Source organism: Myxocyprinus asiaticus, chromosome 3 (genome assembly GCF_019703515.2).
Source record: "Myxocyprinus asiaticus isolate MX2 ecotype Aquarium Trade chromosome 3, UBuf_Myxa_2, whole genome shotgun sequence".
Classification (NCBI taxonomy): Eukaryota; Metazoa; Chordata; class Actinopteri; order Cypriniformes; family Catostomidae; genus Myxocyprinus; species Myxocyprinus asiaticus.
The window spans coordinates 4,539,686-4,822,739 of record NC_059346.1 but is presented as its reverse complement, the minus strand read 5'-3'; the positions used below and the strand labels follow the sequence as shown (position 1 = coordinate 4,822,739).

The window sequence follows — 283,054 nt, the reverse complement described above, 5'->3', positions numbered from 1 at the left end:
GTGTGTGTGTGTGTGTGTGTGTGTGTGTGTGTGTGTGTGTGTGTGTGTGTTATCTACAGTTTATAACACGGTAATCTATCTATCTATCTATCTATCTATCTATCTATCTATCTACAGTGGCAAGAAAAGGTATGTGAAATTAGCTGGTTTTCTGCATTAATTGGTCATAAAATGTGATCTCATCTTCATCAAAGTCACAAGTATAGACAACACAATGTGCTTAAGCTAACAACACAAACAATTATAATCTTTCGTGTCTTTATTGAACACATCCCATTAAACATTCACAGTGCTGTGGAAAAAAGTAAGTGAACCCTTGGATTTAATGACTGGTCGATACTCCTTTGGCAGCAATAACCTCAGCCAAGCGTTTCCGGTCTCTGCGGACCTGCACAATGTTTGGAAGGAATTTTGGACCATTCTTTCTTACAGAACTGCTTCAGCTCAGCCATATTCTTAGGATGTCTGCGGTGAACGGCTCTCTTTAAGTCATTCCACAGGATCTCTATTGGGTCTGGGCTCTTACTAGGTCACTCCAAAAGGTGGATTTTCTTTTTTTGAAGCCATTCTGTAGTGGATTTACATCGATGTTTAGGGTCATTGTTCTGCTGCATCACCCATCTTCTACTGAGCTTGAGCTGGTGCACAGCCACCCTGATATTATCCTGTAGGATATCTTGATAAACTTCGGAATTCATTTTTCCCTTGATGATGGCAAGCGGTCCAGGCCTTGAAGCATCAAAGCATCCCCAAATCATGATGCTCCCTCCACCATACTTCACTGTTGGTATGCGGTGCCCTTTTTTATGCCATACGTAGTGCTGTGTGTTCTTCCCAAACAATTCAACCTTATTTTCATCAGTCCACAAAACATTCTCCCAGTAGCATTGTGGCATATCAAGGTGGTCTTTGGCAAACTTCAGGCACGCAGCAATGTATTTGCTGGAAAGCAGCGGCTTCCTTTGTGGTGTCCTGCCATGGACACCATGCCTGTTTCATGTTTTCCGTATAGAAGACTCATGAACAGAGATGCTAACCAGTTCCAATGATTTCTTCAAGTCTTTAGCTGTCACTGGGGTTCTTTTATACCTCATTGATCATTCTGCAGTGTGCCCTTTGAGTAATCTTGGCTGGACGGCCACTTCTAGGGAGAGTAGCCACAGTACTAAATCATCTCAATGCATAGGCAATTTGTCTAACTGGGGACAGATGAATATCTAAGCTCTTCGAGATAACTTTGTTACCCTTTCCAGCGTTATGCAAAAGCAACAATTCTTGACCAGAGGTCTTCTGAGGTCACTTTTTTATGCGAGGCATCTTCCACGTCAGCAGATGCTTCTTGTGAATAGCAAACTCAAAATGTTCGAGTGCTTTTTATAAGTCAAAGTAGCTCTAACCCACACCTCCAATCTCGATTCATTAATTGAATGCCAGGTTTGCCAACTCCTGACTCTGACAGCTTTTGTTAATATCATTAGCCTAGGGGTTCACATACTTTTTCAAACCTACACTGTGAATGTTTGAATGATGTATTCAATATGTACAAGAACAATGCAATAATTTGTGTGTTATTAGTTAAAATAGATTGTGTTTGTTCATTATAGCAACACCCTAGCAACCACATATCTTTTAACCTTATAATCTTTCAACCTTCAAAAAGGCCTAAATACCCTTGAGACTTTAAGACAAGATAACATCCAAAGTTTGCCTTGACAGTCTTTCCTTCTTGTAGTTATCAGTGAAACTGACTTGGTCTGTGAAAGAGCAGTTTTATATCTTAAGCACTGCTGTATGTAGAGGGTTGAATGAGGGCACCCTTTTGCTTCTTTTGTTTTTCAAGATGTTTTCTTTTATCTGCTTGCTGACCTCTGGTGGAAATCCTTTGCAATTGTAGTTGAGTTTTCTTTTACTACTGCCAAGTAAGGCATTTACCCTTGGTTTAATACTTAATGTCAACTTAAACATGTTGCATGCAGTTTTTTTATTTTATGGCAGTGTAGTGTGATGATTTTAAAATGGAGCTCTTTGGAAATAGGTGTGGTTTCGTTCTGTGCTTGTGTTACCTGCATGCCACACCCAGCAATCACATCTGATAGCCTCTATTATGTGTCAAATGGTTTGATCCATTTCTTTATGAATTTCTGACAAAGGTCAAATGGGTGGAGTATTTTTTTATTCATAGCATGGTATGCCTTTTCTGTTTATACTGTTTGGATTTCATAGCCCCATTGATGTGCGCTTCTGCATTGTGGCTTATATAAAATAACAAGACATTATTTGGAGAACAGAACTGGTCAACAGCTTTTTGGAAGACATTGGATTAAATAAACAGTATCTCCTGTATTTTGCTTGAAAGGTGTTGTTCATGTCGCATGGCCATCAAGTGTTATGCCTCCATTTTACGACAACTAAATTGTTTTTACAAATGTGTGTGGTTGCCAAGGTATTCAGAGTGGTTGCAAGGGTGTTCTACGTGGCTTCTAGATGGGTTCTTATTGGCCCAAATCAAAAGAGCTCATCTTTTTAAATTAAAACATTCTTTTTGCCATATGCATAATAATCTGTTTCCTAATTTAACAGGTATACCCCCAAGTTTATATTATGATTGAGAAAAGAAACCTAATGCATTATTACTGTTGGTCAAAAGAGGGCGCAAGAGGAGAAGGCGAACTGAAAAATAACACAAACTCCATTCAAGTCTGTACACACTGATTCAAAACTTTACCACAACATTTCTCTGAACTTATCCATATAGCAGAATCACCAGTGACAAAGTCAGAGGACTTTGGGCAGATATGTGTTAAAGAGTTTTTATTCTAGGTTTTAAGTCCATGTCTGCTTTGAGGCAGATCTATATGCAATATACTCCTAAAAATTGAAAGAATCGCTTATCTTTTAGCAGATATACACATTGGGGACATCTTTGTCTTCCAGGAAAACAGACCAAAAAAAAATTGATGACTCATCCTGCACTCAGGGGTACGGCCAAATATTTTCCAATGAAAAGTTCTTTAGAATGAGAACGTCCCTCCCCCATTACCACCTGACAGCGACTAGCTTTTCAGAAGCTTTGCCACATCAGAAGCTTTATTGTGTTTTATTTATTATTTTAATGGCAGAATGGTTATTTATTTATTTTTTACCATAGTTTTAGTTTTCCTGCATTATTACTATTGTTTTACTACAAAATCGTGGTTTAAATATGGTTCTTGTAGTTAAACCATGGTAAATTTTGTGTTTACAAATTATCTGTCGATCTGTCTGTCTGTCTGTCTGTCCTTCTGTCCGTGTTTACAGTGATTTTACTGCTATGGATGATTTTCATAAAGGATGGAAAAAGATATTGAGGGAATGCAAACTTTTGCAAAGGTAATGCAAAACTGTTTCAGAAAATAATTTCCTTCTCTTTCACATAGTATGGGTCTTTACCCCTTAAATGCATGGGTGTTTCGCCAAAAAATGATTACATACTTGGGTCTTCTTTTTTCCCCGCTATATCGTGAAAAAAGTTTACGCTTAAAACTTGAAAGTCCCCGTATACTTAAGTCAGGCATATAAGGTATCATTTGAAAGCTTAGATTCTGAACTTTTCAGAGATCACTTCTGCATTTAGTTTAATAAAATAACAAAATAAGGCCTCAAAATATTTGCGTCGCTAATTAGCGCCCCCTAGAGGTAATGGGGTAGACATATTTCTATGAAAATATAAATATTATACGGTCCTAAATGCTGGCTTAAATGCAAAGTATTATTACAATTTTGTGCGTGTGTTGATTTGGAGTTAAATATAACCTAAACATTTTCTTGACAGGTTTTGTAAGAATCCCCTGGCCAATACTTTCTCGTATCCCAGCTTAATATGCAGAGACAAATAAGAGTAAGCCATCTGTAGGATGAATTACCCATAAAAGTGTAAACATTGTGTCTCTATAGCCCCGCTAACCAATATCAGACCAGAGGAGTGTTCGGGAAACCTGTTTGAAAACAGTTATTTTTGCCAATTCCCTTTGGTGATGCACTTCAGCTTTAAGAGAGTTTAATTTCTAAAAGTCCACAGGGCCAAAAAGTGTCCCATGGTTTAAGAAACACCCAATATTATTTTTCTGTTTATCTGATTCAAAGAGAATGAATGAGACAAACAGAGAGAGAGAGAGAGAGAGAGAGAGAGCAAGTGAAAATAAATAAAACGTCAAAGGAATAGCGAGGAAGCCACACGGACAGTGGCGGATTAGAGGGAGAAAGGGACAGAGAGCGAGAGAGAAGGGACGGTGCCAAGCAGCTTTTGTAGGCTTTGTGAGGCTCAAATTGTCTCCTTCTCTGGGAAAGTGGAAACTCAACACCCCCCACAGGAGGTCTGGTTACCTGGTGAGAGTGGAAGAAAGACAGGAAAACAGAGCGATAGAGCGAGGGAGGGGCACAAAGGTGCCGAGAGAGAAATGAGAGAATAGGGAAGAGGATGAGAGGAAGAATTGTTAACATAAAGACTATCACAGTGCTATGAATGAGTGATTTAGTCACATTCTGAATAAAAGGAAGAGGGAGTTTGCCTTGAAATATTTGCTAATATAATGCATATCCAGTATGACTATAAATTGATTATAATTTGATTACTGTCCAATATCAGTACACAGAGATCCTAAACTTTAGTCTTAGTTGTTTGTGATTGTTGGAAAGGCCTTAGAATTTTAAAGACTCAATGAAATCAAAATTGGAGTTTTGTGGCTTTTAGTCCTTATTTGGTAGTTTTGAGGTCATCTATATCAGCCAAGAGAGTACTACTATGATGTATAGACACTAAATACTTTACAATTTAAATTGTATATTTTACGTACAGTAATAAGAATATTACTTTTCTTATTGCAACAATTGGGAGTGTGGCAGACAAGCCTCTTGTTCGGTAGGGAAAGGAGGAAGCAGGAACCGGTTTAACACTCACAAAGACTTTAATCATAAAACTGAAACATAACGACACATTGACACACACACTAGAGGTCTTCACAGGTCCACCCTAACCCGAGACCCAACCCAGGACCCATACGGGTTCGGATCCACGTTTTATATGGTCAGCCGGGTCCGGGTCGGGTCCCATTCTATTGCTGCGGGTCCCGGGTCTGTTTAACATTATGTGTAATACCCAGGATGATCCGAGAAGACCATTCTTGTTCCATGATCAGACAGCGCCGATGATGATGGTGCTGTGTGTGTGTGTGTGTGTGTGTGTGTGTGTGTGTGTGTGTGTGTGTTGTAACTAAGTTGCAACATTGTAAAATTAGGATGAGAAAGTGCGGGTGGGAAATAAGGTGAAAAACAAGTGATGTCAGAGGCAGAGCGGAGTTAAGGCACACGATAGCAAATTAGCAATGCTAACATTAGCAGCTGTGGCATTGAACGAGCAATCATTATTATAGTTCAAAAGGGCAAACAGTCAACATTATCTTATGCGAGATACAAAAAAACTGCAAAGCTAATTCTAAACAAGTCGCGTTTGCCAGCCATCTCCGTGACAGCAAGTGGACTTTTGAAGCTGAAATAATGAGTGGATTAGCTATGCTGTTTCAATCAGCAAGAGAGGAATCACAGAAAACCTGGATATATTTGACCAACTTTCTTGGCAAGGAGGATGGATTATATGCGTTACAGCCAGGCACAGAGGAGAAGGCTACTAATGTTACATTTGGTAAGACATAAAGTTTTGTTTTCACAACTTGTAAATTAACTTGTTAATAGCAATCAGCTGTGAAATCGGTGCTGATCGGGTCTGTGTCTCCTGGTCGGGTCCTGGTCCCAGCTTTCAAATAATAGACTGGTCCGGTTCGGGTCCGGGTCCGGGTCTGGCATTTCTTGGTTCTGGATGGGTACGGGTCCAAGCTTTCAAATAATAGATGGGTCCGGTTCGGGTAGTACGTTTCCGGGTCTCTGGGTTCGGCAACGAATTTTTGGACCCGTGAAGACCTCTAACACACACACAGAGCGGCCGCGTGCATCTCTCTCTCTCTCTCTCTGGCATTTCCGGCTCCTCCTTTATCTCTCTCCCGCTGATTGGGCAACTCAGAGCTGGGCATGCATCCTCACGGCCCAGCCACTCCCTCCTCCTCATCACAGGGAGAATTGGGGGTAAAATATGCACAACTGTTATGAAAATAATGACACAATGTAAAAAATCATAATGTTCTTTGTGAAAAAGATCATGTTTATTTATTTATTTAAATTCTTTTATTTTGGAGTAAAATAGATCAAGGACATTTTCTTGAAAGGTTTGTGCGAATCACCCTATTTTAATATCGAACAATTACACACTTCAGCTTTAAAACATACTTTTTGAACTTAAGTTTATTTAACTTGTCTACAAATTAACTATGTTCAACAGTGGTTGTATCACAGAAATATTTACAGAGCAAACTGTGAAACAAAATAGAAAGAAAATAAAGATTTTTTTTCTCTTTTAAGCCATTCTGTCTAACATTCAATATAAAAAACACTCATGCATGTGTATGTGTGTATATAGTGTGTGTGTGTGTGTGTGTGTGTGTGTGTGTGTGTGTGTTTAGCTAGTCAGCAAAGAACAAGTGTAACTGAGTGGATGTGACAGGCGGGGGGGACGGGGGATCTATGCGAGTGTTGGTTTACAGTGTGCTATGATGACAGCAGTGGCACCGCGAGAGATGAGCCGAGATTCATCCTTTGACCTCTCATGCTGGCATTCACAGAGAAAATACTGAGTCATTAGAGCTGTTTGCTGGTGTTAAAGGGACAGTTCACAAAAAATAAAAAATAAAAAAAAAATTCTGTCAGCATTTACTCACCCTCATGTCATTCCAAACCAGTATGATTTTCTTTCTTTTGTTCTGTGGAACACAAAAAGAGATGTTAAGCAGAATGTTTACTCTCACCAAGAGGCCAACTACAAAGCTTGTTTGAGTGTGATCAAATTCCACGGGAGCTCAATTAATAGAGCGTTGCATTCGTAAAGGAGGGTACGGGTCCTGAAGAGCACGCGAGTCGAAGCGTGAGCTGAAAGTGTTTTGTTTGCTTTATTCTTCCCTCAATTTTTTCATTTTGTGCCAAACTTGCAAAAAGCATTTGCACAGTTTGTGACTGTCATGCAGAGAGAGAGAGAGAGAGAGAGAGAGAGATTTTAACAAGCTTTTCTTTTCTTTTGATTTTGCAGTTTTGGCTGCCGAAAAAAGCTCTTTCATTCAGCCAAGACTTAATTCATTACAAAACTTTTCCCCATTTTTCAAAAACCACAATATTAACTCAGCCTCTCAAAACTGTTCAACCATAACTCACACTTTACAAAGTAGTTATTTAAAGGAATAGTTCATCCTAAAATGAAAATTTTTATAACATAAACGAATGGAACCTTATTGTAAAGTTTTTACCGTTATCCATTGTAAGTGCCTCACTGTGACCTCGATTTTTGCTTCGTTTTTTTTTTTTTTTTCAAATAAATGATGGACAAGTCGAAATCATTTTTTGTGGTAATCAACATTATGCCACAAATGTTGAGCTTAACTTGTATTGAACCCAGAATATTCCTTTAAGTCAGTATTCATTGATAGTCTTCCCATCCACCACAGAGCAAGTGTAAATAGGCAGAAATGCAAATGAGATTTGAGAGCTAAAATAGAGGGCAAGATTTTCAGTGAATAACAGCTTAAATTATGTGGGCACACGTCACTACTATTATGATAGTTTTGTGGTGTTTTTATTCATCATTTTGGGAATTTGATTTGTAAGTTAACATTCTTCAAAACATCTTCTTTTGTGTTCCAAAGCAGAAAGTCATATGTGTTTGGAACATCGTGACGGTGAATAAACGATGACAGAATTTTTGGGTGAACTATCACTTTAAGGGTACACCAAAGTGACTCACCTGATCGGACGGATGTTAAACAAATAAAAAAGTAAAAATAAATGTACCCTTGGTGGAACGGGATTCTCATGTCCTCCGTCTTGACCCCCACCAACACCCGTCCAACACCCATTCACTAACCAGGCAGGGTGACACTCCGAACGAACCCCCCTTCAGCACAGAGAGAAAGGGAACGCTGTGACCCTATAAATAGAGGCGAGGAATGGTGGTGATATGTTGAAGGAATGAGGGGGGCATGGAAAAAAGATTAAGAGAGACATTCGGCTGGTGTTCAGTCCGTTCCTGATGGCCGCGGATCTCTGACTCAGGTAATCCGCAGAGGAGGGGTGCAAGTGAATGTCGTGGGGAAGTTTGGTGTGATCTTGATGAAAGTGAAATTAGCCTTGATGCTCTTGTTTGCACTCTGCCAGTCTCTCCCTTGGTTTACATCTCTTCCTGTTCATGTGCTGCACCTTCCCCTAAGTTAATGGTGTGATGACGGCATAAGTAGTGGAGTTCAGGTGCTTATTCCCTGTTTGTAAGCAGCCTTACTTCCTTATTGGCTCACAAGATGCCCTTTCACTCCATGGCAACTTAATGCTTTTGACTTAAAGGGGTCATGACATGAGGAATCAACTTTTCCTTGATCTTTTGACATATAAGAGGTCATTGTACAATAAAAACATACTATAAGTTTCAGACCTAAAAACTTCCTCCTTAATAGAAAAAGAGCATTTATTTAAACCAAGCTGCAAAAAAGGCTCGTTTGGAATTTGTGGAACTTGTGACGTCACAAGGACCAAATACATCTGAATATGACTGCCTCTTCAGCAAGACAGCAATGCCTATTTTTCATCATTGCACCCTTGGCCCCACCCACTGGTTCTCAGGCAGTCACACAGGTGAAGAGGAGAGAGATGGGCCTGTCATGGGAGATTCATCCAAAGGGGACTTACACAGGACACCTTCATGTGCTAGATTTAAATGTTTTTCTACATAAACATGCATGGCTTTGACCGTTTTCATACATCTCGTGCCGCTTTTAAAAAACGCGTTGTCAAGTTATAACTCTAAAAAGGATCCCCCATTGTGTTTCATTCAGCTGCGCTGTCTTGCTGTTGTGATGTTTTGAAGGAGCCCTGGACTATTTTTGCACCCATCTATGCTATTTTTAATTGCTGGTCTTTTGTAAACATGCACTACAGGACGTATATTAACGTTTTGATACGTTTCCGGCTATGTGTGCCACATTTAAGAGCGGTACAAGCGCAACTTTTAAAAAAGCGTCTCATTCTGATGCTGCCACTGACTGGGATAAACACATGCAGTCCTGTGTGTAAACAAAGCAGGAAAATATGAGATGTGAAGACCAGAGTCTCTGCTTTGGCCTGTTGAAGCCGGTTGAAGCACCCAACATCACCAGGTTTGTGTATTCAGAACATTTCATGTATTGTGTGTTTTTGGCTCATATCAGCATGTATTGCTTGTGAAACATTCACAATATGATTCCAGCTTTGCAAAGGAACTATTATTGAAAGATAAGGCAGTTAAAATTGGACTACTGGATGAAAAACCATAAGTAACCAATTTCATTCATGAGCATTTCATATGTCATGACTCTTTGATAGTTTATGGTGCTGCTTGAGTGAACAGTTTGATTCAGATGAAATGTGTTGTGTGTACATTATGTTTTAACCCTGAAATGTAGTTTTAATGTTGTGTGGAGTTTGTTTTCTTCGGATTGCGTTTCATGTCCCATGTTTTTTTTTTTTTTTTTTTTTTTGTTTTTGGGTTTTTTTATGAAAGTCACATTAAAACTGACCCAGAAACGTTTTACTAGGCCCTTTATTTTTTGTACTTTTTAAATGCTGTTTATGTATAGACTCAGACTTTTAATATTAAACTATGAAAATCCATTATAAAATACAAATTATTACATGTTTAAAACTATTATAATCTAAACAGAAAGTGAAATAAACATAAACCATTTCAATATTTATTGTGTGAAAATTACTTCTGTAAAATTTTCAAAAATTACGCCTGTACCAGAGTTGTGGCGTCATTTCCAACACACCAAACAATTTCACCCCATAATAACGTTTTTTCAAAAGTTAGTGTACTTGTTAACCAAGTCAACAAAAGTGTCAGTGAAGAGCATGCTTGAGATGAAATATGAGACAAGAAACGTTTGAAGAAAACAAAGAAAACTCAAGTTAAATATTGCTTATTCAGCAGAATATTTTTATTGCCCGTCATTTCCAATCAAGCTGTAATTTTGCCAAATTATGCACATCACATACACATCAAATGTTAGCTATGAAATTAGCCATAGTAAGACAAAGGAGCTTTTATTGCAGAAACTTTAAAAATGTAATTTCCATCACAGAAATCTATTAAACTTAATGCAGAATTTGAGATGTGCTGGAAATGACACTGTGGTGGGAACAAGATAAAGAACTTAAAGTACTTATAGTACAGAAATAAACAGTATGGAAAACTAGATTTTTATGCTTTCTGATGAAAATGTGAGTGGTGCATTCTTGTGCAAAACTTGCCATCATGATGCTACAGTGTTATGAATTGCTGTCATGGCACTTTGTAGTTGCTCGGAGTGTGTTCTACAAAATTTTGCAAGTTGCTATGTGGTTGCTAGGATATCCTGGTTGGTTCCTAGGTCATAATGGCCCACCTACAAGATATTCTGGTCTCTAGATATTGCTTGAGACCCTTCTTCAATGTAAATCTAGAGTGCCAGGCAAAAATTACAAGTAATTTAATCTTCACTCAAAAAATATTTTAGCCTATTTTTAAGATGTACGTATTTCAATATAATAACACAATTCCATCAAATTGAATTGTGTAATGTTTAACAAAATAAAATGGTTTAAATTAAAAAACGCACATCACTTCTCTCTCTTTAGCTTTTGCACTTTTCTCAAAGTAAGGAGGAAAAAAGACAAAAAGACAAAAGTTAGACCTACTTTCCTACTTAACAGAATCAGTGTCTTGGGGAGCAGGTCTCTGTGCTGACCAAGGTCAGAGGTCAACCTTTAACAATAGCATCTGAGATTCAGGGTCAGAAGAGCCACAAGAGTGATAAATGACCAAGAAACTCACTCTAACTTTTGGGAATGTGCAAGCATACGGAAATAAAAAATAGGAAGAAATGGAACAAAACAATTCGAGATCAAGTTTCATAGGACTGCTTTATGACATATTAAACTTTTACAATCTTTATGGTGCAGGGCTAAATCAATCAACATTATTATGCAAATATTATATACAGTAGTTTGGACATTTAAAAGTGTCTGAATGTCATTGCATTAGATCACAAAATATCAAAGCGAGTGCAAACAAATGCTGCTCGAGCTTTTCACAGAACTAACTTCACATTTCAGAGCCATTTTTGCAATGACTTTTAACGATCTCAAGGTGATTGTTAGTGGATGTATGAAGTCAGTTCCCCTCAAGTTCACACAGGTGTCCTAGCAGAGTAACCACAGGTTGAGTTCAACACATTAACTAACATTTACAACCAGAAATAAACCAAATAAATTCCACTTGCTTTATATACAGTATATTGTTTTATATCCAGTGACATTCAGACAAATTGAAGTGTGCCGCAAGTGTCCAGATATATTTTGGTGTCACTGTTTATATCAAAATAACACAATCCTGTTAATCTTTTCTAATCACTTTTGCGTCATTCCAGTACCTGTCTTGTTGACTTTTAACCTGTCAGGTCCTAAACAATTTCAATGGATGTTTGAGCTGTTACCCATCTACTGTATGAGAGTAAAAGTTGCATATGAAAACAGATGTCATGATGTTTCACTAATTTGTGCCCACTTCAGCTATTTTCCTGTACAGTTCTCATCACCAGGCTACTAAACCCAGATACATCATAAATGCATCTTGCCCCATGCTCTCTCGCATTCTGTATTGGACCTCTTCTCAAACCCCCTTTCAAACTAATTCCTTCCCCTCCCCCTCTCTCCCTTTCTCTTTATTCAAAGCCATTGATCATGCATGCAGAAATTTAGCACGCCCATAGCTTCAGTCGGGTGTGCCGGGGCGCTGGCCTACATACTGCTTTGGCTTCTCCATACACACACACATACAGATCCTGAGATCACAATCAAATATACAAGCGTGCAACATGCATACACAAACTGCACTGACTCTTAAGCCATGATACAGAGATATACACATTTTCACAAATTGTGGTTTATATTCCTACCAGTTCATCCCACAAACCTTTTAGTAACTTTTAGGTTTATTATATATTTGAATCTGAAGGTTTTACCAAACTCTAACACATTAACTCTTCTCAAAACTTTCAGTGGAAAAGTTCATTACATTTTTGAATTTGGAAATTCCACCTAACCCTATTTACTCTTTTTAAAACCTTGAGCCGAAAAGTTAGTAATATTTTAACCCTTATGTTGTGTTATGGTCATTTATTTATTTAATCCAATTGGAATAAAATTCCTTGACTTTGTTCACATATGGTATCTGAAAACACACACACACACACACACACACACACACAAAATTTGACCATTTTCTTTAATTTTTATTTTATTTATTTTTATTTTTACTGTTACACTTGTTGTGTTCCCGGTCAAAAATGACCAGCCACTGGAAATGAATGGATTAGACTCAAAAATATAGAAATACTAAGTGTTCAGGAGCATCGCAATCTTTAGATGAGCACATATGTGGAGGTGTGTTTGCAAACACAAAGTCCCCTGTGTGTTAAGCACCCTTTTGTGCATCGTCTTTCCATGTACACTCTTTGAGGAATATTTCAAGATCATATTATGTTGTGTTTGAGCTCGTTTGAATCGGGATAGTCTGCTGTTAGTTATGATATGTCATTGACTATGTTATATGTATGTTTCAGGAAGTAATAAGGAAAAACGTGACAAAAAGACACTCCTGTTTATTATATTTGTGTCTGTGGGAATTTCATACACTAAAACTCAGTGCAGTTTGGCCTCTGATTGAAACAAATTTGCTCTGGGCCTGCTCAAAATTCTGTGTAAAGACGCAATGTCACATAAAAGCCGGCCTTAATTAACTCTCTGACCCACCTCAGCCCCTAGTAAGGCAGTTCTTATGCTGCTTTGGTTCTGTGTAAATGAAATGCAGCATCAGAGCAGCCTAAAATGTTCATTCATTTCATATTTCTATATTCATAATATTATATTTAAAACATTAATCTCATAACTTTATGTAATTGTAATTGCTTTGTAAATACACCTAAATGACACTTCAGATGCAGTTTCTGTGCCACCTTTACAGTGTAAAGATGGTTTAACTAGCTGCTTTGGATAAAAGCATCTACCACATGCATAAATGTACAAATGTTGTCGGGTAATTTAAAAATGTGCTCATTGTGCTAAATATTGTAAATATGATGGAATCAACATTAAATGAATCAACTACAAATAATTCAACATTAATCAACCAAAGTAACTCTTAAGGGTTAAATCTGATAGAAACAGATCCTTATTGTAACAATTACATAGTTTTACCAGTTACCAGTTTTACAGTGATATGCAATTTATGTATTTTTGAAAAAGGGCTTTATTATCCCAAATCATAGGCTAACTTTCATGCTTTGGCATGTAAATGCCATATTCTTATTAATCTTGGAGGCAAATAACTAAATAACAAAACAGACATAACAATAATAATACACGAGGTGCTGTTGTTTATGAGGAACATTACACACCTCCCTAAAGACTACAAATGGTTGTGGTCAGTCTGTCAGTCCCTCCCACGCATGCAAACCACCAATCACCTGGCCTTGACTTCCTGCCGATTCTGGCCTGCTGGAATTGAGACAGCCAATCACCAAACTCACCGTGATTCTTTAATAGTGGCTGCTGGTTGGCTATAGATGGGTCTAGCTTGCTTTGGTTGATGGCACACACACACAATAGATCCAGTGCTTTGCACTTACTTAAATCAGTGCATGAACACGTGACACATGTGCTTTCTATTTGCTGGTGTGTATAATGAGCTCACATCCTGAAATCTGTATTGGGTATGCAGCGAACGTTGATGCACATCAACAAATAGTCATTTGCATTGCACTTAGAATTAGCATATTCACATAACCACTGACACTACCCTAAGAGACTCTTTATTAGACACTTACACATGGGTTTCCGTATATCATCTATGTTTCATTTTCTATCATCTGTTTCATTTTTATAATCTAATCTAATTTCTATCTATCTATCTATCTATCTATCTATCTATCTTCTCTCTCTCTCTATCTATCTAAAACATGCTAGATATGCCTAGCTACATGCGAAAACATGATAGCAGTAGAGCGCAACAGTCTGGTTCCAGAAGTAAAAATCCCATTCATTTTTTCCATAGATTGATTGATTTTCAATGCTAAATTACTAACCTTTATAGACATACCTACCTCCGAGGTTGTTTATTGATGGTATATTCTTCTGCTGAAGCCATCCGTCTGCGTTATTTCAACTTCACTGTTTAAAAAGAGTGTTTGATGGCGGAATTCATGGTAAACAACTACATTACCCATGGTCCAGCAGAAAAAGCTTCACCAATCAGAGAACCGCGAACAACCAAGCTTCGGAACTATCGCCCACTCCCATGACGCAGTGTAAATGACGTAATCAAATCTGTGTCTCTTCCCCATTAAACCACTTATGTATTTGTACATATTGGAATATTTGAGAAGTGTATAGCTGCAGGCAGAGTTCCAAAAAGGGGCGAGAGCTCCAAACCGCCAGCAAAGATATCCACAATATTACTGAGTTCCATGACGCTTTGCGGGCGATGTGGGCAGAACTTCCGGTTAAGTGTAAACAGTCATTATGTTATGTACTAACACAGCATTAAAAATGACAGAAACTTGAGAACAAATGATCACAGAATTATAGTGAGGCGATATTGTCCTTCCTCACCTATCTGTTAATGATTTTAGGTTTGAGGGTGATGGCCAAATATCGCAAATAGAAGCATTTTAGTTATTTTATTGAGTATCCATCGATGGAAGAACCTGAGCAGAATAACCTGAAAAGCTATGTAGCATATTAGCACCTTCACAGCTGTAAAGTTGGACATGTTTTGAGAACTGTAGATAATTATGTTTATTTTAAAGCATATACTGAGTCTAGTCAGAACCTGAAGAGTTTGTTGTACTGAGATTATGTACTTACTGCAGATACAGGAGAGGTCCAGACAGCAGGACTCAGGCGATGAGACTGTCATGCTGCCGTTTCTCGGATAAAATACAATTATTTTGCGGGAGATGAATGTGTAGTAAGCTCAATCTAGCTTTATAATTGTTAGTTTACATACATTATCTCCGTATCTAAATGCTATAACCTACATTAAATGTTTTAGTGTTGTCTGAACAACTGATCCTGTTGATAGATTGAATGTATTGTTCTTGTGTAGGAATTAACGATGTATTAGCAGCCACACGTTAAACTGTACCATACAAAAAGAACTACATGCAATACAAATAAACATATTTATTTGGACATACATTATAAACATTGTACACAAAAGTTCAAACTATAAAACAGTTTGTATTATTAAAAGCACAAGCTGTACAAATAAATTTAGTTGGTACTGAATTAATGTCCACACTGTTTTCCAAATCACCTTTTCCCCTTAAGGGAAGACATGCACATTTTGCAAAGACACTCAAAAGAAAGTGAATTGCAGGCAGGAAAAATGCAGGACAGAGGAAAATCAGAATACAGTCAATTTCAAATGTGATAAAACATCTCACTACTGTACATGTCTCATCTAATAATTATGGTCTTCCACTGTAGAATTTATCCATTTAGCATCACAGCATGAAAACAGTTGAAAACATCGTCTCTACTCATAGACAGTTCAGCAAAAACACTGTTCCATTTTATACTCCGTAATAATGCAATTTCAAAACACGTGAAGCATTCACAAAGGCCAAAGCTGAATAGAAATAAACAAACTCTCAAAATGTCTAATGAACTTTCAGCACATGTACACACACCTGTTAGCACAATAATGCTATCATTTATGTAATTCATTGCGCTCCGTTTCTGGACTTCTATCGAAGCCGGATCGTAACGGTGGATAATATAAGTAATCCCCACTGTTAACTTCTTGCCAATAAAGTGAAAAGAGCACACAAACAAATTATTTCAAGCCTTCCTTCTGTAGGCAGCCGTTGGAAGAAGCAGCATCTGGGACTGGAGCGCTTTGCTTTGCGAGTGGTTTCTGATCATAACATTGCTGTTTTAGATACTTTAGTTTCATTTGATCATTAGGATAACCATTAACTGGGAATTTTTTAAGACATCTTACAACATTTAAAAAGTAAGAATCTAACTGTATGACACGCAAGCAAGCAGAGACCGGCTACACACAAAACACCAACCAATCGCTCTTCCGCTAGCCAACCGGAAATTCCACCCACCTAGTGAAATACAGTGGACTCGCCGTGTGTGGAAGTGATGCCCCCTTTTGGAGTTGTCACAACCCCCTTTTGGTACAACCCCGCCCTCTTTTGGAGATCCTGCCTCCATTTGGAGATTCAGTATGTGACGGTTAATAACTGGGCCCCGCAGAGTAGCGTTACACATATGTGTTTCTGCAACAGCCAGTTACGTTACAAGCTGCCAGATTCAAATCACCGAATCTCAAAACACCGGCAGCGCTGGTCAAGCGTCTGTTATTTATATTCGCTCAAACAGTTACTCATACGGTCTTTTAAACCATAGAATACGTTTATTTTATATACATACATCCAACTTGTCACCAAAGTACCATGATAAAAAGTTTATAGCTCTTATACGCACAGTCAATACATCAAACGCGATCTTCCTACGATACTTGCTGCCACGTTTGTTTACATTAGTAGCGGTTGTCATTCGTCAAACAAACAGCTACTCAAAGAATCTTTTCAAGCCCATAACATGTATGTAACAAACAGCCAAACTGTCACCAAAGTACCACGATAACAGTTCACATCTTGTACATGCACAGCCATCATATCTAAATGCAGTCTTCCCATGCATGCAGCCAAGTCTACTTTTTAGGTGCAGATGCTGTTCATTCACACAAACAGCAACTCAAACCATCTTTTCAGGCATATAATACGTTTGTTTTCTGAGACAGCCAAACTATCACAAAAGCACCACGATAACAGTTTAAAACTTATATACTCACAGATGCTGATCGAGCGTGATTATCCATACACGCAGCCAAGTCTGTTTACATTAGCGCTTGTCAAACACACACACACACACACACACACACATACACACAATGTCTGAGATGTCAAACAGGTCATAGGCAAACCGGACTGCTGATATTATTTGTTCATTTGTTTTTTACAACGAAATAAATAAAACAAAAACAGTACAGCATATATAACCCATTTGTTCACATGCTTACTATATTATACAGTATTTTTTTATGACAAGAAATCAAAAATTAAAAAATAATAATAAAAAAAAAAAAATACTCATCTACACTCTGCCCCCCTCTACCGGCTGTGCAGTGTCACGTGCAAAAATAACTCACTCCAGGGGGCACTGCATAGGAATTTAGACCCTACTCATGAAAAAATTATGAAAAGCCTATGAGAAAAATGAATGGGAAAAATACTTCCGGAACTTAGATGGCTGAATAAGTGGGTGGGGACTGTTTGACTTTATGTCTAGCTACATGCTAGTACATATTAGCAATACAGAGCTACATGCTAAAACATGCTACTACTACCTAGCTACATGTTAGCAACACCTAGCTACATGCTAAAACATGCTAACAATGCCTAGCAACATGCTAGCAACACCTAGGTATGTACATGTTAAAACATGCTAGCAACATGTTAGCGACCCATAGCAACACCTAGCAACATGTGAACAACCCTTAGCTACATGCTAAAACATGTTAGTGTAATGGTAGCCAGCTGGTAGGTATGCACAATAAACCTCACTCTCCTGGCCTCGAGAGGCACACTAGTGACTGATGCTAGGGGGGGCTATAGCCTTTAGCCTCCTTGCTAGCTCGCCCGCCTCCCATGCCGGTTCGAATCTTGCTCGGAGTTTGTCCAGTAGGACCGGTTACAGTGGTGCTGTGACCCGGATGGGAGTGAGGTTTAGGGGGGTGAGTTTAATGGTAGCCAGCTGGTAGGTGTGCAGTGTGTAAACCTCACTCCCCTGGCCTCAAGAGGTGCACTTGCAACTGATGCTAGGGGCTGTAGCCTTTAGCCTCCTCGTTAGTGTGCCTGCCTCCCGTGCCGGAGACGCCGATTCGAATCCTGTTTGGAGTGGGTCGAGCAGGACCGGATACAGTGGTGCCGTGACCCGGATGGGAGTGAGGTTTAGGGGGGTGAGTGTAACGGGAGCCAGCTGGTACGTGATAGCTTTGCGGTATGTGTAAACCTCTTTCCCCTGGCCTCAAGAGTCACACTAGCGACTGACGCTAGACGCTGTAGCCTTTAGCCTCTTTGTTAGTGCGCCTGCCTCCCATGCTGGGGTGCCGGTTTGAATCCCCCTTGGAGCGGGTGGAGCAAGACCGGTTACATTAGCAATGCCTAGCTACATGTAACTACATGCTAGTAATGTCTAGCTATCTTTGACTTCTATCGATCAATCAATCTATCTATCATCTACTTATTTTTAATAATAATAAAGTATGTATCTATCCTTTTAATTTAAAATCAATCAATACTTCTTTTTATAATGATCTATTCTTTATATTTTGTTAAGTATTTATCTACCTGTCATTTTTATTATAATTAAAAGGACTATATTATATTTTATTATAAATTATCCTTTTTATTTTTATAAGAACTTATCTATCTATCTATCTGTCTATCTCTTCAGACATACCATGTTTCGGTTCTGTTCAAGGAGCTCTAAAATAGGTTCTGCTACTGTACAAAGCACGGAGGGCGGGAACGAGGATTGAGGCGTGACAGACAACGAGAGTCCGGGAAAGGGGGGCGGGGTCTGAAAGAGTGCGCAAACCACGCTCGGCCCCTCCTCCTCCAGACAGGCCCTCCCTCCCCCACCCCCTCTGGCCAGCCACTCTTGATTTGGATACTCCTTGCTTTCCTTCGGCTTGCAGTCCGGGAAACAGAGGGACACGGGAATGGACACGGAAGGGAGTCAGAGCAGCCTGTCGTCCGTACAGGACTCCCCGCACGACCCCTGGTAAAGCGCTCTGCTTGAGTTTTCATCGCGAATTGGAGAGATATGTATAAACCTGAGAGTTTTGGAGATTGAAAAGAGACCTCCGGAGACAAAAGAGAGACAAGCGTGCGTCCCATTATGAAAGAATGAAAATAGAAACAATGTAACAGCCAGGCAGGACCCTCAGGCTCAGTGTGTTACAATTGTTTCCATGGTCGCGCTTTCCAGGACGCGCTCTGTTACATTGTTTCCGTTTGTTACATTCGGAACTGTTACATTGTTTCCATCATGTTATACTGTTACATTCTATTTTCCCCGTTCAATGGGGGGCTGAACTTCATTAATTTAACTTGTTACTTTTTAATGAAAAGCAAAAATTAAACTGTGCCTGCATTGGAAATAACGGCACCCCATCCATCACACCATCAACATGGCCGAATTTCACTTTTCCACTTTGATTCATTGTGATTTTTTCTTTTCTTCTTTGATTGCTGAATTTCCACGTGCATCAACATTCTATAACGTTTGTGGAGACTTTTAGACATCTAGTTTGCTCCGGTCTGACTCGCTTTCTGTTTTTCCTCCTTTCAGCAAAATGTTCATCGGCGGGCTGAGCTGGCAGACGACACAAGGTGAGAGACATGCGTGGTTTTCTTGTCCGGTGTGCTACTTCCCACTAAAAAGTCCCATCCGTAGGTTGCAATGCATAATGGCAGATTTTCATTGCACATTATTGCAGACGAGCCCATATAATTCTCTCTCTCTCTCAATCTCTCTCTCTATGTTACTTTGATTACAAATGTGGTTGTTCGACTAGAAACAGAACGCAAATAGTTTACGCAACGTGGAATCAAAGCGTGCATTCAACATGGATGAGCCTTATGCATTGGTCATTTATCAGAATATTTCTAAACCAATACATAATATGCCTTATCTGGGCTCCTGTAATGTCACTTAAAGTACATCCTCGAAATCTACATATATCTCTCATATATAATGAGATCGTGGTGATTTGAGGTGAAAGCAAGGGCGCGCTGTAAGCACTGTAGTGTATTTAAATAAACACGAACATACCTTGTGGAAAATCTCTCTTTCAGTGCGTGCACAGCACATGGGTATACTAGATGCCCATGTTGTTATTCAAATGCCTAGTTTAACTTATAATAAGAATGTTTACAAAGGGCAAGCATTAAGCACTACTGTTTTGATGCAAAGTGATCACAGATGGGCATGCTTGTGTACCATTTTTGAGGCAAAACTGGCATTATATACTAAATGCATTGCATTTTCTTTCTCCAGAGGGGCTGAAAGAATACTTCTGTAAATTTGGCGAGGTGAAGGAGTGTATGGTGATGCGGGATCCGGTTACGAAGCGATCGAGGTGAGAGGGGGAGGCGCGCGCACACATCCCCGCGCTCGCGCCACACTGCTGACATGTTTATTTGTGTTTGTAAATTCATTATTATGCATAATGTGCCATTTTCTTTGCACAGGGGGTTCGGATTTGTCACCTACGTAGACCAGGCCGGCGTGGATAAAGTTTTGGCCCAAAACAGACACGAGCTGGATTCGAAAACAGTGAGTTTTTTAATACTTTTATGGTATTTATGCAATGTTTCATATCGGTGTCAGTATATTGCGTACTTTTTATGTAAAACACAAAACCCAAAAGCAGTATGCATTGTGACCTACAGTTCTAGCATGCTCTGTTGCAAGTGTGTAGGTCTGTGTATCGTCCCACCTGCTCAATTACTTGCCTTTTCGTTGTTTTCGAAGCAGTTGCAATGCGAGGCAACTCAAATTACATGCACTTTTAAGGGATCAATGCTTCGTGGTAGTTTTCATTTTTAAGAGAATTCTGATTCGCGCGGACTCGCATGCATTCAGCGCGAGGACAGTTCCTCTATGTCTGTCTCCGTGTGTCTCCCGCCCACCGCGCAGGAACGCGCGCCACATGAAAGCGTTCTTTCGTGCTTTTCATCCCCATGGCAACCAGGGGAGCGAAACGGGGCAGGCTCAAACTTTTAAAAATCTTCCAGGATGGGATCAAGACTCCAAATGTTGTGGTAAAACTACCTTAAGAACTGTAAATGTTTGAGAGAATTTTGGAACAGTTTTATAGTTTGTGCAAAAATACCATAGCATTAATAGAAAAATAAACCAATGAAAACTACAGTAATACAATACAGAGCATTTTTGAGTGTCTATTTTTTAGTCGACATAATTGGCTTTCAACTGTTTTTGCCATTGTCGTACAAACGTGAACAAAACGTCCTTAAAATCAAACACTGATATGTATCAATATGGCCATTAACTGCATAAGCTGAATTGGAAATGGACAATTTTCTAAATGCATTAGCAGAAGCAGAAGTTACCAGTCTAACACATGAAACAAACACTGAGCCAAATATTGTATTAGTATCTGCAAAAGTACCAAGTGACATGTGATGTCTGATTGGATGCACAGCCTTAGACATAAAAAATCTTTTAACCTTTTAAAGGGGCATTCAGTAATTTTTTCCTCATTAAAAAAGTTTTACTCCTAAGGAAATTAATAGTAATTTTGAAACATATATATAAAATCATGAGCACTCACATTAAAATGAAGACTCCAGTCATATCAGTAACCTTATAAAAGCTGTTTTATTCTACATGGAGAGGGTCTGCACATGGGGGCTGCCATGTTAGCATCACATGACCAGCTGAATACTACTCACTTAATCTCAGTAGCCATCCTGTTATTTGACACTTTCATTCATGGATTAAATTAATCACGGCTGACTGTGAATAGTGAATTTCTACAATTGCATCGGTAACTGAAAACTATTGCGTTTGAATGATGCTGCCTCCACGCCACTAGGTGTCAGTGTAAGTCCAAGACAGAGTGCTCCTTTAAAAGCTGATTGGCCTGTTGATTATGCTGTTCTTAATTTGCAGCATTATATGATTAGTTGCATTTTATCATTTGCATTTAAAACATTGAAATTTTCTAAGATAGGATTGACGCTCCAGATGTTGAGAAAACTAGTTGAGAAAATGTGTCAATTTGTCATGTGAACATTTAGCTTTATGCTAAGCTAAAATGCTATTTCTAGCCATTTTACATGCACCTGTTATCAGGTACGATCACATTTTTTCATCAAGAAAATTCATGTTAGATCATAATTTTTTTTCTCTAGTAAGACCTTTGATATTAGGGCAAAAATCTTATTCTTGATAAGAATTTTTGTATTGTTTTTCTGTAAAAATATCTAAAAATCCTTAGAACAAGATCAGTTTGCTTGTTTTAGAAGCAACACTGCATAAGATACTGTATTAGGTTTATCAGAGAATGTATTTTCAACATTTGTATTTTGTCTTATTTTACTGGCAGATTTATTATAGTCATAACACGTGAAAATATATACTAATGCTGAAGAAGTAATCCAAAGTATTTAGATTACGTTACTGACTTTGGGTAATCTAACAGAGTACGTTACACATTAAGTTTTACAGCATGTATTCTGTAATATGTAGTGGAATACATTTCAAAAGTAACTCTCCCAACCCTGTTAGCATTGTTATATTTTTGCGACCCTATCAGAACCGATCTGCATCCCATCCCACTGATGCAAACTATAGTAATACCATGATATTCTTTTAGAAACTTTACCATACCATTTAAATATTTCCTCTGATACCATCACTGAACCATGGTACTATCAGAGTACTTTTTTCAGTGTGTATTATATATTAACCACAAATGACTTGATGAATTTACGAGGGTCTAATGTTAATCGAGGGTCTAATGTTAATCTACATGAAGCAGACTTGTAATGTAAAGAAACCAAGTACATTTTGCACTCCCGAACTTTTTGCCCACATTGCACAGAGTGGCGTGCTCTCTAGTAGCTCTATTTGAATAAGTGCCCAGGATGTGTTTGAATATGTGGGTCCAGGACGTCATTCGTGGCTCTTTTGTCAGGACTGTGTATTTGCTGACAAAACCAGCCAGAATTTTACTACAAAGATGGCACAGACATCCCCTTCCAAACTGTGTGTGTGTGTGTGTGTGTGTGTTGGTTGGGGTTGGGGGGGGCTTTTTGTATATTTGTTTGTATTAATATTTGGGCTGTGTTGTGTCTTGTTCCTCATCTTTTCACATAAGAGAATGAAAACTGATCAATGAGGTGCACTGAATCGTGTTTGGACACATATTCTGAGATAGCTTGGAACGTTTTGTAAGAAGGGTTTTTGCAGTTTTTCACTGCTGCGCTGTGAGACTCAGCTTGGCAACACTTTAGACACCAGTGCCACCGGGTTTTGGCCACGTGGGACTACCATCACCATAACAACTTTGTTGGTTATCTGAAAGTGAGCAAGTTACACACTCCTTACCATGGCCATTAAAGGACTATTCCGTGTTCAATACCAGTTCAGCTCAATCGACAGCAGTTGTGGCATAATGTTGATTACCACAAAAAATTATTCGACTTTTCCCTCCTTTTCTGTAAAAAAGCAAAAATCAAGGTTACAGTGAGACACTTACAATGGAAGTGAATGGGGCCGTTTTTAAGAGGTTTTAAAGGCAGAAATGTAAAGCTTATAATTTTATAAAAGCACTTACATCAGTTCTTCTAATTTACTTGTGAATTATTTGAGCTGAAAAGTTGTTTAAATCGTAGTTATTATGGCCGTTTTAGGGTGTACGGCATGGAAACGAAGTTATAACGTTGGATATAACTTTACACAGAAAAGGCCAAAAAGTGAGTTTTATCACACTAAAATCATGCTATATTGTTTATCTCTTGTGGCTTTACTTTTGAAACAGTGAGTATTTTAATGTTTACGGATTGGCCCCATTCACTTACATTTGTAAGTGCCTCACTGTAACCCAGATTTTTGCTTTTTTTTAAAGAAAAGAATGGGGGGACTGGGTAACTCAGCAAGAAAAGACGCTGACTACCACCCCTGGAGTCGCGAGTTCGAATCCAGGGCGTGCTGAGTGACTCCAGCCAGATCTCCTAAGCAACCAAATTGGCCCGGTTGCTAGGGAGGGTAGAGTCACATGGGGTAACCTCCTCATGGTCACTATAATGTGGTTCTCGCTCTCGGTGGGGCATGTGGTGAATTGTGTGTGGATGCCGCGGAGAATAGTGTGAAGCCTCCACACGCGCTATGTCTCCGCGATAATGCGCTCAACAAGCCACGTGATAAGATGCACGGATTGACGGTCTCAGACACGGAGGCAACTGAGATGAATAAAATTATGTGAATGTGACATTTTTTGCAAAATGATAGAACGTAGTTCATTAAACGTATCACAGCAGTTTCAAAGTGAAATGTCCACTGTGTGGCACTAAAAGCAAGTTAAATGCTCTGATTTGATCACACTTGAACAAGCTTGTAAATGTAGTTGGTTATATAATGCAAACATTCAACTTTACCAACTTACAAGACAAGTCAAGCACTAATGTAAAAGTGTTGAGATGTCATAAGACAGCATTGAGTGAGGAACAGGGTGAAAAGTAAGTGTTTATGAACTGATAACCTGCTGTTTGTCACGTGATTTGTGTGCAAGTGAATAAAAGTCATTGTTGCTGTAGCGCCTCTAGTGTTCATTTCACTAGGAAACTGCTGCTATAGTGTATACAAGCCTCGTAAAAATCAGTTTGCTAAAATTTAAGTATAGTAACGTGCCCACAATATATACATACAGTATATACAGTAAAGTCCGTACTGATGTTCTTTATACTTAGTATTATATCACAACGTAGTATTATATACACTTTAAATTTAAATGTGTGAATTTTATAGTTGTTAATCTGCTAGACAACTAAAGAAACTTTCAAGTCTATGCAAACATGATGTAAAGAGCAATCTGATTCTGATTGCTAAGACATTAATCGTAAACCATTTTTAGCACAACTCCATAACAGTCATAACATATAGTTTGTTTTCCATGAGAATTGTGTGCATGTGTGCTGTGGTGCAAAGGCTAACCATTGTGTTAATGATGTAGTGATGGGTTCGAATGGCCTTTTCGAATGCTATTTGAGCCTCTGTTGTGTTAATGTTTTCGTGGGGGTTGCTGTGGGTTATTAGGTCACTCTATTGGGGTCTGAAAGACTGCATGGGGAGCATTCGCAACAGGAGGAAGCTATTTTGATAGATAAGACCATTTTGTAAACAGCTCCTTGTCAACTTTTGGCTGGGTTTTGTGATTCCGGAAAAACTGTAGAAGAATCGAAAGCAGTCTGTAAAGCAGATGGCAGTAGACGCTGTTTTATATGATATTTGATGTGGTTGTAAAGTTGTGCATGCGACAGCAAAGCTTCTCCATGCTTTCTGTCATTATATAACAGGTTCTGTCCTTCTGAAACCTCTTTCTGTGTTTTTCCGTATTACTTGCCTTCAACATCCATGCCGAGAATTTCAGATATCATGAGAGAGAAAGAGAGTCGGGGAGATTCCGTGTTGAAAATAGAAGAATGTGCCATGCCGAGAGTGTTTTTTCATGCTATCAGCCCTCAGAAGAAAAGAGTGTAAGAGGATATGTTGAAAGAGGGGTGTTTGAGTGCTGTAAATGAGAGGTCATATTGTCCAATCTCATAAAAGTAAAGCTAAACTATAAACAGACAGTCATCTGTTGTACCGGCAGACAGTTTCTCCTGTGTTAGTCAAGCACCAAAACCTAACGAAACACTTGACTAGTGTTCAAAATGAGTCTTATTTGTGTGTGTTTTGAAGCAAAATGTGTGTTTGTAGGCAAATGGAGGTATGTTTCTTAGAGCTGTATCTTAAGACTCTGTTGGAGACTTTTGGATGTGTTGTACATTGGAGTGGAAGACACTACTAGTCAAAAGATTTCCCCCACATTTTATAATAATTAAGTCAAAACTATGAAATAACACAAATGGAAGTATGAGAATTATAAAGTGACCAAGACATGTTAAACAAATAAAAACCATTTTATTTCAGCTTTGCACACTCTCCCAAGCAACTTCATGAGGTGCTTCCAGTTATATGTATGCTCTGACACTTGTTAATCCATTAAATCCATTGAAACATTTTTGTATTAAAATATTAATTCTGTAAAGACACAGTTTATATTTGCTTACAAAACTAATTTCAAGCATTTAAGCATAAGCCTTTAGAACAAAAGGTTTTTAAAATCATGAGAAACATCAATTCAGTCAAGTTTGTCCAGACTTTTGAGTGGTAGTGTATATAAAAAAGACCTTTATTTGTATAGTGAAAGAGACTGTTATGAAAATGTTTTCTGCAAAAAAACTGGCAGAAACCCTGCATAATAAACACCAGTTTTGCTCATTCAGATTTGCAATGAATGCATAAGCTATTTGTATGTTCAGTCATTCCTGAAATTGCTTTTTACATTTTATTGCACATTCAGCTCTGAAATGTGTGTTTAGTGATGTACTTACAAGTTATATCGATCATACTTTTGAAACACTTGTAGCTTGATGGTTCATGTAGTGCTGCACAATTATGACAAACATAATAATATTCATAATAATAATTGCTGATATTGATTGATTTTAATTGTGATTAATACAATTGACATTAAAATACTTATTTTGTGTAGATGAACTGCATGCCATATTTTTATGTAGGCTACAAATCCAAAACAGTCCGAGAACTGTTTCTGAATTACTTTATAGTAGGCTTGGGATTGATGCCGTTTTCCCGATGATTATCAATATTTATCGGGATTCTTAGATAGAAATAGTGCTACACATTGCAGAATAGTCTTTGTCTTTTCAAACACATTTCTCAACACAACTTTGGTAAAGTGTGAGTGGCTGGGTTAATTAAAGTGGCTTGCGCAGCGGACGCATCTGCCGGACGACATGGCACCTTCTAAAATTCAAAACAATTATTTTCTATGAAGGTACGCACACACTCTAGCCATCACTGGATGATACATTGTATATGCAGTATATGCATCTTTCATATAGCCTACACAATGTATTTTCAGTTACAAGTATGTCTTTTTGTTGTTTGACTGCTTGGATAAAAGGGATATTGCATAATAAATGTTTGAACAGCTATACCAGTTTCATACACTAACCTGCAAACTCATCAACGTCACTTTGTGCATTCTTGAATAAGTACAAAAACCTTCGTAACTTTGGACTGCCATCAGCTTGTAATGTGTGTGTGATATCTTTGCCAGTGCTGTGACCGGCTTCAGTAAATGTTATGTCGCCCCCTTGTGGTCTCCCAAAGCTATTACTTCAAACTACATTAATGGCAGTGAATTGAAAGCACACAAAATAGGCTTCTAATTTAAATATCGGCTGATGTTAATATATCGATGCCTTAAATAATGTATCGATAATATAAGGTGCCAATCAATAATCGATATCGATTTTTATCGAGTTTTATTATTAAATGAAGACAGTGCCTAAACAGCCAACTTCACTTTGGCCTTCTTAGAAGCATGAACAAACAAAACTTGTTTGTTCAAATTTCAACTGAATCTTAAAATTTGTAATCAATTATACACAGAAAGCTAGCAACAGACAGTATGTGATTGGTTACAATGCTCAACCACTGGAACAACTGTTAAAATCACACATAAAAAATTTTGAAACAACATATCTAATTAAAACATAGACCAGTCCCAACAGGATTTTGCGATTGCAAGAATGATTACAAATTCAACTAATCTCCGCATTATTTGTGGTAGCTTGCATTTTGTTTATAATTCCCGCCAATTTTTGCAAAAAACCGTAAATATGAGGGAATCCCATTGCTTTTCTTCATGTTTGACAGTGGCAAAACAAATGTTTGAAAAGCCTGAAGCAGTCGCAACATATCCAAATGCACAGCTGCCATTGTATCATCTCCGCAGGAACAGTGTAATCGTCTCCTCCGTTGTGCGTTCACTATCAAAATCCTTCTTAACTTTCACTGGACCGCAGACAGCACACACACATCACAGCTAGAGTTTAATCTTCACCCTGCGTGCTGAGAATGAGACACAAAACCTGCATTTATACACAGAAACCCTAACATTCACTTAAAATCCCTATTAGTTGTGTAATACAATGTGATTAGAATTTCAAGTGCTTAATAGGCTACGAATCTGAAAATGGCAATTTCTGCTGAACACTTATATGCTGAAAGTAAATGTTCATAAATGTTTTTACTGATATAAAAAGGTGACTTATATACTGTAGATATATGCAATATATATATATATGACAATATTTCATATATGTAACTTATGGAATTTCAATTTGTAAATAAATGCTCAAATATATGAACTCTAATTGTATTTGTTCGTTTATGGCCATATACCAAATTTAAATATGAATAATTATTGAATCCTCATTTGTGTTTTTAGTTTACAGATTTATTGTACATCTATTTTAACCTTAGATAAGATTTCTTGCATTGTCTGAGGCAACACATTTTAATACAAAAATAATTAAGAGTCTTCCAGTACCCACAGGTTTCACCTAAATATACAGTATTTTTGTGTGCATTTATTTATTTATTTATATTTCTGCTTGCTAACTGCATATTCAGTTATTATACACTAAAATATTTAGTGCATTTTAGTTGCATTTACAATGTAACTAACACAATTACAGAGGTACATAATGATGAAATGTTTTTAATGCAAAACAACCCCACAAAATGCTGCAAATTGCATCACAAAATCTGAGAAAAGCTACAGCAAATTCAGTCATTTTGGACCACAAAAATCAGGAAAAAGTGCCGCGAAATCCCGGTGGGACTGATAGACTGCTATAGTTGACTTATATAATTATAATCTCGATTATTTATTCGGTTAATTGTGCAGCCCTAAGTTCATGTATTTACTTCTTCTCTTGAGATGCACTGTTTATATTCAGTATGCCCTTAAATTTAAATTTGTTTTTTGGATTAGGGGTCTGGGTAGCTCAGTGGTAAAGACGCTGGCTACCACCCCTGGGGTTCGCTAGTTCGAATCCCAGGGCGTGCTATGTGACTCCAGCCAGGTCTCCTAAGCAACCAAATTGGCCTGGTTGCTAGGGAGGGTAGAGTCACATGGGGTAATCTCCTCATGATCGCTATAATGTGGTTCGTTCTCGGTGGGGCACGTGGTGAGTTGAGCGCGGATGCCACGGTGGGTGGTGTGAAGCCTCCACACGCGCTATGTCTTTGTGGCAACGCGCTCAACAAGCCACGTGATAAGATGTGCGGGTTGACGATCTCAGATGTGGAGGCAACTGGGATTTGTCCTCCACCACTCGAATCACTATGCGACCACAAGGACTTAAAAGCACATTGGGAATTGGGCATTCCAAATTGGGAGGAAAAATCTAGTTTTTTTGGACAAAAGTTATTCGTTGAAGATTGGACAGTTTTGTAGGATGTATCATGGAGAATCAACTAGTTATACTGTGATCCCTTTGAGATTACCAGCATCTTTCGATAACCATCTCCACTGGGCCAATAATAAACTATTTTTTTTCTTCAGTTATTTATATATGTATTGTGTAAATTTAGTGTTCATTACATTTAAGCAAAGTTTTATGTACATCTCATTTGTTGTCATAAAATTGTATTATGTACATATCAGCATTATATCAGCAATCAGCCACCTTGCTTTCTAGATACCAGTATTGGCATCAGCCATTATAAAATCCATATCGGTCGACCACTAGAATCAACTCAAGGACACTTGACAGTGATTCAGTTGAGGGTCTCATCTGAGTGCTTGAGTGCATCATTGATGCATGAAAGTGAAGCAAACTGTTTTTGTGTGTGTGGTGATACACTACTGTACTGCTCGATTTCGCAGTAGATTCTGAAGATTAGCTCTCAAATGCTGATAGCATGGAGAGGTGCGACGCTGCACAATTCCTTGGCTGTAATTAGTATGGATTGCCAAAGCAACTAATCGGATTGAGGGAAACAAACTGGATTGCATTTTCGAAGCAGCTACATAGCTGAAGCCTCTCCTGAGATTTTGCATCGTGCTAACACACACACAAACACGCTCACCTTTTTTCCATCTTGGTCAGGGTGTGGGGTTGCTGAGCCTCATTAACGAGCATCGTTAGCTATTTGCTTTGCCATTGTTCTCCCATGCACAGTGACCTTGATGGCTTAGTCTCATAGACAACAGCCCTGCCGATATTCTGATTCTGCCATTTAAATGTATTTGGTTTGAACGCAGCCTGTGTATGTATTACTTCAGGCACTTTTAGCGCTGTGGATTTCTAGAAAGGAAAGTCTCGTTAAAACATTTTTCACACTCTAAATAATTAAAAAAAAATTTTTTTTTTATTTGTCACAAAATGTGTCTTTTTTGGTCTTTTTTTTTTATGCACTGAAATTTCCTAACACAGCATCATTTCCAGCACATCTGAAATTCTGTGTTGTGTTTAAAAAGAATTCTGCGGTGGAAATGACACTGATGGAAATTGCATTTTTAACTTTTTTTTTATTTATTTATTTTTATTTAAATAAAATGGCTGACATAGCCTTTTTCTAAGGCTAATTTTATAGCTAACATCTTATGTATCCAAAATACACACAGTTAAATAATATTTTCCTTGGATTTTCTTTGTTTTCTTCAAACATCACTTGTCTCGTATTTAATCTGAAGCATGCTCTTCACTGACAGTTTTGTCCACTTGTTTAACAAGTTCACTAACTTTTGAAAAAACTTTACTTGGGGCAAAATTGTTTGGCATGGTGGACATTTTTGAAAAATGGATAGAAATAATTTTCACACACTTAATATTGAAATGGTTTATGTTTATTTCACTCTTTGTTTAGGTTGTCACAGTTTAACACATGGAATAATTTTTATTTTTATAATGGATTTTCATAGTTTAATATTGAAAGTTTGGGTCTGGGACATGGATAAACCAGTAAAATCTATACAAAAAAGGCATTTGGAAAGTACCAAAAGTTAACAATGAAGGCCTGGTAAAACGTTTTCATGTCAGTTTTAATGCGAACAAAAAAGTGACCGAAGTTTTACTACACGTAAGCATTCGCCATTTAACAGCTGATGGAAGTGACGGTTCAAGCACACGTGATGTGTTGCCGCTAGCTTTAGCGCGTTAGCCAACCTCAGTTCAACACTTGTATCTTAAACACTTCTTTTTGCTGCATTTTCGGTGTAAACATACAACTCACACTACTTTACAAAATGCCGTAGAAAAATGTAGAAGTGTGCGGTTTGGGACGCACCTTAATATTGTCCGATACAATACGGTCACCAATATACTGTACAGTATTGTGCATCTCGACTATACATAGTGTTCAAAATGGAATCTTAATGAGTGCGTTTACATGCATTTTAAAAGTTCGATTTCAGACGGAATAAACCAATAATTGGTCTTTTTAAAATGCCATGTAAACGCTTTAGTCCGACTGAAATCGGACCAGTCAGGTTTTTGCTAAATCTAACTTACAGACCTAGATAATGCGATTGTAGCTTGGCTTCGTCCGGCATGTATACACGTCAATCAGTCCACACTTGTCCTCGGCATTATGAGCATGCTCCAAAACACAGAGGGGCCTCGCAATGTGTTTTTAACCCGAAAGTCCAATGCAACACAATATAGAGAAGAAGAAGAGCAACAACAACACAAAAATGTCCATGCTGAGGTTTAATGATTACATTTGTATTTTTTTTTGCGCACTTTGCACACTGTACGTTACAAAATATGATATATGTCGTCATGAAACAGAGACCCTCCAAATCCGAACACAAGTGGTCACAGGAGACACATTTAAGTGACCAGGTGTAAGCAGCCATGTGTCTCACCTGACCACATGTGATCGGATCACCCGAAACGCATCTTAATACCAGATGGAATCAGGGTCAATTTGGATTTGGTCAGTTTACTGGTCTGGATGGTTACTAGGATTTCCTAGGGTGTTTTTAGTGGGTGCTAGGAGGTTGCTTATTGGCCCACGCCCAAGCCTCTATGATATTCTGGTTTCTAGATGACTCGGGTCCCTCGTTCAGTTTAAGTCTATAGAAGTTTTTGCACCCTAACAACATAAGGGTGACAGAGTTTTCATTTTTGGGTGTATTGTTTTTTTAAGATTTAACACAAAGTATATTTGTGTAGTTTGGTTTGATTTGTTGATCATTGTGTGGCGTGAAAGGCGAGCTGTGTGTGTGTCTCGTGAGGGGGTGGACCTCTCTCCGTCCCATCTGTTTGGGGTACATCTTTGTGCTCATAATTAATGAAAGCAGAGGGGGCTTCTTGCTAACACACACACACACACACACACACACACACACACACACACACACACACACACACATTCAACACCATGAGCTTTTCACTACCACATTTTGTTTTAGATGAATTGCTGTCTCTCTCTCTCTCTCTCTCTCTTTCTGTATCTCTTGTTGTTTTCATTCACTTTTTTTTTTCACTCTTTCGTGCTCATTAATTTGCCCTCGCCCCCTTCCTGCCTCTCTCTATCTCTCCCCTCTGTTCCTTCTCTCGTTGTTCTCTCCATTTGTCCTCCCTCTCCGCTCTGAGGGCAGATTGGATGGTGGGATCGGCTGTGCCTGCCCTCAGGCCTGAAATATTTGGAAACAGATCAGTTCCAGTAACCTGTGAAAGGAGTAGCCTTCAACAACACACACTTGTGTGCTAATATCAGTTTGTCCTTTCTCTGTGATAACAAAAACTGTAGCGATGTTTTCTTGTGCACCACCAAATGTTGTTTTGGAAGCCTTGGTTATCTTCTGATGTTATCATGTGTTTGAAGGACATATAATGCACAAGAAGCAAAACAGCAGTATATTCATATATTTGACAGTACTATATGACTTACATTAGTTACTAAATAGTTAATAGGCATAGCAATGCCCTGCAACCACCCACAACACCCTAGTGGTGAGTTTTACACGAGCAAAAACAACTCACATTTTCATGCCAACATGCTAACATACTGTAGGCTAGGGTATACTCAAAAAAGCATTTTATCATGTACTGCTCCATCTTGCGCACAGTCGAGCACTTTGCCTACTCTTTTTACTGTGGCACAACAACTGCTTTGTGATACTCTTTAGTACAGTCCTTTAGTACTGTCCGTGAGTCTAGGACAACTGGGCAGCATGTGGACAGTACGCGCACACGTACTGTGCTGATGACCCAATTTGAGCCACGTTCACAGTGCACGAGATGTAGCAACACTTGGAAAACCAAAGTACACTTTAGGGTATACTTTCTGCGTGCCGTTACATCTCGTGCACATTTAAGCAATTTTATGACAAAATTTGCGTTACATGCACTGTGCATAAGACATAGCGGTACGCAGAAAACCAAAGTATACTTTATTATTTTAGTTTTTTTCTCCTTTTTCACCCAATTTGGAATGCCCAATTCCCAATGCGCTTTTAAGTCCTCATGGTGGTGTAGTGATTTGCCTCAATCTGGGTGGCGGAGGACAAATCTCAGTTGCCTCTGCGTCTGAGACCGTCAACACACGCATCTCATCACATGGCTTGTTGAGCGCGTTGCCACGGAGACATAGCGCGTGTGGAGGCATCCACGCTCAACTCACCACATGCCCCACCGAGAACGAACCACATTATAGTGACCATGAGGAGGTTACCCCATGTGACTCTACCCTCCCTAGCAACCGGGCCAATTTGGTTGCTTAGGAGACCTGGCTGGAGTCACTCAGCACACCCTGGGATTCGAACTAGCGAACTAGCAAACTCCAGGGGTGGTAGCCAGCGTCTTTTACCACTGAGCTACCCAGGCTCCCAACCAAACTATACTTTGGCTTAAAGGCAATAAGGATGCTGACAGTAACCAAGCTGACTTATGTAATACAACAAATGTTGTAAATAAAATGTAACAAGACAAGTAAGTTGACAGTGACGTTAATCTAACACTCCCATTAAAAGCTGAGGTTTTCTCATTAAAAATGCAACAAAATCAAGTAAAAAGCCACAATCTTTGAAGACATCTTAAAATAACGAGGTCTGGTGTTAAAAAAAAAAAGCTGAATACACGACAAATGGATCAGAACGCTGGTGTCTTGAGGCTAATTTGTAAAAGATCAATTCCTTTTAACTTGACACAGCACTCCTGTGCACGGCACAGTGGTCAAAGATGTCTGTCTAGCGCACTTTAGCCACTGACGTTATGATGCCGCATCGGAAAGTGTTGCTGAAGTGATATTGCGATATTGCTGATTCACATATCTTTCATTCTGACCTCCTCTTTTTTTTTGGATCTGTTTACTATTTGACGTGTACAGGTTTGGCTGAGGTTTGGCATCAGAAGGTGACTATAAGTGTAGTATAGTGACTTTGAACTGAAATCATAGTACTAAAACTGTAGACACTGGCAAGATCAATATCGTAGACTTTGGCTGGACCGCACTAATAGAACGCTGCAGTAGAACGCTGCTGTTCGCCACTTGTAAAAGTGTATTTAGTTGGTGTAGAAGGTAATTTAGATGACTGGCAGTGCATAACAGCATGGCATGGGGTGGCTAGAAATGGTATCTAGAATTAGGAGGACTTCTAGATTTGTTTAGTGGGATTAATTAGTTGTGCTCATATGGGTATTCAGTTTACGATGTAGTTGCTGATATTTGTTGCTGATTGTTAGAAATGTTGTATATGGATGAAGTCACATAAGGCTGAATTCTAACAGGATACCTTGCATATTGTTAAGAAAAAATAGCTGAGAAACCTTTCTTTACTTTTCTAAAGAATAAGTTGAACAACATTGTAATTTTTTGGTTAAAATAATTTATATCTAATCATAACCACAGTTGCAATTTTTTTTAAAGAAAATATTAACTTAAAGTAGTTATAGATACACAATAGATACTGTATATATTTAAACAGAAAACTGATAAAATATGCATTTTTTTCTCTTCAGTTTATTCAGTCTGTGATGTCTCACATGACTTGAAATGGTCAAATGAGTCCACACAGGCCTGAAACTTGAATTCCATCGGGAATTCCACATAATTCCTCCTGAAATATCTGAGAGGATTTGTCTGTTATTATAACTTTCACTTTTTTCCAATTTGTACTTGAAAGACTTGTCTTTTTTGTGAATTCAGATTGACTTATAGCAGTGCTTTTTGAAATACCATGTAAATTACGGCACTATCTACATTTATTATGGCATTAATCAATGAAGAGGTTTGAAATGCTTATACGAATAATAACCCATATATTCATGGTGCAGATTGTTGAAAGAAAACATTACATTTGTAATCTATTTAGCCACAGAAAAATACTTTACATGTATTATTTGGTTTAAATTCCTATTTAATGTCTGAATAACTCCTTATTGGTTCCATATAGTGATAGCATAAATATTATAAGTGTTTCTGGCTGATTTGTTTGTTGTTAAACGGCTGTTCATATGGATAATAAGTCGACTGGTCATCCTCTCAGCAAATATGACCAGTTTTTGCTTACTAATGTGCCTTATTCCCTTTCTCAGGATTCAAAGAAGTGTTATTCACATGATAAACAAATCTCTCTTTCTTTCGGTCTCTCAGATTGACCCAAAGGTGGCCTTCCCTCGTCGAGCTCAGCCGAAGGTGAGTGCCATGTCTCAGATCAGGTGAACATCACAGGTGCTGTGATGTCATGTGTCACCCCTCATCACCAACATGCCGATTATTCCTGCTTATGTCACAAGACATTTAATCAGAGTAATCATAATCATTATAAGTCACTCTTATAATGCATACTCTTCAGGGTTCCCATGATCATGAAAAGCCTTGATTTAGCAGGGAATATTAAAATTGTGATTTTCATGCCTGGAAAATTCATGGCAATGAGTAAAATCATGGAAATTGTTATAGCGAATTATTTTTTTGTTGTTGTTGTTATGCTCTGCTTTAAATATTTCATCAGCTAGCTACTGCACTTTATGAGTGCTTTATGAGTGAAAGCCAGCGTTATGTTACTGAAAACATATTTACGCTAATATTCAAGCAACATTCAATATTGATATCTGTCAAATAAAGTGATTATTATAATTTTTTTTAAATGAATAAATAAATCATTATCCAGTAATCATTAATGACTGAAAACATAATGGAAGAGTCATAGTATTTAATATGTCAAAAGTGTGGGACCCTGAACTTTAAGGTTTGCACTGTTTTGAAAGTATTTATTCAAATAATACCCTAGTTTTACCAAGTCTTGTAGATTCACTACTTAAAGGGATAGTTCACCCAAAAATTAAAATTCTCACATCATTTAATCACCATCATGCCATTCCAGATGTGACTTTCATTCCTCTATTGAACACAAATGAAGATTTTTAGAAGAGTATTTCAACTCTGTAGGTCTGTACAATGCAAGTCAACAGGGTCCAAAACTTTGAAGCTCCAAAAGCACATAAAGGCAGCATAAAAGTAATCCATACAATTCCAGTGGTTTAATCCATGTCTTCAGAAACGATATGATAGGTGTGGGTGAGAAATAGATCAATATTTAAGTTATTTTTTACTATAAATCTCCATTTTATACAGCCCTCCTAAGCACTCTTCTCTCATTAGTGTTCTTCTTTTGTTTTTGGCAATTCACTTTCTTCGTGCACATCGCCACCTACTGGGCAGGGAGGAGAATTTAAAGTAAAAAAGAACTTAAATATTGATCTGTTTCTCACCTACACCTATCATATTGCTTCTGAAGACATGGATTAAACCACTGGAGTCATATGAACTACTTTTATGCTGCCTTTATGTGCTGTTGAAATGCATTTTATGGACCTACAGAGCTGAGACATTCTTCTAAAAACCTTTGTTTGTGTTCAGAAGAAGAAAGAAAGTCGTACACATCTGGGATGGCATGAGAATGTGTAAATGATGAGAGAATTTACATTTTTGGGTGTACTTTTCCTTTAAGCATTGATTAATTATCTCATTATCTTGTCCATTGCCTCTTATTTTATCAGTTGGTGACAAGAACAAAGAAGATCTTTGTTGGAGGACTCTCTGTCAACACCACCATTGATGATGTGAAACAGTATTTCGACCAATTTGGAAAGGTACGTTAAACAGGCCAAGGGGCCACTTCTATAGCATGCTGTTTCTCTACCTGAGGTCCAATGATAATGTCAAACATTTCTTATATCAAAAACATTGTAATTTTCCACTCTCTTTGACCCTTAGAAAATAAACAGGCTACTATACCTTTAAGACTTCTATGTACAGTCAATGAAATCAATGATCTCTGTTATGATTGGCTTACCTCCACGCACCAGAGTACTTCACATTTTGAATGTCAAGGCTGGCCAAGTTTCTGAATATGTTAATGAGCTCATGGTTGTGACCTCATAATGATTTCCTAATGAGCCATTTTTGCAGTTTAGTATCAATAAATGGCCTTGGTGGTCTGGGGAGGAAGTTTTGTGTTGTGAATGTTAGAGTATGTCTGAAGTCACTTTTAAAAATGTATGAATTTCATTAGATAACAAAACATCAAACCAAGTGTCATTTACAAACAAATAATGTTAGACCTTTTTTAACAATTAACCACCATTTTTGCCATGACTTTTAATCAACTGGTGTCAAAGTGATTTTAAGGGGATGTATGAAGTCAGTTCCCCTCAAGTTTAAAGTTGCTTGAAAAGAGTGCGTGTGCGATCTATTCTTTTAAATTTTATTTTGTTATATAATATAAAGATATTCAAAAATTTTTAAGTGTGCCTTAAGTGACCAAATTGGGGCCACTGTTTAATACTACCCAATGATGTGCCTCCGATATGGGTTTTCTTAAACAAAAAGGTGAAGAAAATACTCTCTGTGTTTCAGTACTCAAGAACACATGAGATCTCTTTTATGCTCTGTGTGTCTCCACTGGTTTGATTTGTTAGTGTCATATTCTGTGTCTGTGGTGAAGAATTGGTGTCTCGGTTGGAGATGGAGTTCTTGTGTAACTGCTTTTTCTTTTGTGTGCGAGTGGCACACTGAGTTGAACACTGGACAACGGAGTGAAAAGAAAGAGTTCAGCATTTGAGCAGAGATAGGGGACGAGTGAGGGAGGAGGTGTGCCCTCTGTGGGCCAAGGGCACGAGAAGAGTGAGAGAGACAAGGGAAGAATACACAACAAAGGGAAGTTTGAGCTTGAGCAGTTTGAAAGTGGCGTCCTTTAAAATTTTTGTAAACTAATCAAACTTTTAGAAGAAGTAAAAGGACACAACACAACTGGTCAGGACCATTTAATATAATATATTTATGGGTGATTTATAGGGTTGGGAACTGAGAACTGCTTCTTATTTAAAATGATTTGTTTAAATGTACAGCACAAACATACAGCACAACAAGTGACTTTTATAAGCCGGTTCTTTTGTGCAGTCCGATTCTTAAACAAATGACTCTTTTGAGCTGGTTTTTTTTTCATCTACATTTCAAAACACACAGCGCAACCAATGTAATCTGATTCCTGAACGAATGACCCTAACGAGCTTGTTCTTTTGAATCTACATCACGACCAGTGTAGTCTGATTCCCAAACAAATGACTCTTACGATGAGCTGGTTCTTTTGAATCTACAGCATGACAAGTGGAGACCGATTCCCAAACAAATGACTTTTATGAGCTGGCTCTTTTGCATCTATAGTACCATACACACAGTGCGACCAGTGCAGTCCGATTCCCAAACAAATTACTCTTATGAGCTTTTTTTTTTTTTTTTTTTTTAAATCTGCATTTCAAAACATACAGCGTGACCAATGTAATCTGATTCCTGAATGAATGACCCTAACGAGCCGGTTCTTTTGAATCTACAGTGTGAAACACACCACTACCAGTGGAGACTGATTCCCGGACAAATGATTCTTATGATGAGCCGGTTCTTTTAAATCTACATCACGACCAATGTAGTCGGTTTACCAAACGAATGAATCTACTGAGCCAGTTCTTTTGAATCTACAGTGTGAAACACACCACTACCAGTGGAGTCTGATCCACGGACAAATGACTCTTATGATGAGCCGGTTCTTTTAAATCTACATCGTGACCAGTGTAATTGGATTACCAAACGAATGACTCTACTGAGCTGGTTCTTTTGAATCTACATCGTGAGCAGGGTAGTCCGATTCCAGAAATGAATGATTCTTATGAGCCGGTTCTTTTGAATCTATAGTGTGGAACACAGCGCTACCAGTGCAGTCTGATTCACAAACAAATGACTCTTATGAGCCTGGTCTGTTGAATCTACAGCATGACCAGTGTAGTCCAATTCCTCAACAACTGACTGTAATGAGCCGGTTATTTTCAATCTACACCACGAAACACAGCGTGACCAGTGTAGTCCGATTCACGAATGAAAGTCTCAAAAGAGCTGATTCTTTTGAGTCTACAGTGCGACCAGTGTAGTCCGATTACTGAATGAAGGTCTCTTATGAGCCAGTTCATTTTAATCTACAGTGCGAAACATACAGCGCAACCAGTGTAGTCCGATTCCCAAGTGAAAGACTCTTATGAGCCAGTTCTTTTGAATTTACATTGCAACCAGTGTAGTCCAATTACCGAATGATTGACTCTTCTTAGCCGGTTAATTTGAATCTACAGCATGTCACCACTGTAATTTGATTTGTAAATGAACGACTCTTATGCATCAGTTCTTCTTAATCCACAATGCAAAACCTACAGTGCTAGCTCCCGAATGACTCTTATTAGCCAGTTCTTATTAGTGAGTCAAAAACTTAATGAACCGCAAGTCATTCACTTCATCGTGTTTGAAAATGAACCACTGTGTAATGTGTGCAAGGCTTGTGAGACTTAAATCAGAGTAATTATTGGATGGCTGTTGACATGACAATGTGTGGTTAAAGATATATTTAAAGTTTTGTAGTCGAAAGTGTCCCTAATTTCAGAATATGGAGTGATATTCACTGCAATAGATCATGTGAAGGTAGGAACGAGCGAGAGAGGGATGTGAAGGTGGTGATGGTGAAGGGGGAGGGTTTCAGAATCTTAACTAATCTGATGCAACAGCTGCTGCACCCCCAAACACCCCCTCCCCAGCCAAACCCTCTCAAGCTTGTTTCCACGGTGACCTGCTGGGCCTATTGTGTCCGCACACATCTCAATGTGACATCGGCTGCATGGGGTTTTTTATATGTAAAAATGCATGTGCATATTCAGTGGTGTCATGATCGCACACACGCACTCATTTTAACACACACAAATGTGTAGTAGCAAGTGGCAACACCTTGTGCACCTGTTGGCCAACTGGAAAAGACTTTGTCAGACACATGAAAGTTTAAAGCAACATGAAATCAAAATTGAGGTTGTTTATTTCATAATACATGTACGTAGCTATGAGGTGAAATTCTGGTTTCTAGATCAGTGTGTCTTTTTTTAAATTTTTTTTTTATTTGGAATGGCTAATTCCCTGTGTGCTTTTAAGTCCTCGTGGTTGCGTAGTGATACGCCACAGTCCGGGTGGCGGAGGACGAATCCCAGTTGCCTACGTGTCTGAGATCGTCAACCCGTGCATCTTATCATGTGGCTTGTTGAGCGCGTTGCCATGGAGACATAATGCGTATGGAGGCTTCACGCATGGCAATCATTTACGTGCTCAACTCACCATGCGCCCCACCAAGAACAAACCACATTATAGCGATCACGAGGTTACCCCATGTGACTCTACCCTCCCTGGTTGCTTAGGAGACCTGGCTGGAGTAACTCAGCACGCCCTGGGATTTGAACTAGCAAACTAGCGAACTCCAGGGGTGGTAGCCAGCGTATTTTACCACTGAGCTACCCAGGCCCCTGATCAGTGTAAGTCTTAGAAAAATAATGGCACACCTCTCCACAACATTTTAAATATCATTTATGTGCATTTTAATGAGCTATGCACCAAAGTTCAGGCTAATACTAAGGGGTGGGGGTTTGCTTAGTTGATAAACTCTATAAAGGCAAAAACTAATCAAAAACAGAAACTAAATGGTTTAATCTCAAAAAAGGTTTTGCTTTGCTATCCCTACTCACTCCTTTTAATCAAAGGCCAAATCATTATCAAAACTATACTACACACGCATTAATATATGTGTTTGTTCGGTGGTGTGTATCAGAGCCTTTTTGGTCTGAACACAATCTGACTGTCCAGTCCCGTCTGGGAAACCTCCCTGCCTGCTTTGTCCTGGTCTGTTCGCCACCATCCTAAATGGCTGGAATATGATCAGCCTCACAAAAGCAAAGTACAGTGGAGTGCAAGAGCCCCGCCCCACAACAAAGGACATAATGAAACATTGAGAGAGAGAGAGGCAGTGGAACGGACAGACTGGAAAAGTTAGTCTCCAGTCACCCATGAGAGTCATGTCGATTAGCTAGCTTCACTGGACCTTTTGTCCACTGGCCTGATTGAAAAAATGAAGAGTATGAGAGTTTTTTAAGATAAAAAACAAGGGGAAAAAAACAGTACAGAATTATAATATCATCCATCATACATCATATCAGTTTTCAGCCATAAAAACAATTGCTATCAACCACTATTGTAGATTTCGCTATATTGCTGCATCCCAAATGTTGTTTACTATCAACTAATGGCTGAGTTGAGCATTTTTCACTTTGGACATTATGCTAATGCAGCCAACGCAGCTGTCTTCTCTTGACTTTGTGGTGTCATTGGATTTGGAAGATGAGGAGGAGTGTGTGTGTGGGATTCACTCAATGAAGGCAGGATACGAGCAGGTTTCAATAGGAGGGGGGCAAGGTTAAATGTGAGAGTGTAAGTGTGCGTTTGACAGCGGCCCATCCACACTAAGAGTGTTTGACCTTTCCCATGGTCATTTAACCAGGTGGCACCCAAAAGCACCTCACGGTCACATAAATACAGCGTGCCACATGACCCTCGAGGGCTTAGACTGGTGCCGTTCTGCCGATAGTTACTCTCTCACACACACAAATGACATTATAGTCATGAGGAGAAAGCCATCAGCAGTTTCGTCAGAAAATGAGGACTCAGATTTAGAAAAGAGAAAGTTATGAGTCGCTTCACAATGCTTGTGTTTACAGATTGTGTGGAGTTCCATCAAATGGTTTAGTTGCATTATAAATCAAGCGAGATAATATCCATGTGTGAATTCAGGACTGTTTTTTCAACCTCTGGACACTGTAACTCTGTATTAGACAAACCAGATATCTACCTGTTTTCTGAACATAGCTTTGGGGTTGTTTGGGAATGCATTTTGAAAACAGCCATTATTTTAGCAAATTTTTCTTAGTGTCTATTATGGCGCAATAGTTATACACTTCACCTTTAAAGCCAAAAGAAAATTTCGCATTAGATGCAAACGCTATGCGTCTGTGAACAGGACACGTGATGCAAATTTCGTCTTCGGCAGTGTGCTCAAGCACTGGACACATGCGGCCCGATTTTTCTAACCGTGTGTACTCTGAACAAGCAGTATGCACCTGGAATTATTTGCACAAATTAGTGGGCCCACAAGGTGGCAACACTCACAGTTAAGCCGTTGCTGTCACAAAGATGCGCTTGAAGAAGATATAATTGTTGCTAAACTTCAGGAAATGAATATGAAAAAATTACAGTGGACGCGCACGTCAAGAACACGTGTGTGAGGAGATCAAGAAAAATCTGCGTTTGTATAACCCCAGTCTGAAGTAATATAAAGACATCTTTATAGGTCTTGAAGATAAACAGTCCAGTCTCACATAGCAGTCGTAGCGTGCATGCACCAAACGCCTATGTATGCGTGCACAGTCAATTGAAGTATACTTTGAAAGGCTAGCATTCGACTGTAAGCAGATGCTAAGCGTTCACGTCAGAACCAAAGTACCGTATACTTTGGGCTTAACCCTTGTGCGACCTTCGGGACGGTTTTGTTTTTGTCTTTTTCATTTTTGTTTTTTCAATCATTTTGGCTGTGTTAATGCCAATGGTATACATTTGGCCAAAGGTGTGTATTTTTGGGGGAATGTTGATATTTCAACCTCAGTTCCTATAATACATCTATAATACACTGTGTACACAAAATAGTTACACTCAGGACCTTAAGGACAAAAATGTCCCCATTGAAACCCATTAAAACTGCAATATTTGATCCCAGTGCCATTAAAGCATAAAATCAGGAATTCTATGATATTATACTTTCATTCCAGAGCCCTGGCTTCAAGATTTACATTTTTTTATATTTTCCACAAGATGTTTAGCCTATGGAGCAAATACATGCTTTTTTCCTATTTTCTGTTTGATGTATTATAGTGCACTGCAGGCCAATTTAATAAATGATACAGCTAAAATTATGTGGGTGTGTTGGTATGGATGTCAGAGTGTGTTTTGTATGTGTGTATTGAGAAATGTGTGTGTGTGTTAAAATCAACAGTGGCATTATGTAAACAAACTGGGATTTAAAGGGTTAAAATCCTGAAAATGAATGAATATTTGGTAGTTATGATCAGGACTGATGTTGGTTAAAAAATCTAAGTCAGTGAAAGTGGAAAATAATATTAATATATAATATTTGTATGGCAGAATTTTGACGTGGACATTTTTGTCCTCTAAGGACCTCTGAGTGACTTTGTTTTATTGACACACAAGGGTTAAACGTGATTTATAGCACAGCTTTTACACAGTTCTAGTAAGTATAGCTTAATTTAAGGCAACTTTTAAAACAGTGTTTACAAAGTACTCCACAGAAAACATAAATGTGCTTTCACATGAGTGGAATAAAATGAACAGGAGAAATAAAATAAGAGAATCAAATTGAATGAAAAGAATAAGAAAATAAATAGAATACACATATATAAAATATATATATATATATATATATATATATTAAATAGAAAAGAGAATTTAAGTTCTGAGCAGAACATATTATACTATGCTTTCTTGTGTTAAAGATATCACAGCAATAAACAAATTTGTTGCTTTAGGTGGGTAGAAGACGGTCATTTGTAGAAAACTAGGGCCGATCGAATAAAAGAGTACAAAAACAAAACTCTTTTTATACTGTAAAAAGGTTGTTTTCATTAACATTAGGTAATACAATTAGTTCACACGAACTAACAATAAACAATATATAATCAATAGGGTTTTGATATTTTTTTTTATAAATTTACATTAATCAAAATGAATAAATACTGTAAAGAAATTATTGCTCATTGTTAGCGAATAGTTACGGGAAGAAAAAAAAACATGAGAGTGACAAAAAGTTTTTAGTTCTAGTAATAACAGCTATTATTCAACTCTCTGTCTCTCTCTCTCTCTCTCTCTCTCTCTCTCTCTCTCTGTTCTATTCATAAAAAGTGAGAGAAGGGAGAAGGGGGTAAATTCTTCTAATTGAAATTCTTGATGCAGTCTCCATGGGAATAGTAAACTTTAGAGAAGGTTTGAAGAGAACGGGGGAACAGGACAGAGAGTTTTCGAAAAGACCCCCCACCCCCCCCCAAAACACACACACGGAAAGAGGGAGTGAACGGAATGAGAGCTTGCAGGAATCAGGCTATTTGTGTATGTTAGGGCCGATGAACATTGATGTTTGTTTAATGAAATTAGCGAGGGTTATGTTTACATGTTGTTTTTACTAAACGATCTCACTCCACTGTCATTGTATGTCCTGTTGTACTTGATTCTTAAAAATATGAGAAGAATAAATGCTCATATAGGAGAACCTTATAAGTTCCACAGAGAACTTTTATTATTAATAATATTCTTTAGAAAACTCTCTATGTATTGTAGCTTAAAAAGAGTCATTGTGCTGCTTTAATCTGGTGGGTCGTGACCCAAGAATGGGTCTGTTCTGATAGGGTCCCTATAGCAGGGAAAATCAGTGCTCATATGCAAATGAATGCAGTTCAAATAAACATATAATCATGCATAGTTCGGAAGGATAGCAAAATAAATAGGGCTATCAGCTATGACATCAAAGGTCCAATCAAACTCTCAAATTCATTGTCACTTAATAGAAACTAGCCAGAATAGACAGATCCCAATATGGACCGGTTGCATGGGATCATATCTTTTTTCTTGCACTGAAATGCAATTTTGTGCAGTGAACTGCTGTAGTATTGTGTTGGGTTGTCACTTGATGTTTAATGTGAAATCTGGGTCCTGAAACAAAACCAGTTGAGAACCACTGCGTTAAAGAACCCAGAAACCAATATTGTGATCTGAAGAACCTAAAATGTAACATCAATAACTTTTTAATCTCCAAAAGAACCATAAAGCAACTCCAAAGGGGTTAATGCTCTGCAGAAGAACCTTTATTTTTCAGTGTTTTCCCTCCTGTTTGCAGCTATCGGTCTCTCCTCTTTTATCTCACCCCTTTCTTTCCCTCCCATCCATATTCTCTTTCTTCTCTTTCTCTGTCCATGTCTCACCCTCTCCGTTCCCCCTCCCTGCTCGGCCTCTCCATCTGCTACCCCTCTCTGTTTCTCTGGAGCTTCACAATAGAGCCTCATGCTGTGTAATGGCTTCAAGTGTCTCATCCCTCTCTTTTGTGTGTGTGTGTGTGTGCGTGTGTGTTTTGTCCGCAGGTTGATGACGCCATGCTAATGTTTGACAAAACCACCAACAGGCACAGAGGTAAGGCGGCGTTCGGGCACGCACACGCAAATGCACACACACTCCTCTCATTCAAAGCCTCATTGAGTCATTTAATTATACAACAACAGTCAAGTGTCTACATGCTCTAACAGTCATTGAGGAACTGCTGTCAGAAGATCTTTTCTTCTCCAACCAGAGGCACATTTTATTGCTTAAAAGTTGCTTTTTAATAACTCAGGAGGCTCAAAAAGTGTCAACTTTGCCTCAGAGGAGATTAGTGGTCGACCGATATATCGCCAAGGCCGATAATCTGCTGATACGTTTTTCTGTTTTGCCAATCACCTGCTTGCATGGGAAGGAGCCGTCTGAACATGTAAACGACCAATCACCATTCATTTTGTTGTTTGCTATTGTGTTACTACAATAAAAGTCTGACGTACAGCAATGTCTTATTTAATTGTCTTGCGTATCAGAGCCGCGAAAGATGCACCAGAGCTCATGATGTTTAAAGTGCTCCTGTGTTTCATTCTCTCTCTCTCTCTCTCTCTCCTCAACAGTTCCCTGTAACTTTTGACTGTCTTGACTAGTGATATATTATAATGTATTATTATGATACATAATGCAAATATTAATAAAACAATGATTATTTTCATATACCATCTGCAAATATGCAGATATCTCCTTCAAACAGATTTAATTCACGAACCTCATAAAACTTGTGCAAATCCGGCGTTTTCTTCCAGTGGAGCATGTATTCTATCAGCCCTGAACAAAACTCTGTTCCTCTGACTTACGAAGGTAGCACGACGGTCAGTCAGTGACAAAGTAAAAGCGTTTCATGTGTGCTATAAGTAAATGTCATATTCGCTGTGCACTGTATGTACAGTTAGTTTGATTCAATCTTTGTGAGAAAACAGACGTAATGCGGACGTGCCATCCGTGGTTGCTAATGTCAACAAAAATGTCTTCACATGCAAACAAATTGCTGAAGAAACTGCTATCTACTATTTAAAACTAACAAATTAGATTTTATTCTTATTTTTACAAAGTTAAAGTTTTGAGTAAATATAACAAAAGTTTTTTAGTAAATACAGTGCTAAATGAAAGTTAATAATATATATATGTTATTTACTATATTAAATTGTGTGATATATCTGCATTATATTGGCCTATCGGCCACCCTGCTCTCTGGATATCAACATCGGCCATTTAAAAACCCATATCGGTCCACAACTAATTTCTCTTGTCATTTCATCTCTTCCCTTCTATATTCTTCTCGGCTCTTCTCCTCTTCTCTTCTCGTCTTGTCTCTCCTCAGCTCTTCTATTACTAGAGGACAATTTTACTGCTCAAAGGTTGCTCTTTCATCAGGAGACTCTTATCAACTTTGTCTCAGAAAAGTCTAGAGGACACTTTTATTACTCAAATGGTGTTCTTTCATAACTCTTATCGACTTATCAACTCAGTAATGTCTTGGAGAATCTATAGAGATATTAGAGACCTCATTTGTGATTTTTCTTCCTTGCCTCATCTCTGCTCTTTTCATCTAAACTCTTCTCTTCTTGGATAAACAATTGAGAAAATAAATAGGTCTAATTTGTCAGGGCATGCTGAGTGACTCCAGCTAGGTCTCCTGAGCAACCAAATTGGCCCGGTTGCTAGGGAGGGTAGAGTCACATGGGGTAACCTCCTCGTGGTCACGATTAAGTGATTCTCGCTCTCAATGGGGCGCGTGGTAAGTTGTGCATGGATCGTGGAGAGTAGCATGAGCCTCCACATGCTGTGAGTCTCCGCGGTGTCATGCACAACGAGTCACGTGATAAGATGCACAGATTGACGGTCTCAGAAGCGGAGGCAGCTGAGACTTGTCCTCCGCCACCCAGATTGAGGTGAGTAACCGCACCACCACGAGGACCTACTAAGTAGTGGGAATTGGGCATTCCAAATTGGGAGAAAAAATAAATAAATAAAAAAGAGGTCTAATTTGTGATACTTCTTTTCTATGGCTTATATTCTCATTCTCTTCTCTTTTCTTTCCCGTCTTGTCTCGTTTTGTCTCTTCTCATGTCATCTCATGTAATCTCTTGTGTTTTCTCTGCACTTCTCATCTTGTCTCTTCTCTTCTTTTACTAGAGGAAGATTTTATTGCTCAGAGGTTACTCAATCAACACAAATAGTCTCTAATTGCACTCCATTGAATCTCTTTGCAGCCTAGGAGAAACAATTGAGCTATTAAAGAGATCTTATTTGTGATATTTCTTACGGTTTCCTACGACTTCTCTTCTGATCACGTCCTGTCTAGTCTAAAGGAAAATTTTATTGCACAGATGTTTTTATTTCATAGCTGAGGACTCTTAATGGAGTTCTCGGTTATGTTTCACATAAGTATCAGCATTGTCTCAGATGTTTCTCCTAAATTATTTACAAGTAAAAGCACAACAAAAATCTCTATTTGCTCTCCATTGAATGTCATTGCCGTCTAAAAGAAACAATTGAGATAAAGAGAATTCATATTTCTTCTCTCCTTTTCTCTCTGTTAAAAGGCACTGGTAAAGAATATGCAGGGTACGTACAGGAGGTTTAGTTTAGGTGAGCAGGTTTGTAGTTCAGAGGTTAAATCGTCTTCCACCTGAGCAAGGAAAGCAGGTGGGCGGAGTTTGTGGTTTTGTCTGAGCGAGAGTGACAGAAGAGTGGGCGGAACTTTAAAGAAAGTTCCTTCAGTATGACAGGTAAGCTCAGCAGGTGAGGGCGAAATCTCTTGGGAGAAAGAGCTGAGAACATGAACAGGTGTAAACAACAAAAGTGAATAGAGAGAATGAGAGAGCAGACAAAGTAAAGCAGAAAAGTGGTGCCAGAATTCAATTGGACAAGACAAACATGTTCTATACTGCATGCTCGCCTTTGGCTTGCTCACTGGGGATCTAGAGACAAATAAAAAAATTTTAAGACATAATCTACAATCACGTTTCTCATCAAACCACACAATCACGAATTTAAGACATTACAGCTTAATTTTCTGTTACAGCATCATTTTCTGTAAAGCTGCTTTGAAACAATGTGTGTTGTGGAAAGCGCTATACAAATAAAAATGACATGACAAAAAAAATCATCATATCTTTATCAGTAATCAAGATCTAAACATCCCTAAAATAAGATCAATTTACATTAACCCTTTAAGCTAGAATGGGCCTGCTGCTGAGAAAAAATATAATTGTCAAAATATTAATCACTACAGTCTTGAACAACACAAAATAGGTATCGTTTGAAAGCTTAGAAGCTCTACTTTCCAATGCATGCAGGCATTATGACCAAAACTGAACAACTGCTTTGAAATTTGCAGACAAATCAGAAGTGTTCAGTTTTGATCATGTATATATATATATATATATATATATATATATATATATATATATATATATATATATATCGAAACTGATCGAATAGCCATGTTTCATGTGTTGTTGGAAAACTCTCAAAGAGTAGAATACAACCTTCCTATTTGTTTTACTCACAGACAAAAATATAGAGAGTAATAGCTAAGTTGCTTATATGCCACATTTTGTAACTTCACGAACAATAAACTGAACATAAAATATCATATACCATTATTTAGAGGAGGTTATTATCTTTCAAACGAGCCTAAACACAAGGTAATCAGATGCAGAGATCATTAGATAATCCACATGAAGCACAATGTTACATATGGCCACCAGGAGATGGCGCCAAGTACATGACACAGATTAATGATGACTCAAATGGCACAGAATGAAACACATTCTGTGAAATCTCATTCCTAAAATCATGTCTGCATGCTATGCAAACCTTCAGTCATTGTTGTGTTTGCATGTGTAATTAGCTTTTAAGTACAATTATTATGTTTTATTTGTTTGGAGAGGCTTTTGGACACAGAGAAGGTTTTGGACACTATGATAGATTATTTTTGTAATGCTATAACTATTGATTGCTTTGTCATATCAACACAACATTTTTCTCAGATACAGTTAACATGATTGGAAACAAATCAAAAGCAGTTTTTCAGAGCCACCATATTTACACTCAGAGATATATAATGTCAAATAAAAAAATAAGAAAAAAGTATATTTTTCTCTCAATTTATTTGTGGTTTTTCAGCAGTTTCTTAGGCTGAGAGTCTCAAAATGTGTCATAATCTATATCATTAAAAAATTACAATGATACCAAACACTTGACCCTCCTTGTTTTTTTGTTTTGAGTTATAAGCCTTTAATTTTGGGTATCCCGTTGAAACAGGAAATCTTTAAAAACACCTTCAGAGCTTAAAGGGTTCAAAGCAAAACTGCAAGATGTTAAAACTTGTTTTCAGAGATTATAGCATGAATTAAGTTTATTATTGTTACCCCATTGGCAAGTTTTCTTGTAAAATGTTTAATGTGGTTCATGCTTAAAAAAAGATACATAAAAAAAAAAAAAAAACAGTTTGACAATGGGGTAAGAAAAATCAGCTTAATTTAAGAAAACAAGTCTTAAATCTTATTCAATTTTGCTTCTCAAGTAAATGTATTTTGTTTTAAGAATATTTACCGGTTGATATTTGTACTGGAAAACAAGACATGAGGAGGAAAATGATGTTTGAAAGTATCATCCTGTTTATGATTGATTAAAGTGTGTCTAGTTTGATTTGGACGTTGTGCATTTGTCTGCTCTGCAGGTTTTGGCTTTGTGACCTTTGAGAATGAAGATGTGGTTGAAAAGGTCTGCGAGATCCACTTTCATGAGATCAACAACAAGATGGTGAGTGTGTCCCCGATTTGAAAGAGTGCTTGTGTGTGTGTATCAGTGTCTGAAATTAACTTTATTATTAAGCAGCATTATTGCCCCCTGAAACAGATTTTTAAGGTCATTTTTGTCAAAAACTTCAAATGAATATATTTTGAAATTATGGTTATAACACCTATAATCAAATCATTATAAAATGCAAAACTAGCTGTAAATAATGCACAATATATAATAAAATAATAAATACTCGAAAACATCTTACATTATTGGAAAACATCAAATGTTATACAGTATAACATAAAAACAGGCATATTTCAAACATCTAGGGCATTTTTAACACATTTTAAATATTTAGGATCACATTCAGTGGCATTTTTTGGGTGATGATTGTCTGTGGCTTCCTTTGTAGGTTGAATGCAAAAAGGCACAGCCGAAAGAAGTGATGTCACCGACAGGTACGGCACGGGGTCGCTCCAGGGTGATGCCCTATGGCATGGATGCATTCATGCTGGGAATCGGCATGCTGGGTGAGTTGAAAACTGGAGTTAAAAGATGATTCATCTCTGAGAACTCTAAAACAGGAGTTAATACTGGATCAGTGGAGAGATTCAGTTGTCTGATGAGAGTTTGGCACCACCTGCGGTTTACAAAAGGGAGCTGCACCGTAAGAGTGTGTGTGTGTGCATGTTTTTGTGCAAACAGTAGATCTCCAGACTACTGCAGACTTTTCGTTCTGAATGAAAACAGGAAAGAAAACTTTTAACATCGTTTTATCATTTGATTAAAAGGGATAGTTCACCCAAAAATTTTAATTCGGTCATAAATTAGTCACCCTTATGTTGTTCCATACCTGAATGACTTTCTTTTTTCTGTGGAACACAGAGGGAGATGTTTGGCAGAATGTTAGCCTCAGTCACCATTCATTTTCATTAAATGGCAAAATGATGTAATGAAAGTGGATGGTGACTGAGGCCACGTCCACACTTAAACATTTACATTTGAAATTACCTTAATTTTGCTATGTTTACACCTCTCATCCACACTATGTTTACACCTCCGAAAATCCTCCACCACTTTCAATAACAGCATACTTTGGAAAACGGTGATGTTAGGCTTTGTTCATATTGCAAGGAAGAAACTTTTTGTTCTCAAATCTGATTTTTTCAGACTGATTGTACAAACTGGAAGTAATATGTGGCCAGATAAAAATTTTCTATTCAGACAGCAGTTGCTTTTGCTAGCACGTCCACATTATTTGTCATAGTAACGATGCATTATATTTGTCATGTGGGCAGTCTCCAAGTAATGAACACATTCGTCACAGACAATGGCTTAAACACGGGAGAGGTGGCATATGCAATGTTGATTGCTGCTAGGGTTTACAACTGTCCCCTTTTAGCCAGGATGTCCCACATTTTGGCTGAAATGACGACGGAACGTCCCATAGGCCTATTGTCCTGTATTTTAGCAGGCAGCAAAATGTTCCGTGACATCTAGCTTGCTAGAATGGTTGGAGGGCAAGATGCTTGAAGCGAACCCCCATTCTGTATTAATGCACATGATATTTAATACCTTATCGCATTTTGGTGGCTTGCAACCGATGTTGGTTACTGCACCTTAGCGCATCTCTTTGGGTTGGTAAAGCCAATGTCTGTATTATTGAAAAAGAGGTTTTCACTGCTTTTGCTGCCCTGTGACATATATATGACATATGGGTGCATTCCATTCAAAAGTCATTATCCCTATGCCCTGTTCCCCTCAAAGACCCTCTACTGCGACAGTTTCGGTGGGCTGAAAGGTGTAATAAAACATTTTTATTGGAAATTGTGTTTGTTACAATCCTACAGTGTGGCCATCATTATTGTTTTCCCTTCAAAGTGCCCTGTGAAGACAATATTCATGCAGTTTGGAACACGGTATATGTCTTCTCGTCGCAAAACCGGACGTAAAAACCCGTCGCACACAACAAATGACGAAAAAACCAAATGAAATCCGATCTGATCGTTCAGACTGAGACACATTAACAAAAATCTGATTTTAATCAGATTTCAAACCACCTATGAATGTGGTTTGGATCAGGCTTGTAAAAATGGAATTTTATGGGTTTTTGTCCTGTTCAGAGCAGAAAAACCTAAATGGATTTGTGTCAGATATGCCAAAAAAAGGGGTTTTCCTGTTTGTGTGAACATAGTCTTAGGAAAGTGAATACAGAGTTTTCAAATGAAAACGAATGAGAGTGGCTGTGGCCTGAGACAAACATTCTGCCTCCTTTTAGGATTTTGGTTTCCAGTATTATAAGTTTTGCTGGTAAGCAACATGGCTTTGCTGGTCCGCCAGCTAAACCAGAACAAACATGCTTGGACCAGCATGGAAATTAATACGGGTCTAAGTTCGTCTTTTCAGCACGATTTAAAGTCAGAACACACCAAAACATGTTACACTCTTTTTCCGTACCAACATATTTTTCACCAAATTAACAACATGTCTAACAACAAAACCAGGCCCATTTTATTGTGAATGGATTTGTTGAAGGTTTCCTGTTCAGTATGTATTGGCCTATAAATGTCAGTTCTTTTAAAGAAGAATTGTAAAGATGACGTTGTCTTTCTTCATTTTTAAGGTTACCCGGGTTTCCAAGCTACTACCTATGCCAGTCGTGGCTACACTGGAATTACACCGGGATATACCTACCAGTTTCCCGGTAAGCCAAACTTCCTGTGTCAATACTAGTTAATACTAGCTCTCATTCATTCAGTGGATTAATATGGGTTAAAACAATTCAGCGAGCCAGTTACCTGGGCCATGACAAAATGGGATGCACAAATGATTAAAACAATAACCCTTAGAAACTGATAATTGCTCATTTGATTGAAAAGCTTGTTAAATTACATTTTACATTTATGCATTTGGCTGACGCTTTTATCCAAAGCGTCTTACAGTGCACTTATTACAGGGACAATCCCCCTGGAGCAACCTGGAGTTAAGTGCCTTGCTCAAGGACACAATGGTGGTGGCTGTGGGGATTAAACCAACAACCTTCTGCTTACCAGTTCAGTGCTTTAGTCCACTACACCACCACCACTCCCAACAGCTGTAAATTACATTGTAGATTTCAGAGGATGGCACGCTGCAAAAACCACCTTCTTAGTCAATAATTTCTGTCTTGTTTTTCAGTAAAAATATCGAAACTTTCTTAAAGGTGCACTCAGTAAGTTTTTCCTCGTTAAAAAAGTTTTACTCCTAAAGAAATATGTATAAAATCATGAGCACTTACACGAGATGAGGACTTATAAGATATAATCTTATAAAAGTTGTTTTATTCTACATGGAGAGGGTCCGCACATGGGGGCTGCCATGTTAAAATCACATGACCAGTCAAATACTACTTGCTTAATCTCAGTAACTGCATTGTTTTTGGACACTTTCACTCATTGATTAATCAAGACTGACTGTAAATAGTGAATTTCTACAATGGCATCAGTAACTGAAAACTATTGCGGTTAAATGATGCTGCATCCAAGCCGCTAGGTGTCAGTGTAGGTCCAAGACGATATATTTAAAAAATTACTAAAGTGCACCTTTAAAACAGTATATAAAAATCCTTGATACATTTGCTCGAGAAGCAAAATTATATATGATAGTAAGACTTGTTTTCAGAGAATATATCATCATTTACACCTGTTCTGATGTGGAACACAGAAGGAAATATTTTAATGAAAAGTCCTGATAGTGACCTACTTAATGCATACCTTGGGTCTTTATTGACCCTGGACCTCATCCATTATTTGGAGTTATGTCTACAACTCTTAGTATTCATCAACATTTCCCTTCTGAATAGTGTTACACACAAAAAAAGGCAAAATTGCAAAAATATATTTCTTAAAAACTGCTTGACTACCAAAAGGGTCTAGGGTCATTAAAGACCCAAGATATGTAATAGTGATGCTTTTTGTTTTTGCGCTTGCACAAATCATATTTTTATAATTATTTCATATCAATACAAGTTTATCACATGATATACATTTCTTTGTTTATTACAAGAGAAATGAGTACTATATTCATACAAATGACTACTATATCATGTTGATTTTCTGTGTGAAAATAGTGAATTATCAGTATTCCATATGTGTGTACGCATACATAATATACATGCTATTTCTTACTCAAGGTGGTGCTGTTGTTTCAGTGATTGACTTGATTTACATTTGACATTGCTAATTGATGAAGAAGAAATGTGGAAGTAAACTATAGCAAGTATAACACATGAACAGTATGATATGACTAATGTCATTTGAGTGTACTATTGAAATTATGTTTTTATGTTCTGTAATTAAAGGTGAATATATCTATATATCTATCTATATATATATATATATATATATATAATAACAGGGTAAAAGGGAAAGGAGGAGGCGAGAACCGGACGAACCATCAAAATAATGTTTAATGATAAATTATACCATAAAGACTAAACATAAACACAAACGCATACAGGGCAGCTGCCTGTAGTTCTCTCTCTTCTGAACTGCCGCCTCCAGCCGCCTTTATCCCTCTCGTGGGCTTGATTAGACTGATTAGGCAGAATGTTAGCTTCAGTCACCATTCATTTTCATTAAATGGCAAAACCATGTAATGAAAGTGGATGGTGACTGAGGCCACATCCACACTTAAACATTTACGTTTGAAATGACCTTAATTTTGCTATGTTTACACCTCTCATCCACCCTCCTCCTTGCCACACTCCTCCCTCCTTTGGTTCAGCCCCCGGCAGGTCCTCCCCACCTTCTCGGACTTGGGAGGGAGACAAGGAGAGGGAAAAACAAAAAAAAAGAGAGGGAAAGGCCAACACAGAGTGACAGAGGGAGAGAGAGAGGAGAAAAAAAAAAACTTACTCTGCCGGTTCTCTGATATGCCGTAGCCTGGTCCTCGGTCACTCCTCCAGCCTCTAGTGGATGACAGCCGCTCCTCCCCGGTTGGATCGGAGGCAGTCCTCCGCCCCTTGCCGTGGCCCGACTGCTGCAGGCGGTCAGTAGGGAGCCCCTCCTTCCCTCGCGGTCAGCAGTCGTTCCTCCGCTTTCAGGCGGCAGGGCTCCTCCGTCCCCCGACGGATGGCCGCGGCTACTCCTTTGGGGTGGATGGTAGTGGCGAGGACTCTACTATGGCTTATCCCTCCTTCTTCCCAGGTTTCGGCAACAATGTAACGGGGTAAAAGGGAAAGGAGGTGGCGAGAACCGGACGGACCATCAAAATAATGTTTAATGATAAATTAAACCGGTGGCCTGGGTAGCTCAGTGGTAAAGACGCTGGCTACCACCTCTGGAGTTCGCTAGTTCGATTCCCAGGGCATGCTGAGTGACTCCAGCCAGGTCTCCTATGCAACCAAATTGGCCCAGTTGCTAGGGAGGGAAGAGTCACATGGGGTAACCTCCTCGTGGTCGCTATAATGTGGTTTGTTCTCGGTGGGGTGCGTGGTGAGTTGAGTGTGGTTGCTGTGGTGGATGGCGTGAAGCCTCCACACGCGCTATGTCTCCGTGGCAACATGCTCAACAAGCCACGTGATAAGATGCGCGGGTTGACGATCTCAGACGCGGAGGCAACTGAGATTCGTCCTCTGCCACCCGGACAGAGGCGAATCACTACGCGACCATGAGGACTTAAAAGCACATTGGGAATTGGGCATTCCAAATTGGGAGAAAAAGGGGAAAAATCCACCAAAAAAAAAGATAAATTAAACCATAAAGACAAAACATAAACACAAACGCATACAGGGCAGCTGCCTGTAGCTCTCCCTCTCCCGAACTGCCGCCTCCGGCCTTTATCCCTCTCGTGGGCTTGTCTTGAATATTTTTTGAAGATTTGAAACTATCTGAGCATTTTGTAGATACATTTGTGATAGATATATGTGCCGGGTCGCTAAAGACCCAAGGTACAGTATGTAATAATGTGAACACCCATGCATTTAAGGATTAATGCTTAAAAAAAGGATCCAAAAGTATCATAAAAGTATTCTGTATTCCTTGACATCTGTTGCGCATTCATTGCGTAATTTTCCTTTTTTTTTCTAGTCCCATATGCAAATAGCATTTTTCTCATATTAAGAATAAATCTAACAAACTTTTGTAAGGTGTATGTTTACTAGAATAATAATGGGTTAAGAAAAGTAAACTTCATTCAAGATATAGTCTCTGAAAAAAAGTCTTTATTGAAGCTGAAGTGTATTGAATGGAATTGCAAAAATATACATTGTTTTCAAACTGCTTTCCTTATATGCCCCCTGTCTGCTGGTGATTGAAGAAACATATAGTCCCGCCCCATCTCACACCACTGGTTGAGTTATGTTGTTGTGTTGCGCTGATGGGCCACTCGAACAAACAGAGGATTTTTGAAGCACCACAGAGACACAGTGTTTACAGTATTCAAAGTTATTAACCTACAAATGGCCTTCTTATAGTTGTCTCTGCATATTAAGCTGGGATGCAAGAAAGTATTTAAACATCAAAAAGTTACACACTTCAGCTTTAAGATAATTGTTAGTAGACGGTTTTTTATTTTTCAGTGGAACAGCATGTAGCCTTTTTTGGGAATATAATACAACCAGTTATTTCAGAAAGAATTATTTAATTCTGTCCTTGATACTAACCTTCATTTGGCTCCATATTTAACACTATAAGACCAGCACTCTAATGACATCCCCTCGTTTCTCTTCTCTTCCCTGTGCGTTTTGTTCCTTGTGTCCTTCTGCACCTCAATCTATCACTTCTTTCCTCGTGTGTTGCAGCTACACCTGGCTGTAAGTTGCTTCCCTGTGTGTGTTTCTGTGCACATTAATGTGTGTTTCCCTCTTTTAAAAGACTCCTTTCATGGTGTACTTGTGTTTGTGTTTGCGTAGATAGGACAACATGTGTAAAACACTCTATGTGTGTGTGTGTGTGTGTGTGTGTGTTTATTTACTTGGTGTGTTTTCACAAACCTCTCTTGTGCCGTTTCTGTTCTAGAATTCCATTTAGAGCGGGCCCCCCTTCTGACCTCCTCACACCACCCTGAGATCACAGGTTTGTCACTCCTCTGGCTTTACAAGCAGCTCTCTGTGTGTGCATGCATAAACACACATACCTGTACACAAACACATGAACACATGTACACAAACACACTGAGTCAATGTTTTTTCCCCTTAGCTCAGTAGAAACTCTTAACAATCAAAGTAAGGCCGTGTCCACACTGAACGGTTTTCGTTTTAAACCTACACTTTCAGTTTCCTAACTTCATCGTTTTCCAGTGTATGCGGTAATGGAGAGTGTTTTCTAAATGCTCTGTTTTCGGTGCAGGAAAACGTTGTTAAAGCGGAATCAGTGCATTTTCATTTAATTTTTTCCAATGTATTCGGCAATGGAGGATGTTTTTGAAATGCTTTGTTTGCGGTGGAGGAAAATCAGTCCAGTCATAAAAACTATCGAATGCTGAATGTCACGGAATTTGAAATATTTGGGATAAAATTAATGTATGAATGCAAAAATAATAAAACTAAAACCGTGATATGTCCTAGTGTGATGATTAAACCATGAAAGGCTGTGATTTAAATAAATACAGTTTGCATGTGCTGCGCACTGGCTGCTCATACACTGATAACACTGCATTAGCATTACGTGCACTCTGTGTGTAGCAGATTACAGAGAGCAGAGCACTCGTTAACCTTGAAGCGCGCAGCACATGCAGACTGTATATTTATATAATTAAATCACAGCCTTTCGCGGTTTAAAGAGCACATTTGACCATATAGCGAACTGCTTATCCGGAAGTGAGAAGCTACTGTCAAAAACAAACAGAAACTGGATGGGCTTCACTCCAAAATATAAGCTTCTGCCAAAATAAAATCTCAATTTAACAAGACACATGAAATTGAAGAAATTGCAACAGAAATACAGTATATCACTACTATATAGTAAAATGTAATATTCAATGTAGTAGTATTAATTATTAATAATAATATTAATAATATATCAATAATAATGATATTATATTTAAGCAATATCTCACAAGCAAGTGTGCTTTTGTACTGAATAAAAGCTTTTATCAGTGATTTCATTAATACTGTGATGCTCTGCTGTGCCGCACTGTATTTGACAAAACAAATAACTCAGATGTTGTATTGTGGATTGTGCCGTGAGGATCTGTATAGAAGCACTTCATTTGATAAAAATAACACAATTGTATGTTGAAAAGTAATTGTTCTGTTTTCATTTGATTACATTTCAAAAAATGTAATTGAATAGACAGTTTTTGATGATAAAATTTAAAACGAAAATTAAAAAATAAAACGGAATTTCAAAGGGGACCCAGGTAGCTCAGTGGTAATGATGCTGGCTACCACCCCTGGAGCTCACTGGTTCAAATCCCAGGGTGTGCTGAGTGACTCCAGCTGGGTCTCCCAAGCAACCAAATTGGCTCAGATGCTAGGGAGGGTAGAGTCACACAGGGTAACCTCCTCGTGATTGCTGTAAGGTGGTTTGCTCTCAGTGGGGCGCGTGGTGAGTTGGCCGTGGTTGCCTCCACAGCAGCACGCCCAGCGAGCCACGTGATAAGATGTGCAAGTAGACATCTCAGACGCAGAGGCAGCTGGGATCTGTCCTCTGCCACCTGGACTGAGGCAAATCACTGCGCCAACACAAGGACTTAGTGTGTACATTGGGAATTGGACATTCCAAAATTGGGAGAAAAAGGGATATTTCAGTGTGTATGAGAGGCATAAATGTAGTGAAATCAATGCATTTTGAAACGAAAACATACTACTTTGCATTTGAAAACAAAATTTTCCATTTCCTAATGTCACCTTTTTGAAAGTATGTGGTAATAGAGAGTGCTTTCGTAACACCCCGTTTTTGGCGGAGGAAAGTCACGTTTCAGTGTGGATGAGAGGCGGAAACGTAACGATATCAATGCGTTTTCAAACAAAAACATGGATTTGGCCACAAGTTGTGTTGTGTTTGTTTTTAATTCAGAAGAACTTGAAGTAATTAAAATAATTAGATATTGTATACTCAATCAGTTTTAGGTGCTGTTGTAAGTGATTTTTATGAATACCACACATATAATGTCCCTATTACCTGACAGATATCACTCAAATAGGTGTCCTGAGAAATCACACCTGACTCTGTGACAGCCCTAAACTTTGAAAACAGTATAACATAAAATAAATTAGGGGAGCGGCCCACAGAAAAATGAGCCAGTCAGAGAATGCTTTCTGTGTCTCTGCCTAATGTATTCGGGTTCACTGACATGTGATTTACACTTTTAAAGACAGCATGAAACAGCATTCACAATGCATTTAACATCTGTAATGTTAAACTAAACATTCAGTGGAAAATAATAGAAGGCGGGACTTGACTTTATCCACCAGTATTTAATTGGATCTTGAAAAATAACAATAAAAGCAAAATAAGTCCATTAAATCAAATTTGGCTCTATTTTTATTCTCTTAATAAATATTGCTGCTGACTTTTAGAGGACAAAAAATTATTTAAAAAAAAATTTGATTTTGAAGAATTTGTTAAATCTGTCAAAAAAGGATATAAGAAGTATATACTGTATATTAAATTGGTTAAAGAACAAAAACTAATTGGAAACACTTTACAAAATGGATATGCTTGTTAACATTAGTTAATGGATTACAGTAGGTGTCAAGAACTTACAATTAAGCATTTTAATAATCTTGGTTAATGGTAGATTATGAAAAATATATATATTTTTTTCTTATTGTTCTAAGTTTTCTAAGTTTATAGTGTATTTTTATGTAAAAAACAACAACATCAACAACAGGATATAATGGATTTTATATGTGTTTTTCTCCTTTCAGCCATTCCACTGACAGCCTATGGACCAATGGCAGCGGCCGCAGCTGCAGCGGTTGTCAGAGGTACAGAACCACTGATCATGAGCACAGACATTATTATATGTTTAAAGTTTTATTTTTACTTAAAGATAGAAACGCGTATAAAAAGTAAGCAGGATTATGTTCTCTAAAATTGAAGTTTTTGAATAAATGACTGTGAAAATGACCTCTTAAGTCCCCCGCTGTCTATTATGTTTTTTATCTTCCAAAAGCATGTACATTTAAATATCAGTGCATTTAACTGTGTCAATTCCTAATTTATACTCTTAGATGTGCCATATAAATCAATCTGGCTTGAGTTTAAGTTAGTTTAGCATCGTTAAGGTATTTATTAAACGCTTCCCTCTTAATGTTGTAAAATCACCTTTGAATGACTTTTTGCCGTAGGCTCTAACCCCTCACGTGCAGCTGGCTTCCTGGGCACCAGCAGTCCTGGGCCAATGGCAGAACTGTATGCAGCAGCCAATCAGGATTCAGGAGTCAGCAGCTATATCAGTGCGGCAAGCCCCGCCCCCAGCACAGGGTTCGGACATGGACTCGGTGTAGGTAGAATCGGACATAAACACACATGTTTATAAGTTTAACTAAATACTGTTGATTACCAGAGACAAAAATTTCAACTCGTCCCTCAGCTTAAACAAATAGAAATCACATTTACATTTATACACTTACATTGGAAATCTATGTGGCAAGGAACTGCACTGTGATAAACATTCAAATACGAACTGTTTTGAAAGTTTAACCTCAACATTTTAACATTATATGTGTTAAAATGTGACTAATATGGTAAAATCACTTACTTATCTTGTCTATGCAAAGTTAGATTCAATATTTCAACTCCTGTCATGACTATGCAAAGCCGGCAAAGACGTTAACATCTGCACAATACACACAAGGATATCAGAAAGAGACGTGACATATCTTATCCACAAATTACTGTTACAATGAGCATTATCAGAAGTTCATCCGCCTAGAAAAGTAGCCCCACCGCTAAAATGACTATTTATACTATTTATATTAACCCTTAAATGCATACCTCGGGTCTTTAGAGACCCGGGACCTCATTCCACCCCCTGTACCTCATCCATTTTTTGGAGTTGTACCCACACCTCTTTAGGATTCCTCAGTCTATCTCTTATAAATGGTGTAAGACACACAGAAAATGCCAAAATTGCAGCAAAAAGAATTAATAAAAAAATAATAAAAATAAAATACATAAGTACCAAAAGTGTATAGGGTCACTAGTTTTGTTTTGTTTTTTTGCACGTCCGTAAATTATATTTTTTATAATTATTTCATATCTATTTAAGTTTACTATCACAAGATATCTACTTCTTTGTGCATTACGAGAGAAATTAGTACTATATTCATACAAATAAATACTATATCATGTTGACTTTCTTTGCAACTATGAACTATCGACAATGGTGAATTATCAGTATTTTATATGCGTATTCACACACATAATATACATGTTAATGCGCCGAATATGTAAGAGTGTTTGGAAAAATTACCATGCATTTAAGGGTTAAATTGACAGCTCAAATATCGTAGATTTTTGTATGAAAGGATTAATATAAGCATTTCCGTCCAGAATGCCTTGCCCCATAGACTTCTATTGTAAGAAGTCCACATTACCTTTACAGTAAATGTGATTTTTGTTACAAATTATTAGTTTCTTTTGTAAGCAATATCATGCCACAAGTACCATACCGAACCCGGAACATTCTGTCTCTTCTCCCAGGGTCCTTTGATTGCCACTGCCTATACCAATGGCTACCACTGAGGGGCATCCAATCATCATCCAGCATGGGAGGAGTAACAAACAAGCTTGTGAAACACGACCACTGCTGACGACACAACGCGCAAATGGGACGAACCCATGAACAGCTGCGTTCCCTCCCGACTCCATTCTGGAGTTAACGCCTTTTTCTCCACCTCATTTCCTCTATTCTCTACTAACATAACCCTTTTTGTTTTCCTCATCGCTTGTTTTATTTCTGACGTATAATGTTTTTTAGCGACTGGTTCATGATATGCTGCCATCTGTCTATTGTAACAAAAATGAAGAAGAAAAAACATTGTCAGAACAGTAATTTTGGATTGTACGCGGGGAAACGCGCAAAGAATTCCGTTTCCCTGGGGTTTTATTTGACACGTTTTTTCACATTTGTCGCAATGTTTTTGCTGACTGTATTTTATGTTTTTATCGTACTCATGCTGTAACAATGGAGTGATGGAGAGAAAGAGAGAGAGGGGAACAGAGAAACTAAACTGAAACGATCGAGATTTGTTTTCGTAAACTTTATTACGCGTAAAGGTTCTTAACAAATCTAAACAACCATGAACAAATGTGTGAGAATCAAATTTACTAAACAAAGACAGGACAAATAATGTATATTTTGGTAGTTTTTAAATACACAGCATTTGTAATATTATTATGAACTGTTGAAAGTTAAATCATTTGATTATTATTATTTTTTATTTTATTTGTTGTAAAATTGGTGTTGACGTAAAAAAAACATTGAATTTCAACACGAGCAGTGGAAATTTTCTAAAAAACCATTCTTGTTTACAAAGCGTGTTTACATGCGCGATTTTACGTGCATGTGGTCATGTAAACACCTTAAACGATGTTCCTTTATCAGGGTAATGTCATAAACGGTTTAAGCATAAACCGATCAACACTGGCAGATTTTGGCCATTACCCTGGTATTGCATTGCATATACACATTTTTACCAACATTCTTACTGGTTTGCGCAAGCCCGTTTATGTTTCGACATCAAAAGCACAGAATATCCGATGATTTCAACTCTCATGTAAACACTGTGTTCTTGCGTTGTCTGATTTTTTTTAATAAGCTGATTTTTGGTAGTTATCAGCGTATTGGTGTGCATGTAAACGCGCTCAATGTTGTATATAAGAATGTTTTTTTGTTGTTTTTTTTTACAATTTACATTGAAATTTGTTCTGGTCATGTTGAGACTTAATGTTTGGCTTCTTTTTTGTAGATACTGTATATATTGCATGGATTTTGGGAGGGGTCATTGAACGATGGACTTGCGTGGGGGGAGGAGGGGTGATTGTTTATTTTATGTCTTTTTTAACTGCAAAAAATGTTCTTCACATTGAATCTTCGCTTTCTAAAACTATTTTGATACTTTAACTTGTGAATCGAGTCTCCTGAGTTGCTGCCTAAAGGCTATAGGATACCTTGTTTGTCTTTATGCCATTCCATCTCATGCACAGTCAAGCACTCAGCCTTTCAAATTATACTCTTTTAACCACGAGCATGCGAGTTCGATGACGCACAAACACCGGGAATCCCCGCATGTTTAGAAAAACTGTGCTGCATGTGGACAGTCCACACGTACTGTGCTAATGACAAAATCTGTGTCACGCGCCGTGTGCGCGAGGCGTATTGGCACGCAGAAAATACTTTGGCAATAGTATACTTTGGCCTTTACGAAATATACCGGGTTCAATACAAGTTAAGCTCAACTGACAGTATTTGTGGCATAATGTTGATTACCACTCAAATTAATTTAGACTTGTCTGTTCTGGTCTTTAAAAAAAGCACAAATCTGGGTTACAGTGAGACACTTACAATGAAAGTGAATGGGGGCCAATCCGTCAATGTTAAAATACTCACTGTTTCAAAAGTATAGCCACAAGACGTAAACAACATGCGTGCTAACATGATTTTAATGTGATGAAATCGCTTACTAACCTTTTCTGTGAGAAGTTACATCCAATTTCACAACTTCGTTTACAACACAACACCCTAAAACCCTAAAACGGCAGAAAAACGACAATTAAACAACATTACAGCTCTAATAATACATAAGTTTTAACAGAAGAATTAATGTAAGGGCTTTTAATAAATAATAAGCTTCACACTTCTGCCTTGAAACCCTTCAAAAATTGGCCCCATTTACCTCCATTGTAAGTGCCTCACTGTAACCTCCATTTTTTATGGTAATCAATATTATGCCATAAATGCTGTCGACAGAGCTTACCTTGTATTGAACCAGGAATATTCCTTTAAGTAGAGTGTTCCATTTCCATTTCAGATGCTTTCTTAGAAGGCAGCTGCCTATGTAGGCAGTAGACAGCTGACAAGGTTTTGGAACAGAGCCCTGTTTGTTACTTTGTGCCTAAACAATTGGCCAGAACTAGATCTGACACAAAATGCAATATGTAGAATGTATCTTGTAAATATTGTAACCAGCTCATTCGCTTATAATGAGTTCCACAATGCAGACACAATCTTTCGATTTTCCTCCATTTATACTTCATTTTCTCTAACGTACACACTTTAAGGCTTTTTAAACTTTCGAAATGAAATTTCTTTGGGCTCTGAATTACCCAGACCTTTTGGTTGTAAAAAGTACTTCAGTTTTCGAGGTTGTATATGAATCCTCATGCTTCCCTGCTGAAAAAAACAAAACAAAACAAAAAACGCCAACTTAAGCTGGTTTGCTGGTCTTAACTGGTTTACGATGGCTTCCTAGTCTGGCCAAGGTTGTTTTCAGCTGGTTTAGCTTGTCGGCCAGCAGGTCTTCCAAGCCAAGCTGACAAGTGGCCCAAACCCATTTAAAACCAACAATCCAGACCAGCCTGGGAGACCAGCTAAGACCAGTAAACCAGCTTAGGCTGAAATTTAAAAGAGTCGGAAACTATGTTTTTGATGTTTGCTGTTGCTTATGAGGCATTGAACCACGTTTGTGAAAAATAAGGTGCCGTTTTCCAGAAAGAACAAAGGATTTGTCAAATTTTTGGGATTAGGAAGCAGGCCTCATTGTGGGTCTGAAATCTGTTTAGTAGCCTCATTTGGAAGGGCGAGGCTTTTTGGCCTCTCTTCATGCTGTTTTTGGAAATATATATTATATATATATATACATTTCTGCGCAATGTACCTTTTTTTGTAAAATTCTCTCTATCCCTCTCTCTCTTTCTTGTTGTTTTTTTTTTATTGCTGTTGATGGTACAATGCTGTTTTTAAAGAAATGAAGGACAAATTTACCAAGCAAAGGAGTCTGAGTGCTGTTACATCTCAATCTTTATCCTGTTTGTTATTTTGGTTGAATGTGGATATACAGTATGCGTGTGTGTGTGTGTGTGCGTGTGTGTATGCGCTACGGTGAGAGTGTAAGTTGTTGTGTACACACGTCAATATGTGTGTACTTTTGCGAGACTGCTTCCTGTGCATAGACTGATGTATGGATGTGCACATAGGTAGTTTACATGCATTCAACTGCCACCTTTGAAACTGTCCTGTCTCTGTCAGAAATGGAGAGGTACAAATGACTTCACAGCTCTAATGGAGGCCTTCAGAGAAAATGAATTTAGGCTAATTTGAGTTCATTTGACGCAAAATACTTTTACTTAAAAATTGCAATTGTTATTTCGGTCTGTTTTTGTTGTTTATTTACATTTTAAGGTAAAGTCTTCCATTTGACATGTGGTAGCCTCTTTTTGGAGCTGTGGTCACAACTGTAGGTTACCATGGTAACCCTCTGACTGACAGGGACGACTCACAAAACTACTGCACGGCACACACTGTAACTATTTAACCAACAAAAAGCAATAAGTCATGTTTTAAACTCAAGTAATAATGTACGCTGTCAACGGTGGTACGAATATGATTGCGATTATGTGGCATTAAGAATTATTTTTCAGAAGAAAAGCTATATTTTTCAAGACCCGTTTTAACCCCTTGAAAGTTTCTCAGATTTTTACAGTACATGTTACGATAACTGTTTGGATGATTTGTAAAAGGGACGGGGCTTTGGGGATCAGTGATGGAACTGGAAAGCGTCAGTGGGCGGCGCTCTGCCCTATTGCTGTGGAGCAGTGTGTCAACACTGTGAACTGATGCCCAAATATGCTTGTCCACTGTCCCTTACTGTATTTTGTTTTTATTTTTCACTTCTGGAAATTTTCAAATAAAAAAATCCTAATAAATTATTTTAAAACATTCCATTTGATGGGCTCTGTTATCATGTTTTACAGTGTGGATAGAAATTGTCATGTTTCAGTCAAATGCAGTATTGATTGCTGTTATAAATTACTCACTCTGTAATGTACATTTTAGTGGTAACCATCACACTCTAAAAAGACAACAAAATATAAGCATCGTGCCTAATTTTACAGTGGAACAATGTATGGCTTTTAACCCTCTCATGGTCTTCATGAATAAGACCTATCTTTGGTCCTCCCGGTCATTTTTGACCGGAAAGAGCAAAGCTGTAACTTTTTTTATTTTTTTATGATGATGATAAAGATTATTTATTCTTCCTTGAAGTAATAATAGTAAAATTATGCACTTGTTTTGGAATTTTATGCTATTTTGATCTTATATACGTGTACATTTCTCAATTTTACCATTGATTTGCATATGCAAATAAGAAAATTAATAAAACTTTAGCACAGTAAAAACCTACACTTCTATAAATTGAAACATGAAGAAAATATGAGAATGTGACATATTGGAGGCAGATTGCTGCCATCTGGTGAACAAAATATAAGTAACATGACTTGAAATTCATGTTGTGAGAATAATAGCCAGTAGATGGCTGCAGTGTTCTATGCAGTCATCTACTGTGTAGTCTGATTGCTTGTTGTAACCTAATTTTAAAGTTATGGATTTGGATATATACTTAGACATTTCAAACTATTATTTGTCAAAGATTAGCATTTTAAAATTGATTTGAAGTGTCAGTTTTTGCAGTTAACAGATATGGACTGCAAAATTGTGAAAATTCAATTAGAGTATGAAACTGAAGAATGACAGTAAATGTTTTGCAATTTCAAACTTTTTATAGTAAAAATTTATTTTGCAAACATTTTCAAGTCAGTGAGGTGAACAGCAATAATGAACAACAATAAATGCATAAAAAAGAACAAACAGTAAACAAATAAAAAAAATGATGCATTCCCAATCTGTCACTCACTCGACGTTGTGTAAATGTAGTGACCCTAGGGGTCACTCTTGGGAGCCCCAAATAACTCTGCTTTTTGAAAAAAGGCCAATGAAATTGGCCACGATCATGGTCTTATATGCTTCGGCGCTGCCCACGTGGAGACAGCGTTCATGGACAGGTCATGTTCTCACCGCGAGAGCATGATCATGGCAATGTTGTGGTCGCGGTTTTTCCTTCGTTAGAGGGAAAGACCACCCCAGCGGCTCCCCGCCTTGGTCCTTTTACCTTCGGGTTTGAGGCCACGTTGGTTAGCGCTGGGGGCAATTTGGGGACCCCAATGGGAGCCACTCTGCCTCGTAATTCCCCACGGACCTCCCATTCCCCAGAACACTTGTTTTCCCCGCTGGGATGAGACCGCCGGCACGTCTCAGGGCGAGTTCACGAAGTGGATGAACTCTCGATTGCAGCAACGGAGAACGGGCTGTTAAGTCTGACGCTGAAGACTCGACTGGGATCCCACCTTCGGGTGTGGTCGCCCAGTCGCAGCCTGATGTGCAGCTGGCAGCCATGCTTGCCCGGGCGGCTGCGTGTGTCGGGCTGGAGTGGAGCCCTCGCAGCCTGACGATTGGTTCCTGGGCCCAGAGCGCCGCTCACGGCCGCGCCCCGCCCTGGTCTCTTTCTTCCCGGAGGTGCATGAGGAGCTCACAAGGTCGTGGAGGGCACCTTTCACTGCCTGGACACGGTCTCTGAGCTCCTCCGCTCTCACTACCCTCAAAGGTGGGGCTGCCAGAGGTACTCGACGATTAGGCGGTTGCGGATAAGGCGGTTGCGGTGCACCTGTGCCCACAAAATGCCGCTACCTGGCGGGGCCGCCTGAGACCCCTGTCCAGCGCCTGTAGGGTTATGTCGTCTCTGGCGATTAAGGCCTGCGGTGCCGCTGGACAGGCCGCCTCCGCCCTGCACGCCATGGCTCCCAGCAAGTGCACCAAGCCAAGGCGCTAAGAGAACTGCACGAGGGTATATCTGACCTGGGATTGATGCAGGCGCTGCGCTCGGCGACCGACCTCACTCTCCGGGGCGACGAAGGTCATGGCGCAGTCTCTCGGGCAGGCGATGTCCACCCTGGTGGTCCAGGAACGCCACCTATAGCTCAACCTGATCGAGATGAGAGAGGCTGACAAGGCATGGTTCCTTGACGCCCCCATTTCCTAGGTCAGCCTGTTCGGCGACACCGTCGAGGACCTCGCCCAGCAGTTCTTGGCGGTGAAGAAGCAGATGGAGGCTATACAGCACATCCTTCCCCAGCGCGGCTCAAGACCCCGCACCCTGTCTGCTTGTTGCCAAGGGCGTCCTCCTGCAGCAACAGCTCCACCGCAGCCCGCCCCCACGGCCCAGCCCTGGCGTGGAGCCCACTGCAGGAAGCAGACACCACCCGTCTCACGGCCAGCCGCCAAAAACCCAAGGAAGGCTTCAAAGAGCCCCTGAGACAGGCGACCCAGGGACGAGGAGACCTGCTTCTGTGGAGCTGGTGGACAAACCACTCCATTACCCGGTGGAGGGCCGGGAGGAGAATCTTTTGTTTCATTTTTCGCCACATGCCCAAGAGGCTGCGGTACCCAAAACTTCAACAAAAGAGTGATTTTCTTGTTCCCTGGATCACATGTCAGGTGCGCACGGCCGTCGTCACGTCCACCATCCCATTTTGGCAGGTTTGGCGCTTTAGCGGAAACATGCCCACACCGGGTTGGTTCAGACGGACTGCAGGGAGGATATTCCTCCTTCCCCCTCCTCGACCAATCTTATGGTGGGTGTCAGGAGCCAGGTATGTGCTTGGATGTCTCTGGACTCAGCACAGCCACGGGGTTCAAGCCCCCTCGACGTGGCGCCTCAGGCTCTTCCCCGCTGCGAGGCCCCACCTGCCGGTACGTCTGATGTGATTGTCCCCTTGGTCCCCCTCGCCCGGTGTTTGGACACATGGCTCGTGCTTTCCAACCCATTGTGATGGCTGACCCGGACCGTCTGACTCGGCTATGCGATTCAGTTCACCAGGCACCCACTCAGGTTCAGCGCCGTCAGCTTCACCTCGGAGAAGGGCGAGAATGCCGCCACCTTGCGTGCGGAGATCGCTACCCTTCTACGGAAGGGTGCGATAGAGCCTGTCCCTCCAGCTGAGATGAAGAAGGGGTTTTACAGCCCCTTCTTCATCGTACCGAAGAAAGGCGGTGGGTTTTCTGCATTGGCACATCAACTACCTCGAGTTGTTGGCAGTACTGCTCACCCTGCGGAGGTTCCGGCCATTGATCCAGGGCAAGCATGTGTTGGTCTTGACGGACAACATGGCAATGGTAGCGTACATCAACCATCAAGGCGGTCTACGCTCCCGTTGCATGTCACAACTTGCCCGCCATCTCCTCCTCTGGAGTCAGCTGCGCCTCAAGTTGCTGTGAGCCACTCACATCCCGGACGACCTCAACAACGCGGCGGATGCGCTGTCACGACAGGCTATGCTCAGGAGAGAGTGGAGAATCCACCCCCAGGTGGTCCAGCTGATTTGGAGTCGATTCGGTCGAGCACAGGTAGACCTGTTTGCTTCCCGGGAATCCTCCCACTGCCCGCTTTGGTACACCCTGACCGAGGCACCCCTCAGTATAGACACGCTGGCACACAGCTGGCCCCCGGGATTATGCAAATATGCGTTTCCTCCAGTGAGCCTACTTGCACAGACTCTGTGCAAGGTCAGGGCGGATGAGGAGCAGGTCGTTCTAGGAGCACCCTACTGGCCCACCCAGATGTGGTTCTCAGACCTCACGCTCCTCACGACAGCCCCCCCCCCCCAGTGAATTCCCCTGAGGAAGGATCTTCTTTCTCAGGGACGGGGCACCATCTGGCACCCACGACCAGACCTCTATAATCTCCACGTCTGGCCCTTGGACGGGACGCGGAAGACCTAAGTGGCCTACCACCCATGGGGTAGACACGATTACTCAGGCTAGGGCTCCCTCTTCATGGTGCCTGTATGCCTTGAAGTGGCATCTGTTCGCTAAGTGGTGTTCTTCCTGACGTGAAGGCCCCCAGAGATGCGCAGTTGGATTGGTGCTTTCCTTCCTGCAGGAGAGGCTGGAGGGGCGGCTGTCCCCCTCCACCTTGAAGGTGTATGTGGCCGCCATTTCGGCACATCACGATGCAGTGGATGGTAAGTATTTGGGGAAGCACGACTTGATCATCAGGTTCCTGAGAGGCGCTAGGAGGTTGAATCTCTCCAGACCGCCCCTCATCCCCTCGTTGGACCTCTCTGTAGTCCTTTGGGGTCGATAGGGAACTCCCTTTGAGCCCCTGGAGTCAGTTGAGCTTAAGGCACTCTCTTTGAAGACTGCCCTCCTGACTGTGCTCACTTCCATCAAGAGGGTAGGGGACCTGCAGGCGTTCTCTGTCGGCGAATCGTGCCTGGAGTTCGGTCCGGGTTACTCTCACGTGATCCTGAGACCCCGACCGGGCTATGTTCTCATGATTCCCACGACCCCTTTTAGGGATCAGGTGGTGAACCTGCAAGCGCTGCCCCAGGAGAAGGCAGACCCAGCCTTGGCATTGCTGTGTCTGGTGCGTGCTTTACGCATCTATTTGGATCGCACGCAGAGCTTTAGAAGCTCCAAGCAGCTCTTTGTCTGCTTTAGTGGACAGCAGAAAGGAAGCACTGTCTCCAAACAGAGGATCGCCCACTGGGTCGTTGACACCATCGTGATGGTATATCACGCTCAGGACGTGCCACCCCCCGTGGGGTTATGAGCCCACTCCTCCCCCCTCTGGTAGGACCTACCATGCGACTTCTCCACATGACATACTTCCGACAAGACTCGGTAAGACCATGTGACTTATTTCCACTCAAAATACCCCACCCCCTTCTCTGGGCAGGGCGTGGTCTCTGCGGTGTCTTCCCCTTGGGAGTTACACCCCCCCAACGTAGACATTTATGGCCCCCAGTCGGTTAACAAATTCCACTCTTTTTGGGGAGAAAAGAGGAAAAGAGGCCATGGCTGGGCTAGCCTGTCCCTATTTTTTTGGGCATTTGACTTGTTTCCGAAGGACCGTTCGATGCTCATAAGGGCGTTGGGGGAGGTTACGTGACAGCCTGGTGCGCTGGCTACGAGGCACACACTGTCTGCCCATCTCGCACCACCAGTCCCCGTAACACAGTTCAGCTAGTTGTGGCATTTTGTATAGGGACCCCTAGTGTCACTACATTGACACAACGTCAAGTGAGTGACAGATAGGGAACATCCTGGTTACTTATCAGGGAACAAGACGTTGTGTCCCTCTTGCCACAACACTGAACTATCCGCTGAAATGGCCAGGACCTTGTCTCGGCTCCTCAGCACAAAACCTGAATGAGTGGTTGCATACCAGCTCCTTTTATACCCGTATGTCTGGGGGAGTGGCATGCAAATTCCACTCGCCAATTCTCACTGGCCTTTTTTCAAAAAGCAGGTGTTTGGGGCTCCCAAGAGTGACCCCAAGTGTCACTACGTCGACACAATGTCTCGTTCCCTCCATCAGGGAACAGAGGTTACGAAAGTAACCAGGACATTCCATATCTGTCACTCACTTGACGTTGTGTCAATGTTCTTTACTGTTCTTACTGATGCATTTCATGCATCCATGGCAGTGTGTAGTTACGATAGCATGTACCTTGCAGATGGGTTTTTTTGCACACCATGCTGGTTTTAATGTCTCTTGGGAGGCAATCCGCACACCTTTATTTTTCTTGTGTTTGTGTGTGTGTGTGTGTGTGTGCACGTGTGCTTGTTATTGTGTGTGTTATTGTCTCACCCCCCTCATTTCTGAGTACGTGTGTTTAGCATTGTGGCTGATTTATTGGTTTTATTTGACAAATTGAAAAAAAAATGCTCTGTGTTATAGTCTCATCAGTTCATTTGTGTGTGTGTGTGTGAGTGGGTGTGTATGTTTTGCACTCTGGATGTTTTATAGTCTCACCCTTCTGTGGGCGTTTTGTCTGCATTGTGACTGATTGATTGTATTTGACAGATAAAAAAAATTGCTCTGTGTTATGGTCTTTCCCTTTCTTTTTCAATGGTCAGACAATTTTGTTCGCAAAGACAAAGGGTGTCACTTTTTGATTATGACCACGTAGACTTATCGAATCATGCCCACATTTTTTTTATTTTTTTTTATGTTCAGATGGCAAGTGGAGGAAAAGTCACCAAGTCACCAAGTCAGATAAAGGAAACCATTTTTATTAAATCAGCAAAATTGATTCCGGTCAAAAATGACCAAAGACCATAGTATTGATATCTGAATACTTTGGATAGTATCTGAAGTATTAAGCCACTTGCACACCAAGAACCAGCAATAACGCAGACCCAAGCATTTGATTGGGTTGGCCTGGCCCCCTTGTGGAGCCGGGCCTGTTCCCTAAACTGTCGGCATGGCCTTTTGTGGCTTGACGGTCGCACACAGTATAGATAGCGTCATTGATTACAATGTGAGTGATATGCTTTTGACGCGATGTGGCGCAGGTGTAGACAGGAGGCGAGTTTTTAATGGCAAACTAGTATGGTAGTATGCCATTCCGAACATGGCCACTGTGTTACTGTGACTGTAACAGACCTCAGTACTCAAGGGGGTGATAGTTACCTTTAAAGGTATGTGCCATAAAACCAAATGTGTTTTTATCCAGGTTAGTTGTTGACTTCAACTTACATGCTCAGTAATATTCTCTTCAAACTGTTGCTTGGCAATGATAGTTGTTGACTTAAATGTTGACTAATGTCCACTATAACGTCCCGGCAACGTTGAGAATGCAGTGTGTTGATTTAAGGTTGAAACTTACTCTGCGAAAGTACATGAATGCTGGCACTTCTTGCTACACATGCTCAATTTGTGCATTGTGTTCCAAATTGTGTCAGACCGCAATCCATAACACTACGCAAGTAGCTACATGATGCATTCTCAGTGTTGCCACAAAGGGCGCTGTAGCTAGATAAGTATGAACTGTCCACATTTATGGTGAGTTTTTTCTTTCAAGCCAACTACTGTCATGGTGGAGCAACAGTTTAAAGAGAATTTTGCTGAGCAAGTAAGTTAATATGTTTACAGAAATTTACCTGAATAACAACACGCCCATTTTAATGTCACAGACTTTTGAAGGTAACTCTATCGCTCCTTTGAGTACTAAGGTTTGGTACCACCACAGGAATGCAAGAATGCACATGAAACATGTTCAACCAGGCCGCATGTTGGCAGAATGCAACGCAAACTTGCGTTGAGTTATGAATTGCGGTCTGAGCTTGCTTATCTAAAGTATGTTTTGTGCTGAATACATTTTTGTTTGAAAACGGTTCCAAAGTATGTGGTAGAGAAGGTTATTAGAAGTATTTGATGGAGAAAATGCCATTCCAGTGCAGATGAGAAGCATAAACATACATACTAAACTTTTTTTTATTTTTTAAGCGCATAGATATTTTCTGTGTTTACGCCTCTCATCCACACTGCAAAGGCATTTTCCTACAACAAAAAAAGAGACTTTTGACAACACTCTCCTTAACTGCATACTTTGGAAAATGATGATGTTAGATAACTGAAACCAGAGGTTTCAAACTTCAATCGGTTACTGTGGATATGGCCTTAGAAGCAATAGCCTGCTACATTTCATAAACAGAAATAGAATCACAACATATTCTATTTCTTTTTTTAGGATTAGGCAATTAAAGCTTTTAATGTCAACAGACCTACAATTCTAAAACTTACATACATCAAATTTTTATGGTGTTTGTGGTATTTTTTTTTTCTTGAAATCGTAAATGTTCGTTGATATTTTATGTTTTTATATGTTCTCTAACAAGTTAGCTTTTTCTCAGCATTTGAAGACAGTTTCTCAGTTACTTTGAGAACATTTTTACTCAGTTAAAAATTTGACAAATGTTCAACAATTTAGTAACTTGCAGATGCAGATATTCAAAAATTTTGTGGTCAGTTCAAGCAAACTGACATAAGATAAAGCACCAAAACACCAAGGCACCAAGACTTGGCAACAGATGTTAACTTGCCCCCTCCCTGCTCTGTTATGACCATCTCTGCCCCATAACACACACCTGATACCCTGTGACCCCAATACCACACACTTGTCCATGCAAACCCACACGTACACGCACACACCCACATAAAAACACCGGACTGCGCAGGTTTATCTTGACTTTTAGGAATTTTATTTTAATGATGATATTCAGTAGATTACTTCTGAATTGCAGTCCGGTACTGATAACAAACTATATTACTAAAATAGCAGTAACTAATGTAATCTCTTGGATTATATTTATGTTATCTAATCTGATTACTTTTAGATCACTTCTGATTCCTAACTCTGGTATGTTTTACTCTCTATTTGTCTGTTACTAAGTGGAAAAAGGCACAAGAAACACAAAAACACATTTTAACTGATATTTATGTTTTGTCTAAAATTATTTTTTTGTCCTGACTTCAAGAATCGATAATTAGTGAAGGTCACTGGATATGATGTAGACAATGTATTTCACAGTTATACATCAGCATTGTTTAATAACTTGCATAATTATTCATCATGAGAAGGCAATGGTCTAATCGTTTCAGTGGTGCTTTTGGAACAAATTCAGAAGCATGGATCACAAATGTATTTTACATGGTTTAAAAATATGAAGGGAGTTGCATGTTTTCCCCAGTGATGTTGAAAGAGTTGTAGGCCCTCCAAAAATGTTTACCAGGTATTACTGAAATCTGTCCATGGAAAAGTGTCACCCATACTTTCTCTCCCCAATCCCCTTCCCACGGGGTCCTTTGCTGCCCAAATGCTTAAGGAGAGCGACCCCCAAACACCATCCCTTCTGAAAAACTATTCATTTCAGCTTCAGTCTTGGCCCTCACACCCCGCACAACTCTTGTTAACCCTGTGGCATTTATTTTCTATTTTGCATCTATTTGAAACTCTACTAAGCTCATTTCTTTATCCATTTTTATCACTTTTTCTTCTTCTCCAAAAGAGATTCTTTTGGGGGAAATTCTGCCTGGTATTAGGAGTGTTTGCCTGCCAGCATGGCACTGGGCGGTTCGCAGTCTGATGTGAAGGTCTCACTGAACGGCAGTGTGGATTTATATCAAAGCTGGTTCGGTCCAACAACCCCACATCCTCCTCTACAAAATTACCTGTTTCTTACCATCCTCACCTGCTTCTGCCCAGCTTACCCCATCAACATTCTGGCCCTGGTGTTCTCTGCTATGGTGAGTCGAATACGAAAGTAACCTATGTGTGTACTTAGATGGTCTGCACTAAAATAGGAAATAGCTTGTGGTTTTATCTGCTGTCACATTAAAGCTGCACTACGTAACTTTGTGCTCACTAGCGACCTCTGTGGTTGAAACTGTAAAATTGCAAGCAATTTGCGGAAGAACACTTTATGTCAGTCGTGTTCTGGCGCTGCTCTTCTGGCGGATGAATCTCCCAATTTGAGCTTACCTGGACATCACCTGTGTGTGATCATGACTGGAGCCGGAGTCATAACGTGCTGTGTTTGTGTTGATATTATGTTATATGATTAAACATTTGAAATATTACTTGCTTTGATGAAGGAAAACATTACTCTTATTTACATATTTGAATGAATTTTTCACTTAAATCACTTTTCTGACATGACACTCAAAGCACTTTTAAATAGAGAACAGGGGACTCTCCTCAGCCACCACCAGTAGATCTTAATATGATTATTCAAGTGACTATTAATGTTTGAATTGTACAGAAAACATATCCAAGCATTACAGCTGGTTAACAACTTCACCAAACGGATAACAGATAAACATCCATCTAGACTGCAGCGATGCTGTCCTGATCTGTGTGAGTGTTACTGAACTGAGTTGAACAGCGTAGTTAGTTTCTCCAGCTAGAACACGAGACAGCCGGTACTTCTTTCCTGTGTGTGCAGACATGATGTAATGATGCAAGGATGTACGTCATAAGCCAGCGATTGTGTGGCAAATTGAACCCGACAGGTCAAAATACAAATAATTTATATAGGCTTACCGTATTGAATCAGGGTAAGGTAAGGACATTGTTTTGAACACTGATTGTTTATGTACTCAATCAATAATGGCAATTTGTTCATTTTTAACCGAAAAATCTTATATAGTGCAGCTTTAATCTCGGTTTGATTTATGTTGATTGTTGAGTTTGTGCCATTTTATTTTGTAGCTTCACCATCTCGTACATTATCTCTACGCACTCCTTGTTCAGCCACACCGTATTACGACATCACATTATGAGATCAGAGTATTTTCATATTATGACATCACAGTATGCTTCATGTCATCATAGTAGGCTTAAAATATGCTAGTATGTTTAAATAATCATATCACATTATGCTCAAATTATGATGTCACGGTAGGTTAAAACTATGAAAACACTGGAATAATGACATCAAAAAATGCTTAAATTATGATGTCACAATTCACATTACAGTATATCACAGAATGTTCAAATTATGACATCAAAGTAGGTTCAAAATATGACATCATAGGATGTTTAAATTATGATGTTACAGAATGTTTGAAGTATTACATCACAGTAGTTTCAAATTATGACATCACTGTATGTTCTAATTATGATAAAACACTAGGTCCAAATGATGACATCACCGTATGTTCAAATGATCACATCACAGAAATTTAACATTATATTATGTTCACAGTTCTCACATGATGGCAAAATGTATTTTTGTTCTTTGATCTAGTTTGAATATTTTGATAAATATTTAAACATTGCAAGGCTGAAACAGTGTCTGTATATGTCTCTTTATATGTATCTGTTTGAGCAAAGACCAGAGTAATGAAGATCATTTTTGGTGTGAGGAAGACTGCAGGTGTTTGTCTGGCTGGATCTTTGTTAGCATAATCACACACACACACACACATCACAAACAGAAAGAGTGTGAAGCTTGCAAGTTTTTTATTTCTATACACTAACCAGCCACATCATTAAACCACTGACAGGTGAAGTGAATAACATTTATTATCTCATTACAATGGCAGCTGTCAAGGGATGGGATATATTAGGCAGCAAGTGAACAGTCAGTTCTTGAATTTCATGTGTTGGAAGCAGGAAAAATGGGCAAGCGTAAGGATCTGAGTGACTTTGACAAGAGCCAAATTGTGATGGCTAGATGACTGGGTCAGAGCACCTCCAAAAAAGCAATTCTTGTGGGGTGTTCCTGGTATGCAGTGGTTAGTACCTACCAAAAGTGGTCCAAGGAAGGACAACCGGTGAACCGGCGAAAGGGTCATGGACACCCAAGGCTCATTGATGCGCATGGGGAGCGAAGGCTAGCCCGTCTGATCCGATCCCACAGAAGAGCTACTGTAGCACAAATAGCTGAAAAACTTAATGCTGGCTGTGATAGAAAAGTGTCAGAACACACGGTCATTCGCAGCTTGCTGCATATGGGGCTGCGTAGCCGCAGATCGGTCAGAGTGCCCATGCTGACCCCTGTCCACCGCCTACAATGGGCACGTGAACATCAGAACTGGACCATGGAGCAATGGAAGAATGTGGCCTTGACTGATGAATCACATTTTCTTTTAGATTATGTGGACAGCCGGGAGCGTGTGCGTCGTTTGCCTGGGGAAGAGATGGCAGCAGGATGCACCATGGGAGGAAGGCAGGCCGGCGGAGGCAGTGTGATGCTCTGGGCAATGTTCTGCTGGGAAACCTTGGGACCTGCCATTCATGTGGATGTTACTTTGACATGTACCACCTACCTAAAGTCAAGCCAAGTCATTTTTATTTGTATAGCACTTTTCACAACACACATCGTTTCAACGCAGCTTTACAGGAAATCATGCATTAACAAAAAATGTAACTGTAATATCTATAAAGTCCTAGAGTGGTCATTGTGTAGTTTAAATATGATTGTAAATTGTTTATAGAAATTAAATAATTAAATAATAATTGTATTTAGAACTCCTGTGAGCAAGCTGAAGGTGACTGTGGCGAGGAACACAAAACTCTTTAAGATGTTGGTTAATGGAGAAAATAACCTTGGGAGAAACCAGGCTCATTGTGGGGGCCAGTTCCTCTCTGGCTAACATCATGAATATAATGCCAATATTATTATGATGTGCAGTGCAAGTCATGGTTTTAAATTTGTAAATTAAGTAAGCATTAAGGTCCATTGTTTAAAAAACTCATTGTTTCTAATATATATATATATATTTTTTTTTTACTTTAAGATTAATTACTAATGTCTTTGAAGTCCATCCTGGATTAACTGCAGAAGTTCACATTGATGCATTGAACTTTGTTATTTGGCCGATGAAGTCTTTTGTTGGCAATTAATTGATAGTCTATGTATTCCATTTCAAAAGTGTAGTCCATCAATAGACGGTGATGCAGGCAGAGAGGTGCATCGCAGTTCAACCTGCAGGTCATTTCAGAGAGGTTCAATGGGGTCCATCCTTAGTCCAAGGATCAGGCAGTGACATATGAAGTATTCTGATGTCTTAAAGTTGGAGTTGGCATCAGGTCATCCTCTGAAGTCAAAAGACTGAAGTGATGTCTGGCTAGCACCTGCTGTAGTTTGTCGTCATCTATCAGTGACAAGTAGCTGTGGAGTCCGACACCAAGCAGGAACGGAGCTGGATCTGGCCGGCTCTGGTAACCTCGGGATATGAATCCCGACATGGAAACAAATAGAATAACATTAGCATAGATGCCATTCAATTTTATGCAGAGTTATAGATCATGATAGATGTTTCTGGTTCTGGCAGGCCTAACTAAAGCAGCCTAATTGTGAGTTGAAGGATAAATTAGGCATATGCCTGGCTAAATAGATGAGTCTTTAGTCTAGACTTAAACTGAGTGAGTGTGTCTGCATCAGTGTTAGGGAGACTATTCCATAGTTTAGGAGCCAAGTATGAAAAGGATCTACCACCTTTTGTGGATTTTGATATTCTAGGAACTATTAACAAGCCAGAATTTTGTGATCGTAATGAACGTGATGGAATATAGCATGTCAGAATGTCACTTAATTACTGTGGAGCTAGACCATTCAAATCTTTGTATGTAGTTAACAGAATTTTAAAATTAATACGAAATTTAACAGGTAGCCAATGTAATGACGATAAAATGGGACTAATATGATCATATTTCTTGGTTGTAGTCAGCACTCTGGCAGCTGCATTTTGAACCAATTGAAGTTTATTTATTGAACTTGTTGGACATCCTGCCAGTAATGAAATATAATAATCTAGTCTTGAGGTCATGAATGCATGAATTAGTTTTTCGGCATCAGCAACAGAGAATATGTGTCGTAATTTAGCAATATTTCTCAGGTGGAAGAATGCTGTTTTGCAAACACTGGAAATGTGATTTTCAAAGGACAGATTGGTATCAAATATAACACCCAAGTTATTCGCTGTAGAAGACAACATAACAGTACATCCATCGAGAGTCAAATTGTATTTTAGCTGCTTATTTTTAGAGGTTTTTGGTCCAATCATTAGTACCTCTGTTTTTGTCGAAATTGAGTAGAAGGACATTTCTGGCCATCCAGTCTTTGATTTCATTGATACACTCTGCTAATTTGGAGAATTGTGAATTTGATAACTGCCATTTTAAAGTTTCTTGGGACATGTCCTAAGGATAGTGAGGAGTTCATAATATTAAGAAGAGGTTCTGAGATTACAGAGAATACCTCTTTTAAGAGCTTAGTTGGTATTGGATCTAACATGCATGTTGTGGCTTTTGATTTTTTGATTAGTTTTGTTAACTCTTCATGACCTATGACAGCGAAGGATGGAAGTTGCTCATGAGAAAAATTATGAGACACTGTTTTCTGAGGTGCTGTGACAGTTGATTGCATTGTTCCACATTTATTTCTGATTATTTCAATTTTATCAGTAAAGAAATTCATGAAGTCATTATTATTGTGCTGTGACAGAATATCTGGTTCAGTTTATGCTTTATTCCTAAACAAATCTGACCTGGCAGCTTTTAGTGCCTGTCTGTAGCTACAAACACTATCATTCCATGCACCGTGAAATACCTCTAATTTTGTATCCTTCCACTTGCACTCCATTTTCCGAGCTGCTCTCTTGAGATCATGAGTGTGATCATTGTACCATGGTGCGAAGCTTTTTTCTTTAATTTTCTTTAATCAAAGGTGGGCGACACTATCAAGAGTGCTAGAGAAGACTGTATTTATACTTTCTTTTATTACATCAAGTTCTTCTTGACTTTTTGGCTTAGTATGAGAGACAATTCTGGAGGATTATTAGTGAAGCTATCTTTAGTAGTCAAAAGAACAGTTCTACTTGAACGATAGTGTGGTGTAGATTGAGTGACATTAGCTGATCGCAACAAACAAGAGATAAAGTAATGATGAGATGTCTCTCTGTAGTAGAATATCTATAGTATCAACATCAACTCCATGTGACAGAATTAAATCTAGCATATGATTACTAGCAATTAGTGCTTTGGTAGAACGAGATCTAATAGTTAGTATCCCTACCTTTATATATTGTTTGTCTTCAGTTTTTTCTTTTTTTTTTTTCAAGTTTGACCTTAATCAAATGTTTTCTAAATGATTTAGTTAGAATTTTGTGTTTGATAGTTCGGGGAACAGACTCTATATGATATCTAGGTGATATAGTCTCTATGTGTTGTAGTTTATGTGACCTGTGTGACGTCTCAAGGCAGCTAGCAGACGTTTAGATTAACCAGTTTGTCTGCTTCCTGACCTGGGCCCCAGTTAGTCAAATACTATCATTATTAAGACTATAAGCCACATTACTAGAGAGGTCAGGTCTACCCCAAAAACTCTTCCAATTGTCTATAAATCCTATGCTATTCTCCAGACACCACTCAGACATCCAGCCATTCAGTGACACTAATTTACAATAAACCTCATCACCACGACGAGCAGGGAGGGGGCCAGAGCATATTCCAGTATCTGACATCGTTTTTGCAAGTTCACATGCCTCTTTAACATTATCTCTAGTGATCTATGACTGGTGAAACCGGACATCGTTAGTCTCGACATGAATAACAATTTTAGAAAATCTACGTTTAGCATTATCCAGCACTTGTAAATTTGATCTGATGTCAGACACTCTGGCACCCGAAATGTATTTAACAATAGTGGCTGGAGTCTCTATTTCCACGTTCCTTACAATGGAATCACCAATTATTAGGGCTCTTTCAACATGATTCTCAGTGGGTGCATCACTGAGTGGAGAGAATCGATTGTAAACCCTAACAGGAATGGGAGAAAGATGTCACTTTGCTGAGCGAGTATGCTGCCGAGACGTCACCCAAACTCCCTGTTGCTGGGGCTCTTCAGCCAGAACCAACGTGTGTGTGTTGCTCGTTGCTCTACCCGCATCCGAAACAGTATCTACCGGCTTCTCTTTCTCACTGACCTCCACTTGAGTTCGGATGCATGTCTCTATCTCATTAATCTTCTCCGTCAGCTTGAATAATTCCTTACATTTTTCACATGTGAAACATGTGGCATGTAATGCACTAAGGAATAACATGAGCAGATGCCATGACTTACTGCAATTGTTTGTTGTTGTTGTGGTTGTTCTTGAACGGCGAGGGTTTGAGATAGATGTGGTTCCGCAATTGTTTGTTGTTGTTGTTGTTGTGGTTGTTCTTGAGCGGCGAGGGTTTGAGATCGATGTGGTTCCTAATCAGCAGATGTTTGAGATTTATGCAATAATCTGTGTAAAACACAGTGGAGAAAACGAATGCACGCAGTCAAGGCGCGAGATGTAGACAAGCGGAAAAAAGCGGAAAAAGAACAAACAAAAAAAACTAGAGAAATGGGCACGCACGGTAAAATGCACACAGATGAAACGGTAGAAAAGCGGAAAAACCCGAAGCATGCGGTAAAATAACAAAGGATAAATGATGAATGTATAAGAATAAGAATAAGCAATGCTAAGCAGGTGCTAAACTCTCGTGCAGCGTGCCGTCAGCAACAGCTACCTAAAGATTGTTGCAGACCATATATATCCCTTCATGGCAACGGTTCCCTATCTGTCACTCACTCGACGTTGTGTCAATGTAGTGACACTAGGGGTCACTCTTGGGAGCCCGAGACACCTCTGGCCTTTGATAAAAGGCCATTGAAAATTGGCGAGTGGTATTTGCATGCCACTCCCCCAGACATACGGGTATAAAAGGAGCTGGTATGCAACCACTCATTCAGATTTTCTCTTTGGAGCCGAACGGTCATGCTCACTGAGCTGAATTCCTACGACTGTTCATTCACCTCTGCTGGATCTAACGGCGCATTTCAGCGGCTTCTCCCCCCTCTGCACTGGTGCACTGCAGAGAATGCCCCTGGGTGCTTTGGCAGAAATATTCTCTAAAAGAGTATATTTCTCAAAAAGAGCGGCACATACGGAACGTCTTTTTAAAGACGTGTCTTTCTAAAGATGCTTTTCCGATTGTGTGTTATTCCTGGTTGCGCTCGTTATCTCTCGCCTTCTGACGGTCACGATCACTGTCTTTCACGTCTGGGCACTGCTCACGCGGAGACAGCATTCGTGGATGGTCATGTTTTCATTGCGAGGACATGTTCATGGCAACGTTGCGGTCGCCCCACCCCAGAGGCTCCCTGCTTCGGTCCTTTTACCCACGGGTATGAGGCCAGCGCGGCTAGCACTGGGGGCGATTTGGGGACCCCAATGGGACCGCCTCCACCGGGTATCCCCCCGTGGACCTCCCATTCCCCAGCATGCTCATCTGTCCTGTTCGGGCTTCCGGATGAGTCCGCCGGCTCGTCTCACGGCGAGTTCGACCTCTTATTCGGAGCCCGCGAAAGTGATGAGCTCTCGAGCGCAGCATCGGAGAGCGGGCTCGTCCAGTCGGAAGCCTCAGCTGGGCTCCTCCCTTCGGGGACGATTGCCCAGTCACAGGCTGACGTGGAGATGACGACATGCTTTCCCGGGCAGCCGTGAGCGTCGGCTAGAGTGGAACCCTCTGCTTTCCCTGAACCCTTGTGACTCGGTGATTGGTTCCTGGGCTCGCGGCGCCGTTCAAAGCCACGCCCCACCTCCGTTCCTTTCATCCCGGAAGTGCATGAAGAGCTGACATGGTCGCGGGAGGCACTTTTTACTGCCCGGTCCCAATCTTTTCAGCTTCCCCGCACTCACTACCCTCGATGGTGGGGCGGCCAAGGGCTATTCGGCAATCCCCCAGTGGATAAAGGTGCTCGCAGTGCACCTATGCCCGCAGAGCGCCGCCACCTGGCATGGGTGCCCAAAGCCCCCGTCCAAGGCCTGTAGGTTTACATCGTCTCTGACGGCCAAGGCCTATGGTGCCACTGGACAAGCCGCCTCTGCCCAGCATGCCATGGCTCTCCTGCAAGTCCGCCAAGGCGCTAAAGGAACTGCATGAGGGTAGTTACGCCCCAGGATTGATGCAGGAACTGCGCTCGGCAACCGACCTTGCTCTCCGAGCGACGGAGGTCACGGCGCGGACTCTCGGGCGGACGATGGCCACACTAGTGGTCCAGGAGCGCCACCTTTGGCTCAACCTGGTCGAGATAGGCGAGGCCGACAAGACACGGTTCCTTGCTGCCCCCATTTCCCAGGTGGGCCTATTCGGCGACACCGTCGAGGACTTTGCCCAGCAATTCTCGATGGTGGAGCAGTAGACAGATGCTAGCCGGCATATCCTGCCCCTGTGCGGCTCAAGATCCCGCACCCCGTCTACTCATCGCCAAGGGCGTCCCCCTGCGGTGACTGCACCGGCTCCGCTGCAGCCCGCCCCTTCAGCCCGGCCCCGGCGTGGAGCCCACCGCAGGAAGCAGACGCCACCCGTCTCATGGCCGCCCGGAACCCGTGAAATCTCCATGTCTGGCCCCTGGATGGGACGCGGAAGACCTAAGCGGTCTACCACCTGTGATCACTCAGGCTAGGGCCCCCTCTACGAGGCGCCTGTATGCCTTTAAGTGGCGTCTGTTCGCTAAGTGGTGTTCTTCCCGTCGGGAAGACCCCCAGAGATGTGCAGTCGGATCAGTGCTTTCCTTCCTGCAGGAGAGGTTGGAAGGGAGGTTGTCCCCTTTCACCTTGCAGGTGTACATTGCCGCCATAGCAGCACACCATGACGCAGTCGACGGTAAGTCCTTAGGGAAGCAGACCTGATCATCAGGTTCCTAAGAGGTGCCAGGGGGCTGAATCCCTCCAGACCGCGCCTCGTTCCCTCATGGGACCTCTCTGTAGTTCTTCAGGGTCTACAGAGAGCCCCCTTTTGAGCCTTTGCAGTCAGCCGAGCTTAAGGCACTCTCCTTGAAGACTGCCCTCCTGATTGCGCTCACTTCCATCAAGAGGGTAGGTGACTTGCAAGCATTCTCTGTCAGCGAAACGTGCCTGGAGTTCGGTCTGGGATACTCTCATGTTATCCTGAGACCCCGACCGGGCTATGTGCCCAAGGTTCCCACCACCCCTTTTAGGGACCAGGTGGTGAACCTGCAAGCGCTGCCCCAGGAGGAGGCAGACCCAGCCCTGTCGTTGCTGTGTCCGGTGCGCGCTTTACACATCTATATGGATCGCACGCAGAGCTTTAGAATCTCTGAGCAGCTCTTTGTCTGCTTTGGTGCACAGCGGAAAGGAAGAGCTGTCTCCAAGCAGAGGATCGCCCACTGGCTCATTGACGCCATAACTATGGCATATGTCGCCCAGGACATGCCGCCCCTGGTAGGGCTACAAGCCCACTCTACCAGGGGTGTAGCGGCTCCCTGGGCCCTGGCACCTTCAACACCCAAGACCTGTGCAAGGTTCTACAACCTCCGGGTGGAACCGGTTTTGTCCCAGGTAGTGGCACGCAACACAAGCGGATAAGCCTGGGATAGCTGGCCGGGTGTATCGCTTGCACATAGCACCTTCCACCTCCCTTGGATTTGAAGACGAGCAATATCCCCCCCTCTCTTTGGGCAAGGTGTGGTCTCCGCGGTGTCTTCCCCTTGGGACTAGACCTGGCGGCCCAGTCGGACAATCCCCCTTCTTTTTTAGGGAGTGGAAAAAAAGAAGGGGAAAAGAGGCCACGACTGGGTTAAGCCTGTCTCTATCTTTTGGATAGTTGACTTGTCCCCAAAAAGGGCCGTTCGACACTCATAACTATGTTGGGGGAGGTTACGTGTCGACCTGGTGTGCTGGCCATGAGGCACACAGTAGTCTGCCCACCACACACCGCCAGTTCACGTAACACAGTTCAGCCAATTGTGGCTTTTCGTATAGGGACCCCTAGTGTCACTACATCGACACAACGTCGAGTGAGTGACAGATAGGGAATGTCATGGTTACTTGGGTAACCTCTGTTCCCTGATGGAGGGAACGAGAAGTTGTGTCCCTCCTGCCACAACGCTGAACTACCCGCTGAAATGGCCGGACCTTATATCGGCTCCTCAGCATAAAACCTGAATGAGTGGTTGCATTCCAGCTCCTTTTATACCCGTATGTCCGAGGGAGTGGCATGCAAATACCACTCGCCAATTTTCATTGGCCTTTTATCAAAGACCAGAGGTGTCTCGGGCTCCCAAGGGTGACCCCTAGTGTCACTACATCAACACAATGTCTCGTTCCCTCCATCAGGGAACAGAGGTTACAAAAGTAACCATGACGTATTCCCTGATGGCAGTGGCCTCTTTCAGCAGGATAATGCGCCCTGCCACACTGCAAAAATTGTTCAGGAATGGTTTGAGGAACATGATGAAGAGTTCAAGGTGTTGCCTTGGCCACTAAATTCCCCAGATCTCAAGCCGATTGAGCATCTATGGGATGTGCTGGACCAACAAGTCCAATCCATGGAGACCCCACCTCACAACTTACAGGACTTATAGGATCTGCTGCTAACATCTTGGTGCCAGATACCACAGGACACCTTCAGAGGTCTTGTGGAGTCAATGCCTCGACAGGTCAGAGCTGTTTTGGCAGAACGAGGGGGACCTACATGATATTAGGCAGGTGGTTTTAATGTTGTGGCTGATTGGTGTATGAACTTAATCATAATGTATGTTCTCTCTCTCTAGTCCAGAAACAGTTATGATCAGGGAGATTATGAAGGTTCGAGACGTTTAGGGAAGATGGCCCTCTATGTATCTATCGCCTCCATAATCATTGGCCTCCTCATCATCACCATTTTCTGTGCTGTGCATTTTACCACGGTAACATCCTGTTTACTGTATTCAGTGTATATTTTGGGGTTACTACACACTGTATCTCATTCTGTCAAATCACTGTATCTCAAATCTCTCTTTTTTCCCCTCTTCTTGGCTCTTTGTGTTTTTTGTTTGTTTAGAAAAATGTTTAGGAAGATGGTAGTTTTGTCCTGCTGTCCCCTGAGGGGTGGAAGCCCATTAAGCCTGTGTCTCTTGAACTACTTGGAGTTGAAACAGTATAAACTCTTGGAAAGTTTTCAGTATAAACCCAAACAAGACTGGACATCAACTCTCCTCAGATCTGCTCTCTACCTCTGCATGAACATACTTATAAATAGAGAAGATGCAAAGAGAGTTAGAGGACAGGGCTTCATAAAAATATATGTCATTGCTGTCTTATCAGTTTGTTTTCTAAAACAATGAGGGCAGAAAAAGTCCCTTTGCCAAGAAAACAAGAAACCCAAAGATTGAACTCTTAATTGTTTACAGACAGACACTAATAATTACCTACTTTCAATATATGCACTTTAAAATCAGTAAATATTATAAGTTGTTTTAAGTGGGCAAGATGAATCCATGCAAATACTGAATATGTAAATATATATATATATATATATATATATATATATATATATATATATATATATATATATATATTATGTTTTGGTGAACAATCTCATAAAAATTATGTGACTGTTGCAACAGTTTTGCAAAATGCTATTAAATGGTTCCTGACACGTATTGCGGCAGTTCCGGGGTGAAATGTCCACTGCGTGGCGCTATAAGCGAGTTAAATGTTCTGCCAAACATATGAGGATTTTAAGGTTAATGCTTTATTGAGATTTAAATGAACAAAACCTTCCTCCCTACCCTAAACCTTAAACCTAAACCTAACCGATGGTATCCGAAAAAGCAAATGTGAGATGAAAAACGCAACTGCTGAAGCAGCTATGTCATTTTGTGGTGCTTCTATGATACTTTCTCTCACATGTCGAGCAATGTTCATTTCCCCAGGAAACTGCAGTGATATGTACAATAAGGCACATATAAAAATTATTTAGAAAATGTTGGTAAAGTAATTTGATTCTATGAGACCAGGTTGCAAATAATAAGATGTCTTACTTTTTATAACGAATGCTTGTGTTTTTGGAGCATACTGACTGGGCTCCATATGTATTTGAGCTTGAAAAGATTCTCCATTTGTTACTGTATTGTAGTATGTATTGTTTGTGTATTGTCAAAAGTGGTTCATTTGGAATAAAACTATTTGATTACACAAACATTTTTTTAAAATGTTTTGATCAAGCTTGTTTTTGAATTTTTTCAACTCCTCCCCTGCAACCATTCTTCCATGTAACTCCCACTTTTCAAGATCTTCTGACAGAGTCCTTCCCTACATTTTTTAGATATATGTCAGATTACAGAAGTGAACGCCTTTTCCTTTGACTTCAAAAAAGTTGTTTCCAAAGTATGTATTACTAAATGACAAAAGTTTTGTATGCTGAATAATATCACTAACCCCCATTTTCATGCCAGCAACAGATTCTGCCCGATCTGAGTACTGGTGTATTTGGATATGTACCATTAACACTCATCTGTGCTATATATAGCGCTGGATCCCAATCACATGCTGGAGTGTCAGGGACCTCTGGTTAGCCAAGCATGATCCAACAAGCAGGGTCATATGGCACAGGGTAGCTGACTCTGCATTGCCTGTGCTGATAAACATGAGCGGGTCCTGGGACTCCTCAAATCTACATCTATGTACACGCTTACAAGAAAATACTTTAAACTAGTAAACAGGCTGAGACCAGTGCGTGTGGCACTTGTGAAATATGTTAATGGATTCTGGTAGTATAACTCAGTTTTTGTGTGCTTAGTAATACATTACATATTTAACCTCCTGAGACTTGGGTGTGACTGTTGTGTGCATTTTCCATTCCCCTTTTTGATTTGTAACTAGTAGCCCCTAAAAAATTTGTAGAAAAAAATTGATGTCCTCATATGTGTACAGTGGGACTAAGTTGTGAAATTTTAAATAATACCAAGCTATAGAAAGTCAGATTTCTTTTTTCTTTTCTTTTTTATTTTTTTTGATAAAATTGTTTATGTTTCCAGGAGTGTTGGTTATTCATATTTTTGAGACATTACATCAGTAATTAGCATAATTCTCAGGAGAATAATTGAGTATAATTGACAAAAAAAGTTAATAACCCATGACATTTCAAAACATGATTTTTGCCAACCTTGAGGAAAGATGTTGAACATCAGTGCAAAAATTATTATAATTATTGAAATCATATTTTTTTTTATTATTAAATTATATTAAGTTAGGTTGCTCCTGATGTAGGACAGCTCTCTTGAGACGGTCGTTATTTAAGCTCAGGCTCAGATTAGGAACATGATGAGTGTGAGAACATATGATGCTCTGGATGATCTATAAACACTGTCCGGAAAACTCACAGCAACTCAATACAGGCTAGTAAACTTAACAGATGTCAACCGGACAAATGAGGCAATGAAAATATTATATGAAATTATATTTTGCATAAAGAAAATGAAACCTATTTTAGGACTGTGGTGATGTGGGTGTAGCCGAGCGAAGTCTGTGGAGAGTGAGGCCGGGAGAGGAAGAGCGGTAAGGATTGACACCTGTGGGAAATTATCTCTAACAGCTGTTTTGTGTTGCAGTGAGAGCTGGAGAGGGATAAAGGGCAATCTAGACTGTCGGAGGGGAGAGAGAGTGACACACACCGTTTTGAGTGTATCTGTGTGTGTGTCTGTGTGTGTGCACTGAAAAGTGTCATATTACTGAATAAATCACCTGTGAATGAAAACTTCATCTGGCTTGCCACTTCCTCATTAAGGGATTAACCAGGAATTTAAGGGATTAACCAGAAACCCAAGAAACCCAAAAACACATTTGAACTGATATGTATGTTTTGTCTAAAATGGCAAAAAAGGATAGTGTGAATTATTATTTTTTAGAAGAGGATTTTTTAAAACTATTTTTCTTCCAGGTTTGAATTGTATTTATTTTTTTGTCCTGACTTCAAGAATCGATAATTAGTGAAGGTCACTGGATATGATGTAGACAATGTATTTCACAGTTATACATCAGCATTGTTTAATAACTTGCATAATTATTCATCATGAGAAGGCAATGGTCTAATCGTTTCAGTGGTGCTTTTGGAACAAATTCAGAAGCATGGATCACAAATGTATTTTACATGGTTTAAAAATATGAAGGGAGTTGCATGTTTTCTCCAGTGATGTTGAAAGAGTTGTAGGCCCTCCAAAAATGTTTACCAGGTATTTCTTTCCCAGAGGCATGTTTAACAAACCTGGTCTTACTTCAGAAATTTCGGCATTACAAACACCATCCATGTATGCTGACAGATCAGACCAAAGTTATATCCAATATTACAACCCTGTAACCATGGTATTGTAAATAACTTTACACAGATAAGGTCAGTAAGCAATTTTATCACATGAAAATCATTTGAACGTGTATAATGTTTACGTCTTGTGGCTATTCTTTTGAAACAGTGTATATTGTAATGTTTATAAACTGGCCCCTATTACTTACATTGGAAGTGCCTTACTGTAAACACTTATATATATATATATAGCTAGGTTATAGGTTATATATGTATATATATATAGAGAGAGAGAGAGAGAGAGCGAGAGAGAGAGAGAGAGAGAGATAGGTTATTTTATGACATTATGACACAAATGCTGCTAATTGTGCTTAACTTGTATTAAACCTGGAACATTCCTTTAATATCGAATTTTTTATTTTTTTGTTGAATAATTGAGATGAAACAGCACCTCAGTTATTCTCACATGTGTCTCCTCTAGAGTTTCTGAAGAGATTTCGGTCTCAAACTGTGCTCAGATTGGCCAAAATACCAATGTCTGGAATCAAAAGTCAGAGATTTCAATAAAAACAATCTGGATTATGCTATCCACATTAAATATATAGCTCTATAATCTCACTGCATGTCTACAATTGTCTCATTTGGGTCTATTTTTATCATTCCTAAGAAATAATATTTTCCTTTGAGTATTTCTCTGCTTGACTGCATTTGACTCTTTTATAAGTCTAGTTTGATTGGCCATCTTGGTGTCATTTTACACAGTTTTACACTAAACAAAACATTCCAAGCCACACTATTAGAGATATATAAATAAATCACAACCAAAAAATGGACAACCATAAGCACACACACATAAGCTTTGGTGACTTGGAATCTGTCCATGGAAAAGTGTCACCCATACTTTCTCTCCCCGATCCCCTTCCCACGGGGTCCTTTGCTGCCCAAATGCTTAAGGAGAGTGACCCCCAAACACCCTCCCTTCTGAAAAACTATTCATTTCAGCTTCAGTCTTGGCCCTCACACCCCGTACAGCTCTTGTTAACCCTGCGGCATTTATTTTCTATTTTGCATCTATTTGAAACTCTACTAAGCTCATTTCTTTATCCATTTTTATCACTTTTTCTTCTTCTCCAAAAGAGATTTTTTTGTTTTTTTGTTGGGAAATTCTGCCTGGTATTAGGAGTGTTTGCCTGCCAGCATGGCACTGGGCGGTTCGCAGTCTGATGTGAAGGTCTCACTGAACGGCAGTGTGGATTTATATCAAAGCTGGTTCGGTCCAACAACCCCACGTCCTCCTCTACAAAATTACCTGTTTCTTACCATCCTCACCTGCTTCTGCCCAGCTTACCCCATCAACATTTTGGCCCTGGTGTTCTCTGCTATGGTGAGTCGAATACGAAAGTAGCCTATGTGTGTACTTAGATGGTCTGCACTAAAATAGGAAATAGCTTGTGGTTTTATCTGCTGTCACATTAAAGCTGCACTACGTAACTTTGTGCTCACTAGCGACATTTGTGGTTGAAATTTAAAATTGCAAGCAATTTGCGGAAGAACATTTATGTCAGTCGTGCTCTGGCGCTGCTCTTCTGGCGGATGAATCTCCCAATTTGAGCTTACCTGGACATCACCTGTGTGTGATCATGACTGGAGCCGGAGTCATAACGTGCTGTGTTCATGCTGATATTATGTTATACGATTAAACATTTGAAATATTACTTGCTTTGATGAAGATAAAAAACACTCTTATTTAGATAATTGAATGAATTTTACACTTAAATCACTTTTCTAACACGACACTCAAAGCACTTTTAAATAGAGAACAGGGGACTCTCCTCAGCCACCACCAGTAGATCTTAATATGATTATTCAAGTGTTTTATCTACTATTAATGTTTGAATTGTTCTACAGTTTTCAATTTAAGAGGTTAAACTCATGATATGGCTGATACAAGTTCAACAGAAGACTTTATTATTGTTATACTATATTGTCCAGCCTCAGTTACTATAATAACATGTCTATGCAATGCACACAATAACACACAATAAATGAAAAACATAAAACGAGGATTCAGTAATGATGGGGATAAAATATACTTTATTAAATGTAAAGATAATATGCTTAAATATGCAATATAATAATACAAGAAGTCAATTTCAGAAGTCATGTATATTAAACATGCCACAGTAACTTCACCAGACAACATAGATACATCGTGATCGGTTAACACATGAGTAATGTTTGATTCATAAAAGCATGACAAGCAATATAAGCTTCAACAACCCTACCAGAAAACATATCCAAGCATTACAGCTGGTTAACAACTTCACCAAACGGATAACAGGTAAACATCCATCTAGACTGTAACGATGCTGTCCTGATCTGTGTGAGTGTTACTGAACTGAGTTGAACAGCGTAGTTAGTTTCTCCAGCCAGAACACGAGACAGCCGGTACTTCTTTCCTGTGTGTGCAGACATGATGTAATGATGCAAGGATGTACGTCATAAGCCAGCGATTGTGTGGCAAATTGAACCCGACAGGTCAAAATACAAATAATTTATATAGGCTTACCGTATTGAATCAGGGTAAGGTAAGGACATTGTTTTGAACACTGATTGTTTATGTACTCAATCAATAATGGCAATTTGTTCATTTTTAACCGAAAAATCTTACATAGTGCAGCTTTAATCTCGGTTTGATTTATGTTGATTGTTGAGTTTGTGCCATTTTATTTTGTAGCTTCACCATCTCGTACATTATCTCTACGCACTCCTTGTTCAGCCACACCGTATTACGACATCACATTATGAGATCAGAGTATTTTCATATTATGACATCACAGTATGTTTCATGTCATCATAGTAGGCTTAAAATATGCTAGTATGTTTAAATAATCATATCACATTATGCTCAAATTATGATGTCACGGTAGGTTAAAACTATGAAAACACTGGAATAATGACATCAAAAAATGCTTAAATTATGATGTCACAATTCACATTACAGTATATCACAGAATGTTCAAATTATGACATCAAAGTAGGTTCAAAATATGACATCATAGGATGTTTAAATTATGATAAAACAGCAGGTCCAAATTATGACATCACTGTATGTTCACATGATCACATCACAGAAATTTAACATTATATTATGTTCACAGTTCTCACATGATGGCAAAATTTATTTTTGTTCGTTGATCTAGTTTTTGCAAGGCTGAAACAGTGTCTGTATATGTCTCTTTATATGTATCTGTTTGAGCAAAGACCAGAGTAATGAAGATCATTTTTGGTGTGATGAAGACTGCAGGTGTTTGTCTGGCTGGATCTTTGTTAGCATAATCACACACACACATCACAAACAGAAAGAGTGTGAAGCTTGCAAGTTTTTTATTTCTATACACTGATCAGCCACAACATTAAAACCGCTGACAGGCGAAGTGAATAACATTTATTATCTCATTACAATGGCACCTGTCAAGGGATGGGATATATTAGGCAGCAAGTGAACAGTCAGTTCTTGAATTTCATGTGTTGGAAGCAGGAAAAATGGGCAAGCGTAAGGATCTGAGTGACTTTGACAAGGGCCAAATTGTGATGGCTAGACGACTGGGTCAGAGCACCTCCAAAACGGCAGGTCTTGTGGGGTGTTCCCGGTATGCAGTGGTTTGTACCTACCAAAACTGGTCCAAGAAAGGACAACCGGTGAACCAGTGACAGGGTCATTGGTGCCCAAGGCTCATTGACATGCATGGGGAGCAAAGGCTAGCCCGTCTGATCCGATCCCACAGAAGAGCTACCCCTCGTAACTTACAGGACTTTAAGGATCTGCTGCTAACGTTTTGGTGCCAGATACCACAGGACATCTTCAGAGGTCTTGTGGAGTCAATGCCTCGACAGGTCAGAGCTGTTTTGGCGGCACGAGGGGGACCTACATGATATTAGGCAGGTGGTTCTAATGTTGTGGCTGATTGGTGTATGAACTTAATCATAATGTATGTTCTTCTCTCTAGTCCAGAAACAGTTATGATCAGGGAGATTATGAAGGTTCGAGACGTTTAGGGAAGATGGCCCTCTATGTATCTATCGCCTCCATAATCATTGGCCTCCTCATCATCACCATTTTCTGTGCTGTGCATTTTACCACGGTAACATCCTGTTTACTGTATTCAGTGTATATTTTGGGGTTACTACACACTGTATCTCATTCTGTCAAATCACTGTATCTCAAATCTCTCTTTTTTCCCCTCTTCTTGGCTCTTTGTGTTTTTTGTTTGTTTAGAAAAATGTTTAGGAAGATGGTAGTTTTGTCCTGCTGTCCCCTGAGCGGTGGAAGCCCATTCAGCCTGTGTCTCTTGAACTACTTGGAGTTGAAACAGAGGTTTTCAGTATAAACCCAAACAAGACTGGACATCAACTCTCCTCAGATCTGCTCTCTACCTCTGCATGAACAAAGAGAGTTAGAGGACAGGGCTTCATAAAAATATATGTCATTGCTGTCTTATCAGTTTGTTTTCTAAAACAATGAGGGCAGGAAAAGTCCCTTTGCCAAGAAAACAAGAAACCCAAAAGTTGAACTCTTAATTGTTTACAGACAGACACTAATAATTACCTACTTTCAATATATGCACTTTAAAATCAGTAAATATTATAAGTTGTTTTAAGTGGGCAAGATGAATCCATGCAAATACTGAATATGTAAATATTAATCTGTTTTGGTGAACAATCTCATGAAAATTACGTGACTGTTGCAACAGTTTTGCAAAATGCTATTAAATGGTTCCTGACACGTATTGCGGCAGTTCCGGGGTGAAATGTCCACTGCGTGGCGCTATAAGCGAGTTAAATGTTCTGCCAAACATATGAGGATTTTAAGGTTAATGCTTTATTGAGATTTAAATGAACAAAACCTTCCTCCCTACCCTAAACCTTAAACCTAAACCTAACCGATGGTATCCGAAAAAGCAAATGTGAGATGAAAAACGCAACTGCTAAAGCAACTATGTCATTTTGTGGTGCTTCTATGATACTTTCGCTCACATGTCGAGCAATGTTCATTTCCCCAGGAAACTGCAGTGATATGTACAATAAGGCACATATAAAAATTATTTAGAAATTGTTGGTATAGTAATTTGATTCTATGAGACCAGGTTGCAAATAATAAGATGTCTTACTTTTTATAACGAATGCTTGTGTTTTTGGAGCATACTGACTGGGCTCCATATGTATTTGAGCTTGAAAAGATTCTCCATTTGTTACTGTATTGTAGTATGTATTGTTTGTGTATTGTCAAAAGTGGTTCATTTGGAATAAAACTATTTGATTACACAAACATTTTTTAAAAATGTTTTGATCAAGCTTGTTTTTGAATTTTTTCAACTCCTCCCCTGCAACCATTCTGCCATGTAACTCCCACTTTTCAAGATCTTCTGACAGAGTCCTGCCCTACATTTTTTAGATATATGTCAGATTACAGAAGTGAACACCAATTCCTTTGACTTAAAAAAAGTTTTTTTCCAATGTATGTATTACTAAACGACAAATGTTTTGTATGCTGAATAAGATAGTATGACTAATCCCCATTTTCATGCCAGCAACAGATTCTGCCCGATCTGAGTACTGGTGTATTTGGATATGTACCGTTAACACTCATCTGTGCTATATATAGCGCTGGATCCCAATCACATGCTGGAGTGTCAGGGACCTCTGGTTAGCCAAGCATGATCCAACAAGCAGGGTCATATGGCACAGGGTAGCTGACTCTGCATTGCCTGTGCTGATAAACATGAGCGGGTACTCCTCAAATCTACATCTATGTACACGCTTACAAGAAAATACTTTAAACTAGTAAACAGGCTGAGACCAGTGCATGTGGCACTTGTGAAATATGTTAATGGATTCTGGTAGTATAACTCAGTTTTTGTGTGCTTAGTAATACATTACATATTTAACCTCCTGAGACTTGGGTGTGACTGTTGTGTGCATTTTCCATTCCCCTTTTTGATTTGTAACTAGTAGCCCCTAAAAAGCGTGTTGAAAAAATATTGATGTCCACATATGTGGACAGCGGGACTAAGTTGTGAAATGTTAAATAATACCAAGCTATAGAAAGTCAGATTTTATTTATTTTTTTCCAGGAGTTTTGGTTATTCATGTTTTTGAGACATTACATCAGAAATTAGCATAATCTAATTCTGATTCAAAGTAATGGCCAGCATCATCCAATTACTGCCAAACATGTTAAAATAAAATTCTGCATGAAAAATTCTGAATCTATGTACTGATTATCATTGTCCCTTGTCTGCCAAACATGTTGAGTGGTCCAAATATCATCTGCAGCCTGAAACTGAACTGCTATAGCTGCATAGGAAAGCTATAAGATGCTCCCTTGCTCCCTAATTAGGGAATGACTTAACCTCTGGTGTGCTGTCTGTCTGCACTGGTCTCAGAATAGTTTAAAATGCCCTTATTTCCATCCTAACTCTGTATACAGCCTCTGAAAGCAACATTTTCCAGCTTTTGGATGCATCCATTGATTCTCAATGTGATAATGCACAGTGAATTAAAGATATTTTAAGTAAAATGAGCCTAAAGTCCATATAAGTAGTCATTGTGTTTAACAGTGTGCCATTTCACGATAAATCGATGACATTTTTAAAATGGCATATCGAATGAATCTAGAGACTCTTATATTTTGACTCAAAATGGTTTTAATGTAAAAACTTAATGAGGTTTCTTACTAGATGTAGTTTTCTTGCCGTTTCTCCCAAAGACAAACTCCGCTGTGGTCGGCGCCATGTTGTTTTGTCACATTTTGCCTAGAGTTTCCTGAAATGAGATCAGTCAGTTTAAATTAAATGAAATTATGCATAGCCTATAGTGAAGCCAAAATGTAATGTCCACACATGTGGACGTGGGGTCTCAGGAGGATAATTGAGTATAATTGACAAAGTTAATAACCCATGACATTTCAAAACATGATTTTTGCCAACCTTGTTGCATTAAAAATGTTTTGAGGTCAAATGTTACAGAGTTGAACAGCAGTGCAAAAATGATCAATTATTGAAATAATTTTTTTATATTAAGTTAGGTTGCTCCTGATGTAGGACAGCTCTCTTGAGATGGTCGTTATTTAAGCTCAGGCTCAGATTAGGAACATGATGAGTGTGAGAACATATGATGCTCTGGATGATCTATAAACACTGTCCGGAAAACTCACAGCAACTCAATACAGGCTAGTAAACTTAACAGACGTCAACTGGACAAATGAGGCAATGAAAATATTATATTAAATTATGTTTTGCATAAAGAAAATGAAACCTATTTTAAGACTGTGGTGATGTGAGCGTGGTCGAGCTACGTCTGTGGAGAATGAGGCCGAAAGAGGAAGAATTGTTAGGATTGACACCTGTGGGAAATTATCACTAACAGCTGTTTTGTGTTGCAGTGAGAGCTGGAGAGGGATAAAAGGGCAATCTAGACTGTCGGAGGGGAGAGAGAGTGACACGCACCATTCTGAGTGTATCTGTGTGTGTGTGAGTGTGTGTGCACTGAAAAGTGTCATATTACTGAATAAATCACCTGTGCCGCTTCCTCAGGGATTAACCAGGAACTTGTCACAATGGTGCCGAAACCCGGGATTAAGAGGAAGAAAATGCTGTTGTGGAGTCCTCGCTGCTGGCCGAAGTGTTCAAGAACCTCGCCAGCATTCACCAAGTACAATATCTGTCTCTGCTTGAGTTGCGTATGGAACAGGAGCAGCGGTTTGAGGCGCTCTTCCAGGCTCAAGCGGAGGACCGGCAGGTGGGGTCTTCAGCCGTGACCCCGGACTCACCCATGGCGGTACCGCACATCACACTGACGAAGATAGGATCTTAGGACGTTGAGGCATTCTTTGAGCTCTTTGAGTGGACAGCAGGAGCATGGAACTGGCCCAGCACTCAGTGGCCGGCCTGCCTCGTGCCGCTGTTGTCCGGGGAAGCCCAACTCGTGGCCCAAGTTCATCGCCCGCCTACCGAAAGGGACAGCGGAGTGGGTCCAGTGCCAACAACCGGCGTCACTGGATGGGGCGGTCCAGCTGGCTGAGGACCATATGGTGGCGTACTCAGGGGGCAGGTGAGCCCTCTTCTTCTCTCTCTCTCTCTCTCTCTCTCTCTCTCTCTCTCTCGCTCCTTCCCCTCGTCCTGTTCCAGTTCCCCAAAAATGGAGAATTATGTCCCCAAAACCAGTTCCCCGGTCCCATGGAAACTTTCAGCCCACCGGTTTTCCCTAACCCTCTCCACTCTCCCCCACAGGCTGGTGAATCCGCTGTTGCGGGTGTGGGCGTGAAGTTTGGGCCAGTCTACTGGAGCTGTGGGGAACCTGGGCACTTCTAGGACAGATGCCCTGTGATGCAAGTGGAGACATTGGTCCGGGTCCCTGACGCGCCACAGGCCGCCCCCGATCAAGCAGGAGCGTACCAGATACCTGTGAGTATTAAGGGGGGTACATACCAAGCCTTGGTGGATTTAGGTTGTAATCAAACCTCCATTCACCAAAGCTTGTTTCAATTCAAGGCTTTGGATACAGGCCAGCGGGTGAAGGTAAGGTGTGTGCACGGGGATATTCACAATTTCAGTGACAAAAGCATAGTGTCGAGGCTGCGGTTAGTCCCCGCCTCTCCCATCCACTAATCTTGGGTACGAATTGGTCGGCATTTACCACTTTATTAAGGGGAATATGTGTGGATGGGTCTTGCAACAAAGTGTATCGGTGTGTGGTGTGTGATTCGCTGGCTGGGGAGGTGGTGCCAGGGCCGTCTACATCAGCTCCACATCATTAGGACATAAGGGAGGGGGAAGTCTCGGCATCCCCAGTCCTTCCCTGCAGGGGATTTCCCTCTGGAGCAGACGCGAGACAAGACCCTTAGGTATGCCTTCGATCAAGTGAGAGTGATTGATGGTCAGCGCCTCCAGCCAGACATAGCACTCGCATATCCGTATTTTTCAATTATCAAGGATCAGTTGTATCGAGTGATGCAGGACACTCAGACAAAAGAGGATACAACCCAACTGTTAATACCGCAGAGCTGTCGGGATATGTTATTCCAGATGGCTCATTATAATCCGATGGGCAGAAAAAAACATTGAACCACCTAATGTCCCGTTTCTATTGGCCAGGTATTCGCAGGGATGTTCGCAGGTGGTGTGCGGCATGCTGTGAATGTCAGCTGGTGAATCTGCCGGCCACCCCAAGAGCGCCATTGTGCCCCCTTCCGTTGATCGAGGTCCCCTTCGAAAGAACTGGTATGGACCTCGTCGGGCCATTAGAATGGAGAGCATGCGGGCATAGCTTTGTATTGGTTCTGGTGGAATATGCAACGTGATATCTGGAAGCAGTGCCTTTGCGCAAAATTTCAGCGCAAAGTGTTGCGGAGGCACTCTTCAGGATTATCGCCCGAGTTTGGTATTCCGAAAGAAATCCTCACTGATCAGGGCACTATGTTTATGTCACGTACACTACGCGAACTGTATGAATTATTGGAGATTAAATCGATTCAGAGCAGCGTTTACCACCCGCAACCGGACGGCTTGGTCAAACGATTTAATCAGACCCTAAAGAATATGATTCGTAAAGTCCTGCATGAAGACGCTCGAAATTGGGACAAGTGGCTTGAGCTTTTGATTTGGGGGTGAAATATGACCTGGATATTCAAACAGTGTTCATGTGATTCACTCTGGAAGCAAAGACCAAATGATCCACTCAACTTCATCGCCACAATAGAGCTAATAATTCTCTGATATGAATCATTACAGTGATGTGAAGTACTGCTCTCAATTCACATGCCATTTCCTTTCATTTTGAATTTTGGCTTGTGTCAAATAGTTTTAGATGGTTGTATCCTAATATGAGCAAGGGCTGTCAAAAAAACTAAAGATTTCTATCTGGTTGACTCTTTTTGTCTGAGGCAGTCCAATACATTTGGTCTGGGATACTATTCATTTTCTTTCTAAAAAAAAAAAAAAAAGCTGGGTTGAGATGCTGTCAATGAGCAGTTCTTAACCTGCAAATAATCTTCTCAACTCTCGACCTTTGCCTTGAGGTTAGTTCAATGTGATCTAGAGCATCTTGAGGTCAAATGGCACATAGCGAACAGAGCAGCTCACAATACATGTGTTCTTTATGGACAAATGGATGTTTCCTTTCCATCCTCCAGTAAACAGACAGGAAGACACCTGAGAACTTCAGAACTGTGCCCTGGATATGACCACACCTGTGACTGATCTTATCAAACTGATTTTAGTGAAGAAGGTGAGCAAAAAATCGAAACTTTTGCAACACAGTCATACACACACATACTAGAAAAGGTTTACTTGTTTTATCACCTTTTTGGATTTCCTTTGTTCTTTTGTGCATTTTGTTTTGCAGTTATATTTTTTTTATTAAACTAATAGTTCCAGTCATGGATTCTTATTGCTTACAGTGGTAATGATCTTCCAGGTACTGCTAGTATTACAAACAGAAGTGTAACATTTAAACCTATTAAAGTTGAATCCACTGTAGTGGTACAACAGAGGATTATTTAAGAACAGAGGACACAGCTTAAGGAAACAGACTGTCCTCTTGGCTCAGTATAGGTAACCTTGTTCAAACTTTTCTATTGTTAATGTGTTACGTTCACTCTCTAGGTAAAACTTCAAACATCTGTCTCCTGCCTTAGTAATTACATCACCATGTACCATGGTATCTGTATATCCCTGCTGAAAAAACAAAACAAAAAAAAAAACAAAAACAAAAACAAAAAAAAAAAACAAACACCAAACCAAACAAGCACACAAAAAAACAATACAAAACAAAAAACAAAACAAATCACAACACAACAAAACAAATCAAGCACCCAAACAAACCATAACTAAACCAAATAAAAAAACAAAGTAACAACAAAACACAACACAAAAAACAACAGCAAAAAACTAACAAAACAAAACAAAAACCAAAACAAAAACTAAACTAAACCAAATAGAAAAACAAACTAACATCAACAAAAAACAAAACACAACCAAAAAAAAAAACAAAAAAACAAATCAAAACAAAAAACCAAACCAAACCAAACCAAAACCAAAACAAAACAAAACAAAACAAAACAAAACAAAACAAAACAAAACAAACCAAGAACCAAAACAAAACAAACCAAAACACAACACAACAAATAAAACACAAAACGTCAATAAGGATTGTTGAACAGAAGCAACTGCCAAAATAAAAGCAAGTTACAGATATTTGAGATGAGATTTACTTAAGGAGGTCAGTAATGAAGCCTGAAAAATTGTAAATCGACTTGTCTCCCCCTCGTGGCGATATATTAAACAGCCTCTTAATGACGTACGAGTTTCACAATATCATTCATAAAATACACTGACCTTATGCAGTACACTGTGAACATTGCACATGTCCAACAAAATGATGGTATAACCATGGTACCATGTCCCAGAAAAAAACAAAGTAGTACAATTATACATGCTCTGACCAAAAACAAGGGTAGCATACTACCATGGCAAAACAAAAGTGGTATTACCATGGTACTTTTTTATAAGTGAAAGACGGATTAGATGCCTAAGCGTGTGTTTGTGTGATCTGAGATTATCTGACGACTTTGCTATTTAAAAGTTTATTCGAGGTCATGTGACTTAATGGAAAAGAAAACATTCTGGACTTTTGGTTTGCCATTTAAAGTATTATGACTGGCAAAATGTTGTGCCACTTGTCACAACCTATTAATTATTATTATTATTATTATTATTATTAATAATAATAATAATAATAATAATAATAAATAAACTTCCAAAAAAATATTTTATGCCTTATTGGTATGCTTTATGAAAAATTGTGATTCCAAATTAAATAGCAACGCTATAACTAGCTGCGTTTTTGGTCCAGTTTAGATCGAAATAGACACATTTATTTATGGTAAGGGAGGGAACGATGTCAATATTTACCACCTGCTGAAACACATGGGGGGAGATAAGAGAGAAGAGATTACTGTACGTCATAGAAATAGAATCAGCGTGTAGATTGACAAATATTGGAACTAGTGGGGCGGAGCCTAGCGGCCCGGACATTGTTTCTGATTGGCCAGGTAAGATGGGTCTAAAAAAAAAATAATAATTACCTGTTTCAATTATTCATCTTATATTTTTTGTTTTAAAGGGTATTCAAGTTCATAAATATTATTATTCAGGTGTAAAGTATTATCCAGATCGCTGTATAAATAGCGCATAGGACGGTGTTGTCACGTGGAAACTGTTGCTTTTCTCAGAGCTGGTCAGAAAGGACCAATGACAGTAGTTTGTGATGTTTGTGATTAACTAATTATAAAGCTATTTCTGTGCCATATTTCAATTTTTATATCATATATTTATACGCCTAATGAATCTTTTTCTAAAAATTACTTTCTAGTGTATTAATATCCCTAATAAAAAAAATAAAAAAATAAAAAAAAAAACCGTTGTGAAATTTGAATGCGGATCAATGGAGTATTCGGCTTTATGAGCCAGCGTGCGTCCCCTGGAGGAATTAAAGCATATCACTCATAAACGACGAGCAACATTTCTCAAATGGTTGGTTGCAGGCGCACTCTCTCACACAACAGAGCTGTCAACACACAGAGGGCTGTTAAACAAGGGCAAAGAGAGGCAGTGAGGAGCTGAAGTCAGTGCGTCTCCTCCTAAACTCATCTGTCCCATCATGGCTCTTTCAGGATCTCAGTCACCGGATGATGCTCTGCACGGTAAGACAAATACGCATGTTTACATAACACTGCTTTATTGTTATAACCTGTGATGATGCACAAATAATTTACTAGGCCTACCATTTATTTCTACGTATTAATATACATTTATTTAAATTAATTTAAGAATTGAATTGAATTTAATATTTTTAATTAAAGCTGTATTTATTTAATACTTGTATTGATTTTTTAATCAATATTGATTACCAATATAAATTGTGATTAAAATAAAATGATACAATTTACACCCTTTAAAAGTTATTAATTAATTATTTAAAATCATAAAATAATTTCATGTTAAATACATTGTAAAATGTTTAAATAAACTGCAGTTATGAATTTATTTACAATATTTGAAATTATCAATTTTATTCAAATGAATTTGTATTCATATTTATGTCTGTTTATATTAAGATATACTGTATATTTTTTATAATATATTATATTAATTTAATTTACTCTAAATTACTGTTTGTAAACAACAGAATCACTTTTGTGTAAAATGTTGCTATTTAGGTAGGTGTTTACAATGGATATGTTACATCATAACTCCTTGTTATTACAGTGTGGTCTGTTGCTTTGCCATTGTTTTTGTGTCATTGTTTTTGTCAGTATTATTATGTAAATAAATTCCATGACTCATCTGTTTTGTATCTCTCTAAGCCAATTACTGTGAAGAGAGTTAAACAGCTCTTATAATTTCATCAGTGGCTTAAACAGTCTGCAGGGTAGAATACACTGGGTATACGTGACACACAGCTCTTGTCTGGTGTTATGTCACACTTCCACATGGTGGAAAGTCTCGGGCATTGGCACAATCCCTCCTCCCATCTCTAACAAACCAACTGAAAAAAAAAAAATGACCAAGAAGGGCAGAGAGAATGTATACCTTAGACTTTTTGAAAGATGATAAATGTCAGGATGAGGGAGAAGGTGGGGAGAAAGGAAGCAATAGAGAGATGGAGAGATAGAAAGAGAGAAAGAGAAAGAACGGGGACAGGCTAATCTCTCACAGAAATAAAATGCTTACGTAAGCAAGCATTTGGTTAGCCAGCAAGATAGATAGGAAAGAAAGAGTGATATTTATGTATATATATATATATATATATATATATATAGATATATATATATATATATATAGATAGATAGATAGATCAGAAAGAAAGAAATAGACAGACAGACAGATAGATAGATAGATAGATCGATAGATCGGAAAGGAAGACAGATAGATAGACAGACAGACAGACAGACAGACATACTAGATAGATAGATAGGTAGGAAAGAAAGACTGATGATAGATAGATAGATAGATAGATAGACCAGAAAGGAAGATAGATAGATAGATAGATAGGAAAGAAAGAGTGATAGATAGATATATAGATAGATAGATAGATAGGAAAGAAAGAGTGATAGATAGATAGATAGATAGATAGATAGGAAAGAAAGAGTGATAGATAGATAGATAGATAGATAGGAAAGAAAGAGTGATAGATAGATAGATAGATAGATAGATAGGAAAGAAAGAGTGATAGATAGATAGGTAGCTAGCTAGCTAAATAGATAGATAGATAGATAGATAGGAAAGAAAGAGTGATAGATAGATAGATAGATAGATAGATAGACAGATAGATAGATAGATAGATAGATAGGAAAGAAAGAGTGATAGATAGATAGATAGATAGGAAAGAAAGAGTGATAGATAGATAGATAGATAGATAGATAGACAGATAGATAGATAGATAGGAAAGAAAGAGTGATAGATAGATAGATAGATAGATAGATAGATAGGAAAGAAAGAGTGATAGATAGATAGATAGATAGACAGATAGATAGATAGATAGGAAAGAAAGAGTGATAGATAGATAGATAGATAGATAGATAGATAGGAAAGAGTGATAGATAGATAGATAGATAGATAGGAAATAAAGAGTGATAGATAGATAGATAGATAGATAGATAGGAAAGATAGAGTGATAGATAGATAGATAGATAGATAGATAGATAGATAGGAAATAAAGAGTGATAGATAGATAGATAGATAGATAGGAAAGATAGAGTGATAGATAGATAGATAGATAGATAGATAGATAGGAAAGAAAGAGTGATAGATAGATAGATAGATAGATAGATAGATAGATAGGAAAGAAAGAGTGATAGATAGATAGATAGATAGGAAAGAAAGAGTGATAGATAGATAGATAGGAAAGAAAGAGTGATAGATAGATAGGTAGCTAGCTAGCTAAATAGATAGATAGATAGATAGATAGGAAAGAAAGAGTGATAGATAGATAGATAGATAGATAGGAAAGAAAGAGTGATAGATAGATAGATAGATAGATAGGAAAGAAAGAGTGATAGATAGATAGATAGATAGGAAAGAAAGAGTGATAGATAGATAGATAGATAGATAGGAAAGAAAGAGTGATAGATAGATAGATAGATAGATAGGAAAGAAAGAGTGATAGATAGCTAGATAGATAGGAAAGAAAGAGAGATAGATAGATAGATAGGAAAGAAAGAGTGATAGATAGCTAGATAGATAGGAAAGAAAGAGTGATAGATAGATAGATAGATAGATAGGAAAGAAAGAGTGATAGATAGATAGGTAGCTAGCTAGCTAAATAGATAGATAGATAGATAGATAGATAGATAGATAGGAAAGAAAGAGTGATAGATAGATAGATAGATAGGAAAGAAAGAGTGATAGATAGATAGAAAAGAAAGACTGATGATAGATAGATAGATAGATAGATCAGAAAGAGGACAGATAGATTCACTTTACAGAAGTAAAATGGTTGCAAATGCTATTTCACGTTGACTTTAACATAGACTTTTTTCCCCACAACTTTCACGTGACAGTCATGGAAATCATATAGCGATGAATGCATTGTTACTCTATTTTATTAGTCTAAACTCTAACCTGTTCACACTTCTGACCTCCTGTCCATATCAAATAGCTGATATTTGCACTTACTCTTTGTCAGGCTCTTGGGTGGAGCTGGAGGGTCAGAGAGAAGATACAGTGGGACCACAGGACACAACGGCCTCTATACTGCAGGGGGAGCTAGAGAGAATCCTGCTGGAAGCTCAGCTGGAGTGTGAGAGGAGTAGTCAAACTGAGAGGTGCGTGACTGAAGCGTTTTTGAACTTTTCGTTCGAGTATTTGAGTGGTTGCATGGAGAAGCATGTGTGAACCTGCCCATGAAGAATGAGATCTCTTCAAGAAATGTTCAAGTGAAACTCAATCAACAGCATTTGCGGCATAATGTTGATTATTATTATTATTGGTTACAGTGAGGCACTTACAGTGAAAGTGAATGGGGCCAATCCATAAACGTTAAAATACAAAGTGTTTCAAACGTATAGCCACAAGACGTAAACATACCACGTGCTAACATGTATGATGTAACGCCGGTAAATCCTGGAATCTCGGCACGTGATGTTATCACAGTAATAGTATGTTAACACGTATAATGTTCATGTCTTGTACTTTGAAACAGTGTGTGTTTTAATGTTTATGAATTGGCCCCTTTCACTTGCATTGTACGTGTCTTACTACAACCGCGATTTTTGCAATTTTTATTTAAATAAACAAGTGCCAGATTGAAATAATTTTTTGTGGTTATCAACATTATGCCACAAATGCTGTCGATTGAGCTTAACTTGTATTAAACCTGTAACATTCCTTTAAATATCTCAGTTGTTTCTCCTAGACACCAGTGAGAATGGAGAGCAAATGGGGAGTTTTTTGCGTCAGTCTCCTGCTCCACAAATTGTTCTCCTGACATAAAGACCCCAGTAACCTCACAAGTCTATTGTAGCATTTCAGAAGAGACCTCAACAATGTCTCAAACTACCAAGATACCAAAGTCTGTAATCAAAAATTTCAATTTGTACTCAAACAAATATAATCAAATTCTTCAATGATCAAAATATCAGAGCTATGCTGTCCACATTAATATTATAGCTCTGTACTCTTGCTGTATGTCAAGAGTACAGAGTACAGTTAATTTTGGAACAATAGTAATAATAATAATAATAAACATCTTTATTGTTATAACTCAAGTTGTCTCTCTAAATTCAGTCCTCCGCAGGTCATGACCCCAAGAAAATCCGGGTCACCCAAACCAGCCAGTGAGGGCGGCAGCAGCAGCAGCACAGATTGTGTTACTATACAGGTGACACACACCTGCAAATACTGTACCAGTCAAAAGTTTGGACACACCTACTCATTTTTTATGATATCTACTTTTCACATAATAGAAAAATAAAGTCATCAAAACAAAACACTAATGAAGTATGGGAATTACTGTATGTAAGTAGCCACTCTTCACTTTAAAAAAACACATTTTTTTTTACACATTTAAATTTCAGAACAAAATTCCATCAAATGAAATATTTCACAAAATTAAATTGTATTAAATGTTTTTATTTTATATGATTAAATATTACTTAATTTAATTTGAGGGAATTTTGTTATGCAATTAAAATACGTAAATCTTAATTCAATCTTATAAGTGTAAGCCTTTAGATCAGAAGGTTTCATCATCAGATCATGAGAAACAATTTTAGTCAATTGTGTCCAAACTTTTAACTGTTCATAACTTTGGTTTTATTGTTTAAAAACAATGTCCTGAATATTTATGGTGCAGTATAATTAGTTGTTTTCATTAAAATAATGGTAATATTTTAATGATGAAATATTTTCCCCTAGTATTTACTTTCATGGTTTTATTAATCACTAACTCAACATTCAGGATGCAAAAGTCATCTTTCTCCATTTGTCCCATTTAATCTGCCATATCAATAATCATTTGATTTCCTACGGTAAAGAGTAACCACTGCGATTTTAATCAAAGAGTAAAAAGTTTTTTTTTATTGCATCACAAAGTCATACTCGCATACAAACTCTCACAAATCTTTCGCTCTCTTTGTTTCTCTCTCTCTTTCTCTCGATCTCTCTAGTCAGATGAGAGTGACAGAAGGGTGAGTGCTGAATGGGTGTGGGATTGGTCCAGTCGGCCAGAGAACCTGCCACCCAAGTAAGATTCACCTTTGTTTAAAGCCACAGGGCGCAATTTCTGTGCCACTGGCACGAAATGAAATTGCAAAAATAAGGACTATTTTCAAACTAGTTTCGCAAAAACACCCATTTCTTCCATTGACCGGACAAACCATTGGATAAGCCAGAAGTTGACATGTCGGGTCACTCAAACAAGCAGAGCAATGTTTTGATGTTTGCCTCAGAGCCAGTGTTTATACATAAAAGTAATGCCATAATGAAAATTAAATAAATTATAATTGTCCTAAAAATAGGCTTCTTCTTCTTCTTGTTTTTTTTTTTTGTTGCAAAATATAATTTCTTATTCCTTTTTAATTTTGGGCTAGAATTTGACATGGACATTTCCAAACATGGGGATTCTTCAGTTTCGGTACTCTTATGTCCCAAGGGTGGATTATTATTGAAACGAACAGATTTCAACTTTGTTATATAAATTGTCACATTAAAGCAGACTTGGAAACTTTTACCAGGCCATCACCATTTATTTTTGGTACTTTTTTAAATGCCGTTTATGTATAGATTGAACTGTTTTAGCCTTGTCCCAGTCCCAGACTTACACTATTAAACTATGAAAAGCCATACTAAAAATAAAAATTATTACATGTTTAAAACTAGGATAATCTAAACAAAGAGTGAAATTAACATAAACCGCTTCAATATGTATTGTGCAAAAATGATTTCAATTGATTTTTCAAAAATGACAACTCTCCCATAGTTGTTGCGTCATTTCCACCACATCAAACAATTTCGCCCCTAATAAAGTTTTTTTTTTTTTTAAAGTTAGTGAACTTGTTAACCAAGTGAACAAAAATATCATTGAAGAGCATGCTTGAGATTAAATATGAGACAAAGCGAAGAAAAATCAATATGAATAAATATCACTTGTGTGCAGAATATTTGTACTGGACGTCATTTCCAATCAAAAAGCAAAAAGTGTGAAAATATTATTTATTTGTTTGTATTTAGCACAGATAAAATATTAGCTACAAAATTAGCCTTAGCAAGACAAAGGTGTTGGCCATTTTATTTCAAAAACGTTAAAAATTTCATTTCCATTAGCATCATTTCCACCACAGAATTCTATTAAACAAAACAGAGAATGTGAGAAATTTCATGACTTTTAGAAAAAAAAAAAATTGCAAAAATGACAAATCTCCTGCGATGCATGTACATAAACCGTTGGACATTGTTAGTAGACAAATTAGACCAATTAAAAAAAAAATAGTGAAGGTGTGAAAAGTGTTTTAACAGGATTTTACTAGAAATTCACAGGGCTGAAAGTCCCCAATGGTGAAGAAATACTCACATATGATGAAATATTTTTGTAAATAAATATATATTTTGATTATTTTAATTTGACTAATTTTACACTTTTTTCTTTATGTAAAATAGAATTTCTTATTCTGTTGGTTATATGGCAAGATATGACATGATATGTTCCTGCGATCATCCCTATTCTTTATTAGCCCATATTTACAGTGGCAAGAAAAGGTATGTGAAATAAGCTGGTTTTCTGCATTAAATGGTCATAAAATGTGATCTCATCTTCATCAAAGTCACAAGTATAGACAACACAATGTGCTTAAGCTAACAACACACAAACAATTATAATCTTTCATGTCTTTATTGAACACATCCCATTAAACATTCACAGTGCTTTGGAAAAAATAAAGTGAACCCTTGGATTTAATGACTGGTCGATACTCCTTTGGCAGCAATAACCTCAGCCAAGCGTTTCCGGTCTCTGCGGACCTGCACAATGTTTGGAAGGAACCATTCTTCCTTACAGAACTGCTTCAGCTCAGCCATATTCTTATGATGTCTGCTGTGAATGGCTCTCTTGAGGTCATTTCACAGCATCTCTATTGGGTTAAGGTCTGGGCTCTGACTGGGACACTCCAAAAGGTGGATTTACTTAGATGTTTAGGGTCATTGTCCTGCTGCATCACTCAACTTCCACTGAGCTTCAGCTGGCGTACAGCCACCCTGATATTATCCTGTAGGATATCTTGATAAACATAATTTTTCCCTCGATGATAGCAAGCGGTCCAGGCCCCGAAGCAGCAAAGCAGCCACAAATCATGATGCTCCTTCCACCGTACTTCACCGTTGGGATGATGTTTTCATGTTGGTATGCGGTGCCCTTTTTATGCCATACATAGTGCTGTGTGTTCTTTCCAAACAGTTCAACCTTAGTTTCATCAGTCCACAAAACATTTTCCCAGTAGCGTTGTGGAGTGTCAAGGTGATCTTTGGCAAAATTCAGGCACGCAGCAATGTTTATGTTGGAAAGCAGTGGCTTCCTTTGTATTGTCCTGTCATGGACACCATTACGGTTTTATTTTTTTTGTTCCTCCCCTTTTCTCCCCAATTTGGAATGGCCAATTCCCAATGCGCTCTAAGTCCTCATGGTGGCGTAGTGACTCGCTTCAATCTGGGTGGCAGAGGACGAATCTCAGTTGCCTCCGCGTCTGAGACCATCAATCCGTGCATCTTATTACGTGGCTTTTTGAGCGGAGGAGACGTAGCGCGTGTGGAGGCTTCATGCTGTTCTCTGCGGCATCCACACACAACTCACCACGCGCCCCACCGAGAGCGATAACCACATTATAGCGACCACGAGGAGGTTACCCCATGTGACTCTACCCTCCCTAACAACCGGGCCAGTTTGGTTGCTTAGGAGACCTGGCTGGAGTGACTCAGTACACCCTGGATTCGAACTCGTGATTCCAGGGGTGGTAGTCATCATCTTTACTCGTTGAGCTACCCAGGCCCCTGACACCATTCCTATTTAATGTTAACATCTCTGTTCATGAGTCTACTATATGGAAAACCAGTTCCAATGATTCTTTCAAGTCTTTAGCTGTCACTCTAGGGTTCATTTTTACCTCACTGAGCATTCTGCTATGTGCCCTTTGAGATATCTTGGCTGGACGGCCACTTCTAGGGAGAGTATCCACAGTACTAAATTGTCTCCATTTATAGAAAATTTGTCTAACAGTGGACAGATGAATATCTGAGCACTTTGAGATAACTTTTTAACCATTACCAGCTATATGTGGTGGTGAGCGTACTGGCGCACTATGACTGCCGTCGCATCATCCAGGTGGAAGCTGCACACTGGTGGTGGTTGTGGAGAGTCCCCTGTTCACTGTGTAAAGCGCTTTGAGTGTAATGTCAGAAAAGCGCTATATAAATGTAACGTTCATTCATGCATTCATATGGAAAGCAACAATTCTTGATCGGAAGTCTTCTGAGATTTATTTTTTGTGAGTCATGGTCCACGTCAGCAGATGCTTCTGGTGAATAGCAAACTCAAAATGTTTGAATGTTTTTTATAAGTCAAAGTAGATCTAACCTACACCTCAAATCTCATTTCATTAATTGGATGCCAAGTTTGCCAACCCCTGACTCTAATTAGCTTTTGTTGACATCATTAGCCTAGAAGTTCACATACTTTTTTGTGTGTTATAAGTTAAAACAGATTGTGTTTGTTCATTATTGTTACTTGAAGTTCAAACCAGATTTTAAGACAAATTTATGCAGAAATGCAGGTAATTCCAAAGGGTTCACTTACTTTCTCTTGCCAGTGTATTGAAAGGTGAGAACATTACTTAAAATAATAAAGAATTAAGAGTCATAGGGGTTCAACAGACAGTCAACAGGGGTGTGTTATTGTCTATTCCCAAAAAGGTTGGGAATAGACAATAATAAATCTGAATAAAGATTAGGAATGTTTTTGCACATGTTTCCAGTTTACTGTCCTGGACAAAGATATGCTTATTAAGGACCTCATTATGCCATATTGCATTATGGAGAAAATAAATGAGATGGCCTTGTGTTGTGATATGCCCTTTCAGAATAACAGAGCGGTTCACAGATTGCCAACTCTTGCAGCAGAGCGCTTGACCTCTGTTAGCCCTGCATACCTCTGCGAGAGCATCATTTAGAGTCACCACACAAAAATAGCTTGTGCGCCACACCATGAGTCAGCAAATCTGAGCCTCGCTTGTGTCGAGCTTGTTGAGAGGATGAGTTAGGTCTCTGAAGAAGAATGTTCTGAATGCAAAAGATCTTTACAGAAGCATAGACAAGCGTAGTAGAACCATGTCACAAAACTTTTAAAATTAAAAAGTTTAATGAAGGGGGATTGTAGATTAGTCAAGTCCAAGAGTGCACCGATATCATTATGTGGTTAAAAGGACACAACTCTCAAAAAAACACAGAAAGCTCCACTTTGTCAATGCCAGTTTTCCTGACAATGCATATACACGCTTTGAAAAATATAAACCTTTGTTTATAGTACACAAACTTTTCAAAGTTTATTCAAAATCAGTTCTTATTAAAGGAATGGCTCACCCAAAAATGAAAATTCTCTCATCATTTTCTCACTTTCATGCCATCCCAGATGTGTGACTTTCTTACTTCTGCTGAACACAAACAAAGGTTTTTAGAAGAGTATCTCTGCTCTGTAGGTCCATACAATGCAAATGAATGGTGGCCAGAGCTTTGAAGCTCCAAAAAGCACATCAAGGCAGCATAAAATGAATCAATATGACTCCAGTTGTTAAATATATGTCTTCTGAAGTGATGCAGTCACTTTGGGAGAGAAACAGATCAATATTTCAGTCCTTTTTTACTATAAATCTCCACTTTCACTTTCAGAATGTGAAAGTGAAAGTGGAGATTTATAGTGTTAAAGGATTTAAATATTGATCTGTTTCTCACCCAGACCTATCACATCGCTTTTGAAGACTTGGATTTAAGCACTGGAGTCGTATGGGTTACTTTTATGCTGCCTTTATGTGCTTTTTGAAGCTTAAAAGGTCTGGCCACTATTAAATGTAAATGATGAGAGAATTTTCATTTTTGGTTGAACTATCTCTTTAACATAGAACTTCGAGACATTTAGTGTCAATGGCATGCCAGATGAATTGAAGTATTTGAAATGAAAGGATAATGCACAGTATATTTTTATATTTATAACAAAATATTGCCTTATAAAAGTACAAAATGCACCTGAAAATCAAATCCAAGGGGCAAGTACTGGCCCTTGATGCAAAGGTTAATTCTGACACTGCCTTACAATGATTTAAAATAGGATCATGCTGAATTTGGCTTCATCTGTTTCAGATAAATTTGTCTTAGAATACCTGTGGTGTCCTGTGCACGCATGTATAATTCTCAAGCCGGCATTTGCATGGTTCCAAAAGAAACTTTACATAGACGTATTCTCCCATTCTAATGTCTCCAATGCAGTTCTTGATAAAGGATTTTTTCCTTATAAATGTTTATATTTCTGAATAACCCTGGTAGCCCTTTTCTCTCTCTCTATTCAGGGAGTTTGTGTTTCATCACCCAAAGCAGTCCCTGAGCGTGAGGAAGACAGAGGTGATGAAGAGAGGCTTGTTTTCTTCAGATGTGCTCCTCATCCTCCTCCCTTCTCTGCTTGCCTCACATGCTCTGACATTGGGTTTGGGGTGAGCATGCTTCAATCTTCCCAAATCTTAATTTTATTCTCTCTGTGTAGCAACAGATTAAGTTTATGTCAACAGACCCACACTGTGCGCAAAGAACATTTTTAACTTCGAGATCATCCGCTTTTGTTTGTTTTTTTAACACCAAACATACCGATATAGATATATATATATTATTTTTATGTTTTATTGTCTGACAACCAATATGCAGAATCAATATTTATTTATTGTTAAATCTCTTTTTGATGGAATAATAAATAAACAATCATTAAACTACAGCAATTTTAAACATAACATTTATAATAATACTACTAATAATAAACATTATTTTAATATTCATACAATATTATTGATGAACATAGTTTTTAGGTTTGATTGTCTGACAACCAATATGCAGAATCAATATTTAATTTTTGATTATGATTTTGGCATTATAATAAATAAATAGTCATTAGATTACAGCAATAAAAACATCACTTTAATAATAATAATAATTTATATTATTTAAATATTCATACAACAATAAAAACATAGCATGTATAATAAATATTATTTTAGTATTTTTACAATATAACAAATAAATATAGTTTTTTATGTTTAATTGTTGAACAACCATTATGCAGAACCAGTATATAATTATTGTTTAATCTCTTCTATTTGACACAGTAATAAATAATCATTAAACTACAGCGATAAAAACATCACATTAGTAATATTGATAATTAATATTATTTAAATATTCATACAATATAAACTATAAATATTATTTTTATGTTTAATTATCTGACAACCAATATGCAAAACCAGTATTTAATTGTTTAATCTCATCTTTTGACACAATAATAAATTAATATTTAATAGACTGCAACAATAAAAACATAACATATATAATAATAATGATAATTATTACCGAAATAATAATATTTATCGTAATAATAATAATTAGTATGATTTAAATGTTCATACAGTATAACCGATACATATTATTTTAATGTTGAATTGTCTGACAACCAGTTTGCAAAACCAGTATTTTATTATTATTTTATCTCTTCTTTTTGACACAATAATTAATAAATAATCATTAGACTAAAGCAATAAAAACACAACATGTACAATAATAATAATAAGTAAAAATACATAAATGTTATTTAAATATTCATACAATATTCATAACATTTCCGCTGTTAAGTAAGAAGTGATTTTAAAGAACCAAAAACCAATTCAGTAGAGAAGTGTGAATATCAGATAAAAATATCTGTTTACTTATTGGTTTATCTGTCTATTTCTAGTTTTAATGCAACAAAATTCTGCAGATTTCGTTTGGGCCTGCCTGTATTCTGTTACAAAAAAGCCTCTAAAACATCACATAACTGTACTTACACTGAAAGCACTGTTTTAGATGCATTTAAAAATAAGAGCTAGTTTCTATGTTATTTGGTATATGCAATAAATCCATAATCCAAATAAAAAAAGACAAATGCTTGTGCTTAGACTCTCTAAAATGTTCTATTGAGCTAAACAAATTGAATTTATGGTGTCCCCCATTTTCAGGACAGAACATTAATACATAAAGAACGTAAAAGCATTATTGCCCTCTGACAAAAGTTGGCATTACCTCTTTCTGTCTCTTGTTTTCTTAGAATATACATCGGCAAACGACTGGCATCCTCATCTACCAGCACGCTGTGACATGTGACCTTCGGCAGCTCACCAAGTGGCACTGTAGCTCAATCACGCCTCTTTTCTCTTCCTTTGATGGGGCAAATGAGAGAGCAAAGCCCCTCTCAACACTGTCTGTATCTGTCCAAGTCTGTCTCTCTGTCTTCACACCTTTAAAGGGGTCATATCATGAGGAATGAAATCGTTGTTGATCTTTTGAACCAAAAAAAGTACATTTTTGTGTGTAGCACCTGCAGCTCTGCAGATCCTTCTGAATAATCCCAAAAAGAGGGATTACTGTTTTTGAAAAAACAATTACATTATACTAACATTCTAAGCAAGACTGTATGTTTTGACCAACCTGGTCTCACAGAACAACATTTTTGCTAAATGAGTTCTACGTATCTTAACAATTTTCTGGTGAAATGAACACTAGAGGCGCAACAACGAGTTTTATTCACTCTCACACATTTCACGAGTAAAATGGCAGATCAGCAGTTGAAAAAGCTCTGTTACTCTCAAAATGCTATCTTATGAAATCGAAACACTTTTATATAACGCATGATTTAAAAGACCATACGCTTTAACGCTTGCAAAACATAATCAACTACAATTACAAGCTTATTCCAGTGTGACTAAGTGCGGAAGACCTGGGTACGAGTCCTAAAGAGCACGCGAGTCGACGCGTGAGCTGAAACTGCCATAGAAGCGCCACGAAATGACGTGGTTGCTTCAGTAATTGCGTTTTTCATCTCACATTTGCTTTTATGACACTATTGATTAGGTTTAAGGTTTAGGGTAGGGAGGAAGATTTTGTTGATTTAAAACGCCATAGTGCATTGACCTTAAAAACCTAATCTGTTTGGGAGAATATTTAACTTGCTTTTAGCGCCACACAGTGGACATTTCACCTCGGAAATGCTGCAATACATGTAATGAACCATGTAATTTCATTTAGCAAAAATGTCACTACATTCACAGACTTTTCCTGAGATCAGGCTGTATATGACCTCTTTAACATCCTGTGTATGCATCTTTAGGACTAGAGACTGTCCACCATATTGTTTGTTGTAGTTGTTTCACTTTTATTGTCAAACTGCGACTCCAAAAAGAAATGTGTTCATTGAAAATACACTGAAATTTGGTGCAGACAGAGAGGAGCAAACCATCATTGAGAAGCGTGCAAAAGAGAGTGAGCGAGCAAATTAAAGACAAACAGTATTAACAGACATATCTTAACATCAAATGGAAGATATATTCAGGATGAATGGGAAGCATTTAATTTCAGAGAGGTTTTGACTGTGTACTGTTTGTCTGAAGTGGAAATGCAGGAGTGGAACAAAACAAAAAAATTGGGTTTGCAGTAAATTGTGCGTTAACTTGTGAAAGTAATTGGAGGTTAGATCTCATTTGTAATGTCTCGACCACAATAAATGTCAGTTACCAGCTAATGCCTGGTTTTTGTATGTTACTTTAAAATGGTTGTAGTTTATGAGAAAATTATTAACATTTACCATGATTTTATTAGAATTACATTCACAATATAAATATCATGGTGCAGGAGTATGGTTATCTTTCAGTAGCCTGGTATAGGCCTATTTCAAATTACAAATCATGGTAAACTAAAATATTTCCAGTAGATTTTATTTGTTATACTGTCTGCATTAAAGGAATACTCAGTACGCTCATGCTCATATTTCAGTCAGCTACTGTTGACTGGAGAACTGTTGCGACCGGATATTTCAGTCCGATTTGCAAACCGGTTGATTGAGTTTGGATCATTTCAAATGATTCAGCCTGATTTGGTGAACTGTTCAAAAGAACAATTCATTCACGAGCTGGTGTCATGATAAACTGAGTCCGCCCTGTATAGTAGTCCCCATGGGGGTAACCGTTTGTAATGCCTGAGCAAAAACCCATCGCGATAGCATGTCATTGAAGTCTAGGCGAACTGAAAAACACAAACAATGACACATCTTTAATTTCACAATCTATAACTTCAGTTATATATTATTATGTGTAACATATGATTTAAAAGACATTACATTTCGTATTTACATAGTTAAAACGGCATATACCATGAAGTGAATTTGTACGATTTTTAATCAGGCACCGAATAGAATACCCATTACTAGCTCTCTGAGCCAAGAACTGGTGCGGCTGGATATTCAGTCCAATTTGTGAACATGTCGGAGCAGTTAATTGCAAAGAAGCGTTAATCAAAACCAGACATCAGTTGATAGATGATTATACTACTCCCGGTTCTCAGCTCATTTAGAATCGGAGTGTCGGACACGTCCGAGAGAACAGCTGTTAACGCCAGATGCAAGATTTTCCAACCGATTCAGTCCGATTTGGTGAACTGGTTCAAAAGAGTCGTTTTAAAATAACTATTGGTTCACACACCAGACCACTGTTGACTCTAGAACGGTTGTGGCCAAATTGTTTAATCCGATTTGCGAACTGGTCGGAGCGTTTTACTGTCAATTAGCATTAGCACAGGCATACATATTACTCACAGTTCGTATTTATTTTCGAGTCGGAATGTCGGATAAGCGAGCGATCGATTCACCGGTCGAAATCAGCGTTGACTCGAGAGTCGAAACGCAAACTCTTCCAAATGATTCGGTCTGATTTGGTGAACCAAGAACCGGTGCAAAAGAACGATTCATTTACATACCATACATCACGTCACTAAACGTTTTAATATGCGGAGACTTGAAAGTGACAAAAGGGTAAGATTAATTAATACTGATTTACATTTTAGTCTGTACCTCACGCAACCCTATCGAATGACTGTATTATACCATCTGTCAAAGTTTTTCTTATTTTTTACCATTGGTATATGAAAAGTCACGTTAAATGCACAATAATGTGCATGCATTGCAAGTTGTTGTAGTTAAAGTTAAAAACAGTGTGATTCCGTCAATATATTTCCCAGAGGTCAGCAGTAATCTAGTGTGGACAACAGCACAGGTTGAGACACCTACATTTAATATGTGATTATTTAGTTATCAGTGATAATTGGTAAACAAAGCCTGACTATTAGTAGTGCCTTTACTTATTACTAATACTTAGCACTCAGAACACCTTAGCAACCTTATGGCAATGCCCTAACAGCCACCCACAACAACCTGACAGTAAGTTTTGCATTGGCAAGCACCACTGTAGTTACTCTAAGTGTGGTCCCAAATAACTCAACACAAATTACTGTTAATGAATATCATATTTTGTTATTAGCATCATTTAGCTCAATTTTCCTAGAAGGCTCCTAGACCTTTTGACAAATTAATTTCCTTAGCTTTTCTATCACTTTTCCAGTCATTTCTGAATCTTACTGGATAAGGATTTAATTTTTTTATTTTTATAGAGACTGCACTCAAAAATTGCAATTTCAAGCCAATGAAATAGTTTATAGCTGAGCACAACTTGACAAATGTTTTTTCACAAAAACCTCAATGACTGTTCTGTGGCTTTTTAGAATTTTAGTAATTTCCAAAAATGTCCAGGTTTTCCATGATTGTGGGAAAATAATAATAATAATAAAAAAATACTAAACGAACTATTTTTGTCCTGTTTTCCAATACAAATAAACATTATTAAAACAAGATATATTTACTTGACAAGCAAAATGTCTTGTTTTCAGAGAAATCTAACAGAATTTTGTGAACGTTATGCTTCAGAAATAAAAAATAAAAATGTTTCTCTTAAAACAAGAAAAATATCAACCTATGGGCTAAGTAAAATAAACTTGTTTTCCGTTTGAATTTTTTTAAATTATTTTTATCGCCTTTTCTCCCAATTTGGAATGCCCAATTCCCACTACTTAGTGGGTCCTCGTGGTGGCACGGTTACTCACACCAGTCCGGGTGGCGGAGGACAAGTCTCAGAAGTGGAGGCAACTGTCAGTCTGCGCATCTTATCACATGGCACGTTATGCATGACACCGCGGAGACTCACAGCTTGTGGAGGCTCATGCTACTCTCCCACAACTCACCACGTGCCCCATTGAGAGCGAGAACCACTAATCACGACCACGAGGAGGTTACCCCATGTGACTCTACCCTCCCTAGCAACCGGGCCAATTTGGTTGCTTAGGAGACCTGGCTGGAGTCACTCAGCATACCCTGGATTCGAACTCGCGACTCCAGGGGTGGTAGTCAGTGTCTTTAAAACCTAAAAACATTAAAAAAGATTTACTGGAAAACAAGACAAAAATGTTGATTAAGAAGATAATTTTTTTTTTTAAAGGTGTAGTCCTTACCAGAGGAAGAATGTGAGCATTGTTGGGCCTATTTCATCTCTCTTTTACCTGTTTCTCCCTCTCTTTCCTTTTCTCTCCCCTTAAACTACCTCTTCGTGATGGAAGGGTGGAGGAATTCAATTAGGTACAGTTAGAATTAAGACAAAGTGGTTGGAGTTTGGGTTGTCATTTTTATGAAGGCACAGATTTAGATAAAGAGGCAGGAAAAACAACAGTGACGTATTGATCAAAGCCCGTCGGCCTCTTGTTCAGGAAATTGATCGTTCCGAATAAAAAATCCTGGGAGATGATGGATAAAGGGGTAGAGGCTCTTGGCATGGGCTGCATCTCTCTCTGCCTTCAAATCCAATAACTTTATAAAGACATGAGCAACAACAGAACACAGGCCTGTTGCTCCTGAGAGCAGAACTATGTGCTTGCTGTTAAGATCCCATGAAATGGCTTGATGAGTGAAGTGATTGAACAGGAAGTTTGGGTGAAACCCTGTTTCCACCTGGTATTAAGATGTGTTTTGGGTGATCCAATCACATGTGGTCAGCCCTAAATACAGGTCTGAAGGAGTCTAAAACGTCTAGTGATCGGATCACAAAAACCACATACGAATGTGGTCAGAAACGCATGTGTCCACATTGCATTTGAGGTGTAAACGCTAATCCGTCCTGTATGCGTCCTGGCAGTAGTGAAGCGCCACCCCTCACCTGTCAATCAACCGCTGTGCTAAAACAAGAGTTTAAACTGCCGTTTATGAGCGTCTTTAAAAGGAAATGACCGTCCGATCGGAAAATTGTAAAAAGCAGATACATACAAAATCACGAGAGCTTCACAGATCTTCTGATATCAACACAGATGACAAGCACGAACACCAAACTCCTTTAATACAGGCAGTACACTAAAATAACAGATAGTTCTTCTTGACATTTGTGCTTAGATAAAATTTCAGCCGCATCTGGGAGAAACAGCGCACCATTTATTTGTTATTTTTTTACTTTCTTTGTCTTTTCTGACTTCGTTGTGCTTTAATATCATGCAGTAACACACTGACATAATGATTGATGTATGTCATGAAACAGAGACTCTCCCCTCCAAATCCGAACACAAGTGGTCACAGGAGACGCATTTAAGTGACCAGGTGTAAATGTGTCACGATGTGTCACAGCTGACCCCATGTGATGGGATCACCCAAGACACATCGTAATACCAGGTTGAAACGCGGTTTTAGACATATCAGTGCTCAACCCTGTTTTTTTAAATTGCCAATAGACACACTGCTTTTTCACAGCAGCGCCATCTTTTTGGCAGGAATGACATCGAGGCTTTACTTTCTTCACAGCCATGAACCATGATTTGCTACTTGCTGTGAGACACATTCTTATTGTTAAAAACTATGGGTGTCAACAGAATAAAATAATCGTGATCTCATTATTTGGAACACGTTTTTAGAGAGCAGAATGAAATAGTAATAATGTAAAATTTGGCAATGTCACAAAAAAACAAAAAAAACAAAACATTTTTACACTTTTTTTCTTGACATTTTCCGCCATACCCCATTTGGAAACCCCTAGGGTAACATATAGAAGAAAAAAAGATGTATTTTTTTATATAATATACAAAGAGTAGAAGAAGATTATACCTAGTTTTAGGACCATTAAGATTATTATTATTATTATTATTATTATTATTATTATTATTATTATTATTATTTTGCATTGTGACATTTTATGACAATTAAGCACATTTTACCCCCCAAGTTCCTGTTACTGTAATATTTTTTTTAATTCAGCATAAATTAAAGGAATTACAACAAATGTCATTATATCTAAATACTCTAAAAAAAAAAAAAAAAAATTGGGGGGGAAGATGTGCTTAGGCCTAATTATCATGAAAATAATGTCACAACTAACAAGATGGTATTAAATGGTATTAAAATAAAATTCCAAATTTATTCTTTGGTTTTGGGGTAAAGAATTACCTGATTAGATATATCTTTGTAAAACCTTAAGACCTTCATAAAGCAAGAGTCATAAAGCAAGCAAAAATACAAAAAAGTACATATAAAGGAGTGGTTTTGTAGTTTGAATCTATATATTTGAGTGAAGACATGCATTTGCATGTGTGCTTACACATTGATTCTGTTTGTTCTTTGTGTCAGAACACATTACCGGTTCTCCAGCTATGTGTTCAAATCTATAAACATCACGGGGGGTGTGAAGTCAACACATACGCACTCACAGGTTTCACATTTTCCGCTGTAACACACGGATATTACAAGTGCATTTTTGGGCTGCTGTCTGCAATTTTTCACACTCAAATGTAAAGGCTCACCATTCGCACATACTGTGGACTAATTGCAACTGCCCAGATAATCAAAAAGACTTCAGTTATTCATAAATAATGTTGTATGTGTTTAAAATCTCATGATAAACAGAAATTTCTTTTGAAACAGAAATGTTTTGTTGTCCGAACTTTGTAAACATGTACTTCTGTTTCTGTTCACTTTACCTCACTTTGAAAAGTCTCGTTTTATTCCACAAAGTGGTAGGGCTGGGCGATTAATCAAATTTTATTATCAATTACGATTTCGGCTTCCGACGATTATGAAAACAAGATAATAGAGATAAAATGATTACTGTGCCGCATTCCGTTTCGCAATGAAACACCCCGGCGTTATATCTTTAAAGCATCCTTTATTAAAGTTCAAATAATAAGAATGCGGGTTATGAAAATAAACTCAGAAACTGGACAGAAACTCTGTGTGGTCAGCGTCGCGTCTATGAGTTGCGGGAAGTGACCGGGGAAGAGATTGAATCTTCTCCCAGCTGATGCACACTCTGGCACGGGGACGCTCGTCACTCGTGTGCGTTTGCTGCAGCTAGATTATAACGTGATGGCTCACGACGTAGTGAATCATAATATAGTCACGTTCACTGTGTGTATCTTATCATGAAGAAAATCAACGTTACGCAGCTCACAATTTCTTTTTTTGTGAGTTAAAGATGGATCAAGTGAACATAAAGGTGAGTGAGTGTAGTCTTAGCCCATTATACACTGGAACAAAATATGTTTTTAATTAGTCTTTTTTTTTTTTGGCTTGTTTTCCCAAATAATATCTAAAACTCCTTTAAAACAAAGTACATTTACTTTAGGAGCTATACTGCAGAAGAAAAAATTGTTATCTGAGAATGTTGAATACAAAATTTAATCAGGGCTCGACATTAACGCTTGGATTTTTGTGGATTTTTGAAGGGGCAAGTGAAAGAGAATTTTACTCACCCGACCAGAAAAGCAGACTGATTAAAATGTCAATAATGAAAAAATAACTGGCTATATTTGTGATAGCCTAGGGCTGTGTCACTTATTAGAATGTTCATATTCTTATTCTGCTGTTGAAAGTAATCCAGAGCACGTATGTGATAGTAACAGCTGCGCCCTGTTTGATTGACAGACGGTGTATGTGTGTGTGCTGAAAATGCTCGCACTAAAATACATTTCAAAATTCTGCCAAAATTCCCATCTTGCTGAGGTATTCATGTAAACACAGAGAGTGATGTCTAAAGTGAACGTAAACAGCGGAGAAAAAAGTGGATTTGTATTCAAATGTCAGACTTGTAAGTGTAAATGTATACTAATAGACCTGCTGCCGTCTAGTGTGTCACCATAATAATCAAACAACCAGAACAAGAAACGAGAAAACACTCACTGCTCTTGAGTGGATAACTTTAAAAAGTATTAATGTTTTATAATCATACAGTAAAGACCAGTAGTAGTTTTATGTTGCATTTCATTCTGAATGTTTACTTGAATACTTGATACTTTTCTTAATTTGTATGTTTAATCTATTTCTATTAATTGCTGTTTTTTATTGTTATTTTATTACTGACTGTCAGGGTTGTGGAATAACGGAATACATGTAATGGAATTACGTATTTAAAATACAAAATATTAGTAACTGTATTCCACTACAGTTACAATTTAAATCATTGGTAATTAGAATACAGTTACATTCAAAAAGTATTTTGATTACTGAAGAGATTACTTTGCATTTTATTGTCATTTGAACAGCGGTGAAACACTTTCTTATGATGTGTTACATTCATACGAGCAGACAGAGAAGTATGTTTGAAGTAAGTTTGGAGCAGAAGAAATAGAAATAAACCTTGTGTAAATTGGCAGCTTTACGCTAAGTTAAAATGCTATTTCTAGACATTTTACATGCACATGTTACCAGGCACGGTCATATTTTTTTATCAAGAAAATTCACGTTGAATCATAATTTCTATTTTTATAGTAAGACCTTTCAAATTAGGGCAAAAATCTTATTCTTGATAATAATTGTTTTATTGTTTTCCTGTAAAAATATCTAAAAATCCTTAAAACAAGATCAATTTGATTTATCTTGTTTTAGAAACAACACTGCATAAGATATTTCGGTTTTTCAGAGAATGTATTTTTAACATGTGTATTTTGTCTTACTGTACTGGCAGAGTTTTTATAGTCAAAACAAGTGAAAAAATCTACCAGTGCTGAAGAAGTAATCCAAAGTATTTAGAATACATTACTGACCTTGAGTAATCTAACGAAATACATTGCAAATTACATTTTACAGCATGTATTCTGTAATCTGTAGTGGAATACATTTCAAAAGTAACTCTCCCAACCCTGATGACCATTTAATAGTCTTGAATAATTACTTAAGAACTTGAAACCATTCTTCCATAATTAACATTAGTTAGTGTTATTATTTGTTGTGGTTTTGAAGCTGAGAACTGTAAAATTTCACTACAGACTACTGAAATTTTGGTATTGTGATATATTTGGTAATGTGTAGCCTTTATTGTACATGGTAGATCTTGTTGCAATAACATGATGAAAAAGTAGATCTCATTCCATAGAAGTGTGAACACCCCTGCTGTAAATAATGGCGATGGAGGCTTTTCTTTATCTGACTACCATACGTAACATAAAATAATTACCATATGACAATAGCCTCCTACCGTACCCAATGCAGTTTACATTTCAAGTTCAAGGAAATCCACTGTTAAAAAGATTTTTTTTTTTTTTTCAAAAAGTTCAATAAATGCATGATGTTTCCAAAGTCAATGAGTAATCGTGTTAAATAATCATGAGCTTAATACTGACCAAAATACTCGTGATTATGATTTTTGCCATAATCGAGCAGCCCTATTATGTGGCAGAAAGCACTAGAAAAAAATAAAATAAAATTCTCTTTCACATTCCATCACAATATACAGATCTGAAATGTAGATGGCGCTCTAATGCATTTTAGCTCTCACAGATGTGCTCGTCCATAGTCATTCATTATAGTTTTCAGTTCAAGCACCATACTTGTTGTTTCATTGAATATCTTAACTTCTGAGTGGACTAGAAGCTCAATCTAGGTGGAATTCCCTTTGCGATGGTATAAAACATTTTATCATCAATAGTCGGAAACATATTTTTCTGATGATTTGTTTTGCATGCTTTTCCGTCTGGATTACATCTAAACATTGGATATAGCATTGGATTATTCAGCCAGGCAAGCTCACAGACAAGTAAACAATGGCTCATTTTTTAGAGAACTTCCTGAGGTAAAAGCAGATATAAAGTTTTTAGCTATTTCGGACTTACAGCAGCAGTTATTGGAGCATAAAAGAGACGTTTGCTAATTTTCAATGCGAATGTGTTGAGGCCTTATTTTGTTATTTTCAGTATCATAAATGCAGAAGTGATGGTTATCTCTGAAAAATCCAGATTCTTAACTTTCAAATGATACCACACATGTCTGACTTATGTATACGGAGACTTGCAATATAGCGCCCCCCTTTGGACCCTCCAGGGGGTCCATAGAGTTTAAGGGGTTAAAGGGGCCATATTCTACATTCTTGCATTTATTTTTCCACTTATAATGTTAGTGGTTAGTCGTTAATAAGATTTCTTGCACCAAAGCAGTCATAATTTAGTTTTTCATGACCATTTTCCACCATCTGTCTGACCGTTAAAGAGGCTGTTATTGCTTCCGTGCCCTTAAGGGGCCGTTCAGACAGAATGCATTCTTACATTAAAAATAGTGTAGATGCAGCACTACGAGTGGAACAAATACATGTGTTTTCAAGTTCTTTTAAGTTGACATGCTGTCTTTAAATTTTGGCACTCCTGTGTGGGATGCTGTGAAAAAAAAATGCAACGGCAAAGATATCCGTCTAGTGCGTTTTTACACAGAAAAATTATTAAAAGCAGTGCAAATGGATGCAATGATGCATTGCATCCCCCAAGACTTCTGTATGTAAATGATGTTTTGATTGCCAACAGTGTACAGAACTACAGTGGGTTTTTGCATAGTTGAGCTAAGTCTTCATCTGTCTGTCCAAGTATACATGATGCAATGCGCAATGCAAAAATGTGACTGTTTTTTTGGACGTAGGACATTTTACAAACACATTTAAAATTATTGTTTTAATCCAACTGAAATTAAACTTTAAGTGCATGTAAATGGTTGGGTGAAGATGCTGAATACTGAATTTTTATAAAATGGACAAAATCCATATATTCCATCAGTAAATATGATGTCTTAAAATATATATATATATATATATATATATATATATATATATATATATATATATATATATATATATATATATAGTCTATATTATTTTTTGTTAATTATAAAAATGTTTTTTAACCAGATGAGGTTTTTTTTTAATTGTTTTTTACAAGATATGAAGTTGGAGACATGATGCATGTGCTGATGGGGAACGTTTCCATATAATCAATCAATCAATCAATCAATCAATATATCTATCTATCTATCTATCTATCTATTTTTTGCATGCCCTCACTTGAACACTTGACTTTATAATTAAAAAAAAGAAGTGAAGATAAAAACATGGATGAATATTGTCAATGATAAAGGATTTAAACACAGCAAATCCCCACAAGATGTCAGTGAGGCTGCTATTATACTGTACAATAAAGTCATTCTAACTGTTGAGGAACACGAAAAAACAAACAACTAAAACAAACTATCGACAACAATCAGCATAGATTTTTGTCAATAACCGATAGTTCCAAAAAGCAACTGTCGGCACAGATTAATCGGTAAATCCGATATATCAGTCTACCTCTAATATATAGTGACATGTTTATTGTTTACATGTATGATTTGTTCTTTTTTCGAGTATTTACAGTGATATGTAGAGTAAGGACTAAAACGGTACTGTCTCTTTAAGAAGAGCGGCAGTTCAGCGAGCGTCTCAAAAAAGTGTTTCGGTTGAGCTCATATTAACGTGAGTGGAGTCGCACAGCTTCTTTACCGCATCCGTGTTATTTCGAATTTCTATTTCTAGTTTTTATTTTTGTTGTTTTTGATCAACAACTGACTGTTATAACAGAAAGGGTTTCAAAAAAGAAAATTACAGTTATTCAAGACAAATGGATTGCGAGGATCTCGTCTTATCCGCATTGTAGAGGGTTGCATATAGTGTAAAAGATCGATCTTGGGATTATAAGAATCGATATCGGGATTGTTCAAATGAAGACCTGGATTAATCGGAAAAATCGATATTTTTACCTCGCCCGGCTTTAATATGTAAATGTGGATGGTCATATGTTAATGAGCTCATGGTTGTGATGTCATTATAATTAATGAATGTGTCATTTTTGCAGCTTAGCTTTGATCATTGATGTGGGTGGACTGGGGAGGGAGCTTTGTGTGAACGTAAATTTATGTCTACATAGACACATCAAACTTTTATTTTAAAAGGGCAAGAAAAATACTGTTTTCCATGTTATGTTCCCTTTAATGCAACTACTCCAAAAAAAAAAAAAAGAAAAAAAAAAAGAATAAAGGAAAAAATGAAGATGAATGAAATTATCTTGGCTCTTTAGTGATAAAACTTTATCTGAAAAGGTTGAATTGAAGACGAAATGCAGGCTCACGTATAGGCTATGTCTGCTCAACCCATCTTCTCATCCATCACACTTGGAGAGCAGATATGGGTCACAAAGCCATCATCTTATGGACACACACACACACACATTGGACTGAATTGATTGATTTGACCTTTATCCACGGCAAAGGTTGTATTTAGGATTCTCTTTTCTCACCGAGGCAAAGCATGCAGAATGATTTATGAATGGAAATTAAGGAGGATCTTCAACTGATTTGACTGTAAACTACCTCATTATCATGCCCGTGAAAGACCATTAAGGAATTATTGCTGTACTTAGATGCTTTTCAGCAATATATAAGAGGTATTAAGGCTGTGTTAAAGTACTGTATATATTCTCCCTTTAAAAGGGTTTTGATGATATTTGGGGTAAACATGAGCCTATGCCAGAGTCAAATGTCTCTGGTTATGGCAGTAGATATGTGTTATTTTAGTGGACACAGCTACTGATATCATATTGGAGGTTTAAAACTTTTGCCTGTCCTCTCTGGAGTGATGTACCAGTACGAAGTCTTTTAAAGTCACTGCTCTGTTCCTCAGTTTGCTGAAGAGCCATAATCGTACCTGGTGTACTCGCCAGAGGCTCCATAATATCAGCCCAATGCAGCAGGTGAGAGTTTGAGACAGAAATGAGGTTGTCTGAGTTGTATCAGTTAAGAGAGCGATAAAGGTAACACTTTCATCAGAAAATGAGATGACAGCGATGGTTTGGCTTTGGAGGTGTTGAAGAAAGAGTCAAGACAGAATAAAGGCATCATACACCATTACGCAGATGCTAAGATACTTGCCAAAGACATCAAAAGTTATTCCCAGACGGTCTTAACTTTCTGTTGTAAAAACCTAAATAAACTTTAATCGAGCCTTTAAGATGTGTTGTGAGCTGGAGTCTTCAAAGGGACTTTTATCTGTGAAAGTGAGTGATTATTGTGACTGATAAATTTGTTAGAGAGGTCACTCTCCTACATACAGTAGCTATAATACAGTGTACAATTTAGTTTCAAACTAGCCCGGTAAAATCATTAATATGTTTAAAATACCTCAATCAGTGAATCTGCATGAAAACAGCATTCGCAATGCATTTAAAGGAATAGTTCACCCCAAAATGAAAATGCTCTCATCATTTACTCACCCTCATGCCATCCCAGATGTGTATGACTTTCTTTTTTCTGCTGAACACAAACAAAGATTTTTAGAAGAATATCTCAGCTCTGTTGGTCCTTACAATGCAAGTAAATGGTGGCCAGGCATTTGAAGCTGCAAAAAGCATATAAAGGCAGGATAAAAGTAATCCATATAACACCAGTGGTTTAAGCCATGTTTTCTGAAGCGATATGATAGGTGTGTGTGAGAAACACACCTTTTGTCCTATAAATCTCCACTTTCATTTTTTTCTTCTTTTGTTTTTGGCAATTCACATTCTTCATGCATATCTCCAGCTACTGGGCAGGGAGGAGAATTTATAGCAAAGAATAACTTAAATATTGATCTGTTTCTCACCCACACATATCATATCACTTTAGAAGACATGAATTTAACCACTGGAGTCGTAGGGATTACTGTTATGCTGCCGTTATGTGCATTTTGGAGATTTATAGTTTTGGTCACCATTCACTTGCATTGTAAGAACCAATAGAGACGAAATATTCTTCTAAAAATTTTTGTTTGTGTTCAGCAGAAAAAATAAATTCATACGAATCTGGGATGGCATGAGGGTGAGTAAATGAGAGAATTTTCATTTTTGGCTGAACTATACCTTTAAAGGTGCACTCAGTGATTTACAGTATTTATTTTTTATTACATTTTTTATTTGCTAAATGCTAAACTTAAAAAAATAGAAATAAAAAAAAGAAGTAATAACAGTAGAGTAGTATTTAATGGTGCATTTATCATTTTTGGTTTGTATCATCTTGGACTTACAGTGACACCTAGCTGGGAGGATGCAACATCATTCAAAATCAATAGTTTTCAGTTACTGATGTCATTGTAGAAATTCATTATTTACAGTCAGCCATTATTAATTTAACCCATGAGTAAAAGTGTCCAAAAACAACGCGGTTGCTGAGATTAAGTGAGTAGTAGGCCTATTTAGCTGGTCATTTGATCCTAACATGGCAGCCCCCATGAGGGGGACCCTCTCCATGTTGAATAAAACAGCTTTTATAAGGTTATATTTTATATTTCTAAAATGATATCAGGTTTGAGATAAGCTTGAGATCAGTAATTAGAACTTCTGTTTTTGTATGATGCTGCATGTACGCTGCAAGGAGTCAGCGCAATATGAACATGAATATTACTGTAGCTACAGAATGAAAATTCATGAAACAATTGTTGTGAGACTTTACTGTTTATTTGACATGATGTTAAAATGTAGTCGTGTTTGGAGATATCTGTCTTTCCCATTAAAATATAAATGAGCTGTACATGCATGTCTAAAGTCAAATGGTTTGGAACAACATGAGGGTGAGTAAATGATGACACAATTAGCATTTTTGGGTGAACTATTCTATGAACATCACTAGGCTTTGTTTAGTCCCAAATTCATTGTGATTATTTCCTGTATCAAATATTTTTATTGAGCCATAGATAATCACATACAGATTATATTGTTACGTCAGTGCTCAGTTTTAATCTAAAACAATAATATATATATATATATATATATATACTATATATATATATATATATATATATATATATATATATATATATATATATATATATATAAATTTTTAATTTTTTTTTATTTTAATTTTTAATTTTTTTTTATTGTTTCCTAGTTGCCCTCATCTGGCCAAGGTAAGAATTTCATCTTATGCTGCTTGAACTCCAACACATCTTATAAATGTGACTCAACATTCTTCCTCATAACTTTATACAGTCCTTAGTTCACCCTTCATCACTTCCACCTGCTACACTCGCTCCTGGTGGCTTTTTATTGTTCCTCTTTCTTACCTGCCCCAGACGATGACCCTGATATCTTCCTGTCTGATGTTCCTGCGCCTCCCTTCCTCTCCTCTCTCCTCCTCCTACTCATCATCATCATTAGCCTTCCACAGTCTCTCTATGTGCTGCTCCAGTGCAACTCCAGCATCCTCTTTTTTTAATTAAATGGCCAGGCACGCACGCACACACACACGCACACACACACACACACACACACACACAAGCTCAAGCGCTAATGATGATGATATACCCATCCTTAAAGGAATAGTTTACTCTAAAATTAAACATTAATTACTTTATACATACATTATTTACATACCCTCAAACCTGTATGTTGTAATTTTAAGTTTTTATCTTGTTGCTTCACTAGTGTTGCTTATGTCAGATAAAAAAATAAACAGAGAAGTAAGAGTCAGACTATCTTGTTTTGCAATTTAAACCATAAAATAATCACTCACTGTATTTTAATGACTCATAAGGTGAATGTTTACATTTGTATTATGTCCATGGAACACAAAAAGGAGAATTTTGGAGAAATATTCGCACAGCTGTTTTCCATACAACAACAGTTCGTATTAGTAGAGTATATTTTTCAAAATTAAATAATTTAAATGTTTAAATAAATCGTTAAATACATAATTAAAAAACCTTATACAACTATTAAATCTATCCATTTTAATTTACCATTAGCTTTGGGTTGATTTTCAGCATAAGCGTCACATCTTTTCATATTCAGGGTTATAGTTTTTGGCACACCACTCAACGTAAGTGGGCACCACCTTTCAAAATTGTTTTCTAGGGGCTGTTCATGTTTTTGCGTCCATGTGCACTGATTTGAAATAGTTTTTCTATGCAGACATGAGCTAGATTAATGTGTTTGATGTCCATTGTGACACGTCTCAGCATCTCGTATTATGAGTCCAGCGTTTCTAAGACGTTGTGTCAAGTTAAGCAAACTTTTACTTTTTGAAACTTGAGACGCCTGCCTGCTGTGCCATTCGTTGTGCAGCTTGAAGCATTTTCAACACAAGTATGCGTTTTGTGTGAATGGACCCTTAGTAAGCAGGGGTGCATTAATGCACGGGCTTACATGGGCTGAAGCCCAGGCCCCCCAGTTTCCAAGGGGTCCCCATTCGCGGCATCCACCACACTATTTTCCGCCGTACACGTTCTCGGGAGGTGTGCATTCAGCGGGAGATGCTAATATAAACACAGAGATGGTGTGCAACAGCATAAGCCATCTGTGTAGCACACGTTCATAGAATAACAGTCCACAACCATCGCCCGCTACTGGCAGGGGGCCCCATGGAATGGAATTTTCAAATTTAGAAAATAAAAAAAGAGCTTGTGCATGAATGAAAGATCAACCGTAAGCTAGTGTTAAGTTAAAGATGGATGCAAAGCTATTAAAATTAAATGCATGGAACACTTTTATTGATTTATGTAGGGATTTAATGATTAAATAATTTTACCGATTTTAATACGATTTATGTAAAAATTTAACAATTTATCTAATGATTTAATTTAGGGCTTTCGATTTAATGTGTTTGTTCAGTGCGATTAATTATATAAAATAATTATGTGTTAAAAAATGTACGCAACTAATTATGTCCCCAGACCATAATAAGATTCCTGAGCAATTCAAGCTTGAAGTACCACTTGTTTTCTCCGGGGGGCAGTAAGCGAAGCTCCAGCTTTATAGGCAAACAGCAGCTTATACAGAGAACAAACCAACCCTTCAGCAGACAGCACAACACGAGGACGTATTCTTGCATTCAAAACACATCTTGATGGAGTGCAAATCTGAATTTAGGGATTTCAAGAAGTGTTTTCCTAAGTTTCAAACTATGCATAACTTCACACAGTGACCTAAAAATGGTATGTTTATAACGCGACGCAACCAAAGTGAGACGCTCCGTCTTGTGTACATTGACGGGTCCTCAGACAAGTCCTCATAATAAATCTCGCACTGATTGACAAATTCAATTGCAAAATGGATTGCTGTGGACTGTAACCTAATGATTGGCTTATGTTCAATAATATGCAAATAAACAATAAATTGGATTCTAAAACAACTTTTTGTATTGTCTTATCAATGCTTAACTCTTCTGCCACAATAATGTAATGCATTTCAATGATCTGAATATAATTTTATTTATTTATTTGTAATTATTTAAATAAAACTATTTAGAATTATTTCATAATTATATATTGAATTCTTGTTATTTTAGGGGCTTTCTCAGCTAATATTTATATATGCGATTAATTCGATTAATTAATCGGCACACCAAGTAATTTAAAATTTTAATCGATTGACAGCCCTAATTTAATTTTTATATATTTGACCCTTCATAGTCAAGCTCCAAACAGGACAAGAAGCACCAGAAAAGTGTTCATATGACTTGCGTGCTATATTCTATCATTTTCTGATGCCATACGATAGCTTTGTGGATAGCTCAGGAACGGACCGAAATTTAAGTCCTTACATTTCTTCATATCACTCATATCAAATATTCTGCCTATGGTGCAGGTTGAACGTCAATGACATCAAACAAATATATATAAACTAAAATACCCAAAAGAATCAGAACTGGATCAAATAGAGAGCTTGTGAATCAGAATTGAACCGGGGTAATCTGTATCAAAACCCAGCCCTATTGTAAAGTCATATTTGATTTGAGAGCTTGAGTCGAGGGGACGATCTTAGATGAATAATGACTTAAAGTGCACCTATTATGGTTTTTAAAAGTGCCTAATTTTGTTTTAAAGGTCTCATACAATAGATTTACATGCATCCAAGGTCAAAAAACACTTTCATTTGCTCATAATTTCAATTGCAGCATTACGTTTTTTTCCCAGTGTCAAAAACGACTTGTTCAATGATCCGTTCTAAAGGATTCATTATAAAATCCTCCTTTCAGAGAGCCTACTCTGCTCTGATTGGTCAGATGTCCCAGTCTGTTGTGATTGGTCTACCGCTTACAGCGCATGTTGGAACAGCGTTACAGCTACCATATCTGAAAAAATGTCTGTTTTACTTTACCAATTTGAGCCCGATAGTGATACATCGGAAGATCAACCCGAACCACCATCGCAAGCACGAGGAGAACAGGACGTTTCTCAGTAGTGTAGTTTGACAATAACGTGAGTTAGCCGGTTAGCAGAGGCTAACAGGCTAACAGCGTGCACTGGCTGTACATGTAAACAGACCAGAGGCGGGTTTTTTGTTACTAAATTACGTAGGTTAGTACAGGAAGTAAGTTTGGAATTACTAACAACTCGTTACAGGTGTTCAGAATCGGTTCTTTCTTTTGGGAGTCAATAACTCCATTTGTCGTGCACTTTGATTTTTGAAACTTTGCAGACTTTTTTACATTCACAAACAGCTATATAACACACTACATGAAAGGTAATATTTGAAAAACCATAATAGGTGCTCTTTAATTTTACAGTCTGTTTCACTTTTGTTCTGTCTCTTTAGCAGCTTGAAAGACGTGGTCATTCTACGGAAAAGAGCTCCGTGACGATTCTTCAAAAAATCTCCTTTGGTGTTCCAAGCAACACACAACAGCACGCAGGCTCAGAACAACATGAGGGTGTGTAAATAATAACAGAATGTTCATTTTTGGGTGTTTTATTTCTTTAAGCTGAAACATAGAGTAAACGAGAGAGAGAGAGAGAGAGAGAGAGAGAGAGAGAGAGAGAGAGAGAGATGAATAAAGAGAAGCTGAACGCTTCTGTTAATTCGCTGCTGATAGGTCTACGTGTGCGCTTACTCCACTCACTCCCTCCCGTTCCCATTGGCTGCCTCCCTCTCCCATACACGGACACAAACACACACACATGCACTGGCTCAGAGCTCACACACCAGAGTTGACGTTCTTGAGCGGAGGTCGAGAGAGGGACAGATGGGATCCACACACACACACCGGAAAACGGCACAAGCCACTCCGTGCAGAATTGATCACGACTGAGACACAGAGAGAAACAGAGCGACACTCAAGCATGGAAGAACAGGAAAGGGAGAATCAATGACAGCGACACGGAGGAGAGAAGATGCCAAGGAATAAGCCGGATGGGATTTGGAAACCTGGGCATCACACACGCTTTTGAAAAGAACGTCCTGAGGATTGTCACTGCAGTTTGCTCGCACTCTTGGGAAGTTTCTGGTGAGTAACTTTCACTGATGGATATAAACAGTGGTGTTGTAGTGTCTGAAGAGGTGGGCATACTGTGAATTTATGAAGCCCCCCCAAAAAATAAAAATAAAAATTAAAATAAAACATGCACCCGGTCTCTAAAATTCCGACATTTACATTTTATACAGTACATATGTAAAATGTGTAAGAAATATATTTTTTCCATAACATTTTTTTAAAAATAAATACAAAAAATACTGATGTAATTACTGTCCCACATGAACTTACAAAATGTATATCAGGGTAAATTTCTTGTTGGCATGGCGTACAGCACACTACTAAGAACCATGGCATTCAATACGTATTTAAATTAATAGGTGTCATTAATGTTCCTTTCATTAGGCTACTGTGAAAATTGTTAATACATTATAAGTACTCTAATTAATAAACTAATACATACATAATATGCAATAAACTGTTAAGCATTGTATATAAGTGTAGTAATGTTCATGTTAACTTAACACGTTGTCTTGTATTATCATACACCGATCAGCCACATCATTAAAACCACTGACAGGTGAAGTGAATAACATTTATATCTCGTTACAATGGCACCTGTCAAGGGGTGGGATATATTAGGCAGCAAGTGAACAGTCAGTTCTTGAATTTCATATGTTGGAAGCAGGAAAAATGGGCAAGCGTAAGGATCTGAGTGACTTTGACAAGAGCCAAATTGTGATGGCTAGATGACTGGGTCAGAGCATCTCCAAAACGGCAGGTCTTGTGGGGTGTTCTCGGTATGCAGTGGTTAGTACCTACCAAAAGTGGTCCAAGAAAGGTCAACCGGTGAACTGGCAACAGGGTCATGGATGCCCAAGGCTCATTGATGCACGTAGGGAGCAAAGACTAGCCCGTTTGATCCGATCCCACAGAAGAGCTACTCTAGCACAAATTGCTGAAAAACTTAATGCTGGCTGTGATAGAAAAGTGTCAGAGCACACAGTGCATCGTAGCTTGCTGTGTGTGGGGCTTCGTAGTTGTAGACCGGTCAGAGTGCCCATGCTGACCCCTGTCCACCGCCAAAAGTGCCTACAATGGGCATGTGAGCATCAGAACTGGACCATGGAGCAATGGAAGAAGGTGGCCTGGTCTGATGAATCACGCTTTCTTTAAGATCATGTGGACAGCCGGGTGCGTGTGCATCGTTTGCCTGGGGAAGAGATGGCAGCAGGATGCACCATGGGAAGAAGGCAGGCTGGCGGAGGCAGTGTGATATTCTGGGCAATGTCTTGCTGGGAAACCTTGGGTCCTGGATTCATGTGGATGTTACTTTGACACGTACCACCTACCTAAAGATTGTTGCAGACCACGTACACCCCTTCATGGCAAAAGTTTTCCCTGACGGCAGTGACCTCTTTCTGCAGGATATTGCGCCCTGCCACACTGCAAAAACAGTTCAGGAATGGTTTGAGGAACATGACATAGAGTTCAAGGTGTTGACTTCGTGCCTCCAAATTCCTCAGATCTCAATCTGATCGAGCATCTATGGGATGTGCCACAGGACACCTTCAGAGGTCTTGTGGAGTCCATGCCTCGATGAGTCAGAGCTGTTTTGTGCTTTTCTGTGTATAGAGAAATTGTTTTCCTACTTAGAAATATAAATTGGATCATGAGAAAAGGGCACCACCGACAACAGTAAAAGGCAAAAAAAGAAAAAGAAATGTTATTTAATTATGGGATACAGTTGTCCAGAATCTGCAAAGAGCATCAAAAATGAGCATGGGTGCAACAACATGCTGTATTTTCACAAAGTTTAATTACATAAGTTAAATTTAAATGTATATATATATATATATAGGTAGGTAGGGATATATATATATATATATATATATATATATATATATATATATATATATATATATATATATATATATATATATATATATATCTGTTTAGTAGGGGAATAAATTTACAGTGCAAATTATGGTTACTTCAGGGATGCTTGTGCATCATCATTAGATGCTGGAAATGTCCCGCCCCTTACTGAAACAGAAAATATGATTGGTTAGCAAATATCCAATCGCGTCTGAAATGAACATTCTGATTGGTGGATCAAATTAGATGGACTGTCTGTCTTACCAGTGCCATCAGTTGCACTCCTGCAGCTCCGTGCGTGTTTTGAGAGAATCTCTGTACACTTAAAACAAACCAAAAACCTTCGGACAATGGTGCTGCGGCATCGCGTTAGTAGACTGCAAAAGATCCGGGTCAAAAGCTTACTAGTTGTTTTGGCAGACATACGTTTCATCTATTATTTCTTGTGGGCATACGCAAAATCCGAAGAAAGATAGGTGGACATATGGCGTATGCCTTCGTATGCCCTAGACTACACTACTGGAAATAAATATTGATATACATGTACTTTATTGATCCTGTTTTGGGAAATTGGGTTGCATTAGGAGACAGAAAATAACACTACAAAGTACACAGAGCATAAAAATATTGCAATAGACAAAATTAGAAGAATAAAAATTATAGATGAGTACACATCACAGAACAGAAGTTTTTACACAATATTAACTAAAAATGTAGCTATTGCATATGTGGTAGGCTATATTGCAGGTTTAATATGATGGAAATACAATTCTGGTTTTGGTTGTTCTTGTCTCTTAACGAAAGTGTCTTGTGCTGTTGGTGTGGTTTACTTATTGGCCGTTTTGATTGTGAACATGGTTTGACGGACAAACACAAAAGTCAGAGTAGAAACGAGAGTGTTCAGCGATGATTGGCCTGGATCTGAGCAGATTTGCACGGCTAAAAGGATGCCACAAACAGAGACAAAACAGCCGGATCAGATCTTCCCTACATACACACATCGACGAAGTGATTCATTGCATTCATGCATCCATACACACACACACACACACACACACACACACACACACACACACACACACACACACACACACAATATATAATAAACATAAAAGCATACGAGCACATGCACATTCTTTAAAATATTTGTGTTGGATCAATAGGGCATGACAGAGATGAAAGATTTGCGTTGTTCAAAATCTGTGCACGTCCAATTTGACTAAATTTACCAGGTACAAAAGCACTTCATCCTGAGTTCAAAGGACAGTGTGTGAGTCATTTCTTGTGTGTGCTATCTGAATAACAGAAAAAGAAACTGTAGAGGTCATTGCAGATTCAGAGGGAACCATATGGCAGCATTGGATGGAGCTTGTAGAATGTGAGCGACTTGATTGGTTGTTGGTTTAGGTAAACAGTTGTAAAGTCTAACAGCAAACCTTGCAGAAGAGCATGTTAACGTTTTGCCACCAATGGCAGGGGAATTTGACCAGCCATAAACTGTATTTTGCATTATTTCTTTCAAAGTCTACTGTGCAGTTATGTCCCCAAATTAATTATTCTACTGTTTTTCCCTATTTGTGGCAAACAGCACAGGTCATTATGACCCTTTTTCCACCTGGAATTAAGATGCGTCTCATGTGATCGGATCACATGTGGTCAGGTGAAACGCATCGCTGCTTACACCTGGTCACTTAAATGCGTCTCCTGTGACCACTTGTGTTCGGATTTGGAGGGGAGGGTCTCTGTTTCATGATGACATACATCAATCATTATGTCAGTGTGTTACTGCATGATATTAAAGCACAACGAAGTCAGAAAAGACAAAGAAAGCGAAAAAAACAACAACAAAAAAAACAGTGCGGTTGAAATTGAATCTAAGCACAGTCGCAACATGTCAAACAGAATTATCGGTTATTTTAGTGTATTACCTGTATTAAAGGAGCTTCAGGTGTTGGTGCTTGTCATCTGTGTTGATATCAGACACACTAAAGAAGATCTGTGAAGCTCTCGTGATTTTGTATGTATCCACTTTTTTTACATTTTCCTATCAGATGGTTATTTCCTTTTAAAGCCGCTCATAAACAGCAGTTTAAACTCTTGTTTTAGCACAGCGGTTGATTGACAGGTGAGGGATGATGCTTCACTGCTGCCAGGACGCATACAGGACGGATTATCGTTTACATCTCAAATGCAATCTGGTCACATGCGTTTTTGACCACATTCGTATGTGATTTTTGTAATCTGATCACAAAACATTTTAGACCCCATTTAGACCTGATTTTAGGTCTGACCACATGTTGATCGGATCACCTGAAACACATGTTAATACCAGGTGAAAACGGGGTCTATCAGTTGCAGGATCATGCATAGCTATTCTCCTGGTGAAACCAGACAGATCTGTGAATTCAGTGACAGTACGTTGAACGTTCTTCAACTGAAATCGGTCTGTGCTTACCGAAATTCTAATCACTGCCCCAAGTGGCTGAAGCTGGAAGTGTTGGAAGCATTTCCTCAATAAAGGAAATGGAGATTGGAGACAGGAGAACGCATTGAAAAAATAAGTGGGACAAAAGGCAGAATCAATCCCAGGTCATCCACACCATTAAAGCACATTCACACTGTTGTTACACCCTATATCAGTGCAACAACACTAGAGGGCGCACTTTGTCTTAAATTTCTTTGTTTCCACCGGACTATTGGAGTGCAAATAGCCATGCTGTGCGGCAGGTGTTATTTACATCTAGTGCAAATAGTCACTCTCTCTCTCTCTTTTTTTTTTTTTTTTTTTTTTTTTTTTTTTTTTTATATTTGGAGCTTGACAGTCTGGAGTCACTATTCATTTTCATTATATGGCAAAAATCCACAAATAAGCCATGTGAAAATTCTTCAGTTTGTGTTCAAGTCATTATTTTTCTTGCATAGCACTTTTCACAATACAAAAGTTTCAAAGCCGCTTTACAGAAAAAGTTGTATGGGTTTGCAGCCAGTTTTCACTTTTGGATAAACTATACCTTTAACTTTGTGCTATTGCTCACTTTGTGCTTGTGTGCTTCTAAAGATAAGTGGCACACAATGTATAACCACAATTTACAAACTACAGTAGTGAAAGTGTTGATTTAGAGTAAAAAAAGAACTTACATTTTTATCTGTTTCTCACCCACATCTATCATATCACTTCTGAAGACATGGATTTAACCACTGGAGTCTTATGAATTACTTATATGCTGCCTTTATGTGCTTTTTGGAGCTACAAAGGTCTGATTACCATTCACTTGCATTGTGAGGACCAACAGAGCTGATATATTCTTCTAAAAATCTTTGTGGCCTGCAGAAGAAAGAAAGTCAGAGAATTTTTATTTTTGGGTGAACTATCCCTTTAAATGAAAAACAAATGCACAGTACTAGGAGAGCTTCAGTGTGCTTTACTATAACACTAACATTATCCCAAGTATATATTAAATTGATTAAATTAGTTTGCTTTTGAAAAATGTCGGCAACATTACCAAACCCATTAAATCAAATAAATAAACAAAGAAAAATATATGTATATATTATTATTATTATTATTATTATTAGGCCTGTGTATTATTATTATTATTGCCCTTTCTTTATTTCATTTATAAATTAACGTTGCCCTATACTGTAATTCTGTGAATGAATAAAAGTTTGGTTGAATGACATTTTCAGAATGTTCTGCACTTTTTTTTAATCAAGACTAGATAAGACTATCAAAACTATATGTCCAATGCAGAATTCTCTTTCAGAAATACTAGCTTTTAAATATTACCTTTTAATATTTTAAATCTACCCCTCTCTACTTTGGCTAGCATTTGCTGAGCTTCTTCATCTGCACGTGAAAATTGCATAAATTATGTCACTAATTGATTAGCATATAAAAATGTCATATTTTAAAGTCAAACTACGCAATATAAACAAATTGATAAGCTCAGTTGCAATCACCTCACTCGCATTCTCCTTCGCCATTGTATTTAGACATTTGTATTTTTTTCATCACATTCTTTCTGATAATTTTACATTTGAAAATTCAAACTTTCTTTATTGCCAATAGTGTTTAATACTGCTTAAAATATGGTGAAATCTTGCTGCATTGTGGGCCGTTAACAGGTGTTGTGCTTGTGATTTTCAAAAAACCCGCTCCCCGCTCCAGGGAAAATCATGCCGCTCCACTCACATACTCTGCTTTACAACACATGACAACCTGGATCATGCAATTGACCAGCTACTACCACTAATAATGACAATAATAATAATAACAACATGTTTTTAATACTTTAAATAGTGCTTTCAGCCAATGCTCCAACAAAAAATGACATGCAAACAAAACAAGCAAATATAATTAATATACCAAAAACACACTATACATACTACAGACAACAACGGAGCCCAAGTGAACAGTATAGTCCAGAGGGATGGTATTGATCAGCAGGAGTGTGATCCACTAGACAGTCCAAACAGAAAGAGTGCAAGTGGAAAGATAAAATGTTCAACTAATGATGAAACAAACCACTATGAGTGCAGCTCTCATGGTGCGGATCACGGATAAATAGCACGACATCAAGTGCTTAGCACGAACACATAATGGTCTCAGTCACCAAGTAGTTCTCGAGTAGCCACTGTCAGGTCACAGTCCAGTGCAAAATAATGCGCAAAAATTATTTCAATTAAATCCAAGAATGTCTATTAGAAGATAAACATCTTGGTGTGAAGCGGCAGCCATTAGTAAACAAACGTTGTGCATCTATGACAATAGGTGTCAGTCTAAAGTCCAAAACCACTGGTTCTATTGGGACAAATAAGAGCCAGCTAAAAACTTACTGAGTGCACCTTTAAACAGGACGCAGACTCAAAACACCCAGTCAACGCTGCCAGTCATGACAAAAGTCTTGGCCACAATTAATATTGTAAGGTTTGACATGAAAGATAGTCGTGTTGCACAGTCTACCATGGCTTTTATGCAAGAACTCACTGGGGTCGCATCATACAGTTTGACAAAAATGTTTTTTTAAACACAATTGTAACCTGAATTTTCACTCCTCATAGGATTAGATGTGGAGTCGATAGTTTAGAGTTGCTTATGGACATTTGTGCACAAATCTAAACGAGATTCTCAGCAATTAGCCAGCTGGGCTCAGCGCATGCTGGACACAGGTCATTACTGTTTGTGTGAAAGTGGCCCAGTGGGTGGAACCAGCTCATTAAACTAAGTGCCAAATGAAACTTTTTGGGGGGAGAATGTATAGCTAATCCCACCAATCAAAACATTAAGGGTACGTAAACATCAGTTGAACTCACACCTTCCAGTATTAAAGGGGAAAGATTAAGTTTGAACATCTTTCTTGCTGTTAAATATAATAGCTCTCATTTGTAGATGAGGAAGCATTTATTTGTTGCGGGCTTACTCACAGTGAAATGTGCATTATAAATGTCCATCTGGAGCTTTTCTCAATGCTTCATTTCTATTTAATATCACAGTTGTTGTGACATAGGCCTGATCATTTAGCCAATGCACTGATAATCATTCATATAATATATTTTTATTCTTAAACTTTAATTCTGCTGCAATCCAACTGAGTAACACATCTTTCCCTGAATGCACACGCACTTCAAGGAGGTGTCTATTTGATGTTTGTGTTTTCATCTGGATGATGTAATCTTCGTAACCACACATTTTGTCAAAACTGAGTTAGTCATGGAAATCGGATCTCTTAGACTATGTTTGGTTTGTCACAACTATGCTCAGATTCAAAGAAAAAGGAGTGAGACTATGGGTGGTACCCATCTAGGTCCTTAGCTCATGTCGTGAATGAGTATACCGTGAACTCAAATTCGGCACTGGCAAGGGTGTTTAACCACTGAGCACTGGAACACTAATGACTAGGGATGTGCACGAGTAACTGACTAATCGAGTACTCGTTCTGCACCAACTAGATGACTATTAAATACTCTAACATAGCTAAAGGATTTTTCTTTGCGCATTGCCTGCCGTGGGCAATTCTGAATTATCCTGTACTTTCCCTGTGGATCTCTCACCAAATATCGCAGTAGCAATTGAGTTCACTGGGTAGAGCTGTGAATGTGTGTTGTCAAGGTGTTGGATGAGAGAATAAGATATGATGGCATCTGTGCTATTGAAAGCAAGGCCAAGTGTAGCACTAGCAATACTTGTAATATTTTTATTCTTATTGAATTCTACTCTATTGATATTCGTTCCTTGATGGAGTCATGCAGACCAATGGAGTTTATGGTGGAAAGAAACTGCGAAGCGGCACAAGAAACTCAGAAGCTTATCAGACCAGGATGTGTGTTAAATCTCTTAACATGGGCTAATAGCACATTTTACAAAAAGCTAACATTTCATCCACTTGTTTTTCTGAATAATAACATGGCAAATGGTAAAAATGTGATGGCCTTTATGTCAGTGTTTCCGTTAGCCGCTAATTACCGGTTTATGACTGTTAAAATGTCCTAATATCCGACAAATTCAAACATTGTTGGACACAGTGTCCAGTAAAAATATTAACATGAGGCATCAGCTACCCCTTTAGTTGATGCCACAAGTGTACAGTGTCATACCATGACAGTGATTACAGTGCTTTGCTGCCACGGAGGTTTAAACTTTCCCGAAGCTTGCAGAGTCCTAATTCGCCATTGCAGCACGTTGTATCCGGCGCACTGGCAAAAGCAGCCTGCGTTCCCATTTTGCATGCCCACAGTGAGAATCTCACTTCAGAATCACATTAAAACAGCCTTGCGTTGCTGTCTTTTAAAGAGAAGAACACCAGGCTTATGTGCATCTCAACTTGTAGGGAAACACTGGACACATTTGACATCATTTTGGCAACAAAACGCTTTTATGGTATGAAAAATTGGAGGAAAAAGTCATAAAAATAAAGAGCCAAGGAAATGAGCCAGAAATTATATGACATAACCTAACAATTTGTTATTTTAATAATTATTTATAAACGAAAATATATGTGCCCCCATTGTTGAATGCTATTAAACTAGACGCTCGTTCCATGACAGCTGATTTTAATTATTTTATTTATTTTTATGAAAAAGCAGCTATAATGAACAAATGTTTATCATTCATTTGACTTGATTGTGTCATTATTAGCATATATCGCATTATTATTCATAGTCCATCGCGTTTACAACACAAAATAAACACTGAAATGAGTTGACCGGATTTTTTTGTATTTGTCCAGCAAACTTTATCATTCCCAGACACATTGGCCGGCATTGGTTTCTACATTTCTTAGCTCCGGGTGAGTGCAAATGTTTTTTATTAAATTTTTTTTTTTTTTTTTTTAATTAATGCTTATTTTTCATTTTATTTTTATTTATTTATTTTTTTTAAAAGAGAAGCATAGTTTGTAGAAGTTACCTTGTTTTGAAACCGTACTTGGTAACGTTTGTGAATAAAACAAAATATGAATTTCACGTACATGTCATACTTATTATTTTTAACTTGCATTTTAATTGATTACTCTAAAACGCCCATTGCAACCTGATTACGAGGTCGTGCTTTAAAACACAGCTGGTGCATCATCTCTGTATAAATGTCATTATTGTGCGTTTTCATTGTAGATTTTAAAACGTACAGTGTTTTTTGAAAGCTAAATGATATGAAAGAAGAAATTTACATTCATCTTTTTCTAACAACTCTAATATTTAAAAGATTGTCTCCCTTTCATGAACATAACAGATGAAAGATAATACTTTATTAAAGATAATGACTTCAGACACTTTAGAAGACCTGATGATGTTTTCGGGAAGGGAACATAGTGAGCAAGGATGCTTCTTGATTTTTATGCTGCATTCTGGGTATATTTAGAGAGCAAATGTTTTAGTGCACTGGAACAATTTTGCAATTGCAGTTGACTCCCTGAACTACTGAACTAGGGAGCTGATTGAGATGCAATACATTTTGTATTGCACGTTTGGCTAAACAATATAGAAACATTGAAACCATTTTTCTCAGTTTCAGTGTTGGTGTTTTTGCTTTGTAGGACCAGCATTGTCAGGGCCAGAGACAGAGCTTTCGTAAAAAATTAAATAGGAGAAACTGTAATGCTCAATATGGTGACTGTAAAGAATGGAAGTCCAGCCTTTTAGACAAAAGAGCCGATCAGATTTTTGATAGAGGTTATGTAAGGTTAGGCTTGTTTGCTGAATGTGACACAAATCTGATTTTATGCTCAAATCTGAATTTTGTAAGTTTGTTCACTTGACATTTTAAAAGTAACCCATATCAGACACTAGTCTGAACAGCCGACGCTCCTAAACTGACCCGTATGCGTATAACACTCCCTGAGCGTGTGTATAACAAACACATGTATTTCTTTAAAAAAGAACTGAATGCGTTAAATAGAAAAAATTTGACTTGCAATTAAAAGTTTAAAACCATTACACGCCTATATATGCCAGAAATCAAGTGTGCATATGACAAATGTTGAGTTAAATTGATGTAAACATCACATTAAATCTGACCTGGCTGTTCTCTCTGAAGGCACATTGGAAAAAATCAGATATGTATTCGATTTATTTCCACATACTGTATGAAATTGGCCCAGATCCAATTAACAGATCTGTCACATGTGAGTGAAAAAAATCCGATCTGGGCCACATTCAGCTGTGGTGTGAACCAAGCCATTGATGTATAATGTCATTTTGACAGATAAAAAAGAAACAAGAAAACAATTTTAACCTACTGCATCATTTTGAAATTCACTCTCTCTCACTCTCCCACTGTGTGTGTGTGTGTGTGTGTGTGTGTGTGTGTGTGCCTTGTTAATTGCCTGGTATTAAAGGGGTCATGAAATGGAGAATCAAATTTTTCTTGATATTTAGACATATAAGACATCATGTACATATACTGTACATTTTGGAACTCAAAACTTCCTCCCTAGTCTAAAAAGAGCATTTATAGTTGATTTTGTTTTGAAATCTGTCTGTTCATGACATCACAAAACATTGATCATTTGTATTTACACATCCCACGACATGCGTCATCGCACCCTTGGCCCTGCCCACTGGCGCGCAGTTCAAGTCAAGAGAGCAGACCTTGTGTGGCTAACTATTCCTGAACACCAAAGGGGATCCATCTGGTTTATTTTGAATTATTTTGTATATGATCATGAGCTACACAGTGTTATGTCCCGTTCTCCTTTTGTCTTGGGTTTGAGGAAAAGGGTAACAAAAGAACACGAAAAAACAAAAAAACATTCAGGAGACTTTGTCTCCTGTCCCAGAATGATTGCACAACATACGAGTTCAAAACAAAGATATAAATATATATATTAATGGTTTTAAATACAAACTAAGATGGCTTCAGGAGGGGACTCGAGTCCAAAATAATAAACAAAAAGGTATTCTAGCTAGTTAGGAGTGGAACTATCTTACCTTTGATCAAATAAAATTAAAATTAAACAATAAACAGAAATCTACCCTCACTCCCTAACTAGCCAAAAACAGGAGAAAAAGGTGGTCAATAAACACAAAATGGCATCCTCCTCCCTACAATTTTCTATATCAACAAAGTGTTCAAAAATTATAAATACAGTCAAGCAATTTAGTATTTTCTTCAGTCTTAGCACACAGCACAAGATGATAGAAAAACATACAAAAACTCTCTCTGCTCACAAAGAGGTTCAAGCACAACAATTTCTGGGGCAGGAGAATCAAAGATTCCTGATGACACACGCATGGAGAGTAGACCACAAGTCTCAAAGTCTCTCACTTCCACGAAAGGAACTCTGCCTTATATAGCTTAGATCTGGCTGCATCTCCAATCAGGGTGTCATTGATTGCAGCTTTTGCTTCAGCTCCATTAAAGAGAGGAATAAAACACACAGAACACACGCCCCCAGCAGGCATATAACAGCATTACAACAATAACACATGTTAACCTGCATAACATTAAAATACGTCTCAAGGACGTAACAACAGACTCTGACCGCTGCCATGCATCTCGCCGCTTTTAAGAGATGCGGTGTCAAGTTACAACTCTGAAATGGAGAAGCAATTCTCTTTCATTCAGCTGCTGCCTCTTGTTGTTTTGAGCACAATCTGCCCATCTGCACTATTTTAAATTATTGGTGTATGTAAACATACTTCTTTGACCGTTTCTATGTGTTTCTGGCAATGTGCACCTCAGTGTGCCTACAGTATGTGTGTGCATAATTTCACCGTTCTTTGGACTATGTGTGCATTTTTTTCGATTCAAGTTTTGCAAAGGTACTGTTACTGAAGGATGGGACAGTTAAAAACACTTCAAAAATGTAAGCGAACCGTTTCATTCATGAATATTTCAAATGTCATGACTGTTTGATAGTTTATGTTAACAGTTGTGCTCGAGATGAACAGTTTAATATATTCAGATGCAATGTGTTGGATGTACGTTATGTGTAAACCATGACATTTTGTTTTTATAATGTTGAGGGGCTTATTCTTTCTCTTCCAATTGAATTTGCTGAATTTTGAGGGGCTGCATGATGTTAGCCAATCATAACAGTGGGCATTTACGTTGAAGTTTTAAGGAGGCGCTTAGGCCAAAACCGAGCATTTCAGACAGTGTGCCAAAAACAGGGTGGAAAATTATACATACATATATATATATATATATATATATATATATATATATATATATATATATATATATATATATATATATATATTACTAAATTGTGACTAAACTTTTATAACATTATCATTGGACCCCTTTAAAGATTAGTTTCGGGCGATCCGATCACAAGTGGACTGGCACCATCGCCATACCTGGTAATTTACGTCTCTTGACTATTTGTGTTGGGATTTCAAGGAGAGGTTCTCTGATTTCATGACTTCATACATCATTATATCAGTGTTTTACTGTATGATTATAAATTGCAAAAAAGTGGCCCATCCAACTGCCAATTACACTTGCATTTAATCTAAGCGCAATCTCGATCTTTAGAAGAGAATTCTCAGTTATTTTAGTGGAGTACCTGTATTAATTGAGTAAAAAAGTTCTGTGAACTTATCCATGTATGTATGCACTTTTTTTTTTTTTTATTTCACACCGGATGGTTATTTCCTTTTAATGCCACACGTAACCAGCAAAGTTTTGTTTTAGCACAGTGGTTGATTGACAGGCAGGGCTGGCCCGTGGGTTTGTGGTGCTCTAGAAGAAATCATAAAAATGGGCCCCCTGGTGTGAAAATTGTCAACTTTAAAACATCCTAGAACCACTGCAAATGTGATGAGCAGATTTTCTTTAATAGAAAGCACTAAAAAAGAATATAGCTCGGTAGATGTCCAATGTCTGTGTCCATGTCCTATAGCTTTTTTCCCAACATGAAGATGTCAGGTTAAAATGTACATGCATTCATAAGGGAATATGTGTATTTTAGGTACTGTGACTGACAAGTCACCATTTTATTGCCTTATTTTGATCACCTTTCAACCTTTTTCTAGAAGTACAAATAAACCTATGTCTCAATTAATAGAGAGCAGAGACCTTTGCAGATAGAATGGGTTGGTTAATTTCCAGATTAATTGCTCATATTTTCACTCTATGTGAGTTTTTTGCGTCTTTATATCATCAGTGTCTGAATTCCTTCCCCAGCAGATTATACTTGAGAAAACATGAAAAGCCCTAATGATTTGTCAAGCGCTGTTTCTGCTATCCTTTACACAAAATATTCAAATAGCCACAAAGCAATATTTTTCATAAATTATTTCCTGCGTTTCTGTCAGGTGTGCGCATTATTCAGCAAGATGTGCGATCTGTGTCTAATAATACTGTGAAAAGAAGCCACGCTTCAGTTCCCAGCAATGCTTTGCGTTATACAGTTGCAATCGAAATTATTCAACCCCCCCAAGACAGTAAGGATTTACAAAGGTAAGCTTTTCTGATGACCCAGAATTTTTCAACTTTACATCTATATCAGTTGAGTGACACATTCAAAGTCATAGTGTGAATATATAACCTAATATTTCTAAATAGCAGGATTTTTTTTAAAAAAGAGCCATGTCATAATTATTCAACCCCTATTGCATGTAGCTGTTTCTTAAATATGTAAGGCTACACAAGTAATTGTTTTAAAACAAAATTAAGTCATCATTCTGCAATGGCAATTATTTAAGTTTTAAAATGTAAGTTTAGTGTTGTAAGCAAAAATGTATTTCTATGCAAAAAATGCAATTAAAAATAAGATGTCTCAAAAGCTAATAGAGGAGATTATTTCATTACACAATAAAGGTCATGGCTAAAAGTGCATTACCAAGGCACTTCAATTTCCAATAGACAAAGTTGGCAGCACCATTCATACATTTTTTAAATATGGTACAACAGCAACCTTCTTGGGGTGTGGAAGAAAGCAAAACTTCACCAAGGGAAATGTTGACTTGAATATTCAAGAAGTAATTAGGAAAGACCTGTGGAGTCCTGGAAGAAGGTTTTATAGACGTATGACACTAAACTGAAAATGAGTTTTAGACCCATGGGTCAGCAGTACGTCTGGAGTAAGATGACAGGGTGATGACAAGAACGACACCATCCCCACAGTCAAGCATGGAGGTGGATCAGTCCTGTTATGGGGGTGTTTTGCAGCTGCAGGAAACGGCTATCCTGACTATGTGACTGACACCATGGATTCTTTCAAATATCAGGCCATTTTGGCATGAAAAATGTGATGCCTTCAGTGTGTAAATTGAAGCTCGTGATCACTGGACTTTCCAGCAAGACAATAACACCAAGGATACATCCAAGTTGTCCAAAATCTGGTTCAGGGATAGGTCGTGGAATGTCCTTAAATGGCCCTTTCAGTCCATCATTAAAATCCCATTGCAAACCTTTGTTGGGATTTCAAGGAAGCAGTGGCAGCACAGAAACCAAAGAATGTCAATGAGCTGGAAGCTTTTGCTCATGAGAAATGTGTAAAAATTCTAATAGAGAGGTGTCCGAATCCTGAGAACACTTACCTGAAACATTTATTTGCTGTTATTAAGGATAAAGGATGCTCCACATATGATTGACTTTGGGGGTTGAATATTTGTGACATGACATTTGTGGAGAGAATTAGTTATTTTTTGTTTTAAAATTTGGGTAAACTGAACTTTGTTCTCAAAATCACTCAAATGTGTATTAAAAACTTACTTTGACTGTTTACTGAGGTTTTAGTTGATGTGTTTTAATTCACATCACCGGAATGTATTGCTGGTCAGGGGGGTTGAATAATTTTGATTGCAACTGTAAATAAATTATGCAGATTAGTGTGTACTGCTTAGCTTTGTTTCTTGCCTATTTTAGATGTACTGCTGTTACTTTACTTGCTGTAACTTTAAGTTATTTGTCTTTTCGTGATTAGTCAGAGCTCATTTTATGCTTAATATGTTGTTTTTAGTTTTCGCCGTCATTGTGATTTGTATGTTAAATGATCAAGGCTGTGTTTCCCAAAAAGCATCGTAAGCGTAAGTAGATCGTAGAATCTATTGCCGCAAATTGTCTCATGATCAACTTAAGCTTGCAATGCTTTTGGGAAACGCAATCCAGGTCCATGTGCATTGCATGTTCTCCTGAGTGTTTGCGCAATAATAACCGGCCCTGTTTCAGATGGCACACGTGCTGTGGACTTGATGTCTTGTGGCCTTCATTTGCGCATTCCTGCGAAGTCCACGAGTCCGCAGGGTGACAATTTAACGCTCTGAGATATGATCGCTAGCACCCACTTTGCACCCTTAATGCGCCCTTCGGCTAAGCCCGCATCAGTGAGGGCTCCACAGTGGACTATTACTCAACAGTCCCCTCTACTGATCTTCTCGACCAATCACAGTGGACTGGAGTTTCAAATATCAAACAATATAAAATATCAAACGCGGATTAAAAATATATTTTAATAATAGTTTTTTACTGATTGTCAATGGATCACTTGCTTATCATGTGTATTTAGTATCACTTTTAAGTCTGATGTGTAGAACTGGTTCTAAACTTTGTTTTATTTAATTTTCCAGAGATATGGATTTACTCCTATTCAGTTTATTGAATATGAAACTATAACATTTTGTCAAAATATAACAGTTACTTTTACTCATGTAAAATCATGAAACAATTTTGTAAAGGTGATAAAAAAAAAAATGAGCGCATAGCACAGTGTTGCTCTTTTCCTTCTCAACGCTGTTTGGCATGTCAGGGCTGACTACTGTTTGAGAGGATCGACTTGACTTTCTCTGTAACGCTTTAAACTAGAAAAGTCTCACTAGAATTGAAATTGGTCACATCAGTTTTGAGGTCTGCGCTCCGAAATATCGAGGGAAGCCCGGTTGTTGAACGCGCATGCCAGAGAGAAGAGCAGATCATGATCGCGAGCTGGTTCCGTTACACTTGTGCGAAAGTGCAGATGAGAAGCCTTTAGCCGATTGCGAGATTATCATTAAATCTGCCTCGGCAGTCCTAAATAGGCTATTACTTTGGCGGCCGCCGAAATATCTTCAGTGGGAGAACCATGGCATTGTTCTTTCCCTGCTGTCCGTGACCCAGTCTGAATAGACCTGCGACCCACTTTTGGGTCACGACCCACCAGTTGAGAAACACTGCTTTAACTCACACACACACTCACTTATGTCAGACCCCCTCGTCTCGCTTCTCTCTGACATTTTCTCCGCTGCATGTGTGTGTGTGCCGCAAGTTGACGAGTCTGAAAGTAGATGCGCACACGCAGGTGAGATTCTCCATCCGGTTGCATTTATTTCACAAAACCGTAAATAAGCAAATGTACATGGTATGAAAACCGTCAATTTTCATACCGTGGTATACTGTGACAGCCCTATATGGGACAGGGCCACCATTGGACTCTGGAGAATTTCAAAATATAAGTTGTCAATGTTTCTTAATCTTATGACGTGTTCATTTACTTTGCACGTGATATTTTAAGATCTTCAAGTCAGCCTCAATATATTTTCCATTTCTTGTAAATAAACCTTTGAGATCACACACAATGAACAGCCAGTAAGACAATATCATGCATCAGTAGTTTAACAGCATGAAAAAATGGGACAAATGCTGATTCAACCAGGCAGTGTTTATGGATTGTGTAACTGGCTGCATTTGCTAATATGCAGTGACATCGCACATGAAGACACACCAGACAAATTGCACTGATATGACCGCATAAGAAACTGCTTCTGTATTTCTTCATTAACATTATTGCCTTAAATGATCATTTAGGGAATCTGAATACAGTAATGCTGTTACGTTGGGATTTATTAGTTTATCAATCATGTTGTTGTGCAGGGACTCTGCTTTCAGACAGGTAGCCCTTAGAGACTTAGAGACTTAGAGAAATCAGTTGCGTGTCTGTGGACGAATAATGGGCCGTTCGCACACAATGCGCTCTTGCGCTCAATCTGCGCTAATGTTTTAATTGCAGCTCTTTGAACACATGCGCCAAATCGTCTTTGGCCGCATCTAAAAAAATAAATAAAAAATAATCAGGATTAATCTCAAGATTTTCTAATCTCAAGGAACACTAAGTTCCTAATAAAGTGCCCGATGTGGTCTTCTGCTTTTGTAGCCCACCTGCCTCAAGGTTCGACGCATTCTGAGATGCTATTCTGCTCTCTAAAATTGTACAGAGGGATTATCTGAGTTACCATAGCCTTTCTGTCAGCACGAAGCAATCTGGCCATTCTCTGTTGACCTCTGTTATTAACAAGGTGTTTCCGTCCGCTCACTGGATGTTTTTTGTTTTTGGCACCATTCTGAGTAAACTCTAGAGACTGTTGTGCATGAAAATCCCAGGAGATCAGCAGTTACAGAAATACTCAAACCAGCCCATCTGGCACCAACAATCATGCCACAGTTGAAATCACATTTTTTCCCCCATTCTTATGGTTGATGTGAACATTAACCGAAGCTCCTGACCCATATGTGCATTATTTTATGCATTGCACTGCTGCTACATGATTGGCTGATAAGATAATTGCATGAATAAGTAGGTGTACCGGTGTTCTTAATAAAGTGCTCAGTGAGTGTATATTGGAGGTCCATGTAATTGAGGTGACGCAAAGCCTAATTTGCTATTTTTGTGAGAAATAAGTAATTGTGCTTAAGACGTGCAGGAAATGAGTTTAGACTTTGCGCCGAGAATAAATGTGGTTCTCAAACGTCTTAGTGCAATGACCTGTTTCTAAGGAAAATAGCAAATTGTGCTCTGTGCCACTTCATTCACATACAATACACCCACAGTTTGCGCGCATACACCCACAGATAGCACAAATACTCCAACCCACAGCCACTTGCGCTTTGCACTGGCACGGAAATTGCACTTCGAATTAGTGCTCTCCCGGAAATTGGATAAGACGTAGCGCATGGTCATTGAGCATAGCGCTGCACTTAGTTGCTACGGGCCACGTAAATATAGCCCATAATATTGTGTATCATTAGAGCAATATGATTAAATATACATATAATTTAATGGAGCCTACATCCAATTAGTCCCGACGAACACCACCTTGCTTACCTAAATGCGTATTAAGAGCATGCCATAGATGTATACCTGAAATTTAAGAATCACATAGTTACTATGTTTCTGATTTTAGTTTCTAATAAGTAATATTTTTATTTCATGGGGTCTTTAAAACAATGGACCAATCACATATTTTTGGGGGCGAGGTGAGCACCTCGAGAGTATATTGAGTTTTTATTTTAGCAATGGTGTATGTGAGCGAACCAATAAACTTGCCTTCTGTCCAATGTTGTTGCGCTCCTTCTAACTGTTCGCAATGCAAGTACGAGTTCTGTTTGATCTGCTCCTAAGGTAACAGCGTTTGACGTGTGTTGGCTCTCCATCTTTCTTACTTGCTTTTTCCCTTTTCATTTCAATTCAAGCTCAATTTCAATGAGCATTATCATAAAGTGACATTGCTAGCGCACACAGCTTTAAAACTATCCAAGTGTCACTTTTTACACTTCCAGCTTTAAACCCAGGTCTTTAATAGGTTGCTTTCTCGCTATAGTTCTGTAGTCCCTTTGTGTAGGTGTTTTCTGCAAAAAGGTAGCTGAAATTAATGTTCATCCAGCTCTTTTTTGGTTTCTATCTCTCTCTTTTTTTTTTTTGGTCACAAACACATATAAATCATCTGGGATACCACCATCAGACCTGTGAAAATAATCATGACCTTGGCTGACACTGATTCTAACCTCATCCTTTAGTCATTTTACAGGCAGAGAAATTTACAGTGGGATTTCGTGTTACATTTTAAATGTAAAGGAATGGTTCAGTACAACAGCACAGTGCTCTTAGGCAGAGTATCTCAAATGGTTTTGTTTCAGGACCAAGATTTTATATTGGATATCAAGTGATGACCTGACACACAACTAAAATAGTTTATCATTCAAAAGTAAGCAAAAATGCCCTTAAAATCAAACATTTAATGTTAAACATCCAACATTATTGTCTGCTTATTTATGTCAGTGGACATTTCTTGTATTATTTGCTGTTTAGTTTTAATTTGACATCTGGTTACGCAAACTATGTTTATCCTTGTTACAAGTGAACCTGTATTTAATATAGTCTGAGTTATATTTTCTTTTACCTTTTGTTCATGATTTTTGAGGTTGCGATCATGTCATGCAACCTGTCTGTTGGCATCTGGCTAATCTTGTAGCATTTAACAGATGCATTTACACTGAAATACTTTAGAGTTTGCATTTGCTGCACAGCCTTTAAAGGAATAGTTCATCCAAAAATGAAAATCCTCTCATCATTTACTCACCCTCATGCCCGCCCAGGTGTGTATGACTTACTTTCTTCAGCAGAACACATTTGAAGAAAAATTGTAGAATATCTCATCTCAGTAGGTCCTTCAAATGCAAGTGGATGCTGATCAGACCTTTGAAAAAAGTTGAAAAAACACAGACTGGTTTTTCAGATTTTTTAGTTTTGACTGGATTTCTTCAGCCAGCAGATTTTAAGTGCTTATATCTTCTGAAAACTACTTTTGTCAACGTTTAGAAGTATACTAGCATATATATGACCTTAAAGCTAATAGAAATGGACTTAAATCAGCAAAACTTTTCTCTAACAAATTCGAAGCTCACAGTTGGTCTGTATTTAAAGGTTATTTTTTGAAGACTATTAACCAACAAAAATTTAGTAAAAATGACAATAAAATATGAACAAAAATCATGACAAAGGTTTGAGTCATTACACCCTTACAATCTGGGTTTGGCAACAAACTGTAAGCCATGTTGTTCTTTAGAATGACAAATGATGGAGTAAAATGACCAACTTATCAAGATTTTAGGTTAGAATTTATGCAATAAAAGGAACGTTTACAGGTCTTATAAATGGTCGCCATTTCTTTTAAGACTGTCGTCATTTTTAAACACATTTCTAACTTCACTAGTTCATTTTAAACGGTCATGCAGTCAATGCTCATGTAAACCACTACAAATACATATTCCATGTAGTATGGATTCTCAATTTAGTCTCTATTACTGTGAGGTCATTGTCCCCCGGACCCACCTTGGAACTGCCCTTGAATTCGCCTTTGGAGAAACTGAATGGGATTTTCTGAAAACCCTATTAGAACGAGACCCACCAGTTGAGAACAACTGCTCTATGGGATGTGACAGAACTATCTGCAAAGTACTGTTTACACTGAGCAAACTCCACTGAGCAAACTCCACCATAGGAATTACATCTGATACCATCTAACTAGAAATTAATCTGCCTAGAAAAGTAGTTCCACTTTAAAAGGACAGTTTAGACAACTTCACAACTCAAATAGTACAGATTTTTACTTGATATGGTTCATGGAAGTGCTTTAACAAAAATACAACCTTCTCTTTTATGCTTTTAAACTCTCTGAATGACTTGCCTCATAGACTCCCATTGTAAGTTCATGATGTAACTGCTATATTTGCTTGTTATTTGTCAAAATCATTTTCTCTTCATGAATCGACAGCACACCACAGAAGCTATCGATAGAGCTTAAGTTGTATTGAACCCGGAACATTCCTACAAGTCATTACCCATCATGCCCTCTGCTGGGTCACACACATGACATCTGCTGCTCATGCTGGCAAGACTAGCGATCTTAAAGAAATGAACAGAAAATCTTCTTAAAATACTTTGATAATGAGCTTTTTTGAAACGTGATACCGGGTGACCCAATTCAGAATTTTCTTAGCATTGATGGGTTCAGTTGTTACATGTTTGATAGTGCAACACTACACCAAAATAATCAGGTTGACAAGCAAACAAAAGTTAGATCCGGCATATTTTCAAAGCCCTTTTCAACATTAAACACAACCCTCCCCAGTCGCTCTGAGGGGCATTCATTTCTTATTCCTTAGTTTTTCTAGCATTCCCCATTTCCAAAGCCTTTGTTATGCAAATCCACTTTCATATATGAGTGTGAGTAGGTGTGGGTAAAGTTGCTTTGTGCTGTAGAGTTAAAGCTGGCAGAGGTGGCGGATTTTTCTGCAGAATTATTTAGCATATAGATAATACAATCTCATTGTCATAAGAGCCATTTCACAGACTATAAAAGTTTTTAGCACGTCATACGTCATTTGTGGCAGCTCTCAGGAGGGTTTTGTTCTTCTCACAACAATCTCAATTCAAGGTTTCTTTCAAGCCTAATATTAGGGATTTGAATCAGCAGTTTTAACTGCGATGTTGCTGTCATGGGTAACAAGTACAGTATAATGCAGTACACAATGGCAAAACGTTTGGCTTAAGCACTTTGGGTTACAAATGTAACAATTGTTTCAATCAGAAAGATTGCTGAATCATACCTCATATGGCAGAGTCGCCATAGAGGTTAGTCACCGGACTGCAATAGTTTTGAGTTTTACTTCTAAAAATAAAGTTTCCTTAATGGACGTCTTAGATGCCATCTCCAATTCGTTTGACTTTCTTTCTTGTGCAGAACACAAATTAAGATATTTTGAAGGATGAATGATGTGTTTTTGTCCATACAGTAGTGTTGTAACAACTAATCGATAAAATGGACAATAGTCAAAATTGATTAGTTGGATATGTGAGTCATAGAACTTACATTGTACTGTGCTGTTTAATTTAGGACTGACAAGAAATAGAGAGCCTATCATGTACCAAAATAAATGGCAAGGCTTTGTAAACTACACGTTACCACACTTAGGCTACTAAAATGTATCTAACTACCAGAATGTTTTTTAATAGTTTCATATTAAATAATATCTCAGGAGGAATCTATTAGATTTATTACAACTGTGGTGTTTCTAAAAGTGTTTAGGATATTATTTTCCATAACAAATACTATAATAATACTATATATGTTCCGTTCTAATGATGTTTGTTATTAGAAAACAAACCGGCCTGGTTTGACATCATATTTCTGAAGATTACCTAAATAATTAAGAGCCTGTTTAAAAGAAAACAATATCTGTTATGGAGTAGGGAACACATTTTTCACTAGAAGCACAGTCGCAACTCAGAAAAATAGTCTACTCATGGGTATATACAGTATGTATTTATTACATTGTAACAAATATTTTTTAAACCTTTTAATACACAATGTATAGAATGCAATAATTTATGTTTTAAAAAAATACATTTTAATAAAATGCAGGAAATAAAATGTGGCTCTTTTATCCGATTAATCGAATAAATAATCAAAGACTAATCGATTATCAAAATAATCATTAGTTAAATATTTGTTAAACCTTTCTAATACACAATGCATAGAATACAATCATTTATGTAAAAAAAAAAAATACATTTGAATAAAATACAGAAAATAAAATGTGGCTATTTTATCCGATTAATCAAATAAATAATCGAAGACTAATTGATGATCAAAATAATCACTAGTTGCATACTATACAGCGCAAATCAATGGTGTCCAAAACTTTCAAGCTCCAAAAAGGACACTCTTTTGAGATTCTAACAGTTATGTACACATTGCACACATTCATAAAAACAATGAAAGCACTCATTGTGTTTAACACAAATGGAAAAATGTGTTTGTTAAAAAAGCCATTTCGTTGTCCTGGTTTAAAAACGAAAGTTGAAGCAACATAACAAAATGTGAGGTTTTTGCATCTGAGATGTGATTGGTTACACTCACCAGTTGCAAACCGTTAGAAAGTACGTGTCTGCATCATTAGATTCTGAGCATTTCTCCACATTATTCATGAGAAACACTTAAATCCAATCACTGCGCTGCCTTATGCATGCAGTCGCATTACAGGGATTTAAAGAAATCATTTTCACACAACAAATATTGAAATGGTTTGTTTATTTCCCTCCTTGTTTAGATGATCATAGTTTAAAAAATAATAATTTGTATTTTTATAATGGATTTTCATAGCTTAATATTGCATAATTAAAGTACCAAATGTGACCTTCATATAACAAAAAGGAACAAAGTTGAATCCGTTTAGTTTTAATAAAAATCAACCCCTTGAACACAAAAGCACCTGAAGTTGAAGAAACGCCTACAATCAACAAAAACCTGGTTAAATACAAGCAATTCCTCTCTACGGCTCCCACAAAAGCAGTATTATACTAATGCATGTGATTTACCACTTCACTAAACTCTTAACATGATGTCTGTACTGCGGTGTGGGGCGTTCCTTGTTCTTTCTCTCGCTTCTGCCTGTCTCTCTTCACTCCATTTTCTCTCTAAATATATCTTGCTGTGTCTACCGTTCTATCCATCTCTCTGCTTGCAGACTCTTGTCCAATAAAGTTAGCCATGCTTCGCCAATCCAATTGGACGCACTTTTACATAACAATTCTATCTGCAGCATACACCCTCCCCTTTCCAGATGCAATTCAAAGCTTTCTACATGAATGAGTGACTAATGCAGTATTAACTGAGCATTTTAACAGTGAATATTTTATGTGTTTGGTTACAGCATAGTTTGGGACTGAAATACACTCCTGTCTGTCTGCACACTGGAATGGATGCTTTAATGCCATCCTCAATGAAGATGGCAGCTTTTTCCTCTTCAAACGGGTTTTATCTACATTTTTATCTCTTTCCCCACATCCTACAGACATACACTGATGATCCAAAACATTATGAACACTCACAGGTGAAGTGAATAACGTTGATCATCTCTAACAAGGCCACATGTCAAGGTCTGGGTAGATTAGATGGTAAGTGAAAAATCAGTTCTCATAGTCAGCGTGTTGAATGCAGGAGAAATGGGCAGGAGTAAATACCTGAGGGCCAAATTGTTATGGGCAGACGACTGGGTCAGAGCATCTCTGAAACAGCAAGGCTTGTGGGGTGCTCCCAGTCAGCAGTGGTGAGTACCTACCGACAGTGGTCCAAGGAGGGACGAACCACAAACCGGCGACAGGGTGTTGGGCGCCCAAGGCTCATCGATGTGCGAGGGCAAAGAAGGCTATCCCATCTTGTCCGAACCAACAGAAGGTTGAAATTTTTTTTAATGATGGTTACGGGAGGAGTGTGTCACAACACACAGTGCATCACACCCTGTTGCATATGAGGCTGCAAAGCCGCAGACCAGTCAGAGTGCCCATGATCCCTGCCCACCGTCGAAAATGCCTACAATGGGCATGCAAGCGATGGAACTGGACATTGGAGCATTGAAAGAAGGTCATCTGGTCCGATAAATCCCGTTTTCTTTTACATCACGTGGACAGCCATGTATTTGTATGCCGTTTACCTGGGAAAGTGATGGCACCAGGATGCACTGTGGGAAGATGACAAGCCGGTGGAGGGAGTGTGATGCTCTGGGAAATGTTCTGCTGGGAAACCCTGGGTCCGTCCATTCATGTGGACATCAATTTGACACGTGCCACCTACCTAAACATTGTTGCAGACCAGGTACACCCCTTCGTGGCAATGGTATTCCCTGATGGCAGAGGCCTCTTTCAGCTGGATAATGTGCCATGCCACACTGCCCACATTGTTCTGGAATGGTTTGAGGAACATGATGAAGAGTTCAAGGTGTTGCCATGTCCTCCAAATTTCCCAGATCTCAATCCGATTGAGCATCTGTGGGATGTGCTGGACCAACAAGTCTGATCCACAGTGGCTCCAACTCGCAACTTACAGGACCTGAAGGATCTGCTGCTAATGTCTTGGTGCCAGATACCACAGGACACCTTCAGGGGTCTTGTAGAGTCCATGCCTCGGCAGGTTGATGCTGCTTTGGCGGCACTCGGAGGACCAACAGCAAATTTGGCAGATGGGTATAATGTTTTGTCTCATCGGTGTATAGTGTAATTTAGGGTGGGGTGGGGTGCTATGATGGTATTTACCATGCAAAGGTAGAAATGTGTCAACTGGTAGAGATTCTTGGTTTTTGATCATTGAAAATGTGTCAAATGTAACAATTTACACATGTAGCCACATTGAGAGGCCCATATCTCTTGGATTTAACCATATAGGGCTCTAAAAACGAATATACGAAAAGGAATGTTTGTTCTGTACCAGAAACAAAAGGATGTTAAGATATATTTAATACTTTTGGAGTTATAGACACTCCAACTTTGGGAAAACACAAAAAGTATTTTTTCTCCGATATTTGGACTACACCATTGGCACAATTGGCATATAATGCAACACAGGGTGCTGAAGTCAACTGATTTTAGGAATAGACCTACCAATCTCTGTGTAAAAATAACATAATGACCCTGCCACCTTTCTAAGGTTCTTTTTTTTTAACCGTAGTTTTGCTCCAAAATCATAGGCAAAAATTATAATTTTGACCCTCCTCTACAAAATAATGGATTACTCTGTTAATACTGATCCATGTCATTTAATATTTTGGCTTTCATTATCATGTATTAACAAAAATGAAACATTTAATGGGGATGTTAATGAAATTTGGTTGATTTGACATGAAATAGCTCTTATACATTTTCTGTTGAAATGGCGTTGTCCATTTTCTAACGTCATAGTTTTTGTGAACTGCAGGTTGCCCTAAAATGTGGCTCATTCAATCAGAATACAAAGTCGGGACTGTTTTTTTAAATAATGCTGGTTTTGCTATTTCAAGTCTTTTGTTTTTAACTTAAGTGTTACATAATGTGATGCTTTTTTTTGCAATGAAGCCAAACTAGCTTTTTTTTTTTTTTTTTTTTTATAATGAAAAAAGAAAATAATCAGTTGAGGTGACATACCTTTTATTTGTAAAGTACTCAAATAAAAGTGGATCATCCAAAAGTTGAGATCTGATAATGAAAAAAAAATTCTTTAAATTTTGCATCTGTATTGTGATATTTTTTGTCACTGTGATATGCAATTACTCATACCATAATGAATGATTTTGGTCATACCGCCAACTCCTAACATGTACATATACACATTGCCTACATCACTAAATATAGCTCAGTATATATATATATATATAAATATTTTTTTTTTTGTGACGATTAAGCTTTGGACTAAAGTGAAAAGCTACATTATTTTTTAAACATTCTTGGTTCAAGGAGCTCAGAGAAGGCATGTGAAATCTTTAATAACAGAGATATGTTGAGTTATGATTCATTTAGATGCTACCCAGCCTATTGGCCCAAATGCCTATGAAGTGCAATATGCAAGGCAGCATGTGGGAAATGCCACTAGGATACACTGAGTATTAAGAAATGTTGGATTCATTAAACTGTCACTGTAAATCTGTCTACACTGAGAGAGAGAGATGGTAAAAATATGTGAGTAGAAGTGACAGCATTGGGAAAAGGAAAGAGAGATGGTACAAAAATGATAGAATCTTTAATGGAGAGCAGAACATAAATTATGGAAAAGACAGACAGAGAAACGAGACAGAGAAGGGCAAATATTTATTGAGGCATTTTTACGTGCGGCAGTGCTGTGCACAGATGGGGACTCTTGTACTATAGACATGAATGATACCTCAAGTCATGCAGCTTGTTGAGGAGAGATGTGCAGTTACTTTTCTGAGCGATCAGACTTATTTGGTGGATGATAAATTGGGTGAAAAACTCTTACATGGAAGGAGGGACCGGAATCTTGGGACTTCTTTTGACTTCGATTAGTAAGCAACCACCTGGCAACCACCCAGAACACCTTAGAAACCACATCGCAACATGCTACAGCCATTTAGAACACCTTAACAACCATCAATAAATGGCGCCGCGGATGGCCGCCACGGTGTGTAGCTCTTCAGTTCTTTTGTTGTTTTTGTTTGTTTGTCCTATGTTTAGTAATATTTTTCCAGTCAGTTTTACCAGGAATAAACTGCTGAACATTCGACAACATATACCAGACAACCTTTTCCCGGTTTTTGAATATTTGGACATTTTGCTGGACATTTTATTCAGAGGCGCGACTGTGTTGTTTAAACGCAGGCGAGGGAGACGAGCAGGCGCGCTGGTCAGGCTCCGCCAGCGCGGCTCTTGAACAACGCTGCCGAGCATCCATCTAGCGAATCTCCGCTCTCTTCCTAACAAAACGGATGAACTACATCTCCTCACCCATACAAACAAGGACTTTTCAAACTCTGCTGCCTTGTGCTTCACAGAAACCTGGCTGAGTGAAGCCATTCCGGACAGCACATTACATCTGCCGGGCTTTCAGTTGTTCAGAGCGGATCGCATTGCGGAGTTAACGGGGAAAACGAGAGGCAGTGGAACATGCTTTTACAGTTCACTTTTTTTACAGAAAGTTGGTGTAGAGATGTAACAACATTAAAGAGGATGTGCTGTCCTAATTTGGAAGCGCTCTTTATTAACTGTAAGCCGTTCTACTTGCCACGGGAGTTTTCCTCGTTTATTCTGGTGAGTGTGTATATCGCGCCAAACGCGTGTGTGAACACAGCACTGCAACAGCTGACTGATCAAATCACAGACACAGAACAACAATACCCAGACTCAGTTATTATTATTCTTGGGGATTTTAACAAAGCAAATTTCACACGTGAACTGCCCAAATACAAACAGCACATTTCATGCCCCACCAGAGACAGGAACATACAGGATCATTGTTACACAACAATAAAGGATGCATATCGCTCTGTCCCTAGAGCAGCTTTGGGACTCTCTGATCACTGTCTGGTTCATCTTCTTCCAACCTACAGGCAGAAATTAAAATCAACCAAGGCAGTAGTAAGGACTGTAAAGAGATGGACCAATGAAGCAGAGCGGGAACTATAAGCCTGCTTTGATTGTATGGATTGGAGTGTTTTTGAGGCTGCAGCCACAGACCTGGATGAGCTCACAGATACTGTTACATCATATATCAGTTTCTGTGAGGATATGTGCATTCCTACTAGGACTTATTTAAAGTTCAACAACGACAAACCGTGGTTTACAGCAGAGCTCAGGCAGCTTCGTCAGGCCAAAGAGGATGCTTACAGGGGTGGGGATAAAGTCTTGTACAATCAGGCCAGGAACACACTGAACAAGGAAATCAGAGTGGCTAAATGAAGATACTCTGAGAACAACCCTGTATCAGTGTGCAGTGGCATGAAACAACTCACAAATTACAGGACTCCTACCCCCAACCCTGTGGTGGACCAACAACTGGCTGACAACCTGGATGTGTTCTACTGCAGATTTGAAAAACCCAATCTCACACCCCACACCCACTCTGACCTTCACTTCACACAAACACCAACACTTCCTGCAACCCCCCTCCTCCTCCCTCTTGCTACTCAACCTTCACTTAAGATCTGTGAAGATGATGTGTGCCGTGTCTTTCGAAAACAAAGGATAAGGAAAGCACAGGGCCCAGATTGAGTCTCACCAGCGTGTCTTCAATCCTGTGCTAACCAGCTGGCCCCCATCTTCACACAGATCTTCAATAGATCACTGGAGCAGTGTGAAGTCCCATGCTGCTTTGCAATCATTATTCCTGTCCAAAAGAAACCAAAAATCACAGGACTTAATGACTACAGACCTGTCGCCCTGACGTCTGTGGTCATGAAATCATTTGAGAGACTGGTGTTGGCCCACCTGAAGAACATCTCTGGACCCTTTCTAGATCCCCTTCAATTTGCTTATCGAGCAAACAGGTCTGTGGATGATGCAGTCAACATGGGATTTCATCATGTCCTGCAACATCTGAACAGAGCAGACACATATGCAAGGATCCTTTTTGTGGACTTCAGTTCAGCTTTTAACACCATCATTCCAGCTATACTCCAGAATAAATTACACCAACTCTCTGTTCCCATGTCTATCTGTCAGTGGATTACCAGATTTCTGACGGACAGGCAGCAGCTTGTGAGACAGGGGAAACTCACTTCCAGCACCTGTACAGTCAGCACTGGTGCCCCCCAGGGATGTGTGCTCTCCCCACTACTCTTCTCCCTCTACACCAATGACTGCATCGCCAAGGACCCCTCTGTCAAGCTCCTGAAGTTTGCAGATGACACCACTGTCATCGGCCTCATCCGAGATGATGATGAGTCTGCATACAGAAAGGAGGTTGAACAGCTGGCTGTCTGGTGCAGTCAAAACAACCTGGAGCTGAACATGCTCAAAACAGTGGAGATGATTGTGGACTTTAGGAGGAACACCCCAACACTGACCCCCCTCACCATTCCAAACAGCACTGTGGCAGCAGTGGAGTCATTCAGGTTCCTGGGCACTACCATCTCACGGGACCTGAAGTGGGAGACACACACTGACTCCATTGCGAAAAAGGCCCAGCAGAGGTTGTACTTCCTTCGCCAGCTGAGGAAGTTCAACCTGCCACAGGTGCTGCTTCTACTCAGCAGTCATTGAATCTGTCCTCTGCACTTCAATAACTGTCTGGTTTGGTTCAGCTACGAAATCAGATATCAGAAGACTACAAAGGACAGTTCGGACTGCTGAGAGGATTATTGGTTGCCCCCGCCCCCCCCCCCTTCAAGAACTATACACTTCCAGAGTGAGGAAAAAGGCTGGAAAAATCTTTGTTTTTGTATTGTTGTACACTGGAAGCTCCTGTCACCAAGACAAATTCCTTGTATGAGTAAGCATACTTGGCAATAAAGCTGATTCTGATTCTGATTCTGATTCTGGTATAGCAATGCCCTGACAACCACCCACAACACCATAGAATCTTGACTATTAGCTTTGCTCTGATAAATACCACTCACATTTTGTTGTGAAAATTAAAATGTTTTATTATCAGCACATTTACTCTAATTTAGCTATATATCTATATACAGTATCTGTTCTTCTTAATTACTCTTGTTTAATAATGTTAATACCTTAATTAATTCTTTGTGATATTTATTGATCACTACTTCTTTAGTTTACACGTTTTATGTAATTCTATTCTATTTTGAACTGTTATTTATTTATATTTCTTAATATATATATATATATATATATATATATATATATATATATATATATATATATGTATATATAATATTTTATATTGCATTTGTAATTTTATTTAAAGTAATATTCCAGGTTAAATGCAAGTTAAGTTCAACTGACAGCATTTGTGGCATAAAGTTGATAACCACAAAATCTAACTTTCATTTTAGCAAAAATCTGGGTTCCAGTGATGGGGCCAATGGGGCCAATCTGTAAATGTTCAAATACTCACTGTTTCAAAAGTATAGCCACAGGATGTAAACAATATGCATGTTAACATGATTTTAGTGTGATAAAATCGCTTGGTAATCTTTTTTATGTAAAGTTATAGCCAATTTTACAACTTTGTTGCCATGCTGACGTAACACCGTAAAAACTAAAACAACTGTTAAAACAATGATTTAAACAACTTTACAGCTCAAATAATACACAAGTTTTAACAGAAGAATTAATGGAAGTGATTTTATAAAATTATTAGCTTCACATTTCTGCCTTTAAACCTCCAAAAATTGGCCCCATTTACTTCCAATGTAAGTGCCTCATTGTAACTTTGATTTTTGCTTTTTTTAAATAAAAGGAGGGATGAGTTTAAACATTGGCATAGAATTGGCGTAGAACAATGCTGTGAAGGTGTTGATTTGTCCCCCCCAATCATACATCTGTCCTTGTTTAAATATTTTATTTAAAATAATTTAGTATTAGATACCTTGCATGACTGTCATAATCAGCCAACAAACTGAAGTCCCTCCTCCATTGTATGAGTTGGTATTGCCCAGCTTGTGTCATGCAATCTTCCTCTAGCGTAGACGGTGGTGTCACATGCTACCTGTTTTCTCAGCACTGGCCAGGATGGGCACAGTCGTTTATTATTACTGGATGAGGATTTTTAAAAATGCTTTTATAAATAATGCTGAGGCGGATTTCCATTCACAGGTATGAATCCTTGCAACTATCAGTTTTTATTCAAAATAACTATCCAGTGTAAAATGTCTCCAATGGGATATAAAACATTATGAGATTTAAATGCGGATGCATGGAGGATTCAGTATTCAGAGCGTCAAGCGCCCCCTGCAGGAATAAAACTTTGTGTCTCATAAGACACAGTCAGTGGCTGACAACATGTGCAGTTTTGGTCTGTATGTCTGTTACCCACACATAACTTTCAAATGAATTTAGAAAACATGAAATATATTGCATGAGTCATATGTGGAGTCAGTGAAGATGTTAAAGGTGTCCAGAGAAATTGATCACTTGCTTTTTTTTCATGGTGAGGAAAGCAGACAGGCATTTCAAATGGGTAGGTAAGAATTAGAATTTTCTGAAACACTTTTTCTGAATGTTTGATATGATATACAGTGTATAAATATTTAAGAGTATGCAATTAATACAATTTTCTATTTATTTGTGCATTGATTTGAACTGTTATTATGCACTGTGTAATGTGTTGTCATGAAACAACAAGAGAGTAGAATAGAACAGTCAAAATCAAAATAGGCTGAGACTGCAGCTCTCTGTACTAGGATCAAATACTGTACTTCCCTCTGCAGGTAATGATCTGATCCTCTGCTCAAAACACAACTAGCAGGGTGGGTCGCGATTTCCCTTACTTAATAATGTGGAATTATCAGCACAGCAAAATAAGTACATAAGGGATCTGGAGCACTCGTTGCTTATGAGATTAATGAGGGAACAAGACACACAGATGCATAATATATCATAAACTCTGACGATAAAGTTATTTTTTCATTAGTACTTTAGAGAGTTTTCAGTTTGCCCACACTGCGTAGGTGGGCCCAGTGACTTAACAACATTGTTAGATGTTAAAAAGCAACATGGCTTTGTTTCTGTGGGCTTCTGAAGTAAGGAGGCGAAGTTTGCTCTCTGCATTTCTGATTTTTTCATCCAATGTAAACTCTATTTCATGTTTACATGGCTTCCTGCAAAAGGCACATGGAATAGCACTTAGCTAACAATATTTTTTTATTTTTTTGTGCTCCCCTTTTTCTCCCCAATTTGGAATGCCCAATTCCCAATGTGCTCTAAGTCCTCGTGGTGGCGTAGTGACTCGCCTCAATCTGGGTGGCGGAGGATGAATCTCAGTTGCCTGCGCATCTGAGACAGCCAATCTGCGCATCTTATCACGTGGCTTGTTGAGCATGTTACCGTGGAGACCTAGCACGTGTGGAGGCTTTATGCTATTCTCTGCAGCATCCACACACAACTCACCACGCGCCCCACTGAGAGCAAGAACCACACATTATAGCGACCACGAGGAGGTTACCCCATGTGACTCTACCCTCCCTAGCAACCGGGCCAATTTGGTTGCTTAGGAGACCTGACTGGAGTCACTCAGCACACCCTGGATTCGAACTCGCGACTCCAGGGGTGATAATCAGCGTCAATCCTTGCTGAGCTACCCAGGCCCCCAATATTTATGTATTTTTAGATAAAGTACTATTTATTAAAATCAAATCACATTGAAATCTCATCAAGTCTATGTGTTTAAAAAAAGGTTCTTATTGCTTTAAAATAATAACTGTAGTAATTCAATGAAAATTATATTTTGTGTAGCTTTGTTACTCCTAACTTTTGTTTGGCTATTATTATTAATCATAACTTTTACATTCTGACCTTTGGTCAACAAATCCTCGATAAACAGTGCATGTTAAATGATGGTCGCAGGAACGGAGGTGCACCTTTTAACCGATTAAATCTGTTTACCTTGTAATTAGACCATCCATTTTCACCAATTTGACATTCAGTTTAATGTGCTTTATTGGCTGGACAAAAATCATGCATTTGTATTGCTAAAGCATTTGCAGGAAAACAGAGTACAATGAGAAACAATGCAAGATAATTAAAATAAAATAATGATTGTTCAAATTAGAATAAAATAATGAAATGACAGTGGAGACAAAAGGAAGTAGCCATCAATGAATTAATAATAAAAAATGCCAAATTAAGGAAGTAACAGATGAATGAAGTAATGAAGAAGGATAAACAAAATTTTCTCAACTTCTCTTGTTGCTCACCATGGCAATCTCTGTTGCCAACGGCCAGGGCAGCTCGTGGCAACGGAAGTCGCTGTGCTCTCATTGACAATGAACAGGATCGTGTCGCTATGTCGCATGGGGCTTAGTAGTGCAGGATTTTAATATGGTTTTCTATCTGAATTACTGGAAGAATGCACGTTCAAGAATTGTTAACAGAACAGAAAATAATGATTATAATGCTGTCATTACTGGAGAATTTATGTGTGTAGTGGTGGGCAATTCAAACTTACTCGCACTTCCACTCGAAATCCGAGAGTGGTCTTCCTTTCTTCATGATGGCATGAACACTTCATCATGCAAATAGATTTATTGCCAACTGAGTCTATCGATGAGCAGCAGGAAACTATGTAAGGGCTGTTCTGTCTAAACACCTATGAACTTACTGACTGTAGGCCTACGGAGCCCCCTTGAGGACAAAACTGGAACGTGTTACTTTTATAAGCGCTGACTCAGCCATTGATAGAAAGGAAAATAGGGATGCACCGATGTATCGGCCGCCAATACTTATCGACCAATTAATGACCAAATTAAATTGGTTTAAGCATGAATTTGTTTTTTTTAATTCAAATGCACAATTCAGAAATAATGATAGCAACATTATGTAGAAGGGTTGGCACTCCTAAGAACATGTAATATTTCATTTTTACTCTTTCTCTTTCTCACATTAATGAGGAAAAACCGTAGTTACTTGACATTTGTGAAAGCAACAGTATGGTATCCATTAAGGCTGCACGAGTGATTGAGTTAAGTTTGAAATTGCAATATGGATTTAAAAGTAGACTGCAATCAGCTCTTCGGTTAGCGCTTCAGTCAGCGCTGTGTGAGCAAGTGGTGCCCTATAGTGGTCTGGACGGCATTTTCCATTATCCATTACACCACTATAGAATTTAAAAGAGAATTTTGTTCCTTTTGGTAACTTGTTATTTTTAACAAGTTATTTTTAATTGATGTGGTTGAAACATTTTAAAAAATGTTTTAGAAATATAAATTAAACTTTTTTTTTCTTTTTTTTTTTTTTTTTACATCAAGCATCATGCTGTGATATTTTGTACATTTTTTTTAAAAATCCCCCTTTTCTTCCCAATTTGGAATGCCCAATTCCCACTACTTTGTGGGTCCTTGTGGTGGCGCGGTTACTCACCTCAGTCCGGGTGGAGAAGGACAAGTCTCAGTTGCCTCCGCTTCTGAGACTGTCAATCCACGCATCTTATCACGTGGCTCACTGTGCATGACACCGCTGAGACTCACAGCATGTGGAGGCTCATGCTACTCTCTGCGATCCACGCACATTTACCATGCGCCCCTTTGAGAGCGAGAACCATTTAATCGCGACCATGAGGAGGTTACCCCATGTGACTCTACCCTCCCTAGCAACCGTGCCAATTCGGTTGTTTAGGAGACCTGGCTGGTATTTGATGACAAAATAAGGTAAGTGGCAAATATTGGTATCGGCATAGGTATCGGCCAATAGTTATTTGTTAATATCGGTATCGGCCAAAAATATTAATATCAGTGCATCCCTAAAGGAAAAAGCATCCGCCACAGTGGCATGTGACACTGAAAAATACACCATCCAAATGGAAAATTTGTTCACATTTGGCGCTTGGCAGGTGTTAATTTCGGACTCTGGTTTCTAAGGAGTTGTCAGTTGTTGCCAGGGCATTGCTATGCTGTTGCTAAGGAGTTTTGAGTGTTTTTAGCTGGTTGCTATGTGGTTGCTACTAGGGTGTTCTGGGTAGTTGTTAGCAGGTTGCTATGGCGTTCTGGGTGTTCAAAACGTCCCTGCTTGTTAATACCATATGCATGGACATTCAGAGGCCATTCCGAATGGCATCCTCCATATCCTTCTCTGTTGTGGAGGCTCTGTTGATTCACATCACATCCAGAAGCCTCAATGTGTCACAGCCAATCACATCAGTGCTGTGATGCACTATGTGATGAAGATGAGGATGAGGATGTGGTTTTGAAACACAAGTGCCCTAAGGCTTCAGCCCTGCTCCCAAACCCCTGTCGAGCATCACCGTAATCACCAGTAATCCTACTAATCAAGCCGTCCCTGTGACCAACGGGGATGTAATCATTAAAAAGATTTTAGAGTTTCCTGCTATAAAAAAGCAGGTTAATAAATATATAACAATGAAGAAATAACTATATTTAGAAGACAGACACCTCAGGCGTCCTTTCCAAAATAAGTCTGCTATGTAGCCTAATATTTCCCCGAGATATTGCAAGATCATCCAACCAAATGTTCCTCTGTTGAGGCAACCATGTCAAGATTGTTTTTTTTTTCTTTCTTAATAAAGCTGTCGCTGTGTGTTTGGCTTCAGGTAGCAAGACGACAACAAATGCTGTCTCAACTCACAGTTACTTACTCTTGACATTTTGAAATTCCTCTTGAAATATCCCCACGGTGGACACATGGACATGGGCATTAACTTTTTTTACATCAAGATTTTAGGGTTAATTTATATATTTGTAAAAGGGAAGTGCTTAAGATTATGTAACTGGTTATTTTCTTCCCAGCTTAATATGTAGAGACAGGCAAAAGTTAGCCATTCGTAGGTTAATTTCTGTGAAAAGTGTAAACACTGTTGCTCTGTAGTGCTACACTTACAAAATATACATTTTAATACATCAAATTGAACTGAGTAATAATTAAAGGAGTAGTCACCCACATGTATCATATCGCTTCTGAAGACATGGATTTAACCACTGAAGTCGTATGGATTACTTTTATGCTGTTGTATGTGCTTATTGAGCTTCAAAGTTTTGGACCCTGTTGACTTGCATTGTATGGACCTACAGATCTGAGATATTCTTCTAAAAATCTTTGTTTGTGTTCTACAGAGGAAAGAAAGTCATACACATCTGGGATGGCAAGATTACACAATTCAATTTGATGGAAACTTGTTATGAAATGGCTTAAATATTCTTAAATAATCCTGGCCAACCCGATAGAGCAACATCAACCAATGACATAAGTTTGAGGTGGAACCATCTGTTTTTTGACCAGTGGAAGACAGGGGGAGTGTTCTAGAAATCTTTTTAAAAACAGCCATTGGTTTGCTGTCTCGTTTGGTGACACTTGTGGCGCAGAAATAACACATAGCTTTACATTATTTAGCACTTTTAAATTAACTTTTTGATTGGCAAAAAAAAAAAAAAAAAAATGGATGCTTTTTGGGAGTATTGAAAAATGTCCATAAAATCAAACTGAGTAATCTTTAAATTGCGTACATATTCATTACTTGGGAGTATAACTTTTAAAACTTAGTAAACAAAATTCATAAGTTTTAATACAATTTGGTAAATGACAGAGCAACTACATTTGCTGTGACATTCATTGAACTAATTTTATACTTAGCAAAGTTATATTTAAATCAATCAAACATTTGTTTAAATAAAAATTTTGCCAGGAATAATTTTTTGATTGAGGTTGTGACAAAAACGTGTTTTAGAATTTTATTTGAGGCACATATGTGTAACTGGACCAATTCATTTGTAAAAAATATCAAATGAAATCCATTATTAAAGAGTACATCCATGGCTGTTATTCCAATTTTCCCTCTTTTTGTCCTTAGTGAATGAACGATAATTGCAAATCCTTCCCAGTGTTCTTTAATCCCAGCTGATCCCATCCCATGATTACACCTGCCCTAGGAATTTAATTCTGAATCCCAAACTTCTCCCCAAAACAGTCTAAAACAACCATGTGTTCCCTAATTAAATGTTCCAGTTATGCAAATGATTCATCCAATGTAGGGCTTCATTTAAATAATTGACTTCTCTGGAGGGGAACAACTCTCAAGACATGCAGGATAATTGAGGGCAGTTCCAGGAGAGCATGGGGACAGCGAGCAATCTACTCTGCTCTTCAGTTCATTGGTTTATTATGTCCAGAACTACACACACTGTCTCCAAAGGAATTCCGCCACCTTTCCATTTTCCATGTCGGCTGACCTGAATTGCAAAGTAAAGTGAAAAACAATTAATATTATCAAGCGCTTAAGCACGCTTGTAATTTCATCCTTTATCTAGGTGCATTCAAATCATCCGGTTGTGCCCTGCGAAGTTGAATTTGTAGGATACTCTGCCATTATAAGTGCACTGGAAAGCACATAGGGAACAAGTGTACATCGACATATCACTTAACCTACCAGTCAATATGCGACTGCACAAAGTTTGTCCAAAATAAACGTTAGATGTGTTTTTTTTTTTGTTTTTTGTTTTTTTGGTGAAATATATGATGATTTTTTTAGATTTATTTCCAAGAGTATATTATGTCTTCATACCTGAAACCCCTAATTTGCGTGATTCAAGTGTTTTCTGTGTTTGATTACATTGCAGGGTATTCCAAATTAACACATTTTGTGAAGTGAATTTTTACGGATATGCCCTGTGCACTGTGTAGGGAGCAGTGAACACTGCGTAGGGGCCCTGTGAATCAGAACACAACTCTTGTCTCTGGCATTAATTAACCTTGGGCAGCGGTTAATGTCTGCAGGTGTGCAACTCAGCGAGGCTGTCACAAAGCATGCAAGTAAAGACTACAAATGTATTCATAACTTATTAACGCAGAGTGAACACATTATAAATGCTAATACACCCACATGCAACACAGCTTGAGTTTCCTGTGGTTGGAGTGGTTGAAGTCTTTAATGGTTTTGATTAAAATGTAATGCATATCGTGATTACATAGTGTCATATGACTAAACTAAATGCATAAATGCCATGTATTATTTCTCCGACATGTAGATGGACATTTCTCAATTTTAGTGCTTGGATTAATCACACAGAGCATTTGAATTATCTGGAGGGGGTGTGTATTTGCCACAGGCATTCAACTGAATGTAACATTTTGTAATTTGCTCAAATAAAAACAGAACCACATACAACAGAAAGAAGCAACTAATGAAGGTAACATCTCTTTTCTATTGTTTTGTAGAAAAATAATCACTAATATATCTGTACAGATGGTTAGTGAATGAGGTCCAAGAAGTGTCTTTTAGCAGAAAATTTTCCTTACATATCTTCATGTTTTTTTTTTTTCCAAACACCACACAGAGAGAAATTGCACAAATTTGAATCAAAGGCATGATTTGCTGCAAATGTATTATTACAGTCTTAACAGCTATAAACATGAATTTTGCTGCTGTGTTATTAAGGTAACATTCAAAGTTCACAAAAGCTCCCTTCAGAGTGCTCACTTCAAGTGCTCTGCCCACCAGAGTGAGCAGGTCTAGTTTGGTGGTTTTAGAGGGTTTTGGGGCATTTGCCAGCTCACCAGTCTGGGACACCAGCTGAACACTAGCTTAGCCAGGCTATAAAACCAGCTAAGTCCGGCAAACCACCTTAGGCTGTTTTAAGCTGGGGGAGTTTTTAGCAGGGCAATCGGACTGATTCCCCAACTGATAGCAAAGTTGCACTGAGCAAATGTGTGTACCACAAGACATGAACACAGACAGTTAACATCCTCTTGTGACTCAACGGGCTGTGATTGTCTGATCATAGAGTGTATGCAGTGCCTGGTAACAGTGACAGCGTGATCGAGTGTGCTAAAATCCCAAAGGCCATCAACCGTCATGCTTCTGCATCTGTATGCCAGTGGGGTTGCTTAAAGACAAGCCAAGTTAATTAGCGTTGTCAGTCTCAACCCTGAATATCTCTTAGCCTGCACTCTGTGAGACAGCATTGAGTTAAACACCAGCCATTTAACCCTCGCCTACTTTTAATTTTGTAGACAGCTTCAACAGGAAATGGAAATGGATTAAAGGTTTGATTTCTTAAGAGACATCTTAGCTTTTGAAGAAGATACTTGATGAATCATGTTTATAGGCATTTTATATTATAGTATTGTTTAACACATGATTCAGGGGTGTAAAGTACTTCATGATACAGTATAATTTTTTTCTCAGAGCCTCACAAAGAGGTTTCTTTACAAAGTTTGCATCAGAGTTACTTCAATGTGAAAATCTTCTTTGCTTCTTGATTTCTTCAGTCTATGTCTAAAGCTAGTTTATTGTTTAATACGTAAGTAAATTGAATGTAGAATGTTTTTGGCAAGATACTTTGACTTTTAATTGAGTAGAATTTTAACACAATACCCATATTTCAACTTAAAGGGAAAGTGCACCAAAAAATGAAATTCATGTCATCATTTACTCACCGTCATTTTTATTTTTATTTTTCAAATCCATATGCCTTTCTTTCTTCCATGGAAGATGTTAGGCAACATTTTAGCCTTAGTCACCATTCACTTTCATTGGATAGGCAAAAGCCTTAAATGCCCATTTGTGTTTCACAGAAGAAGAAGAAGAAAGAAAAGAAAATGGGTTTAGAAGGTGATTGAATGATGACAGAATTTTTGGTCATTTTAGGGTGAACTGCCTCTTTAAGAATAATTACTCTGTACTTTTTACACACTTGATGAGGACCAATATATTTTTCACTTTGTTCTTTTTTTAAATGGCTTAACCAGGTAAAACGTGATTCAATATTTTCATATTTATCTAAAAATACAAACCTTGGTCTTGGGATAGTACTGAGCCCACTTTCTTTTTTTCTCTTTACCTTGCCCAGATGTTCCTGTTCTGTTCCTGTTACAGGAAAAGGATGATGTGAGTGACACAAGCAAAAAACAAAAAAACAAAACAAAACAAAACAAAAAAACCCTCAAGGACAAATATGAGACATAAAAGTCAACCTGAAGAGGTGCATTGCCCAATCCTACCCTGTGAAGATATGTACACCAGAGAGGACTATGCTTTCAAGGTCTGAGTTAGAAGGTGGGGCATTAAAGGTCTCGTGACATCTTCTCTTGGGTCAGCCTGAAAACTTAACATTTTATTTGCCTGGCTATTTTTAGGGCAAATAGATGCTTTCTTGTCCATGAAACCATGATGCAGACTTCTACAACATACTCACAAGCTTTCCTTGCCAAAGTTTCATACTCGAGTGTATACCAACTCTCTACAATGTGTGTCTCTACTATCTTAAACTGTGCAAGGTCACCAAGGTTGCTCATTGAGAGTCTACGTGCCCCTGTGAACTAATGGGGCTGATGTTTAAGATTCACCTAGTCCCTCTCTTGCACATAAAGACATTTGCTTATAAAAACTCTTTGGGCCAAAACCAGAATCTACTCTGACAGGATTAGTGCACAGACTTGTACAAAAATTCTCAGTCATGTGACCAGAAGAAAGGACCAGTCACATGCTCTACTGCCATCGGCTGGTCTATTTATTATTTATTTGTTTATCATGTTAAGTGAAAGTGTGCAACATGTCAACTATTCTGAGTGCTGTAACTGATTTTTTATTCTAATTACTTGATCATTTGCATTGAAAAAAAAGAAAAGAAAAAAAAAAGGCAAAATTGTATTTACATCTATGGTTCATGAACTACTGTCGGATAACATGGTGAGCAAAGAGCCCAATCATTTGCCAACTGTTCGCAGCCACAACAATGGCAACCCAGACAAAACACCCACCACTGTGACTGTGCGCTCTGTACTGCTCAACCGGAATTCTCCGGATATTGAGAGCAGACTTAAGCGCAGACGAAACCGCACACAGCAGGTACGCTTTAAAGATCTGGAGGATGATGGTGAGTCCAAGGATAAAAATGAGAAAGTGAGGAGCAAGAGCCCAACAGAGGTGCCAAACTGGCAAAAGGAGTTGACTAATGGGCCCTCTCTGGTGGGATCAGTCTGTGGGGACATGGAAAAGACAATAGGGGCAGTGACTGCATTTTTGAAGAGAGCGCCACCACATCCACTTACTCCTGGGCCCACCAGACGCTGCTGGGTCCCAACGCATCCATGTTCGCTCACACTGCCGCTACCAAGTCAGCCATGCAGGAGTACAGCCATCCAAACCTCACCCAGCTTGCAGAAACCTCCCTCACTCTCCGCCACACAGACTCGCAGTCACAGCCTGGGAGGAGGCTGGGATGATGAAGATCCCACCCTTGAGCTGATCGGACAGGTCAACTATCCATCTTGTAGATCACAGAAAAGCCTAGACCAACCATGTACTCCCACTGAGCAATCAAGGTGCCAAACAACTGAGGACAATCTAACTGCCTCTTTGAGTACAGCAACACCACAACTCCAGCCATGTTCCTCTGCACCACAAAAACAGTATAGAAGGAGGGGGCGGAGGAAGTTTTTAAACAGAGCAGCAAGTGATCCTGGGAAACCCAAGCCTCCTTGTACTTCCCCAACAAAAACTTCACCCACTAACAAAATCCACCAAGAGTCTAACCAATCCAAGAAAGCCCCTTCCAACTCCATGGCTCACAGAACGTCATTGTCAGATCTGGTACCTCCACAGCATTCCCCAACCCCCAACTTGGTCCATAATATGCCATCTAGTGTCTCCTCCACACAGACTGAACCAAGCTGTTATTCTAAAGACCAAATGGTCCAAGACACCACCAAGGCGCCTTTCCAAACAAGTCTTTCCAACAGTACTTCTGTATCTCCAGAGATAGAACCTGCTTCTTGCCCATCTCAAATGGCACCATCCCCTCTGCCAACCTCTCAAACTTCTTCCACTTGTCCCAAAGAAACTCCAAATGCACCAATACAAAGTTGCCCACTGCTGGCTGTAGTTGCCTGTGCCTCTTTGTCACAAACAGAGCACGTCAGTTTTGCCCAAACTCCATCAGAGCCTTTGTGCTCTTCAACAGCACAAGTCATGTCCACAGTCACCACATCCACAACACACGGCCAATCATGCATGTCTCCTACTGTAACTACTCGCCGTTGTTGCATGCCTGCTGTTCAAACCATGGCAAATCGGAATACTCTCCCAATTCCTGAGTCCCACTGCTTTCTTGATTCACAAACAGATCCTACAACACCTGCTCAATCCAAGCCTTGTTGCCAGACATTGGAGGAAGCCATTCTATGCTCCAGCAATGCAAGCCAAAAGGAAGCTTCCTGTTTTCAAGGAGTACCTGCTGTTGCCTCAACAATCAGCAAAAAGACTCCAACACAGACATGCAGTAATGCCCCTCATCAACCTTTCAACTCTGTAATATCTCCAACACAAGCTATAATTCCTATTCAGTCTTCTACTCCTACTCCTGTGCAAACTACTACTATGACATCCACACACACTTTAACACCTATTCAAGCTACACTATCTTGTAAAATTCCCATACAGTCTATACCATACTGTGCCCAAGACAAACCAGGTTCCACAACAACCTTTAGCTCTCCTACACAACATGCACCATCTCATAATATTCCAACACAAACACTCCCTCACAGTGTGAGGCCATTTCCTCGGGGGACACCCTGTGCCATTGCTCCACACATTGCATCACACTTTAAGGGTCCTGTTCTATCTGCGGCAAACATGTGCATTTTGGATTCTCAAAATGTGCCCGTTCTTATTTGCAGCCCTTCCACAGAACCTGTGCCAGGTAAACTCACCACTGTACAAACATTGCCACACTGCAACTCTAATGTGCAAAATGCAGTGTCTTGCAGCAACCCCTCTCAAATACTGCAAAACTTTAAGACTCCAACACAAACAGTTCCACACTCCAAGTCATTTCTTCAAAATATGTCACCTATTCTTGGTCCATGTGAGCCTGTGGTGTACAATAGTAATCCCCAGAAAACTGTGCCTCCCTCTGCCAATTTCAGGCATTCCTTACCTCCGTATGCTTGCCCTCCACAGACTGCTCTGCTGTACTCTAACAGTGGGACGAGCTCTTCTCCTCCTCAGGCCTTCTGCACTCAGGACAGACGAGACCGGAGAGAGTTTATGCTTCCTCCACCACCTCCTCCACCTCCTCCATACACGCCCCGCAAAGAGGGCTCCTCAACTCCAAGACAACCCAGCAAGCCTCCTGTCTCCAAAGTTGAGAACAACAACACGGAAAAGGACAGAGGGAAAACTAGGGTCACAAAGCTAAATGCTGAAGCAAGTACTCGCCATAAGGGAGGTGAAACTCCACCTCCTATCCCTCCCAAAACTAAGGCAAGAGCTACAGTGAGGCCCACCTGTGTAAGCGGTCGACATGCAGTCCTTGGCCCTGAATCCCAGTCCAATGCAAACAACCTGCCCCCTCCTGCAGGGATGAACCCCCAGGCCCCTCTTGTACCAGCGGAGGGCCAGGCAGACACACTGCGGCAGGTGCAGGAGTTGCTGGGAGGGCTCATGTCTGGGGCTAAGTGTAAGCTGGACCTAGCAAAGGCAAAAGAGAAACTGTTTGGCCCAAATGGCCCTCTGTATGACATTGGGACTCTGCAGTCTCAGCTACACAGCCTGGAAGGGGTGCTGGAGACTAGCCAGAACACAATCAAGGTTTTACTGGACGTCATTCAGGATCTAGAGAAGAAGGAGGCCGAGCGAGATGGGTGAGTAAATGAATGAATGTTGGTGAAGGAACTGGTGACTTTTCAAGTAATCGTACACCAGCTGACTAGTTGATTTGTTAGGTTTAGTGAGGTCCACTGGATTATCTAGAATTTATTCACATTTTTGTTTTAGCTTCTAAATTTGTAGAGGAGGTGCTTTAAAGTTTATTACTTAAGAGAGGGCATTTTGGAGTTAACCATGCTGACTATCAGTATCTGTCCAAGAAGTTGCATCTTTAAATTCACCCATTTAAAGCACTATTGCTATAGAGCTGGTCAGCCATGACGTAAATTTGTAGGACAACTCAGAGGGCTAATTCGCCATGGGTTCCCTCAGAAATCTCCAATGGGTTTTTATTTGTTAGTAAAATAAGCTTCCGTGTTTTGTTCTATAACATAAATTACACAGTAATGTCTGTTCATCAGGCACATACACTCACATTTACACAGTTACAGTTGTAGTCCTTCTTTAGCAAACTGTTTGCAACATACATTTTTAATAACACAGCGACTTCAAAATTCCCTTTTAAGGTATGACTGTGTGTAATTTATGTTGTTGAACAAAACATGAAAGTCTATTCCAGTCATTTTAATCATAGACTTTATTTTACTCCAATGTTGCCATGATTAAAACCCATAGGAAATTCCCGGGGGCACCATGGCTCGAAAATGCTAATTGTCTTCTGGGTTTTAGGACAACAAAGAGCTCTATAGCCATAAAACACTGCATGTCTAACAAATCCACTGCTTTCAACAATAAATATGTCAAGACAATTACCGTGTGACCTCAGATCGACTGCTGTGCGCAATATTTCCTTTATTATGCATAATTCGTAGGTCTTTAGTAGTTTTGTGCAATAAATAGGTTATAGATATTAAGCCTGTATATTTGTTTTAATATCTGTCACTTACCTTATTAAAATTAATCACTTACTGTGCTATTTTTTAAATGTTGGTAGTGTTTGGCTGTTGCGTCATATTTGTTGTCTCGCACCATGTGGGTTGCGTCTTTAAAGCATGTCAAGTTGTTGCATTTTTAAGGCATGTCAAGTTAAAAATAACTTTTAAAAATTCGTCTTGAGATCTCTATGTTTTGTTCCATTCAGTTGTGCTCCATTTTTGAACACAAGAACACGTCTTGTGAACATCCACAAAGAAACGTGTTTGATTGTTATGTGGTGGATCCTAATTTTAGAGGGGCAAATGGTTTTAAAGGGATAGTTCACCATTCACTTTTATTGTATGGAAAATGATGCACAGAAAGTGAATGGTGCCTGACATTCTGCCTAATATCTCATTTTGTGTTGATTAAGAAAATATGTAGATTTGCACAGAATGAAGTGGCACTGGTTATCTGAGAGATAGCATGAAATACTGTGAATGCTGAAGTATATTTTTTTTTTTGGAAGAGTCCAATGGGTAAAACAACACTTCTTTTTGTGGCTGGTTGAATGAGGAAATGAGTGAGACATAAACAGCAGGCAATGTTTTCAACCCTCTGCTTTTGCCCATAATCCTGTTCTGATTATCATTAACATGTTCCAGCAGTTAATAGCTGTGAAACTTTCTGGACCGCCCTCCCATCTGTCCAGTCATCAAGTTCATCACTGAGGGATATGATTGTTTTTATAAGAGAGACCTCTCACTATGTTTTCTTGCCGAAAGACTCTCCAGATTTCAGTAGACCAAAAAAAAATTATAAACCAACACCCTTATATATATATATATATATATATAAGGGTGTTGGTTTATACCGTGTGTATAATTTGTTTGTGTGTCACAAAAATATATATATTTTTCATGACACTTTAAGCTGCAAAAAAATAAAATAAATAAATAAATAAATAAATATATATATACACATTTATATATACATATATATATATATATACGTTTTAATAAAGATTAAATTTTTTAATCACGATTAATTGCAGATTTTGAAAGTTCTGGGTCAAATTAGACTGTGGCTATCCACTTTTCCTACAGCAAACGTGAAGCTGCACTCATAATTCGCATCAGAGTGCCAACGCCATAGTCGAGCATTGATTTGAACTCACCATGTGCCTTACATAGGCTGAAAAATACTTGATTTCTATCACAAGTCCCATCTGGGCTTGTTTTGTACATCAAATTGTGTTGAACAAATACAACCATAGTTGTATCACTGACAGGGAAGCGCTGTCAGAGATTATTTTATTTACATTACTGAGATAACAACCTCCTCAGCTCTATTATAGGAGAGAGCGTAATGGTCAACTAGTGTGTTACGACATTACCGCGCATAGAATGTCTATAGGACCACCGCGTTATGCTAAGCTTGTAGGCACACCTTGGTAGAAGGGCTCTGGCATGTGTGTGTGTTTTGAATTGTGCGTCAGGGTAATGACTCCGGGTGGACACACTACAAAGGTTCCGCCCTTCACACCTGTGTTTATGCTGTATTAATGGTATGTGTTAATCGGGATTAAGAAAAATTCACGCGTTTTTTTAATCGCATGCGTTATCGCGTTGATTCTGACCACCCTAATATAAACGCTTAAATCCTTTTATAGCGTTTGCACAAACATAACGCTTGTCTACCTATAAACCTAAAGAGTCATTACAAATCATGTAAAACTGTATTGTATTTGGTGTTTATTTTATTTATTTTTTTATGAACGGTGGTCTATAATTATTATCCTACAGACTGTGTTTTACTACACTTTTTTTGCAACAAACCTTACAAACAAGTTTACTAAGAAACATTGATGGCACCTCGTGGGTCTTTAACATACACAAAGTATTCCCACACTGTGGAATTCAACTGCTTCAATGGGGTAAGTAAAATTCAGAGGGAATTTGCAATTTCGAGAATCACGTCCAGTTTACATGATATCTAAATGTGTAAATGTAGCCAATTTTGTCATAAAGGGGTCATGAAATGCTCTTTTTAATAGTTTTATTATCTTCCCTGAGGTCCACTGATAATGTTAGTAATGTTTTTTGCAATAAAACATTCATAATTTAGTAATATATGATAATTTTCCACCTTGTCTCTGGCCCTCTGTCTGAAACGCTCGGTTTTGGCAAAAGCGCCTCCTTAAAACTTCAACGTAAACGCCCACTGTTCTGATTGGATAATTCAGCCCCTCAAATTCAGCCATTTTCTAAACTCAATCTGAAGAGAATGAACAAGCTCCACAACATTATAAAACTAAATTTCAGGGTTTACACATTACGCACATCCAACACATTGCATCTGAATATATTAAACTTTTCATCTCAAACTGTTTACACTCACACCATGTCTACAACGGACGCGAAACATCACGTCAAAAGCAATGGAACCCATTATAATCAATGATGCTATCTACCATGGAAGCAGCGTGTCATGTTGTGCCAACAGTAAACAGATGTCCAGTTCCATTTTACGCTGCACATGCTGGCACTACTAATGCCAGCAACACAAATAAACAGTTTAGGAAGTTTGTGTCGTCACGCCAGTGTAGAAAGCCTCAAGCCATTGCGTTGTCAGCACCATAAACTTTCAAACAGTCATGACATTTGAAATATTTATGAATGGAACTGTTTACTTACTGTTTTGCATCGGGTCCAAGAGTTTTTAACTGCCTCATCCTTCAAAAACAGTTCCTTTGCAAAGCTTGAATCGTTTTTTTGACTAGTTCACAAGCAATCCACATTGATATGAGCCGAACAAACATGCAGTCCACGCTGAAATTCGCTGAAGACACATCCACATCCAGTGCCATCCTGCACTGAAATGCACATTGCCAGAAATGCATCTAAATGGTCAAAGACGTCCAGACGGAAGTAGAGAAGGAGGCGTTTTTGCAGCTTGGTTTCAATAAATGCTTTTATTGCATTGGGGATTAAGTTCTCAGTTCTGAAATTTACAGTATGTTATTATAATAGAAAGACCTCTTATATGTCAAAATATCAAGGAAAATTTGATTCCTAATGACATGATCCCTTTAACTGAACTGATTTGGATTTTATGCAATACCCTGAATGAGAAGATGTAAACAATATGAAAACCGTCTGTTTTAAAACCGAGGTATATTGTGAAACCGTAAAACTGTTACATTCTTTTTTACAGTTTAATAATATTTCTTTTATTGTGCATAGTTTTGTTTATTTGTGGTTTTTGAGGATAAGTTTGAGGATGAATTTGGACAACATATTGAGTTTGATAAGATGGTGAAGCAATGAAACTTTGGTAGTTCCATTTTATTATTTGCATTAATAGCAATGTTATATTAATTATACTGTTTTTGCACCCTATCAGAACAGCCCTGCGACCCATTTTTGTGTCACGACCCACCAGTTGTGAAACACTGATCTGTAATTTAAATCTTAAGAGCGTAATGTGTTTAGTATGCATATGTGAATCTGTCAAGTTATTAATAAATTAATCAAAACAAAACCCTTAGCCTTATTATCAGCCATCAGTTGTTCAGTGGATGTGAGCTATGACAAAATATTCAGCTTATGTTTTTTAAAGTTTACTTTTGTGAATTGAATAACAAATGTTCATCATTATGGCATAATGAGCATCACAATTTGAATAAAAGTTATTATTTTTTGTATTATGTGTCTGTAATGATGTTAGGTACTCACTGATAGGGTTCTGAAAGGAGAGTGCCACCAGTTGCATTCTTCTACTGCAAAAATTATTTTTTTTCGAAGATAAAAAGCAATAGGCTGGAATCCTTGAAATATTCATGTCTGTGGCATACTAATGATGGACTTTGGATCTCAGATAGTAGTTTTCTTTTTCCACTTACTGGCTTCATCTATGTTCTTGATTTATGTACACCGATCAGCCACAACATTAAAACCACCTGCCTAATATTGTGCAGGTCCCCCTCGTGCTGCCAAAACAGCTCCAACCCGCATCTCAGAATAGCATTCAGATATGCTATTCTTCTCACCACAATTGTACAGAGTGGTTATCTGAGTTACTGTAGCCTTTCTGTCAGTTTGAACCAGTCTGGCCATTCTCTGTTGACCTCTCTCATCAACAAGGCGTTGGATGTTTTTTGTTTTTGGCACCATTCTGAGTAAATTCTAGAGACTGTTGTGTGTGAAAATCCCAGGAGATCAGCAGTTACAGAAATACTCAAACCAGCCCATCTGGCACCAACAATCATGCCAAGGTCAAAATCACTGAGATCACATTTTTTCCCCATTCTGATGGTTGATGTGAACATGAACTGAAGCTCCTGACCCATATCTGCATGATTTTATGCACTGCACTGCCGCCACATGATTGGCTGATTAGATAATCACATGAATGATTGTTGGTGCCAGATGGGCTGGTTTGAATGTTTCTGTAACTGCTGATCTCTGATTTGCTGATTTTCATGCACAACAGTCTCTAGAATTTACTCAGAATGGTGCCTAAAACAAAAACATCCAGTGAGCGGAAGTTCTGTGGATGGAAATGTCTTGTTGATGAGAGAGGTCAACAGAGAATGGCCAGACTGGTTTGAACTGACAAAGTCTACGGTAACTCAGATAACCGCTCTGTACAATTGTGGTGAGAAGAATATCATCTCTGAATGCTATCGTGAGATGCGTGTTGGAGCTGTTTTGGCAGCATGAGGGGAACCTACACAATATTAGGCAGATGGTTTTAATGTTGTGGCTGATCAGTGTGTTTTCTAAGCTGCTGAAGAGTAATTGCTACTGTAGTAATTGTCTCATGTGGAAAAAAATAACATGCATAGAGTGGATATTAAAAGCCTTATAAAAGTGCACTTTAATATTTGTAGCATTTGTCCATTTTCAGATCTGTTTTAACTCAGTCATTCACAATAATGTAAGATTATAGGAATCATATTTTAATGCTTTTAGAGAAATGAAGTGTCTCAGCCAATTTTCTTTGACTGTTTTCATGTTTCTAAGCCTAATTGAAATGAAATTCATTGACATGCTGTCTGGCAGAAATATTTCATATTTCCATTTGAAATGTGATCTAAGATGCTTCCTTGACATTTCACAAGCATTGGCCTTTGCTAGTTGCTCAATCACATTGCAGACTAAAGCTACCAACAGCCATATTCACAACACATTAGTTATTTGTTTGATTAGAATTAGTTTGACACTGCAAAGTATTTTGATGAAGAAAGTCACACTGGCTCATTGAACAGTGAATGAAAAAAGCTTACTTTTTCTGGCTATAACACATCATGATTTACATTCATATCAAACAAACATAGCCTTATTCCTAACCCCGACCCTTTTACCCCTAAAATCAGAGGGCTGTGATTGTTTGCTCCACAAACAATAAAGGATGTTGATCCAGAAACAGTATAACAGAGGTGTAAATTACACTGTAGTTCAATCAATTCCAGATGGATAAAATCAAGCATTTTGTTCTCTGTGAATACCCAATGTTACAGAAGTAAAATGAGTTGTAAATATCATTTGATTTTGTCTTTTAAGTTTCAACATCAACATGATTGATAGAAAACAAGCCATTGACAGAATGTACCATTGCTCGTCACTGCTGGTTAGGACAAAAACTCTGAATACCCTAGAAAATATACCTTTTATCGCGTGTCGTTTGCCGTCAATTTAGTACACGGTGTGACTGTGGCTGTCTGTAGCCTCCTCTATATTTCTGTTTGATTTCCGAATACTCTGTTTAAAAAAAAAAGGCTGGGCATAGAAATGCATCAACTCTTCGACTACAAACTCTCCAGATATGTTTAGTAAGTTCTGTTCTCTGTTTTTTGTGCAGATGTGTTGTGTTCTGTTGTTACTATTGTTGTGGAGGACCTGTTTTTAGATAAACAAAACAAGTTTTAGTTTGAACGCCCCAATGAGAGGGTTGCGTGAACTGATGCTCTCGTGCCCTATCATGAACGCGCGCACACAGGATATCAATGGTTAGTGAACATTTTCACTAAATAATACATTAGATTTTGGTTTGTTTCTCACCAAACCTTATCGTATGCTTTCAAAACAATCATGAGTGTCATGGAAGAATTTATTAGACTTCTGAATTATACTTTTGTGTCCTTTTGAAGCTTGAAGAGGTGGTCATCATAAACTGCCATTGTATGACATCACTGAGCAAATGTTTTTTTTTTTTTTTTTTTTTACAATTTCTCCCTTTGTGTTAAGAAAAAGAAAGGAAGTCATATAGGGTTATAACAACACAGGGCTGAGTAAACAATGAATTAATTTTCATTTCTGGGTGATCTGATCCTTTAAATTGGTATCCAAATTTCTAACATGAAACAAGATTCCCTTTTGTCATCGAATGAAGAGTTCTTAAAAAAAAAACCCATAGGTATTAAAAATCACAAATGTTGATCGAATAAGAGTATAGAGCTTCAAAATTAATGTGGGTTGTTTGAGTTCAGATGTTTAAGTTCATACTGAAATCTTTGACATTAGATTGCAGTCTTGGTAAAAGTAAGACACCTAATTCTGCAAATCAAAAGTCATAGATTTTTATATGAACTCAAACATTTTCCATTAAATTCATCCAAATTGAAATGATCTGCGCTATGTCATCCACATTAATTTTGTAGCTCTATCTTTCTGTATGTTAACAATTGTTTCATTTGTCACTATTTTTATTTCTCCTAAGGAATTTTAGGAGAAACATCTGAGACAAAGTTGAAACTTGAATGAAGCATAACTGTGAACACCATTAAGTTTCCTTATCTATAAAGGAGCAACTTTTGAGTAGTAAAATTCGCCTCTGGGGCATCAATTCAGGTAATTTAATAAATAACATTTCATGATTAAGAGTAGGATTCCAGAAGACACTATGGCCTACATTAGGGCATTTTCTTGCTTTTTGCGAGGGTATTTACAGAATGCAGAAGTGGGACAGTGCTCAAGAGATAACACAGTGTACAGCAGAGGGAATCTCTGTTTTTTCTTGAATGACCATGCAACATACACGCACACACAAACATAGGCTGAGGTCAACACAGTACTTTTACATGGGCAGTATATATATATATATATATATATATATATATATATATATATATATATATATATATATATATATATACATACACACACACACACACACACACACACACACACACACACTGAGCACTTTATTAAGAAGACCTATTCACCTACTTATTCATGTGATTATCTAATCAGCCAATCGTGTGGCAGCAGCGGAATGCATCAAATCATGCATATACGGGTCAGGAGCTTCAGTTAATGTTCACATCAACCATCAGAATGGGGAAAAAAGTGATCTCAGTGATTTAGACCGTGTCATGATTGTTGGTGTCAGACGGGCTGGTTTGAGTATTTCTGTAACTGCTGATCTCCTGGGATTTTAACGCACAACATCATCCAGTGAGCGGCAGTTCTGCGGATGAAAACGCCTTGTTGATGAGAGAGGTCAAAGGAGGATGGCAAGACTGGTTCGAGCTGACAAAAAGGCTACGGTAACTCAGATAACCACTCTGTACAAGTGTAGTGAGCAGAATAGCATCTCAGAATGCACAACACGTCGAACCTTGAGGCGGATGGGCTACAACAGCAGAAGACCATAGTGTTCCTAATGAAGTGCTCAGTGAGTGTATATATATATATATATATATATATATATATATATATATATATATATATATATATATATAATTTCACTAGATGAGGTTTACTGATGAGGAATAAAAAATGAGGAAAACAAAACTTTCGGAAACTATCGGCATAGATTTTTGCAGATAACCGATAGTTCCAAAAAGAAACTATCAGCACCGATTAATCGGTACAACCGATATATTGGTCTTCCTCTACTCACCATCACATATGCTTAAACATACTTATCAACTTGTTCAAAATATTCACAGACTCATAATTCGAAGAAAACTTTAAAAATCCTTTAGCACCTCGTCACACACACTTAAGGCTGTAAATTTCAGTTATTTCTGTACCAACAGCATCTCCAAACGGAATTGCAAAAAAAAACTATTATATGCTATTGTAATAATAACTACGTATTATTAGCAATAATTTGCTATTGGTCCCGCCCCAAACTCAATGTTACTATGTCGGGCCCCCCAAACAAACAAAAAATTCACAACTCACAACTCACAACTCATTTTACTTCCGTAATCTGATGTATTTCCACGTGAAAAGATATTTAACATCCAAAATGCAGGGAGGAACTTGTTTTATCCATCGGAAATTGATCGGATTGTGAAAAGTGTGGGTTACTAAACAGAGTGGAGTCAGGTAGTTGGAGGGCAGGAGTTTAAAATTAAGAGGGATTTGTGATGTCAGCCAAAAAGAAAAATAATTTCAGAGGCAGACCAAGTTATTACATGTTCCTGAAAAATTCAGAAGACAAACATTTTCTTTCTTTGGAATCACATGGACCATTGGATCCTTCACAATAAGACCAGGACTGTGTGTTAAGACAGTAAATAGTGTCATGGAATGTGAAAGTGCTTAAAGTATATAGCTCAAGGTCTTTTATTACAATGATGTGTCATTCACAGTTCAAAGCATGCATACTTCACGTAATCTTAATTATTTGATGTGAGGATTTTTTTTGCATCCGATTGCTTCATATGGTCTATAATGACTTCACATTTGTTCATTAGTTGATAAAGGCCTGAGAATTTCCAAATTCATGTTCCTTTGAGAAAGCCCAAATGTAATGTGCAAAATTAGCTCCTAATTGCTGTGCAGTATTGCTTGCTTGCTTTGTTTGTGGCTCCTATTAGTGTAATAACATGAGAATTGCCTATCAAGAGTCTTAAAACAGGAAGAATAAAAAGCTAACACTCAAGTGTTTATTTTAGTCATTCATAATCCATGATCAAACACAGCTCAGTTTGAAGTCCTTATACTGCAATTGTGTAAAATATGGTTCACATTTACAAACTAAGAGCTGTGTATCTCTTGATATTTCCTCTTTCTCCACTGATAGTCTTGCTAGTTTCATCTCAGGTTTATCTGTTCATAGTTTTCCAGCCATTCTGCCTAGAATAGAATCTATGTATACATTGCCATATATCCATGCCATGTTTCATACAAATTAAAGTTAATGTTTTGGCAAAATCGTTGTTTTGTACAAACCAACTCAAATAATGTCTTTGATTTTGACAGCTGGTTAACCTCACATTTTGCTACCGACCCTGATCTTATTTCATTCAACGAAAAAATGAAAATTCAACATTTGTCATTTCAACATTGTCAACATTTACTCACCCTTATTACTTGTGTTTCCTAACCTGTATGGCTATCTTTCTTCCATGGAGCAAAAAAGAATTTGGTTAGACAGAATGTTAGGGACTGACAGCCTCAGTCACCATTCACTTTAATTGTATGGAAAATCGATGAATGTGAATGTTGACTGAGGCTTCAAGTCCTAAACATTCTGTCTAACACCTCCTTTTCCCATGCCAAGTAAATGTGTCCTGCTCCATCAAATTGAAGTGTGCGATCTTTAACAAAATTAAAGGGATAGTTCACCCCTTTAAAGGATATGCCATCCCAGATGTCTATGACTTACTTTCTTCTGCTGAACACAAACAAATTTTTTTAAGAAGAATATGTGAATGGTGGCCAAAATTTGTAAGCTCCAAAATGCATATAAAGGCAGCATAAAATAATCTATAAGACTTCAGTGGTTACATCATTTTCTTAAGAAGCGATATGATAAGTGTGTAGGTGAGAAAAAGATCAGCAATTAAGTCCATTTTTACCATAAATTCTCCTCCATGCCCACTAGATGGCAATATTCATGAAGAATGCAAATGGCCAAAAACAAAAGAAGAAGAATGTGAAAGTGAAAGTAGAGATTGATAGTAAAGAAGGACTTCAATATTGATCTGTTTCTCACCCACACCTTTAATATAACTTCTGAAGACATGGATTAAACCACTGGAGTCCTATGGATTACTTTTATGCTGCCTTTATGTCCTTCTGGAGCTTCAACACTTTGGTACCAATTCACTTGCATTTTATGGAGCTACAAAGCTGAAATATTCTCCTAAAAATCTTAATTGTGTTCAGCAGAAGAAAGTCACACATTTGGGATGGCATGAGGGTGAGTAAATGATGAGAGAATTTTAGTTTTGGGGTGAACTAACCCTTTAAATGAATAAAATACAACTTAAAAATGACACACACACACACACACACACACACACACACACACACACACACATATATATATATTTTGTGTAAAGTAAAAAGGAAAGCATTTAAATGATTGTATATCACGACAATGGTTTGGAGTGGAAACATAATAATTACAGTATATCTTTAGATAGTTTAGACTTTTCTTTTAGTGCAAAAAGCTCAAAATTGGTTCGAGTCAAAGTGACTTAAAATGATGGAGCAGGTCATAAACTGAAGCTAACATTTTGCATAACATTTACTTTTGTGTTCCACGGATTAAATAACATCATACAGGTTTGGAACAACATGACGGTGAGTAAATTATGACAGAATTTTCATTTTTGGGTGAACCAAGCTTTAAAAAAATATACTACACCACCACTTCATACAATGTTGATGTTTATGCTTTCTAGAGAGTATTTCCTTTTTGTACCTGCTACACTTTTGAGACTTTTGGATTTTTGGAGACTTATTTGAGTAGGTGTTAACCATAAGGCCTCGTCCAGGACCAGTTTCCTCACCTTCAGTCCTAATGCAGTCAGTTGAAGAAAACTGATCCTGTATCAGTCGAGCCAGGGTTATTTGACATCAACACAGATGGTGGTGGTTGAGGAGGCTGTTATCTGTGCTTGGTGTGTGTGGCTCATTCAAGCCACGTCAGAGCTCAGAGAACACAAACAAGGCCATGGTGAGCCAGGCTCCTGATACCTCTAAGCTCAGGGCTTACACAGGCATTGAGTTCTGGAAGAGCAAACATAACAGATTGGATCATCTGACACTGCTGCTGTTACATGTAATCTACCACAAATGTGAGGGCTATTGGCTAATGTGTTTGGGTAATGCAGTTCACCCATCAAATTTGGGTAAACCGAACTCTTTGTTCCCAAAATCACTCAAATGTGTATTAAAAACATACTTTGACTGTTTACTGAGGTTTTAGTTGATGTGTTTTAATTCACATCACCAGAAGGTTTTGCTGGTCAGGGGGGTTGAACAACTGTATATATATTTTATATATTATGTGTTCCTCTGTGGCCAGCACTGGATGAATCTACAATTAAAATGGCTAACACCTAATTAAAATCACTAACACCTAGTGGGGATTTACTATATTTAAATCTTTCATCATTGACAAGACTGATCCATATTTTTATCCTCACTTCTCTGCATATTTTGTTATTTTTATTAGATAATCAAGTGTATTAAACTGAAGTGAGGACATGCAAAGAAAAATGCGATTATATGGAAATGTCCCCCGTCAGCACATGCATTGTGTTAATCACGATAAATCTTATTCCCCATTAAACCTTATTCATTTTTGTGTTAATAAACATATTAACACAAAACCCTTTATCTGGTGAACATACAGGCTATATAACAAGCTTAATTTGGTTTATACTTAAATATAGAGCCAATTTTCCTTCATTTCAAAATAAGAGTCCCCTGTGTGTTTTGGGCTTTGTGACAAGGAGGAGGGCATGGCCGGGCCATAATGATGGACGCCCGGCGCTTAATCAGCCCAATCAGAGGGGAGGGATAAAGAGGAGCCGGGGACGCCAGTTCGAGAGAGAGAGAGAGACGCACGTGGTCGTGCTGTCTGTGTGTTTTATGTTATGTTTAAGTTCAGTTATGTAATTAAAGTTAAATTGACTGTTCTGCCGGTTTCCGCCTCCTTCTTGCCCATCTTTACCTGTTACATTGGTGCAGAATTCCGGGAAGGAGGAGGGATGCGCTGTTGTGGAGGCCTCTGCCGTCCGCCTGGTAGCAGAGGAGCCTTCGAATCCTTTGAATATAATAAGGTGAATATTTTCTGCACCACTACTGTCTTAAGGCCGATTTATACTTCTGCGTCGAACCTACACCGTAGCCTGATGTGCAACTCTTCAAAAATGTAACTGCGTGTTGCGTCGACACAGACGACAACAGCTGTGATTGGTGCACTTTGTAACTAGAGACCGCCCCCCCTAGGATGATAACAACGATATCTGAGGTAGTGTCACATTTTAACTAGATTATTTTAATATCTATGCATCATATCACATTGTATTTGGACTCGGGACCATTAAGGTGCAATTGTCTCAATCGGGAGCATCTGCTTTTTATGTTCTGTTTGTGTTTCATGATGTTACAAGCGAAACTCGACAAAAGATATCTGTTTACAGCTTATAAACTCTTAAAGCTTTTTTCCTCAGGGCTTTTACTTTGATATTAATTTGATATGTGAAATACGTACATGCTGCATTCTACTCGCTAACTTTCCGATCTGCACGATGATTTGACCGTATGTTTGACGGTATTGTGTACAGTAAATAATCATATTTCATAAGTTATGGAAATGGAACACTTCTAATTTGTCAGCAAATTAAAAAGCACCTGGTAAGAGTTGGTTATATTGCCTATATGCATTGTAACGTCTTTAAAATGACACCCATTTAGTGTTTGCAATGAAAGTATAGTTGTTAATACATTTTTTTGACAATTTCTTTTTCAGCATGGAATGTCAAAAGTATGGCAACATATTTAATTATTATTATTTAAGTGACTCAAGAGCAAGTATACAGTATTTTTCTCATTTATTTGCTCCCTGCAATACAGGCAACTTGTAAAATAAATAATGTGTAGGTAGCCTACCTAAATGTCAACATGTTTACGCAGGCTACTTTGATCTCGTTTTTAATGCTACAATAATTTATAAATACTTTTGAATCCACAAATTACATTGCTTTTGTTTATTTATAAATGTATAATTAGCATTTTGGCTGTGTAATCGCAGAACTTTAAATGCAAACCAACGTGTTGGCCACTACGCGGAGCATACGGCGTATGTTATCTTAGAAGTATAAATCAGCTTTTATACTGTAAATAGAATTTTTATTGTTATGTTATTAATATTCCTATTATTTTTGTTGTTATTAGTATTACTATTATATATTGATATTTAATATATTATTAGAAATTATAAAATATATGTTTTATAAATTATATTTGATTGGTGAATATTAATATATAAATTTTACAATGATTTTTTTTATCTATTTAATTCATCTGTAGTAAGTATTATTATTATTAAATATTAGTAGAAGTATTAGTATCTTATATTGAATGACGCAGTATAATCGAATGCTCAGACCTGTGCAATGCTCCTGAAGAGCTATTTAGTCAGGCAATTCGGTTTTATTTTGGTAAAATTTTGGATCTTTCGAACTTCATTTCAGTTTGTTTTCTCATATAAAATCTTTTGTCTGTTCCATTTGTTCAGTGTGAGTGTGTTTGTTTGCGAGCAATAAACAGCCCTGCATTTGACACATCCTTCCCACCCGCTCAATATGACTCGGTGCGCTCTAAATCTCAGCAAGACACAAGCTCAAAGTAACATTTATGCATTCAAAACTAACACCGGCATTTCAGGAAACTCTCTCTCTCTCTCTCTCTCTCTCTCTCTCTCTCTCTCTCTCTCTCTCTCTCTCTTTCTCTCCTTTATAAACTTCACACTTCCACAGATACACTCAAAAAAAAAAAAAAAAAAAAACTTGTTTAGCCCATTTTTAAGGTTTAAGCATTTTAATTTCAAAACAGAATTCCATCAAACTGAATTGTGTAATGTTTAACAAAATGAAATTAATAAAACCTAAAATATTTATTTTTTTAAACTGTATTTTATTAAAGATTACTCAGTTCAATTTGTTGGAATTTTGTTATGAAATTGAAATAATATTGATTGTCTTTGAACAAGTTTTAGAACCTTGTTTTGGGAAATCAACCTACAAATGGCTTACTATTAAGTATTTTAGAGAAAGTATTTTAACTTTAAAACAAACTTCAGCTTTGAGCGTTTTGAATCTAATTAACTACAATGGCTGTTTGATCGAAATTATGGTACCTCACATTGGAGAATCCCTTTGAAGCCATTTCAGAGCAAATTAAATTAAATTCCTTCAAATGGCTGAAAAATATCGAGATGTAGTATCAAAGAAAATATTGAAAAATAAAATATTGAATATCTATTTTTTTTATTTTTATATAGCTATACTGCTCAGCCCCATGGGAGCCACAGGCTTGGCAGTAAATTGATATCATATAAACTAGATTTCTTGGCTAAATCTGGGCTCAGCCTCCATCCTCTGTGATAACCTTTAATCAGTTTGGTAAAGTGGTTTGCTGTATTGATCCACAGATCAGATTAATAGATTCAGTCTTGATGCATTGCCACCAGGCCTTGTTTGTGCTCTCTAAATGCTGTTTATCTTGTGTCTGTCGTGTGGCTTAACTGGAAGTTTACATAAGATGAACCGAAGTGTATGAAGTCAATTACCCCGTGCCTTTGTACCCATTTTTCAGAGGTTATTTATCTGGAAAGTGACTCCTTTAAATCAGAAAGTAGTCAGGCAGCATGATAGAAATGAGAAAGAGGGCAGCAGTTACAGATAAAGAAGCTAAAAACGATTGGTTCAGAAATTACAATGGTGACATTGGTGATGCTTATCAAAACTTATATATAGGACTGAGTGATAGAGACCAAATGATGTCACTGCTTTCAGACCAAGTCTGCTAGGCTTTGAAGGACTAAAAAATGTATGGCAGTTTATTTTGATGCACAGCTAGATGTTTAAAGTAATAGTTCTCTCATCTCGCTCATCATTTACTCACCCTCATGCCATCCAAGATGTGTATGACTTTCTTTCTTCTGCTAAACACAAAGATTTTTAGAAGTATATCTCAGCTTTGTAGGTCCATACAATGCAAGTGAATGGGGTCCAAAACTTTGAAGCTTTGAGCTTGAAATCATGATTGCCAAGGAGATTGCAGATGTTAAGATTTAAAGTGAAAAAGGAGTTTCATTTTGGTCTGTTCTCACCCAAAACCAATTAGATCGCTTCAGAAGACATTGATTAAACCACTGGAGTCGTATGGATTACTTTTATGCTGCCTTTATGTCCTTTTGGAGCTTCAAAGTTTTTGTCCCCATTCACTTGCATTGTATGGACCTACAGAGCTAAGATATTCTTCTAAAAATCTTCATTTGTGTTCAGCAGAAGAAAGAAAGTCATACACATCTGAGATGGCATGAAGGTGAGTAAATGATGAGAGAATTGTTATTTTTGGGTGAACTATTCCTTTAGGTGGTGGTCCAAAAAACCTTGGTACAAGAAAGAAAGGACTTTCTTTTTCGGCTGTCATCTGATATGCTGTAAATAATGCTAAAGCTGATGTTACACATGATGATCCATAGTTGTTGGTTGTTGTTCCAAGCAATTTGGAGAACTTTGCACAGTTCTACTGTATGTATTTAGGCTGTCTCAATTGCTTCTGTTGCTTACAGCACCTTATATATTGTAATGTGGTCATTGAAATACAGCGCGTGGCCAAAAAAAAAAGTCTGTTTTTTAAGCTACACTATGTAACTTGTAATGTTATTAATGAGAGTGTGCAACAAAAATCCATCTTCCAAACCATGTCTTTACTTTACCCAAATACACTTTGATAAACCTATAATAATGATTTATATTTTAGAGCTGTCGGGATGGATTTTGCGGGAAATTGCATATATACGTCATTCACCCGTGCGTATTGACGTCATATCTGTACACAGAGAAAATAAGCTCCGGCTACTGTAGATCATGTATGGTGTGGGAGTAGTGTGAACCTGAAAGTTTGTTGTCAAAACGAACAAGAAAAATTGACCATGGATCATTTAAAACGGCAAACCTCTAGGGAATCACCGGTTGTAAAAACAAAGAAACCTCGAACAGAGCAGAGTCTACAAACAAAAAGGGAAAGCAACAGAGTCCGTATTAAAACCCGGCTTGGCTTTTCAGAGGTGGCAACAACTCCGAGATCTGAAAGGATTTAAAAGCGACCCAGAGATGGCTTTTTTCTTACTCAACAGGTAAGATATTTTATTGATCTGGTTTATGTATAGTCTGTGTGTGTGTAGCAAAATACTTTATTTTTTTATTTTTTATTTTTTATTTTTAAATACAATAATTATACTGTAATCGGTGCAGAACTTTTCACTTGCTAGCACACGTGTGTATTTTTCTTTATAACAGCAATGATTTATATTAATAAATCCTTTAGTCCTAGGCTTGCCAAGGACATGTGAGTCTTGAAATGATGTTGACCACTGGTTGGTAACAATGACAATCTATAAATTAGTTACTATCATGGTCTATTTGGCCAGAATATCCTGCAGTTATTAAAACTTTACAACATTTTACCTTATCAGACTAGCAATCATTATGTCTAATGTTAACGAACATTGCCTAACTTTTGTAACATCATTTATTTCAAAACATCAAAGTTTCTGATAAGTCAAAACAACAACATAAGATATGGCACTTATCTGCTCAGATGACATGTTTTCATATATACGTCTTTTCCTTTCTTTCGTTATTTATTTGTCCATTCCCTCTGATAAGATGTCCTGCATCCTTGTGTACACCAGTGCCTCGAACCACATTCATCCACACAGAGGAGCAGAGCCGAGGCACAACATACATCATTACCAAAACAATGTTTTCCGCAAGACACATGCAGTTTTATTTTTTAACCGCTAGAGGGCCAAAAGTTCTCATTTCTTAAACAAACATATTGGAAGAAGTATCCCGTGGTCGTGGAAAAGATGTTACTGTGTTTCAGAAGGGACAGATTATTAGCCTGCAACAAGCAAAGAAAACAACTAAGGAGATTGCTGAAATCACTGGAATTGGGTTAAGAACTGTCCAACGCATTATTAAAACCTGGAAGGATAGTGGTGAACCGTCAGCTTCACGGAAGAAATGTGGTCGGATAAAAATCTTGAAGGATCGTGATCAGAGATCACTAAAACGCTTGAAGTCACATCGTAAAAAATCAACAGTAGAACTCATAGCTATGTTTAATAGTGAAAGAAAGAGGGGGCCTGGGTAGCTCAGCAAGTATTGACACTGACTATCACCCCTGGAGTCGCGAGTTCGAATCCAGAGTGTGCTGGGTGACTCCAGCCAGGTCTCCTAAGCAACCAAATTGGCCCGGTTGCTAGGGAGGGTAGAGTTACATAACCTCCTCGTGGTCGCAATTAGTGGTTCTCGCTCTCAGTGGGGTGCATGGTAAGTTGTGCGTGGATCACGGATAGTAGCATGAGCCTCCACATGCCACGTGACAAGATGCGTGGATTGATGGTCTCAGAAGCGGAGGCAACTGAGACTTGTCCTCCGCCACCCGGATTGGGGTGAGTAACCGCACCACCACGAGGACGAAGTAGTGGGAGTTGGGCATTCCAAATTGGGAGGAAAGGGGATAAAATATATATAAAATGAAAATAGTGAAAGTAAGAGCATTTCCACACGCACAATGCAACGAGAATTTACAGGATTAGGACTAAACAGCTGTGTGGCCACAAGAAAGCCACTTGTTAGTGAGGTTAATCAGTAAAAACAACTTCAATTTGCTAGGGAGCATAAAGATTGGACTGTGGCGCAATGGAAAAAGGTCATGTGGTCCGATGAGTCCAGATTTACCCTATACGAAAGCGATGGACGCGTCAGGGTAAGAAGGGAAGCACATGAAGCGATGCACCCTTCATGCATAGTGCCCACTGTACAAGCCTCTGGAGGCAGTGTTATGATCTGGGGTTGCTTCAATTGGTCAGGTCGAGGCTCAGCAACTTTATGCGGCAATAAAATGAGGTCAGCTGACTACCTGAATGTACTGAATGACCAGGTTATCCCATCAGTGGATGTTTTCTTCCCTAACAGCACAGGGATATTCCAGGATGACAATGCCAAGATTCATCAGGCTCAAACTGTGAAAGAGTGGTTCAGGGAGCATGAGGAATAATTTTGACACATGAATTGGCCACCACAGAGTCCTGACCTTAACCCCATTGAAAGTCTTTGGGATGTGCTGGAGAAGATTTAATGGAGCGGTTCGACTCTCCAGTCATCAATAAAAGATCTCGGCCAAAAATGAAGGCAAATCTGGACGGAAATATGTAAATGTTGTGACGTTGCATAAGGTTGTCGAAACAATGCCACGATGAATGCGAGCCGTAATCAAAGCTTAAGACAGTCCAACAAAATATTAGAGTATGCAAAAAATGTTTTTGGCAAGGCAGTGTAAATTTCATGCAAACAAAAACAAGACAAATGTTTCTGAGGATCATAACGCTTTTGAGAAATTATTCTGACACAAAGCAAAATGTATTTGGCTACAACAGCCAGTGACACCTCACAATGCAGAAATGTATAATGCAAGGTTAAATGTCCAAACAAAAACGACTCCACAGACAAATGTTTATCCAAAATTTAGTGCGGAGGTTTAGGGGCAAACAAACACACGCTGATATGTCTGCTGTGTCGTATAAGACACCAATATTAATCACACCTGCCTCAAAGGCAGTCATTTAGTGTCGTTTCCTTAACAACAGCTACAAAGGAAGTTCCACCGTTTATATATCATTTAGTTTGTTATAGTGAAGGGCATCGCCAAAGGATTTCATTATGCTGATTTTGGATGCCAAAACATGGAGTGTACAGCATTAACAATCACTTGATTAGAGAGATTACGTTCTACGTTCAATAACCATTGTGCCCTACAGCAAGGTGCTCAGTTCCAAGGGGAAAGTCCCTGTAATTAGTCCGTTGTACACTGCTTTCAATAAAACACATCTGATAAACGGAGAATAACTAAAAATCTTTACGGCATTAACTGTGATGCCGTAGCTAGTCCCTTGGGTTCCAATCAGTGGATTCATTAGAGTTGCTCAAAATATTCTGTCTCCTTGAGATGAGAGAATGCAATTTTGTTTTTCTCTGATTTTCTTCCAATGCATTTTATTAAAGCAATAAGCCACCTGAAGCTATATGCTGTATTGATTTACCATGGGTAAATGCTCACATAAACTTAGTTTTTCCACATTCCAGATTACCTCGCACACGGTCAAGTGGTCAGCCTTTTAAAGTATACTCTTTTGACCGCGAGTGAACAGTTAATGAGCCCCTTAGATGACAGGAAGGGGATTTTTTTTTCTGAAATACTTTTGTGTTCTTTCACAATACGTTTTGGGTTCCCTTTCAATAGTTTTGCCTTCCCTTAAAATAGTTTTATAAATTAACTATGGTTTTATTACAGTAGCCACAAAATGTAACATGGTTCTACTACAGTAAGCATATTTTAACCATGATATTTATAGTAAATCCATAGAAATAAAACCGGAAAACCAAGGGTTGATCATTTTACTGTCAGTCAGGGTGGGGCATCAGATGTTTCGAGGTGGGGGGGGGGGGGGGTCGAGGCAAATCTAAGGGTGCAATTTGAGCCTTGTTGGAAATAGCATGCTGTCAGCATGTTCGTGCGTCATTTGAGAGTAATTAGTTGTGTTTGTTAAGGCAAGCATCACTATTACTATTGCTCATACTAGGGGTTTAGGGGTTTGAACAAAGCCCTAATTCTAAGTATTAAATGTAGCTGTGTAAAGCCTAATCTATACAATGGAAGAAGCCAAACTTTTTTCTCCTGAATGAAGAACGAAGCCTGCAACTATACTCCGTGCAACGTCTTTTTTAAATTAGCTTGATGAGGCAAGTAAATAAATACAGATAATCACGTCCAAACAACACCCATAATTAGTTTTAACCAATCATCAATGCTCTTTGTCTAATTTTAGGGATTTGTGCAAACAGGAGAAATATCACCAAACGAAAACCTTAGCAGAACAAAAACGTCAGTGTGTTTTCATTATAATTTTTATGCAAACTAAATGAAGCCTGTTTGCCCAGTAAGTATAAGTTAGCCTTAACTTGTACCGCAACATTTTTGCCCCTAACACTGATACCTCAGTTTGTTTGGCTTTGTTGTGCTATCACTTTTCTAAGCAATCACACTTTCACACAATTTTTGTCTGGTGTTTGTTAAAATGGGCTGAAAATCTAAACTACACTCTGTAGTGCTTCCAACAAGCATGCATTTAGCATGCTAACATTCACTTTCACTAGTTAGTACATAAAGAAATAAAAGAGATTTATTTGAGTTACATTGACACTTCTAATTTTGTTGGGTTTGCCCAATTCAACTAGATTCTTTCTACACAAAGTGTTTGTGTTGAGATTACATAGTAATTTTAAGTTAAGAAAACTCATTTCAAACAAGTGGAACCATTGTCAGTGATTGAATCAAGTTCAGCCAAAGAGCTATTTGTTTGAGTGTAAGACAAATGAAAATGCCATGCAACAAAATTAAGCATAGCACTAGGTTTTCCTGATTTTCTGCACTTCATTGGCGGCATTGCTTTGCTGTCCATCACTTTAGACAGTCAGCTTGTTGAGTGCTTGTTTTTCAAACCTGACAGCATCTTTCCTCCCGGCTCAGTTGAGAAGAGAAAAATATGCGTGCCAAAACTCTTGCGTGCCAAATACATGTGCCTAAACCTTGTGCCTCCTGGGTTATCCATAAACTTTAACTGTCATGTCATCATTAAGCATCTGTTTTTAGAAGCACAATGGATGTTTTGATGTCTGAAAACAGTAATGATCTGATTTGTGTATAAATGAGAGAGGTAACAGCTCACTTACAAGATTGCCTTCCTGAGCTTATGAATTGCATCTTTCTTCATAAGCGCACCTTCTTACACCATGTATTTATAACCTGTCAGCTTCACAGCAGGCCTGAAAACTTTGAAGAGCTTCTTTTACGTTGCCCAGGAGAGATTCACTGTTGCATTTCAAATAATGCAGAAACTGTCAACTACCTAAACGTCTTGCACGAAAGCTTAATTGCTTTGTTTTGGAACAAACTTTGCGATTCATCATTTTGTTCTTGGTTGAAAATGCCTGCAGCTCACACACATTTAGAAATGATGAGCTGTAGACATGTCACAAAAAATGTGACGGAAAATGTTTGTGCTTTCATAGACATAAATATTCAGAATTGTTTTTGGAACAGGATTGTGTTATTGTTTGTTTTAGAGCAGAAATAAATTAATTGTAATGATATGCAAATTTTATGATTGTCATAACTGTAGATGTTTGAGCAAAAATAAACACTGAGGGGCAAATTGGCTAAACAGTTGCACCGTTTTTGCGCATGGTATTTCAGCATAAAAAGCTGCGTCTTATTCGCTAACCACCAGGAATCTACAAGCAGGTGCAATCAGCACTGAAAAAGTCAATGGGCCTCATTCATGAAACTTTCATAAATATACACCGCAACATTAAAACTACCTGCCTAATATTGTGTAGGTCCCCTCGTGCCACCAAAACAGCGCCAACCTGCATCTAAGAATAGCATTCAGAGATAATATTCTGCTCACCACAATTGTACAGAGCGAGTTACCGTAGACTTTGTCAGTTCGAACCAGTCTGGCCATTCTCTGTTGACCTCTTTCATCAAAAAGGCGTTTCCATCCTCAGAACTGCTGCTCACTGGATGTTTTTTGTTTTTGGCACCATTCTGAGTAAATTCTAGAGACTGTTGTGTGTGAAAATCCCATGAGATCAGCAGTTACAGAAATACCCAAACCAGCCCGTCTGGCACCAACAATCATGCCACGGTCCAAATCACTAAGATAAAAACATTTCCCCCATTCTGATGGTTGATGTGAACATTAATGGAAGCTCCTGATTCGTATATGCATGATTTTATGCACTGCTGCCACACGATTGGCTGATTAGATAATCGCATGGATGATTGTTGGTGCCAGATGGGCTGGTTTGAGTATTTCTGTAACTGCTGATCTCCTGGGATTTTCACACATAACAGTCTCTAGAATTTACTCAGAATGGTGCCAAAAACAAAAAAACATCCAGTGAGCGGCAGTTCTGAGGATGGAAACGCCTTTTTGATGAGAGAGGTCAACAGAGAATGGCCAGACTGGTTCGAACTGACAAAGTCTACGGTAACTCAGATAACCGCTCTGTACAATTGTGGCGAGAAGAATATCATCTCTGAATGCTATTCTGAGATGCGGGTTGGTGCTGTTTTGGTGGCACGAGGGGAACCTACACAATATTAAGAAGGAGGTTTTAATGTTGTGGCTGATTGGTGTATGAGTAAATTTGGAGTAATTTGCATGTAAAATGGACCTTTCACAAACGCTTCGTTCTCCCCAGATTTGTTAGTACAACGTGTGGATGTTAGTGAATTCCAAACATTTGTAATTCTCATAATCCAAGCCCCATAAAAATGCCATGTAAGGAAGGCATTTCACAATGATGCTGTACAGTCCCGGCGCAGACAGCGTGTGCAAATAATCGACACATTTACCAATGCGTAAATCAACTCTGATTTCCACAGAACAGGGACGCTTGATGTTCACAAAGTCTAACCCATTCCCTGTCCCTTGGGTTTTAATTTTTCTTTTTTATATATTTTGGTATATGTGATCATACTTTCTGCTCCCAATAAAAGGGTTTCTTTTAACACAGTTTAAAATAGTTAAATCCATTTGGCAGGTAAATGCAGATTTCCCCCCAAAATCAACTCTGTGGTTTCCATCTGAGCCTCATCATCAGCATTTGTTGAAAATGTAAGCGTATTGTTTTTAACCACCTGAAAGACAAGTATTTAAATTTATGCATTCTAGTACTAACATCCTCAAAACAAAAACACTATCGAAGAAATCAACGTAAAGAGCATAATGGCATAATTTCATGTCATTAGAATTCCTTTGAACAGTGTACCAGAGATAATTAGCCTTTTTTTAAAGACCCATTTAGGAATCTCTAGTCTGTGGAGTGGAGTATTGCATTATGCATTATATTATGTAAAACAGTTCTCGCTTAATTGATGTAATATTTCCCTTTTGTGTTTGTTTGTGTCTCAGTTTAGTTTCAGGGTGTAGGTTTTAACATTGATTCCAAAATACATCCAACCAATCAAAATAAGCAAGTAAGATGCTGATTTAATTGTAGAAGTTGAATTCTTAAGTTTAGGAGTTTAGAATAAACCCATTAGGGTTTTATCAGTACAGTTTTAATATCAATACAGCCAGTATGTTTACATACACTTTGAAAGTTCAATTTCAGTCAGAATAAAACAATAATTAGCTCTGCTTCGTCCAGCATGTATACACAATAAATGGACCACAACAGGCTACAACGTTCTGTGTGTGCTCTGAAAGACAAAGGTGACGCTTCCAAAGCTGACGTCTTTTCTTTTAAATATTTGATTACGCATTGTGTCATGTATACTTAGACTGACAGAAGACTGTATCTTTCAACTACAAAAACTTGCTATATCTCCAATATAACTGTGTATGTAAAGCCTAGTGTACACTACATGACTCAAGCTCATCTCCTTTGATGTTTTGAGTCAGCGACTGGTCTGCGACGAGAAGTCTCGGATCTCATGACAAATGCTCTTGTTGCATGCACACTCGACATGCCGAGACTAATCCCAGATGCTGCGACAGTTTTCAAAACAGCTTGATATCTTGACATCTTGTCATCCGGTGTGTGCACTGTCAGAGCGAGAGATGACATTGAGCCACAGCCAATGAAATATAGAGAGAGCGCAAGAGGACGGCAAGGTATTAGGAAGCAGAAGACAAAAAAGTATTAGAAAAATAAAATAAAATCTCACCCACATCTCCCTACTCACTGTAATTTATTATTATCAGCTGTTTTTATTATTATTTTTCCTTCGCAAATAGTGCCAATAAAGTGCGAAAACAGACAAAAGCCGTTCTTTCATGTTTTGTTGACGTTATGAATAATAAACTGCGCAAGTTTGTGAATGAATTTTGTTATCTTAATTTTAAGATGCATTTCTGGCGATCCGTTTGAAACGGGATGGCACTAAAGGCAGCTGTAACAGACATTTTTTTCACCAGTTCCGTGCGAATTAAAGGAAAATGAGCGTACGATTGGAAAATTTTAAAAAAGCGAATGCATGAGGGGGCCTGGGTAGCTCAGCAAGTAAAGACGCTGACTACCACCCCTGGAGTTTGCGAGTTTGAATCCCAGGGCGTGCTGAGTGACTCCAGCCAGGTCTCCTAAGCAACCAAATTGGCCCGGATGCTAGGGAGGGTAGAGTCACATGGGGTAACCTCCTTGTGGTCGCTATAATGTGGTTCGCTCTCGGTGGGGCGCGTGGTGAATTGTGCGTGAATGCCGCGGTGGATGGCGTGAAGCCTCCACACGCGCTATGTCTCCGCGGTAACGCGTTCAACAAGCCATGTGATAAGATGTGCCAGACAAATTGGGGAGAAAAAGGGAGGAAAAAAAAAGCGAATGCATGAACATGTACAAAAGGGACACAGAAATGAAAAGCACAGGTACTTCACTAAAATGGTCATGTAGTTGATACACTGCATGCCTGTACTGTTCACACCAGCATGACGAAAAACAGGACTGTGAGTCGCTGGGCACTGACTGCACATCGTTTAGTGTACGATTGGCTTAAATGTACTGAGTGCTGCCTTACAAACACTGTAAAGAATTGTTTAAAGTTCTTCAAACTACTTCCTCTGTTCTTGCTGGTTAAGCTGATATTTTCTCCGCACTGCTGTCTGGTGTTTTGGAAAACAGTGCAACATAGAACTTGTAGAGTATAAACGCTAGCAAAGATGCTAGCATGCTTAATTGTTTACCAGGAAGGGAGGAATTGTGAAACTAGACAAAATGTCACACTATGCATAGCGCGCTTACACTTTATACTATGCAATACACCATGCAGTGTATGAAGTGTAGTATCGTCCCTAACAGTTTTTTAGTACACAAATGCATTCGTCTTTTTACAGCTGATGGAAGTGACGTTGTAAACATACATAATGTGTTGCCGCTAGCTTTAGTGCATTCGCCGAACTCAGTTCAGCACTTATATCTCAAATAGCGTACATATTTACACAGCGTGGGGTGATGGTAAGGCATTGAACTTTCATTTGTAAGGTCTTCACAGAAGTTTCGCTGGATGCAACATTCACCATTTAATTGCAATTGTTTTGTCAGACTAGCATTGTGGCCAGGTAACTCTGCCCCTTCTGCTATGTATGGCAAGCCGTGAGCCTAGAGTGCCCAACATTTCATACTGTGTTATTTCGGTTGAAGAAGTACATCATCCGGGTACTCATAGTAGTCTTCTTTTTGTTTTTATTTTCATTGTGAACACACTACTTACACTACAAAATGACATAGAATAGTGCAGAAGTATGTGATTTGGTAGGCATCTTAAATGTAAGAACACATTACAGTTGTGTTACTTGTAACCGTAATAATAAAAAAAACATCTTAGAGATTTAGACACATCATTGCAATTATCTAGATCTTTCTTAAGTTTAAAAATCTACTGGTCACCAGTACGCACAAACAGAAGGTTACCTACAGCAGTGTGATACAAACTGACCATCTGCTGCTCTTAACTGTGTATGTTAAACTTTAAACATCTGTCTTCGGTTAAGCAGCATCAGACTGATAATTAATTCAACTTTACGCTCAGATCCCCGTAGAGTTTCTCTCTGAGTAATTAACACTGAAAGGTCATCTTACAGAACGGATCTAAGAACACTGTGTGTAATCTTCACATGTTCTTGTGAAGTATGTCATTAATCTCATGCCTCATTTGGCTGTGGTCACCACATTTATTAATCAAGCATTTGTCCCATTTCAGAACTGATGAATGAAAGTGTGTACAGTATATTGTAAAATTGTACAAAGTCAGCCTTTGAAGAACTACATTTGTTAATTTTATGAATGTGAGTGGTTCTTTCCTGTGACAAACTCACCGTCATGATGCTATTGTGTTGTGGGGGTTACTAAAAAGATGCTATGTTGTTGCTAAGGTGGTCTGAGTAGTTTTTAGTGTGTTGTTATGCAGTTTCTTATGGGTGGTTACTTACTAGCCCAACTCAAAAGAGTCAACCCAGAAGTCTGTATGATATTCTGGTCTCTAGATATCACTTAGGTCCCTCCTTCAGTGTCTATAGGATTTAGATGTCTGTAGGACTGCAAACGAGATAAGTTGAATGCCGAAGTTTAGACGTGTTTACACTAAGTCAGAGAATGCTGTGAGATTTGCGTTTGTTAAAATCCCTAACCCTATGAATGAGCAAAAAAAATAATAAAAAAAATGGGTGTTTCTTTCACTTCGGGAACTTTTTGCACTGTGGACTAGAAGAAAGTAAAGTCTCATGAAAAAAATTTTCACACTCTTACTAGTTTATTTCATTTGTCTACTAACAACGTTGTCCAACAATGTATGTACATGCATGCCAGGCGATTTAAGTCATTTTTTCAGAAACTCATGAATATTATCACCACATCTCACCACAGTGTCATTTCCAGCACATCTTAAATTCTGTTTTCTGTTTAATAGAAATCTGTTGATTGATCAATCACTTGGCTGGCTGTTTGGTTGGTTGGTTGATGTATGCATTTATTTGTGAGTAACTGGCCATAAACAGTATAATACTTTAAATAGTTATTATCTTTTGTTTGGTATTCGGTTCAAAGGTCATTGGTGCTGGGAGATTAAATGGTCAAGAGTATTGATTATTTCACCCCATTTATTTTTGTGTTCCGGCAACCATCGCATTGTGTGAATAAAGATGTACACAAACACACACACACACACACACACAAAGCATAGCTTTGTAACGGTGATGACAAGTGACCCCTAGTGAAAGGATTCAGGTGAGACTTTAAACAGCTTTTAATGAGACTGTTGCCTTGAAAGTGTGTGTTTGTGTGTAGTATTGTGTGTGTGTGAGTGCTAGTGTGTGAGTGAGAAAGACGAGAGAGAGCTAGACCGATGACCTTTAAGAACATTTTATTTTGATATAAAAGATGACACTTGCAGTTAATTCACAGACAGACAGATAGATAGATAGACTGACAGACAGACAGACGGATGGACGGACAGAGAGATAGATAGACAGATAGATAGATAGATAGATAGATAGATAGATAGATAGATCCTTTACAAATATCTTTAAAATGTAAGGATGCAATCTGCACAAATAAACATTTTGTGCAAGTGCAAGCAAATCTATATATGAAGCACATTTGGTCAAAAATAGATGCATAAATCGTGTCTTTGATTGATGCCCATTTGTGGATTATTTAAGCGCTGCTCAACTGCTGCTTAGGATTTCCATCAGCTCTTTAATTCCAGAAGGCGAGAGGAAGAAGATTCCGGAAATCTGTGATGTGTAATTAGTCCCCATTGTGCCGAGCTTCTAAATCAGGACAGCATTGTTATCCCACGTGAGACTCAGGCATGGGTGACACCATTGGGTTTGACATGGGTTTCAAGCTAATAAACAATCCACCATACATATACATATACATATACACATATATACTGTATATGGGTTATTTTGTGTATTTTTGAAAAACTTAAATCGGACCAAAACAAAAAATAGCTTCACATCATTGACACATAAACTGTAGTCTTTTTTTCCTACCTTAACAACATAGAAACAGGCTGTTGTTTTAGCACCTTATAGTGTGAAATCATCTGCATTGCTGTGGTGCATAATATTGTAAAAGGACTTCTTAAAGCTGATGTTAAAATACCTTTTGGGCGGGACTACGTGTTTGGCCAACCAGTGGAAGACCATGGGAGTGTTTGGGAAACGTGGGTTTGAACAAACCCCAATTTAAAGTATTACATGTTAGCGCCACATATACTTATTGCAAACTTGGCAGTCTGTGAATCTGCTTTCTCACTCACATTCATAGTGTATATTCACACACTAACGACAGTGTTTTTAATTAAGCCAAAACCGAAATGATTGTATAGTCTTGCTAGCTGTGACTCATACTTACATAACTGCCAGACACTTAGAGTAATTCATCAAAAGCACCAAGAGCTGTTTCTGTGTTTGATACATCTAACCTAAATGCTACAGCTACATTAAATGAACTAGTCAGTGGATTAGAAATTCTAATGAAGTCTGTCTAGTTGATCACATGATTGGCGAGACTGTTACATCATCAGTATTCCGCCTCATTAGTGACATTGTCACAGCCGTTTAACCACTGGCGATGATGCTGTTTTTTGTGTTTCAGAAGACACTCGTACCGAACAGGACAGGACATAGAGAACTGTGGCACCTGCAGAGACTGTGCCTGTATTATATACAGGTAAGAATCTCTTATTTTGTGTTTGCAAACAATACAGAATACCTCCTTGTTCCACACTTACACATTTGATGAGGAAATACTACCTGCCGAAAACCATACTGTTTTTATTTTGGGGCTTTTAACACTTTCTACTGATGAAACAGGTGATGATACAAATAAGAATAAAACCAGGATCCCCCATATTAGCACCACGGCACAACCTGCCTGTTGTATGAGTGCTAATTGCTAGGTCCCGGCTCTGACATTGAAAATAGTTTCACCAAATTGTATGGCCATTAATTATTGAGTTACAGTAAGGAGTTTACTATTAGTTAAAGGGAAAAACCGTCCGTGCTAAAAAGTGCAAAGGGAAATTGTCTTTTCACTCAAGAAATAGCCATTATTTTTGAAATTCTCCATTGGAAAAATATACTTATATGTATCAAATATGGTCATTTACACTTGCCCATACCGCACAGAATCTGAGCCCGTATAGTTTAGCTTAAAGCTCTTTTAATCCTTAAACACATTCCTGGGGTCTTCAGAGACCCTGGACCTTATTTCACCCCCTGTACCAGGGGCAGACTGGGAAGAGAAATCAGTCCTGGATTTTACATGGGGGAGGGGGGTGTTGCTGGCCTTTTCTGCATATCGCGGCCCCCTTCGGCATATCGCGGCCCACCAGGAAAAGTCCCGGTTCTCCCTATGGCCAGTCCGCCCCTGCCATGTACCTCAACCATTTTTTTGAGTTGTGCCCACACATCTTTAGTGTCTATCTAGTCTATCTCTTATAAATAGTTTAACATACACACACACACACACACACACACACACACACACACACAAAAGCATGTGTGTGTGTGTGTGTGTGTGTTCACTAAGAAGCCAGTGTGTCATGACAGCCTTTGACAGTAACAACAGAACAAATCATATCTTCTTTCTATACTTGGCAATGAACGTTCACATTTCACAAAATGTACATTTTAACTGTACATTGTAATTTTTTTTCTGCTGCAGTGCATGGCCTACTTGCAATCTTTAAAAAAAAAACAAAAAAAACAAAAAAAAAAACATAGACCTATATATGATCATTATAATAATAATAATGTAATAATATCATAGTCTTTTTTAATAGAACCACACTTTTACAAGAATTAAGCCATATATCTATATATAATGTTTTATTTTATTCTTGTTAATTACATGTGTCAATGATATATTAAACAGAATATTTAGCATAGTCTGCTGGCCTTATTAAAATAAAAATGTAATTAAAATCTTTTTAAATTAATTAAATAAAATTAAAAAAGGAGTGCGGCCCTCAAGGCTTAAGGGATCCTGCACACTCGCACACACATCAACCAGTCACAATGCAGTACTCACACACACACATCAACCAATCTCAGCGTAGTACTCACGCACACATATAAACAAATCATAGTGCAATATTCACACACACATCAACCAATCACAGCACAGTATTCACACACACATCAACCAATCACAGTGCAGTACTTGTGAACACATCAACCAATCACAGTGCAGTACTTGTGCACATATCAACCAATCACAATGCAGTACTCGCACACATATCAACCAATCACAGCACAGTACTCATGCACACATATCAAGCAACAACAGTGCAGTACTCGCACACATAACCAATCACAGCACAGTACTCGCACACTTATCAAGCAATAACAGTGCAGTACTCGCATACATAACCAATCACAGCACAGTACTCGCACACATCAACCAATCACAGCGCAGTACTCACGCACACATATCTAGCAATAACAGCGCAGTACTCCCACACACATCAACCAAACACAGTGCAGTACTCACGCACACATATCAACCAATCACAACGCAGTACTCACTCACACATATCAACCAATCACAGCACAGTATTTGCACACACATCAACCAATAACAGTGCAGTACTTGCACACACATTAACCAATCACAGCACAGTACTCACGCACACATATCAACCAATCACAGCACAGTACTCACGCACACATATCAACCAATCACAGCACAGTACTCACGCACACACATCAGCCAATCACAGCACAGTACTCATGCACACACATCAGCCAATCACAGCGCAGTACTCATGCACAAACATCAACCAATAACAGTGCAATACTCGCACACACATCAACCAATCACGGCACAGTATTCAAACACACATCAACCAATCACAGCACTGTACTTGCATAGATCAAACAATCACAGTGCAGTACTCACGCACACATATCAAGTAGTATCAGTGCAGTACTCCCACACATATCAACCAATCACAGCACAATACTTGCACACACATATCAAACACTCACAGCGCAGTACTCACACACACATATCAACCAATCACAGCGCAGTACTCACACACACATATCAACCAATCACAGCGCAGTACTCACACACACATATCAACCAATCACAGCACAATACTCGCACACACATATCAAACAATCACAGTGCAGTACTCATGCACACATATCAACCAATCACAGCGCAGTACTCACACACACATATCAACCAATCACAGCGCAATACTCGCACACAAACATCAACCAATCACAGCGCAGTACTCACACACACATCAACCAATCACAGTGCTGTACTCGTATATATCAACCAATCACAGCGCAGTACTCACACACATATCAAACAATCACAGCGCAGTACTCACGCACACATATCAAGTAGTATCAGTGCAGTACTCCCACACATATCAACCAATCACAGCGCAGTACTTGCATACATATCAACCAATTACAGCGCTGTACTCACGCACACATATCAAACAATCACAGCACAATACTCGCACACACATATCAACCAATTACAGCGCAGTACTCATGCGCGCATATCAACCAATCGCAGCGCAATACTCGCACACAAACATCAACCAATCGCAGCGCAGTACTCACACACACATCAGCCAATCACAGCGCAGTACTCACGCACACAGATCAACCATGACACAACGCTGGTAAACCCTGTAATCTGGTTAACACTGTAATGCCTGTAAATCATTGATTTCACCACACTAAAATCATGTTAACACATATAATCTTGTGGCTATACTTTTGAAACAGTGTATATATGAATGTTTATGGACTGGCTCCATTCAATTCCATTGTACCTGCCTTACTGTAACAACAATTTTCTTTTTTGGTAATAAACAAAAACGAGTCGTAATTATTTTTGGTGGTAATCAACATTATGCCACAAATTCTTGAGTTTAACTTGTACTAAATCCAGAACATTTCTTTAATCTCACTGCTGTTTATGAGGAACAGTTGAGTTTTTCTTTCCTACAGTTATAGACTGTCCATGTCTAGCTCACATATCATTATATACAGTAGACAGCAGCAGATGCACATATGCTGGACTGGTGAGGAGATCTGAACTGGAATCAAACTGTTAACAGGAACGGATTGTTCCGTCTTCAGTATGATGAGCGCTGGCAGCCAAGTATGGAAGACGGCCATGAGACGAGGATCCATGTCTGTTAGCTTTAAATGTCAACAGCAAAGAAACAGATAAAGCTATAGAGAGAGACAGAGAGGGAGAGAGCTGCCAGCAGCCTGCTGAGATCCAAGGAAGAGAGACAGAGACAAAAAAGGACCCTGTCCAAATCTGATTGCGACTCCATCTGTGAAGGGAATGAAAGTAAACCTGTGCTTCATGAGAGAGTGCAAAACACAGGTATAGAGGAAGAAAACATTGAGCTAAAGGGATGCATAAACTGAAAGAGAGATTACAGGGTAGATATTTTCTCCTCGTGTCTATCCAGCGGGTGATCTAAATATTAATGCTGTAGGCGAGCGTTGGTGCTTCCTGTCATACTGAGTACAAAAGTCCTGAATTACTTTGCCTACACCAAAGCAAACACTCTAATAGCTCACCACGGCAGCATAAGACTTGAGATATTTTTAATATCTCAATTGTTTCTCCTAGACAGCAATGATATTAAATAGAGTGCAAATGGAGACTCCGGCTTCTCAAACTTCGGCAGATACCAAAGTCAGCAATCTCAATATGAACTCAAACATTTCTCACCAAATTCTTGTAAGAGCAAATTATCTGAATGATGCTATAATTGTATAGTTCTATACTCTTCAATTATAGGTCTCTGCGGAACAATAATGGGTGTTTTCCAGTCTGTGGGCGTTTTCAAACCAGGATGGGCGTTTCTAAACTATCCAAAGAAAGTAGGGAATCTCAATGGTTTGAAAAAGCCCACTGATTGACAAAAGCCCATGTCTGTTCTGCAGAGACATAAGTCTCATACTCTTACTGTATGTCAACAAGAGATCACAACAGTCTGGTTCCAGAAGTAAAAATCCCATTCATTTTTTCCATAGGGGAATTCATTTTAAATTACAAACCTTTAAAGCCAACCCTACCGTGAGCTCTGAGGTTGTTAATCGATGCTATATGCTTCTGTTGAAGTCATCAGTCCATGTTATTTCAACTTCATTATAAAAAATGGTGTTTAAAAGTGAAATTCCTGGTGAAGAACTTCACTACCCATGATCCTGCGGAGAAAGATCCACCAATTAGAGAATTGTAGCAAAACTGCAGTGAATGTAGCAATCAAGTTGGTTTCCCTACCCTCTGAAACTACTTATATATTTGTATATATCTGAATATTTTGCAATAAACTTCAAATATATTGATTCTATACTAATAATCAACAACTTAAAATCAATAGTTTTATATTTTTTTCAGCGATTTTGATGGAAGATGTCACTCTGTAGAGTAGTTTGAGATTTGCAGGATTTAATTAAGATGTTACTGTAAACAAAAAATTTTGTCAATTATTGCAGTTTTTTATTTTTGTCTTTTGAGGAATGTCAAATTTAAATAATGTTTTGTCATTTCATAGTGATTCATACATTTTACAATTTTACTTTTAGTCGACAAAAAAAAAAAAACAAACAAAAAAAAATGGTTAGAGTTAGGGTTATTTGACAATAATTAGCAAAATGACAAAACTGTAAGAGGCAAACTTTAACCAAATATTCAAACTTGATAAAAAAAATGTATGAGAATTTAATTATTTAAACGTATCAAACATAAAAAGATTTATCAACATAAACAACATAAGAAAACTGTCCTGAAAACCTGAGCTAGAGAAATAATAACAAAGCGAATATACTGAAGAAAATTCTTTTTCAAAGTTATGTGTTGGGAATTCTTCATGCTTTAGATACAATTCCATGTTTTAGACAGTTATGAATATTTGATTACTTGTAGTGCATTTTTACGGAAACAGCATTTCATAACGCAAGCTACGCATTCTCAATAGCACGTAAAGTCTCGTTATATTTCCGTCAACAGTATGTTTTACTTAAATTGTTCTTTGCGTCATGATGCATCTTTTGTGTCTTGTTTTCTTTATCGCTGATGAAATCAAAAAACCCTTTGAGCTCTATTTCCGTGACCACGCTAGGTATAGTGCTAAGCGCTAAACATCCATGAACTATAAATTTGTGAGTGTGCTAATTCTAAGTGCAATGGGTGGGAGTCTTTGTGCTATCCGTGAGTGTATGCACACAAACTGTGGGTGCACTGTATGTTAATGAAGCCAACAGTTCCAGAGAGGCTGATAGAGAACAGTAAATACATACATCGCGGTGCAGAGCAGCGCAGGTGACAAGAGCAAAGGATGCATTGCATGCAGCCCATTTACACTACCAAATTCTTACGAATGTGCTGTCTTTATTTTTATCGACATTGCTTGTCAGGAATGTAATACACAATAGGATGCAGACGGTGCAATGACCGGAGAAGAACTTTAAAATTAAATTGCTCTTGACCCAGCCCATTAGTGCTTTGCGTGCACAGACTCGCCAACCCACTTGCGCCGAGACTTAGCGCATGCTTGCACGAGAATACCAAAACATCATGACCATGCCCACTGACTTTGCACGTACGATGTATCGCAAAGTGCTACGCTCTTAAAATAGGGCCCTTTGTCAACAAACATTCTCATAAGTAATTTTGTTGACATGATTAACCCTGGTCAAAATATAGGATCTGTGCATTAGATGTGCATAAAAGTGAAGTGTGTAATTTTGTTTATGTTAAAATACGATCTCTTATCTCATGAACTATGGCAGATAGCGGGAGTTTTCGGGAAATTTACATTGCACTATTACCACCCAAGGAAAGCAGGCAGTAAACTGAATTTAATTTAAATGTTTGTACATTTTCAATCCATCATGGCAGTAGTGATTCATCAACTAATGATTATGTGTACATTTGCATTGTTGCCTGAGCTGCATAATTCCTTCAGTTAATCGGGCACTAAACCAACACACACAGTGTGTGCAAATAAAATGGAGATTTTACCGGTTGCAATTCATTCTTAAAGCCCCGCTATACTTCCGGAAAGGTTCTTCTTTGTTCAGGGGTAAAATAAGTCAAAACTGCCAAGCAACGCCCGCTACACCATTGTGGGAGGCGTTTAGAAGTACATTTAGATATGAGGATGCTCAAGACTACATGTAAAACCTAAACTAATGTGACATTAATATGTGTTATCAATGACTTCATGCCTTATTCTATTAGTATAATTCACACTAGATCAGTAAAAGAAGTTGTTTTAACCATTTGACGATGATTTATAGTAATATATATGCAGTAGATTATGTTTAATTTGTCTTGTTTACATTCTGAATTCATGGAGCTATTGATCTTACATGCTAAACGCGGCCATAGTATGCGCCGATTACACTCTGTTATTGTAATTTATGATGACACTGATACTACTGCAAAGATGGGTGCATAAAAGAGTGCTAATGAGCAAAATAAAGACAAAGGAATGATGATAGGCATATCTTACTTTGGGCAGATGTGGGAACAGCTTTCGCTGCAGATGGCACAGAAGTGAATGGGCACCTGAGAGTATTTGAGTAGATTTGATTACTTCTGTAGACTAATTAAACAGAAAATAAATCACATTATATGGTCTTGGAAAATGTCTCTCTATGCGAATGATCGTACAGATTTAGGTACATTTGCACCAGCTCATTAATAACTCTGCATGCCGGTGTGTTCATGTTGACTGATCTTGACTGACTGAACAACATAAACAGAATTAGCTGCTGGCATCAAAGTAGGTGGAGCTTTAGGTCACACCTACCGATGATCTGGACCAATGGCATTAAGACTTTCTCACCTTCTTTTTGGCCAGATTTTGTTTGAAATGATCTCTCACCCGTTCGTTCTCCGATTTCGTATGAAGTATATTGGGGCCTGTAGTGAATTCCCGCTTATAATATTTTTAAGTAATGAGTTTGTGAAGTGCCATATTAGATTTTGCTGTGGTATGGAAATTGGTATCAAGAATCATTACATTTTACTCAATATTGGCATCAACTGTGACACCCCTAGTGTTAAATGTGTAATTTTCCGTCCCTCTCCCTCTTTCTTTCATATTCACTCGTTTCCTAAAGCACATCACCATCCAGTTTTTCCATTTGAAACACCCTACATGCAACTCGCAGACATAGAACATATTTTTTTTATATTCACGGTGCTCTCCCAGCATATTAATCAACGAGTTCAAATGTTTGATGGACTATCGCAATACTCCAACAAATGTGACTGCAGAGTGATGGGGGCAAAAAACGACAGATTCCTCCATTTAGGAGTCTATATGAGCACTCAGGGCCCCTGGAGTCCATACTACAGCAGCCTAATCAGATTCCAGAGAGAACAGAGTGGAGAACTGAACCTGTTCTGCCTCTCATTGTCCAAAGCCTCCAGGAGAGAGATTTGTATTAGGTACCTGGTGCGGGGAGACACTGTGACAGACTGCTTCATTTCAGCTGAGCTCCGCTCATGGCCAGATGTGACATTCTTCCCACCCTCATCCGCAGAGCTTCACATGTTGAATCGGAAATGTGTCATTTATGTAGAGTAGCCCCTAAAAGGGTAGTCCTTTAAATAAACACATATAAAAAACTGTTTACCGATTAACTCATGGCTGGTACATTCAAAATAGATAAGTTGTCTGCATGGGAAGCTAGTCTTTTGCGCGTAGATTTACTGTCAAAATCCTGTTTTTCTGGAGGACTTTAAAGGGATAGTTCACCTAAAAATGACAATTTTGTCATCATTTACTCACCTGCATAGTGTTCCAAATCTGTATATTTCTTCTGTGGAAATTAAAAGGAGATGATAGGCAGAATGTTAGCCTCAGTCACCGTTCACTTCCGTTGTATATATATATATATATATATATATATATATATATATATATATATATATATATATTTTTTTTTTTTTTTTTACACAATATATTTTGGGGTGAACAATCATTTTAAAACCACAAGGGGCACTATAGCAGTTTGTAACATAAACGGTCATCTTCTACAGTCAGTTTTGTCTTTCAGGTCAACAAAAGGTTCCACAAAAATACTGATTTTATTTGGACCACACAAGTTAACAATTTCCTTTTTTCTCTTGGATCATAAAAATGGAAGTCTGAATTTTTTTAAACAGTATAATCAAGACATATTTTAACATCTGAATATATACTGGTGGTCAAAAGTTTGGAATAGTGTACAGATTTTACCATTTTAATAAGGAAATTGGTACTTTAATTCACCAAAGTGGCATTCAGCTGATTACAAAGTATAGTCAGGACATTACTGATGTAAAAAACAGCACCATCACTATTTGAAAAAAGTCATTTTTGATCAAATCTAGACAGACCCCATTTCCAACAGCCATCACAAATGCAGATTTTTACAATGATCAGCCACAACATTAAAAGTTGGCCAACAATCATCCATGTGATTATCTAATCAGCCAATTGTGTGGCAGCAGTGCAGTGTATAAAATCATGCAGATACAGGTCAGGAGCTTCAGTTAATGTTCACATCAACCACCAGAATGGGGAAAAATGTGATCTCAATGATTTGGACCGTGGCATGATTGTTGGTGCCAGATGGGCAGGTTTGAGTATTTCTGTAACTGCTGATCTCCTGGTATTTTCACACACAACAGTCTCTAGAATTTACTCTGAATGGTGCCAAAAACAAAAAACATCCAGTGAGCAGCAGTTCTGTGGACGGAAATGCCTTGTTGATGAGAGAGGTCAACGGAGAATGGCCAGACTTTGTCAGTTTGAACCAGTCTGGCCATTCTCCGTTCTGAGATGCGGTTTGGCACTGTTTTGGCGGCACAAGGGGGACCTACACAATATCAGGCAGGTGGTTTTAAAGTTGTGGCTTATAAGTGTAGAGTGAATGGTGACTGGACATTTCAAACTCCAAAAATCACATAAAGGCAGCATAAAAAGTGATCCATACGACTCTAGTGGTTTAATCCATGACTTCAGGAGCGATATGGTAAGTGTGGGTGAGAAAGTGATCAATATTTAAGTCCTTTTTATTATAAATCTCTGCTTTCACATTCTGAAAGATTTATAGTAAAAAAGGATTGAAATACTGATCTGTTTTTCTCCCAAAGTGAATGCATTGCTTCAGAAGACATATATTTAACCACTGGAGTCATTTTTGGAGTTTGAAAGGTCTGGTCACTATTCACTTGCACTGTATGGACCTACAGAGCTGAAATATTCTTCTAAAAATCTTTGTTTGTGTTCTGCAGAAAAAAAAAAGAAAGTCATACACATCTGGGTGAGTAAATTATGAGAGAATTTTAGTTTTTTGAGGGGAAATATCCCTTTAACATTACATCTCCTTTTGTGTTCCACCAACAAAAGAAAGTCATACAGGTTTTGAACAACATAAGGGGGTGAGTAAATGATAATAGTATTTTCATTTTTGGGTGAACATTCTCTTAAGGTCTATGAATAGAGTTCATGTTATTCCTTCATTTCTCTGTTAGTCTTTCTCTCTAACCATGCCTCCATGTATGACTCAGTGGTCGACATGTGATGTTTGTTGCCTCAAGGCAGAGATATGCTCACGCCATGCTGGAGAAGAGAAGAGAGTTAGGTGGTGAATCGCAAATGTCTGCCTCACTCTCTCCTAACTGCACTCCTGTGGTAAAATATTAATCTACATCAAATATTCAATACCTAGTAAAAGTTTTAAACAAGTGATAATGAAAGTTAAGGGAGGAAAGGCCTTGAGAGGGGGACCAGCGGTATGTGTATGGTAAGGTGGAGTGTGTATTACACATAAAAGGGGAAAGAGAGACACAAGTATTAAGTAGTCGACTACCCTCCTGATAAAACTGCTTAAACCAGTCTGGTTTGCTGCACTATTTGTAGGTTAGATGTAACAGAGTAGCTTAAGAAGGTACAACATATTGAATAGACTGTAATTCGTCCATAAGCCTGTTTTTTTATTTTTTATTTTTTAGTTAATCTATAAATGGCATCTACTGGGATCCATGTGTACAGGGCCTTCTCTGTAAAGTACAGTATTTAAGTACGATGGACAGCATGAGGGAGATGGAGTGCGTGAACAAAAGAGAGAAAAAAAAATAGAGAAAGAATGAAAGGAAGGACAGATAAACGAACAGAAGGTAAGCAGAACGAACAGCAAGAAGGAAGGATGGATGGATGAATGGAAGAAATGATGCACAAAAAACGGAAGGTAGGAAGCAAGAAAAGAGGGAAGGATGCATGAACAATGGAAGGTAGGAAGGAAGGAAAAGGTAAGAATGGAAGGAAGAAAGGACAAACAAACAAACAAACAAACTGAAGGATGCACAAACAAACTGAAGGTAGGAAGAAAGAGAAGAAAAGAGAAGAATGAAAGAAAGGAAGGAAGAAAAAATAGAGGAAAGGTCACAAATGAATGGAAGGTAGGAATGAAAAACAAAGAATGAAAAGAAGGAATGAACGTAAGGTAGGAAGGAAAGAAAAAAGGAAGAATGGAAGAAAGAAAGAAAGAAACAAAGAAGAAAAGGAAGAACACACAAATGAATGGAAGGTAGGAAAGAAGAAAAAAGGAAGACCGAACAGAATAGAAGGAAGAAAGGAAAAAAGTTGAACTGAAGGAAGGAAGAATGGAAGGAAGGAAAAAAGGAAAAATGCAAGGTAGGAAGGATGAACAGAAGAAAGGAAAGATGAACAGATGGAAGAAAGAAAAGAAGAATGGATGTAAGGAAGGACAAACAGAAGCAAGAAAAATGGAAGAACGAATTAAAGGATGGAAGGGAAAAAAGGAGAACTGAAAGAAGAATGGAAGTAAGGAAAAAAGGAAGAACGGAAGGAAGGAAAGATGAATGGAAGAAAGGGAGGATGAATGGAAGAAAGAAAGAAAAGAAGAATGGATGTAAGGAAGTACAAACAGAAGCAAGAAAAATGGAAGAATGAAAAGAAGGGGGAAAAGGAGAACTGAAGGAAGGAAGAATGGAAGTAAGGAAAAAAGGAAGAATAGAAGGAAGGAAAGATGAATGGAAGAAAGGAAGGATGAACAGAAGAAAGAAAAAGGAAAAAGGAATGGAAGGAAGGAGGACGGTTAAGGAAGAAAGGAAGAGCAGAAGGAAGGAAAGACACAAAAATGAACGGAAGGTTGGAAGGAAAAAAGTGAAGAATGGAAAGAAGGAAGGAAGGAATGAATTAAGGAAAAAAGGAAGAATGGAAGGACAAAGGAAGAAAGAACAGAAGGAAGGGAGGAAGGACAAAAGACAAATTAAATAGAAAAAAAATAACAGAAGGAAGGAAGAACAAAAGAAAGAAAGCAAGAAAAAAAGAAGGGAGGGAGAATGAATAAACAGAAGGAAGAAAGAATAGAAGCAGGAAAGAAATAACAATAGAAGAAAGAAAGAAAGAAAGAAAGAAAGAAGGGAAAGGAAATTCGAGTACTCTTAAAAAGGGAAGCCTGATCCAGGAATATAAGAGCACTAGAGAGAAGATTCAAACTCTGATCCCAGATGTCTCGCACTTCTTAAAATGTGAACAAATTAAAATGCATCTCTGGAGATAGAAACTCTTAAACTCTGCAGCAGTTGCCTCAATCTGAATAATAGTGAATGGGATGGAAAGTGAGTTCTAAAGACACTGCTCATAACCTTGATGAACTATAGATCAATGTTCTGTGGCCATGCAAGAAGTATCTGGACACTTAAAGGCAACATGAAATGCCATTCACAACCCATTTTCCCTCCATATTCTGACCTATTTCCCAGTGAAACACGATATTCAACGAGAAAGAATGCAGGACAGGACTTGATTTTATCGAATCAATTGGATCATGAAAAGTTGTCTCTAAAGAATTTACGGAGAAACATGACAAAGTTGACACAATACTTGTATTAAACACTATTAAGTCTCCTGAGCTATGAAAGAGTGACCTCTGAGCAATAACATTTTGCTCTAGGCCAGTCCTCTTGGAAACAGAGTCGGGTTTACAAAAGACCAGAGAATCTAACCATAATTGTAACTGATAGAATCCAACATAAAGTTGAAAGTGTACACACCCTAAGTGCAGTCTATGCTTTTAACATGTGTATATGTGAGTACATCCTGAAGTCTTGTGAATTTTTGCTCGTCTCCTCACAGCCAAGATATATCTGATTGGTTGGCCTGACCCTTTCTACCTACACTGAAAAATGTGTGTGTGGACGGAGGGGACAAAAGCCAAACACTCAAGGTCACTGAACCGTGTGTCCAGCTCATCCAGTAATCCATCCTCCCTCTTCATCCTGACGGCAATGAAAGGAAAACAGAAATAAGTCAGCCGCATGTTAGCTTTCACCCCGAGGAGAGAAACATCAGAGTGGAGCTCAGACGAAAGAGAGACTGCGGGGGAGACAGGAAGTAATGAAGTGAGATAGAAAAAGCTGGAGTTGTTCATACTCAAGCATAAAGAATATACACAAACATGAACTGACTACCCAAATGAATGTTGTATTGCTAGGAATTTGCTCTTTCATAGCTTAAAAACATAAGGGAGGCATTAACTGGTCACTTTAAACGCACTCTAAAACTGTATCTGTGATGCCAATAATTTGTCCAGCACTTTTAATTACTCACCAAGAGTTAAGTTTGACTATTAGACAACGCACATCAACGTGTTCATGTATTTTAAAAGTTAACAATAACTGCCTCAAGCCTTTTCTTTGATTAGCTATTGAATCACTGTTTTCAGAGGGCAAATGCAACAAACGACATGCCTTTAGGGTGCAATCAATCAATTGATAAAAGGCTTTGGGCCAAATCTGACATCACTTTAAACAAAGAAGCACTCAAGACACAGCAGTCTGGATCGGAGCTCTGCTCTTGAGCTTTTTTTTTTTCAACATTACTTAAAAATAACTTTCTACCCACAGAGTGAAAGAGTAAAAATATGTGCATTTTAGAAATCTAGGTCTGGGGGTAAAAAAAAACCAACAGGTAAGATTCTTAAAAAGCCAGAAATGGAATTAGACATGCAGTCTCCTAAATCCAAATAAGAAACTTTTCGAAATGGCAAAAACGTACAGTACATGCAAGCCCAACCCATAGTCTCATAGAAACATTACTATAACTACATTTTTGCAAACTGACTTTTACATGCAGAATTTTACATTTCGTTGCAGTTTCCTTGTGAAATTAAGACTAGTGGTGCTACAGCAACTGTGCGTTTTATTCACTTTTACACAATTCACGACTACAATGGCTAATTAAGACTTTATTCACACTTTATTTTCACACTAATACGTACACACTGCTATGTTATGATATTAAAACACTTTTCACAATGCATCATTTAAAAAATAATACATTTCAATGCTTGTATTACACACCCACCTCACTTTTGGCACCCCCTGCTGGACATTTCACTGGGAAAATGCAGCCAAACGTGTAATTGTGCACGGCTGTGCAAGCCTCTTTTCCACTTACAGGGGTGCTGGAGCTAGAGCCCAATCTGGCTGATTATGTTATTGTTTGGAAGTCGAACAATTAATTTATCTGAATATTTTCAGAAAATGCTGAAAATTGACGCAGGAGCGTCGCATTTTTTTATGCCGTGTCAGGTAAAATGTTTTTAAAATTTACAATTTTAAAATTCTTTTTTTTCAAACTTTTAAACCATTAATTATTTTATCTTCTGATAACTTATGGTGATTGTTACATTAAAACTCCGCCCGTTACAGTAGCCACCATATTGGATTGTGCCGTTTATTGTTTTTCTGCTACTACTTCTACAAATCGTGTCCAATAGTCAGCCAATTTTGTCTAATTTGACTGAGCTGCACAAAAGTTATCAATGGATTTTTGATTTACGTAAGCATTACTGAATTACGCTGTAATGAATTTAGCAAAGTTGCTGAGAAACAGGAAGTCAGGCTGTATCTCGGCAATGCTTTGTCCTCTTGATATGAAACTTGATATGCTTCATTAGGACCACAGTCTGAAAGTATATGCCAATTTTTGAGACAGCGCCACCTTTTGGTCAAGAAATAAAAAAATGGACATTAAAGCTTATGACTTTTGAATGATTTGGTCTAAAATTATGGCTCTCTTTGGATTCCTTGAGTCATGCAGAATCTGACAATCCTAAAAATTTAAGATCATGTTTGGTCTAACTGGCCTTTTAAGACAGTTTAAAATGTAGATACTTTTTACCTTTAGCTATCCAAACACTCTATGTACAGCTATGAAATGCCAATATTTTCTGACAATATAATATTAAATGTCATAGGACTTCAAAAATGTCTCTGATGTTGTCCAGTGTACTGCAAAATATTTTCCTCCCTAAATATTCTCCTGAAAGTATAGTTCAAACATAAAGGAAAATTCGGTCAGTGTTTACTTCTTGTCAATAAAAACCATATGCTGTTATTTTTTTTTGCTGTGAAACTTAAACGGGAGAATATCTGAATATTCTTTACACAGCTTTAAGTTTCAAAAAGGACAAAAACACCATGAAAGCACCATCAAAATTGTACATACGATTAATTTACTATATGCCAAGTCTTCTGAAGCCATACGATAGCTTTTTATGCAGAACAGAACAAAATGTAAGTCATTATTGACTGATAATCTTTCCCTCCAGCGAAGCTGTGAAATGTCAATTACATTCGCACTCAGATTAAAGTGTCTCACCAGTTTTAATGTTATTGACGCTAAAATGCCATTGCATGTGTCGTAACTTGACACGAATTGCCAGTTCGAATATGGAGAACGCAAAATAAGATTTGAAAGCTATGATAGAGGGAAAGATATTTAGTGAATAACACCTTCAGTTTCGGTCTGTTCCTCACAGATATCTATTGCAAGAATTATGAAGACTTGGAATATAGTGCACGAGTCATATGATGTACTTTTGTTTAGTTTTTTTGTCCTTTTTGGAGCTTTACAGAATAAAAAATAAATAAAAAAAGGTGAGTGAAGTTGCTGTTTTTGCACACCTGTTCATACACCAAACATAAATAAATAAATAAAATAAAATATGTGTAGTTAAATATTGTTTTTTAAAACTCTTTTAATGTGTTGATGCATATAAATGAAAATGCTTAAATACAAATTTTCCTTGTGTTCATTAAGTGCAAAAATTTCGAGAACATGCCTTTTTAATTTTTAATTAAAAAATTATAACATTTAATTTTTATTTCATGCACTAAACATTTTGAATCTACATAGCTTCAATTACCGTTTGGTTGAAATGGTTCGGTTGATGATTCCTATGATTAAAAAACAACAACTTTTATGCCATTTTAGAGAAAATACATAATTATCAATATATACTATATAAATTTAACATCGTCAGTAGGCTGAAACATTCTGTGATTTTTGCAGCCATATTGCCCAGCCCTACATAAGGGTGAGTAAAAATGCACATAATTAGCATTTATTGTGAACTATTCCTTTCAGGTCTTGTATTATATTACTTTACAGACTTTGTTAGTGTGGACCTCCTATGTGATTTTCTTAAAGCAACACGATCACTGCTAGATTTGCATAACCAATCAATGAATGATGACATCCGTTGCACGTCCCCGCTTCCCACATCCAGATTAGCACTCTAAAAGTGACATTCCATCTTCTTCAGCTTTAGAATGACAAATTGCACGAGTCATGCGGTGTTATCATCTGCCCGCGGGACATGGGGAATTAGCCGCGAGCTGCCACTGCAATTAGGCGCCCTGTTGAAGCAAAGATTGATCAGACTTCATTTCCACTCTCATCTATTCCAGAATGCTCATCTGACAACCTCGCAAACATCCATCCGCCACGACTTCATTCCTTGCGCTCTATTATTAGAGTAAATATTTATGTAATAACAGCCCTTTGATGTCCCGCAACGGAGCTTTTGAAATCAGAACACCTTTCTCGGCTTTTGACAGGCTTGCGTTTGGACCCACAAAAGACAAGGTATATTGAGACGGCAGAGCTGCAGGCCTGACGATAACATTTTTAAAAAATTTTTTTTGCAACTTTTGGGTATCTGGAGAGGAGAGAGGCTGATAAAGAGAGGGAATTGCATCAAGAAAGACTGGCAAAGCTTTTTCCACGCTCTAAAGCAGAGAGAATCACTAATCATTCCTACAAAGCCTTGAGTCAGCAAGCTCATTCTCTTTTTCAATATCTCTTTCAGTCCTGTGCCAAGCCTGGTGTAGGTACAGATGCCACTCACTCACATCAGTGTTGAACTCATAATAACCTATGAGAGGATGTGCTGTCAGTGATGGAAATTTTAACGTATGTATCGTGATGGAACCATATGGATAGTGGATGTATGTGACACTTGTAGTGTTGGCACTCAAAGTGGAGTTACTGTACAAGATATATAGACAGCATAAGAACACATGGTGCTAGGGGTGGGCAGTATGACCCAAATCTTATATAACGGCATGAGTAATTTTATATCACGGTAACGGTATGTAACATGATATAGTTATTTTTGCTGAAAATTTTATGACATTTTTTTTTTTTTTATATTTTACGGAATTAAATACTTAAATTCATTTTCTGTTTGTTCAAGGCAATAAAAAAAGCTTTTCAATAACTGTCCAATAAGTGAAAGGATAGTATTTAAGGTAAAAATAAAAGCCCCCTCGTTGCCTGGGCTAAACAAATGTTTTTTCTTAAGTGGGGGGAATGTATTTGTTATGAAGAATAATCAAAGTGCCAAATGTAACTGAAATTAACAGAAAATGTTGAACCCTTTTCTGACGTGATTATTTTGAATAAGCATTATCTTAAAGGAATATTTCAGTTTCAATACATGTTAAGCTCAATCGACAGCATCTGTGGCATAATATTGATTACCACAAATATACATTTTGACTTGCCCCTCCTTTTCTTTGAAAAAAATAAATAAAATAAAAATATGGGTTCCAGTGAGACACTTACAATGGAAGTGAATGGGGGCCAATCCGTAAACGTTAAAATACCCACTGTTTCAAAAGTGTAGCCACAAGATGTAAACAATATGCATGTTTACGTGATTTTAGTGTCATAAAATAGCTTACTAACCTTTTCTGTGTAAAGTTCAAGTGCTTTGAAATTTGCAGACAAATCAGAAGTGTTCTGTTTTGATAATTTATTCATCCTTCGGATGAGACGTTAAACTGAGGTCCTGACTCTCTACATTTACATTTATGCATTTGGCAGACGCTTTTATCCAAAGCGACTTACAGTGCACTTATTACAGGGACAATTCCCCTGGAGCAACCTGGAGTTAAGTGCCTTGCTCAAGGACACAATGGTGGTGGCTGTGGGGATCGAACCAGCAACCTTCTGATTACCACCTATGTGCTTTAGCCCACTATGCCACCACCACACCACACCACACTCTGTGGTCCTAGAGCACTTCTCGTAAACAGTAGGGGCGTAACCCCAGTGTCCTGGCCAAATTCCCCCCATTGGCCCTTCTCAGTCATGGTCTTCTAATAATCCCCATCCATTAACTGGCTCTATATCTCTACTCTCTCCTCTCCACCAATGGCTGGTGTGTAGTGAGCGTATTGGCGTACTATGGCTGCCGTCGCATCATCCAGGTGGATTCTGCACACTGGTGATGGTTGAGGAGAGTCTCCTGTTCACTGTGTAAAGCGCTTTGAGTGTAGTATCAGAATAGTGCTATATAAAGTGCTGTAACGTTCATTCATTCATTCATTCATTAATAATTTTGCACTGTACATACTGTATTATTGTAATTAGTAAAACATCAAACTGATCAAGTAGCCATGTGTCATATGTTGTTGGAAAGCTCTCAAAGAGTAGAATACACCAGCCTGTTTGCTTTACTCACAGACAATAATATAGTGAGTAAATGACATAGTATACAGTATACAGTGGTGGTGGCGTAGTGGGCTAAAGCACATGGACTGGTAATCAGTAGGTTGGTGGCACTGTACTTGTGTTATGTGAGTATAGTTAGATTCGTATGGAGTGGTGGTGGCGTAGTGGGCTAAAGCACATAACTGGTAATCAGGTTGCTGGTTCGATCCCCACAGCCACCACCATTGTATCCTTGAGCAAGGCACTTAACTCCGGGTTGCTCCAGGGGGATTGTCCCTGTAATAAGTGCATTGTAAGTCGCTTTGGATAAAAGCATCTGCCAAATGCATAAATGTAATGTAAATGTCTTTGACATTTATGTTGGTGTTGCTTATATGTCCCATTTTCGCTTATAACTTCACGAAAAATAAACAGAACATAAAACAACATACCATAAACTCAATGCAGAGGTAAAAGGTACTCATTCTGTGAAATCTCATTACTAAAATCATGTCATTGTTTTAGCATGTGTAATTAGCAGTGTTAAATTCTTTGGCCAGTTCATGAATAATTTATTTGATATTATTTGATTTATTTGAAAGAATTAAAAGAACAGTTTAATGTCTATTCTTGTATATTTCATCTGTTTTAGAAAGTAATTAGTAATAAGTAATGCAATTAATTTTCAGACAGAGTAATTAGTACAGTAATATAATTACACTGTAGAAGATGTAATTAATAGTTAGTAATTAATTAATTACATTTTTAGAGTAACTTACCCAACACTGGTAATTAGATCTTATGTACAATAATTATGTTTTATTTGTTTGAAGAGGCTTTTGGACACATAGAGACGTTTTTGGACACTATGATAAATTATTTTTGTAATGCTATAACTTTTGATTGCTTTATCGTATCAACACAAAACTGATCTCAGATACAGTTGACATGATTGAGAACAAAACAAATGCAGTTTTTTGGAGCAACCTTATTTACACCCAGAGATATATGTATAATGTCAAATCAGAAAAATAAGAAAAAAAAGTAAATTTTTTGGCTCAGTTTTTTGTGTGATTTTTCACCAGTTTCTCAGGCTGAAAGTCTCAGAATTTATCATAATCTATATCATTAAAAAAACTGAAGATTTGTCTTTACAGTGATGCCAAACACTTGACCCTCCTTGTTTTTGTTTTGTTTGTTTGTTTGTTTTTTTATGGAGTTTAAGCCTTTAATTTTGGGTATGCCACTGAAACAGGAAATCTTCAAAAACACCTTCAGAGCTTAAAGGGTTAACCCTCCAAAAATTTGCCCCATTCACTTCCATTGTAAGTGCCTCATTGTAACCTCGATTTTTGCTTTTTTTTAAAGGAGGGATGAGTCTAAATTAATTTATGTGGTAATCAGCATTATGCCACAAATGCTGTCGATTGAGCTTAACTGGTATTGAAACTGAAATATTCCTTTAATTTGTTACTCAAAAAAGCATCTTGTTGTCTTAAAAGTATCTGCATAAGTTGACTAATTTTTCCTTAATAACTTTTGCCCAATAACTACACTATCTCACTATATCTACATTATATAAGTCCCCTTTCACCCCAAGTGTGGGGTACAGGCCCTCTCACCACCTTTTAAAAAAAGCTATTGCTATTATTTGTTATCAAAGAAATGTAGCAAATACAAAGAAATGTATTTTTTCAATCTTGATACACTTAGAGAAAAAGACAATTTAAGCAAAAGTCTCCATTCAATCCCATTGATATCTAGGAAAAACAATTCAGATATTAAAGATATCCCATTTGTGATTTTTCTTTCCAATGGGTACCTATACCGCCCATCACTAGATAAGTCAAGTCAACCTTTATTTATAGAGCACATTTAAAAACAACAGAAATTGACCCAAAGTGCTTTACAGATCAAACAAACAAAATGACGGAGTGATATAAAAACAGACTGATTTAAAGTTAAATATAAAACATAATAAAATAAATAAAAACATTTAAAATATAACATCATGTATTTATCCATTTCAAACTATTAAATGATCTATTCAGATGCTACAGAATAAAAATATGTTTTTAAAGAAGATTTAAAAAATGGCTAATGATGAAGATGACCTCACATGGAAAGGGAGAATGTTCCAGAGATTAGGACCTATCACAGTAAAGGCACGGTCACCCTTAGATCTACAGTGACAAAGAGGAACCTTTAATAAAAGTTGATCAGTAGACCTGAGTGCTCTGGTGGGGGAGTAAGTGTGTAGAAGGTCGCTGATATATTGTGGCATGAGACCAGATAGTGCCTTGTAGACATAAATCAGAATTTTAAACCTGAATTTCACTGGAAGCCAGTGTAGAGATGCTAAAACCGGGGAAATGTGATCCCTCTTTCTTGACCCTGTTAAAAGCCTAGCTGCCACGTTTTGAACTAGCTGTAGGCGGGATAACGCAGTTTGGGGCAGACCAATGTAGAATGACTTGCAATAGTCTAACCTTGATGTAATAAGTGAGTGGATCACAATTTCCAAGTCTTTATGGGAAATAATTTTTTTTATTTTAGCGATAGATCTCAGGTGGAAAAAGCTACCCTTGACAACAGCACTGATCTGCTTATTGAAAAGTAACAAGGAGTCTACAATCACTCCAAAACTCCTCACATGATCTTGTACATTTGACGACAGAGGACCTAACTGGGCAACCAGGGCAAGTAAGGAGGACATGGAGGAACCTAATATCAGAACTTCGGTTTTGCTTTAGAAACTGTTTGCCAGACAATGTTTAATATCTTTGAAGCAATACAGGGCATTCTCAGATAAACAATTATTGTCTACACTCACTGGGAAATAAAATTGGGAATCGTCAGCATAACAGTGATAAGATATGCTGTTCTTCTGAAAAATAGAGCTCAGAGGAAGCATGTACAGTGAAAATAACAAGGGTCCTAAAATTGACCCTTGAGGGACACCACACTGTAACTGAGCCGATGTAGAAGAAAAATTACCTAAATTTACAGAGAATGTCCTTTCTTTTAGATAGGAGGAAAACCACTGGAGGGCCATACCCTGGATGCCAACCATACATTCTAGACAATTGAGGAGAATATTATGGTCGATAGTGTCGAATGTGGCACTGAGATCTAATAAAACTAAGACAACAGGTGAACCTGAATCCATGGAGAGAAAAATATCATTAGTGACCTTCAACAATGCAGATTCAGTGCTGTGCAAGGGTCTCAAACCAGACTGAAATGTATCTAAAATGTTAAATGTATTTAGATAGGAGTAGAGCTGCGATTAAACAACTCTCCCCAAAATCTTGGAAACATAAGGCAGTCTGGAGATTGGTCTGTAATTGTTGTGCATTGCCGGATTCAAAAAAGGTTTTTTTAACAAAGGATGTAGAATTGCATGTTTAAAACTACTTGGAACAGATAGTAGAGTTCTTGAGCTTTTGAACTGGTGTGAATCATTTTATAAACCTGTGATCGAGGAAAACACCCTTGCTTGGTAGAAAGAGGCAGAATAAACAGCACATCTTTGCTATTTTGCAATATTCTACCCCTGGGACTTTCATAGTAATGGCTTCATATGTGCCATGAGGTGAAATATCCCTCAGCTTGCAAGCCAATAAAATGTGAAAGTAAATTACATAACATTTCACAAGCTTTCTCCGTAGGCATTCTGTTTGGTAGGAACTGTATTTCTTTCAGGGGCCTTTGCAACAAGCTTGAGTTTTATTGGCTGTAATGCCTCACTGGAGAGAGAGCCAGCTGAGACCGATAATCGACCAACGCACCTCTGATCCACAATGCCAATGAACCATTAAAGAACCGGTACTGTTAAGAGGAATTGGAACTGGAAACTGGAATCATTAAATTCCTTACTGTTTCCATCCCTAGTAACTGCAGAGTAGTAAAAGTAATGAAAAATATTTAAAAAAAAGTGTAGACAATATAAGCGAACACCCAGCTAGCACAACTACATACTAAAAGTTTTTTTTTTGTCAATCTATTATTTTTTTAATTTAATTAATTACATAGTATGCCAATTAATTAATCAGATTAATCGCAATTAATTGCAAACATACTGTAAATATTTGCTGAGAAATCACCTCAAATAACATTTTTTAATTTTTTTTTATAATAATACAAAAAATGTAAATGCATTAAATTATTTAGGCACACAAGTAAAGCGTTAAAAAAGACAATACATAAAGTGGCTTTAAAAAGCAATATATTATTTATTTCCATATTATTAAACATAAGCCTATCATTGGGCTACAGTCCATAGCAATCCATTTTGCAATTTAATTCGTCAATCAGTCCAAGATTTATTATAAGGGCTTGTCTAAGGACGCGTCAATGTACACCTGCGTCAGACAGACGCTTTTGGACTGTCTCGATTTCGTCTTGAGAGTTCCTGCCTTCGGATTTGCGCTCCATCAAGCTGTGTTTAAACGCAAATACGTGTTCTCATCTTGTGCTGTCTGCTCTCAGTAAGTGTGGTTTGTTCACTGTCTGTTCTTCTTTTTCTTTGGGTTTTATGGCAGTTGGCGAACAAACTTTACCGCCAACTACTGGGAAGGAGTGTAGAGCATTGATGTTGAAGGAAATAAAGATAGAGATTGAGGGGGAAAAACCCCCACGAAATTCAATTAATCCAATCTGTTGCTTTTAAATAGTCTAACAGAGCCTTAGATACTATTGAAGTATTCCTTAACAAGTTCTGTACTGTCATACCACTTAACCTAAGGACTAAACTTCTTCTGCGAGCTTCTCTATCTGTTTGAGCTGCGCGTTGCCTATACAGCGAGTTTTGCGTACTGCCCCCTGGAGAAAACAGGTGGTACTCCATGCTTGAATTGCTTATATGGAAGGAATATTCCTTACTGCAGTAAACCATGTAATTTTGTTAACACTGTAATGCCAGTAAATCCCTAATTTTATCATACTAAAACCATTTTAACACGTATAATGTTTACGTCTCATGGCTATACTTTTGAAACAGTGTGTATTTTACCATTTATGGACTGGCCCCATTCACTTCCATTATAAGTGCATTACTGCAACTTTGACCAAAGTGCAATGCTCTGAAGCATTGTAAAAAAGTTTTGTGCTTGCTGGGGAGAAGTCTTATTAGGTTTGGATGAAAAAGAGCAAGAGAAACGGTCATCCATCGCTCTAGAGATCGATTGCTTCTGTCAGGGCCAACAGAGGAAAAAAGGACACTTAAAGACAATAAGTTTGAGGTGAAGTAAACACACTCGGATTGATGGCTCAATTCAGAGAAAGAGAGGGAGAAATTAGCAGAGATTGGACAATCTTTTTGGACTAAATCATGTAACACCACTTTGGCAGATTATAGGTTGCAGACGAATCAGTGTCACAAACAGAACAAGTTGACACAAGCTAGAAGTGTTGTCTCAGTAGAGTCATCACATTTTCTAAATAATTTATTTTCTTAATTGTATTTACAAGAGATTTAATAATGTGTGGTTGCAATAAAAATATGCAAACCCTTTCTATTTTTCTGAATTTCTGCATAAACTGGACATAAAAGTCACAACAGTTGACAAGCACATTCTGCTTAAACACACACACAAAAAATGTATTTTCATATCTTCACTGAATACTCACAGTAAATGGTAAAAAAAAATTATGTTTAGTGATTGGCCCCATTCACTTCCATTGTAAGAGTTCCTCACCGTAACACAGATTTTATTTTATTTTTTAAGAAAAGGAAGGACAAGTCAAAATAAATGTTTGTGGTTATCAACATTATGCCACAAATGCTGTTGATTGAGCTTAACTTGTACTGAATCCAGGAATATTCCTTTTAATTGTGCTTTCCAGTCATTGGAAAATCATAGAAATCAATAAAATCTTAAAACTCATGTAAAAGTCATGAAGAGTTCTGTATGAATGGATGATTCTCCTGCTCACAACCTTTCAAGAAAATGTCCTGCTTCTATTTTACTCCAAAATCAAAAGAAATACATTAAAAATGATAGACTGCATATCGAAAATGATGCTTATTTTTAGGGCCATTAAAATAATTTTTGAAAGAAAGTTACGCACATTTTACCCCCCACTTGTCATTACCACAACGTGAAAAAAAAGATATATTCTTTAAAGTGTAAAGTATTTATACATCATAGTAGTACACTCCTGATACTACGTTTCATTTTACCCGATTTTAATAAAAAAAAATTATTGTGCAACAGCATATTTGTTGCTGTAATACATTATAAAAAATGACAGTGTTACGGTAATGAGAATCATCATTGAAAATAACAGGGATATAAAATGAAAAACAACCAGATGCATTACGGTAATGAGAATTGGGCAGTAAAATGTGTCTAAAGCCTAAAATATACCTCGGTACAGGGCGCGTGACGTAAATCTCATCATCAGCAGAGTGATCGAGCACTGAACACATGCAGCCAGATTTTGTGAAACCACGTGTCTTTGAATTCGGAGAATGTGCATTCGCCTAAAATTATTTGCACTAATAAGTGGGTCCACAAGGTGGCGCACATTTGAGCTGAGCGTTCGCGTCAAAATGGAAATATACATAGAGCTTTAAGCCCTTGGTATACTTCCTTTTTGATGCAAACGCTCAGCATCTGTGTACAGTCAAACACGAGCCTGTCAAAGTATACACCATAACTGTGTGCGCATACACAGGCGGTTGGCGCATGCGCGCTATGACTGCTATGAGACACCGGACCATTTCTCTTCAGGAGTTTAGACCTGTAAAGATGTCTTTATATTCCTTCAGAATCTACTTATACAAATTCAGGTTTCTCCAGACCTCCTCACACACGCACTCTTGATATGCACATCCACTGTTGTTGTTTTTACCTTAATCTCCTGACGTTTAGCTGCGAATACATGTAAGTGTAAGTGTTGCCACCTTGTGGACCCACAAAGTAGTGCAAATAACTCCATGCGCATGCGTATTCTGCACATTCAAAGACTCATGGTAAGAAAAATTGACCTCCGTGCGTTCAGTGCTCGTGCACTCTGTTAATGACGAGATTTGCATCACGCGTCCTGTAACCGGACACCCAGCATTTGTGTCTGACCGAAGTATACTTTGGGTGTGTCCCGAAAATAATGTCTCAATGCAAAACATCTTAATGGTCATAAATGTTGTGCAATATATATATATATATATATATATATAATTTTTATTTATTTTTCTGCACTAATGTTGGATTGATTATGACCATGACATTTTCTTGATAGGTTTTGTTAGGATCACCTGAATATACTGTAAAAAATTTCTAGTCACGTTCATCTCAAAATATTTAATCGGCTAGATATTGCTCTCGGGTTTGAACTCATGGTATTTAAATTTAGCTTTCCTATATTTGATCAAATATAATTGAAATGAATAGAGAATTCACTGATTGTGACTTCACTCTGGATTGAGAGGACAAGAAAACAGAGGCTATAAATAGTGAGTCGGAAGAGCTGCCTTCTTCACTGTCACCTTTGCTTGGTTACCAGACAAAGAGGTCACACGGCTCTTCATGTGCTATGAAAGACATTCTTAAAAAAACAGCTTAGATCAGCCTTAGCTGGTTTGCTATTCTAGCTGGTTTAAGCTGGTCTTCCATCCTGACCAGCTGAAAAGTGCCCAAAACCCTTTTCGAACCAACCAACAGACCAGCCTGAGCAAACTGGGAGACCAGCTAAGACCAGCAAACCAGCTAAGGCTGGTTTAAAAATTATAAAATTAAAAAAATGACACACCTTCATCTTTAAGTGTGGTTTATTCTTCTGGACTGATTTAAAGCCGAAGTTTTGCCTTGCTGCTGAATATGTGATTTGTTTCAAAGTTTTACTCATTCACTTACATTATAAGGACAGTTTATTCTCGGCAGGTTACCCACAGTTCATCCGAAGGGGGATTCATAATGGTGATAATCACTCTGGGGGCTTTGACGTGTTATTGTTCATTTTTAATGATTTTCTTTTGCTGAGCGCTGTCTTTTTTGTCTGAGAGTGATTAAAATCAGAGCTTCTCGAGCTTTTCTCTGAGCACAATTCTCCTTGACCCTCCAGGAAGACAAGACGTGGAAACGGATGGCAATGTGTCGTTTTCACACAACGACATCAAGATGATAGTTTTCAAAGTGTTTCAGTAAAAGAAATAATATCTCTGAAACCTTTTTTTGAATTCTTATCTGTGACCTTTGGATCTTTGTTGGATAAAAGAGCTTGATTACTATGCCAGGAAGCAAACACAAACATCTGATGATATTTTCAGATGATGTTGGAAATGTTCGGAATACATACTACCATACTGTGTATAATGTGGCATAATGTTGATTAGCACAAAAATGTATTTTGACTCGTCCCTCCTTTTCCTTAAAAAAAAAGCAAAAAAATGTTACAGTGAGGCAGTTACAATGGAAGTGAATGCAGCCAATTTTTGAAGGGATTAAAGGCAGTAACTTGAAGCATATAATTTTATAAAAGCACTTTTAAAACTTGTGTATGGTTCGACATAACACCGTAAACCCTAAAAAACGCGAAAACGATGATTTCAACAACATTACAGTTCAATGTAATGTTGTTGAAATCATCGTTTTCGCGTTTTTTTTAGGGTTTACGGCGTTATGTCTTCATGGCTTCAAAGATGTAAAATTGGTTATAACTACCCAGAAAAGGTGGTTAAGCAATTGTATCACACTAAAATCATGTTAACACATATATTATTTATATCTTGTGGCTGTACTTTTGAAACAGTGAGTATTTTAACATTTACGGATTGGCCCCCATTGACTTATCGTAAGTGCCTCACAGAAATCCAGATTTTGGCTTTTTTTTTTTTTTTAAAGAAAAGGAGGAACAAGTCAAAATACATTTTTGTGCTACAAATACTGGTGACTGAGCTTAACTTGTATTGAACCTGGAATATTCCTTTAAGGATGTTTATACTGGAATATTCATGTGATAGCTAAGTAGGATACAACTGTTTGAAACGTTAACTGCGTAATAATGTAATAATAGGGACCTGGGTAGCTCAGCGAGTATTGATGCTGACTACCACCCCTGGAGTCGCGAGTTTGAATCCAGGGTGTGCTGAGTGACTCCAGCCAGGTCTCCAAAGCAACCAAATTGGCCCGGTTGCTAGGGAGGGTAAAGTCACATGCGGTAACCCCCTCGTGGTCGCGAAGAAGTGCTTCTCGCTCTCAATGGGGCACATGGATGGATCACGGAGAGTAGCATGAGCCTCCACATGCGGTGAGTCTCTGTGGTGTCATGCACAGTGAGCCACGTGATAAGATGCACGGATTGACTGTCTCAGAAGCGGAGGCAACTGAGACTTGTCCTCCACAATCTGTTTTGAGGTGAGTAACCGCACCACCACGAGGACCTAGTAAGTAGTGGGAATTGGGCATGCCAAACTGGGGAGAAAAGGGGATACAATTTTAAAATTATAGCTCAGTGGTAAAAGACGCTGGCTACCACCCCTGCAGTTCGCTAGTTCGCTAGTTCGAATCCAAGGGCATGCTGAGTGACTCCAGCCAACAAATTGGCCTGGTTGCTAGGGAGGGTAGAGTCACATGGGGTAACCTCCTCGTGGTTATAATGTGGTTCGTTCCCGGTGGGGCGCGGGGTAAGTTGAGCGCGGATGCCTTGGTGGATGGCGTGAAGCCTCCACACGCGGTATGTCTCCGTGGCAACGCGCTGCTCAAGCCACGTGATAAGATGCGCGGGTTGACTGTCTCAGACGCGGAGGCAACTGGGATTCATCCTCCACCACCCGGATTGAGGTGAATCACTACACGACCACGAGGACTTAAAAGCGCACTGGGAATTGGGTGAAAAAGGGGAAAAATCCAAAATAAATTAAATAAAGTGTGTATGTTGTATACTGTGCAGTATTCAGTATCAGTAAGCTAGTATCCCCCTCTCTCTGTCAATCCCTGCAGCCTTTGTTGAGTCATTAACTCAGTCATTCGCTCAGTCATGCATTGTATCTAATGTGACATCGTTATTTCAATATCAAACAAAACTATCCTCATCAAAAATAGATTTAATCAGCATCAGACCCATCTGGCGCTGATATTGGAATATGACTGGAAGAGATAATAGGTGTGTAGGTGTGCAACTATTCCGCTGTTCCAGTTGATGATTGTAATGAGATGTTTGCGTGCGTGTGTGTGGGTGTGCGTGAAGGTGAAGGCCAGCGATGCTGAAATTCAGTGAACTGATTGTGTGTTTCCAACTCAGAGTTTAAGGTGACTAATACACCAGTGGCATATTAAAAAGCTTTGCTGAGTGGGGCAGATGCACGAGTGAAATTTGCTCCTCTGTTATTTTGTTCTCTGGTGACTCTGACCCTTACTGGACAAGGACAAATAAAAAGGGGGAAAGACAAAGAGAGAGAGAGGACAGTCCAATAAAACAACAAAACTTAAAGAGAATATTCCAGAATTTGGATCTAGTGGTAAGAGATAAAGTCAATGAAACAATGCAGCAACCCATTTTACTTCCGTAATATGAATTATTTTCATGAGAAGCATCACATTCAATGAGAAAAAAATATAGGGCAGCACTTGATTTCTATAAGACAAGTGGCTGTAGTCATTAAAAAATGAGACACCTGTTCATTTACATTGCGCTCTGTCTAGCTGTTTTTATCACAAGAACATTTCCTGTGTGAATGTCCCATAAGAGGGGTTGGTGATGTTGGCCGAAAATGAAAGTTGTTTCAGAGGCAGAGAAATGTAGTATTGATGAAAGACAAGGAGAATAAACTTTTTTTTTTGTGTGCACTGATAAATTGTGCACAGTAGTTATAAAATGTGTATTAACCCTAAAAAATATCTTTATTGCATTGCATTAAATAAATGTTAATGTTAATTTCTAAAAAATAGAATTGTTCATTGTTAGTTCATTTTAGTTCATAATGCATTAATTATTGTTAGTATAAGCAACTCCTAATAATAATAAAAAAATGTATTAGTAAATGTTGAAATTAACATCAACCAAGATTAAAGAAATAGTTCACCCAAAAATTTAAATGCACTCATCATTTACTCACCCTCATGCCATCCCGGATGTGTATGACTTTCTTTCTTCTGCTGAACACAAATGAAGATTTTTAGAAGTATATCTCAGCTCTGTAGGTCCATACAATGCAAGTGAATGGTGACCAAAACTTTGAAGCTCAAAAAGCACATAAAGGCAGCATAAAAGTAATCCATTTAGAGTAAATGTAGAGTAAAAACAGACCTTAAGTATTGTTCCCTATCTGTCACTCACTCGACGTTGGTGTCGATGTAGTGACACTAAGGGTCACTCTTGGGAGCCCGAGACACCTCTGGTCTTTGATAAAAGGCCAATGAAAATTGGCGAGTGGTATTTGCATGCCACTCCCCCGAACATACGGGTATAAAAGGAGCTGGTATGCAACCACTCATTCAAATTTTCTCTTCGGAGCCGAACGGTCATGCTCATTGAGCTGAATACTACTGTTCATTCACCTCTGCCGGATCTGATGGCGCATTTCAGCGGCTTCTCCCTCCTCTGCACTGGTGCACTGCAGAGAACGCCCCTTGGCACTTCGGCAGAAAAACTAGAGAGTATATTTTCTGAAAGAGCATTTTTCCCCTCTAAAAGAGTATATATTTCTCTAAAAGAGCGCACACACGGAATGTCTTTTTAAAGACGCGTCTTTTTAAAGATGCTTTTCCGATTGTGTGTTATTCCTGGTTGTGCTCATTATCTCTCGCCTTCTAACGGTCACGATCACTGTCTTTCGTGTCTGGGCACTGCTCACGTGGAGACAGCGTTCGTGGACAGCGTTCGAGGCTGTCCCCTTCCACCTTGAAGGTGTACATTGCTGCCATAGCAGCACACCACGATGCAGTCGACGGTAAGTCCTTAGGGAAGCGTGACCTGATCATCAGGTTCCTAAGAGGCACCAGGAGGCTGAATCCCTCCAGGTCGCACCTCGTTCCCTCATCGGACCTCTGTAGTTCTTCAGGGTCTACAGAGAGCCCCCTCTGAGCCTTTGCAGTCAGCCGAGCTTAAGGCACTCTCCTTGAAGACTGCCCTCCTGACTGCGCTCACTTCCATCAAGAGGGTAGGTGACCTGCAAGCATTCTCTGTCAGCGAAACGTGCCTGGAGTTCGGTCCAGGTTACTCTCACGTGATCCTGAGACCCTGACCGGGCTATGTGCCCAAGGTTCCCACCACCCCTTTAGGGACTAGGTGGTGAACCTGCAAGTGCTGCCCCAGGAGGAGGCAGACCCAGCCCTGTCGTCGCTGTGTCTGGTGCGTGCTTTACGCATCTATTTGGATCGCACGCAGAGCTTTAGAATCTCTGAGCAGCTCTTTGTCTGCTTTTGGTGCACAGTGGAAAGGAAGCGCTGTCTCCGAGCAGAGGATCGCCCACTGGCTCGTTGACGCCATAACTATGGCATATCTCGCCCAAAACATGCCGCCCACGGTAGGGCTACGAGCCCATTCTACCCGTGGTGTAGCGGCTTCTTGGGCCTTGGCCAGAGGTGCCTCTCTAACAGACATTTGCTGAGCAGCGGGCTGGGCAACACCCAACACCTTTGCAAGGTTCTACAACCTCCGGGTGGAACCGGTTTCGTCCCAGGTAGTGGCACGCAACAAGCGGATAAGCCTGGGATAGCCAGCCGGGTGTATCGCTTGCACATAGCGCCTGCCACCTCCTTTTGAGCTGAAGACGTGCGCTGTTAATTCCCAGTAGTGTTCACAAAATTTGTTCCCTGGTTGACTTCCTCCGAGCCCTGTGGCAGTTGAGTTTTCGGTCCTAAAAATCTTTGTGTTCAGCAGAAGAAAAAAAGTCATACACATCCGGGATGAGTAAATGATGAGAGAATTTTCATTTCAGGGTCTATTCCTTTAAGTAGTGCTGTAAATGTATTGTTCAACATGAAATCGAAACCCTAAAAAGGTTCTGTACTCATGTCCTGCGACTTTGTATATAAACTGTGACATCAACTCACAATCTTTATCTAAAAGTAACATGGCAGCATTTTTTGAGAAGGCAGCTGACCCTGAAGCAAATGTTGCTGTAAAAGCAATATTTGAAAGAAAAACACGGAAATGTATTATTTGGTCTCTAATGTGTTGACTTTATATGTAGTTTAGATATAGAAAAAGTTATATAAAAAATGGTAATATTTTCAAGATGTCACAATTTGGTGCTTTCAGTCTGTCCATCTTAAAGAAATAGTTTACCCAAACATGACTGCATTTCTTTTTTAGAACGCAAAAGGAGATATTTTAAAGAAAGTTGCGATTGCTGATTTCTATACATTGGCAGTGGATAGTGCCTCATTTTAAAGCTTAAAAAGCTTCCAAAAGTGTCATAATGTGTCATATTCCAAGGCACATGAGTAAACAGACCGAAATTTAATTTGTTATTGACAATCAACTCATCTATATAGAGCCAAATCAACAATGACGGTACGTCAAACCTAAATGGTTCTTGTTTCATGACATTTGGTCCATTGATATCCACTTCTATTGTATGGAAATCAGCAATTGCAATGTTATTTATTTAAGGTGCACTCAGTAATTTTTTGAATATGTTATCTTGGACTTACACTGACACCTAGCGGCTTGGTTGTAGCATCATTGAATAGTTTTCAGTTATCGACGCCATTGTAGAAATTCACTATTCACAGTCAGCCATGATTAATTTAATCCATAAGTGAAAGTATCCATTAACAGGGCAGTTACTGAGATTAAGCAGGTAGTATTCAGCTGGTCATGTGATCTCAACATGGCAGCCCCCATGATGGGACCCTCTCCATGTAGAACAAAACAACTTTTATAAGGTTAATGATATGACTGGGCCTTCAACTCATGTGAGTGCTCATGATTTTATCATTCAAAACTACTCTGTATTTCTTTGGGAGTAAAACTTTTCAAGTAGGAAAAAAATGCATGTGCAACTTTAAAAAAATCTCCTTTAGGTTCCACAGAAAAAAGACTTGAGGGTGAGTAAATAATGGCAGAATTAAAATTTTTGGGCAGCTTTTCCCTTAAGATCAATAGACTGATGGCACCAAATTGTGACTTCCTGAAAATATTACTACTCTTTACATTCAATCATAAATCGAAGTGTATAATTATCTCCATTAGAAGGTGGACATATACTGCACAAACTTCTATCTCTCCCCTCATTCGAGTAGGGTAACAACAGAAAGACAATGTAGAAATTGCTATCTGTACAACAGGCGAGCAATATGAGCACTCCGAATTACCCAAGGTAGAAAGCACAACCATAAAATAACCACAAACGTCCTTCCTCACCGCTCAATTTAGCAACATATTTCGTTTTTATTGGAGGGCATCGTGAGGGCAACAAGAACCGGTTTTACATCTGTACTCACTCCCACTTGACTTCCTCTATTCCCTGTGATTCTTTTCAGTGTTTGAAGTTTGTTTTGCAGCTAAATCATTTGCATAATATATCGGATTGTATAAGACGTAACTGCATACATATGCCTAAACTGTGTTGGTTAATGTTAGTTGAATTAGGGTAGAGAACATTTCAGCATGCTAGTTGTGGCATGACTATGTACCGCAGTCTGCTAATTGACGACCGTCACTCTATACTTTACATCCTGGTACGCGTGCATGCCGCAATTTAGGGCAACCAAGCCGTAACACCCTGTCTACCTTAAGTATGAGCGACGCAACACGGCAAATCTAAATGACTCTTATTATAGACAACGACTTTTCAATGCTAACTATTATTGGACTGATCTAGTTTTGTCGCAACGTCTACTTGCTTGTTTGAGTCCAGGACAACCAGGCCAACCCGTCTATGTAGTTTGAGCATCAGTGATGCAACATCACAAAACCAGATCACTTTGTTGATTATAATGGGAACAATTTTGTGGCGGCACATTACTCTTGCTCAAAAGTTTATGTGCTATGTGGATTAAAATAGCTGGTCTGGTATGCTGTGTGTGTGTGTGAGTGTGTGTGTGTGTGTGTGTGTGTGTGTGTGTGTCTATGAGGGGATTATAGGTACATCACACTTTGATCCTGATTACACTGACTGATCGATACAGGTGTCAGCAATACCAAATCCCAACAACCCTGATGGAGTGTCTCACACACACACATGCACACACACTGCGGCAAAGCTTCAATTAATCCCTCTACCGCAATCAAACATTGAGCTTGAGGCCATAAAACCATCTTTTGTGCATGTTTGTGTGCATTTGATAGAGAGAGAGTCACACTGTAAAAAATTATCACTTCAGGACACACAATTTTGTGCAGTCTTGCATGCTGAAAATAATATTTTCAAAATAATCATTACACTGAAATAATCTTGCTCTTTTTGCAGTATCATTATTATCTGTAGGGTGTTTTCTCGGCTCTGGAGGGCTTAACCTCAGCTTATCTTAAGCTATGCTCTCAGCTATGTATCCTGGTAATTGCCACATAGTATGTACACTTCCTTGAAAGTTGCTTTGGCAAGGAAGATCAACAGGAAACAATTCTGTATATATATTTAAAATTGCTCCTATTAAATTCAACACGGCACAACAAAACTAGATTGCTGCAATTAAAATCAATGCAATGCAACAAAACTTGATTGCTCAGATTAAAATAAATGTGATGCGAGAAAACAAGATCACTCCAGTTAAAATAAATGCAATGCAACAAAACTAGATTGATTCAGTTTAATTAATGCAATGCAACAAAACCATATTGCTCCTATTAAAATCAACGCAATGCAACAAAACTAGATCGCTCCAATTAAAATAGATGCAACACAACAAAACTACATTGATTCAATTAAAATCAACACAATGCAACAAAACTAGATCGCTCCAATTAAAATAGATGCAACACAACAAAACTACATTGATTCAATTAAAATCAAAGCAATGCAACAAAACTAGATCGCTCCAATTAAAATCTAAGTGACACAAAAAAACTAGATTGCTCTGACGTGTAACACACTATCCACACTGAACTCGGCAAATAATTAGTATCACCCAGTTTACACTACATACTAAAGATAGGAAGCATAAGGAAAGTAACAATTCTTGTTCCAATTCCAATTCTTTTAGTATTTTTTGAGGAAGCACCCTCAACTATTTGTCCGAACTACATGTTAAACAAAAATACTACACATAAGCAAAAATAAACAAATCAGTTTTACATTTTTAAAATGTTTTTCTTTATTAAAGTACCATTAATAACAACAAACTCTCTTCCGAATGTGTATTTTAGTATACTGTTTTGTCCACATTGGTGTAAGAATGCAGACATTCAAGAACCATAAAGAGAACCAAATGTTCATGTTCGTAAAAAAATCGATTATAATTTATTCACCTTCAGACTGTTCCAAACCTATATGAATTTCTTTATTCTGTGGAACACAAAAGGAGATATTGGGTTGAATGTTAAGGATTGACAGCCTAAATCACTTTCATTGCATCTTTTTTCCATACAATGAAAGTGAGTGGTGACTGAGGCTGTCATTTTGCGTAACATCTCCTTTTGTGTCCCACGTAAGTAATGCTGTTGTCTGGAACAACATGAGGGTGAGTAAATGAAAACAACAATTTTAAGTCTCGCTCAGTACAGAAATAACTTTAGCACCTTCAGTGCTAGCACTTGTGTGTGTCTGTTTATTTGTGTGTATGGTTTGCATCCATCTCCGTGTGAGCATGCTTGCATGCAACCAACAGGCCCTTTTCTGGAAGTTTCTTGTAGAAGAAATCCATCAACAGCTCCCTTCTGCTCCAGCGGGCATCACTCAATAACTCCCCAACGTCCACTGGCTTGATACACTTTCCTCCCCAGCACACACACCTGACACACACACAACACAGACCCGTGTGTTTCATAAGCATTCAAAAGCTAAGCTGTCAAACATTCACGGCTGCAACACCAAACACAAATAAACAAACATAGATGTGTATACACAATTCAAAGAATGGGGAGGGTCTCCAATTAATGTAAAGGCTGTTTTTGTAGCGCAATTCTTTTACACACAATTCCTCTTATCAGTGTCTCTTTCGCATGGCTGGCGAATGTGTCTACCGTACTCTTCCACTCCACCGCATACATCCTCTATCTCAGACTTCCACACCTGCTGTGTGTATGTGTGTGTGTGTGTGTGTGTGTGTGTGTGTGTGTGTGTGTGTGTGTGTGTGTGCGTGTGTTTGTGTGCAAGTGTGGAAACATCAGAGGGTGAGAAACCAAGAATCTGAGCGGGGATTTCACTATGAATGAATTGTGCCCGGTAATAGTGTAGTTAAAATCTATCTGTGTTGTTTTAGCACCCAATACACTTAAATAATTATACAATTCAAGTAACGGTGCAAAAACCCAAAAGTGCTAAATGCAATTTGCACAACACAATTACCCATTTTGTAAGCAAGTTCTGAGTGCTTGGTTGGATGATGCAGCATAATACTGTAATTGGGAATACTTTACTGGAACTGTTCAGCATCACTCCACCTCTGTTAAAGGAATAGTTCACCTGAAAATGAAAATTATTTCATGATTGACTTACCTTTAAGCCATCCCAGATGTGTATGACTTTCCTGCTTCAGCAGAACCAAAGTAAAGATTTTTATAAGCACATTTCAGCTCTTTTTGTCCATAAAATGCAAGCGAATGGGTGCCATTAGACTGCTGGCCATTTGACGGTCCAAAAGGCATTTTTAGGCAGCATAAACTAATCCACAAGACTCCAATCTATCAATTAACCCTCAGGGGTCGACGGACGCGCCGGCGCGTCCTGCTGGATTTTTTCCTCATAACAGCGGAAACAACTTAAAATACTCCGTCATTTTTGGGCATACAGATAAGTGTAAGACATCATTAGAGACTATAAAGGGTCTACTTTTATTTGTGTACACTCACAATAACAACAAAACCTTGTGCTTTTGTAAAATAAAGAAAATAAACAGGGTGCACTTTCAGCCGTCTCTGTCTCCGCGAGCATCTTTCTGAAACACGTCACAAAAATGAACTGAAACTCCGCAAATATTTATCACACAAACATGAAACATATGTCTAAAAAAAGCTTAAAACGTCTACTTTAAAATAAAACAATTCAAATTTAAAACAAATATTCTCCTGCAATGTAATCTGTATGAAAAAAAGCGATGTACAGTTTCTCCTGGCACAGCTAATCATCGCTAATGAGATCACACCCACCAGCAGAGCGCGCTATTCATACAGTGATGTGCTGAGGCGATCAATGCAAATGGTAAACGCCCCCAACAGTGCCTAAAAAAGCATTAAGCTCATTCACTTTTCTGCGCGTTTGGAAGATGGCACGCTACACACGTGAGGAAGCTCTTCAGATGGTCCTGGATAGTGACGAAGAGTTCACATTTTGCTCAGAAGAAGAGTGGGAATCCGACGACGAACATTTGCATTTTGAAGAGCGTCTTGATCCAGCCGAGGATACAATTTCGGATGAGTAAGTCATTTAGTTTTACTTTATTAGTTGACATGATATTTTATATAAACATGGACATATTTTACTAGTTGGACTATTTCCAGAATTGCCAGCCAGGATTCAGAGTAAATTGAAATTTGAAATATGTCCTAATAGGCAAGTTTTAGTTTCATTTAAATGTTGTTTCGGCTAAAGCAGGTATTTAAATTGTATGCTGTATGATATAAATATGATATGTAATATGATATAAAAATAATATGAATGTTTAGATTATATTTTAACTAGTGTTTATGCTGCCTCATTATCATCAACGAGGCTTGTGCTTGCAAAAATCTGTTCAGGTGTAAATGTGTAAAATGTGCTGTAAATATGCCCATATTAGAAAATCAGCATATTAGAATGACTTCTGAAGGATCAGGTGACACTGAAGACTGCAGTAATGATGCTGAAAATTCAGCTTTGATCACAGGAATAGCTATCAATAAATAGACAGTTTTAGGCAGGACGGGGGTGGTGGAAATTGTATCAATACTATTTATATTGTTAAGCGGTTCTCGCCTCCTCCTTTCCACTGAACCCCTTACACAGTTATTTTAAATTGTAAAAATATTTCACAATATCACTGTTTTTGCTGTATTTTGGATCAAATAAATGCAGCCTTGGTGAGCAGAAGAGACTTCTTTTAAAAACATTAAAAATCTTACTGATCTAAAACTATTAAACGGTAGTGTAGGTCTAAAGTTTTTAAGTAAAATCTTTATGTAAAGAAAATGTATAGTCAGATTATTTCTTTTAACTTAAACTTGATTTTGTGAATAAGCTACAAACAATACATTCAATCATTAAGTCTCCTCACATTCATTCTCTCTCAGGGGAGGGGTCTTTGTCTCCTCAGGTGTGAATCACATCAATATTCATGATCATCCACGCCTCCTCGCATATAACCTTTCTAACACTAAAAGTGTCTTACAAAAGTTAAATGACTATATTGTTTTGTATGAATGAGTGATCAGGATGGTTTTCATATCATTTTGTAGCAAAAACTCTAGGCTACAAGATCCAGTCCTCAAAAGTCTTGTGAACAAATGTTTAGTATGTGTTATATGGCCTTATTTCAGTGACTTACAATTTTAGTTTTTTCAAAAACCACGCATAAACGTTATTTTCTCAAAACTACAAACATGTACATACGTTATTTTAGCCCAATTTGTGCTGAATACAGTGTTATCAGACTTTAGCCATTAATATGTTTTTAAGCAACTGAAAAAAGCACAAATGTCAAGGCATGTCAAAACTTCTCCAGGGCCCAAAACACCCTCAGACCCCAGAGGGTTCATGTCTTCTGAAGCAACGCAATAGGTTTCTGTAAAAATATAAGTTGATAATCAAAACATTTTTAACTTGAAAAAAATTACTTCCTGGCAGCAGTGGATTACTTTTATGCTGCCTAAATATGCCTTTTGGACCGTCAAATAGCCAGCAGCCTGATGGCACCCATTCACTTCCATTTTATGGACAAAAAGAGCTGAAATGTGCTTATAAAAATCTTCACTTCGGTTCTGCTGAAGAAGGAAAGTCATGCACATCTGGGATGGCTTAAAGGTAAGTCAATCATGAAAGAATTTTCATTTTTGGGTGAACTAACCCTTTATAAGTCTCGGGAATACCTCGTTTTTCTGCAGCCTTTTAAAGTATAGTCTTTTGACCATTAGCCTATACGGACCGCTTTAGGCTTTTAAAGTAGACTCTTTTGACAACTAGCCTATACGGACACGTTCGACGCATGTGAACAATGTGCATAATCCCTTATAAAAAATCTAGAGTTCTGACAAATTTTCTGCAAACTTGCCAAAAATTTCCCACTCATTGTTTTCGAATGCAAATTAGTTTGCATTTCGTCGCAAATGTTTGCCAGAAGTTTGCAGCTCTTCACTGCTAGTGGTGAACCTGCAGCATACCCTTTAGCGACAACGAAGAGTTTGCCACAAACTCATTTGCATGTGAAAATAATGAGTTGCGAATTTCCAGCAAGTTTGTGGCAATTATACAGCAAGTTCGCCAGAACTCTCAATTTTTGCAAGGGTTGCTTTGTGATTCTCTTTAGTACAATCAACTGCACAGACGTGGACTGTCCGCATACAGCCCAGTTTTTCTACCCATGCAGACAGTCATGATCAATAGAAAATGTACACAAACATCTCTTTGTAATAAAATTCTGTTTACCGTCTGCTTTCCTTGGGCAGTGTTAATGATTTTGGTGAATAAGGCGCAATCTATAATGAGCTAAATTTACATAGAAAGGAGGTGTGGTTATGCTGAAAAGAATGACAGTAGTTACAGAATTAGTTACTGTAATCTAAATACTTTTTAGTAGATTCTTGGTATCAGATAACACTCCGAAAAAAAGCGAAAGCGGCTCTATTGAAAATACTAATCCAGTACACTTAAAATCAACTTAATACATTTATGTTTGAGATGAGAACATAATTATATTGCATAAAATCCCAGTGATATTCAACACTAGCTGTGTCTTGTTTCGAAGGCTACGTTCTAGGTAGGATGCGTCCTTTGAAGGCTGCAGTATACTGAGCATCCTCCTTTAAACAAGCCTCGTTTAAATGAGACGGCCTTCGTAGGACAAACGGAAATGGAACGTAACATGGTTGCTATGACAGCACGCCACTCTTTAACACTCTTTAACTCTTTTTCCAATGAAGTCTTGTTATAATGTATTTCTACGCAAAATAAAACAAGTTTGAGACTTGTGTTATTGTTCTGTTGTGTCGGGATTTAGAGGGGTTTCTGTCATGTGGAGAGTAGAGCTATGGTTAGGTCGAGGTTGGGTACATTACTACTGAAAAATCAGTGTGTATTGCGTTTCAAATGAAGAAAATACAGAGGGATCATAATAATAATATACAGTATATTATTAAAAAGCAGGAGAAATATTAATAATAGAATTTTATTAAAAAAAAAAAAAGTTTAAAATGATGTACACTCACATGAGACGAAGATTATAGTCATGTCAGAATTAGAGGAAAAAGCGGCTTTATTCTTCATATGGTGCTGGATGCACATTCATGAGGGGCGCCATGTTGAGATCATATGACCAAGTCGAATATAACCTGTTTTTTCTCAAGAAATCCCCCATGATTGGACACTTTCACTTGTGGAATCAATTAATTATGGCTAACTGCGTATAGCGCATTTTTACAATGACATCGGTAAGAGAGAACTTCTGTTTTTGCTAATACAGCATCTACGTTGCTAGGGTGTCAGCGCAACATAAACACAAATAATACTGAGTGCACCTTTTAAAGGTAAAGCAGCTAGTTATGTGATTGCAATTTTGGAGAAGTGATTAGCAATCAGTAGTGGATTGCTTTTTCTTTTTTTTTTTTTTTTTTTTGGAGTAAGTTACCCAACACTAATGGTGTGTTAGACGCAGGTTTTTGCGCTGAAAAACTGTGCGCGGACGTTTTCTATTTTCTGATTTCGCCACTGAGTCTTCATGGTTTCCTTTGAACAAATGATTGTCTCAGTGTTCCTCACGCTTCAGGGCGAATCATTCGTTTGAGGAGAGAGATGTTTTGGACCATAAAGTCTTTGTATAAGCTTCTCTCTGATGTTACAGATGGGTTTCATTTCGCCTCGGGTCAAAGTCCTCAATACAACAGGGTCATTTTATCACTTCATAATCTGATGCCATATGGCATTGTGGCTGTGGTGTAGTGGTTTCATAATGCACTCACGACATTTTGCTCAAAGGGATGCAGGTTCGATCCCTCAGTACTCAAGGGGGCGATAGAGTTACTTTCAAATGTCTTTTATTATTCAGGTTGCTTGCTATAAACATGTCAACAGTGTAACCATCTTTCTTGGTAAGATTCTCTTTTGTAGCTAGAAGCTTTTACATTCATGTAGGCTATTTTTTTGTAAATAATTTTATCAGCACCTTCAACTTTTGTTTATAAATTGCAAATTTATCATTGTCATCAACCAGCAATCATCAGCATCAACACTGGCTAATTAATAATGCACAAAGCATGTACAAAGTTATTGCTACTCAATTACAAATTAAAATATCAGATAGCAAGATGCACATACTGTTACTGGGTGTACATTTTGTTTGTGATCACTCAAAAGAACAGTATAGAGAATAACTTATTTTAAGTGTGAGTTCTGCAATCGCTGCAGTGTTCGTCTTTGTATTTGTGTTTGAGGTGGTTTGAGAAGGCAATACAAGATAATATTGACATTTGTAGCCTTGTATAGGAAAATCTCGCAAATTAACGTATTGAAATGCCCAAATCAATTATCACCCCAAAATCAAAATAAAAAAAATAAAAGGTAAGAAATATTTTTTTTTGCATATTAAAGGAATAGTTCACATAAAAATGAAAACTCTCCCCATCATTTACTCACCCTCATGCTATCCCAGATGTGTATGACTTTCTCTCTTCTGATGGACACACATGAAGAATTTTAGAAGAATATTTCAGCTCTGTTGGTCCATACAACACAAGTCAACAGGGTCCAAAACTTTAAAGCTCAAAAAAGCACATAAAGGCAGCATAAAATTAATCCACACGACTCCAGTGGTTAAATCTATATCTTCAGAAGTGATATGATAGGTGTGGGTGAGAAACAGATCAATATTTAAGTCCTTTTTTACTATAAATCTACTTTCAAACAGCCCTCCTATACGAGTTGAAGAGAGTTCTTCTGTTTTTTGGCGATTCGCATTCTAAGTGCATATCGCCACCTACTGGGAAGGGAGGAGGAAAAAAAGGGAGAGAAGTCATATTTGCAAAACAGCCCAGTAGATGGCGATATGCACAAAGAATGCGAATTGCCAAAAAACAGAAGAAGAAGAACTCTCATGAACGCACATAGGAGGGCTGTTTGAAAATGGAGATTTATAGTGAAAAATGTCTTGTTGATCTGTTTCTCATCCACACGCTTCTGAAGACATGGATTAAACCACTGGAGTCGTATGGATTACTTTTATGCTGCCTTTATGTGCTTTTTTGAGCTTCAAAGTTTTGGACCCCATTCACTTGCATTGTATGGACCTACAGAGCTGAGATATTTTTCTAAAAATCTATGTTTGTGTTCTGGAGAAGAAAGTAAGTCATACACATCTGGGATGTCATGAGGGTGAGTAAATGATGAGAGAATTTTCCTTTTTGGGTGAACTATTCCTTTAAAATGATTTGTAGGACCATTAAAAAATGTTGGCATTGTAGCATTATTTTCATGACAGTTAAACTAATTTAAACCCCCTTCCCAATTCTATTGTAATGTGTAAAAAAATATATATTTATATTAAGTATATAAGTAAAATTCAGTTGTCATTACATAATTTCCTCCCATATTCTATTTACCATAATAACATTTTTTACTATATTACAGTAATACAAATATTTTTATTGATTTATCTTAATCGACTTTAGTAAAATATACTTGCATGATGTACAGAATAAATACTTTACTATTTAAATAATATAATATTTTTAAACATCATTTTGCAGCATTATGGTAATGAGAATGTGGTGCTTAATGGTTATGAAAATGTCACGATGCAAAAAATCTTTAATGGTCCCAAAAATGAGTTTAATTTTCTTTATGCAAAATATAATTTCTTATCTCTTTCTGTTGATTTTGATATATGAAATATGACCTGGCCATTTCTTTACAGGTTTTGTGATATCCACTCACAAAAATTGAGTAAACAAATAAACAAAACAAAAGCACACTGGCATACATTCAGGCAAGGGTTAACTATATAATGAGGGTAGATTTTAACCAAAATTTTTAACCGTGTTCTCTGGACAACAGTATTTTTCATAAATATCAAATTTCCACATATGTTTAGAATTTGTATGAATTAATCACAATTTCTGTTGGCCAAAACAAATATTATTATCATGACAAAGATTAGAGCAAATGCCATTTAATTTAAATTATGCATCCATCACGTCATCTGTGGATTCCTGATCCTTTGTATGCACCTGCGATAGTGAACCCTCAATGAAAACATATGCTTAACCCCATTAAGACTAATCACAAACTGATTAAATGGTCCCTTGCACAATGGTTTTGATTTAAATTGACTATATGTAAGCCAGCATCTCTAATTTTCACACACCGTACCTGAACATCATTTTCATATCATAGCGGAAAATGAGGTACTTGTTCCAGAGACGTTTCAGTTAAAGTAAATTGCACCTCTCATATTTGACAAGTAGGTTAATGCGTTCTGTCTCTTGATAGACCTCTACGTCGCTTTATTTAAATATGGCTTTTCCAATAAATTCACTGAGGCTTTTCCCAGAGTTCAGTGTAATGAAGTCTCAGCGCTCGTGTATTTTAACTGGTCGTCTTGTTACTGAGAGCTGATTGAATTTTGGAATTACTTGCCTAAAAGCGACAGCAGTGTTTTGCTATGAAAACACTTTTATTCATGTTTAAGCATACTGAAATCAATCTAAATTGGTGGAAAGAGGTGGCCTGCTTATGATGCTGTACAAAGGCATTATTTTAAAGACATTTTAAATAATGTAATAAAAACTCCAGATATCTTGCAAATAGCTGCAATCTGGAATATGACAAAATGTCCATCACAAAGCTGTCTGTTATTAATTTGCTGTATATGGGTTTGGAAAAATAATTACCAAAGAAATAGTGTATATTACAGTCGTCTTCCGTTAGACAGATGAATCTAACAAAAACAGTCAAGAACTTGTCTGGGTCAAAGTTTACCCACAATTTAAAAGAAAAGTAAAAAATGGTTACATTTTTGCATCGTTACAATGTTTTCATGACAATTAAGCACCTATTTTTTTAACCCGTCCTCCCCCAATTGTCATTAATATTATATATACAAAGACAAAGGACAGCTGGCTCTAACAAGGATAGAAAGAGATGTGGAAGACCAGATGTACAACTAAACAAGAGGATAAGTACATCAGAGTCTCTAGTTTGAGAAATAGACGCCTCACATGTCCTCAGCTGACAGCTTCATTGAATTCTACCCGCTCAACACCAGTTTCATGTACAACAGTAAAGAGAAGACTCAGGGGTGCAGGCCTTATGGGAAGAATTGCAAAGAAAAAGCCACTTTTGAAACAGAAAAACAAAAAGAAAAGGTTAGAGTGGGCAAAGAAACACAGACATTGGACAACAGATAATTGGAAAAGAGTGTTCTGGATCTTAACCCCATTGAGCTTTTGTGGGATCAGCTAGACTGTAAGGTGTGTGAGAAGTGCTCGACAAGACAGTCACATCTATAGCAAGTGCTACAGGAAGTGTGGGGTGAAATGTCACCTGAGTATCTGGACAAACTGACAGCTAGAATGTCAAGGATCTGCAAAGCTGTCATTGCTGCACGTGGAGGATTTTTTGATGAGAACTCTTTGAAGTAGTTTAAGAAGTTCTGAATATGTTTTTTCAAATTGTAATAGTAATTTTTCAAGTTATTAATGTCCTGACTATACATTGTGATCAGTTGAATGCCACTTTGGTGAATAAAAGTACCAATTTCTTTCCATAAGAGCAAAATCTGTACATTATTCCAAACTTTTGGCTGCAAGTGTATATATATATATATATATATATATATATATATATATATATATATATATATATATATATATATATATATATATATATATAAACAATAATATTGATACTGCTACTGCTACTAAAAATAATAATAATTTAATTGTTTAAAGTACAGTTGTGAGTATGCATGATGGCAGTACATGTTTTATTTGTTACTAAATATAATCCCATATAAACAGAATACAGTGAGTTTTGCATACTGCACCCTGGAGAAAACAGGTGGTACTTCAAGCTTGAATTGCTCATATGGAAAGAATATTCCTTATTTCGGTTCGGGGACATGATTAATTGCGCACATTTTTTTAATGCATTGTTTTTAATATAATTAATCGCACTGAATTAAAGCATTAAATCGACAGCTCTAATATAAACCGATCAGTCAAAACATTAAAACCATCTGCCTAATATCGTGTTATTCACTTCACCTCTCAGTGGTTTTAATGTTGTGGCTGATCAGTGTATGTATATATATATATATATTGAAAGTATAGCCTTTACTTTTTTATGCAAAATGTGTATAAACAGTACACCGATGAGCCAAAACATTATGACAACTCACAGGTGAAGCAAATAATGTTGATCATCTCCTAACAAGGCCACATGTCAAGGTCTTGTTAGATTAGATGGTAAGCGAACAATCAGTTCTCGTAGTCAATATGTTGAATGCAGGAGAAATTGGCAGGAGTAAAGACCTGAGTGTCTTTGACAATGGCCAAATTGTTATGGCCAGATGACTGGGTTAGAGCATTTCTGAAACGGCAAGGCTTGTGGGGTGCTCCCGGTCAGCATTTGTGAGTACCTACCGACAGTGGTCCGAGGACGGACAAACCACAAACCGGCGACAGGGTGTTGGGCACCCAAGGCTCATCAATGCACAAGGGTAACAAAGGCTATCCCGTCTGGTCTGAACTGACAGAAGGTCCACTGCGGCACAAGTCACAGAATATTTTAATGATGGTTACAGGAGGAATGTGTCACAACACACAGTGCATCACACCCTGCTGCGTATGGGGCTGCATAGCCACAGACCGGTCAGAGTGCCCATGATGACCCCTGTCCACCATTGAAAGCGGCTACAATGGGCACACGAGCATCGGAACTGGACCTTGGAGCAGTGGAAGAAGGTCGCCTGGTCTGATGAGTCCCATTTTCTTTTAAATCAAGTGGATGGTTGTGTATGTGTGTGCTGTTTACCTGTGGAAGTGATGGCACCAGGATGCACTGTGGGAAGACGACAAGCCCGTGAAAGGAGTGTGATGTTCTGGGCAATGTTCTGCTGGGAAACCCTGGGTCCGGCCATTCATGTGGATGCCAATTTGACACGTGCCACCTACCTAAACATCGTTGTAGACCAGGTACACCCCTTCATGGCAATGGTATTCCCTGATGGCAGTGGCCTCTTTCAGCAGGATAATGCGCCCTGCCACACTGCACACATTGTTCGGGAATGGTTTGAGGAACATGATGAAGATTTCAAGATGTTGCCCTGGCTTCCACATTCCCCAGATCTCAATCTAGTTTTTTACCCGGACAGCAATTCCGAGTAAATTTCCCGTTGCCTTTGAGGAAATGCAATGTGAAGGTTGTACAAAGTAACATTTATCTTTAACAACGTTATCAAATGATATAGCAGGACAACAATGCCGCTACAACATGGGCCACCATCTCTATTGTTTCGGGTTGAATGGATCACTTGACTGTGTCACTTGACAAAAAACACGTAATCTTTTTGAAATATATCAGTTTTCCCTGTCCACACTACAACGCGAAGACGCCGCTTTCAAATGTATCCAATTGGGAGAGTGTTTTCGAAAAGCTCAGTCTTCGCTGGACAGAAGCGGCATCTCAGTGTGGACGGAAGCCCAAAACTTCAAGAAATTAATGCATTTTCAAAAGAAAATGTATTAGTGTAGAGGTGACCATAGTTGACTCTTAAGCTGGGATGCAAAAAAGTATTTTAACACATGTGTAATCAAAAAATACAATCACACATCACATTTAAAGGGTTGGTTCACCCAAAAATGAAAATTCTCTAATAATTTACTCACCCTCATGCCATCCCAGGTGTGTATGACATCCTTTTTTCAGCAGAACACATTTGAAGAAAAATAGAAAAAAATCTTAGATCAGCAGCACTGCAAGGATGGTCCTCAGACCTGTGAAGCTCCAAAAAGAACAGACAGCCAGCATAAACATCATCCATACGACTCTGCTGGTTAAATAAATTTCTTCTTAAGTGAAACGATCACTTTTGGTGTGAAAAAGATCAATATTTTAGTACTTTTTAACTATAAATCATCGCTTCCGGTCAGCAGCAGTACGGAATAGAAGTGCTGTTTACAACTGAGTGCGAAGAAAACTGTACAGAAGCTTTGTTGGTTTTGGTTCAGATCTGTATTTGTCAGGGCCGGTGTCACGAGGGGGCATTAGGGGCCCCCTCCCCCAGACTATCCCGCCCCCTCAGTCAAGATGAATGTGAAAAGGGATTTTAAGGATGAAATAGTGCATCAGCATTTTAGTGTTAATATAAGGCTACAATACCAATATTTTAGTTAAGGGCAGTATGTTACACAAAGTCACATTTTGATTGGTTGTCTCATTAAGCGTGCTCCCACACCTATGTTATATTACATTACGTTGAACTTCCTGCGCCACAAAAAGAACAAACGTGTGAACATTGCATGAAGGTTGCATTGTATTTGCTAGCTACTTTCAACATGGACATTCAGAAATGGATTAAAAAGATGAACCTAGATCAGCTGCAACTAGCTCTGGTCCTGGGCTCCAAACAAGCAGTCTGGACAACAGGCCCGCCTCCATCACTCTCAATTACCACTCAGCCTGGAAAAAGCAACGACTCGCCATCACAATCAAGTGTGCCAGAGGACCTTGGCAATGACAAGCCAGCCCAGGTTCGTCTCAAGCAGTTTCCAAAGAAACAACAGCTTAAAAATGACTGTAAGCGATCGTTGTCGGCAAATTGGTACCACGAGAGGGACTGGCTTGAATAGTCAGAGCAAGCAGATTCTGCTTTTGTTTTCTCTGTCGAAAATTTGGTGGGAGTGACTCTGTTTTCACAACCACTGATTTTAGCAATTGGAAGCATGCTACAGATAATGCGAAGGGATTTTGCAGACAAGCTAACAGTAAAGAGCATCAAGCATCAGTGGCTATTTGGAAAGAGCAGCAATTGCGATGTTCGACAGGAAAGGAGATTTCAACCCTGGTAAATTCAGATAAACTTTCTCGAAACCGCCTGTACATGTCTGCAGTTGTAGACATTATTGAATTGCTAGTCTCAAACAAACTGTTCCTGTCTCTATTTGATTACATGCTGAGACAAAATAAAGAGCTAGCGCAGGCTTTTAGTACAATTCCTAAAAAATGCTACATACACATCATGTGATGTTTAAAATGATTTAATTTAACTGATGAGTACGTTTGTGACAGAGCAAATTGTGAAAGATGTTGGGGAATCATGGTTTACAATTAAGGTGGATTGAACTAAGGACCCGACAGGCAGTGAGAATATCTCTATAGTTCTTCGGTATGTAGACCAGAACTGCACAGTGCAAGAGAGGTTGTTGTCGATATTGACCACAAACAAGTGTAATGCCCTGTCACTCACTAACATTGTGCTTGAAGAGCTGTCAAATGTTGGTCTCGACACAAATAAAATACTAAGTCAGTGTTATGACGGGGCCAGCGTCATGTCTGGGAGAGAGGGAGGCATGCAGAAACATATTCAAAACAAATTAAACAGAGAAGTCCCCTACATTCATTGTTTTAATCATCAATTACATTTTAATCATCAATAACATAGCATGGTTATCGTGCATATTATTTCATCCAAGAGTGCAGTGGAGGGGGGTCAGTGGTGGATTGGACACCTTGACACCTGAAATCACACATCACGCTTGTGGATTTTCTGAAAGAAATCGGAACCACAAGAACAAGTGCTGATGTGAGATTGAAGCTGTTGGACTTAACAAGGCCATCACAGGACCGACTTTCAAATTTCTTGCCTGTGTGATGTACAAAGTGTTTAGCCTGATGGACCCACCTAATAGGATGCTGCAAGCTGAACAAACGGATTTAATCACGGCAATTCAGTTCATTCAAAGTGCTTTTTCTTGCATTGAAAGTCTACGAATGGATGCTGAGTTTGCAAAACTGTGGGCTTACAGGGTAGGTGCAGATGATGCGGTTCCTGCTCCTCCAAAACGCCAGTGACAGGCCAGAAAGTCTCTACAAGACTATATTGTGAACGAGAGTCTTGGTCAGCATGAAGTGAACATTGAACAGGAGTGCAAGCAGCTGTTTTTTGGCATTATTGACTCTCATCTCTGAGAAATGGCCATGCATTTCAGCGAACGTAATAGCAAGTACATGGCAGCTTTGGATGCATTGGACCCTGGAATTGAGAACTTTTTGGATGTGGGGAAAGTGAAACCACTACTGGATTTAATGAACACCGAAATGGTGGAGTCACAGTTCACCGTTGCAAGTCAGTTTTTGCAAACACGGTGCACAGGCCAGGACGAAAAAGTGACTCTGGGCCAACTTGTATCAAAATACTCCAGCGTTTTCCATGCCATGCCAGTGGTGCTGACTGCCTTCAATCACGCACTAACATTTGGACCCTCAACTGCTATGTGTGAGAACTCTTTCTCAACAATGAAGAACGTATTTTCTGAGCACAGACGCAGCATGTTGCTTAGACGGAAAGCCAATCTGATCCAGCTGGCATTTGAGAATGATCTGAGTAGAATTTCAAGGAAGAATGGAAGGAGATACTGCTGAGGAGGCTCCACTCATCGAAGAGAAGACTGCAACTCTGCTGAGTAGGCTAAAGGAATGCTGACATTTTTTTTCATGTTTTAGAAAGTTAGATAATTGGTCTTTGTTAGTTGGTTGTTTCACAGTATTGTTATTGTTTGTCACTGGTGGGGTTCAGGCATGTTCTAACCTACAATAATATTATGCATCTGTTAAATGGGTCGCAAAGAGCGTGTGCGTTATTGTAAAGCAGGCACAATTAATTTTTGATGATGGTGCTGTCGTGGTAACTTGTCTGTATTCATGGTAAAACCGCTGAAATGGTGTATCTAAAACATATTTCTGGTGGTCTAAGACATATTTATATCATGGCTATCAATGAGTCGAGTTTTCGAATATGTAGGCCTAGGCTATTTTGCTTTTAATTTTATGTAGTAAGATTATTCAATGCTCTGGCATCTGTAAGTTGCTCAGTAGCTTTTAGTTTCGTGGTTGTAGTAGCGACATGTTTGTTTACGGCATGACAAATATGGGCCACATATATTTTTCTAGTTGGGAATACTTTGTTTTACGTCATCGCCCCATTTCGGTATTTCAAACGCCCCCTCTTCAGTACTGTGCTGGCTCTGGTATTTGTATCTGTATGTTTACCCACAATGGGGCATTTGTGTTCTCATCCCAGATGTTTCAACCGAGAGAAAAACGTGAGATTACGTCCATAGCATGCCGGTGCGAATACATCACACGAGAGACCGTGTGAACTCCGCCCTCTCTTGAATGCGTATACTGCTGCTGACTGGAAGCGATGATTTATGGTTAAAAAGTACTTAAGTATTGATCTTTTTCACAACTAAAGCAATCGTTTCGCTTTAGAAGACATTCATTTAACCAGTGGAATCATATGGATGGAGAGGGTCCTCGCTGCAGACTGTAGCACAATGACATAGTGGATCTAATCCTCTGCGTTGTGGATTTTGGTGACGTAGTGGATGTTTTGTTTTTTATGCGTTACACTGAGTACATTATTACTTAGTATTAAAGTATTACACTGATAAATATGTTTAATATAGCTTAGCTTTTAAAAATGGTCATAACCATGGATTTCGTAAATTACTTTTCCTTGTTTTTCCTCTTCACCCTCAGAAAACAAATATATAAATTAAGCAATATACTCCTCACTATAATGTGCTCCTCATTTTAACATATCCTCCGCTGTACATAAATGCTATGGGGTGAATTATTTGTATTTGTTTATTAACATGTAGTGGTCAAACATACTTGGAAGTATGCAAAAGTGAAATTTAAGTGAATCAGGAGCATTTTAAAAATAACATGCTCAGCACATCTGTTACTCTGAGCATGAGATGGAGTTCAGGAGCACAGAACCGCTCTGAATACACTGTAATAATGCTTATACACAATACAGACAGGACAGAGCAGCATGCATAGTCTTTGAAGCAAACAGCTTGATTTATCTATTAACTTAATTAAAATGCTGCAGCCCTTTGTGGTTAAATAATCGCACAATGTCATCCCATGATTTTTTTTTTTTAAATAATTGTGCAGCCCTAATATATAAGTGTGTGTGTGTGTGTGTGTGTGTGTGTGTGTGTGTGTGTGTTATATGAATATATACTGTATTAATGGCTGTTAAGTATGCTACAGTAATAAAACAAAACACTAAAATGTGAATACGCATGCACATTAAAACATCCACTACGTCACTAAAATCCAGTACGCATGGGATTAGATCCACTACGTCATCGTGCTACAGTCTGTAGCGAGGAGTACTTGTATGTATGACGTTTTTGCTTCAAAGGTCTGATCACCATCCACTTGCATTTTAAGGACCTACTGAGCTAAGATATGTTTCTATTTTTCTTCAAATATGTTCTGCTGAAGAAAGAATGTAATTCATATCTGGGATGGCATGTGGGTGAGTAAATGATGGGAGAATTTTCTTTTTTGGGTGAACGATCCCTTTAATAAAGAATAATAAGACTTGTTTCGGTCATGAACATATTGGCTGAGTGAAGCTTGACTTGTTCATAATATTCAAAGAAGCGAGCCCCAGTTGTGTACTAGTACTTTGCCTTTTCTAACCTGGGGGACACACACCTCTGTCCATTCTCTTTACTACACACATACGCTGTTTACAACATTTGAATCAAAAAGCCCTTTCAAGTGCAAATGAATGCTACTTTCCATCAGATAGGAGTGACTCGAACAGATTTACAGATTTACATTTCAAAGAGGCAAAGTTTGTCCTGATAAACAGCTCTCCGGCGCAATTGTTGAGTTTACAAATCAGCTCCAGAGGCCAGATAGCCTGCCAACGGTACCGCCACCAATGCAAAATGGACATGGCTCATCCAAAACCCTCGAGGCCATCTGTGCCTTTGAGTGGTTAAACAGGAGGCGTTGCTAACATTACTTTAGCATAATTGGAATCAGTCGAGTTGACTCAGCTGATCAAACCCAGGCTGTCGTTTGCCCGAGCAAGTCAGTTTTATCAGCAGAAAACAGTGTAAATCTTGTCTGCCAGGCACTTGTCAGGATTCAGGCTATGTTGTAAATGCAGTCATAAATCCATAGATGAATGTCAGTGAAAGTGTTCAGTTAAGCAGTTTACAGATTAGCATGAGAGATTAGCGCTAATCAGAGGCTGTGGCTGTAACTCACATGTGTAAGCAATGCATTCATGTCAACCCATACAGAAATCTGATATATGGTCATAAATGGTTTTCACTGATATTAAAAAGTTACATATATGCAACATATATGCACATGTATCATATATGATATAAAAGGCTTTTGAGGTATATCTCTCAATCATCATTACATTCCAATCATGCCCACCGCAAAAAAACACAGTTTTGAAAATACTGACAGATAATTTTTATAAGATTTATTTAAAGTGGGATGTGATATTTATAGTTATGTATTTTTACCTATGCAGCCTGCTCTGTCATTTTGAAGATCTTATTGTTTTACATGACCAGTTATTATGATACAAAAAGAGCAGGATGTCCAGATACTTATGACCCGATAAGCTCACGTACTTGAACTCTGAGCTCCAGTACCAAAAGTCAATACTGTCTGGCGTAAGAATGACCTGTGTAAACATTCAGCGTACAAATTCAAATCATGATATCTCCTAGATTTGGACTCAAGATGGTGCTGAGTATGGCTGCTACGTTGCGAGCTCCGAAACAACATTGTAGTTTTTTGTTTGTTTTGTTTACAATTCTTATGTTTTCTGTCTTGGATGTTGTCTCCATTATTGTCATAGATTCCAGACTCAGCCATCGAACCTCTGTCTGCTGATTCACCGCCGAGAACTGCTGGGCAAAGTCCTCGACGGTGTCACCGAACAGGCCAACCTGGGAGATGGGGGCGTCAAGGAACCGTGCCTTGTCAGCCTCTCTCATCTCGACCAGGTTGAGCCAAAGGTGGCGTTCCTGGACCACCAGGGTGGACATCGCCCGCCCGAGAGACTGCGCCATGACCTTCGTCGCACGGAGAGTGAGGTCGGTTGCCGAGCGCAGTTCCTGCATCAATTCCGGGTCGGAACTACCCTCGTGCAGTTCTTTCAGTGCCTTGGCTTGGTGTACCTGCAGGAGAGCCATGGCATGCAAGGCGGAGGCGGCTTGTCCAGCGGCGCCATAGGCCTTAGCCGTCAGAGATGACGTGAACCTACAGGCCCTGGATGGGAGCTTCGGGCGCCCATGCCAGGTGGTGGCGCTCTGTGGGCACAAGTGCACCGCGAGCGCCTTATCCACCTGGGGGATCCCCGAATAGCCCCTGGCCACCCCACCATCGAGGGTGCTGAGAGACCGAGATCGGGTCGTGAAAGGTGCCCTCCACGATCTTGTCAGCTCCTCATGCACCTCTGGGAAGAAAAGAAACCGTGACCGGGTGCCGGAGCCGGCGGTCTCATCCGAGAGCCCGACCGGGGCAAGTGAGTGTGCTGAGGAATGGGAGGTCCGTGGGGGGATACCCGGCGGAGGTGCTCCCATTGAGGTCCCCAAATCGGCCCCAGTGCTAACCGCCGTGGCCTCATACCCGTAGGTAGAAGGACCGAGGCGGGGAGCCGCTGGGGTGGCTTGCTTTCTTACGAAGGCAAGCCGGGACCGCAATGTTGCCATGGTCACGTTCTCGCAATGAGGACAAGACCCATCAACGAACAATGTGTCCGCGTGGGCAGCACCCAGACACGTAAGACAACAATCGTGGCCGTCAGAAGCCGCAACCAGGAATAACACAGAAGCGGAAAGGCATCTTTAAAAAGATGAAGAATATATACTCTTTTAGAATATACTCTTTTTGTTGTTTGTTTGTTTCTGCCGAAGCACCCAGGGGCGTTCTCTGCACTGCACCGGTGCAGAGGGGGAGAAGCCGCTGAAATGAGCCGTAAGAATCCAGCAAAGGAGGTGAATGAAAATCGCGGAGAATTCAGCTCAATGAATAGAACCGCTCGGCTCCGAAGAGAAAATCTGAATGAGTGGTTGCATAACAGCTCCTTTTATACCCGTATGTCCGGGGGAGTGGCATGCAAATTCCACTCGCCAATTCCCATTGGCCTTTTTCCAAAAAGCAGAGGCATTTGGGGCTCCCAAGAGTGACCCCTAGTGTCACTACATCGACACAATGTCGAGTGAGTGACAGATAGGGAACAATAAAGTCAGCAGGTAAGCTCTCTTGTTTTTGTCTATAGTGATTATGTTTTTACATAATTGTTTTCTGTAAAATTTTAATAGTTTTGATCATTTTTATTATTATTATTATTATTATTATTATGTCTTTTGAGAACAGTTAGTGAAACACACTAAACACACTCACCTCAATTGATTAGTCTCACAGTATTGTATTTGAAAACTGCAAAAATAAATAAATAAACGGTATTGTATCGGTATCGCTACTCTTACTCGGTCTCCAAAAAATGGTATCGGGACATGCCTCATTTTAATGTCATTCACAATACATAACATGTTATCATTTTTCATTTATTTTATATTTTTTATAGGTTCATAAAACAGCTTAATTAAAAATACATTTAAAAAAATCTGATTATTATTTTTTATATCAGGCTTCATAGGGATAAAACAACCCCTCGCACATGAAAGTGGCTAAAGTTGAAGAAACACCCTTATACAAGAATGAGAACTTTTATATATAGTAGGACATAGCATGTGTATATACAATATGTTGGTATAACTACCTAAGTATGGATTTCAAAACCTAAAACCTTTTTGTACATATGCGGATTCTGCTTTTTGTGCATGCACAAACTTTTTATTTGGAAACAAAGTGAAGTTTCATGCATGAGTCTGTGAGTCCAGAGAATCAAACTCTCTGCAGTTCCAGCATCTTCCCCCTCCAGATAAATCATTTCAGAAAAAAAGACCACTGAGAAGCTGAGCAGCATTCTGTCCCTCCCAGCAGTCCTAATTACCACTCCTCTGCTCCTGAGAATGGATGGACCAGTGTCTGGACGTAAGATTACTTCCTCTACCCCATTCTATCATCACTGTCTTTTATTCACACCATCTTACACGAATAACATGCTCTTTTTTGAGAAATGTTAAGTATGGGGCTGGAATCATAGCTTCTATTTTAAGGGTTTTAAGAGCAGAGCATCTTTTGAAGCTTTGCAACAAATTATGTGCCTCTGTGTGGGTTGGAGTTGTACCCAGGGGGGGAAAAGAGCTAATATGGGTGGGCTGGATTTGATAAAGAGGCATTAACAAGATTTGTCCTAATTTAGAGCATCATAAGCATCTGTGGGAAAAACTCAATATTCTTCTTAGAATGAAACATCTCAATATCAGGGGTCCACAGAATACAGAATAGACATCTTTAAGACATGAGCATTTTAAAAGGGTGTTAAATAACTTCCATACATATTTAAGTGAATCCCACGAAAACCTGTGAAGAACCGGGTTATATGTTCAAGTTATATTTCAAACTGAAAAAATAAAAATAAAAATAATAATAATAATATTTTTTCATAGAAAGTAAAACATACTTTTAGGACAATTAAGAAGATTGTTTTTTAATTGTGACATTTTCATTAAAAATAAGCACATTAACTTCCAAAATCTCATTATCATTAGTGTAAAGCAATAAATAAAAAAAAAAGCTTTATTTTTTATAAAAACTAAGCACATTTACTTGCAAATTCTCCTTAGTGTAAAGCAAAAAAAATCTTACTATTAGTTAAGCAATAAAAAAATGTGTTTTTATCTGCAAATTCTCATTACTTTAATACAAAAAATCTTTTCATTAAAGCAATGAAGTAAAATAATTTTTTTTGTATTGTGACATTATTTTTTTATAAAAAATTAAGCACATTTTCCTCCACATTGTCATTACTGTAATGCAAAAAATCTCATTATCAGTAAAGTAATAAAAAATAAAATCTCATTGTATTATGACATTATTTTTATGAAAATTAAGTACATTTACATGAAAATTATCATTACTGTAATGTAAAAAAAGAAAACGTATTATTAGTAGTGTAAGCAATAAAAATGAATGCTCCTTTTTTTTATTATGTCAGAAATGAAGAAATTAATTTTCATAAAAATTAAGCACAGTTGCACCCATATTTGCATTACTATAATGCAAAAAAAAAAAAAAAAAAAAAAATCTCATTATAATTACTGTAAAGCAATAAAAATAATATACTATTTAAATTGTAAAATCTTCATGCATCATGGAAGTATGTGTTGTACTGATTTTAATTGATGCAGATTTGTATGAACAAAAGGCAATTTTACTGAATCATTTTTACAAAAAAAAAAAAAAAAAAAAGAACGAGAATCAACATTAAAAATAAGGGGAATTAATAATATATATATATATATATATATATATATATATATATATATATATATAGAAAAAACTCAATGGGTGCATTATGGTAATGACAATTAGGGAGGGAAATGTGCTTGATTGTCATGAAAAATTTCAAAATTCAACAAATCTTAACAGTCCTGAAGTAGGCTTCATTTTCTTTCATCAAAACGTAATTTTTCTTCTTTTCAATTTTAGGGTGAAATGTGACCCGTTTTCGTGAGAATAACCCATTTATTAGGTGTTGGTGACATACAGGGTTTATTGACATCAAAATTCACTGGCACAGACATTATAAGTGTGCTTGGCACGACATCGCTGTCATGTCAGCCTGTCAAATATAGACTCTGTGTGTCAGAAATAACTTGTGTATATCAAAACAAACAGTAGAGGATCGCAAGCTTGAAAATCTAACCCAAAACTCTTCAAAAAGCATGGTGATGCTCAGAATGTCAAATTTTAACTCCTCCTTGACCCATTATTTAATTGGACTGCCAAAAGTTATGGCATTTTTATTATTTATTCCATATTTGACTATACTGTATATTCCTTATTTATTTGTGAGATAACTGCATGTCACTTGCTGAATTAAACATGCAATGCAGTGAGCTCATGTGACAGCGATATAACATACTAATGTTTGAAATGTTTATTGTTGCATACCGCATACTGATTTTTAAACAGTGGACAGCAGGCAGTACACAGTACTGTGCAGTATGCCTTTGCTAGTATTCCATTCCAAACAAAGACACTGAGACTATCCACCAGTAAGAAGTGAAAATGGGTGAGGTACAAAAAACGACAGGAGAGTGTGATCAGATAATGAAGGATGTTCCTGGAAAATGATGGACTGCAGATTTGATTCAGCCATGCAGGAAGCTTCAGGCTTTGCAGAATTGGCTGATGTCGTGGAGACGGAATGTGGATCACACTGTGAGATGGGGAAGCTTTCAGACTGTGAGTGAGATTGGACAGTGTAATTATAGTATAGAATGACACTTCTGTGAGGGGAACCAATGGCTTCGCTGCCTTATTGATGTTATTGAGATGCACAATGATTGTGCTTAACTTTGTATTGAAGGTCAAGGTTGTTGTTTTGTTTTTTGTATTTAGTAGGCTTTTTGGTTTCAGAAGAAATCTCAACAATGTCCAAAGATACCAAAGTGTGCAATCAAAAGTCGGATCTCAACACAAACCAACCAAAACTTAGCGTTACTGTTTGTTTTCTTTTTTTCACTATATAAAAATGAAATTATGATTATTCGGTAGTTACCTACTACTAAGTAGTTACCTACTATTCCATTCTGAACATACACTAAAAAACAACTATTCTTAATCAATATTTTTGTTTAGCTTTCTAGTAAAAATCGGTTAATATATTTAGTTTTAAGATTTACTTGAAGCCAAGGCAAAATACTTATTAAGAAAGTGATATATATATATATAATAAGTTTGCATCCCCCTTGCAGAATCTGCCATTTTTTTATCATAAAATCCCCCCACAATAATTGTTTTTTATTTAGTGCTGCCTTGATGAAGCTATTTGACATATATTTACACATATTCCACAAGACAAAATAATAACTGAATTTATTTTAAAACGATCCTGTTTAAAAGTTTAAAATTATTATAATTTTTTTTCAAATTTCCAATTTGGAATGCCCAATTCCCAATGTGATTTTAAGTCCTCGTGGTCGCGTAGTGATTCGCCTCAGTTCGGGTGGCGGAGGACGAATCCCAGTTGCCTCTGCGTCTGAGACCGTCAATCCGTGCATCTTATCACGTGGCTTGTTGAGCGCATTACCATGGAGACATAGCGCGTGTGGAGGCTTCACGCCATCCACCGCGGCATCCACGCCCAACTCACAACGCGCCCCACCGAGAACAAACCACATTATAGCAACCACGAGGATGTTACCCCATGTGACTCTACCCTCCCTAGCAACCGGGCCAATTTGGTTGCTTAGGAGACCTGGCTGGAGTAATTCAGCACGCCCTGGGATTCGAACTAGCGAACTCCAGGAGTGGTAGCCAGCGGTTTACATGCTTTAATATGGTGTGTTGCTTCCTTGAAGATCAATGACTGTATGTATGTTTTGTGAAAGTTGTGAAACTGCCCACAAAATCCCTTCTCTGGTGTTCCCTGCATCTTCTACACATTTGAGTTCCTCCCAACAGTGACTACATGATGTTGACATCCAGCTTTTGACATTTGGGACAATTTGAGAAACTCAGACACAAGTATTACAAAAGGTGCAAACATTCAATGATGCTCAAAAAGGCAACACACTACATTAAGAACCACTTTTCAACTTGAACAGAATGATTTGTGTACATTGTTATTTACATACACTCACTGAGAACTTTATTTGGAACACCTTTACACCTACTTATTCATGCAATTATCTAATCAGCCATTCGTGTGGCAGCAGTGCAATGCATAAAACTGTGCAGATACGGGTCAGGAGCTTCAGTTAATGTTCACATAAGAATAGGTAAAAAATGTGATCTCAGTGATTTGGACCGTGGCATGATTGTTGGTGACAGATGGGCTGGTTTGAGTATTTCTGTAACTGCTGATCTCCTGGGATTTTCATGCACATCAGTCTGAGTTTACTCAGAATGGTACCAGAAACAAAAAACATCCAGTGAGGGGCACAAATCTGTACAATTGTAGTGTGCAGAATAGCATCTCAGAATTTACAACACATCAAACCTTGAGGCGGATGGGCTACAACAGCAGAAGACCACGTCGGGTTCCACTTCTGTCAGCCAAGAACAGAAAATTGAGGCTGCAGTGGGCACAGGCTCACTAAAGCTGGACAGTTAAAGACTGGAAAAACATAGCCTGGTGTTATGAATCTCGAGATCTGCTGAGGCATACAGATGGCAGGGTCAGAATTTGTCGCCAGCAGCATGAATCCATGGACCCAACCTGCCTTGTGTCAACAGTCCAGGCTGGTGGTGGTGGTGTAATGGTGTGTGGAATGTTTACTTTGGGCCTGTTAATACCAATCAATCATCGCTTGCGATATTTAAGTATTGATGCTGACCATGTGCATCCCTACATGGCCACAATTTACCCATCTTCTAATGGCTACTTCCAGCATGATAATGCACCATGTCACAAAACAAAAGTCGTCTCAAACTGGTTTCAGACTTCTTCAGTGGCCTTCCCAGTCACCAGACCTGAATCCAGTGGAACACTTTTGGAATGTGGTAGAACGGAAGATTCACATCATGAATGTGCAGCTGACAAATCTGCAGAAATTGTGTGATGCAAACATGTCAAGATGGACTAGAATCTTAGGTCACATTTGACCAGGCAATCATCATTTATTTTTGGTACTTTTGAAATGTATTTTACAGCTTTGATGGGTTTAGCCAGACCTTCAGTATTAAATGATGAAAATCCATTATAAAAATACAAATTATTACATGTTTAAAAGTATACTAATGTAAACGGGGAGTGAAATAAACAAACTATTTTAATACTTACTGTGTGAAAATGATTTCTATACATTTTATTTTTACAATTACAACTGTCCCACAGCTGTGGCGTCATTTCCATCACACCAGACAATTTTGCCCCTAATAAAGTTTTTTTCAAAAGTTAGTGTACTTGTTAACCAAGTCGACAAAAGTGTCAGTGAAGAGCATGCTTGAGATGAAATACGAGACAAGTGATGTTTGAAGAAAACAAATAAAATTCAAGGTAAATATCACTTATGAGCAGAATATTTTTTAATTGGTGTAATTTCCACTCAAGCTGTAATTTCACCAAATTAATCAAAAAGTGTGAAAATATTATTGAATTGTGTGTATTTAGGATATATAAAGTGTTAGCTGAAATACTTAGCAAGAAAGAGGTGTCGGCTGTTTTATCTTAAAAACATTAAAAAAGGTCATTTCCGTCAGCGTCATTTCCAACACAGAATTCAGTTAAACACATACAGAATTTGACATGTGCTGGAAATGACACTGATGGGAATTTTCATGACTTTCAGAAAAAAATTTAATAAATCTTCTGTGATGCATGTACATACACTGTTGGACATTGTTAAAAGATAAAAAATAAAAAACAAAGTATTGAGAGTGTGAAAAATACTTTAACGAGACTTTACTTTCTAGAAATCCACAGTGCTAAAAGTCAAGTTAAAGAAAAATTCACAGTTATTATACATGCCGTTTTTATGACCTCATATTAATTGACATCATGGAATATCTGTATAAACTTTTTCAAGTCAAGTTTATACACTATATCCTGATGTATGAGTTGGAAAGAAATCCTGACGTGCGCACGTAACCTGATTTGTGCAAACACAAAATTTCTACATGAGGCCTTTGGACTCTAAGCTGATGTGAAAAGAGAGACTGCAAGGTAATTAGTTGGAAGAGGGTTTTTTGAAGAGCTTTAAAAGTGGTATAGTTAAGAAAAGTACACAGTGTTCCCTGCCTGTCTGACATTGCCGTTCTCTAGGGGATATTGTAAGCGAAGTGTGAGCGTGTGTATTAGTGCTTTTACAAAAGAAACCACTCAATGCAGGTATTACTCTCGCTCTCTCCAACAAAGTGAGTGTGTGTATAAATATATCTGCAAGAAACAATGATCTCATTAGTCACATTTAGTATGAAGGGTTATGATAATGTATTTCAGAAGCTCTCTACATCTCTCCAGTCCATCCAGACTCTTGGAAAGCTGCTGCATGTCCACATCAGCATTTGCCAGCGATTTGGGCCACTGCATCATCAGCAACAATCTGAGCTGTCAGCTCAAATGATGCTGACAAAATGTCAACACCACAGATTCATATGCATTTATATGTGCCTGTATTTTTCTGCCAGCAGTAGTTATTTTCATGTCTTTGAATACAGGCTTGTTCTTGCATTTCTTAAAGAAATACACTGCCTGACCAAAAAAAATAAAAATAAATAAAGTTGCATACTCTGATATTCCATTGGACCGCCTTTAGCTTTGATTACGGCACACGTTGATAATGGCATTGTTTCTACAACCTTATGCAACGTCACAACATTTGAGTTGCATTCATTTTTGGCCGAGATCTTGTATTGTTGACGGGAGAGTCAAACCACTCCATAAAGTCTTCTCCAGCACATCCCAAAGACTTTCAATGGGGTTAAGGTCAGGACTCTGTAGTGGCCAATTCATGTGTGAAAATGATTCCTCATGCTCCCTGAACCACTCTTTCACAATTTGAGCCTGATGAATCTTGGCATTGTCGTGCTGGAATATCCCTGTTCTGTTAGGGAAGAAAAAATCCATTGATGGGATAACCTGGTCATTCAGTACATTCAGGTAGTTAGCTGACTTCATTTTATTGCCGCATAACGTTGCTGAGCCTCGACCTGACCAATTGAAGCAACCCCAGATCATAACACTGCCTCCAGAGGCTTGTACAGTGGGCACTATGCATGAAGGGTGCATCGCTTCATGTGCTTCCCTTCTTACCCTGACGCACCCATTTTTGTCCGACCACATTTCTTCTGCGAAGCTGATGGTTCACCACTATCTCTCCAGGTTTTAATAATGCGTTGGACAGTTCTTAACCCAATTCCAGTGACTTCAGCAATATCCTTAGTTGTTTTCTTTGCTTGATGTAGGCCAATAATTTACCCCTTCTGAAACACAGTAACATCTTTTCCACGAACACAGGATATTCTGACGTGGTTGTTTAAGAAATGAGAAGCTACACACTGCATCAGTTAGTGTTAAAATCATTATTTCCAGCTGAAACATATTAATCACTGCAATAATGATCCAATCATAGTCTCATGTATCTGCTTATTTAAATCCAAACGGCAACTTTTTTGTTTTTGCTTTGGCCAGGCAGTGTGGTTCACAGAGTAGTGAAAATTCTGTCAGAATTTACTCACCCTCATGTTGTTTCAAACCGTTTAACTTTTTTTCTTCCCTCGCTGTTGGAAAAAACACCTAAAACCAACCTAAGCCGGTTGGCTGATCTAAGCTGGTTTTATAGGCGTTTTGGCCACTTTGGGTTAGAATAAACAGTGTTTCTCTCGCACTCTTTGTCTTTCTCTCTCAGTGTGGAGCATGACTTCCGGCTTCAGGAGGGTCAGGTGACGCGGGTGTGGAAGGTTCCGGAGCAGCAGGAATCAGAGCAGAGTTCTCCTCAGCTCATCTTTCCTCCTCAGCGTCAACAGGACTCACCGCAGGCCCTGCAGACGGTCAAGAAGAGCCGCAGGAAATGCTTCTGGTTCCTCTGAGCTCTCAGTTAGCAGGATGTGACTTCATTAGTCAACACAAGCACCGTTTGAAACCGACACCGAGCCTCTTACCTTCAGGTCCACCAATTATTCTCTTTCAGAGATGCTTTATCCACTGGACATCTCTTGACTTGGAGCCTTTGTTTATATTAAGTCAGCATAATGTCTTCTGTCATTTTCACAGAAGGTACATTTTTAAACTGAGATTAATGTTAGGCCAGGTTTACAGTCCACGGAGAGAGTTAATTTATGTCTCAAAAACTCATTCCCTTTAAAGGGTTAAAGGGAATTAATATTCTGTTATTATTTACTCACCCTCATATTGTTCCAAACCCATATGCTTTAGTTTTCCATGAAACACAATAGGAGAATTTTTGAAGAATCCTCATTTAAAAAACTTGTGTGCTACATTTAGGGTTGTAAATTGTTTGCCAAGCGAATATGGGACACTTGAGTGTTTTGAGTGCTTCAATAGGGGATGGGGGTTCCCCCTTAAAGGTATAGTTCACCCAAATCTCATCATTTACTCACCCTCATGCCATCCCAGATGTGTATGACTTTCTTTTCATCTGCAGAACACAATTGAGGATTTTTAGAAGAATATTTCAGCTCTGTAGGTCCATACAATGCAAGTAAAGAGGGTCCAAATCTTTAAAGCTCAAAAAGCACATAAAGGCAGCATAAAAGTAACCCTTACGCCTCCAGTGGTTTAATCCATGTCTTCAAAAGTAATGTGATAGGTGTGGGTGAGAAACAGATCAATATTTAAGTATATCAATATTTCCTATGAATTCTACTTCCTGCCCAGTAGGTGGCCAAAAACAAAAGAGGAAGAATATGAAAGTGAAAGTGGAGATTTATAGTTAAAAAAGTACTTAAATATCGATCTGTTTCTCACCCACATTTATCATATCACTTCTGAAGACATAGATTTATCCACTGGAGTCGTTTGGATTACTTTTATGCTGCCTTTATGTGCTTTTTGAGCTTCAAAGTTTTAGACCCTATTGACTTACATTGTGTGGACATACAGAGCTGAAATATTCTTCTAAAAAGCTTTGTTTTCTGCAAAAAGAACGAAAGCCATACACATCTAGGATGGTATGAAGGTGGGTAAATGATGAGAGAATTTTCTTTTTTGGGTGAACTATCCCTTTAAGCATTTTGCTTAATCAAGGTCCCCCTTGATTTTTTTCCGCTTCAATATGAGCCTTTGAACCATACACTATTCACTGATAAACTTCCATTCCACCAAAGCTTTAAAATCTTCGAAGAATTACTTTTTGTAATTTTTACATAATTTGCAATAATTTACACCAAACCTGATGCACCAGTATGATAATGTGGAATGAAAAATGAGATTCGAGAGCTGCAGCAAAGGGGAAGATAATGCCCTAAATTTCAGTCTGTTCCTCACACAAAGCTATCGTATGGTTTGAAATATAGCACACAAGTCGTATGGACTGCTTATATGGTAATTTAATGGTGTTTTTGGAGCTTGATAGCCATGGTCACCATTAACTGTTGGTTTCTTTAAAAGTTTACATTTTGAGTTTGGAACAACATGGGGGTGAGTAAATGATGAAGGAATTTCCATTTTGGGGTGAATTAAGAGTTTAAACCAGAAGCTGAGATGAGGCTTCCTGTTGTTTTTTGTGTCCCTTTTAATCAATTATTACTACCTGAAGAGCGATGAACTTCAGAGAAAGATATGACTGATCCACAGTGACGGGAGGAGACAGGAAGTTAAGAAGAGATGTTCTTCTGGACATTATTAAAGACAGAGAGAGACAAAGAAAAACTGAGACATGAGTAAAAAAAAGAAGGCGAGATTGCTGATTCATCATTTTTGGAGCAATGAGGGTCAAACCACCAGCTTTTATACGATGAAAATGTTTCAAGAAATCAATTATTTACTACTAATTATTATTACATGCTTAACGCTTTTATGTAGATAATCTAACAGCTATACACGCACGGCAATATTTAAAGCAGAGATAATGAGAACAGAGTGGATTTAAGAAGTGTTCTGTTTCATTCTTTGTGAATGCATAATTTAAAAATCTATTAAAAAGCTCTATAAAATATTTTACTACACAATAACTGTGTGATGTGCTGTTTATTTATGTCTTAAAAGGGAATGCTATGTTTTATACAAATTTTTTGCAGTGGCTTGCATTACTACTGTAAAGTCCCATAGACACCAGTCTTCAAATTGCAACGCAGAAAAAAACCAAACAAACAAAACAGAACTGTCTTCCATTGGATGTACAAACAGATTATCCCACTCTAAACTCACACCATTGGTAAAAAAAAAAAAAAAAAGCAGTTTAAAAACACTTACTTTTCGCCCTGTTCTTCACACAATGCTGTCTTATGACATCTAAACACTTTTACTATAGTGCATGATACATTTTAACGTTTGCATTACATATACAACTACATTTACGAGCTTGTTCGAGTGTGATCAAATTGCGCGGTAGCTCAATTGATAGAGCATTATACTTGCACGCGAAGGACTAGGGTACAAGTCCAGAAGATTATGCAAATCGACACGTGAGCCAAAAGTGTCATAGAACCACCACAAGATAACGTGGTTGCTTCAGCAATTGTGGTTTTCATCTCAAATTTGCTTTTATGACACTATTGTTTAGGTTTAGGGTTTAGGGTAGGGCGGTTGCTTTTGTTGATTTAAAACTATAGAGCAAAACCTCATCTGTTTAGGAGAATATTTAACTCGCTTTTAGCGCCACTCGGTGGATATTTCACCTCAGAACTGCCACGGTACATGTAAGGACCCACATAATATAATTTAGCAAATAAATATATCACCAGTCACGTAATTTTCATGAGATCAAGCTCAATTTAAACATGCCAATTTAAATCGTTTTTCCCTTTGAAGATGTTAAGCTCTTTAAGTTCAAAAAGCTCTTGTGTTTGTCAGAGAAGCTCTTTGGTAGAACACAGGTGATCGCAGCCAACTTCCCCTCATGAACTCCAGCTAAATTCAGTTCAATACTGGCCTGAGGCTGAGGAACACACTTCCACTGAACTCTGTATGCTGGTGAGCTCCACTCGGAGTTCTGAGTGGAAATGCTTCTGTCATGTATAAGCAGAGGTGGGTAGAGTAGCCAAAAACTTTACTCAAGTAAAAGTACAATTACTTTAAATAAATAATTACTCAAGTAGAAGTAAAAGTGGTAACATTAATAATTACTTGAGTAAGAGTAAGAAAGTATCCAATTAAAAGAGTACTCAAGCAGTGAGAAACTCGTTACATTCACAAATGACATAATGGATGTTAACTCCCTACATTCCATTACATAATACACATTTAACATGTATTACAGAATTATTATTATTAATGGAAATTCTGTCATCATTCACAATCATGTTGTTCCAAACCCATATGACTTTCTTTCTTCCATGCAACACAATAAGGATATTTTAGACAGAATGTTTGCCTAGGTCACCATTTACTTTCAGTGAATGTGTTATATATATATATATATATATATATATATATATATATATATATATATATATATATATATATATATATACACTATATTGCCAAAAGTATTCGCTCACCCATCCAAATAATTGAATTCAGGTGTTCCAATCTCTTCCATGGCCACAGGTGTATAAAATGAAGCACCTAGGCATGCAGACAGCTTCTACAAACATTTGAGAAAGAATGGGCCGCTCTCAGGAGCTCAGTGAATTCCAGCGTGGTACTGTGATAGGATGCCACCTGTGCAACAAGTCCAGTCGTGAAATATCCTCGCTACTAAATATTCCACAGTCAACTGTCAGTGGTATTATAACAAAGTGGAAGCGATTGGGAACTCAGCCACGAAGTGGTAGGCCACGTAAAATGACAGAGCGGGGTCAGCGGATGCTGAGGCGCATAGTGCGCAGAGGTCGCCAACTTTCTGCAGAGTCAATCGCTACAGACCTCCAAAGTTCATATGGCCTTCAGATTAGCTCAAGAACAGTGCGTGGAGAGCTTCATGGAATGGGTTTCCATGGCCGAGCAGCTACATCCAAGCCATACATCACCAAGTGCAATGCAAAGTGTCGGATGCAGTGGTGTAAAGCACGCCGCCACTGGACTCTAGAGCAGTGGAGACGCGTTCTCTGGAGTGACGAATCACGCTTCTCCATCTGGCAATCTGATGGACGAGTCTGGGTTTGGCGGTTGCCAGGAGAATGGTACTTGTCTGACTGCATTGTGCCAACTGTGAAGTTTGGTGGAGGGGGGATTATGGTGTGGGGTTGTTTTTCAGGAGCTGGGCTTGGCCCCTTAGTTCCAGTGAAAGGAACTCTGAATGCTTCAGCATACCAAGAGATTTTGGACAATTCCATGCTCCCAACTTTGTGAGAACAGTTTGGGGATGGCCCCTTCCTGTTCCAACATGACTGCGCACAAAGCAAGGTCCATAAAGACATGGATGAGCGAGTTTGGTGTGGAAGAACTTGACTGTCCTGCACAGAGTCCTGACCTCAACCCGATAGAGCACCTTTGGGATGAATTAGAGCGAAGACTGCGAGCCAGGCCTTCTCGTCCAACATCAGTGTCTGACCTCACAAATGCGCTTCTGGAAGAATGGTCAAAAATTCCCATAAACACACTCCTAAACTTTGTGGAAAATCTTCCCAGAACAGTTGAAGCTGTTATAGCTGCAAAGGGTGGGCCGACGTCATAGTAAACCCTATGGATTAAGAATGGGATGTCACTTAAGTTCATATGTGTCTAAAGACAGATGAGCGAATACTTTTGGCAATATAGTGTATATATATATATATATATATATATATATATATATATATATATATATATATATATATATATATATATATATTGAAAGTGAATGGTGACTGAGACTGTCAGTCCCTAACATTCTGTCTAACATATTTTGGGTTCCACAGAATACAAAAGGTCACTTGTGTTTGAAACAACATGAGGGTATGGAAATGATGACAGGATATTCAATTATGGCTGAGCTATCACTTTAAAGGTGTAGTTCACCCAAAAATGAAAATTCTTTCATCATTTACTCACCCTCATACCATCCCAGAGTAAATGTAGCATGTTCCTACCCACCTCTGTGTATCAGGCTAGTATATTGAGCACTGTCCTCTCCGGCCTCTCTTGCAGAGTTTCTTCACCCTCTTCCTTTGATAACACATCATTGTCTATAATCAGCACTGCATCTCACATGGAGTGCAGTGATCACAGAGCTCTTGAGAAAGGTGTCAGTAGTCGTCTTTGACTTTGACCATGCATCTAATACGGATCACAGAACAGTTTCATCCCTTCAACAGGTCATTCCTACTATGCAGTGCATTTTCATACCCTCATCATATATGTCTTAATATATCGACTAAAATATTTGACTTACAGTTTTTAAGGATGGAAATCATATTAGTTATTTTTACATATAACAAAATATCACTATTAAATGATCATAAGGATGAATTTTAAGTAGATGCCAAACGACTGTAGATTTTACCGATAGGATAACTAAGGTGGTGGAAAAGGCCAATAACCGATTATTCGATAAATTAGATTTATAGAATGTTAAAACACTTTCTTAGCATTTACTTACTATGACAGGCACAGACATTGTAATAATTATCCCAGATGCAGTTAATTGTGCAACCAAAATCCCAATAATAACAACAAAAAATAAAGAAGATTTGGAGCATAACATGGGACTATAAACAAGACCGAAACACACTTTTGGGACTCTTATTTTTAAATGATGGAGACTTGGCTCCATTACAATGCTCTGTTTGGAAATATTGCAGTTTATTGACAAATACTGCAGGTGTATCTAACAAAGTTTCAAACAAAGCTCGTTTTCGTGTTTTAATTGGTAATCAATTTATAGGTTTTTCCTGTGCCCTCAATATCCTTTTCCATCCTGTTAAAGCGATAGTTCACCCAAAAATGACAATTCCTTTAAGGCCGATTTATACTTCTTCGTTGAACCTACACCATAGCCTGATGCGCACCTCTCCAAAAATGCAACTAGGCGTCGTATCAGTTGAGCCCACAGCACTTGTGATTGATTCAATTTGTGAGAAGAGCCCATCTCTCAGGATGAAAAAAAGATAATTGAGGTAGCGTCACATTTTCTTCAAGATTATTTTAAGATATATGCCTCATACCAGCAAATATTGTATTTGGGCTCGTTTTAATCTGGAGCATCTGCTGTTTTTAGATTCTGTTTGTTTCGTGAAGTTCCAAGTGAAAATGGGAAAAAAGCCACATCTGTTCACAGCTTTTACTCAGTATGTATTTGGTCTGTGAGTGAAACAATATGCTTGTTGTATTCTTCTCGAGACCTTTCTGATCTGTAAGATCTTTTTGTGACTGTTTGTTTGACAGCAAATTAAAAAGCATTTAAGAGTTGGTCATATTGCCTAAATATATTGTAAAGTCCAGCTACTAAGCTTTAAAAGACACCCATTTTTTTGTTGTAATTTGTTTTTGCCAGTGCGGAGTGTCAAAGTGTGCCAAATTATTTATTTATTATTATTTAAGCCATTCAAGAGCAAACATACAATACAGTATAAGCCTGATTTATTTACTCTCCGCTTGGTTGGCAACATGTAACACATAATATGTCTTAACATGTTCATGTAATTTGATGAACTAGTTTTTAATGATACAATAAATACTTTTGAATTCACAAATTTCCTTGCTTTCCTTGATTTATGAAATTTAAAATTATAGCAATACACTAGCATTTTGTCTGTGTATGCAGAACTGTAAATACAAACCACAGCATAGTGGCTACAACGTAGGTTGGACGGAGAAATATATTTTGTAGTATTTCCTTAATGACAACATCATCCAGGAAGTGACATCATTTTAGTGGGAAAACAACAGCACAAACACCAGTAAAGACAGCACAGCAATAAACTGGAGTAAAAATTACTTAAATATTGATCTTTTTCTCACCCACAATAAAAGCTGGAATCGATTTTTTTGCTGTTCCATTCACATTCATTTGAGTCAGAACTCTGGCAACAAAAAGCCCAGAATTTGAAAGAATCTTGCATCAAGGGATGTGAAAATGTGTATAGCATAAGTTTAAGGAGTCATGTTTGCATAGTGTATAATTATAGGGCCTGTATCTCACTAAAGTGACTATTGGATGCAGTGTTTGGGAGTAAATTACTAAAAGTAGATGCTACTAACTTAACTGCATTTTTCAGTAGCGTTATAGATTGCAGTAGCTTTTTCATTAAAGGGATAGTTCACACAAAAATGAAAATTCAGTCATTGTTTACTCACCAGTGTGTTGTTATAACGCTGTATGACTTTCTTTTTCTTAAAGCTATACTATGTAACTTTTGGCCCTCTAGCAGTTAAAAAATAAAACTGCATGTGTCTTGCGGAAGAACACTGTTTTGGTAATGATGTATGTAGTGCCTCGGCTCTGCTCCTCTGTGTGGATGAATGTGGTTCGAGGCACTGGTGTACACAAGGATGCAGGACATCTTATCAGAGGGAATGGACAAATAAATAACGAAAGAAAGGAAAAGACGGATATTCGAAAACATGTCATCTGAGCAGGTACTGTAAGTGCCATATCTTTTTTATATATATATATATATATATATATATATATATATATATATATATATATATATATATATACCCTTTTCTCCCAATTTGGAATGCCCAATTCCCACCACTTAGTAGGTCCTCATGGTGGTGCGGCTACTCACCTTAATCCGGGTGGTGGAGGACAAGTCTCAGTTGCCTCTGCTTCTGAGACCATCAGTCCACGCATCTTATCATGTGGCTCGCTGCGCATGACACCGCAGAGACTCACAGCATGTGGAGACTCATGCTACTATCTGTGATCCACGCACAACTTACCACACACCCCATTGAGAGCGAGAACCCCTAAACACGACCACGAGGAGGTTACCCCGTGTGACTCTACCCTCCCTAGCAACTGGGCCAATTTGGTTACTTAGGAGACCTGGTTGGAGTCACTCAGCACACCCTGGATTGGAACTTGCGACTCCAGGGGTGGTAGTCAGCGTCAATACTCGCTGAGCTACCCAGGCCCCCGTAAGTGCCATATCTTATGCAGTTGTTCTGACTTATTGGAAACACTGATGTTTTGAAATAAATTATGTTACAAAAGTTAGGCAACGTTCGTTAACATTAGACATAATGATTGCTAGTCTGATAAGGTCAAACTTTGTAAATTTTAATAACTGCAGGATATTCTGGCCAAATAGACCATGGTAGTAACTAATTTATAGATTGTCATTGTTACCAACCAGTGGTCAACATCATTTCAAGACTCACATGTCCTAGGCAAGCCTAGGACTAAAGGATTTATTAATATAAATTATTGCTGTTATAAAGAAAAATACACACGTGTGCTAGCAAGTGAAAAGTTCTGCACCGATTACAGTATAATTATTGTATTTCGCTACACACACACAGACTATACATAAACCATATCAATAAAATATCTTACCTTTTGAGTAAGAAAAAATCCATCTCTGGGTCACTTTTAAATCCTTTCAGATCTCGGAGTTCACGCCACATCTGAAAAGCCAATCCGATGTTGATTCGGGTTTTATTACAGACTCTGTCGCTTTCCCTTTTTGCTTGTAGACTTTCAGGTTCACGCTACAGTAGCCGGAGCTTATTTTCTCTGTGTACGGATTTGACGTCAGCACGCACGGGTGAATGACGTATGTACGCAATTTCCCGTGAAATCTGTCCTGACAGCTCTAAAATATAAATCATTATTATAGGTTTATCAAAGTGTATTTGGGTAAAGACATGGTTTGGAAGATGGATTTTTGTTGCACTCTCTCATTAATAACATTTTGTTGTTTTTTAACAAAAAAAAGTTACATAGTGTAGCTTTAACACAAAGGGAGAAATTGTGAAAACATTTTGTGCTCAGTGATGTCATACAATGGCAGTTTATGTTGACCACTTCTTCAAGCTTCAAAAGAACACAAAAGTATAATTTAGAAGTCTAATAAATTATTCCATGAGACTCATGATTGTTATGAAAGTATACGATAAGATTTAGAGAGAAACCAACCGAAATCTAATGTATTATTTAGTGAAAATGTTCTCCTGTGTGTGTTCATGATGGGGCATGAGAGCAACAGTTCACGCAGCACCCTCGCGACATTGGGGCGTTCAAGCGAAAACATGTTTTGTTTATTTAAAAACAGGTCCTCCACTACGATAGTGACAACAGAATACAACACATCTGCACACAAACCAGAGAACAGAACTTACTAAACATGTCTGAAGAGTTTGTAGTCGCAGAATTGCATTTCTGCGCACAGGCATAGCAACACCCTGGCAACTGCCACAACACCCTAGAATCATGGCGGCGAGTTTTGCACCAGCAAGTACCACACGCATTTTCTTCATGTCAAAATTTAAGAAAGCTGTTGACAAAAATACATGACAACCATGGTACTATACAAAGTTTTTAGTCAACACAGCAATACACTGCAGTATCCTCTGTAAATCTGTTAAGCCTAAAAAATGAGCTGTTCTTCTACGGACGTGCAATTATAAGAATGCTGACATTGGGTTTAGTCTGCACTTTTCAGGAATCACTTTTTTTGCTTAAACCCAATAAATGGCAAATATGGAAAACAAAACAACATCAAATTGAATACACTATTTATGGAGACTAATACACACACACGTTTGTTTTTCTATCATGGTGGGGACTTTCCATTGACTTTCCATCTTGTGTTTTTATATTGAGTTAATGATATTTTCCATTTCCTACCCTCAAACAAACATTTCTGCATTTTAGATTTCCATTTAGACTTTATATTAAGCCATTTTCCTCGTGGGGGCTGTCAGCTGCTCCCCAAAATGCCAAAGATTTCTGGTTTTACTATCCTTGTTCAGGACATTATCTTAATGAGGATAAACCATAGACTTTAACTGTTTTTACATTAACAAAAAGAGAGAGAAAAATTATTAACTAATAAGAATTTAACATTTTAAAAGAAAACGTTTTGCATTTTTAGAATAAAAAATATATAGTTATATTGTATGTATGAACCTCAATGTTCAGCATGAAGACAAAAGAACAATTTGGCGATGCCATGCTGTGCAAATATAATTTACAAAAAATATGACAAATAGTGTGTTCTAAAGAGTAATGAGAAAATATAATGGCTTGTTATTTGTCATAGAACACACAGTCAACAATTTGAGGATCCATTTAAATGTCTAATAAGCCCTGAAAGGTATTAAATCTTATTTAATAGGACCAGTAGAAAAAAAAATATCATCACAAACAGAGCTAATCAGTTTTACTAACATGAGGCTTGAAGTAATGATCTCTTCTGTATGATTCTGTTTCTCCCATTGAGTGCTCATTAAAATTGAAATGAGAATGTGAAACACTATAGCGACATTCATCTATTGCTGTCTGTAATGATGATTTCCAGTAATGTAATACAAAATATAATGTAAAAAAGCATAATGAGCTTTACTGAAATCAATGACATATTGACATCACCAATAACTAAAAACTATATACTGTATATTGTTGTTTAAACCTAAAATGATCATTTAGAAATAATAGATCCATTATACTGCCCTACAAAGTCAAAATGACAACACTGAAACTGGGAAAAATGGCTTCAGTTCTTTACTTTATTTTATTGTCTAGACTATTTAAAATGTTTCAATGGTATATGGGGACAAAACATATTGACTTCTAAAGCCACTTTTTGTATTGTCTAATCAATGCTTTGAATTATTATATTACATAATTATTTGAACGATTATATAATGAGTTATCTTAAATCGAGGGCCTTTCTCAGCATGCTATTTGCCATAAAAACCTCATGAGTCTCCGTTTGCTTTTTGGAAATCCACTACTTGCCATTTCAAATGGGTTCAAAGCCATCTCGCCAGTAGTGTGTCACAAAGACAAACTCAGCGGGCATATAAAATGTGCTCTACAATATGCACACAAAAGGAAAGACGGATCGTCTGACACCAGTTGGGCGTGAAGTCCAAAGGAATGGAGCAGAGCAGCAGTGGATGTGTTGGATCAAGTGGCCCCTGTGGCGACTTTCAGCCACAACTTCTCTTTCCTGCTGTAGAAGGAGAAACATTGCCCTGAGCTTCCCTGGAAAATCACACAGAGAACCAAAATCCAAAGCCCAATGCCTGGGAAAGAGCTTCTGTCTCCCAACACTCTCTGAAGATTCAGCATCTCCACAAATCAAAGTGACAAAAGTGGCTCCTCAATTGGGACAGAGCCACATTAAAGATACAAGTTAGTCACCGCATGCCTAAACAAACAAAGCATTCTGTTTGAAAAGAGAAAATTGTGTCCATGTAGAACCCTTAAAGAGATAATTCATCCAAAAGGAATTGTATTCGCTCGTATGTTGTTCCAAACCCGTATGACTTTCTTTCAGCTTACTTTTAATCAACAGTATGTTGGCTTGATGAAGTCAAAATACATTTATACTACAAACTTTGTTTATGGTTTTTGCAAAATCCCTAAACCGAGACCAAAATTTCTAACACTAACTCTTCCTAGAGCTTTCAAGCTACATCCACCAAACTTGGCACAGACCTTTAGACTGTTCTGGAATAGTGTGCTTTCTCATTTCTAACTGATCGGACTCACGGTTTTCACTCAGCGGACAATCAAACATCAGACAAATTCCATAGACTAACATTGATGGAATGTTAAAATGGGCCGAAGGAATGTTTGTTGAAGGAGTATTCTTGGTTCAGTAAGTTAAGCTCAATTGACAGCATTTGTGGCATAATGTTAATCACAACAAAACATTATTTTGTCTTGTCCCATTTTTCTTTAAAAAAAAAAGAAAAAATCAGTGTTACAATGGAAGTGAATGAGGCCAATAGGTAAACATTTAAATACTCACTGTTTCAAAAGTAAAGCCACAAGATGTAAACAATATGCATGTTTACATTATTTTAGTGGGATAAAATCGCTTACTAACTTTTTCTGTGTAAAGTTATATCCAATTTTACATCTTCGTTGCCATGACGAAATAACGCTGTAAACCCTAAAACGACCATAAAAATGATTTAAACAACTTTACATCCCAAACCATACATGAGTTTTAACAGAAGTGTTTCTGTTAAAAATAGGGTCGAGAATTAATGTAAGTGCTTTTATAAAATTATAAGCTTTATATTTCTGCCTTTAAACCCTCCAAAAATTGGCCCCATTCTCTTCCATTGTAAGTGCCTCACTGTAACCTTGATTTTTGCTTTTTTAAAGAAAAAGAGGGACAAGTTGAAATATTGGTGGTATATGTGGTAATCAGCACTATGCCACAAATGCTGTCAATTGAGCTTAACTTGTATTGAACCCAGTATATTCCATTAATGCTACAAGTAACCCATCTTTGGCTTTTTTGAAAGTCACACTTGATATGCACATAAACTCTTAAAATCTGCTTAAAAGCTAAAGTGTTAGACAGATGTGGATTTTCTAGAGTTTCCCAAAAGTCAAAATGCGCATCAGGCAAGTAGGTATAGCGGAATCTCAAAAGAGGGCGGGGTTACTCCAGAAGGGGGCGTGGTTACTCAAAAAGGGGTTTGTACCAACTCCAAAAGGGGGCGTCACTTCCACTCACAGTTAAGGTTAGGGAAAGGGTTTGGTAAGGGGCTCTCTATATCTTTACTGGTGGTTTGGAGCTCCCGCCTCTTTTTGGAGCACTGCTTGCAGCTATACCCTTCTTCATTTAGGTGAAACAGTTTATTTGTAAAATGATGACGTGTTTTGACCATTTGTTCACGTGTTACTGGTGTGCGATAGCTTGATGTGACTGGCCCAAAGAAAGGTCTTGGCACACAATTCTTCGAGCACTTGACATTCAGAAGTGTTTAACCCACAGCTGGTTGTTAAGGTGGTTCCCAACAATACGTCAGGACAATTTTGAGCGCAGACACTCCCAGGTATACAGAGGGTGGGCATAGCAGCCATTTCAGCCCTCATTTAATGAGATATTATACTCATTCTGAAGCATCTCCTGGCAGCATTTAATAAAACTACCGCTTGTGCATCTTAATCAACCAGCTTATGCATGTGAAATTCAGGTAGCATATTATTCACTGTCATGGAACGATAGAAGTAAAGAAAAGCAACCAGAAAGATATGACAAACGACTGGAAGCAACTGGGAGAGGAAAGTAGGGTAGAGAAGAAGACAACAGTAATCATGCATTTGTAGTTGAATTAATTCATGCCTCGGGCAATAACAGAGCAGAAACAAACTGATAAGTTCTGACAAGGTGAACGGTAAAGCCCCCTGAACCACTACAGCCATACCTACAACATTTAAAAAAACAAAAGCAAACAGGGAAAAAAAACCAGAAAGAATGAAAAAAGACATGTTGGATATAAAGGGTTAGTACCACTCAAAATTTAAATTCTGCAATTATTTATTCACCCTCGTGTCATTCCAAACCGTATGCTGTTTTATTATAGGATATTTTTTTAAGGATCTATAAGCAGTTCTTTTCCATAAAAGAACAATTAATTGTGACCTTGTCTCTCAAACTCTAAAAAGGAGAAAAAAGCTCCATAAAAGTTATTTATTACTTATTATTTATTATTATTTCACAGACATTCAGAAAACAAAGTGGAAAATATACTTTGGGTACCTTGTTTTTATAGCTACTAAGCACATCAAACAAAAATAATGTTAATTCAAAGGGAAACAAGTTTATTTTTCTTACCCAATTGGCATATAGTTAATTAAAAAAATTTCTAAGGTAACACTTCAAAAGGTTTTATTCACTAACATTAATTAATGCATTAGGTATCATGAATTAACAATGAACAATTATTTTTTTGAAGCATAATATTTAATTTATTGCTGCTGTTTATCACTGTTTTCGACTCAGTTATATGTTGTATAGAAATACTAATGCAGAATATATATATATAAATATAAATATATATATATATATATGTGTGTGTGTGTGTGTGTGTGTAACTGGTTCTGCTCGACCTGCTCCAAACGGGATTTAAACCAGTGTCTTCGGTGTGGGAGGTGGGCACACTAACAAGGAGGCTAAAGGCTACAGCCCCTAGCATCACCCAGCGGAGTGAGGTTTACACATACCACACAGCTATCACGCACCAGCTGGCTCCCATTACATATACACACTACCGGTCAAAAGTTTTGAAACACTTGACTGAAATGTTTCTCATGATCTTA

General features: G+C 38.3%; 4 protein-coding genes and 1 long non-coding RNA gene across 11 annotated transcripts; 4 read left to right on the top strand and 1 right to left on the bottom strand.

Moving 5' to 3' along the window:
* The first annotated feature begins 18,959 nt into the window (after positions 1-18,959).
* On the top strand, positions 18,960-66,150 carry LOC127423523 (RNA-binding protein Musashi homolog 1-like). The gene is made up of 14 exons (XM_051667910.1): positions 18,960-19,062; positions 19,633-19,673; positions 20,341-20,422; positions 20,535-20,619; positions 35,557-35,598; positions 36,966-37,058; positions 45,516-45,564; positions 50,213-50,295; positions 50,690-50,807; positions 52,901-52,981; positions 57,276-57,332; positions 60,131-60,190; positions 60,554-60,708; positions 61,911-66,150. The coding sequence occupies exons 1-14, from the start codon at positions 19,001-19,003 to the stop codon at positions 61,950-61,952; spliced, it is 1,050 nt and encodes a 349-aa protein (XP_051523870.1). The 5' UTR covers positions 18,960-19,000; the 3' UTR covers positions 61,953-66,150.
* Positions 66,151-75,120: 8,970 nt separating this feature from the next.
* LOC127423777 (transmembrane protein 233-like) lies at positions 75,121-95,009 on the top strand. Of its 4 annotated transcripts, none has more exons than XM_051668368.1 (3): positions 75,121-75,358; positions 86,164-86,298; positions 86,433-86,864. In XM_051668368.1, exons 1-3 carry the CDS (start codon positions 75,173-75,175, stop codon positions 86,442-86,444), a joined length of 333 nt encoding a protein of 110 aa, XP_051524328.1. In that variant the 5' UTR covers positions 75,121-75,172; the 3' UTR covers positions 86,445-86,864. The 4 variants fall into 4 exon arrangements, with proteins under 4 accessions (XP_051524328.1, XP_051524318.1, XP_051524310.1 ...); XM_051668358.1 differs by lacking the exons at positions 86,164-86,298; positions 86,433-86,864 and adding exons at positions 93,683-93,817; positions 93,952-95,009 and having other exon boundaries at positions 75,126-75,358; XM_051668350.1 differs by lacking the exon at positions 86,433-86,864 and adding an exon at positions 93,952-95,009 and having other exon boundaries at positions 75,126-75,358.
* Positions 93,995-101,619, bottom strand: LOC127423828 (uncharacterized). Its single transcript, XR_007894384.1, has 3 exons — positions 101,069-101,619; positions 96,410-96,497; positions 93,995-94,111 (listed from the first exon to the last, which is right to left on the bottom strand). It is a non-coding gene; the product is annotated as an uncharacterized LOC127423828 (long non-coding RNA).
* Positions 99,865-116,084, top strand: LOC127423692 (BCL2/adenovirus E1B 19 kDa protein-interacting protein 3-like). Of its 2 annotated transcripts, XM_051668197.1 has the most exons (7): positions 99,865-99,959; positions 102,277-102,435; positions 105,420-105,558; positions 106,520-106,613; positions 107,401-107,477; positions 112,837-112,977; positions 114,615-116,084. In XM_051668197.1, the coding sequence occupies exons 2-7, from the start codon at positions 102,393-102,395 to the stop codon at positions 114,661-114,663; spliced, it is 543 nt and encodes a 180-aa protein (XP_051524157.1). In that variant the 5' UTR covers positions 99,865-99,959; positions 102,277-102,392; the 3' UTR covers positions 114,664-116,084. The 2 variants fall into 2 exon arrangements, with proteins under 2 accessions (XP_051524157.1, XP_051524166.1); XM_051668206.1 differs by lacking the exon at positions 99,865-99,959 and having other exon boundaries at positions 102,255-102,435.
* Positions 116,085-133,673: 17,589 nt separating this feature from the next.
* Positions 133,674-269,426, top strand: LOC127423196 (proline-rich protein 36-like). 3 transcript variants are annotated; one of them, XM_051667346.1, is made up of 4 exons: positions 133,674-133,955; positions 173,737-177,532; positions 206,638-206,709; positions 268,622-269,426. In XM_051667346.1, exons 2-4 carry the CDS (start codon positions 174,546-174,548, stop codon positions 268,800-268,802), a joined length of 3,240 nt encoding a protein of 1,079 aa, XP_051523306.1. In that variant the 5' UTR covers positions 133,674-133,955; positions 173,737-174,545; the 3' UTR covers positions 268,803-269,426. The 3 variants fall into 3 exon arrangements, with proteins under 3 accessions (XP_051523306.1, XP_051523303.1, XP_051523310.1); XM_051667343.1 differs by having other exon boundaries at positions 206,635-206,709; XM_051667350.1 differs by lacking the exon at positions 206,638-206,709.
* The last annotated feature ends 13,628 nt before the right edge of the window (positions 269,427-283,054 follow it).

Coding starts and splice junctions, on each gene's coding strand:
- LOC127423523 (XM_051667910.1), top strand. CDS start 19,001: ATGGACACGGAAGGGAGTCAGAGCAGCCTGTCGTCCGTACAGGACTCC. Junction 19,674..20,340: donor GAGCTGGCAGACGACACAAG/GTGAGAGACATG, acceptor TTCTTTCTCCAG/AGGGGCTGAAAGAATACTTC. Junction 20,423..20,534: donor CCGGTTACGAAGCGATCGAG/GTGAGAGGGGGA, acceptor TTCTTTGCACAG/GGGGTTCGGATTTGTCACCT.
- LOC127423777 (XM_051668358.1), top strand. CDS start 75,173: ATGGCACTGGGCGGTTCGCAGTCTGATGTGAAGGTCTCACTGAACGGC. Junction 75,359..93,682: donor CCCTGGTGTTCTCTGCTATG/GTGAGTCGAATA, acceptor TCTTCTCTCTAG/TCCAGAAACAGTTATGATCA.
- LOC127423692 (XM_051668197.1), top strand. CDS start 102,393: ATGGCTCTTTCAGGATCTCAGTCACCGGATGATGCTCTGCACG. Junction 105,559..106,519: donor AGGAGTAGTCAAACTGAGAG/GTGCGTGACTGA, acceptor CTCTAAATTCAG/TCCTCCGCAGGTCATGACCC. Junction 112,978..114,614: donor GCTCTGACATTGGGTTTGGG/GTGAGCATGCTT, acceptor TTGTTTTCTTAG/AATATACATCGGCAAACGAC.
- LOC127423196 (XM_051667343.1), top strand. CDS start 174,546: ATGGTTCATGAACTACTGTCGGATAACATGGTGAGCAAAGAGCCCAAT. Junction 177,533..206,634: donor AAGGAGGCCGAGCGAGATGG/GTGAGTAAATGA, acceptor TTTGTGTTTCAG/AAGACACTCGTACCGAACAG. Junction 206,710..268,621: donor TGTGCCTGTATTATATACAG/GTAAGAATCTCT, acceptor TTTCTCTCTCAG/TGTGGAGCATGACTTCCGGC.